This window comes from Lissotriton vulgaris, chromosome 10 (genome assembly GCF_964263255.1).
Source record: "Lissotriton vulgaris chromosome 10, aLisVul1.2, whole genome shotgun sequence".
Classification (NCBI taxonomy): domain Eukaryota; kingdom Metazoa; phylum Chordata; class Amphibia; order Caudata; family Salamandridae; genus Lissotriton; species Lissotriton vulgaris.
The window spans coordinates 186,622,210-186,894,001 of NC_141698.1; the positions used below are offsets into that span (position 1 = coordinate 186,622,210).

Here is a 271,792-nt window from a genome sequence, read left to right on the forward strand (position 1 = left end):
TTGTCCGCCTTGTCATGAATACTCAGTGTTGAGGGATGTATCCATTGTCCTACAATTCTTTGAGTCAAGGCCGAGGTATCAGTGTCTGTCGAGGAAGCAGCTGTCAGCCAAGCTTACCATGCTGCTTTGTCTTGTTTCATGTAAGACAGTGTCTGACGTCCGTGCATTGGATTTGCCAGGGCGCGCCTTTTCCCCTGAAGGGGTCACTTTTGCCATTTTTAGACGGAACAAAAGCAATACTGATTCAGTTTCTTATCCTGCATTTCCAGAACAATTCTAAGCTGTGCATGGTACAATGTTTGAAGGCGTACGAGGTGAGTAATTCAGAGTTTCGTTCCGATATGAAAGGGAAATTGCTGATCGCCTTGCAGAAACCCTTTTGCGAGTGACCCCGGCTACGCTGGCGAGACGGGTGCGTTGGATTATGGGCGAAGCAGGCATTGATGTGTCCATGTTTGGGGTTCATTCAACACATGGTGCAATAGCTTCAAACTCTTTTGCCTTGGGTTCTACACACTCTGATATTTTGAAAGTGGATGACTGGTCAGCAGAGTCTACATTTAAAACATGTTATTGTAAACCCATTGTTGATGTAGCTTCTGTGGTGGTGGCTAAGCTTTAGCTACTCAAAACAAGATCTGACACGGGCATGCTACGCTGAGGGACGCTATTTCAGACGTTTATCACTATCCCTGCTCCTATGCCCTGGATGCTGACTGCGATTCTTTCATCCTTTCCCTGAGCGTTTCCTTGCATCAGCGCCTCTGAATTAAACCGGACTCACGATTGGATTGCTTTTGGTAACCTCAAGACAGAGTTTTGCTTCCATTAATATACGTGGAGGACCTATCTTTCTCTTCTTCTTCTATATAAGTCACACTTACCCGAATTTGAGTCTTCCCCTTCTTTTGTTTAGATTCCTGCATTACTATTTAGGTTTCCTATAGAGATAAGTATTCTACTTTAATCCTAGTCTTTTGTTCTGTGAACCTGAGGTCCTTCTAGTCGGTCTCCAGATTTTGGCTCGTCCCACAGCCACGCCTTTGGATCTCTTTGCCCTGAGGAAGGTGAGACCCGCACCGGGTCGATCAACGAAACGCACATCAGCCTTGTTTCTTCTTTGTAGACCACATCTAATTCATGATTTATACTCTTGGTTCTCATCCTAATTCTAATGTATCTTGAGGACCCTGGATATATTTGGTGTCACTTAAATGTTGGAGTATTCATGTATTCATCTGTTTTTAGATTATTTTCATTGTCATCTTTATCTGTTACAATTGGTCCATCTGTTCTTATCTCCTGTATTGTTGGTATGAGTATGATTGAAGTCCTGATTTTCAGGAAGTGTTGGTACGTGAGAGTACGAATCTGTTGGTATGAAATTGTTGGTGTGAATGTGTGAGTGTGGTGTGGGATGTTATATACGTTCATTTTATTTATTTATTTTATTTATTTTCGAGATTTTTATTGCGCAAACAAATACCCGAAGGTGTCTCGGCGCATGTGGCGGATAGAGAGACCGAGCAGCAGGCTTACTGGTTGAACAACCATGTCTTTAAGAGCCTACGAAAGCTCATCAGATTGGGGGCAGTTTTTTTGGTGAGTGGCAGAAGGTTCCAAAGTTTGGGTGTGGCAACCAAGAAGCGCCTGTCTCCCCAGGTTGCCGTTCTCGTGCGAGGTACCGGAAGCAGGCAGGTGTTGGCGGATCTCAGCTGTCTCTTGAGGCTATACAACTGGAACGCTTCAATCAGAAACTTTGGACCGACGCCATGCACTGCCTTGTAGGCGATGCAGAGGGCCTTGAATTTAATACGGCCCTCTACTCTTAGCCAAAGCAGGTGACAAATAAGATGTTAATGAATTACCAATAAATGTTGATATGTTTCTAATTTTTGCGTTGTGACAAGCCTTTGTCTTTTTGGCCAGCTCCCTGGGTGTATGTATATTAGCGACTTACAGCGCATGTTAAGTATTATGGTAGACAAATTTTGTTTTGAGTAGCCTGCTTTTTTCCCCCTAATTTTTCTCTGGCCTATTCGCCTCAGGGGCCCCCTCTGATTGGGTGGCTAAGCTTTAAACAAGCATAATTGGAGCATCCAGTCCTGACATAGAATTCAAAGTTTGAAAACATTTGTGACAAGAATTTTCAATTCTATTAAGGACACAAGGCGAGGATTATCCCACCCAATGTATAATGTGTTGTACAGCTATTGTATGTAATGGATCAGTTTCCTAATATTACCTCCCTAATTTAATTGTCCTGGTTTGGTGACATGTTGGTGAAATCAGTTTTACGGCTTGCTTTTCCCTTTTTCAGGTTTGGATGGAAAATGATCGCTGGAGTGGCGGCACTTCCTGGGCTATGGGCCCCTGGTTTGGTGAAGACATGTTTCTTCATGGAGAGGTCAGATCGACTTCCGGATGTTCTTTTTTATTTATTTATTTAATGCGATTTTCTATAGCGCGAACATTACCCGAAGGTGTCAGAGCGCTTTACAAAAGAACCAGTTGCGATACATAAGGACTTAGGATTATATGAGTTACATAAAAGATACAAACAGGAAAAAAGTTGTAAGTGTACAAGTTGTAAAGTCACACAGGGAAGAGATACAAATAGAAAAAAATGCAAATGTACAAGTTGTAAAGTCACTCAAGGAAGAGATACAAATGGATAAACTCTAAGAATCAGATAGGGATGGTAGTGAGTACAAAGGTCTACTACATATACTAGTGGTTAGAGTTATCTCTATATACATATATATATACAAATAGCAGATTTTCTCAGGATTCCATTTTACCAGCGATTCGGCTTGGACAAGTATATATCACATATTTACAGAGTGAAAAGAGAAATAAAAAAAATAAAAAATTAAAATAAAAAGGGGTAGAGCGGTATGTGGGGGAGAAGAGTTGGAGGCTGAGATTGGTGAGAGGAGAGAGGGGGACCTGAGGGGGAGAAGGAGATAAGACAGTCCAGCGTAAGAGAAATGTCTATAGGTCAGCAGGATGGAATCCAAGGGACCAAAGAAAAGGACAAGAATCAACAAAATGGCGGACCCAGGTCATGGGCATCGATGGAAACCATCTCAACATGGCAAGATGCACCCAGGGCAAGAGCGACAACAGGAGAGGGTCCCAAAATGGCGGGGCGCACTTGAGTTCCAGTCCAAAAGTTACGAGGGCCAAGTCCAAAGAAAACCAGGGAGCCGACCCAATGGAGGAAGAACATGAGGGGAAAAGGAGCCAGACAGTCAAAAGGAGGAGCATCTTCAGTATTTGCACCTCCTTTCACCACTGCTGCACACACATGATCCCTGGTCTAAATGCTCCCACGCTCCTGTACTGGGCACCACAGTCCACCTGTCATTAGCTGGAGGGTTGTTAAAACAAATCCCCAGGTCTCCACCCAGCTTTCATGCTCGACAAAAAGATTATGTCGATCTTGGCTCTCCCAGGGGGGCGTTTCCCGTTGGTGGAGTTATGAAGAAGACCCACATTGGGTCTTACCTTGACTGTACTTGAGAAAGGGCTTCCTGTTGTTACAGGATCCTGATTCTGGATGTTTCTATCGTTGGATAATTTTTAATTGCATGAACTGTTTTTCTGAGATCTTTACAAAGAGGATACGTTTATGTGAGAAAGGTGTTATATAGGGCACCTACTCTATGGTTGGTCACGTGTTTATAGAGTATCATCATGGGATATTTAGTGTTTTTTTCAAAGTTTATTGTGATTGGCTGCTGAAAAATAAAGTGGTTAAGAATAGAGAAGCATAACCCTTGCCTCCCAGTCTTTTAAAGAATTGAAAATTCAAGTCACAAATGTTTGCAAATTTTGAATTCTAGAGGGCCGCTTGGAATGGTGCAGGAAATACTGCAAAAATTATTTTTCTCTAATCAACTTTTGAAGCAAGCGCTGTAGTCTATCTTCCATTTCTATGCTAACTTCAATCAATGGGAGAGGATGAGGAGTTAAGGCCAGTGTTGCCGACTTTGAGATTACGGAACCGGTTGGGTTCGACTATCTACCGTGGCTCAAAATTCTCCGATTCCAAAATTCTAAACGTCCCCTTGCGTAAAAAAGTGAATGTGACATTGTGTAATGTAAATGCTCATGTGATGGGTCTCAATACCTTCGGGTTGAGTTCGCGTTATCTAAAATTACATACAACAACAACAAAATCTTCCAATCGATCCTCGTCGGCTTCCGTGGGTCAGCTAGTCAACTCCCTTCACACAGACAGAGCGCATGCGCAGTGGGGGAAGGTTTACACGCTTACCCAACGGCTGAAGCTTCGTGATTGCTACTGCCGAGAGCTGAGCTCTCAGCGCAACTGGTGTGGCTCCCCTCACTCCTCTCCCCCACTGGCTCCGGCAGCCAGTGGATCCCTGAGCCCCTCTACAGGATAGAGAGCGAGGAGGAGGAGGTGGTGGCTGCGAAGATGGCGTCTGCCCTGGAGCAGTTCGTGAATAGCGTCCGGCAGTTATCTTCTCAAGGTAAAAGAAGAATCTCTTTCCCTACCCTTGTGCGCGACCCTTTCCTGCATTCCTTTCCTTCATTCCTTTCCTTGTGTGCGCGTGAAGGAGTGAGAGAACCTCTTCTGTTCGAGAGACCCAGGCAGCTAGAAAACATAATGCGCATGCCTTAAAACCTGTTGTCCTGCTTTGCGGCCATTCCACAGTCAGGCGAAATGTCATTGCTATATAAATGTTTTGTAGACGATCCCACCGGTTTGTTACATTTTGATGCGGTATTGACATTTCGCCTGACCACAACATGGTTGCTTCATTGGACAAGGCCCCGCCCATTCACGCTCTTTGAGGTTTCTATGTTTGAGCTGTTGACAGTAAGTTTTGGCCGGGCCCCCCTACTCTCCTGTTACCCACAGATTGATTGCTGTAGTGATTGATAGCCGTACTTTCTTTTTGATTGCCAATAGACAGACGTGTTCGTTTTATGGGTAGAATAGCCCTGGTCGGCATGGTCACCTCACAAAACATATACAAATCTTAAATAGGCAGATTTGTTTTTATTTTGCATACACGTTTGCAGTGTTGTGGTGGATGGTGAGGTTTTTTAGGTTAGGCAACGTACCCCATATCATGTGTTATATTGATGTTTATATACAGCTTCCCCACATACTGCGAGGTCAAATGTGTACTTAAGGTGAAACGGGAATCTTCGCTGTATGTCATTTACATACTGCTTGCTTCTCTGCCGTTATGCGTTCCATTTTGTGTTAAATTACTGGTTGCCCAACTTGGAGGATGTAAGGGTGTTGATTGTAGTTTAGCCTTTATGGGACATATTGGGTGAGCTTTTAAGGCGTTGTGTAAGTATGGTGCTCCTAATACATGGCGCATAATCCTGGCTAGTTACAAAGTGTGAACATTTACGCAGCTTTGTAGTTACCGTCCGTATTTGTTAATGGACTGCATGATGGGTAGTGATCGCTGTCGTTTTTTTCATCTGTGGGGTTCACCAGGGTAAGCAGTTTATGGAATCCATCCAGCGGTGACAGTGGCCCGACCTAACTAGGACAGTGCTAAACTACTAGAGCGAACTACAGACGTCCACACAATGGCAACATTGGAGGCGTTGTTAAACAATCAGGCAGCGATATAGGGAGTCCGCCCAGGAAAAACCAGAGACCAACTCCATTGGGTCAGTGTCAAGCAACAGATAGTGATACATAGTCTGCTGGGGATTTTTAGGGGAACAACCACATTTGAAGCACTGTTAAGTAACCAGGGAGAACTAGATTGGTTTTACCCAGTTGCAGCCGTGAACCAAAACCACTGTATCGACTATTCAGAACACAGGAACTACTTTATGGAGCTATAAATGAGTACATCAGTGAGATGTGATGGTTATATGATTGCTTAACTTTGGGTTAAAGCCCACATGTGAGCATTAGGGCGTGATGTAAGTTATTGACAAACATTGCAGTCTATTGTGTCCTCCATAGTATCGGATCATAAGCCTACACGAGTGGGCGTTACTAATCAACTGAGACGCTGCCTATTTTCTCACTATCCATTGATTGATTCTCTTATGAGTCCCGTCATCTTTCCCATGACTCGCAGTCCGGGTTAAGATCCGTTTATGGCACTGAGACTACCCTTCTTGAGGTTTCTGAGACCATTTGCGAATGCGTGGATGCAGGTAAAGCAGCAATGTTGGTGCTTTTTGACCTGTCCTCGGCATACAACACGGTCTCTCATGCCATCTTGCTTGAGAGACTCTACAGCAGAGGTCTTCAAACTTTTTGATGCCGAGACCCCCTTGTTAAACCTTTTTTAGGCGTAAGGACCCCCTTCCAACAAAAGTTTCTAGAAACTGGTACTCCTCATCATCAACAACTATCGACAACCATAAATGCGCCTGTTAGACCTCATCACATCACATCACATCCATCCATCGTTCATCCACCCACACTTTCACACATTCATCCTTCCATCCTTCATCCATCCACCCTTCCTTCCATCCATCTATCCTTCACCCGTTTACCCTTCCATCCATAAATCAATCCTTCATCCATCCACCCTTTCATCCTTCCATCCATACAGCCATCTTTCATCCACCCACCCTTTTATCTATCCATCCATCCTTCATCCACTCACCTTTTCACACATCCATCCTTCATCCATGCAACCTTTTATCCATCCATACATCCATCCTTCATCCATCCACCCTTTCATCCATCCACTCATCATTCATCCACCCACCTTTTCACACATCCATCCTTCATACGTGCAACCTTCTATCCATACATGCATCCTTCATCCATCCTTCCTTCATCCATCCTCCCTTTCATCCATCCATCCACTCATCATTCAGCCACCCACCTTTTCACACATCCATCCATCCACCCTTTTATTCGTCCACCCTTTCATCCTTCCTTCCATCCGTCAATCCATACATCCATCCACCCTTTCATCCATCCACCCTTTCATCCATCCATCATTTATTCACCCACCTTTTCTGTGCATCTCTTATGGGGGTGGTCAGTATATCTCTGTGTCTTCCTTCTTCTTCCTCTCTCATGGAGGGCATCTCTGTGCCTCCCTGCTGGTGGGGGGGGGGGGGTGGGGGTGGCAGACAGGCTGTAACAACATCTCACCATGAAGAACAGACTCTCAGGCACATTTCTCCAGCGCAGGGACCAGGTATTAGGGCTCGTGGGACTTGAACCAATGAGGACCTTTCACGTGCTTTACTGGCGGGACCCACAGCTCCAGGCGCCCAACGCCCATTGAACTCAAAGGACTACAGCCTCCTCCCCCAGCCCCCCCGCCCCTCCCCTCGTGTATGTGAGCCCGGCTGAAACAGCTTCACTGGACACACACAAAGCCACACCTGAGTACTTCACAGGTCTTTAATAGACCTTTTACTTGTCAATGAGGCTTTGATGTTTTTCACCCCTCGGTGTGAATTAGGCCTCCGCCGTGAGCATCCTCAATCAGCCTGACGCCACTACGACAAACTGACAGAATCTGTTCTGCGACCCCCTTCCCAGGACTCCATGACCCCCTGGGGGTCGCGCCCCACAGATTGAAGACCTCTGCTCTACAGTCTCTGGATTCAGGGCATCCCTCTGTCCTGGATTCGATCCTACCTAAGTGGCCACACTCAACAAGTCTCCATTCAGCCATTTGCTTCCGAGGAGAAACCCCTGAGTTGTGGAGTCCCTCAGGGCTCTGCTCTGAGCCCACTAACTTTTAATGTACATCTCTCTCCCCTGGCCACTTTGGAAGAATCCTGCGGAGTCAGAGTGGTCTCCTATGCTGACGAGACACAATTGGTGTTTTCATTTAAAGATAACTCTGAAGCAGGTTTTTCCAATTTCAGACGCTGTCTGTTTAACATCTCCTCCTGGATGTCATTTATATCTCTCTCCCCTGGCCACTTTGGTAGAATCCTGTGGAGTCAGAGTGATCTCTTATGCTGACGACACATAATTGGTGTTTTCATTTAAAGATCACTCTGAAGCAGCTTTTTCCAATTTCATACGCTGTCTGTGTAACATCTTCTCCAGGATGTCATTAAACATGCACAGGCTCAACTTAGACAAAACCGAGGTGTTGTTCTTTAATCAAAAAAATCCCCTTCTGCCACTACGGTGGTGGCCATCTGAGTTGAATCCCCCTCCCCCTCCGGAACCTGTGGACTCAGCTAGAAATCTTGGATTTCGGTTTGGCAATGAGTTATCCTTCAAATCTTAAATAAACCAGGTCTCCTCTGATTGTTTTGGATCTCGTCGGATCATTATTCATGCCCTGATCACCTCACATCTAGACTATGCAAATAGTCTGTACGCAGGGGCTCCAGCCTACCTAAACAGATACCTTGCAGATTGTTCAGAATGCGACTGCAAGGCTGATCTGTAACATCCCATATCACCACTTGATTTCACCCCACCTGAAGAAGCTCCACTGGCTTCCAGTGATGAAACGTAACCAGTTTAAGTCGCTGAGTTTTTGCTTTTAGAGCAATTCAGGGTCGGGCTGCAGCCTACCTTAGAGTGCGACTTAGGCATTGTCAATCCAACCACTCACTTAGATCGGACCATCTCCGCCTCTTGATGACTCCCCGTTTCTGCCTTTCCAGAATGAGTGGCAGAGCTTTTGCAGTGATTACTGCCAAAACCTGGAATAACCTGCCACTGTCCCTGCGTATGGCTAAATCTGAAACAATTTTTCGACATATCCTGAAGACCTGGCTTTTTTCAACCCTTAGCCTTTTATTGAAACCTGCAACTGCCGCCTGTCGTTGCGCTGGGACACCCCCCTGAGCGCTTTATATGTTTAAAAAAACAAAACAAAAAAAAATGGGGTGCGGAATAGGAGGGTCAAGCCAGAATATAAAATGTGATATCCTGAGTTTGTCTTCCTGTTGATTGACAGTTACTCCAAAACTGTGTGAGGTGAAGGAAGTATTACCTAAAGTATACTGGGCTTCAGCTACCATTGGGTGGCATGCTTCATCACTGCGATCGTTACTCACCTGCATATAGTGTCACATAACATAAATAGGCTCACCTTGATAATATGCAAGTGCTTTTTGTGGGGAAAGTGTGATGTGATTTCCAGTTAACACCTTAGCTGCGTGTAAACATTTCTCCCCAGTGCTGCGCTGTCCATTAGAACTAGTGCTGAATGGACGTTCAATGGTCGTGCGCAGCACTGGGGAGGTAGCGCTGCTGACGACCATTGGCCGTCAGCAGCACTTAAGGGGCTAAGTGTTGAAAGAGGCCCTTTATAAAGGTGACTTAAATTCTAAGAGCACACTACCTCTAACCTTGATAATGGAGGGAATGTGGAGGGAACAAAATTAAAGTGAAATAAAATTACCTCATTGTAGGCCAAGTAATTGATTTATTGGGGGTCACACAAAGGTAACTTAAAGCAGGGAATCTATTCACCCTATGTAGTCCCTTTAATGAAGTGTAAAATGAAAAAAAATTGTATATCGGCAGAATGTGAATTTACCTAGCTAGAGCGAAGAGAAGTTTAATTCTGTCATGTACAAGGAGATGAGGTTTGTTTGATTTTCAACTTTCTTTTTCTGCTGATGGCAATCAGCATCACAAATGTTATTAATTTAATTTATTTAAAAAAATAAAACATGTCCCGGTAGGTCCTGGTAAAGTCTTAATTACTGATTTCTTTCATTTCACATTCTGTATGATTTCTTTCATTTCACATTCTGTATTAGTTCCATCCATCCCTCTTTTTTCAATCTAGTTCTTTTTTTGCTTCACAAGTGCCATAAAGACTCTAAATTGCCCGCTTTGTTGAAGCAGATATGTTTGTACTTTATACTTAAATTCCAAACCTGCAACATCAAATATTGTAATAATTCATTTGCAGGGCTTCAAAAGCTGTATTTACTAACTATGTTATAGCATTAAAAATATCAAATTGGCAAGAAAACATTAAATTGCTATACATTTTTCGATGGTTAATGCAGCATTACTAAACATTATTTTTGCTATAGTTAGTACAGCATATACAGAGAAGCAAATTAATTTTCACCTCAGATGGGATATAACCCTTGCTTTGTTGTCATTATTAGAATTGAAACTTTCCTAAACCTAAGTAAATTTAGAGGCCCTCCCTCTGCCCCATTTACAGGCAATTCGCTTCTTAGCAAGGAGAAGCACCAGGGAAATATATCACAGTATCTTCGCAAGTGGTGGTTCAGTGTATCTCAGGAGTGCAGTAAGGGGATCTTCCAGAACGTGTGTCCCTGTCATTTGATCTAAGGCCAGCATAACTTCTCCTCAGTACTGGCAAACAGGCGTGCAGTCCCAAGCCAAGTGCCTGATATCAGCTCCCTCCTCCCCATATCTATCGGATTGATCATTCTCACTCAAGTGAAGGCGATGTAAACGTGCTGGCGTATAGTACAAACGGTGTGAATATTTGTAGTGTTTGATGCGCAGTCTGCTACTGGCGGAGATTTCCCCAGTGTCGACAGCAAAAGGACCATTGTTCGTCAGTGAGTGGATGTCCCAACTTGCCTTCCCATTTGTGCTTAGCTGGTGGGAGATCGCCCAACAAGTGAATAAATTCTATTAGGTAAAACCGAGAACTCAAGGGGAGAGCTGAGCAAGAGGTTTAGCTTGGATCTAAAAGCCAAAGCAGAAGTCGAGCCTACAAATAATGTTAAACGACCCTTGAAAAATATAATTTTTTTCCAGAAAGAGGGAGTCCAGTCCCTTCCAAGCACACTGCTGACTGTTTTAGGTTTAAAGTATTTTATTCAGCACCACATACAAGGACAAACATACATCATCATGGAGCGACTAGTTAGGGCAGGCAAAGCCTCATCCCCGGCGAAGAACTATCAGGTGCAGTTCGTGTGTGCTAGTCCATTACAGCAGTGCATAGTATGCATTGTCGCTGTATGAGATGACATGTCCATTGCACACACCCCAACTACCCAACTCCCCGGCCCGACACCCCCCCCCCCTCGTCCAGTGCACAGTCCCTATCCAAAAAGTACACCAAAGCCACCTCCTACAGGGAAAGCGAGTCTCTCATCAATTCACGGGGCTGGCGTTGCTGGGCTCATGAGCCGCAGTAGGCGGAGGTATTTGGGACAGGTAAGTTCTTTAAATTCTGAAAGCAGTAAGGAATGAAATGGTTGCCAAAACTTAATTCAACCGCCAACACGTGTCCTCCTTGCTACAGTCAAATTTGTGAACCCGCTCTGGTGTATAGTACCAATAGGTGGAGACCTTAGTCAGTGTGTCAGTGAGACCCATGTGGTATGCTGAATGCCTCGCTCTATAGGATATGTGCTCCCATTCTTTAGGGTTCAATGTCCTTCCCAGCTCCCGCTCCCAGCGTTCTCTCCCCGGATTATAGAGGTGTGTAGAAGGCGGTTGTAGCAATCTATAGAGATCCGTAATCAATTTCGAATCCGATGTACGCGACAGTAGCCATTTTTCATACGGTAGGAGAAGCCTATCGGACGTCTCTCGCACCTGTGGTTGAAGAGCCCAGTGGCGAGCTTGCATATAGCGGTGCCTCTCGGTCTCAGGGAGGGAAAACTCTTGGTGGAACTGCGGGAAGGGGACAACCCCCTCTGGGCCATACATGTGACACAGGGCTCTACACCCCGCCTGCCTCCAGTGTGTGAATGCTCCCTTTTCCATTCCTGGGGTAAAGTCCGGATTGTCCACCAACGGTGTGAGTGGCGACGGGAACGAGGTGAGGCCATACGCAATGCTAGTGGCATCCCAGACCCGCAGGGGCACTCTTGTAACAAAAAGTTTTTGGGTCGGTGAGTCCGGCGCAGAAACGGGATTTCCTGCAGGGGTCTGCCCGTCACCGCCTGGTCCTGGAAGAGCCAGTGCTTATCGGACTCCCACTTACTCCATTCCGCTAGATAACGCAACTGCGCTGCTTGGAAATATTTACGGAAATCAGGTATTCCCAAACCTCCCGCTTCAGGGGCCAACAGGGAGAGGGCCCTGTACATCCTGGGCTTTTTCCCCTGTCATATAAAGCGCAAGACATCCGTCTGGAGTTGCGGGATCCACCCGACCGGTGGTTGGAGCGGTAGGGCCCGGAACAAATAAAGCACCTGAGGCAGGACCGTCATTTTAACGGCGGCTATCCTGCCCAACCAGGAGAGGGGGCCGCGGTTCCATCGGCCCAATTCCTCCCTGATCTTTGCACCCAGGGCCGTGTAGTTGGCCGATAACATGGCCAGTTAAGTGGGGGCTATCTGGATCCCCAGATAGGGTACCGCCTCTGATGACCAAAGCATGGGAAATTGGTTCTGTAGGTGGGCCCTAGTGGCCGGCTCAAGGGAGATATCCAGAGCAACCGACTTTCCCATGTTCATTTTAAACCCTGCAACCGCGCCAAAGGAGGCCAGCTCCCCGATGCAGGCCGGCAGGGCCGTTCGGGCTCGTCAAGCGACAAGATGACATAGTCAGCGTAGAGGCTTATAGCGCGTGTGAACCCTCCCATCCGCACCCCCGGATTGTCGCGGACCCGTTGGGCGAACGGCTCCATATAAAGCGCGAAGAGTAAGGGCGAGAACGGGCGTCCCTGCCTAGTGCCTCTTTCGATGTTAAAGTCCCTAGAGTTATACCCATTCACGCGAACCACAGCGGTCGGTTGTCTGTAGCAATTAAGGATCATGGAGCGGAACTTATCCCCTATGCCCGCCTTCACCAGAACTCGTTCCAGGTAAGGCCAGTGCACCCGGTCGAACGCCTTCTCCGCGTCCACCGCCAGCATCATTCTTTCCCCCGGAATCCGGGAGGCTTTCTCTAGCAGGTGGACGATTCGTTTCGTGTTGTCAACCGTCTGCCTCCCCGGGACAAAGCCAGCCTGATCAGGATCTATGAGACCGGGTAAGTGAGGGGCTAGCCGGGCGGCCAGGATTCCTGTGTATAATTTTAAATCGACATTCAGTAGAGATATCAGTCTATAAGATCCACAGTGCTTCGGGTCCTTCCCAGGTTTGGGGATAACTGTAATGGAGGCCCGTAGAAGATCAGGCGGGATGGCTCCCGGTTCAGCAAACGAGTTGAAAAGACGAGTAAGGATAGGGGCCAGCGACGTACAAAGCGTTTTGTAAAAGAGCGAGGTGTATCCATCCGGTCCTGGCGCTTTGCTGTGTTTAAGCCTCGCGATGGCAGAAATCACCTCCTCTATCCTGATATCCCGATTTAGGTGCTCCGCCTGCAGGGGATCCAGGGAGGGCAAGGAGCCCGAATCCAAATAAGCGGCCATGGCCGTCTCATCCGGTAGCTCACTAGTGTAGAGATCCGCGTAAAACCTGCGGAATACGGCTGCAATGTCAGCGTCTTCCGTCTTCACCATCCCCGTAGGGTCAGAGATCTACTTCACCAGCTGACTCTGGCGCGCTACTCGAAGCCTGTTGGCCAGCAATTTGCCACAACGATCCCCCCCCCCTGTGTAAAAGGTATGGCGCAACCCGAGTGCAGCGTACTCCGCTCGGTTCAGGTCCAGGGCCGCCAGGAGCTTTCTCGCTTCCTTGAGCTGCCGCCAAATTCTGGGGGCCCCTGTCCTTCGATGTATCTGTTCGAGCTCGCAGACCCTATTGGTGAGTTCTTCCCTCTTGGCCTGTCGCTCTTTATTTTCGGCAGAGGAGATCGCCAAAAATTTCCCCCGGAGGACTGCTTTCAAGGCTGCCCACTGTGTGGCCCGGGCGGTGTCAGAGTTGTCATTATGAGTTAGATATTCCCGGATCGCGTCCTCAATGCGGTCCACCACCACCTTCCTGTGCAACAGGGTGTCGCGGAGGTGCCATGTTCTGGGAGGGCGAGCTGTCAGGGGCAGAAACAACGTAGCATCGACCGGGGCGTGATCCGATAGAGACAACACGCCCATATCCGATCCCGAGACCAGCGCTTGCACCGGAGACGTGACCAAAAGGTGGTCTAGCCTCGCGTACGTCTTGTGTGCGTGGGAATAATATGAATAATCCCTGTCCATGGGGTGCATGTGTCGCCAAAGATCAAGGAGGTCTACCTCCGCTAGCCGCGCCCTACAGCCGGCGGAGAACTCCCTGACCTGCGGGGAGCGCTGCGCCGACCTGTCCGTAGCGGAATCAAAAACCATGTTAAGATCTCCCCCGAGAATAATGTCTATCTTGCGAGGCAGTAATATCTTCAACCGCCGATTGTAGGAAACGTTCCTGCCGTTCATTAGGGCTGTACAAGGACCGATCGTAAAAGTAAGACCCCCAATCCTAAACCGGTATGCCAACAGCCTGCCTTTCTGTTCGGTGAACTTGTGGAGGATCTCCCCTTTAAAATGTCTGGCCACCAGTATCGCCACCCCCGCTGTCTTAGTGGGACAGGAAGAGAAGAATTGTGACAGGAACTTATGGGAGCGCAGTCTGTGTGTGTCCTGTGGCAGCAGGTGCGTCTCCTGAAGGAGACATATGTCCGCACGTGTATTCTCCAGGAGAGAGAGCACTGCCCGCCGCTTGACGGGATTATTCAAACCCCTGACGTTCAGGGTCACAACCTTAAAAGTGTCAGGAGGCATCGGGAAAGATGTGGAAGAAGACGTGAAGACCCCGCTCGGATAAGGCGGAGTGTATAAGCGCCCCTAACGGTACCAGAAGCTGCAAGGCAAAGAAGAGTGTAGGTGTTTGCGCAGCTTCCCCGTCCAGGCAGACCAAGGTGTATGAAAGTCGCCAGAGTATCTAGTAGCTGCACAGTGCACCAGACGACCCTCCCCCCCCCCCTTCCCAACTCCCGGATCCCTTCCCCCCCACCTCCCTCCATCCCTCCATCCCAACTCCCCAACTGTCCCCCAACCCCGACCCGCAACTGAAACCACCCCAACAACCCCCCCCCCCCCCCCCCCCCCCCCCTGCTCCCCCAACTGTTCCCCAGATTCCATTGTCCCAGTCCGGTCCTCAGCGGACAGGTCTGCGGAAAGTTACTCAAGTGGACATCCAGCCACTGCCCGCCACCTCCCCTACCCCGAACCCCCAAACCTGCATTGTCTGAATGGCTGTGTCGATCTCCCCCCGGAGAATATTCAGGCCGTCAGAGCGACTTCAGTAGGCGCCGTCTCTCTAGCCACTTCTTGAACTGCATTGGCCATGTCCGCTCGGATATTGGGTGAGTCTGGACGGGCAAAAGAAGTAGAAGACCTGCGTGCTGGGATCGATTGCCAACCGTCTCTGGTAGCACGCCGTCGACTGGGAGTGGGAGTCGCATCGTCTGTCGCGGTAATGCCAAGTACCCCACAGGTGTCCTGGAGGGAGCGAAGCTGATGCAGAGTCCCGTTCCATCGGAAAATCAAGCGGAAGGGATGGCCCCATGAGTACTGCGTATTGTGATCCCTCAGGATGTCCGTAGCGATTTTGAACCCCTTACGCTTCTGGAGAGTTATTATCGAGAGATCCTGATAGAGAGCAACCTGGTGCCCCCGGAAGCGCAGGGACTGCTGCTGACGTGCTTCACGAATAATTCGCTCCTTCAGGGGAAAGTCCGGTAGAAAAGCCAAGATGTCAGGGGGAGGCGCAGAGGCCCTGCGAGCCGGGCCTACCCTGTGAGCCCTGTCTATTCTGATGACAAAGTCATCCGGCTCTCCCAGTATCTCTCTGAAGAGTTCCCTGAGATACCCAGCAACGTCCTCGCCCTCGTCTCCGGATGGAATTCCCCGGACCCGTATGTTGTTGCGACGGGACTGGTTCTCGAGGTCTTCGTTATGCGATTGGAGGTAGAGTTGCTGATCCCGTAGGCGCAGCACCTCCTGCTGCAGCTGTGCAATCTCCTCGTCCTTGGAGTGACCCGCTTCTTCCATAGTGGCCACTCGCTTGCCAAGACCATCGACCTCTCTTCGCACCTCACGGACCTCCCCCGCGACTTCCTGCTTTAGCGTTTGGAAATCTTCCCTAAGCGAGCTGAAGAGGGATTCGAGGAAGGATCTAGTCACTAGGGGTTCTCCCCCCGCTGCTCCTTGGGAGCTGCTCGAGTGGCCCGGTGAATGTTGCCCCCTTTCTTGACGCACTGGGCCTCTGTTCAACATTTCAGGCAGTGTCCGGTCCCCGTTCCTGTTACCTCTGATGCCTGCCATATCGCCAGTGAGGGAGCGCGCTGTCGCCTTCCAAGCTCCGTAGGTAGCCTTACTCCTGGTACCGGGTGTCTCAAACCCGGCCCGCTGCAGGTCCCGCTGATCAAACCGGTGGCTGGGTGGAGAACCCTTGTGTCGGAGGAGCTCCGGACTAGGCCCGATATCACGTGTGGGCTGTTCCGGTGTTCCAAACCAAAGTCTGTCGTGTCACACGTACCCCCAACCAACTGTGGAGCCTGCTCTGTTCCTCTGATGGACCGTCGACGCCGGAGGGGCCACTGCAAAGGCGATCTCCGCCAGGCTTCACCTCCCACCTCGCGTAGCGATCTGCGCCACACTCTCGGGCCAAGTCTCTTACCCCCAGGTCCTGGCTAGTCGCACTTCCCCAGTCGGCGCGGCAGTCAGCTGCGAAAGTTCTGACTCCAGCCTATCGGCCAGCTGCCGCTGTCGGGAGGAGTCTGCCTCAAAGGAGCCAGCCGCTAGGCCCCAGCCCCGGTCTCATACGGTGGTCTGCGTCGATACTCCGGGTTCCGGTCTTCCTCCTCCGGGCGCTGGGCCTCTGCGCTTCACCACTGGGCGCTGTACTCTGCCGCAGGGGATTCCGCTCCGGCTCCGCGGCAACCTCCGCTTCCTGAAGAAGCGCACTTCAAGAGCGCGTACCGCTAGGCCTCATCCCCGGCCTCGCGTAGTTTCCTGCGTCAGCACTCCGGTTCCCATTCACACACCTCCGGGCATCAGGCATCCGCACTCAGCCTCTCAGAGCCGTGGCCAGCCACAGGGACTCCAACTCCGGACCCCTAACGCGTCTCCGCCACCAGTGAAACTTCGCGTCAGGAGAGTTTGCTGCTGGGCCTCATCCCCGGTCTCGCATGAAGATCCGACCCGGGGGCCTCGGTTAACAGCCTATCGCCACCAAGCACTGGATATATGCACCTCTCCGCGCGGTACTGGGGTCCGCTGAGGCGAGTCCTGCCTCAATACTTCAGCGAGCCGTTCCACCGCAGGACGTCCCCGGGCCGATTCGGGCCTCGTGGCCGCGGCCCGCAGTCTTCTCGCGGAGCCGGCTCAACCTCCGCGCACACTCCTCGGGTTCTCAGGCAGCGGTTCTGAGGGCTACCAGCACCGCTGATATCCTTGCAGGAAGATCTCGCAATCCCTTAGCAGATCCCCGGCCTTTTGGGGGGAGATCTGCAAATAAAGGCGGTAAAGGGGCTCTGGTTCACTGGAGCTCGCAGAGAGTGTGACCGCTCACTCCGCCATCTTGGCCACGCCCCCTGCTGACTGTTTTAAAAAGGTCCAGAGCCTCCCTGTGGACACAGCAGGAAGTAACCCAATATATTGTATGCTTTAAACCCATGCATTCTAACTTTCAACATTAGCAGAAGGTTGAGCAGAAGGTTGACTTCTCATGTGCTATGTTATACAGTCTGCCCTTATGTCTCTCTTGGTTTGAATTTAATACACTCTCCATGAACATTAGTGAAGTTACGTGAATCGGACACATATATACAGCACATATTAAATGCAGTTTGAGATTGACACCAATGGTTGATTTCATAATGTGAATAGATGGCACACTCAAGTAAATCTTAACAGGCAAGGAGAATAGATGAATACAGGATTTACTAGTTGTAGAAAGCTAGCTCTATATATAGTATACCAAAACGAGGAACGCTGTGTAAAGAGTCCAGGCAACCCTTATTGGATTATAGAGGCAAAAAGTAGTGTGGCTGGGCAGTTTTGACTTATCAGTGGGTAGTGCTAAGCTTTTGTTCTTACAGAGGCAAAAAATTAAACGCACATTCAACAATAAATACGAGACCAATTTAGTATTTTTATATATCTTTTGATACCAAGAACTTCGTTATCCGAGAAGAACTTTTTAAAATATTGAATTTCACAGGTAAGTAAACAGTTCACTTAAACGTGTCTTTCCACAGCATTACTTCCCTATGGGAGAAAAGGCATATGTTGTATTCTGTTATTTTCAGTATGTTTCTGGGAGTCTCCTTCGGGCCTTGGGCTAAGGTCCAGAGTACAACCATTATTTACTTGTTACCTTCCCTGGGGCATCTGGGTGCAGAGGTGCTGGTTGGGTTGGTAGTTGTGCTTACTACGCAAGTGGAAAGAAAAGGGGGAGGGACCTAGAACACTGCTGCAGAGGGGCGCTGGGGACAAGTCCGGGAGCTCCCAATGGGGGGCTTGGGTCACAAGGGTCCTGGGAACAAAGGGGCACAGCTTGTTCGCCGGTACTCTCGCTGGAGCACTCAGTGCAGAGTGGAAAGGTGGGTTGGGCTTTGTGCATCCTAGTGCCTTGCAGTTGAGGGTGCAAAATCAGGACAGCTGGCCCAGTCTGGAGGTGGGTCTCTGTGATGCTGACGGCCCTTAGCAGCTTCTCGGTGTAGTGGGAGCCCAGATTGGACTCCCAGGGGCTCTGTTTGCTGCAATGGGTCTGGTACCCCAGGTGTTGGTCCCGTGTGGCTCTAGTTGGTCCTGTGTCCTCCCACTCAGTGCAACTTAGTGGAAACAAAATTGAAAAGGCTGCCACCTACGTATTCAGTATTCAGGGGTCAAAATAGATGCAAATGGCACATTTGCATCCCGGAAATAGGTGATCAAGGGAAAAGTGAAGGCTATCAACTATGCATTTTCATAGGTTACGTACACAACATCCCCAAACAAACACGCCGTTTCACTGCTATAGCGCTGCTGCTAGCTAAACGTGAAATAGCACTGCACTGGGGCAACAAGTTTATTCCCACCACTAAAGCATGGTTGAGTAGCCTAATTTATTGTAACACTAATTGTGAGCTGTTTGCATCAACCGTACCCGGGACATCAAGACCCTAAGATATTTGGGGCCCTCTGGAAAACTATTTGATAGAGTTGGGTTCCGCAAACCCGTCGCAGCCACCTGCAGGGTGGTTCCTACTGGAGTAGGCTGAGCCCCCCTCCCCGCGCACAGAGAACTGGAGATACATTGGGTATGCTCTTCTGTAATACACGAGGCCTATCAAGAAAGAGGACAGATGACCATAATCTCAGCAAGTCATGTATAAATTGTCATTACATAAATATGTATGTTGCTTCATTGATTAATACCTTTCTATTATACTACTGATACTGTATAGATGCATTGTAAATAGGCTTTGTATTGCTACAAATAAGGATGAAAATGGCAAATAACGTTTAAAAAAAAAAAAACCTATGTATTTTCATCATTGGCAAGATCCATCAGAGGTCATAACCTGAAACCCATGGGAGCAGTAATGTAAGCTAAATTGATACTAACCCTCGTGTTCGGTTCAGAGATAATTCTAGGTGCTGAGGCTGCTCTACTTGATAAATTATTGATAAGATCCTTCAAACAAACCTTCTGGCTACCCAGATTGGCCTCGCTTGCGGCCGGAATTTTCATTATCAAAAAACAATCACTTGCCAGGCCTGCAGCATTTCTAAAGCTCTATTACCAACTGCGTGCAGCTGCTGATGACACTTTGGCTAATCAAGTTTGCTCTGAAATCAATCTACAATGGGGGAATGGCGCTTACAAGAAATATCTTGAGAACAGCATCTGGATGCTAGAACTGGGTGATCTATGGAACTCTAAAATATCTGGGCAAGTCTTAAAGAAAATGGTAAATAAGTCAATGAAACTGCAAAGTTTGACTGCAGACAAGTAATGGTTATCCAAACATCGCCATGGGCGGCTGGTGCTGAAATAATGTTCTATCTTACAAGAATCACAACTTCTTGCAGCACCTTATCATCGGAACAGTACCTTATCGGAAAGTTAGTCATTCCAGGCGCTCAATCTTCGTGAGATAAACACATTAGATTTCCTACCAAAATTGAGAACTGCCGGCTATGCCATCAGGGGATCAAGATGCTGCTGCATGTCATATGTATCTGTCCAGTAATGGTCAACCAGCGAAGGAGCCTCTTAAGAAGAGAGTTAATTGATGGGGAATTAGGTCCTGCAGGACCGCACTGGTGGATTTGCTGTACCCAAGAAATCCAATGTTTAACATTTGATTAGTGTAGTTTCTGGCCATCTTTAAAGACAGGATTGGTTCCTAGGTCGGGGGCTGGGTGAATGTGTGTTGGGGGGGCGGGGCTATGAAGAGAATTGATAAGCTCCTAGTAGGTTCTAGGGCCTGTTGGTAACGGTTGCCAGAGAAATTGACATAAGACTCTTCCAACCCAGTCAAGTTATGTAAATAATTGTGAGCGGGTAAATGGACATGCAAGGACAGGCTGCTAGGAAAAGCGAGAACAGCTGCTCCCTATCCGGTCATGCTGTGGCAATAACCGCCTAACAAGCAGTTACTTTTTGCACACTGGCACTTTACCCGCTCTGTAGACCTGCGCATGGACATGTAACTGCATATAGTCTTGAACACAGGCACTTTATCGGTCAAATTACAGCTGGCTGCATAGTAAAGCACAAATACTTTACTCGCACCTTAGACTTACACATGTGCATTTTAACCGCATATAGTCTTGCACACTGGCACTTTATTGGTAGAATTACAGCTGGCTACATAGTAAAGAACATACACACTAACTAATCAGGGAAAAAGCCAGTTTATGACCAATCAAGTTTTGAGTAGTACGAAGGTGCTAAGGTTGGCTCATTCACCCGACGCCTTTCATCATTTGTATGCTAGTATTTTTACTCTTGAATTCATGAAGGGCAGCAAATAATGAGAATGTTTCATATTAAAGGTGAAATGATTGCAGCTGCAGTAAATGTCTCGTATTGTATGGTTTTAGTTATGTTTATAGTTTTAACTGACTGGTAAACGGTCTTATTCATTCACTCAGTGGTAAACGGTCTTATTCATTGACTCAGTGGGTAGACCGATCTGACCTTCAGGAGCACAGGTACCTTTTCCTAGGGGACTGCTGCATCGGGCTGGCCAGGGGACAGCAACTTGCTGAACCAGATGTTGCTTCTTTGGTGCCTGTGGACTTCAGTTGAGTAGCTCCTCTACTCCAAGGGAGATTACTGGCACTTTGCAACGGGCTAGCAAGCTCTAGTGGTTCTTGGAAGATGTTCTGCTGCAGGACAAGTCGATGGTCACGATTGGCGAGACTATTGTAGACAGCAGGGTTTGCACCAAAAATCCACAGCAGTCTTCAGTTCTCACTTTTCTCATGGCTCTTCCTTGTCCTCTTCTTCTAGAGCTGTTGAATCTGAGCTCCTGGTGTCGGGGGTGCCACCTAAATACTCTATTTAGGGGCGGTAAAGGGAGTAACAGGTAGTAGCCGATGAGCTACTTACCCTAAGGGTACCTACACACTCTATATGACCACTTCCTGTGGGAACTGGGCACAACCCTGACTCAGAGTCTAATCCTTCCAAAACCAAGATGATGGAAACCTAAAATTCGTATTCACATCAGGTAGGCCACCTTAGGGGTAGAACTAGCCTGAGGGAGAACACTCCTCCTTACTACCTAATTTTCCTGCCTCTCTTGGTGCCAAAGGGCTTGGGGCAGAGGGTGGCATTTACCCTATCTGGGGGAGCCTTGGGTTACATATCAAAGGCAGCAGAAGCTTTTGAAGCCTCTTTTCTTGATATACCAATCACTTAGCCATCCTGCTTGTAGGAGGAGTAGCCTCCGGTCGGAGTAGGCATTGTTTCTGTCCTCAGAGAGCTCTAGCTCTCACCTGCAGGGGGCCAGAAACCAGTCTGTGGTTGCAGATTAATCTACACCAGTCATCCAGTGGACTAGTAGATGGTAGGTTTTCAGAGGGCACCTCTAAGGTTCCCTCTGGGTGCATGTATTAATACATGACATCACTGGAAGCAGTGTGGGTTTCTTAATACAAGATGTTTGATACCAAACAGCTCTAGTTTGTGAAGCCACATGTAGCCACGTAAATACCAGTACCCAACACATGCTCAAAATGGCGTCCCTGTTCAGTTGCAATATCTAAGAACAGACTTGTACATCACAGGGGAATATCTGCTCATGCAGATGTCGACGCATATAGTATAGTACACCCTGCCTTGGGGCTGTAAGGCCTGCTGTAGGGGTGGCTTACCTATACTGCATCCAGTGTCTGCAGGCATGGCACACAGGATGTGTGCCATGTTGTCTTCACTTTTGTCTGCACCATGACATGCAGCCTGCAATGACAGTTTGCATGTTGGTGCTGAATGGTCCCTTATGGTGGCACAATACACGCTGCAGCCCTTAAGAGACATTCTTTAGCCTCCTTGCCCTAGGTGCCAGAAGTACAATTAACTAGGGACTCACAGGGGTTGCAAAAAGGTTTTGCCAATTGTATAGTTTTAGAGAAAGATCTGGCAGTGGGCAGCTGGATAGAAGAACCCAGTACACTTCTGTCAAAATTGCATCAGATGCAGGCAAAAAGTAGAGGTGACTATGTGCTAAAGGGGCACTTTCCTCCACAACCCCCACCCCAAACAAAAGAGAATGAGACTAACCTTTCCCAAGAGAGTCTTCATCATCTAAGTGGAAAATACTGGAAAGGCCATTTGCATTGGCATGGTCAATCCCAGGTCTGTCCACCACTGTGAAGTCCATACGTTATAGGCAGATGGGTCACCCCAGAAGTCTGGGGTTTTCACATTTCATTTGCATTAGCCACCTGAGAGGCCTGTGGTATGTTTTGATAAGGAAGTGAGTACCAAACCGGTATGGTCTCCGCTTCTCCGAACCAAACCTCAGCAAAGGCTTCCCTCTTTATTGCACTCTTACACTGCTCTCTCGGAATAACCTGCTAATGAAAGCAAAAGGCTGGTCATGGCCATCATCATTGGCCTAGGAAAGGACCGCTCCAATCCCATGTTCAGAGGCATCCGTCTGCACTATGAACTGATTTGAATAATCTGGGTCTACAACCCTTAGAGACCCTTTTAAGCCTGATTTCCCTAGGTACCAGGGTTACTATTTACTAGGGACTTGCAGGGTGTGCCCAAGGTATTGCCAATTGTGGGACCAAATGTTCAGTTTTAGCGAAAGAGATCTGGCACTGGAGACCTGAACAGCAGGAACCCAGTGCGCATTGGTCAAAATTGAATCAGATACCAGGCAAAAAGTGGTGGTACCTTGTCCAAAAGGGGCATATTCCTACACTAGTTTAACAATATGTGTAATGGCTGATTTTATTGAGTAATTTGTACTTTTAGTAATCCTGCTTGTAATTTGTGCATGAAACGTTGCATGACTGAGACGTGCCAAAGCATTAGCCCACAAGGTAAAGGTTGTGATGCAAAAAAGTTTCTTTAATTGATCTGGGTGCCTCACTGCTAAAATGTAAGACCGCTTATCAGAATCATGTATTTTTATATTCAGTTTGTCAGGAGTGTAGAATTTCTATTGCCTTATGCCAAGGATACATTGTTGGGGATCAAGGACAACAACTTTTCATGTTCTCTGTGCCAACTAGACAAATATGATTGATTAAACCAGTGCAGCACAAATCCTTTGTTGTGATTTCGTAGTACCACATTTGCAATCTGTGAAAGAAGATTGTCTGCCATAAGGCAAGATTTGTATACATATATTAAGTTGTTCAAACTGGTATATATGTGATTCATTAATGCAAAAGCCTTCGCTGTGAGGGTGAAAGCTCTAAGGGAACGCAGTGACCTGCGAGCTCCCTTGCCCATGGACTGTAGTTCGCGTATAAAAACTTGTACAGGTTTGCAGAATTTAGCAGTTTGCGGCTAATTGTAAACTTTACTGATTGGAAGGCAAGATTGGTGATTGTATCCTTTCAAAACAAAATGTTACACAAAAAATACAACTTGAAAATAAATATTTTCTAATTGATCGTGTATCATTTAGCAGAACATGGCTGCAATTAAAGTTTAATAATGGCGAATCAGTGTAAAACCATTATGGGTTACATAAAACGAATTAGGGGCCAAATTCACAACAAGTGTCCCATAGGTACATGTCATTGTATTGGTCTAGATTTAAAACAATCCCCTGAAAAAGCTTTTACCATTGCCAGTGTCAGGAGTAAGTTTCCAATGTGCGAAGAAGCTAGAGAGCAGTTGGGGAGTACCACTAAAAATATGTTTTTGAGTGTACACTGACTCCCAGAGCATTTAAACCCTAGGAACACTGATATATTATCATCACTGGTATGAGGAAGGCTATTATCTGAGCTCTTATGCCTCCATAATTATTTATCACACTGCATGGCACCAGAAGGAACACGTGGATTTTTTTTACACGTCTAGTAGGTTTCCAAAGCATTTCGCCTCTTGGTAAAGTTGATATTTTTAAAACGTTTCAGAGCCCTGGTTTATGAAACATGTTAACACCTCACCCAATTAAACATTTTGTTGCTTATAGCTCAACAAATATTACAGCTCTTATTTGGCGCATTGTATACATATTTACGTGTTCTAACTGTACCAATTTCATGAAAGTATTTTCTCCTTTTGAGGAAATACCAATGACATTGTATATGTTTATACGGACTGCCTAAAATTGTATTCATCTTTTGTTTCCAAGGGGCGCCTGTTTGTGTTGAGACTAGATTGCGGACTAAGGTGGAAATTGTGATAGGCCAAGCCAAGGATGACCCAGCTTAGTTGAGGGAAATACGTGAGAATAGGCTACTGGTTTCCTTGTGGCAAAGCCATTAGGGCATATATCCTTCTTTGTCTAAAGCTTTTAGTGACATAATTCGAAATGCATTCTTTTTAATGTCCCCTGTTAGTGCAAACCTAAACACTGCAGCCCGTCCGATCATTTCATCCCCCTCATTAATCTAAATCAGTCAAGAGGCCAACTAAAGTAACGCCCTACGAACTATGTATTGTAACGGTGATTATGGGTTTTGCATGCAAACAAGTTACAATGCTTGTTTATCTTTGCAAATATTATTTTGCTGCAGTGCTCCATCTAAATTAGAAAGAAGGGACAGAGGTGCCGAAATCTTGGTACCTTTAACTCTGCTCATATCTTCCCCTGCACCTCCAAACAAGCTCCCAGGATAAAAAAAATACTCCTGTTGTGCTCGCCAACCCCTCTGCTGCACCAAGGGGATCTGAGAGAAGGTGAGAAACATAGCGGAAGAGGAAAGCAGTAGCTGTAAAGGTAAAAACAAAAGCTAAGCTCATTTCAGTCCAGGAGTTCTAAAGAACTTTAGGCCGAATCAGAACCATATGTCTTGCTCAAGCCTTTATTGGTTTGCCCATCTATAAATACTACTTTAACATCAGAGCTCTATATATCTACAACAATGGCAAACGTAATACCCAGATGAAGGAGATACACTGGCCGATGTTTCCCCAGCGGTTCACTTGCTACAGGAATGTGATGTATAACTCGCCTTGGGACCATTTCACTTTTCTTTGCGATATCCTCACTACAAGCTCATTAGGCTAGCCTGCTGGCATCTGATTCTATTAACTAGGCAGGTTTAACAAAAATGATCAGTTAATAAAGCTTGTGTGCATCCTATCCATGCATTGTATGGTGTGCAGTGCATGGTGTGCGCCAGCTATTAAACCTATCCATTCGTTGCTCTACAAGGGCGAGGGAGACCAGTCATCAGATTCTCATCACGTTACAATATCTGACAGAGGCTTCACACTAGACTGACCCAATCCAAACCATCAGAGTGATGATGCCAGACATGTAGATCAGTGTCGGACAAAGTAATGAACTGGGCTGTTTCCAATGACAATCCAGCTCTTTAGACTACTGCAATCAGATCCATCTTACAGATCTGAGAAGCATTATGTACTGGATCTCCGGCAACATAGGTACGGCAAATTGGGCCATCCATGATACAATACCCATTGCATATCCCTGGTAACACGCTGGCCTTGGCACAAGGATGCTAGTTCTTGGCACTGGTGGGCATCATTGGGGTAATGCTGATTGCCTACCAAGGCTGATCACTGAATAACAGTGGTTAATTTATTTTGAACAATAATTATTTATTAGTTTTCCCGGTACCCCAGCCCATACAGTTCTCAGATCTAAGACTAGGAGCAAACCTAATTCAACTGAAAAATGTTGACGTTTCCTGCAATCTATTACATTTGCACATGTGTTCTGCTCCTTTTTCCGGAACCAAGATCTAAGGGACAGGAAGACCTGCTAATTTTCTGGCTGTTGTAGGGTGAGGGTAGTGAGAACAGAATCGCACAATTATCACAATGTTACATTCCCTCAAGTGCATGTTTCGAGAAAAATGGCACAAGTTCACAAAATAATTCAACAAAAATCATATTATATCAATAACAATATACTTTGTGACCCAATTCTTTAGGATATCCTTCCAGCTGTTGGACTGGCTTTTCCATAGAAAAGGTGAAAAAATTGGTGTGTGGTCGCCTTCCTCACAAATGTGGTCCAGCAAGCAAAATTTATATTATTCCCTTGAGACCCTTGATAATGTGATTATTCTTGACGGCTTGAAGGGATCCGTGGCATGATGTATGTTGCCCACCTGTGATTAAATGCTGGCCCTCTAACAGGGGTGGTAATATTTCACATCTTGTGGACCTCCATGATCTGTACCCATAGGTCACCAATGTACAAATTCTGGCCCTTTGGGCATTCACAGTATGTGGGCCATCATAGGTAACTTGCTTGCTTTAGCACAACATGGTAATTCCTGGCATACCAGGGGCATCCATGGAAAGATGATGCTTGTCTGTGGCAACATGCAGGCACTGACAGAATAGTGGTCATTCGGGACATATTTGGCACATCCATGGAATAGTAGTGCCCAATCATGGCTTAATAGTGATCCTGACAGTATGGTGATGATTGGGATAGTGAGTGCATCCGTTGCACTGTGGTGCCCGACTTTTAAGTAAGGTAGGACATTGAGGGAATCTGCCTTGTCTGCATGGCCACTTGTGAATTTTTGCCTTTACGCGACCCTTTAATTTTGCTGGCTTTAGAACTCTGTGCCCTTTACCCCTGATAACCAGGAATAAAGTACTGATGTTTCACCTTGAAGCATGGTTGAATTGGCATACTCCTTGTTGGCATTTTTAACTTGCCTACACGTCTTTAGTATATGGTACCAATTGTACTCAGAGCCTTGAAGGTAATCACCCTTGGTGAACTGTAGCACCTGTTAAGCCATCCACGGCAGTGCAAACATGGGTTAAGGCCTGCCACTGTAGCTTGACTGTAACAATGAAAAATGGGCACTGTGACCTGTTAACTAAACTGTTTTTGACACGTAAAAAACACCATTTTAAAAATAAATAAGCCCCCCTATGTCAGCCTTGAAGCCCAGAAGGAAGGCTGTCTGGTATTTAAAGATAGGAGAACAGGATGCCAAGACATTTCCTGTGTATCCACTCTCAGGTTGCTGAAGGACTTTGCTTTTGTCCTGCCAGACGTCTGTCTCTGGGTTTATTGCAGGTACAGTGGGTGCCTCAAACTGGATTTTAGTGTTAGAAGTGGGAGCACACTAGGATTACCATAGTAAACTCCACCCGCGCATCCCCAGCTCTCAGTTTACTGTTCTTGAAGACGCACCAACTCAAAAGCCCAAAATGGGTAAGGTTGCCCTCAAAGTTTTTCCCCGTTGGTTAGGGCTTGTGCAGGAGTCCAGGTAGTGCCAGGCATAAATGTGGCACCTCTAGGCACCCATTTCAAAACACTTTCTAGATCTGCGGAAGATCAGAAGAGAACTGGCCTGCTGTTTGTGACCCGAGAGGAGCCCTGAGGACTGTACCTGCTCCCTCTTCTACCCAGGAGAAATAAGTTGACTTTCAGGGTCATAAGCATGACCTCCTGTTCAAGCTACAAGGGTACAACAAGCTACTGGACCCTGCTGTTCACCTATGCCCGACACCCTAATAGAGTGTCTCAACTGAGTTCCTGTGGGCTTTTAAAGTATACTCCTGTGGTGGATTGGGACTTAAAAGACTTAGTCAGAAGGTAAAATATTTGACTAGGATAAACCTGATTTGTGATCCAACCAGTGCTCTATTGACATCAGCCTCAAATTGCACCTAGGTCCCAGTCTACTGTTACCATTGACTATTATTGGCGTTTTGTGCTTATTGGTGCTATTCGTACTTAAAACTTGAAAAAAAAATACATATCTCTAGTTCCTCTTATTAGATTTGTCATTTAAAATTTGTACTTTTGTTTTCTATTTCGGATTGAGATCATTGTTTTACATTTTGATTTTATCAATGTTTGGTACTGCATTAATACTTTACACGTTGTCCTGAGTTAAGCCTGTGTGCTCTGTGCCATAGCTACCAGTGGGTTGAGCACAAATTAATCTAGTGCCCTTAGGTTTTCACCCTGCCATGGCTTATGATTATTTCTTGGGGTGGGTAGTCCACCACCCCCAAATATTAATCCAATTTCTTACAATTGTGATTTAAAATATGTGACCTACAATCCTGAGCTTTACACAGCATGTTGCCTTATCAGCATTTAAGTGCCTCTTTGTGAGTTTTCTGCTACCGCATCTAGATATACCACACAACCAGAAACATATACCTAAAACAAACAGACCCATTGGCCTTATGAGTGCCTTTTATCAGTTTGATATAAACGAGTAACAATGATTGTGTTGTAAATGATAAGAATTGGGCAGTTCAAATGGTACATATGCGAGCATCAATATGTGTGCCCTGGCGAAAGGCCAAGGATAGGCTCAGCCTCTAATCCGAAGACTTTTATTGCCCACTGCCTCCAGCTTCCTTGTCAGAGCTGTCCGTGTTGCCCCATTACGAACACATCCCACAAACATAACTCACCTGAACACCTAAATTCAATTCCCCTCACATGTACCATTCAAGCATTGGAAAACCAAGTAGCTCAGCCTTTTAGAGTAGAGACCTCTTGTCTTTGCCATTTCTTAGTAACATAAATTCAAGTTACAATACAAAATTGCACTAAGCAGAATTTAAATTTTTTAGCAAATTCAGTGTCGTTACTTCCTTAAAATTTGCAAAATATACATTAACATATTGCTAAAACTATTTGCAAATCCAATAGGTCACAATGGCGAGACCTGTTGGCTTTGCAAGTTCTTGTTTGTTTGCCCCTCTCACTAAATCGGTGCTCTCTTATGTTTTATCATTTCGAGTGTCAGTGTTTTTCCGTACAGTCTTTAGGAACATATTTAAGGTGCCGTAAAGAAAATTACGCTGCCCTATGAATTAACTTAAGGAGGTCCATTGTGTTCCACCCGATGGAGAGTACTTGGAGGACTACCATTGAATACCTGCTTATGGAGAGAGGGTCCGATTCATTATCTTTGTATCTGCGTAAACGAACTGTGAATCAATACTAAAAGATAATTACGTTCTAGTGTTGGACAAGCTGGACGCACAGGTAGAGTGCTAAATTTCATTTCCTCTCTCCATGGCAGGTAGAATACCCTTGACAAAAATGCCTGTACTCCCTAATCTAAGTGTGTATTCACCATTCTGTAATGCATGCTCACTATACTCCTTTGGGGTGGTAAAACTCCACGGTCAAGTTTAGAAACGTTGACCCGATAATATGAGCGGGGTGGATTTGCCGTATCTGAGCCCAAAAGATATTTCTTTGCACCTAAGGCACATTATGCTATTTACTGGATTAATTCACACTGCATAGTTCCACATCTTCTGATTTGATCGGGATCAACTAGAAAAGGGAACAGGGGACACCATACTGGCTTACAGACTGCACAGCCAGGTAAATGCATTATAATGGCTAGATGCACACTCTTCGAACTCTGGTCGCTCTCAAAGCGCGCTAGTCTCCATCTACCCTTTGGAAAGACCCATTACCATAATCCATCTACTGAATAAATCCATGCATATAATGCTTATTCTACTGATCCTAACACAGCTCGAATAACTATTCAGGGACACTAGATTCATCTCACTAGAACAGTTCTGTGCTTGTGGTGAGGTAAATGTTGTGTACCCTTTGCCTATTATAGATTGCACTAGGAAGCTTTGAAATATTGGGACAGTTGCTTCCAAGAAACTGCTGAATTTTTTCCACTGAAGCAGATGTATTTTCTACGAATATGGGCGTTTGGGTTTCCAGACTGTATCAGATAATGGGAGATGTTCTGTTATCCCCCCAACCCATGCTGCCGTCCCTACCCCAACTATCAACATTGTCAAAACGCAACGGGAGACAGACTTGTACAGGATGCTAATAAAGTGCAGTGCTACAACTGATTGCACGAGACAAGTGTCCATTAACCATTGACATAACCTTGCAGTTCATACATAGGTTATTGCATACTCCAAGATATTTCATCAAATAACCGTGGTGCTGGCCCCTCGCTGTGTTAGATGCACTGTATATAAAGTGGATTTTATGCACCTAACTTGCCATTACCCCACAACACCATGAATTCTGGTCTGAAATCACGAGTGGTCAATGAGATTGCTGCCTCCCAGTTAACTTGTACACCGCTACCACTGATGTTGGGCTGTGTTGTTGATGTTCCTCGTCATACTGGGAAACTGGTGGCATTCTTCCTCTTACTGGCTAGATGCCGAGTGGAAAGAGCATGATTGAAAGGCTCCATTCCTAGACTTTGCGACTGACTCAAGGATGTTATATTCTGTAATGAGAAGCTGGGGTTTATACATCCCTTTTAAGCACTAACAGCTAAACCCAGACATTTGAGGGCCTTTTCAAGCATTATATTACAAGTGTTGGATACAAACGTTACTAGCTCTTCTAGTAACGTTTGATTGGTTTCATATGTTCTATTGCATCATAAGAATGATGTGAGGAACCGTCCACTGCAAGGGGATTCAAGGCCAATAGGAGATGGCGCCTTTATTCTGTAGGCTCTGCTGAAGATTGATAGGCCAGACCGCTTTAACCCAGATATGTGTGTTATGAAGAAGTTCTCTGGACACACACTGCTTCAATAGTTCTGGGTTTATTGGGGAAGTATGAAGCATAAAAACATAATGTGTTTTCCTGACGGAGTGATTCCTGCAACTGTATGTTTCACTCGTCAGAACTCCGCACCTAGTTGATACACAATGGAACATGGTGCTCTGGAGCTTTCTCGCACTGATGTTCCATGAGAACAGCATGTGTATAACTAAATAGCACACAGTTGTGAATTAACTCAATAATATATCACTCCTCTCTTAACAAGGGAAATCAAGATTCAGTAGATCACATTAAATCCAAAAGATGTATAGGCCCTCCAAACAATAACACAAAATCACATAGATGTCTAGATTCCCCTCTAAGTCTGGTTTCCCTCGCATTTTCCATGCTCTCACACACCTATCACCTGGAAACCCCTTATTTTACCATCACTGTCTCACAACTCTTTTATGATTTCCGACCTGACACTACTTTCCGCTGATAAGCAAGAACCAATATTTTGACAACTCACTGACAATTAATCTGCAGCCCTTACATCTTCCTTGTCCTCCCAAGCCACAGGTAGATCAGAACTACACCAAAAATGTCTGCTCACACGTGCATCATCTTTGGAATCCAACACAACCTTCGCCTCCACTAGTACGCTCCCTTTTATATGATCGAACACCTCTCCTCAATAACACTATGTAGTAAACCGCAAGAGAGAGTAAGGGTTTAACTGTAGGTTTTATTGTAGAAGCTGACAACCCAAGCGGAGAACAGGACCATCTGTCGTCAGGTAGAGGCATAGATGACCAACTGTCCCTAGTGGAATACTCAGCGCAGCTGAACCACATGGAACACTGGAAACCTAAGACTCTGTGGCAGAGAGAACAACAAGCATAGATAAATACAACCTAAGATACTACATATGTCTTCCCTTTAGAAAGTAGTCTAAACACAAGAAGGAAAATGAGTGAAAGGAAGGAAAGGAAAAGTGAGCTGAAGGAAGGAAAGGAAAGGAAAGCTGAAACAAAAAGCGGAAACAGAGAAGGGAAATCGTAAGAAAGGAGAAGAAAAGAAGACAACAGAAAAGCAAGAAAAGCAAGCTTACTCTAAACCTATGTGAATAAAAAGAACTTAAACTCTATACCTATGAGGAACACTCCTAGTACGAGAACTGCGCCTCAGGACCGTTTGTCCCGTACAATCGTGATTAAGACTGACAGCAGAGGAATTTGTGACAGCAGAGGAACAACCAGGTTCAGCAGAGGAATTTGCGACAGCAGAGGAACAACCAGGTCCACTTGCGACAGCAGAGGAACAACCAGGTTCACCCGGCAAGGAACATTTCACCAACCGGCTCTTGTTCCACCAATTCCCATTAGCCAGTTTAACGGAGTTCCCTCTGACCTCACGCACTTGAACAGGAGAAGTGAATTTAGAAAACCCCTTTTTCACATGAGCAGGTTTCTTAATGGAGACAAAATCTCCAGGGACCAAATCAATCACCTTAACACTCTTCCTCTTATCAAAATACGCCTTTTGTTTAGATTGAACAGACTCTACATTAGATCTCACAACATCATCATTCCAACATCCACCTTTCACCCACCTGGACATCCACCCCGGACAAGACAAAGTGGAAGCTTTCCGGCCGCGTAACAACTCAAACGGAGAGACCCCAGTGGTGGAATGAGGCGTAGTCCTGTAAAACCACAACATGCTCCTCACGGAGCTACTGACAACACAACCATTCTTTAGAGCCCACTGAATGCATTCTCCTAAAACTTTGTTCATGCGTTCCACGAGACCGTTCGTTTCCGGATGATATAAGGAACTCTTCAGGTGTTTGATACTACACCTGTTCAAGTAATCCTCAACCTCCCATGAAACAAATTGAGTACCATTGTCTGTGACCAGAAACTCCGGAAACCCTTCCTTCAAAAAGACATCACAAAGGAAGTCAACAACAGTTCTGGCAGTGACCTCCCTGACAAACTTGACCTCGGGCCATTTAGAATAATAGTCCATAAAGACCAGAGCAAACCTAGAAGAAAAATCAAGCGCATTGAAAGGGCCAACAATGTCCAACCCGAGCTTCACCCAAGGTGCAGAGGGCAACTCAATGGGGGACAAAGGCTGGGTACGTAATTTCACAACCTTATCACAGCTAGAGCAGATAACACAACCCTTAACAAACTCATCAATCTCTCTATCCATGTATGGCCACCAGAAGGAAAGACGAACTCTTCTCTTAGTCAAGGTCGCACCTAAGTGCCCTTCATGCGCACACTTAATCAACCTATCCCTCAGGACCAGTGGAGGAACCAACTTGTCATCTCTTAAAACCAAACCACTCTCAATCGTAAGCTCGTCTGCAACTTGTAGAAACGTTTTGAGATCAAAAGCAAGATTCCTTTCTTTAGGCCAACCGTTCTTGATAAAGGTGACAACCTTCTGCAAAGTCACATCTAAAAGTAGGGCCTGTCTCCACTCATCCTCAGTCACCGCACACAACTGGGGAAGGTCAATAGAAGCAACCAGATATTGGTCTTTATCATCCTCATCTGTATCAAAATCCTTATCAATCGTGTCAGAGGAACGGGAAAGAAAATCAGCACACCCGTTCTTGTTCCCAGGAATATATTCCACCAAAAAATCAAACTGAAGTAACTTGGAGGACAGCCGTGCAATTCTAGGTGTGAATCCTCTAGTATTCTTCCCACTCAGGATAAACACAAGGGGTTTATGGTCAGTTCTAATGCAAAATTTCTTACCCCAAAGAAAGTTCCTGAACTTCATTACAGCCCACCAGCAAGCTAGTAATCCCTTTTCGATGACAGAATATTTGGTTTCAGCACTGGACAAAACCCTAGATGCAAAACCCAACGTATTGTCTGTCGTCAGGTAGAAGCATAGATGACCAACTGTCCCTAGTGGAATACTCAGCGCAGCTGAACCACATGGAACACTGGAAACCTAAGACTCTGTGGCAGAGAGAACTACATTCCTCTTACTCTACCGTCCTCCATCTTCCACCTTCACTGACCCCCTTCGATACTCTTATCACTATCATAGACTAATAGAATTTAGATAAACCTTTCTTAATTTTACCAGGTTGTCTGACTTTCACCATGTCATTAGGCTCTAATATTAGTTGCTTGGCACACCATTTAGAATCTTAATACACCCTACTCTTCCCCTGTTTCATTAGCACCCTCTGCTTAACCAGGTCCTTATCTACGCTTTCACATGCCATGTTGTCATTATCCATCCGAGTCTAATACTAGACCACAATTCTCTACCTCGCATCAGCTGGAAAGGGGATATTCCAGTTGTCGTATGAGGTGGTATGTGGTAGTTCCATACTCTCTCGTGAATAGTAGCTTTAGTATTCTACCTTGGTTGCACAGCTAGTTGCAGACACTTTTGAACTTTCTATTGTCTCCCTGAATCAAACTATTTGACTGGGGACTATATAATGAAACGGTGATATGTGAAATGCCTAAAGACTTAAATGTGCTGCACACCATCCTCAAATACTGTTCAGTTAGGGCACCCTCCAATAAAGTATACAGACTTCAGAAAAATCAACCACTGACTTTCAATCAGCCCAGTCAACAAATTTGTAAAATACCCACTTGAATCATAGTAAGAGCAATTAAGAACGTCACACCATCAATGAAAACCGAAATAGGATCCATAAAAGCTATTGCAACTTTCTCCCATGGCAAGACCAGAAATTCCTCCGGCGATAAAGTTGTGTTTATCACCACACAGTGTCTGTCAGTATTTTGATGTGTAGAACACAACCCTTAAATGTCCGTAAAAACATCCATGCTAGGCCACCAATGAGACAGCTTTGATTTATTTTCTTCATAGATGTCATCCATACGAAACCAGCGTGTGCTAACCACACCACCCACTCTCTTACACCTGTTGGAGGTACCACCCTGTCCCCCTTCAACACCACCTCGATCTAAATGCTTAAATCATCCTTGATTTTACAATGTTCTTCCTGTAACTTGCTCTCCTCTGGCCAACTGTTTCTTCTAATTCAAAAAACGTTATTTCGGCTATTACAGCCATAAAAGCACATTTAAATATACAAGATATTAAAATCCGACTCAGGAAAGAGGTACAAGATCATACAGAACACTGGTTAATAAACATAGCAATATAAGATCACACATTGGGAAGTAGAAATATGAAAATCCTCATTCTGGGAAATTTGAACTATTAAAACATACATTAGGAATATAATTTAAACTAAAAATATTTTAAGAAATGTTCACACCCAGTATTTTTATAGCGCCCAGGATCGAAATAGCAGCCAGTTAGCAGGTATTACTATCTCTCACATGGATTAATCAGCAAATACCTACACTTACAGGCTTAATTATTACAGAATCGGAACAAATGACAAGTAGGAGCTGGTATTACTTATTATCATATCACTTTTTTTGTAAGTGCCTTCGTTTACACCACATAGCAAAGAGAAATTTCGAAATTGCAACAACATAAACCGGGTTAGTTTCAGATTTTAGGATCCTATAAAATTCTATGTAATTCCTAATACCCAGGTTTCTGCAGAGTTGAATAACCCACTTAAACCTAGCCTGCTTATATGCCCATCAGAAGAACAATACATGAGAAACTGTTTCTTCCTCCACTAGGCATCCAGGACATAGGCGAGGGGTAGCGGCCGCCCACTTATTGGTTAACGCGTGAAGAGGGAGCGTCCAATATCTAAATTTAAAAAACAGCTTCTTAGCTAATGGCGGTTGTATTGAATCCAACACCGGCTCAAATTTATATTGGGACTTAAAATCCAAAAACCCATAGGTTAAACTAGAGGGGTTAACTGTCTGTAAAATACTTGTCGATTTGTATTCTTTCAAGGCACTAGCTAAAGATTTTTTTTGAAGTTGCTAGGCAAGATTCCTCGGGTATGGTCCATAGTTCCTCCCTTCCTATTGCACGAAAAGAATCCCTAATAAAGGACAACCAGGGTATACTACCAGACCCCATGGTTGACATTACCACATTTAATTCCTCCCTATAGTGACCTAACTCTGGGGTACTCCACAGCCGTCGCCAATATAGCAATGGGCGTGAAGAGATTAGGTCCTCAATTGTGAGGATATCCAGGTCCATTCTTAGTGGTACTAAGGGTGTATTTTTGGTCAGACTCAGATTTTGTCCTATAAAATTATTTTCTGTTACAGTAAGGGCATTAGCTAAGCTATGACCTCACAGTTCTGCCCCATGAACGGTTTCTCCCCTCGCTTGGGCTTTATAGATTTCTAACAGCGGGCTTATAACCTGTAAGGCACAACTCTTATGGACTTTTAAAATCCCCCCAATAGCCTGAGTTAACTTTAGGTTAGCTTTATTGATTTGGGGTCCCCACCCCATTTTATCATTTAAAGTAAGACCCAAATAGTCAAAAATAGGGACCCTTTCCAATGGTCTATCATCCATTCTTGGATGTGGCCAATTTATAGCGTTCGCATTTAAGACCATATATTTTGTCTTCTTGATATTTACCACCAAATTCCTTTTTTTTTTTGCAAAGCTGGCTAAACTCCTTTAACACACGCTGCATCCCCATTGGTGATTTCGAGAGGAGCAGGGTGTCATCCGCAAACATTAATGCAGGGAATTTGCGGGGTGCTAGTTTTGGAGAGTCTATATCCTTAACGGCAAGTAAATCTTCAATTAACCCGTTAAGAAAGAGGGAGAAAACGGTTGGCACGAGCACCCTGCCTCACCCCCTTTCCAAAGGTGAAAGGAGCCGTTAAGTTCCCGTTCTTGCCGAACCTTACTCTAGCAAATGTTCCCTCATGGAGGTGTTTGAGCTGGTAGCAAAGATATGGTGGGACTCCCATGTCCAGCATGATACCCCACAGCTGGTCCCGGTCCACCATATTAAACTCTGATTTAAGGTCCTCAAAGGTAAGGTACAGGCTCCCATCCTCCAGAACTACATGCTTCCAATAGATCAGTTGTAACCTAAATAGCTGATCTATGGTAGATGTTTTACATCTAAAGGCTGCTTACAAGGGAGCTAAGACATTAAGGTCTTCCATCCATTCCTGGAGTCTTCCCAGTAACACTCTAGCAAAAATGTTTTGTGTTACATCAATAAGGCTAATTGGCCTATAATTTGCGGGTTCAATGGGAGACTAGCCAAACAGTCTAACGTCGAAGTTCCACCATACTGTACTAGCCGAGAATAAACATTAATTATGGCCAGCTTTGGGAAATTTCTGTGGGTCAAAAGAATGCATAAAATATCTGGTGAATGGGTTTCTATTCTCTTCGCTGTGCATGCTAGGTGGATTTCCACTCATATACATAGACCCCTCGAGGGTCTACCCCTAGGGCCCTTCACTGCTACTTCACAGTATTCCGCGAAGCCTACTCTATATAGTGAACTTAGTGCCCAGGTTTCTTGAAATAAGCAGATCTTGTGAGAGTCTATGAAGTCACCCCGATCGGGCAAATCTAGTTTAGCCACAAGGCCTGTATTATTCCATGACAGAATCCTAGGGCCATTTAACCTCACTTCAATCCCACTCTCGACGGTTGCCTCCAATTCTCGACTGTCTATGGCTTCAGGGGTCTCATAGTTAGTGTTGGCAGTAGATAAAATTTGGGGATAAAATCCAACCTCACAGGATGCCGAATTAGTTTTAGTAGCATCTGTAAATTTACCCATCACCTCGCCCGCACTGGCTATAGAAACTTTACCAGTTTCAATAATCCCCGATCACTTGACACAAGGTGTTGGTTTGTTACCCCAACCCCCAAACCTGAGGTATTATCACACAGCTGTTAAGCCAATGTCAGTGGGCAGGAGTCAGTTGGGGTCAGCCAATCCACCAGATCTAACCCACTGAATCTGTTACTGAGTGGGATGCTAGGTGCAGAGGAAATACTATCCATTGCTTCCCTGTTACCAACAATACCAGGCTGGACACGCCTATCCCAGTTCTTTCCTTGATAACCAAATTTAGCCATATGATTTGGGGGAGAGTAAAAGTAGCTTAAAGTAAAAGGTCTGGATGCTGGATCTCATATTTTTATAAAACCCCTCACAAACATGTTTGACCACCGACTATCTCTGAAGTTGATAACTATGCAATCGCCCACTATATCTTTTGGTCTACGTCCTACCCAACTCACTCTACGAGCAAACAAAATTTGGCTTTGCACATTTGGCGTAAGGGGTCTATTATTGTTCAGCGAGTGAATCGCTTTATTTTTTAGTTCGATGTAGGATTCAACTGTACCTGTTTCCAATTCAGGGACTCCAGCCAAAACAACAACATAAGGTGAGCAGTCAGGGGGTAGATCAATTTGTGGCAGAATGTTCTTAGTCTCATTATTATTATATTTTCCTTTGAAGCCTCCATTAAATTTTTGCATCCGACCCCCTCCCGACAATTGTTGTACTGCTACATCATTCCTGTTCATTGTGGTATCCATTGAATTAAGGACAAGAGGGTGCAACAATAGAGGATTGTTGACGGGGGGGGGGCCCCGGGTTCCATTCTTCGTAGGTTCATTGAAATGGTCACACTTAACCAGCTTATTCTTGATACATTTCAAATTGGTTGTGGTCAACTTTTCGAATTTTACCAGTCTATCCTCGATTGCCAATAACCTTTCAAGTAAGGGCTGTATAGAAGATGTAATAAGGCCTCCTACTTTTAACCAGAGACCCTCTTCCAAATGGGGCAATAAGTCCTCAATGGCAACCGTGGACAAGGTTTTTGATACAGGGGCGATCACCTGAGGTGCTTTGATACTTATAGACGCAAATTTCAACAAATCACCATTCTTATTCAATTTCGGCATTTTGGGGGTTTTTACCCTCTGTAAAGCCCTTCCACGCTTTCTCTTAGGAGCTGCTCCCATTGTATGCTCTAGTGATTGGGGCAGGTCTTTAGGAGCAGACCCAGCGTGGGTAACTGTGCCACTATCGGAATTTAACGGGGAAGTATGTGTAGATAATACAGAATGACAAGACTCTCTAGCCAAGGATATATTCCCTATTTCCTGGAGCAGTTGCCTGCTACTCTACCTCATGGTCCCAGGATCAAAATCTGTACGCATGTGCTGCTCCGGTGTGCGTGCTTTAATCAGGCCCCCCAATGAAGAATGTTTAGCAAATACCGGGTCCTGTAAAAAGGCGCTCAGTGATTGCTATCTCATGTGCCAACACTGACGTAGCCCTTGTTATGACTGGTAGACTCATGAACCAACAGGAAGATGGATCTCCCGGACAACCCAATAAGAATTGTTACCACAAGGCAGGATCTAGAACGGAGGATAGAGTCTCAGGAATATTGTAGCACATCGATTTTAATGCCAAAGATAAGATGATAGCGTAGGTTCAACTCTCCTGTTTTGACCAGGAATTCCAGGTAGATGGCATTGCAGTAGTTGGTGTGAGTCATTACCAACATTAGCTCTGGTGTAATCTAATGGGTCATGAGTAGCAGAGAGAAGATGCTTTTTAATTGGTGCATGAAAATGTCTTTTGATGCGGTTTATCAGGCGCCTGAAGGATACGTCTGCATTTGTCTGACACAGGATGGAAATAGAATGACATATTCTGGTATGGCTGGCTCCAGTAGAGTATCTCCCTTCTTCCGTGATGACCAGCACCAGTTAGAGGTGCCTGCATCGTGTCCTTATAGAACGAACCAATAACATTTTGTGGCATCTAGTGGAGTAGCAGATTGCCCATCCTGACAGGAATAATTTTCGTGAGGTATTATTACAGCTTTTAAAGTGTCCCTAACATGATATGACTATCTTGGAATAATTTCATTGTGGTCCACTAAACGCATGTTTTCCCTATGCATGGCATGTCTTGACAGAACCTATCGGCGTCTAGAAGAGTTATAATCTTCTCACTATGAAAGCAACCACTACTATAAGCTCGCAATAAGAATCCTATTAAGTAGGAACAATATATGACCATTGGTCCGTCTTTTTAAATATACTGATGCATTTATCAATCTCTGAAACCATTGGCCTAAACAGAGTCTGTGAGCAACATCCACAAATTATCAGCCTCCTCTTTTGAGATACTTACCAACCGAGAACAAATTTGGAGGTGGAACTCTGAGGAGGCAGGTTCTGCCGAAATGCGCGTCGAGGCAACTTGGAAACCACCCGAAAATTATAGGATTAATTGGATTCTGTCATACTCTAAATGTATTGTCTTTGACTAATTACTATATAAACCAATGAATTATGTTATCATGTATATTGACAATTTAAACAAACATTAGACTGTGGTACGTATATGTGATGGATGTATGCAGTGAGTATGTTGCACAAATTGTCTCTGTAAATTCATACTTATCATGTTTTGAAATTTTCAACAAAATCGTATATAATAACATTGTTTTGTATTTTTCTAATCCTTAGTTTCACTACTATTATTTGACATGTTTTGATTTTTCTATTGAATTGAAGTTGCCCTAGAATATTTACAGTAGGTGCTCCATTTAAGCAGAGCCAGTTCTGTTCGTTTCAGGTGTGAATTTTTATTAGTCATTCTGCGACATCTGTAGCTCCAAATGGGATCTTATGGTTGGAGATAGGACTACTCTTTGTATACCTCATATGTGGTACTTGATATGTTCAAGTAGGAGTAACAGCAGTTTGACATGTTGAGTAGTTTGTTAGTAACTAGAGGAAGCATGCAAGTGCCATATTCTCTGTGAACACCGACCTGGAGAGATGACACCATAAGTGTTGGGTAACTGCTTCAGAGAAATCAAGCAAAGGAAGGGTGCAGGCGCGTGACATTGGTCCCTTACGGAGAGTAGTTCTCGTTCTATGTACCTTGCCAGGGGTCAAACCTTACCGATATCTGCTTGGGCGGCTATTGTCCTACCATTAATGGGTGGTTGATTTAACAGTGTTTTTATTTTAATTTTTCATATTTTGGTTAATTTAGAACGTTGTTTAATATTCAAGAAACGAAGGGGACTTGCTGTAACTTCTTTTATGTTTGTTTTATTTTCTAGGTCAAATGACCCAGCTATGTGAGTTAATCAATAAGAGTGGGGAGCTGCTAGCAAAAAATCTGACTCACCTGGATACAGTGCTTGGGGCTCTTGATGTACAAGAACACTCCCTGGGAGTCCTGGCTGTTTTGTAAGTACCACATTTTTTATTTAACGCTGTTGGGTCTGGAGGAGGGTTAGGTGTACCACAGTTGACCACCAGTTGGTGCTTTTTCTTGTTGCATTTTACTTCTGAAAATAGAGTTGGCATTTTGTTCCAGTACCTGAAGGCTGGATCCCGCCGATCCCCGTTGTCCCAGCCCAGAGGAAGTGTCACTGCTCTGGAGGGTCTTTTGTACCATCAATTTGAACCCAGGTCCCACTCTGGCACAGCCATCAAGCCACTGTTGCACCTTGTGTCTCCTTGGTTTAGGGCTTTGGGCCCATTGTGTGTGTGTGTGGGGGGTAGTTTCCATCACTTTCCTAGGTGAGTGCTCCGGTCCATGGTCTCCTCCCATTCCAGAGACTTGCACTGTGGAGTTGGGAACAGCTTTTGCTATGGCAGGCCTCGAAAAATCATAAAAATTTTACTAGACCTGCAGACATGGTAACTTGAATAATCTAACTCATCCTAACTGTGATGTACTTGACCGGTAAACTGGATCTCATTTCATCCAAGGCAAACATTTTATTTTGCTGAGGTTCATCACATATGAAAGCACCTTCCAGATGCGAGTTCAGCATTGCTGCTGTACAAAAAACCTATTTGGTTTGATTTAATAGTTTTCTCCATGCATAACGAGAACCTAGCCCACATATGGGGTACACATGACCCCTGACTTGCCTTTTGCTTCACTAATAGCATTGCCATCAGGGCAGGGGCAGGAATGTTTCTCGGTTCATCTTAAACTTACTTTTAATGAATATATTACCAAAGCATGAGGTGGTAGTACACTATCCTTTACAGAGAGCACATTTCCCATTGAAATAGCCAAAACGCTCCCATTAACATGCAGTTTTACTTATAAAACTCTATAGTATGTAAACAATCTGTGGAAATTGGTTTTCAGCAAAGACATTTATCATGTGCATATCAACAAGTAAAGTGTTCTGATGTGTTTTTATCCTATTTAAATATTTTTTCATCGCACAGAATAACAAAACAAGTGATTTCATAATGTATTTTCAAATGTTTAAACAGTTCACATTTTAGTTGATTAAATATGTTCGAATAAATGATGTCGTACAGCCTTTCGTTCACACTTTTTGTACAGCACGTTTGTCAGATGGTTCATTTTACAAAATCTTCAAACTTTGCAGTCAAAGAAAGAAAAGTAATTGTAGATGTAAGTGGACTTTTGACCTCTGTCCCTGAACACAGAATAAATGTGCCAAGATAAAAACCAGATTTAAAGGCATCTTTAATGCTTCTTCACTTTGGGAGTGAATAGAAAACCTGTATTTTTTAAGCTCGCCAGAAGAGGCGAGTGGACCCTGCGTATAGCTCACCCTGATAAAATCTGACTTGCCATAGCGAGTTGGCGAGTAGATGTCGAGCCCTGTCTCACTGTGACATCTGCTCCTCTCTGGATGACTTCTCCTTCTGTGTGGTAGAGCTCTGCTCCTGTGGGACGCAAATAGCTGTTCAAAACGTGTGCACCACACATACAGCAAGCGGTTGGAATAAATATAGATCGGATGGCTTGCATAGCTGAAACCCCGTCGCCCCCCAGTGCTTAGAAGTATTAGGAGTCCATTCCAATTCACGAAAAAGGTCAAAAAACACCAGCACTTACTGCTTTTGCTTTCCCACTTGTCGATCTACTCAATTCCTACTGAGTGATTGTCCTGCACTCGAGGTTTATCCCTCCAGGGCACTGAGAACGTTTTTGCATCAAACAGTTTAATTTAGCCTGTGCACTTGTGATGTATGTCCACGCTTGTGAACGAATTAGCCATCTTTTCCACCTGAAGAAACCTTTCTCCAACATGTTGATCAGCGGTTTGGATGTCTCCACACAGTTTCTGATGGGTGATTTGGTTTCTGCTGTAATGGTGGTGAGATCCATGGCTGTGGCAGGCATTGTCCACAGTCACGCCTGGGTGCACTTAGTTGATGTCTCCGATGTGCAGGCCGGACAAATTGGTGTGCCCTTAAAGGATGAGCGGCTGTTTGGAAAGAAGACTGTCTCTTTATTTGAATGTTTCAAGAACAGTTGCCCCACAGCTTGTTTGTTGGTCCTTGCCTTCCCAGCAAAACATTTCCACCAACGATTCTGTTGCTTCCAGGAACATTTCCGGTCAGTGTTCACATCAGCATTCAAAAAGGCCAAACCCTACATCTGTTCCACCCCTCCTTTCGTGGGAAGAGGTCGGCTTCAGTGAGACCAGCAGCATCAGTTGCTCTTGTCTCCTCATCTTTTACTGAATCTGCTGCCCCCAATCCAGCTTGCAGTAGGGGGATGGTCTTCTACTTCACCAATTGGGAAATGATTACGACCGATCTCTTGAGTGCTCCATTTTTACAGCAAGGGCTGCAACCTCTTCTGTTTCCTCTCCCCACAGTCCACCCTCATTCCGAAAGGAAGTGCTCTCCAGCACATTCCTCAATCTTGTGGGCGGATGTTTTTGTTCTGTTAAATAAAGTTCCCATGGAAGGGGTGCCCTTGGAGGAGAGATGCACATGATTTTACTCCCTATACTTCCTGGTCAGCAAGAAGGGTAGGATCTTTGACCCATTTTGGACATGAGGTTTCTAAACCTTCATTCTGCCGGACAGTTTCAACAAATTAACTTCTTAACCAAGTGTTCATGGCCCACAATGCAGCGATCTCGATGGTACCTCTGGATCCCCAGAACATTTTTTCCATCTTTCAATCCTCCCTGCTTGTATCCTCTACCTCAAATTCAAAGTGCGGATCTCCGCTCTGCCAATTTGAGGCACTGCCATTTGGTCTTAAGACTGCTCAGCCACAGCCCACCATTGTTGCCACCTCCTTGTCAGGCTGGGTTGCCAATGCCAGGGGCGAGGACTGCTCAATACCTTTGGTCCATGTTAGACAGATAACTGCATGTGCGTGTGCTAGAGTTGGGGGCAGTCTGACTTGCCCTCAAGGCATATGTTCCTTCCATTTCAGGCAACATCATTCAAAACCTTATTTGATAAAACATCTACAGTCCATTAAATCAACAGGCCATGCTGTATGGGTTCCTGAGCCCTGTGTTGGGAGGCTTTGCAAGAGTGGCCATGCGCTCTGCAGCATTTTTCCGGCTACTGCCTATCTCGAGGGCACCCTCCGTGAGAGAATAGATGCATTGAGTCACCTCTTGTGATTATGATTGGGAACTTCATCTGAAGTGATGGGCACCTTCTGCTCAAGAATTTATCAATGGCCGAACTCTTTGCAACAGATCTGACCAGGCAATGGTCTCTGTTCTGTGCTCTGTACCTCCATCCGAATGTTTTCCTGGGCAACACCTTCAGGTTCAGTTGGTTTCAGGTTCTGCTTTGCACGTTCCCTCTAATTTCTCTGTTCTAGAAGGTCCTGCAGAAGGTGTGAGAAAATGGCGCTCAACCGATTCTTCTCTGCTCCCAGATTAGGCGGTGAGGGTTTGGTATGCTGCATTCGACTTCCTCTTTCACACAGAATAGATCTTCTTTCAGAGCATGATGGTCAAGTCCTTTAATCCATTCCTCTTAGATGTCTTGTTTGCAGGCATGGAGGTTGAGCCGTGTAAGAAATGTTTTGCCACCCAAAGTAGTGGCTGACATCCTGACTGCAAACCTGCTATCAGTCTGAGTGAGCTGCAGTCTAAATAAATTTTTTTGTGTGATGCAGAGGAAATTAAACTTCTTTGTGCTTTGTTTTTCTGCTGATGTTCTGTGCTTTGCACTTTTGCTTGCTGAACAATGCTTAGCAGTTGAACTTTTAGTCGTCTTTATTTAGGCCATCCTTAGTGTTTTCTGAAACGTTTGTGTCCTTCCATGCTCTTTATTCAGCAGGTGGATTCTAATTTGGTGTATAACCTTTTCTCTAGGCTTTGCAGTTCAAATGAATATACAGTTACTCAGGTAGTCTACTTAATACAAAGACTGTTCTTAGGTGCAGTCGCTTTAGCCTGCATGGCTAGGGAATTGCAGACCCCATCGTTCTGGCAACCATTAACTGCTTTATACCAAAACAAACTGATTATTTTCTACCTGCCCACAATTTTTTGTCAAAGTGGTATCTGTCTTCCATTTAGGCCATCGTGTCACTCTTCTATCCTTCTTTCCTCCCCTTACCCTTTCAAGGAAAAATAAAGATTACAAAGACTGGGCCAGAAGCTCATGTCTTTTACTACATTACCAGACAAGATACAGCGGACTAATAGCACTTTATGGACTTCACTGGAACCAGAAAAAGGCAAAGGGGTCGTCAAAGTGTACTATTTCATGTTTGGTTCTACTTTGCATGTTTATCTGTTATGCCTTGTTCAAGAAACATTCTCTGGCTGGGATTTGTGTGTGCTCCACAAAGACTGTTGGCATCTTCACTGCTTCTCCCAGGAGTATCCCAGTGGCTGGTATTTCCAGGACAGCTACTTGGTGGTCTTTGCAAACTTTCACAAATCACTACTGCTTTACAGCTTGGGCATGCAGTGAGGGATATGTTGCCAGAGCTGTGCTGCATGACTTCCTTGATTAATAGTACTATTTACACCCACCTTTATTGTGAAGTCGCGGGGATGGAGCAATTATTTCTCGTTAGGTGGGAAATATGTGGGAAGTAGGAACCATCAGAAGAAAGTTACTACCTTCAGTGAAAATATTTCCTGTGGGTACAATATTTTCCCACAGATTCTTTACCACAACCTTTCCCCTTATGGGGGAGTGCTGTTTTAAAATAAGATCCCAGGGTATGCACTAAAATATAAATTGAGGTGGCGGTTCTTAAGCTTTGTTTTCTCTGCACGCTTTGGTTGGGCACAGAAAAAATGCAAGCGTATTGTGCCAGTGTGCCTGAAGGAGCCACGTATAGACCACTACTGCGTCCAGGACAGACGCAGTAGTGGTTCCACGTGGTGATACTGGGGAACTGTTCCTTGGCGAAAGTGTTTTCTTAGACCCAGTCTTTTGTTTGCAAGATATTCATAAGGTAAAGTATCTTCTGGAAGATATAGTATTAACCAGAAATATCCGATCCAAAGGATGTACATTTTTCTATATGGCATAATACATCACCTTATGGCACACACAGGTATTGAACTAAAGGGTGTGGGTATTATGCATAGACATTTTTCGACCTTCAACCGATAAACTCATGAAACGGCCCATCATGATTTCAGCCTCTTTATTGTGTGTAGTTTTGAAGACACATTTTAAAGAGAGTAACCCCTTCTGTTAACCTGTAGAGCGACACCATCTTCTGACACATGGGTTTTATTTGAGAAAAGGAGACGAAATAAAGGTGAAGAAGAAAAAAACTGGGAAATTGTGATATGGAAAATAACAAATAAAAGAAAGAAGTAACAAATGAGGAGGAAGTGATTAAGATTACTTTGAATACAACAAAGCAAAAAGTAGTCTTTAGAGGAAGATGAAGAAAAAATATTTGAAAGGGAGACGCAAAGGAAGAAGGCAAGTGGAGAAGATTAAAAAATACAAATTAAGAATGCAATCGAAGGAAGGGATGTAGAAAAAGGTGGAGATGAAGGCATTGAGAAGATGAGATAGGAGGATTAAGGAGAGGGATGATGTGGCATAGCGACTACATGACTAGTTTTTACACTGTATTCTAATACTAGCTTCTCATTCTGACCATTGTGTACTCTTATCACCTTGAACAAAATTCAAAATGTTTGGAGCCCACGTACATAAGTGAAAAGATACGTGCACTAAAAAGATTTGCCAGTAGAAATTGCTTCATCGTGATTCACAGAATTGCGACCAGTCAGCATTAGCAGAATGACTTGCAAGTAGTGAGACCGTACACATTATTAATTGTAGGAGTGGGGAAGTGGGAATTCTGTGGCGAAGTAGGTTTTAAGCTTGCAAAATGTGATGAAAATATATACAATAATAAAAAGTGCACACCCATAATTCATAAAAAAGTGTGGAGTGAGGACGAGGCAAGGGATCATGTTTTCACTGTGGATAAAAAAAAAAAATACAAATGTGTCTTTGCACATTTTTTGTATGCATACTCTAGTGGATCGTCTGCAATGTGTTCGAACCACTAAAGTGTGCATTGTGGACGGAAATTGTGACTGTAAATCTTACTACATAAAGTTCAATATGTGCTCTTCTTGGATTTTGTGCATCAGCAAAAAAATATGGAACCGTTTGCTGATCTTATATGTAGGTCAACAATTTGCATATTTATGTACATTTTGTGTACCTGGTTCTTTATCTTCATGCCAGATTCTGGGGTGCTTAGTAACAGGTTGAGTAAGTAGTAAGGGCAAAATTAAAAAGTTATTTACTGAGAAATTGAGTGTAAATAGGCTGAAACATAACTTTTTCTTTTGTGTACGTTTTTATTATTTTGCGTGCTTACATTTTACTCTGCTCAGTGCAGTTAAAAGGTGAGGTTGTTCTTCACCTATAAATTGCAAGGATGCTTTAGATCTGTGACGCAAATCGAGCGTAACAACAACCATTAAACAATCATAGTTAAAGCATGCTACAAATGTTTTACAATTTGTAGGGAACTGGGCTTCTGTTGCAGTTATCCCCCTTCACCTTTCCTCCCCCACACACAAACTTTCTTCCCCCTTTTTAGCTATTAGAGGCCGATTTCCGACTCTGAAAGTGCGCTGACGCCTGCAAACTAGACTTCCTTGCCGGTGCTCCGTTCCCTAAAACAAGGTATAGTCTAGTTGTGCTACAATTGGCTAAGGACTTTTGCACCCCGTAAGCCCCTAGTAAACGGTACTCTTGGTACCTAGGGCATGGGTACTAAAGAGGGTCCCGAAGGACTTCAGCATATCTTATGCCACCCTAGAGAACCCACATACAAATTCCGCACAGGCTGTCATTGCAGGCTGCGTGGCATTGTGGTAACCATGAGTGAAAATCTGACGAGACACTCATGTGTCTCATGCCAAAGTCACTCCATCTAATATATGTAAGTCACCCCTACAGCAGGCCTTTGAGCCTTAACCTCATGCGTGCTAGAGTTATTTTGCTCGCACGCTGAGATTTTTAATATCACATGTTCCATGACGAGCTGGGCTCGGCATCAGCGTGCGAGGAGGCTACGCGATGACGAGCCCAGCTCGTCATCAGCCCCGAAGGGGTTAAAGCAGGGTTCATTATATTTTATGTGGGGACATATCTTCGTGAGCAGATGTGTCCCTGTGATGTCTAGTTTTATTACTAGATATTGCAAGGCATCAGGAAAGCCATTTTAAAAGCTCTTGCTGGACACCTGTGAAAACGAGTTCCTCAGCTACATAATGGCTTCACTGAAACATATGGTGTTTGGTATCAAACACCCCATATTAATAAACCCACACTGATCCAGTGATGGATTTATTAATACATGCACCCGGAGGGTACCTTAGAGATTTACCTAAAACTTACCAGCCATCTAATGTGCTAGCTGACTGGTTCAGTCCAGCCTGCTGCCGCAGACGAGTTTCTGACCCCCTGGGGTGAGAGCTTTCACTCTCAGGCGGTCAGGAACAATGCCTGCTCCGGAGAGAGGTGTTATCACCTCTTCCTCCTCCAGAAAGGCTGGAATAATTAGCATTCCAAGGCAGGGGGCTTCAAAGAGCCACTGCCTTTTGTTATACCTGGCTGGCTTCTCTCCCTGGAGAGGATGCCAACTCCGGCGCCTAGACCAGTGTAAAAATAATCTATGCATGAGGTGTGTTGCACTGCCAGGCTGTACACACTTCTAGGGTGACTGAGTCTGACGTGAATACGTCTTTGGAAACTACCACCTTATTGTGTGTGGTGGAATTGGGAATTCTGGAACAGGGTCATGCCCACTCCCCATAGGAAATGTGCATCTAGGGAATGTAGAGACCACAGGGGTACGTAGCCCATTAGCACTTCCCCTCACTATCCTTAACACCCCTAAATTGAATGTATAGGGGCCCCCCTGATACCAGATCTTCAGATTTCGTTGGACACAAAAGGAGTGGAAGAAGACTGCTGAACCAGGGAAGCGAGGAGCATGGCTGAATTGGCGCCAACACTGCTGGACTGTCTACTGCACCCGACCTTCGTGGAGCAACTGATTCGTCCTGCCACTGTGCAGACCTCTAGAAACCCAGAGGACTGCCAGTGCTCGGCAAATTGCCAAAGGAGTTCCCTTGCAGTAGAACGTCACGGACAGAGAGACCCAAATTAAGAGAGGCCCAGCTGTCCAGTTTGCCCCTCTTCTGCAAAACAAATACCCAGATTCCAAGGGAGGTGACTGTGCCGACGGGGTCCCAAGACCCACAAGAGCTAAGCTCACCCTTGGGTTTGCCCAGACTAGACTTCCAGTCGCCACCTGCAATCTCTTTCTGCATGCCCCCTCCAACCGCAAGAAACTCCAGCACCGGATTTGACTCCAAGACACCATTGCACCCGAGCCCCACACCCGAGGAGAAGTGGACCAAGGGTGTCCCTGTGTGCCCGAGGATCTCAAGAGTCGAGCCCCCCTGTTGGTTCCCAGACTTGTCCCCTAGTACCAGCTTGCAGCCTCTTTGTAACTTTGCCGCTCTCCCATTGAAGTGCATGGGACACCCGACACCATGACACGCCTGTGCACCTGAATGCCCCAGAGTTCCCCAAGGTGACCTGTTGGTGTGGCCTAGACCTTGCCCCATATTCACCTAAAAGTCCAGAAGAACAGTCCCGTAAGTTGCAAACAAGTACAGAAAACAACACATTTTTTCCCTCCATAGGACAGCATTACTGATCCAGATAATGTAGTGTCCATTTTTGAAAACTGTGAAGAAAAACAAAAGTACTTTCCTGATTTTGATTATCTTAGTATCTAAATTAATGTGTGTGTGCGCACGTGTGCGTCTGTGTGTGTGATATATATATATATCTATTAGCACTACCCTCTGATATGCCTAACTACTTATCCACACTACCATAAAAGAGCATTTGAGGTGTCATTTGTTCCTCTGTATTTCCCTTGGGGTTTGCCTCGACTCTTTGCACGGTATACTTTCTATTGGTATACCATATAAAGAGCTAGCTTACTATACAGTGTAACCTTAAGTCTCCTCTCTAGTCAAATGGAGAAATACAAAGCATTTTTCAGAAGTCCAAACGTATTCGGACCAATCTGCTGACAAATGCTTCCATATTAAAATCGAACCTCTCGGTTTTCATTTGTTACGTCATTCCCAATATTGTCCATATAATAAAAAGTATGTCTCTTAATCTCCTCATCTATAGCACAATATTTACGTAGGAAGTCCAGATTGAAAATCTACCACCATTAAGCTGGTGGCATAGGTTAGTGAGTTGCTTGTAGGATGTGTTGGACGTAACGGGAGGGGCTTGTGTAACTATATTTTGTACTATGTGGCCATTTACTACAGATCCCAGATGCGTTTGGTAGTGTGTTTATTGGATTTTGGTGCATTCTACTTCCCTCAAGTTTAATTTCACATTCTTTCCCATATCCTCACAAGTAGCTTCTTCCTCTCCAATACCATGTCCCAGTTGGCTACCAAGTCGCATCTCCCATCTTGAGCTCAGATCACATTACTAATCTACTAACAAATGCAGCATCTGCGCCCTCTTACTACACTTGTGCAGGCCATCTTTTCCTTCAATCCCCCTTCATTGTAGGAGAAGCCAACCACCCCTACATTCCCTTACTACATGGTGTAGTAATACTGTCCATATTCTGAGGCACATAAATGCTGATACAGGTTATGTTGGCCAAACCTGGTTGCTGTCTTGCTTCTAGGCAGTACCCTGGTTTTTCAGAGTCTCATGGCTGCATTCTAAAGCCGCAAGGCAGTAGCAGCCATCAGACACCTTGTGGCAAACTGCTTCTCAGATAAGTTACAAAATCTTTGGCAGTATTTTGCTTTCAATCCCTTTTTAATATTCATATAAAATATTCTCATTGGGAGGGGATTGTGTTACCTTCTTTAAACGCTACCTCTCTTGCATTTGCTTTTTGTTTAAGATTTCCTTCTTGGTGCTGTTCTAGGTTGTAAGAGGAAAGTGTGAACTTATATTTGATTCATTCATTCACAAACCAGACTCTGGTCCTGTGCTGGGGTTGAATTTTCTCTGACACCTTATGATTTTGTTTTTTTGCCTTGACACTTCATATGCCTTTTGACACATTTAAATCAGTTTCTTTGTCACTGAATATGGCACAATGCTGTGATTGGCTAAGAGTTTGGGGAATGACCAACCTTTTTCCAGTGAGTGCAAATGCACAGGGTTGCCTTCTAATGTAATAAATGTGTGTACACAAATATTATCTTTCTAGGTTAATCACTTTAAGGTACAAATGCATGGATTCTGTTTGTCTCTTTGCACCCGTAGGTTTGTGAAGTTTTCTATGCCCAGTGTCCCTGACTTTGAGACGTTATTCTCGCAGGTCCAGATTTTTATCAGCACTTGTAACGGCGAGCACATTAGATACGCCACAGACACTTGTAAGTGATATTTCAAGACACACTACATGGTATTCATCTGTGTCCTTTATCCAGTTTCGTTTTAATGCTTTGTATGTTTACTTTTAGTTGCTGGCCTTTGTCATCAGCTAACAAATGCTCTGTTGGAACGAAAACAGGTAAGAAACTAATCATTCCTTTCAAAATTGTACAGTAGAAATTAAAGCAAGTGCTAAAAGCCTGTTTCCTTTCAAAGGGATTGAAATATTTTATATTTTACATACATCTAGACTACTTTCCCATATAGTGAAAGGACTTTGTATTTTTCTTTTTTATCTTTAAATGGACCATTATTGTTGGGCTGAGTTTTCCTAAAGTTACCAGCACTTCACAGTAGTACTGCTTGTATGATTTCAATTATTATTATTATTATTTAAATTTCGTGTCTGTAGTTTTAAAATAAAGCTTGCAAACTGGGTGATATGTATCTTAGGTTAAGCTGGATACTTAAATCTGTGGTTTACATTGGCTCTCATGAATGTGGCTTAACCTTGTCAGAGTGCGAGCTGTGTTATTATGGAGGGTACTGGCTCCATAAGTGCTGACCGTACGGGTTTACATGCACTTGTTGGCGATTGAAGATGGGTTTTCTTGAATGTCAGTGGTTGGAGTTCGTAAGATGGTTGGAAATACGTAGAAACTATCGGAGTTGAAAGAGAAGCACTCTTAGGGCATGAGTATAATATTTAGCATGCTATCTTGGGGTGTTATGGAGGGCAATTTTACAGACCACAGTAAGACTTGGGTAGAAGGCCACTGAAAAGTGGGTTAAAAATCTTTGCATCAAATGCAGAGACACAAGTCCAAAGGCAGAGGACATAAATATACCGTAGCGTCAATAGAAAAGTGATAAATTACCAATAATCAATGAATCCCTTGGAGCTGGAGGGCGCTTCTTATTTTTTTCCCCTCAACCTCTCTCCCTCCTAGAATCAAAAATATATTTTTTGAGCTTCACATGGAAGAGTTAACACTAGTCTTACCATTTGGACCAAAGACTGCCAAAACACACCTTTTCCATATGATTAGTACTTGTGTTTGGAAGAATAAACAAGGAATGGGTTTTTGAAGCCTGACTTTGCAAACGTCCTGAGATTTTCACACAACCTCAAATCCTCTTTTGTACTGCTGCAGAATAGTCATTGCTAATTGTGCACCATTCCATTGTAAACCGCTTGGGAGGTGTTCTGGATAACTGTGGCAAAAGTTAATCAAACTAATGAGAGACTAACTTCTGTTCAATAGAAATCTCTTATTAGCCCAATTTTCTGCCATCTAGTCGTTGGGTCGGGAAAGTCTCCTTGAAATTGATTTCTTTCGTTTTTGTCTACCATTTGGGTTTAACCCCTTCCTGGTCGGATGTCAGAAGTATGCCCCGGAAACCCCTCAATGCAGTCACCATCTTCAGATTTTTTTCTCTTCCCGCCGTTGGGTCTGGAAGCCTAGGGGAGAGCTTTGGATTTGAGGAGACAAGAAGGAATTGTAAGAAAAAAAAACTTTCTTTTCACTGAGTATCCCATTTGAGGGAACAGGATTGGCGACTACTGAGAGGACATAGAACACCGGAAAAACCCAGAGAAAACACTGAAGATCACAGTGACACTCGGGTGAGAGATCGATTCAAAAAGACAGTGTGGTTAGAGAATGTGAAATGGACATGGTGCATATCCCCTTTAGATTCTGCCCCAAAATGTCACCACAGGTACGCACAGTAGGACACTCAGGAGGACTGTGACCCCTGCCTCCATAAGGACCACAGTCCAGAGGCGTGCGCAGAGTTATTACCCAAGGCCATCAGGGCAAAATGGAAACTGAGGTGGGCACACTATACAATGACGTCCCCACAGACGAAACAAGAGCCCTTAAAAGACCTGGGCCTGTCCAGCGATGAGGCAGACATACTGTAGGTGGAAAAGGCCCTAGCAGAAGAACCAGAACTCTAGGAGATCATCTAGGGTCAGTCCGGCAAAAGCCACAACAAGGCATCGAGGGAGAAACACAGACAAGAGGTAACTCCTCAGAGCCGAGACACAGTCAAGCAGAAGACCTCTGATGCAAAGAAACCAGCAACAACACTGAAATCAATTCCAGAGGGCAGAGTGAAGCCAGAGGAGCCACAAATGTCTAATGTAAGGGACACTGATGGAGGCAAACCATTAACACCTGCTTTCAGCTCAAGAGAGGATCAAAGGCATGGGAGGGAGATGGCAAAAAGCCAGCTGGACGCCATCTGCGGAGATGCGAACCACAGCGGCACAGAAAAAAACATTGACGCTGAAACACAGAGGCACCCGACCTAGATGTCGAAAAATTCCTCGACATCAACACTGAAATAAGGAAACAAGAGGGAGCTTGATGAAGAAAGAAAATCGCTTGAGGTAGAGGGAAAAAGAAAGCGCCTCGAAGCCGAACTCAAAGCCCTAATTAACAAGCTTGGCATAGCCAATAGGTCTCGCCTTTGGGACCTTATAAGTGTTTGGCTAGAGATATTGACGTTGCCTATGTGTTTAGTCTGTGCTGTATAGAAGGGTGCAGCTTGCTGAAAAGTTATAATAAAGAAGTGTTAGAAGAATTTTTGTTACCATATATATGATCAAGAAAGCATTATGAACAACTGACCGTCCATATTAAAAAAGTATTCACAATAAATAATGTGGGGGTTTTTTGGGACCTTTTAATGTGTGCAACTTTTATATGCCTGTCTGTACACAGTGAGGAACATCGTTTTTTAAAATAATTTATTAAAGTTTTCAAAAATATGCCTGGGAGGGTCGGAAATGGTTGAGAAGCAGGAGAGGGTGGCCGCGGCCGGGGAGAAACATAACAAAAATATAATCAAGCATGCATGGCCACGCGAATTGTACTTGGCTAAAATATCAATATGAGCCTACGCCATGACAGGAGGCGAGACAGGGTGCTCAATGGAGTTTGCGCATGGAGCTTTACGCAGAAATGTGTGCGTATGCAACAGCTACAGTTTTAAATTGGAGCAGGGCTGACTGCAAACGTTATATTTGCTAGAAAGATAACATGTCAATGTAGCATTGTAGCATTTTGGAGTAGGGCCATAGAAGAAAGGAATAGTGAAAAATGGACAAAGTTGGATAGGAAGAAACGGGAGTGCAAAATGGAGAAAGTTGAGTAAGAGGAGACGGTTGAGAAGGCAGAGCGAGGATGAGGTAGGCAGGGGAGAGACAGTACCGAAATGTAATGAAGCGCGCACGTCCACGCTTATTGTGGTTGTGAGGGAGGACAATGTGAGCTGACTCTGAGACAGGAGCCGACACAGGACGACAAATGGGATTTGCACATGCACCTTTCCACACTAATGACTGTAAAAGTCATGCTTGCTACATAGCTAAGATGTCAATGTTGCAATGTGGCTTTTGGGAGTAAATGCATAGATTTTAGGAATAGTGCAAAATGGACAAAGTTTGTTTTGAGGCGAGAGTTAAGAAGTCAGGGCGAAGGTGACATAGGCAGGGGAGAGACAGTACCAATAATTGTAGTTGGCTGGAAGGACAAAGTTGCTTGTAGGTTACCCATCTAGTTGAAAGCATTTGAGAAGCCTTAATACCTTGCTTCAAAAAGACTACCAAGTGGAGCGCGTGAAAGGAAATCATTGCTTTTATAGCGCAAACTAGGCCCAAGAGAATTGGAGCGCTTTCCATAGATAACATTGCTTCGATGCCACCAATCTCCCAATTTGGCTGCCCCATTTTAACAAACAAATGTATCTTGTAACTTGTTTATAACAATGGTCGTTAGATAAATATTTTAAATACAAATAATCTATAGTTCGTTTGTTACCTGTGTTGTCTTTTCTCTCACTTTATTTTCCAAAACCTTTTAATATTTATTTTCCCATATTAACTTCAGTATGCTTTCCCCTTGCACTCTGTATTTTGTCTTGTGCGGCCCTTTTTCGGCCCCGTTTCCTCCTTAACACTTACCCCCCTTGTCCTGTGCAAAAAGGCAAGCAGAGGATGTGGTGTTTCGGACAGAGCAGCAGACTTCGAAAGTCGCGTGCCAGCTTCGAGCCCCGGCGTCTGCTTGTGATTCTGGGCAAGTGAGTGACCTACTCAGCGCTCCCTACTCTCCCTCCCACCGCATTACAAACGATTAATAGGACCTTCTGTAAAGATATTGGAGGTCGTGGAAAGCGCTCTCCAATTCTCTTGGGCCTAGTTCGCGCTATAAAAGCAATGAATTCCTTTCACGCGCTCACGTATTTTTCCTCAAACGCCCTTATATTTCAACAGCAGTTTGAAAAATAGCAATTTTCCCCCTTGCCTTTGATCGAGCTTCTTAAGAAATATCTCAGTCTTGCTGTCCATCTTGTTCTACAGTATAATGTTTCGTTCGGTGTCATCCACGACGGCGCAACATTGAGCGTTGATCGCTGTCTCCAAACACGAGAAATTGAACTGCTGACCCGTTATTATTCCTCTCAGCCGTCGTCGCTTTTTATGAATCAAGCGGTCGGGCAATTAACGCCGGGTCTCGAGCACATGAATCCTGCTTTTTGCACTTAGAGGCTATGAAGCCCTTTCATGATTGTTACTGTTAATCAATCAAGTTTCACGTGGCGAGAAATGTGAACGCATTTAAGCAAAGCGGGGGTTAGGCGGGCCTTGTTCTCTCGACATCAAAGTATGTTTTTCCTCTCAGAACTGAACAGCGACAGGTAGGATATCAGTCAATTTCTCATCAACCGTCCCGCCCCAACTCATTTATGCCCAGCAGCGCCTATTAGAAACAAGTTCCCGCTGGGCCGCCGCGCTGCCTGCGACGACCCGGAAGCGGTTGGGCAGCCGGCCAATCGCAGCGCGGCCCCAACCGGAAGTCCCGCCCCCATCGCGGCGCAAAGAGAAGAGACTGTTGCGGAGGAGGAGAGGTGAGTGGGGGTGGGGTGTGCGCGTGTGTCTGTTGTAGTGTGTCTGTGCGTGCGTGTGTCTGTCTGCGCGTGTGTCTGTTAAAGGGGGGTGCGTGTGTGTGTATGCAGTGTGTGTATGTGCGCATGCGTGCGGGAGCCTTTGTGTGAATGCGAATAGCAGGCAGGGCGACGCGACGTGCGCGCTCACGAGCTGCAATCTCCAGGAGGACAGGCTCGTCACAGTCTGATGTCCACAATATTCCCAGAAAAGCGGCAACATAAGTTGTCTCGCCATAGACAGCAAAAGCTTCGCTTTTGCTTTTGTCTAGGCGAGACCTAAAAAGGGAGAGTTTGACAACTCCCTTCAGTGTTACAGAATTCCACTGAAAAAAACAAGTGGAAGTAGAGGACGTAGAAGCTGGAAACCCCAGCTACCCAAGAGCTGTAGAAAGAGTTTGAAGTGGAGTTCTTTGATCTGCAGGAAGAACAAGAAGGCCTCTCACACATAGGGGAAACAGATGCCTGGCAGGACATTAATGCAGACTCCCCAAATGAAGGGGTGGAGTCTTACCCTTTGAAACCATCACCACTAGATGACATCCCTGCATACAATGCAGTAATAAAGAGTAATAAAAAGTGGCAGGGGCAACTCTGCCCTGAGTCAGTGCATGTAGCACAATCAAAATTCCAAAGTTTCCTCCAAGGATAAGTGGAGCGGCCACCCAACGTTTCAAGGTATAGAGATGGAATCCCCAAATAACAATACAAACAAAATCTTATACTGAGCAAATGTAAATTCCAAAGTAAATCCAGCAGTCCCTAGTAATGATACTTTCTTTGTTTAATTCCAAATGTCAGAATTCCAAATAGGTAATATCACAGCCAGTCTGAACAGAATGCAGCCAACAAATTTTTCGTCATGTGGATAATTTCCACCGACTTCATCTGGGCTAATAAGTCATAATCCAGTTCAGTCCTCAGTAGTAAAACATAGATTTTCGCAAGCACCTACATCCCAGTACTTAATCCATTAATTTGTCATTATCTTTCAATAGCAGTCAGCAATTTATGTATCTTCAAACAATGGGGAGAGTGCTCCTCTTGGTATCTCCACTTCTAGAGGGCTGCAGCCACTTATGTTTGTAACTAGAGGAGAAACAATCAGAAGCATGTTTCTTCCTTCAGTCACTACTGCCAGAACAAAAGAGCAACCAATTTATCCCAGTGCTTCTAGCATGCTGGACCAGGGCATGGAAATATTTCTGAAACCGTCTGTGGCTAAGGCAGTAACCCCAAGGTTCGAAAAGAAGTAACACTTCTCATCATAGGACCCACCTTACACTAGGGGTAATGTGCCAGTGGACTCCTTTATCGTGGCAACAGCACAAAAAAGAGCTAACACCCCCATTGCTACAGGAAACCATCCTGACAGGGAAAGCAAGAGATTAGACATGGTGGGCAGGAAATTGGAAAGGTCCACAGCAACGCAGTGGAGGATAGCCAACTCAAATACCCTGCTAAATATATATGCACACCACTGGTGAGATGAGATGGAGAAACTGATGGAACATCTCCCAGAGGAGTTCAAGAAGAGGGCAGGCGCAGTGTTTCAGGAGGGCAACACAGTTGCAAACACATGCCTGAAATCTGTGCTGACTGCAGTGAGCATGGTTAATAGACAGCTTTGCACAGCCACAATTTTGTGCAGGCACGCTTGGCTGAGAATCTCATTTCAAGCAGGAAGTCCAGTCAACCATTATCAATATGCCCTTCACAGGAGACAGCCTATTTGGAGAGGTGGTAGACAAAGCGCATCAGCGCATGAAAAAGGACCGTGTGACCTCCAAGGTAATAGGAGTCCTACAATAAAAAGGAATCTTCCCAGAAGGGATGACCCAGAGGACGAGAACAACCTCCTCAAAAGAAGCCATGCAACCACATGAGTCCCACACAAGATTCAGCAGCCAGCGGCGTGAGCCCTCCCCACCTCATAAAGGCAGGGTCTCTCAAGTTCCAGCCGGCCCTTTCATGGCTGTGAAAGGGGGGGGCCCAACCGGGGGAATCAACACTACCAGCAGGGAACCCTCCAACACACGTCACCAGTAGGAGCAAGAATCTGAGGATTCCTGCAAGAATGAAAGAGGATCATCTCCGACAAATGGATACTCAATATCATAAATTATGGCTGTTGCATACAGTTAGTCACCTTCAACAACACAACTTTCAATGAACTAAATGAACTAGTCGGGACACTCCACTCTAACTATTTTCCCCGATCCTCATTGTGATCATACGGTTAAAACAGTTCAAGGTAGATTCAAAGAATTCCTTAAAGGCCTTCCTAATTTCAACTTCCGATGTAAAGGAATCGTTGCCCACTTTGATGTTGGCAATGTTGTTCCGGACCTGGTCTAATTTGGTCTTCCAAGCAAGCATTTTGCCTGCGCCTTCGCTGTACTCAAAATGGGCTAATTTACTTGCGTCCCATCTCTGCTGCAATCTAAGATTCAATACTGAACCCAGATTGGCTTTCAGGGTCGCCATTTCTTTTCTATAACTATTTATAATGGACTCATCTGCCCCAGGACTGCTATCTATAAGACATTGGAGATTTATTATCCTTTCCTCTATGGACGAGATTTGTTCCTTATATTGCTTCCTGTTGTATGACACTTTCCCTGTTATGAGTCCCCTCAAAAATGCTTTGAACGAGTCCCAGATGATCCTTGTAGTTGCTGAGTCATTGTTAATCAGAAAAAAGTTGTGTGCTTCTCTACTGAGATATATTATGTCATCAGGTTAAGAAAGAAGTGAACGATCAAAGGACCAATATAGAGGACAGTCTCTCCGTTACATAAGTTAGGTCCATTAGTACTGCAGAGCGATCTGAGAGATGCAATGGTAAATATTCAATGGATCTTACATGTTCAGCCAGCCTCAGACTGATTAATATGAAGTCTATCCTGGATACTCAATATCATAAATGATGGCTGTTGCATACAGTTAGTCACCTTCAACAACACAACTTTCAATGAACTAGTCGGGACACTCCACTCTAACTATTTTCCCCGATCCTCATTGTGATCATACGGTTAAAACAGTTCAAGGTAATATTCATCTTGACTGCTCCATGGTTGTCTTGCTAGGGATGATTCACAGATCTACCTCACTTGTCAAAATACCTACACTGCAGTGCCATGCAGATGGTCCCTGTGATCCAGGTCTAAGGATAGATCCTGCCCCTCAACATACAGTTCCAATCATTAAAATCTTTCACCAGTCTTTAGATGTGTCGTAAAAGGTGTCCCCAAGCCTTACATCCGGTGTTAGAAAATATTTCAGTGACCTGTAAATAGCTCTACTTGCAGTTTTTTAGGTGCAAGAGGTCCATCAACCCTTTGTGTTAGCGAGACACTTTATTTTCATTTAGTCTATGTTCTGTAACACTTATTTTATAATTCTCTCCCATAATGGTATACTTGGCAGCCATCACAGCTTACAGACTGTTGTTAAGCCAAAAATATGCTGTTTTATATTTGCCATATTTATGTTGCAAAATCCATTTTAAGTGTTATTGATTCATGCCCACAGCAGGTAATACTTTGGAATCTTCACAAATTGTTTGTTCATCCGATTCGTTACACTGAAGACGAAGTCTCTTGGTGGTTTCTTAGAATATGCTGTACGTGTAAAAGCCTAAGCTCACATTGCAAATCACCCCTTGTTTGTGGTTATAAAAAAGCTGTTTTCTGTGAGAAACTGCACTTCCAAGTAAAGCTACTTTTAGAATCAATATGTTAGGAGTTAAAAGTTGTCGGTTTTGTTCATTTCAGATTCTCTTGTAACACCCTGTTCAGTTAACAATCAGTGAGTGTTGTGTTTGTGTTGTACCTGTCAACAAAAGACGCCATGTGCTGCTATTTTGTCTGAAAGATGTCCTTTTTCACAGCCCCTGCGTGGAATCGGCATTCTCAGGCAAGCCATCGACAAGATGCAGATGAATACAAACCAGTTAACCTCAATACATGCAGATCTCTGCCAGGTGAGAAGCCATTTTTCATTGTTCATTGATATTGGTTGAACTGGAAAGAGGACTACATGTAAAGGAATGAAATGTCTGAAAGTTTTCCATAAAAAAATTACGTTTTAATTCTAATAAGCAAATCCAATAATTTTTCATATTTACAAATCCCTTTTTTGATATTCTGTTGGTTAAATATCTCTATGTATGATTGTACATTTTTTTTATTTGATAATATTTCAAAAACAGTTCTGAAAACATCCTTAATTTAACTGTCTTAACATTACCTCAAGTAATGCTTCCCCGCTGCAGATCCCAGTTCTGGTAACTTAATTAGTCTGGTAGAATGTCCAGGAATGCTGGTCTTGAGCTTATTTGTTTCATAGAGACATTAGACAGGAGCTGAAGTGACACAAATGCAATGTACTAATTCTACTTTAAACGATATGTCGCTAGTAGGGAGTGCACCAAATACCAACGTGGATGCTGGCTAAACCACTTCCGAAATATGCTGTCCAAACGAAATGCGTGTTGAATGCACCCATTTTGGAAGTGAATCTTACTGTTTTTGCTGAGATTTGTGGTGTGATTATATATTTTTTCTTAAGTACACACCAGAAACTAAAATCTGTCTAAATGTGCTGTTAAATGGTGTACTAATATTTAAGTGACTTTACAATAGTTTCAAAACTTCTAAAAACAAGTCATTATATTGACCATCTCTAGCAAAATATTTTGTCACTGTTTTAATGTTAACAATGCATGCAGAGGCAGATGCATTGTTCCTCCATTATGACGTGTTGATTAATATTCATGAACATTATTTCTGCGTATGCACATAATCATGAAACACTTCTGAATCAATGGAGATATTTGCAGTTAACCTTAAGTATAACCATTGTGTTCAAACAAAATGAATTTTTTTGCACAATTTTTTTTTTTAAACTCTACCATCCTGTGTAAAAAAAAAACCGCACAGAATTTCATCATGCATTCTCAATCGTACTCGTTCAGTTTGCATTTTTATCTTTTATTCATTATCTTTTTTACTATTTCCTTCAATATTTTCTCCTTCATGAGAACAGTCAAATGGAATTCTGTATGGGTTTTTGCTAACAATCTTGAAAGCTGGTTGATTAACTGCAAAAATTAGTGAGAAAGAATTGACTTGAGAAGGCATAAATAACTGATGAAGAAACAAGATTGGATTGAGTAGTTGTTTACAAGAGGGAGCAACTCTTAGTCTGTATCAATGTAGCCTAGCCCAGAACACTGTATTGTGATTCTCCAGCCACTCCAGTAGGTTGTCATGAAAGTTCTCTTCTCTGGATCTAAGGAGTTGTAGCTCACTAATGGGTTCTCATTCCTCCATGACCTCATACTAGTTCAACATAATATATAGAATGCAGCACAATAATGGCTGCTAACCTTTCTTTAGAATTCTCTAGTTCTCCTCAAAGCGCAGTCTGTTTAATGACCTAAAGTCCTTCACAGAAATGAGAAGGCTGGCGGTGAAACTAAACATTCTTTTTTCTGGTTCATTCAAAGAGGCAGCAGTGTGAACTTTGGAAGACCACGATCTTAAGGTTCTTCTTGATTTTCAGTTTTTTGCTTCATTTTACCATGCATGTATAGCAAATCAACAGAGACCAAAGCAGAAAAGTAAACCGAGAGCTCTAGATACAGATCCTTTTCTAGAAAAGGGTTCTGATTCTCTTATTGTGTGTGCAGTACAGTAAAACAAATAACAGGCAGATATTACTATCGCAGATCAGAATGAGACCCTTATTGAGCTTGTGTAAATAAGATGTCTGATTTCATACAAGACTATCATGTCAGCCAATGATTCTGGGGGTTGCCTACAGCCTACCAGAACACCCTAATGATTTTACTTTAAATGGTTTGGACCAGCAATGGCAATCTATGTGGAATTTGTGTGTGGGTTCCTTAGGGTAGCTTAAGACATGCTGTAGCCCTTAGGGACCTTCTTTAGTACCCATCGCCTAGGTACAGATGGTACCATTTTCTAGGGATTTACAGGGGTACTGAAGTCATTTGTCAATTGTGTTCTAATTAGACATCACCATGTTTTAAAGGAAAGAACACTGGCACTGAGTTGTGGTTAGCAAGCCCCAGTGCACTGTCCGAGTTAAAAACCACCATCCAGTAGCTATTAAGGTGACAAAAAGTTGGGTTACTACAACAAAAACCCAGTTTCCTACACTAGATGTCGCAATACAACATAATTATCGCCCTTTCCACAAAATAAGGAATATGGGTTTATGAAACCCGGATTTGCAAAGAGTTTGGTGCTGTATGGGTGTGTTTTTGATGTTTGTGCAGACCTGTGACATTTTTAATGTTTGCTGTGTCATGGTTCTCTTCTTCTTTGTAGTCTCCGAAGAGAATAACTCTTAAATAAAATGTTACAATTTGAGTTCACACCATTTTGCCTCCCCCCTTCATTTCCTTACAGCTTTGCTTGTTGGCAAAATGTTTCAAACCTGCCCTTGCATATCTAGATGTCGACATGATGGACATTTGTAAAGAAAATGGGGCTTTCGATGCTAAGCACTTTTTATGTTATTACTACTATGGAGGAATGATTTACACAGGTCTGAAGAACTTTGAAAGAGCGCTCTACTTTTATGAACAGGTAAGAGACATACTAATGGCACTCATTAAAGTACATTTTGGCCAGCTATTTTCGTTTTTGATCACAAATAGAAACATTTTACCCGGTTATGATAGTGAAGACATGCACCTTTTGAGACAAAGTTTAGTGCGTGAGAAAAGATACTTGCTCACCTGAGGCAAAAAACAGCTTTCTTTTGTCCTTGATTTGATTATGTTTGTATATATTTGTGGGATAATTTTCTTTTTCCCTGATGGCTGCATTTAATTTCTTCTGGGAATTCATGTTGGTACTTCGCCCACATTTGCAGAATAGTTAAGGTGGAAGAGAGCACACTTCTTTATTACGTGGACACTTAAGATCCCTTAACTACGTGCTGCTGATCTGTTTAGCCACCCATTAGCAAGGAAATGTGTGAGCAATTAATGTGTTTTTTTAAGAACAAAAGCTGGCCTAGCCTTTAACAAGAGCAAATGGGGGAACTAGAGCCACTTTCTTATCTACAGCAGCTATTTAGTGGTCACAGAAGTTCTCTGAGCTTCCAGTCCATATATTCAAGTTCAGACTTGTGCTCCAATATTACTACTTTTTCCAGGGCAAGGTTTATTTAAAATCTGCTTTACACTCCTTAGCCACCAGTTTCTGCTGTTCTGGTGCCACCTTTCTCACCTCGGATTCCATGCTATGCATCCAGGTCAGCCGTATTCATATTTTGAGCTCATACGCTACATACTGTTTATGGTGGTGTAGGTGAAGGGCTCTTTCTGGCAGAGCTATGGGAGATGTCCCTTTGGTTTCTTGTACTCCTTCAGATTGTGCCTGTCTCCCCACTGTGTCCCCTGGAGTGATGTGCAGTAGATGAGCTTAATTGCATGTTATCAATGCAGTTTCAAGCAATTTGCTTTTCTGTAATGGACTATTCTTCAACCCCAAAATTGCATCTATAATTTGGTCAAAGCAGGCAAGGTTGCCAGATAATCCCTAATTTATAAGAAAAAGAGGCACAAACCATTTTCATCCGTTAAAATAAACTTGTTCCAAATTTAGAGGCAAATATCTGGTAAGAGACTTTTAGTTCCTGACCCCCTGATTGTAATGTGTTGATGGCCCAGGTCAGAATCTCAGCTCTGGACACCATCCTGTAGGAAGTCCTGGTGCCTAGTTCCCAGTCAGGCAAGCACTGTTTCCCTAAAACAGCCTGTAGGAAACCGGCTCTGAATATACTATACCATAGTAAGGTATAGTGTGCACACAGTCCAGTGGACCTTCAGAGGCTTTCCAGAAGTTAGAGTAGATAATAGCTTATTCTCTTTTGTGGTAGTGTGGTTGAGCAGTTAGGCTTATCAGAGGGCTGTGTTAAGCATTTGTTGTACACACTCGGGCAAGAAACACACACTCAAAGACTGAATCCAAGAACAATTGTTTGTACAAAAATATTACTTTGTTACTTTTATTTTAAAACAAAGAGAAACTCGGTTGCAGGCAAGTATGTGTTTTCAAGCAGCAATACTTTTCAGTTACAGTGTGAATGTGTTTGCAAAAAAAATAAAAATACGTTAGTTGACTGAAAATACTCTGGTGTCAATCCAGAATAGCCTTAACTCAGCAATGTTAAAAGATAGACACAGTGCATTATCAAGAAATGCAATCCCATGTGAGGAACACTGTTATGCACATTTACAGGTAAGTACTCTACTTACACATCCAGTCTTCAGAGGTTTGGATCAGCACTGGGCAAGGATCAGATCAAAGCAGGTCCTACACCACCAGCGGCACTGGGACAGCAGGGTACAGATCACTTTGCCCAATATTAGTAAATGGAGCCTGGGGGCAACCACAGAGGTGCTGGTTGCAGGTAGGTAACCGTGATTTCAGGGCACATGCCCCAGGGGCTTAGGCAAGTACAAGGGACAGGGGGGCCACAAGTCAGCTAAAACCATATATCATCAGCGGCACAGGGGCGGCCGAGTGCAGGGGGCAAATCATTGGTGCCCAATGCAAGTGAATGGAGATCTGTCACACAAAGATGCTGCAGGCTCGGACCAGAAGGCTGGAAGAAGGAGACGAACAACTGATCAGTTACTGCTAAATTATAGCGTTTAAAGTAACAGTTCTATTAAAAGTGGCTTCTCCCTTCTGCATGGACAGTCCATGAAAGTTCCTGAATGATGCTCAAAAGTAGCCACTGGAGGCTTCCTACTTCAGTAAAACCGCATGATGCCCTGCTCCGGATGGTGCCTTGCTTCCAGTCCAGCCAGAGGGGTTGGATGAGCCTGTCACCTTATACAGGCAGGCACAGCTTCCAAACTTCAGAGATCCTGTGGGTGTTTCTCTAATTTTCTCAACGGCAAAGAGAATCTCTTCTGTATCATCCAAGACTGCTTAGGCCAGTAGACTATGCCCCTAGTCCTCTCCTTTCAAGATATAATTTCAGTGAGTATAAGTTATCTTTGACTCTCACTTCCCTGTTCCGTTCCGGCATTGAATCTTCAAGTTTAATGCCAAAAATGTCACAGCTAGTCTGCTTTGAAACGGGAGTCTTATGGGTGCACTGTTATGACCCTGGGACCTCTGATGGGATCAACCAATACTGATCCTTTCATAGAACAAAATTATACACGGCTTGCTCAGTGAGCTCACTTTCCCACTCATGGTTCCATAGTCTTGTTTCCTTTTAAGTTCTACAGATGGCACTTTTGCTGGTCTGTCTCTTGGTCTTCCGTCTGTGTTCAGGTGATCTGCTTTGTTTCTCATGGGAGTCCTATTAGCTATGGCACAGTGACAGACAGGCCACATGCATGTCCCACTGCTTCCTTCTGGGCATGGGACTGGCCCAGTTTTGTAAGCAACATGCAGCAGAAGTTGCTTGTATACAATCCAACAATTATGTCTGAAATGCCATCATATATAGCTCCTCGCAGAGGTGGGAGCAAATGCCCGTAGTATAATTTCCCGACCTATGATTTACAATAGGCTCTGAGTTACGGTGAAAACTCTGAATGGCCATTTTGAAGCATTGAATATACCACAACTGTAACGAGTTTCCCTTGCATAGCCTATTCATATAGGTTCATATTGATTCTCATGGCTCACCAAACTGCTTTGGTGACCACTGATCTTAGACTTCCATGAAAGAGGAGGCCAGATCCATGTTCTCAGCATGTGTGGCTGTAGATGTACATGCTTTGCATACTCCTGTTCTAGTGTTGAACGCAGACGTTTGCATGTTTTTCATCAAAAAGTCTTTCGAGTCACTGCATGCACTGTGATTCCTCCCCTAGTGGACAATGCACATAAGCCCCACTCAAAGTTAGACTATATTATAGAAACCCTACCCTATCCCCCTCCCCCTTCATTCTGGTTTTAGTGTCTCTTTTTTTTTTTTTTGGGCCCTACACGGTGGAAATTCGATACCGAACATTCGGAGGGATCAGTCAGTGCTCCATTGCTTCGATCAGTCAGTGCTCCATAGCTTCTATCCTTGATCGGGTTACTTTGTCATATTCCCTCCAAAAACTACAGCTGGCGACCTAGTACCCACATGCTGGGTCTATAGCAAGCGTTGAGGACTGCATGCCCATTCCATTGAGCTTTTGTGCCGGAGAATGTGGATCGTTAAAGGGTGAAGAAGAATACTTCCTTCCAGAGCTGACCTTTGAAGTCATGCCAGGTACGTGTGGTTGGACTCTCAAAAGATCAGAAACATGTGCCTCTCATCTTGCTTCACCTTCCCCTCCAAAAAGACCATACAGTACCGAATAGTGAGGGACAGGGTCCACCGCAGCTCACTAGTAGTCGTCCACTGATACTCCTAGCATGATCTTTGGTGAACAGGACACCTTTAGCACTGAAGAATGTAAGGACGATGGCTCTTTCGGTACGGCAAGCCATGCGTAGCCCAAATCCCACATCCTCCAATGCTTCTGAACCAGAGGATGAAGCATAAGCTCTGCTGGCACCCAAGACCTGCGGTCCTTGAATGAAGACCACACCCAAGGTCTTCAGAATGCACTGCTCTGACTCTTGAAGCCTCAAAACTGATCCCACATTCAGGCAGAGCACTGCTACTGATAGTCTGGTGTCAAGCCCTGTGCATTGAAAGACTCCCACCTCCAGAGCTTCTGCCACCCTCTGGCTCCGGTCGGCATTTCGAGAAGGCTTCAGATCTGAAGGACCTGCACAAGGGCATCGACCCGTCTCAGCCCTTGAACCCTAACATGGTCCAAAGGAGCCTACCAGCTTCTTCATTACTCCAAGCTGTCACTGAACGCCCCATTGAAGCCGGCACCAAGGCCTCCATCAATTGCATCAATGCTGAAAGAACTGTTGGATCTGAGGATTCAGAAAAGGCCATCCTTCAGAGGATCCAAGAAGATCTTGATGCCAGGCAGAGATACCTCTTCATTCATCCGGTCACCTGGAAAATTTTGGCTAAACAATCTTTACATACCCAGCAGAGATTCTGCATTGCAAGAGGAGGAAACCTCATTGGAGGTCTGGCCGGGATCCAAAGCTGAAGAGACAAAAGCAGTAGTCCTCTCCTGCGTACATTTCATCATTACTGCCTCCAGGCACATCACCCGTACCACTGCCTCCACCACAGTCACCCCAGGGATCCCCACTGTTCTTTTCACATTCAGACAGTCCTTCTGTCCTGCTTATCTCTGACGTGTCCTTTTAGATATGGCCTACAGATGACCCCTCGATCACTATCCTGTCTGGGACTCCCATGATAACATCGCCTACCACGAGGGCCTGCAACAAGCCACCGCCTTCAACAAGGTAGACATTTATGTCCACTACACAGAAGAGGACTTTCTCTAAATTTGAGCAAAGTGTGCAATTCCTCTCCACGCGCAAAGACATGCTTAAATCAAAATGGTTAAAGACCTTGTAAAGGTGAGGTTAGTAACACCCAGGGTCTGTCTGCATTTCTGGTGGTTCGTCCTGCCTGGAAAAAGGCCTCTGCTCTCCAGCAGTGACAGGCTCCAGTGGGAGGAATACAGGAGTGTGTTAAACATCTTCCTGAGGAGTTCAGAAAAGGGGTGGGAAAGGTAGATGGTGTTCGGGGGCAAATTAATCTGTAACACCAACATCCAATGTGCCCTCGATGCCACGGACAGAGCCTCTTGAGGCGGCAATAGCAGCATCCTCCTTGGATGTCTTGCCTGGTTCTATAGCCTGGATTTTAAACCAGACATCTCAACATCTCCTCAACCTCCCAGTAGATGGGAAACCACTCTTTGGGCCACAGGTTGATGATGTGCTGGAAAAGATCAAGGACACCAACATTGCAAATTCCATAGGTGCCACTCAAACTCCATCTGCTAGGGACTCTTTTCAAAGGCAAAAGCCATGAGTAGCTAAAGCCTCTTCCCCTGACCTGCCACAGTCTTATCAGAGTCAACAAGTATTCACACCAGAAGGCTGTCAGGGCGTTACAGGGCCAACAACAAGCGTCGAAAGGGGTAGAGGCAGCTCCGGTCGGAATAAAGGGGGCTGTCGGCTCGAACACTGACTTTCCTCGCCCATCACTCCACTCACGGCACCTGTGGGAGAGAAGAGGGGACTACACAATTTTCTCTTCCCTGCCTAGAAGTCCACACAACCCCTCCCCACATTTTTATCACCAGTGAACACCTTTGCCTTCTAGAGGAAGAAGTGAAAGTGATCCTCTACAAGGGCGCAATGGAAAGAGCATCCCCTCAGTCCCAGGGGAAAGGAGTTTACTCTGTTAACATCCTCATTCTCAAGAAGAGGGCAGTCTGGGACCTCATGCCCCTTAACAACCATATCCTGTGAGAACATTTTCACTCAACTTCCCTGCAGGACGTCATTCCTCTACTCAAACGGTGACTACATGACTTCTCTGGATGCCTACTTTCACATACCCATCCAGCACGCCCATCGGTGCTACCCTGGCTTTGTGGTAAGTGGAAAACACTTCTGTTTCAAATTGCTTCCTTTCAAGGTTACAACTGCTATAAGGGTGTTAACAAAATGCATGGCAATGGTTGCCACTCACCAAAGAAGGGGTGGCACTGCCTAGCCTATGCTCGTACTGCAATCTCCCTGCTCCACAGTCGGGGATTTACCAGTAATGCCTCAAAGTCCTACCTCTAATCCCCTACAGGTCGATCCTGTCCTGGGGTCGGTCCTAAACACAGATTCATTCAAAGCCTACACCAGCCAACAGTTGGTGTTCGCATTTTAGCAGCCGTTTCCTCTTTTTCAGCCCAGTGGTCAACTTAGGGTCAGGACCATAATAGACCTCCTCAGGAAGATGGCATAATGCATCGCACTAGTGCCCATGCCAGGTTCCGTATGTGCCTGTTGCAGTAGTTAATGCAAAAATTGCCGTGCTGTTCCTGGAGAGTGAGAGGAGGAAAAGACCAATACAATGTATGATGCGAGTGGTGTTGTTAGGGATGAAGGAAATTGGAAGGGAAATTATCCCTATATTACCCTTCTTCTATTGAAACCTGTGTTAAGTTGTCATTACCTGTTCAGGAGAGAGGAAAGGTAAATCACAACAAGGTATATCACAACAGGGTATGTAACCATCGCATCAATGACTGTATATCGTGTGTGGGTTGCATGCCAGTGTCATATTTCACTCTTGTGTAACGACACCATAACAGTAGTGTGCATGCACTCTCATATGTGAAATATTCAGTGAGAGTGATGTGGAAGGAATAGTAAAACACATATATACAAAGAACAATAAAATACTAAATCGGTATGGTTTGCTGCAACATATCCAAACTCGCCTACAAAGTGTAATGGACAGATAACAACAGTATCCAGCGGGTAAAGCTTCAGGTTAGATCTTCCACCGCAAGGCTATGTATAGGGAGGAATATAGGTTAACTATTAATCAGCATTAGTTGGTGTGTTAGTGTTTTAGGTCACAATGTCTGTTAGATTGTTCTGATTAGCCTGGCTACTCCATGTCACGGAATTGACTATGACATACATAAGAATGAATTAATCTCAGGGAATTGGAATAAATGTACATGTATGAGTTAGTTGAAAGCTATGTGAGAACTAGGTACCAAACGGCACTTGTATTGGGGTTCCCAGGCAGACTGGAACTGGTGTATGGCCATGGTAAAGTGTGTACATCTATATTTTCTATTGACGGAATAGCCTGGACAATCCAATTCTCTGAGGTAACCGTGGCATACATGACAAAGAAATCGTAACATGGACTTGGAAATGTACGAGAGGCATCAGTAGTTAAAACCCTCGGAGAACTAAGTACCAGCCGGTACTTGCATAGGGGTTTCAGACGGACTAGAACAGGCATACTTCCGGGGTAACAAGGTTTATATAGTACATATATTTCGCCAGAGAGAAACCCTCGCGAATGCACCTGTTGCCAAGTTTACTTGCTTTCGGGTTTGCGGCACGATTGGGGAATTAGACAAACCCGTGTCCATGGGAACATTAATTTCAGGAGTATCAGAGTAGAGTGAAGGCTAAAGGGATTCAATAAAGACGTTTGGTATGTGAACCCGGAGGAGAGAGCCTGCCACGGGGTTTAATGCAAAACAACACACTTTAAATGTCAGGTAACCAGCATAAACGGAGTCGCGGGTCTGAGAGTTGAGCCATTATCTGACGGGAGCAGTAACTAGGAACTTACTTGGGAGTGCCTGAGCTGCGTAGATAGGGCCTACCCCTCGCCGCTGGATCCGGGTGGAGGCAGGAGGAGGGGTCGGGCCGGTTATAAAGGTTAAAGTCTGCACGTGGTTTGGAAGTTAGTGCAGTGGCCATCTTTTAGTGTCTAATCTAACGTGTGATATCACGCTAACCTGGGATCATTTCCTTGCCAAAGGTTATGGGAGTTATAACTAAGAGTATGATCGGTACACCTCAATAGTTAAGTTGAGACCTCGGAAGAATTATTTATAAAGGTTATATTTAAGTGTCTAACCTAAAGTGTGGCAACACGCTAACCTGGGGTTCATATTCTTGCGAAGGGTTTATAGGACTGAAAATTAAGAGTAGGATCGGTTAACTCAGTAGTTAAAGTGAGTCCTCAGAAGAATTATTTGTAAAGGTTAGCGATGGAAGCCATGTTCTGTGTAGTAACTACTACGTCATGTAATTGTTGGTGGCCATCTTGCAGAGTATAGCCCAGAGTTTTGTGTATAGGTAGATGGGCTACTATGAGACCACCAGGTGTATAAAGTATATCCATGTATATTCTGAGTGGATTAATCAATTAGGCCAGGTAACAAATAGGTGCTGGTGTATAATGGTTTAGAAAATCATAAAGGGACCCTGGCTAGAATGTTGTTATGTACAGGTTGGAATTGCTCAGAGGCTGCTCCAAGGGATGTCTTCATTCAGGCCACGACTGTCTGATGACAATCTGTGAATCCGACGTTGTTCTTTGTAGAACAGGCTCTGTTTGGATATCTTGTGGTTTGCTTCAAGTATCAGCCAATGGAGGGAATCTGGGGTATGGTTCAGTTGTAGAAAGTGCCTGCACAATTTGGTGTTATTTTTCTTGCACCTGAAATTACTTCGGTGCTCCGAAATTCTTGTTTTCATGCTTCGGGTCGTCATGCCAACGTAATAGAGATTACAAGGGCATATGATCAGGTAAATACAGTTTGAACTGTTACAATTAGTATGGCCTCTCATTTCCCACTCAAATGAGTTTGTCAGGGTAATGCTTTTATATTTTTTAGTGAAGGGGCATGCTGCGCACCCCCCACAGGGATAATGGCCTCTTACAGCTGGTAGATTCCACAGTGTGGTTTGTCGGGTTGTTTGTATTGCTTCCTTTGGTCTAGTGTGAACCAAGATGTTTTTGATATTTTTAGACCTCTTAAAAGCAAATCTCGGTTGGTCCAATGGGAGTGTCCCTGTGTTAAGTATAGACCAGTGGCGTCTCACAATTTTTCTCAATTTGTTTGATGCCGGTGTTAAGGTTGTAACACAGGTTATGGGCTGATTGGCCAAGGGGTCTCTTTCTTTTGGTTCTAAAAGGCCCTCATCTGCTAGGGACTCTTTTCAAAGGCAAAAGCCACGAGTAGCTAAAGCCTCTTCCCCTGACCTGCCACAGTCTTATCAGAGTCAACAAGTATTCACACCAGAAGGCTGTCAGGGCGTTACAGGGCCAACAACAAGCGTCGAAAGGGGTAGAGGCAGCTCCGGTCGGAATAAAGGGGGCTGTCGGCTCCAAACACTCACTTTCCTCGCCCATCACTCCACTCACGTCACCTGTGGGCGAGAAGAGGGGATTACACAATTTTCTCTTCCCTGCCTAGAAGTCCACACAACCCCTCCCCACATTTTTATCACTAGTGAACACCTTTGCCTTCTAGAGGAAGAAGTGAAAGTGATCCTCTACAAGGGCGTAATGGAAAGAGCATCCCCTCAGTCCCAGGGGAAAGGAGTTTACTCTGTTAACATCCTCATTCTCAAGAAGAGGGCAGTCCGGGACCTCATGCCCCTTAACAACCATATCCTGTGAGAACATTTTCACTCAACTTCCCTGCAGGACGTCATTCCTCTACTCAAACGGTGACTACATGACTTCTCTGGATGCCTACTTTCACATACCCATCCAGCACGCCCATCGGTGCTACCCTGGCTTTGTGGTAAGTGGACAACACTACTGTTTCAAATTGCTTCCTTTCAAGGTTACAACTGCTATAAAGGTGTTAACAAAATGCATGGCGATGGTTGCCACTCACCAAAGAAGGGGTGGCACTGCCTAGCCTACACTCGTACTGCAATCTCCCTGCTCCACAGTCGGGGATTTACCAGTAATGCCTCAAAGTCCTACCTCTAATCCCCTACAGGTCATCCTGTCCTGGGGTCGGTCCTAAACACAGATTCATTCAAAGCCTACACCAGCCAACAGTTGGTGTTCGCATTTTAGCAGCCGTTTCCTCTTTTTCAGCCCAGTGGTCAACTTACGGTCAGGACCATAATACACCTCCTCAGGAAGATGGCATAATGCATCGCACTAGTGCCCATGCCAGGTCCATATGTGCCTGTTGCAGTAGTGCCTCTTGGCGCAGTGATCACACGCAGAGGTTCACTGAGAAGATCTATTGTTGCTAAATCAAGTACCCATCATTTCCTGCAGTGTTGGAGCAGCAACTATCTGTTGCAGGGTAGACCTTCAGGGCTCAAAAAATCATAAAAATGTTACTAGGTCTGCAGGTCTAGTAACTTGATTAATCTACTCGACCGAACTGTAATGTGCTTGACCCGTGAACCGGTCTAAAATTGTGTGATCCTATGCAAATATTTTGTGTTATCGAGCCGTCCTTTTCTTTATTATCACATGAGAGCACATTCAAATATTCAAGTCTACTATTTCTTCTGTCAAAAAAACCTTTTTTTTCTAGACCAAATGTTTGCTCCATGAATAACCAGAATCAAGCCCATATATAGGGTGCACATGATCCCTGGCATGCCTCTTTGAACCAGATCTACAACGTTTTTTTTTTTTTTTAGAGTCACCAATGGGAAATAGGCCCGTGTGCAACCGCAAAAAAGGGTGGTGGTATGTGCAAACGCTATTTTACAAGTAGGTGACTTGCCGAATAGTGTTTGTGAGTCTCTATTAGGAAGGGGCATGCCAAGGTCATCCCTTCCTAATAGCGAGTCAGAAGTGTATGTACCATTGTTTTGGTCGAAAAATACTTGAAGTTTACTGCCTACTTCGAGTAAGCCCCTCGCAAACAGGAAGGAGTCCCAATGAGACCACTTTTGCTTTGTGAATGGCTGCAAACATATTTGTAAGAGCAGACAGTGGTCCTTTAAGGAAAACAGGCTGCATATGGACAAAAAAAAGGTTGTTTTATTGAAAAATCAAACACAAACATGGGGGTCTGCTGTCCTCAGCAGGCCACCATCCGGGTGTTTCCAGACATTCCCAATGGGCTAGAAATTGCAACCTGCCTCATGAATATTAAAAAGGCAGGTCCCTTGCGACCCATTTGAGAATCGCAAACCGTGTCTGTTGTACATTCCATTTTATGAATCGCAAAATGGAACAGTCGTTTATCTGGCCCTTAGTTCACTAATCGCACTGTCAACTGGGCTGGAGCATACATATATTACTAAAGCATGATGTGGTAGTGCACTGCCATTTACAGATAGCATATTTTCCATTGAAATGGCCACAAAGCTTTCCCAGTAAAATGTAGTTTCACTTGTAATAGTGCATAAACAAGGTTTGCGAATTGTGTTTCAGAACAAATATTTAAAATGTGCACATCACCAAGGAAATTATTCTAATTTGTTTTGAGCCTATAAAAATATTTTTGCTCAGCAGAATTACAAAAATGTGCCTTAATAACTAGTGAAATACATTTGAACTGTTTGAACAGTTCACTTAGCTATGTCATTGTTGTATTAGTTAGCTATTTCAGTGTTGTATTAGAAAAAAGCCTGACATCTTACAGCCTTTCATTTCACATGCTTTAAGCAATTCAATTATAACACAGTTCACTTTTCAAAATCCTCAACTTCAGTCACAGAAAAATAAATGTAGAAAGAAAAACTGACTTTTGACCTGTCTCTAAAAGCCAGCAATTGTGACAAGATAACAAGATTTAAACGCATCTTTATTGCTCTTTCACATTGTGAGCAATAAAGATGCCTTTAAATCTTATCTGAACACATTCGCTCCACTTTCAGAGACAGAGGTCAAAAGTCAGTTTGTCTTCCACAGACGTTCGAGGATTTTCAACTCGCCTGAAAGGGCGAGTAGTTCCTAAAAATCGGTCGTCCTTATTTAATCTTGCTAAACAATACGAGTGGATTTTTCGAGCCCTGGCCTTTCTCAAACCGGGTCCCGCAGGTGACCATTACTTTGAACGCCTCTCAGTCGTTGGGGAGCGCATCTAGATGATCTGATTATACTGGCCATATGCCTAGCTCTCTGAGCCTTCTTTCAAGTCATTTAGGGCTAAGTAATTCTCAACAAGACAGACAATGACTCCCATATATTGCCTCGAGAAGGAAGGCGGCATGGCATGCACTTTCTCCCGCTATCAGTACTAGTGCAAAAGATCTGGCACTGGACCATCCCCCACTGCATACACCTTTTGGGGAAGCAACTTCTGGATTTAGACAAAGACTTTGAGAACATGCTCAGCTGGATGTATAATCAAGTCCATGAGCGGGAACCCCACTCAAGTCTGTTGGGGTGCCCACAAATAGACCTGTTCACTACCTCCAGAAACAAAAAATACCCACAATTTGATCCAGGTAACCACACCGCAGTCCATGAACAATGCTGTAGCGATGAACTGGTGAGGGATATTTGCCTATGCTTTTCCTCCTCCTTCAGTGCGTCGTAAAGAAGATGCTGCAAACGTCACCTCGCACCCATCCTCGTGGCTCCCACGTGGGCCAGGCAGCTCTTGGTATTCAACACCCCTCAAGAATTTAATCAGTCCCAACGGGAAGCTCCCTTACATGCTGGACCTTCTCACACACAACCAAAGCAAAATCAGGCATCCAGACCGCTCAACCTAGCTACCTGTCCCCTGCGGTTTTAGAGGTTGGCGATCTTTATCTCCAGTTTGAGTGCACGAAACCTGCAGACTTACTGCAAGGGCCTGTTGTGCTGCAAAATGGATAGGGGTTGTCCGCTATTGCATCCCCAAGCAACTGAGCCCGCTAAAGCCTATGGTTCAGGACATCATTTTTTACCTCTTGCACCTGGCACCTGAAAAAGTTAGTCCCCACTTACACTTCCATATGGCTTCACTTAGCCGTTATTACTACCTACATGCAAAACTGGAAACATTCTTTTTTTTTTCGGATTCTTGTCATCAAAGCATTCTTGAAGAACCTTGAGAACCTTGCCTCTCAGGGTGACCCTGTCCCTGCATGGAACTTTAATGTGCTAACCAGGATCATGGATTCCCCCTTTGAACCCCTGTACTCTTGCCCTTTATAGTTCTTCTCATGGAAGGTGACTCACCGCATAGCCTTAATTTCTCTCGGATGCAACAGTGAGCTGCAGGCACTTTCATTCAGGTTCACAGAGACGTTGTTGTTCTCAGAACTAACCCCAAGATTGTCCCCCATGGTTGTATCCCCTTTCCACCATAGACTATAGATCGCCAGACTCTGTATTTGAGAGTGCCCGATTTTCGGTGTGGCATGAAAGTCCAAGCAATAAATAAAGATGCCGTTAAACTCTGTACTTATCTGGTTACTTTTGCTGCGCATTAAAGATCGAGATTGAAAGCTAGGTTAGAGGCTGCAAGCTCTGGCTGGAAGGCCAGTTGCGTAGAACCAATAGGGCAGTTCAAGTTTAGCGATGCTCGGGAACGTAGGGATACCTGGGGTCCTCTTGTCCACGGCCCGGGGCGACAGGTGCAGAGTTGACTTTAGACATCAAGTTTTCTTACCAAGAGCAGTCATAGGCGAGGGAACATGCGTGCAGAGGCTGCAGGCAGCGTCTGGGAGTCCACGAGGGGTGAAACTACAATGGACTCAAGCTCTGGAGGCCGGGGGGGGCCTTGTTGACACCGTTGGCCCACTTCAACTCGGGGCGACGGGTGCAGTGGTTGCTTCAGGTGTCAGGTTTTTTCCGTTCCGGATGACTCCGGTTTTGCTTTGGAGGTTCTGCAGGATGTAGGAGAACAGGTCCGCTGTTTACAGGATGTCTTGGGCCTTTATCGAAGGCAGGCAGTCCACCCAAGGTTCTGGAATCACCAGCTGCAGGACCAGTCAACTTTGGCGCAGTTTCCAATGAGGGATGCAGACAGGCTGGCAGGGTTGGTACCAGGTCAGCTGCTTCTTCTCTCCTCTTCTTTTGCGGGTCTTCGGTGTCCACTCTTCTTAGGTCATCAGGATCTGCTACTCTGGTGCCAGGGGCTCCCCTAAATACTGAATTTAGGGGAGTGTAGAGTAGTAGCCAATGGACTACTGATTCTTGGGGTCACTATGCCACCTGTATGAACTCTTCCTGTGGGAAGTGGGCTTAACCCTGTCCCAGAATTCCTAGGTATACCATCACACCTCACAGTAGCCCACGTTAGGGGTGGTATTAGCGTGGAGGGTGCACGCCTACCTGACTAGCTAATTTTCCCACCTGTCCCGGTGCCAAGGGGGCCTTGGACAAAGGGTTCAGCTTTCTCTCCTTTGAGGGCAAGCCAGATTCGAATTTCAAAGGTGGCAGCACTTTGAGGCTTGCCGCTGAAGGAAGGCTAATCCGCAGGGCATCCTGTGTGACGGGGTGTTACAACCTCATTCCAGACAGGCTTTTGTTCTGGGTCGCCTAAGAGTAGAGACCCTTATAGGTCAGAACAGTTTGCAAGCACACCAGAAGCTGGTAGGTTTTAAAGGGGCACCTCTTAGGTGTCCTCTGGGTTAATCCATCACTGGAATCTCTGTGAGTTTATCAATACGAGATGTTTGATACCATGCATATGCTTTAAAACGGTTTACCTGGTAACTTGTACTGGAAGTAATAGGACTGACCAGTACAGGGGTCTATCTGCTCATGTAGGTATGCCCTCACATGTAATATTCAGCACCCTGCCTTTAGGGCTGTCACGCCTGCAGTTGGAGTGACTTACAAATATTACATGCAGTGTTAGGAACATGGCACACAGCAATGTAACACGTCGTGTTTTTACCTTTGTCTACACAGAACACCAAGCCTGCAGTGGCGGGCTTGCATGTGCTTGGTCCCTTAGGATGGCACAAGTCGTGCTGCATGCAGCCCTTAGGAACCCTCTTTAGTACCTCAGACCCTAGGTACCAGGGTACCATTTAATAGAGATTTACAGAAGGTGCTAAAGGTTTTGCCAATTGGCAGGAACAATTGTAGAGTTTTGGGAAAGAGCTCTGGCACTTGGGACCTGGTTTATCAGGCACAAAGTGGGGGTGACCATGTCAGAAAGGGGCACTTTCCTACACTCATTTTTTGTAATTCTGAAGTATGATGGAAATATAGATTTTAATAGAAACAAAGCAACTTTACTTGGTGATCAAATAATAATCACTGAAACCTGATTTCCACACATTATCATTTGCGTGCAATATAGGTTTTTCAGTAAAACTTGATCTCTGTGCACATTTAGTGGCCATTTCAATAGAAAATGCACTATCAGGAAATGACAGTGCAAAGCCACACATGTTTTAGTTATTAAAAAATAGACCGCCTCATGTCCTTTAAAGTTAGGTGGGTCGCGAAAGTTAGTCATTTTAAAAATAAGGTTGTGGTTCCAAAAAGTTTGGGGGTGCACTGCCCTTGAGGTTAAACATGCCACATGCACTGTATTGAAAAAAACAAATCATTCTGCAAGTCTAACCATCTCTTTCTACCTTTTCAAAATGCCACAAGGGTTATCCCTTCTCGAAGGCTGGCATAACTAAGTGGGTAGTCAATGGCATTCAGACCTGCTAACACAAATCTAAAAAGACCCTATCACTAACCCCAAACTACCTCCATCCTGGGGCGCACTCCATCCTTAAAAAAAAGTGCAACCACAGCTTTTTTGGGTAATATCCTGCTCGCAAGCTGAAGGGTGGATTTCCGGGCCTGTCAGAAAACTATGGTTACATAACCTTCTAGTTTGATCTCTTCTCTTATAACTTGTTTGACACTGCTCAATACACATGGTGCACATGCTATGTTCAACCGCCATTCCAAACCTACTTACCCGATGTGCAAAAAACAATCTAACCGAGTTGGTACCCTTGCACATTGTCCGTTAAAGGCTGAGTCACTATGCATCCTGTGTCTCGAAAGACTTTGAAACATAAAATAGAACCTGCAAACTTCCAAGCCCAACACTATGTAATGTTATAACAATTTATATAGCGCACTAATACCCTTAGGTGTCTAGGCGCTTGTGGTCCGATGCTGTAAGAGGGAAGCACATTTTTTTTAAAAACAGGTTTCAAGGTGTTTCCTAAATTCAAACAGGGATGAACTGTTCCTGAGAGAAAGTGGAAGAGAGTTCCATATCCTGATAGTACTGTCTGAAACGCCCCCACCCCCTCAAAGTTCGTCTTTTTGACACTAGAGGTGGGTATTAGGAGATCATTGGCCGACCATAGTGATCTGCTAGGAGAGTAGCAGCTAAAAGCGTGCCAAAGAAATTGTGGGCCTTCTCCGTAAAGTGCCTTGAATTTCACGTGGTGGGCGACTGGAAGCCAATGTAACTCTTGAATCCCAGCCCTAATGGACTGGTGTTTAGGAACGTCCAGCAATAATCTGGCGGCGACATTTTGCACCTATTGTAGTCTTCTTATCTGATTGGACTGCACGTTAATATAGAAGGCATTACAATAGTACAATTTTGATAAAAACCAGGGAAGTTAAGACGTTTTTTCTGGGATTTTTAGGGATAAATGGAAGAATTTTACGCACGGTTTAGATGGTAAAAAATGCAGAAGACCCCACCTTTGAAATCTGAGATTTAAAATTAAGCTTTTCATCTATTATGACCCCCAAATTCTTAGCCTTTGCTACCGGTGTAGTAAGGGGGCCCAAGGTACTTGGTCACCAAACTGGAGACCATAGAGGAAATAGCTTTCCAAATAGCACCACATTAGTTTTACTTGAATTTAACTTCAAGCAATGCCTACTCATCCAATTGCTTAGGGAGACCATACAATCATGAAGTTTGGTGGAGTAGTTAATATCCTTGTCTATTTTTGAAATCACCAATTGGGTGTCGTCTGCATACGAGGTTGGGATTAGATCAAAACTTCTGATCAAAGGTGCTAGTTCAGACACATAAGTATTAAATAGCGTAGGGCTCAATGAAGAGCCCTGTGGTACCCCACAAGGCAGAGCAAAAGGTGCAGATTTAAAATGCCTAGTTGCACTGTCTGAGTCCTATCTACTAAAAACGAAGTTAATGGTCAAAGGGCCTTTCCTCCCAAACCTATGGTCTTTAGACGTTCAGTCAACAAGGTGTGGTCCACAGTATCAAATGCCGCGGACAGGTCAAGGAGGATGAGAGCCACCGACCCTCCGCCATCTAATGCGGTGCGTATTTCCTCTGTAGTCTTTATCAGAGCTGTCTCAGTGCTGTCATGACCTAAAACCGAACTGGCTGTGGTCTAAAATGTGGTTTTCTAGGATGTAGGTAGAAAGTTCTACATTTACAATTTTCTCTAGAATGTTTGCAGGAAGCGGGAGCCTCACAATGGGTCAATAGTTGGCCGGATCCGTTAGATCTAGATTCGTTTTTTTTATAATGGTAAGATGCAAGCCTGTTTCCACAGTGTTGGAAACATTCCTTGTAAGAGCATCTGATTGTAGATGCCAGATAGCTGAGGACTAATAATATGGCTGATATTATGTCGAATCCTCGGACGACAGGGATCATCCGGAGAGCCAGATTTAGTCCTTAACAAAAGGGTGGCATTTTGCACTGGGGAGGTAGGGGTAACATTTAAGAGAGGCATTGTGGTCTTAGCTTCCTGTTCTATAACATTAGTGCTAGGTGTATACAAGGTAAATTGATCATAAATTAGATCAACCTTTGATTTAAACGCCTGCGCCAGAGTGTTACAGAAATCTTGAGTGCAGTTGGCATCATCATCCTTTTTAATGGTTGTCAAGTTGTTTATGACCTTGAAAAGTTCCTTACTTGAATTACCCACCATTTCTATCTTCAACGTAAAATATTGGCTATTCTCAGTGATTCTTTTTTTCTTATAACCAGTTAACATTTGTTTATATTGCTCTTTCTCAACTGTATCTTCATTTTTACTCCGGGCTCTTTCTTTCCTCCTACTGGCTTTTTTATCTGATCTAAGAGCTTCAGAAAACCATGGGGCAGATGGCGTCATTCTATTTTTGTTAGCCACCATCACTGGTGCTAATTGAGCAAAATTGGATTCCAGCCAAGAAGTATAACTTCTAGCTAAAATCTCTACTTCCAACTCTGGGTCTGGGAGACTATGCACTAGCTGGCTTTCCAGTACGCCTAAATCAATATTGTGCCAAGCTCTCCTGCTAATATTGGTATTCGCTGTGTTAGTTGCCTTGGATCCAGGCAAGTCATATCGAAATAGAGGAAGCTCAGATGTGATAGAGATGGCTGGATTATTAGTACACACTCCATCCAGGGTATGTCCTGCTTGATGTGTACGGCCTTGGACTAGCTGTTGGAATCCTAAATCTGATGTAATGTTGAGAAGTTCCTGAGTCTCTTTATCAGCTAGTGTTTCCAAGTGAAAATTTAAATCGCCCAGCAAGGGGAAACATCTAGATTGGATACCCAATTCAAGCAAAGGAAATAAGTTGTTCTAAAATCCACTTCTAGCACCTGGTGTGTGATAAATGAATAATCCTTTAAATGTTTCTTGATCAGATACACCAATATTAAAAAGAAGAGCTTCGCAGTCCGCAGCAGGTAAAATTCTACAGTGAGATATAATTTCACTTCTATGAATTATTGCAAGGCCTCTGCCTTTTGTTTATAGGTCTATCATGCCTGAAGACTTTATACCCACAGGGCACAGCAATATTAAAATCTGGGTCGGATGATTCTTCGCCACAGGTTTCTGTAACAAACATAACATCCAACTTATCTGTAATAAAATTTGCTATCTCATATCTATGTCTAATCAATGACAAACAAATACTTAGCGTCCCAACAACACTAGAAGGCAGGGGTATGCAGAGCCTGGAACTCTAGAGCAATACACACTACTAAAATTTGCTTACAGGTTAGTATTTTTCTTCTCCCTGTTTTTGTATCTGAGCTTTGCTAGTCCTTTATGACTCCTTGTAGCATAAACATAGTCCTGCACATCCACATTCCTCTTATTTCTCTGGGCTTCCTAGGGTGTGGCTATCACCCCTCCTTTTCCTCTTTCCTCCCATCTAACGTAAGAATTCAGAGCCCTATGAGGTCCTGCAAATGGAATCAGCCCTCCTGCATACATTTCATTCAAAGAATTGGCAAGTTGCAACCCTTCAGTTGTGAAACTCGATACAATTAACTTACTTGGTATAAAGCAAACACGTTCATTGAGAAACTAGACTGTGCTTTCTCAGTGTGGACCGTCAAAATACCAGTAGTACCTGGCAGGGAAAAATTATGGGAGCCATGTGAAAAGCCAATTTTCTACAGTGAAACTGTTTTCCTACTTTTTTGGTGTTGTACCCAACTTGATTGGCAATAAGAGCAGATGTAGGTGTCTTTTCTGAGGCCAATACTCATCACACCCTGGCTAGTCTAAACTAGTTTGACTGGATAATCTGTTGTTAAAAGCCTATACAATCAGGCCAGCAACAGGATCGAATATTTCTCTAGAGTTTGAGGATTCTACAAACATTACAGACCCTCTGATGGCTATATAGACCTTCTGGTGACTTTATGCTGATTTCACAACCCAATAGTAAGAAGTACAGCACACAAATCACCTCTTTTGTGATTGTTTTGATACCAACGAGGCCTGCCGGTGAACGGAAGAAATGCACTGGACCAGGACTAACTTTGTGGTAGTCCTCCTTAGTTCTGATTAGACCAAAGTCTGGGGGAAAACTGCCTGGTAATGAAAGAAGGAAGAACTGGCCTGCCTGCCTGCCTGTCAGGGAACTGGACTGCATTTGGCAGAAGTATCCCTGGGAAGGGTTGGTCAAGGTCGAGCTATGATTTCAACTGACTACTTTGGCAGAGGGTGTAATGGTTCTTGTGCTCACTGCTTTCACACAAACACCCAAATGTATCTCCCTCCACAAGGTGTTGTGACGCAGGACATAAGAGTTAATCCTTGCTCCTTACAGACTCCACAGGCAGAATCAAAGCGGTCTACCTTCTTTACACACCATATTTACACATTGGCCAAAGGCTTATTGGTAGGCATACACCAAGGATCCCTTGACATCTGTGTAATCTCACATTAATGGACAGGCTCTGCACATACACATTAAGAAATCTAGTAATTGGTGATCATATACTGCATAAAATGTTAAATTGCATTGATTGTGCCCCATGTTTTCTTAAGCATTCTTGTGTTCTATTTCAGGAGGATATTTTAAAGAATGCGCTAACAATTTTTATGTTTGTTTTGTTTCATTCAGGCAATAACAACACCAGCTATGGCAGTCAGTCATATCATGCTAGAATCGTATAAAAAGTATATACTAGTCTCTTTGATATTACATGGCAAAGTTCAGCAGCTGCCGAAATACACCTCACAGATAGTAGGTCGATTTATTAAGGTGAGCAGAATGCGTATCTATATATCTTATGTGTGTTTATTTTGTTTGTGTAGTGCAAACTAAATTTCATCATTGCTTATAGGTGTCTTGAATCGGGTGGAAAAAAGGTTCTTTATAAATTGAGAAGTGCTTTACCTAGAATTCCCTTTTAATATGTTTGCCATAGTTGAAGCACAGGCAAAAAACTATTCAACTCATAGACGTGCATAACATTAAAAGCTCTGGCTTGATCGAACATGGACTAAGAGTTTGAGGGTTTTTAACCCTGCCCTAAGAAACATGAATCGAAGTCTTGCAGATGTCTGCAGGGAGATCGTTACAAACAGGTGAGGGTGCCAACGGCTGAGGAGTGCCTGTCACCTACTTCTGAATTTATTCTGATGACTTTTAGGCAGCTTGAGCCGAAGGGCTGGCAGCATCAGATGTTGCCCTTAAGGTATATAAGTGTGAATATTGTCTCTAGAACTTCTTCAAGCCCAATAGCATTTCTAGGTATGACTATAGATTGAACATGTGGGGTTTGGAAGCATGTATGCTAAATGCAGTGTGACCGATATAACCACATTTTCAACAGAAAGATTGAATATTATTCATAGAGGTTAAATTATAAACAGGCATCTCTCAATACCAATACAGTGTTCTTCCTTTTTGCCTCAAATCCGCACCTCAATTATTTTCAGAATGCATGGCAGGAATCATGGCTATCCCAAGAAGATAGGGCATCTTTGTTAATACATACCTTGACGACTGACTATTGAAGTCTTCTTTATCATCTAAACTTCCTAATCTACTCTGTTCCTTCTCTCGACTTGGACCTTTTTTATTTTTACTGAGTTTTATATAGTGGGACTTGACCTGAATCGGGTATCGGAGCGCTTTACATAGCATTATATTGCATTACATTAGGACACATTCATTTTTGTTAGGCACGGGGAGATTAAAGGATGTTCAGCGTCATTGCCGAGACTCCAACACAGTTTCCCAGATACTAGGTCGACCGCCCCAGCCGTTAGGCCAACTCCTCTCCCCCTTCATATCAGTTTCCCAAAGACCATCCTGAATCCAACACAAGTGCAAAATAAAAAGCCTAGTCTCACAGAGAATCTAATTGGGTGAAGGAAGTACTTTTCAGTATAACAAAAAAAAAATACGAAAACTGTCATGTGTTCACCATATTTTTGTTACAAAAACACTCTTCCTACTTCTCAGATGTTATGAAACCTTTTTACAGTTTTATTATCTAGTAAATATTAGAAACGTTTTTCAATATGTTTCATACACCATTCAGTCGAAATAATGTACATGGTATTCTTTATAGCCTACCCACTCACTTCACAAATTCTCACTACATCTTAATATGTCAATAACACTTATCACCATGTATTTATTTGGCTGTCTGTCGATACCAGTCAGCCAGCACACTAGACAGTGATAGGTTTTTCAGCGGGTACCTCTAAGGTGCCCTCTGAGTGCATACCATAATAAATATTGTACTGGCAACAGTACAGATGTATTAAGACAAGATGTTTGATCCCAAACACCATAAGTTTCAATAAAACCATCATGTAGCAGGGGAACTCATAATTACTAGTGCCTAGTACATGTAGTTAAGATGCCTTCCCTGTTCGCTTGCACCATCTAGTAATTGAACTATACAGCACAGGTGCATATCTGCTAATGCAGATATGCCTTCACATGTAATATAATGCACTCTGGCTTAGTTCAACAAGGCCTGCTGTATGGGTGACTTGCATATATTATGTGCATTGACTTAGGCATGACAGTCAGTGAGTTTGCCATGTGTTTTCATTCATGGTTTGCCCCATGACCAGACTGCAATGCCAGGCGTATGCAGCTTGTAGTAGGGTCCTTTAGAGTGGCATAGTACATGCTGCAGCTCTTAGGAAACATTCTGTGGTACCCATGCCCTAGTTACAGGGGTACCATTTACTAGGTACTTACAGGGGGCCACAATGTGTGTCAATTGTTTGAAAATTAGACCATTTTATCTTATTTTGAGAAAAGGGCACTGGAACTGGGGCCTGGTTAGTAGGGAACCAGTGCACATCAGAAGAAAAACATCAGTACCAGTGGCAAAAAGTGGGGGTGACGATGACAAAAGGGTCACTTTCCTACAATTTGGCATAGATCTCTTCCCAAGATGGGCATCACACAGGTTGTCTCTTATAGTTCTCGGTTAGATGTACGCTCCATAGGCATCTGTTGTCTTCTAACAAGATGCATACAGCTTCCTGTAATTAAAACATATACAAGCAGAGTAACTTAACATCTATTAAACTGTCACTAAAATCATGTATTTGTACATATAGAATATACAATCATTTCTCACTCATGATCACATTCTGAAGTCTAAATGGACTGTCCAGACCTTATTTCCACTGTCATCTTTTCTACCTTCCAACAAGATACCTTACTAAAATTCTGTTTAATCACTCAAACATATCTTGCTTGGGCAAAGTAAACCACCTTTATGCAGATTTTTCTCAAACTTCTAGCAAAGTCAGAGCAAAAATAAAACAAAGCCTCCACATCTGTTGGCAAGTTCTTTAAATGCTTCTGGATAAGTACCAGAAGGATTCTGCCATATCAGCCATAGTGCCAAAGAGAAGAAAAGTGAAAGGCCTCCAGGGAAGCCTCCGCTTCCATTTGTACTTTGCCTTACTACACTGACTTTCTTCCGAGCGAGGTCAGAGAGAATCACAATGTTGCAAGGTGAAAGTATTATGTGGTATGGCAGGAGTGTCTTGCCATATAATAGCTCAATTCACAAAGATGGACCCTGGATACTCACTTGTACACCTTGACTCAGTCCTGTTAGAGTGTAAAAGAGCAGACCGGCTACTTAACCCGGTGACCACGACTGGAATTCCGCCGCGGTGCGGGTGAGTTATGACTGGGCGTGGTCAGGGCGTGGTCAGGACGGCCCACGGCCGTCCTCCACACATGCCCACCGTGACGTCGGATGGCCAAGGGCCGTCCGCCCACAAAGGGTTAAAGGAACATGTGTTAAGTATATTACATCACCAACATGGACAATAAGTAATTGACACGACCTAAGAGAAATCAGACCATTTATAAAAAATAAAGCTGATTTTTATACATTTTTAGACGCCCAAACTAAATTTTATACCTACAGGAGTACCAGGCTTATCAGTTTAGAAGCATTAAATAAATCAGTACTTTACCAGTGTAAGACAATAACGTTGCGGTCAATGGGAAAAACACGTGAGTTTGAAAGTGCCTCTTCTGGCCTCCGCTTTTTGCAAACACAAGGAGATGATGGATGGAGCGCTGAAACTTTTCAGACACACGCCCCCAGTCACAGATCTGGGTTGAATTCGGGCTGGACTGTTCCTATGAGGCACAGGGTCAAGACTGATTTGCATATGGGCATGTCTAAACTGGGGTGGCGTGGTGAGCAAAATAACGATGGATTAAACCCTGGTCTGTGACTGGGGTGAATGTTTTGCCATTGTGCAACATTCCGTCCATCATCTTGTGTGTTGCTGTTCGCCCTATGTGGGAAGTGTATCCCCAGACGTGGGTCCCATGCTCACTACTCCACTGGAGTCAAGCTATCCTGGCTGATGACGGCTGATAGCTAGAAACCGGTCCTAGGATGCTTGATTCCGGTCCAGGGAAGACATGGCCTGGCAGTTCGGGCTGGACTGTTCCCATGAGGCACAGGGTCAAGACTGATTTGCATATGGCCATGTCTGAACTGTTGTACAATGTTTTGCAATTGTACAACATTCCGTCCATCATCTTGTGTGTTTAGCCTTGGCTTTTTGCCTGGAAAACTGTGTGGTTTCAATTGAAAGTGCACAGGGTCCCTGCCAACCGGGATCCTTGTGCCAGAGCTCCTTCCCTAAAGCTGTACCACAGTTGGCAACTTCAGACCCCCCTGTAAGTCCCTAGTAAATGGTACCTTGGTCTGGACTGGAGAGGGTCCCCTAGATTCCCCTCACCAAGGCCATGCTAACTGCCACTGTAGCCTGCATGACTTGATGCGGGCAAAAACGATCAGGTCGACATGGCACGGTGTGTCTTGTGAAAGCAGCACTGCCCAAGATATAGGTAAGTCACCCCTCTAGCAGGTCTTACACGCCCTAAGGAAAGGTGTACTATATCTCAGGTGTGGGCATATCTGCATGAGCAGATATACCCCTATAATATTTAAGTCTATTCTTGATAATGTAAGGGCCAGGGAAGCCATAGCCACTACATGGGCTGGAAACTCGACAACTCGAGTTCCCCAGCACTATGATGGCTTCCCTGAATCCAGGAGTGTTTCGTACCAAACAATTCCTCTAAATAACCCCACACTGATGCCAGTGTTGGATTTATTAAAACATGTACTCAAAGGGGACCTGAAGGGTGCCCCCTGAAAACCTACGAACCCTGGTATGGTCTTTAACTGGCTTTAGGCTGCCTGCCACCACCAGACATGTTTCTGGACCGCTGGGTCGAGAGCCCTTGCTCGCTCAGGTCAGAAATAAAGCCTGTTTTGGGTGGAGGTGTCACACTTCCTCCCCCAGGATGAGCACAGTGCCCGAGAGGGAAGCTTCAAAGGCCTTTCCGCCTTTGTAATGCAACCCCAGCATTTGCTGCTAGCAGCAGATGGCAGCCCCGGGTAAAAAACTCCCACTTTTTGGCAGGAGAACTGGCTGGGAAACTTGGTGATAATAGGTGAGCCCTCCCCAACTCCACCCCTCAGATACTGGAGGCGAAGTGAAGCACATTTTTTAGTGCCTACCATCTTGGATATAGCGAGCAAAGATAAACGTGATGGGGAGTTGCACATGGAAAGTTGGAGGGCAAGGATATGCCATTGTAATTGGAAAAGCCCAGTTACTGGTAGATGACTTCTTTAAAGATTTTATTGTACTAAATGATTTTTGGGAACTTTCTCAATTCTGATTTAAAGTTCTATCTTCTGTGTGGTGTTTGATATGTATTACCCCTACGGAAATGCTTTGGAGTGGTGAGTCATGTAGGTTAAAATACCCATTTTACTTTTGAAAGCACTACAACATGCCTCACTGTCAATATCTTTACATTTGCTTTGCAGCCCTTGAGCAATGCTTACCATGAATTAGCACAAGTTTATGCAACCAACAATCCTGCAGAGCTCAGAATTCTAGTAAATAAGCACAGTGAGACATTTACCAGGGAGAACAACATGGGATTGGTGAAACAGTGCTTGTCATCTCTTTATAAAAAGAATATTCAGAGGCTAACAAAGGTAAGGTGGTTTGTTGTTTTTCTTTGTTATTCTACTTTTGTATTATAAGCAACTATTGATGCATATTGACGTTAACTGATCTTTGAAGTTAAAGGCTTCACAGGTGCTGCCGGTTCACCAATCTGGGTTCTGATTTCATGGCCAACTGTCGATAATTTGTAAACTAGAACCGTTAATGAGTTTACCTTTTATTACTCTTTTGCATCTCCTCTTCCAACAATGGGTGTGAATGGCCTGCATCACAGTTAGGATGGAAGGTGAGCCTCTGACTTCCAACATGAATATGCCTGCCCTGTGTGCTAGCCTTGGCTCTATCCATTACCAGTTTACACAACTCCTTTCCTTTTTTTTCCCCCTCTGGTCAGCTGAAAATCAGTAAAGGATCATACCCCTTTCGTTCTACCTTTCAGTGCATTTTTATTTTTTTCCAATTTGCATCCTTTCCTTTAGTGAAAGGGCGTTTTTTTCCAAAACATTTTATTTTTGATTAACAAAATAAGTCTTGTCTGTCCGGTGGATGCCAATGATGACTAGTTTCAAGCGATGCAAAAAGTTCGATAGTATCTTCCTAGCCTCTGATAATGGGACCTTGTTGTCCATTGGGTTACATTTCCTTCTTTGCTGGAATCCCTCCTGGGTGAGGAAAACCACCCCCATTCCAGAGATCTTCTACCACCTTTTCAGTATGAAAATCCTCCAGGCGCACATACTTGAAAATACCCATTTAGTGGTTTAGCACACAGTCAGATGACTTGGTACCCGCAGATTATTTTGGTTCAGCTGGTGATGTACTCTAGCCTAAGACTTGCAGCAAACAGATGTGCAACAATCTGGTGTAGATTTTGCCGTCTAATCTACCAGAATTTCTAGGAAAGTCAAAAGCCCAGTGCCAAATCCCTTCTGGTAAATAAACTAAATACCACACCTTTAACCTGTATCACTATAAACTGTTACACGTGAAGATTGATGCAGGCCATTATAGTCATTTATATTGTTTTTATTCATGCATCATATGACAATTGCCAATTATTCTCCTCTGTGTGCAAACATGAATTTAGTAAGAATACAATTACAGGAATTTTCATTGCAATCTTTGGTGTTAATTTCAGACTTTTTTGACGCTGTCCTTGCAAGACATGGCAAGTAGAGTACAGTTGTCAGGAGCCCAGGAAGCCGAAAAGTATGTCCTTCACATGGTAAGAAAATATTTCATCATTTGTACGAAGTCAGTCAGCCATTTGTGTTTTGTGTTAGCAGAGGTATAAGTAATTTTGCTACACCTTTGTTAAATTGGCATACTTGAAAGAATAATTCTACCGGGATTTTATATATAACATGCTTAATAGTAGGAACATTCATGAGGTTTCAGGATATAAAACACAAAGCACGGGCACCTTAATTACGTTATTTGTGCTACAAGCTCCTTTCATTTTTCACAAGCATACTTTCTTCCCCACAAAGTTTGGTAATTTTTCATGTCGAACATCTTATTGGGTTGCATTTAAAAAAAAATATTTTTAAATATTTTTTCTCTCTGGTGCAGAATATTTTTGAGGCCCAGAGATTTTTCTCTTTAACATTTTAAATGGTGCGATCATTGAAATTTTCCTTTTACTTGCAGCACCTGGAGGGGTGCATTGGAGAGCTATTTTTTCAAAAGTCCTCTGTGTTAAACTGTTAGGCTGCATTACAATTGCTTAGACAGAAAACAATAGCCTGGGTTAACTGTGGAAAAATTCAAAATAATTTTGAAAATGGAGCCTTCTCCATCTACTTCTAGATTTCAGTCCTTGTGGGTTACGATTTTGTAGACCTTCCTAGTTCCACTTTGTGTAGCGAAACGTATTTGCTTGTAGACTTAGTTCTCATTCAGGCGAGTTTTCATTAGTCATAAGCTCAATAGCCTCTTTTTCAAATGTATACAAAAGCACTTTTATCAAGAAAAGGCAATTGGTCCTGTAAACCTAGAGCCTTTCATCTAAGAGTAAGTGAGTTATCACTCCAATATTGAGGAAAGGTCCGGTTCCTGAAATAAAGCATTTGCATCTGCTGTCCTTGAGTCAGTGATATATGCAACTACAAAGAAGAGGTCATACAGGATACCTGTGAACCACATTTCACTATATATTTAACATTTTGGGAACTTTTTATGGGATTTCATAAAATGTTGTAAAAAAAAGATAAACATTTAATACACTGGTTTAATACAAGCCCTTTTCTTTCAAGATATGGCAAATAAAACTGTCTCAATGGAAGTATTTATATAACTCCTTTCTGACGACCTACAATCAGAGCTTAAAGTCATATTAGTGGAAGGAAGTCAAATGTGACCTGAGAACATGAACGCATTATGTAGCAACAGGAATGCTCAGAGACTTAGGTTAGCCATGTCTGGCTTTTATGTATACAAACCAGTTGACTAGGTTCTGGAGAGAATAATTTTAGAAATATATAAATCTAAGTAAGTGGAGGTCTTTACATTAAAAGATCTCACTGTTCTATAATTAATCCTTGACCTTCAGGAGCCTATTAGCAGTGCATTACAGTTTACTAGTGGCATACACATTTCTCCAGGCCCTACCCACCTAGCGAAGGTGTAGGCAACTTTCGGAGGAATAACTTGGGCTGCTTGCAAGTTAAATCCACTGGAGGTTTGTTACTAGTGCCATCTCCGAATGAATGAGACTTCCACACATTCTTCAACAGAGCAATCAGTTCTAGGAACCAGTTTATAAGGGCCACCTCTCTAGCAAGTCTTCAAAATTTCAAGACCTTGCTAAGGTCCAGAATGACCATTTAATTTTTGTTAAAGTAGCATTGTCAGTTGTTTGGATCTAGTAAAGTGAGAACATTGTATACACAACACTACTTCTTTTGTTTAAATTAAGGCCTAGTGTTTAAAAACAGTTCGGAGCTCGAGATTGTTTAACATGTTCAGGAAAGGACATTAGAAGTGCTCACTCTGTATTTGTGAAAACACTGCAAATTTCTCATATAGTTTTCAAATCTGTGTATGTTTGAAACGCATACTACTAGATAAAGTTCAAGGTGATACGGAGAAATTATATTTTGTATGTGGGAACAAAATGACTAATTTAGAATCCAGCTGTTACGCCTAGCACCACCAGACTTTACCACAAAATGTTCTACAAATGTAAAGGACCATCAAAGAGAAATGGGGATACTAATGATGGGTACATCTTACTGCAGATTCCTTACTTAAAGAATATCCACAGATGCCAGTTGGGATCTCAAGATTTTTTTAGCAGTGTTCCAGCACATTGGTAGGTAACATTGTGCTGCTCCACGGTTAGTCTGTACCATCCCGGAAGTATAGGGCAGAGTCTCATAAGCCCTACCCCTGCAGTGCTGTTATCAGCCCCTTTCTTTTCACATCCGTTGAGGCGGACCTGGAGCTGTGCTCCAAACTTTGTCTTCCAAAGACTTCCAGAATTCTACAACAGTGTGGTAGTGAATGTTGTACCCACTGAAAACGACAGGGTCCAATCCAAACCAAGACTGCATGAATAGATCCGCACAATGTGTGTTTGTGCTGCTTGAGCTCTAGCTGCAACTCTTAAATTTGTGCTTTTATGCATATTGAGTATCAGGAGGCTCGGCTCTTTTTTGCCAAATGTAGGAAAAGGCCCCTTTTTGACAAGGTCTCCCCATTTGTTGCCTGGTATTTGATGCAACTTTGATTGAAGTGCCCAGTGTTCCTGCTAACCAGGTCCCCAGTGCCAGTGTTCTTTACTAAAAACAAGGTAACTTTGCAATTGTTCCATATTTGGCAAGACCTTTAGCACCCCTGTAAGTCCCTAGTAAATTGTAAAGAGGGTCCCTAAGGGCTGCAGCATGCATTGTGCGATCCTAAGGGACTGCCACTGCAGGATGCATGAAATGGTGAGACAAAAGTGAAAACACAAAATGGTGCACACCCACACCCTGTGCACCATGTCCCCAGACCAGACAATGCAAGAAATATATGGCAGTCACCCCTGGAAACGTACTATACCCCGGCCTAAACAAGTCCCTACTCTGATCCGTAAAAAGTTGTACCCTAGTCAATTTTTGACTAACTTTTTACGATCCTTTTTGATCTATTTTCGAAGTCTTTCGAGTCCGAAGGTGCCGGTAGTGATGCCGGGGTTCAAGCCCTGCGCCGACTGCAACCGACTGATGTCGGTTCCCGACCCCCATCGCCGGTGCCTGCACTGTCTAGGCCCGGACCACGACGACAAGTCCTGCTTGTCGTGGTGATCCGGGCCCAGACAGTGATGTCTAAACCTATACGGGAGCGGTCCCGTAAGCGACTCTAGCTTCGGCAGTCCGCCCCGCGCCGCTCGAGGTCCCGGTCCGAAAGGAGGTCGAGGGACCGGTCACGGGGCCGGAGTCACTACATTTCCGGGAGTAGTCATCGGTCTTCGGGCTCGAAGTCCTCAGGTAAGAGGCACAAGAAGTCGAAGAGGAAACATCGCTCTTCTGACTCCCCCTGACGCTCGCCTGACGTGGCCGGGGGTTTGGGCGACACCGACCACTCGGCTCTGCGGCCTGCTCCATACCCGCCGGTCCCTGGGCAGCACTCGTCGCCGGAGGAGATCGAGGCCTTCCTCTCGGCCATGAGGTCGCTCACTCCTCCCGTCTGGTTCCGCGGCGCTTTCGGGCAAAGCGGCCCGACTAGGTCCCCACGCGGGCCCGGTGCTTCGGCCCCGGCGCCGACGGGTGCTTCGGCCCCGGCGCCGTGTGAGACTTCGGTCCAGACGCCGCAGGGCCCCACTGGATCCGGATCTGGGTCGCCGCCGGTCGACCTCACGACCTCAACGGCGCCGGCCCACGCGCCGTCCCAGGACGACGCCGTCCCTGGTCCTACCCTCTATTCGGGTACGGCGTCGAAGCGGCGCCATATTCGACGCCGCTTGGAGATTTCTATTTCTATGACCCGGCCCCATCCTTTGAGCCTCCGTACCAGTCGATGGGGGACGAGGGGGATTGGGAGGGGTCTAAGGACCCTCTGGCACGTGAGTGTCAGTCTTCTGCGGACTGGACAGGAGAGCTTGGGGAGGCCAGTGGTCCAGACACTTCGCCCGACACTGGTTTTGTCTCCCCTCCTAGCGTGGCTACGGAGGAGGGGGCGGCTTATAGCGTGGTGCTGATGAGGGCGGCCAAGGCCTTGGGCCTTGAGCTTCCCGTCGCGGCCGTTAGGACTAACCTCCTCACTGAGGTCCTTAAACCGCAGTCAAGCTCGGCCAAGCCTCTGCTGCCCTTTAATGAGGCCTTATCTGACGTTCTTCTGGGCACTTGGTCCAAGCCCGCTACAGGTCAGCCTGTGGATAGGAACGTGGCCAGGCGCCACCGCCCGGCTCCGGGCGACCCTTGCTTTCTGTCTACCCACCCCAGAGAGCCTGGTTATCCAGGCCTCTAATTCCCAGACCGCATTCCCGGAGGCTCCCCCGGATCGGGAATCCAAGAGGTACGAACAATACGGGTAAAAAGTATTCATCCCTGAGTTTAGGATTGCGGTCAGTCAACACCGCGTGCCTCTTGGGCCGCTACACCCACTCTCTGTGGGATACGGTCGCGGACGTGCTGCCAGAATGCCCGGTGGAGGTCCGGGCTAAACTCGGCCAAGCCCTTGTGGAGGGTCTAGATGCGGCGCGTTATTCCATCCGGTGTGGGCTGGACACTACGGACTCACTAGGCTGAACGATGGCAACGACGGTGGCGATTCGTTGCCACGCCTGATTGAGGTCCTCCAACTTCTCGGCTGATGTCCAAAACACACTTATGGACATGCCGTTCGATGGCAGTCGCCTCTTTGGCGACAAGGCAGACCATGCGCTTGAGCGCTTTAAGGACTCCAGGGCTACGGCCAAGTCCTTGGGCCTCTTGGCCCCGCACCAAGGAAGGGGCGCCCCACACGTCCAGCCAGCCACGGGCCGCAGACTGCCGTCCAGCGCGGTGGTAGACGTGGGAACCGCCGTGGCGGCCGTCGGGGACAACGGCGAGGCCAGTCCACACCTACCCCTGCAGCATCCGCCTCAAAACCTTCCTAGTCCGAGCTTTCAGGCCCATGTGACGCCAGTGGGGGGCAGGGTTCGCCATCACCACCACCACTGGCGCACTGTCACATCGGACAGGTGGGTGCTGCAAATCGTCCGAAGGGGCTACTCCCTCCCCTTCGAGACGTCCCCTCCAGCCATGCCACCGCAGTACCACCGCGTGTCGGGGGATCACTTTAAACTTCTGCAGGAGGAAGTTACGGCCCTCTTGGCTAAGGGGGCCATCGAGCGCGTTCCTGGGCCAGAAGTATGGTGTGGTTGTTACTGCCACTACTTTCTGGTACCCAAGAATGGCAAAGGGGGCCTCCGCCCTATCTTGGACCTACGAAACGTCAACGGCTTCCTCAAGGAAGGAGAAGTTCAAGATGCTGACATTGGCTCAGGTCTTAGCTGCCCTAGACCCTCGAGACTGGATGGTGGCGTTGGACTTGCAGGAAGCTTATTTTCACATCCCCGCCCTGCCGGCCTACCGGCGTTACCTGCGGTTCACGGTAGGCCACGAGCACTTTGTTTACCGTGCTCCCCTTCAGCCTTACCAGCGCCCCACGGGTGTTCACGAAAGTGATGGCGTGGTCGCAGCTCATCTGCGCAGGTTAGGGGTTTCAGTCTTCCCCTACCTCGACGATTGGTTGTTGAAGGCGGGCTCGCCCCAGACAGTCGTCAGCCACCTCCAGACTACAGCCGACCTCCTGCACCTGCTGGGGTTCTCCATCAATGTGCCGAATTCACACGTGTGTCCCTCTCAGAAGCTCCTCTTCATCGGAGCGGTTCTAGACTCGGCGCAGTTTCAGGTTTATCCTCCCGAACAGCGGGTTTGGGATATTCAGGCTCTGATTCCGGTCTTTCGGCCTTTATCCCGAGTCTCGGTCAGGTTGACGCTGCGGCTTCTGGGGCTGATGGCCTCCTACATCCTTGTGGTGCATCACGCCCGGTGGCGGATGCGGGCTCTGCAGTGGGACCTGAAGTTTCAGTGGGCCCAGCATCAGGGCAACTTGTCCGCCATGTCTTGATCTCAGAGGGCACTGCAAAGCAGTTGCAGTGGTGGCTCACGGACTGCGATTTGGTCAGCGGCAGATCCCTCTCCCTACCCCAACCGGAGCACGTAGTTGTGATGGACGCGTCCCTCCAGGGCTGGGGGGGCCACATGGGAGAGGCGGAGATCAGAGGCCTCTGGTCTCCGGCGGAGTCCCAGCTCCACATCAACCTTCTGGAGCTGCGGGTGATCCGGCTTGCACTGAAGGCATTCCTCCCCTCTGTCCGGGGGAGTGTAGTGCAGGTGTTCACGGACAACACCACCGCCATGTGGTACTGCAACAAACAGGGCTGGGTGGGGTCGTGGACCCTATGCCAGGAGGCTCTGCGCCTCTGGCAGTGGCTGGAACATCAGGGTGTGACCCTAGTGGTTCAACACCTGGCAGGTTCCCTGAACGCCAGGGCGGACTAACTCAGCCGTCGGTGCATGATGGATCACGAATGGCGTCTGAACTCGGACGTGGCGCAAGGCCTCTTTCAGCAGTGGGGAGAGCCTTGGTTAGATCTATTCGCCACAGAAGAGAACACGCAATGTCATCAGTTCTGCGTGTTGGAATTTCCAGGGCAGCACTCGCTCGGAGACGCTTTTCGTCGCGAGTGGAGTTGCGGTCTGTTGTACGCCTTTCCGCCTATACCACTTCTGCCCATAGTGCTGAAGAAGATCAGGCGCGACCGTCCCAGGTTATCCTTGTGGCTCCGGACTGGACAGGTAAGTGCACGACTGGGTGTACTTACCTGTGAAACTAGCACTGCCTAAGGTATTAGTAAGTCACCCCTCTAGCAGGCCTTCCTGTCCTAAGGCAGGGTGCACTACTACTCAGGTGTGGGCACATCTGCATGAGCAGATATGCCCCTACATTATTTGTATCTATTCTTAGATATTGTAAGTGTCAGGAAGTGGAGGAATATCTGGACTCCTTGTATGTTATAACCACATAGTGGTATATCAAAAAAGGAGCCACCTTCCTACATACCTGAAGTACTATTTACTAGGGACTTCCAGGGGTGTTAAGTCCTTAGCCAATTGTAGCACTATTAAACTTCATCTTGTTTTAGGGAAGGAATACTGGCAATGAGGTCTGGTTAGCAGGCCTCAGTGCACTGTCCGAGTCAAAAATCTGTATCTTCTTGTAGCTAAAGGGAGGGGGGGGGGATAGGGTAGCTGCAACAAAAGCCCAGTTCCCTACACGTCTTGCCGATACATTACATCAACCAGTGGTTCTTACAAATTGTTCAAAGGGGCTACATCGAACGGCAGAGCAACTTGCAAGGGAGCACTCTACAGTCCTGATTGAGAAAGTCATTCTTCTGTTGTCCAAAGGTCCTATAGAGCGGATGTCACACCGTGAGGGTGGGGGCAGGTGTGGTAACCGTGCTGTGCACACTATTTTTTCATTTAAAAGGACTGATGACTTACACCCATCTTGGATCCCTGCATGCAAAACTGCATTTTGAGGAAGGACAAGTTCACAATGCTCACCTTGGGTTAGGTCCTTTCAGCTTTGAACACAGGAGCCTAATTGTTGTCACTGGGTTTGCAGTACCCCTATGTTGGACAGGCCCCAGGAAGGGCTCGCTCCCTCCCCGCATAACGGAGCCCGGACACTGGCTCTCCATGTGCTACCCACAGAAGCAACCCGCAACCTGTCCCCTACGGGACGCCTGCCCTCGAACATCTTTGTGTCACCGGCCCGGGCCCCGTCAGCACCATTGCCCGGGCCCAGCCGCCATCTTGGACACTGCACCACGAGGCCGCGTGGCCTCAGCTCGACCCCAACCCTGGGCCTGGCCAGGCCCCGACATCCCGGCACCACCATCCACCCAGGAGGTGAACGGACCACTTGGCAGGTCAATGGGAGAGAGGAGTGTCGATGGCTCTCCCCTGCCCGATCGCCCCAGCCTCCCCGGGCGCTGGCTCCACCCCCCTGCTGGGTGTCTGGACTCCCTCATCCCGGACCTCCCGACCTCCAAGCGCGAGGGTCCGGACATCAAAGGGCGCCAGACCTATAACTAGGGCAGCTCCAGAGTAGGAAGGCAGTTGTATCCTGGAGTCGAGAGACACCGTGAAGAACTCATCCTTGACGGACTGCTGGCGCTGCCGCAGCCCTGCCTTGTGAACTATCGTCCTGCCTGCTGGCGCTGCCGCGGCTTTCTGCAACCTTCATCCTCGTAGGGACCTGCTGCCACGGCCCTTTGCAACCTTCATCCTCGTAGGGACCTGCTGCAGCGGCCCTTTGCAACCTCCATCCTCGTCGGGACCTGCTGGCGCTGCCGCGGTCCCCTTGCGACCACCATCTTCGTTGGGACCTGCTGGCGCTGCCGCGGCCCGTTGCTATCTACGACCTCCTCGGGACCTGCTGGCGCTGCCGCGGCCCGACCTTCCAGAACACCGAGCTCGAGGATTGTGAGCTATCATCATTCCATCTCCATACCAGATTGGTAACAAGACTGTCCCGCTACCCCCTTTCCCTGCCAGAGACTAGAATTGAGAGGATCCTCGTATCCCGATCTCACTGTATCGTCTTACCTTACTTCAAGAGCTATATATATAAAAGTGTTAAACCTTACCTTTGTGTGGTGTCCATCTGTGGGGGGGAAGTTACTTGTCTGTACGATCGCTAGGAGACGGCTCTCCCCGGAGGCCTCTCCCCCTGTCCTCGGCCGACCCTCCAGGTCCCGTCTAACATTGGTCGCCAGCGGCGCGATCCGAACCAACGCGTAAACGTACAGAGAGTAACTCACCCCACGACTAAACCACAATGTCAACCAAAGAGAGCGGATCCACAGAGAAATTCCAGATGGAAAAACTAGAAGAGTACAGCCATCGAGAGCTAAAACAATTTTGCATAGAACTAGGCATTGCTACCACCGGTCTGAGCACGAAAGAGGACTTCAAACACGCCCTAGAATCTTGGGCAGAAACAGGTACCGCCAGACCCCGGGACCAAAACGCCGAAGCACCAGAGACAAACACCACTTCGACCGAAGAAAGAAGAGCGGGTCTCTTCCGGGAAGAGATCCAAGAACGAGAGAAAAGCAGACTCCACGAATTAGAATTGGCACGGCTCAAGTTGGAAGGAGAACTGAAACTGGCAGAACAAAAGATAAACTTAGAACACTTACGGCTCCGAGAAGAGCGAGAAGAAAAACAAAGACAAAGAGAGCTCGAAGAGAAAAGACTGGCATACGAACACGAGCGCAAGCTCGCAGAGATAGAAATGCGGAAACAGAACAAAGAACTAGGGGTGCCCGAACAACCGCGCCCCCAGGCGCTACCGAACCAAAGGTCCACATCCCTAAAGATGTCGTCCGAGAATATTATCGGAACAACGACATACAACAGTGGTTCAAGGCCTACGAGATCGCCATGACCTCCCACCGGATCGATCGAAGTGACTGGGGAGCCGGTCTATGGGGGAGGTTCGTCAATGAAGGCCGCGATGCCCTGCTACAGCTCCCGGACCATCAGATGACGTCCTATGACCACATGAAGGCCGCTCTCCTCACTCGATATGGGCTCACGCCCGAGATGTACCGCCAGAGGTTCCGCGACTGCACACGGATCCCGGGTACGACTTGGGTAGAATATGTGAACTATTTCAGCCGAGCCTTCGAGGGATGGATAAAGGGGAGCCACGTAACCACTTACGAGCAACTCTTCAACCTCATTGTGTGGGAGCACCTCTCCAACAACTGCTTTGTCGAGCTCAGGCAGCACCTCCTCGACAGTAAATTGACTGAACCTCGGCAGCTCGCCGCTGAGGCTGACCGATGGGAAAGCACCCGAGTGGCCCGGAGTGGGCCAACCGAGCAGAACAGAACCAACCAAGGTCACCATCGTCCCCGAGGAGGAGGAGGAGGCCAGGGCCGGGGCAGAGAGGCCGTCCCGGCCGCTCCCGCCAACACCACCCCGCCCCCGGCCGGTCGGGGAAACCCCCCGATGCGCTCAGGGTTCCGAGCCAACGTTACTTGCCACCGGTGCCAGCGAATCGGCCACTATGCCAGCGACCCGAACTGCCCAAAGAACCAGACTCCCGGGCCTCGCCAGGTCGCTGCCGCCGCCCTAGGAGAAGAGCAAATCTCCGAAGAACATGAAGAGTACGAGCAGGAGCAACCCGAGTGGGAACCTGCCACCATGGTCCTAGCTTGCCTAGGGGGAAGAGACATGATCCCGCGGGTCCCTCTACCCGCCAACACCAGAAAATGCAGCCAGTGGGTGAACATAAATGGGCGCAAGGCCGAAGCCCTTCGTGACACGGGGGCCAGTGTGACGGCTGTCCGCTGTCACCTGGTAACCCCAGAACAAATCCTACCAAACGTTCTTTGCCCCGTCCGATCGGCTGACAATTCTGAGAGCCTGTGTCGGATGGCCTGCGTCCCCTTCGAATGGGGAGGAGTGTCCGGCATGCTAAAAGTGGCTGTCCGCGATGATGCCCCCGTCGACTGCCTCCTGGGGAACGATCTCGAGAGTTCCCCGTGGGCGGCCGTTGAAAGAAGAGAGCACCTGGGGATGTTGGGCCTCCCGGACTGGGCGTGTGTAACAAACCGGTCCATGGCCGCCCGCACCATCCCCAGACCCGAAGAACCCGAATGGCCAGCACCTCCTCCCCCGATCGCCCCAGAGGAAGACACCGTCCAGACTGACCCCCCAGAGCAAATCCAAGAAGGGCCCGCTCAGCCCCGAGACCTTCCCGACCTGGCTCAGTGGCGTCAAGAGGGGGGGTCCACCCAGGAACAATTCCGGCAGGAGCAAAAGACCTGTCCCTCCCTTGACGGACTCCGACAGCAAGCACTCGCCCAGAGCGCGGGAGACACCGCAGGGGCCCACTGGATCTATTGGGACAATGACCTATTGTACAGCGAGCAAAGAATAGCGGAATTGGGGGCCAGTCGGGTGCTGGTGGTGCCCCCCCGCTTCAGAGACTTCCTTTTGAACTTGGCACATGATGTCCCCCTGGCTGGGCACCTGGGGCAAGACAAAACCTACAACCGCCTGGTAACCCACTTTTACTGGCCACAGATGCGAAATGACGTCTCCAACCACTGCCGGGCCTGCCCCACCTGCCAGGCCAGCGGAAAGAGCGGCCGAAAACTCAAGGCACCCCTGCAACCATTCCCCGTCGTCACCACCCCGTTCGAAAGAGTGGGAATAGACATTGTGGGGCCCCTGGACCCCCGAACAGCACAAGGGCACCGATTCATCCTGGTCCTGGTGGACCACGCCACCCGCTATCCCGAGGCCGTTCCCCCTCGAACTGTGACAGCACCAGTGGTAGGCCGAGCCTTGATGGGGATCTTCTCTCGAGTGGGCTTCCCCCGGGAGGTCGTCAGCGACAGAGGCACGAACTTTATTTCCAAATATATGAAATCCCTCTGGCAGCAGTGCGGAGTCGCCTACCGATTCACAACCCCCTATCACCCGCAAGGAAACGGACTGGTCGAGCGGTTCAACCGCACTCTCAAGGGGATGATCATGGGGCTAGAGGAACCACTACGCCGCCAGTGGGACGTGCTACTTCCGTGCCTCCTCTTTGCCTACCGAGAAGTCCCCCAGAAGTCCCTCGGCTTCAGCCCCTTCGAGCTCCTGTTCGGACACCCTGTCCGAGGGCCCATCAGCCTAGTGAAAGAAGAATGGGAAATGGCCCCCCTGAAAACCCCTCCAGACGTCTATAAGTACCTCCTGACCCTCCGCAATCAGACCAGGCGATTCAGGGAGATCGCTAAAGCCAACCTTGAGGCCAGTCAGGAGGACATGAAGAAATGGTACGATCAACATGCCTCCTCCATCGAGTTCGAACCTGGTCAGCAGGTGTGGGTGATGTCCCCCACCGAGCCTTGTGCCTTGCAAGATAAATGGACAGGACCCTTCAAGGTGATCGAACGCAAGGGTCCAGTCACCTATCTCATCGACATGGAATCCCCCCGGAACCCCCTCCGGGTCCTCCACGCCAACAGACTCAAACCACACTTCATGCGCTCGGAGCTCAGCCTACTGATGGCTACAGACAGTGGGGCGGAAGAAGACTCCGAGCCCCTCCCTGACCTGCTGAGGACCCGTAAAAAGATGGTTCAGTGGACGGGGTCCGACTCTCCGATGCCCTGACCCCGGAGCAGCACCAAGAATCTCGGGCCCTCCTGCTGCAGTTTGCAAGCCTGTTTTCCCTCACCCCCGGGGTCACCCCCTGGTGCCTTCACGACGTGGACACCGGGGACAGTCCCCCTATCCGACACCGAGCATACCGAGTACCAGATCGGGTGCGCGCCTGCATCCAAGAAGAAGTCGCCAAAATGCTCACACTCGGGGTCATTGAGCCCTCAGACAGCCCCTGGGCCAGCCCAGTCGTACTGGGTCCCCTGTCCTCGGCCGACCCTCCAGGTCCCGTCTAACACCCTATTTCCGTATACCCATCCAGCAGTTCAGCCGGCATTATCTGCTGTTCAAGGTGGCCCAGGAACACTATCATTTTATCGTGCTCCCCTTCAGCCTTACTTTACAAAGATGATGGCTGTAGTTGCTGCCCTTCTTCAAATGGGGATACATGTATTTTTGCAGCGCGAATCTTTCTGGATTCACTATGCTGTGCATTATTCTGCGGTCTAGTGGTTGGGTCCGGAATCGTAGTCTTTGCTTTGTTTTTTTTTTTTTTTGTTTTTTCGTAGCCCAGGTGGGCGTCGACGTCCCACCTTTTGGTGTCCTTCCTGTGACGTCGGCATGCTTCTTGCGGAAGCTCCCACCCTTGGGCGCCATCCTTAGATTCTTTTTTCCGCTGTTGGGTCTGGATCGTTCCCGAGAGGTCTCCAGAGATTGGGAGAAAAGAAGAAGCAAGACTCGATTTTTTGGAGAAAAAACATTGGAGAAGACTAAGGAAGACTACACCATCAAAAGGACGACGAAGAAGGGAGAAATCTCGAGATTCTTCGACGTCTAGAGGAGAATGCGCAATCAGGGGGCCCCCTGAACGCAAGACATGGACAACACACCATTCAAATTCTGCCGTAACTGCCATCATAAGCATGCGCATAAGGACCAACACCCAGTCTGTAACCTCTGCCTGCCGATCGACCACGAAAGCAGAGACTGCAACGCCTGCTCCGCATTCACCCCGAAGACCCTTCGAGTGAGAGAGAGGCAAAGGATTGCAAACTACGCCATGCAAGGCATGGTCCAACCTCCGTCCCTTCGAGACCTGGGACTCTCGACCGACGAGGAGGATTACGTCGCCGAAGACGACATCGGACATCGGCTACACGGTCGCAGAGACCGAAAATAAGAAGACTACTGAAAAGGTAGGAGAATCGACGCCCCAAAAAGGCCCGAAAGACTCTCGACAGTCTACCCAAGACTCTCGAAAAAACGAGGGCAAGACCCCGAAAGCGCCGACGCCGAAAACTTCAGCGTCCGCAGCGACATCCAGGCCCAGCGGATCCTCTCAGAAGGACTCCCTCGCGCCGAAGGACGGCGACCAACCAAAGTCGTCAAAGCCTCCAAGAAAAGGAGCGCTCGACTACAAAAACATCTACGAAGTCGACGACGAAAGACGCAAAAACAGCGTCGCCGCCGAAACCCATCTCGACGCCATCTAGCGCGCCAAAGAGACCGGCACAACCACTCGACGCCGAACAGGCGGCGGAGATGGAAAGAAAGAAGAGGAGACTCGAGGCAGAGATGGAGAACATCCTGCAGCGAAAGAAAGATTTCGAAGAAAAAATGAAATCTTACACAATTCCTTTGAGGCCAAAGTCACCAGAGGTACAGGTGGTCGAAGACGAAGAGGAAGACTTCGAAGTAGAACAAGCGTCGGAGAGCTTGGAAGATCTGGCATATCAGGAAGATGATGAGGCCTATTACGAGGAGGAGAGAGATGACGAACAGAGAGTGGACCAAGAATCAACATACTCGGAGGAGGTAGAGTGGCAGGACGTCGACAGTCCTGAAGAGGGAGTGGACACATATCCAGCCAGGCCCTCGCCACTGGACGACATTGGGCTCTATAATGAATGCATCAAGAACGCTGCTACAGCGTTCAGGGTCAAGCTCGAAGAGGAGGTGCCGAAAGGGGACTTCCTAGTAGAGACACTACTTCCAATGCACCCTAGGAGCCAGTACCTGCCAATGCTCGAAAGCATCAAGGGGCAAGTAAGAGAGGCATTCAAGGAACCTGCTACGTGTAAACCCGTCACGCCAAGGACGGAGAAAAAATACAAGCACTCCTCAAAGGACCCAGCCTACATACAGGGGAAGGTCGCTGCTGACTCTATCATCACGGCAACAGCAAGAAGAAGGGCCAATGTGCCAACGACTTCGGGTCCACCCCCGGATAAAGAGAGCAGAAGGATGGACCTAACAGGAAGGAAAATCGAAAGGAATGCCGCTATGCACAGGCGCATGGCTAATTCAAATGCACTACTCAACAGACACCATTACCAGATCATGGAGGAACTGGGGCAATTGGTGAAACACCTCCCTCAGGAGCACTAACAAAGGGCTTCGCACCTAGTAGAGGAAGGAAGAACTTGGCAAACTTTTGCCTAAAAACAGCACTGGACGGGGCAGACACGGCCAGCAGGCTTATGATGCTGGTCATCACGGAAAGAATATCAGGCTTTAAACCTGAGGTGCAGCACAACATCCTGAACACTCCGTTCAACGGTGAGACACTGTTCGGTCCAATAGTAGACGACAAGCTCTCACAGCTCAAAAAGGATAATGACACCGCAAGATCCATGGGGGCCTTGCAATTCAGGGGAGCAAAGAGAGGGACCCCCTCAAGGAGACCACACGGGAGAGGTGGGAACCAGCCGGGAACGTTGAATCAGTCCTTCCAACTTTCCCACCAAGGCGACACCCATACACAACATGGCCATCAAAAACAGCAATGGCAATATCAACATAGGGGCCAGTCCTTTCGCGGGAGAGCGAGTGGACGTGGAAACACCTGGAGGGATGGTCAGCAAACCACCTCCAAATGACTCGACCACATTGACAGTGCACACCCTACAAAAAACTCCAAGGGTGGAGCACAAAAACAGAAAACAGGAGTCTCACGCACCGAAACACCGCGACCACGTAACACCAGTGGGAGGAAGATTAAGACTCTTCCTCCAGGAGTGGAGAAAAATTACAACGGACAAATGGATCATCAACACAATACAGTACGAGTACTGCATAGAGTTAGAAAAAACACCACCAAGCAGAAGACCAAAGAAAAGAGCACTAGCAAAGAAGGAACTAGAGCTTCTTCAGAGGGAAGCAGAGGAACTGCTACTAAAGGAGGCTATCGAGCCTGTACCTCCCATGGAAAGGAACAAGGGGGTGTACTCTACGTACTTCCTAGTACCAAAAGTAGACGAAACAATGAGACCCATCCTGGACCTAAGGTTCCTCAACAAATTCATAAAGACACAAAAATTCAAAATGACATCCCTGCAAGAAGTACTCCCTCAGATCCAAACAGGGGACTTCATGGTCACCATAGACCTAAAGGATGCCTACCTACACATTCCAATGAACAGACGGCACAAGCATCTGCTACGATTTGCAATCCACTCAGACCACTATCAATTCACGGCATTGGCCTTCGGACTAAAATCAGCTCCAAGGGTGTTCACAAAGTGTCTGGCAGCAGTTGCAGCGCACTTAAGGAGGGAGGGGATACACGTATACCCTTACCTAGACGATTGGCTCATAAAGGCAAAGTCGTACAACACGTGCAAACAGCACGCTCGGAGAGTGACAGACACACTAATAGCCCTAGGTTTCTCCATTCACTGGAAGAAATCCTCCAAAAAACCTCAATAGGTCAAGATATTTCTGGGAGCACAAATCGACACCGTTCAGGGGAAGGTGTTCCCCAGCGAGAAGAGAATGACGGCACTGTTGAAGGAGATGCGCCTCTACCAGAAGGGGCAAGCTCTGACCGTGAGGACGGTGAGCAAGATGATGGGCATGATGGCCTCATGCATCCACATAATACCAAATGTCCGACTACACATGAGACCACTCCAGGAGTGGCTACAGGACCAATGGTCACAAGCGACGGGGTGTTGGGAGGACCTAGTGGTTGTAACGCACGCAATGCAAGAGGAGATATCATGGTGGAACAAAGGAAACATAACACAAGGGAAACTTCTAACACCACCAACGCCAACAGTGACCATCACCACGGACGCATCCCAAAAGGGATAAGGAGCACACATGGAAACACTACGCGTGAGGGGCTTGTGGACACAAGCAGATGCAATAAGACACATCAATTACCTAGACCTAAAGACCGTTCTCCTAGCTATGAAAGCCTTCCAGACGAAGTTGTACAATCAAACAGTGCTGATCCAGACGGACAACACAACTACGATGTTCTACATAAACAAACAGGGAGGAACACAATCAGCACCACTGTCAGAGCTAGCGCAAGAAATATGGAAATGGGCAATACCATTGAAAATAGATCTACTGGCGATACATCTGCCAGGAAAGGACAACGTGGAAGCGGACTGGCTCAGCAGACAGACATCGGCCTCGCACGAGTGGGAGCTGAATGCTCAAGAAACAAAGACACTGTTCGACAGGTGGGGAACACCGTCAATAGACCTGTTTGCAACACGCCAGAATGCAAAATGCCAACACTTCGCATCGAGGCAACCAGGAGAGGGGTCCCTGGGGAATGCCCTATGGATAAGCTGGTCAAAGACATTTGCCTACGCTTTTCCGCCGATCCCCCTGATTCACAGGGTACTCAGCAAGTGCAGGACAAGCAGCATGACCCTCATACTGGTTGCACCCCAGTGGGCCAGACAAACATGGTACTCACACAAATTTGGGAGGAGGAAAGACCTACTCTCCATGCAAAACGGAGAGGTGTTGCATCCAGAGCCGGAAAGTCTCAGCCTAGCAGCCTGGCTCCTGAGGACATAGAGTTTGCACACCTAAAGCTACCTGAGAGCACCCTGAGGGGACTTCGAGAGGCAAGAAGACCAAGCACACGTAAGTGCTACGTGGCCAAATGGAAGAGGTTCACATTATGGTGCAAAAAGGAGGGTCTGCACAACAAGATGACAAGAGACTCTACAGTCCTTAAGTACCTCACACACCTGCTCGAGACAAACCTGAGCTCATCATCGCTAAGGGTACACCTAGCAGCCATTGTCACCTACACTAGAGGGGAAACGGGCAAAAGCTTTATCTGAAAGAGACACGTTGGTGATAGATTCCTTACCTTAGAATATCTCCAGGCGTCAGACTGGATCCGGAAATTTTTTGCGTAGCAGTACCCTCGCGCGTCGGTAGGCGTCATCTGCGGCTCCGCGTCCGTCGTGGGCGCCGTGATGACGTCGTCGGAGTACTTAGACGCCGCCTCCGCGTGCTGACGTCAGTTCTTTTTTCCGTGCCAGCAGCGCAGATCCGGAAAAAGTGGTACCTTAGTCACTTTTTGACTAACTCTTTTTGATCTTTTGATCGCCCTTTTCGAGTCTTCGACTCCGATCGGTGCCGATAGGGAAATGCCTGGTTTCAAACCCTGTGAAGATTGCGATCGACTGATGTCGGTCACGGATCCTCACCGTCGGTGTCTCCACTGTCTTGACGACGACAAGACCTGCCTCGACTGCCGGGCCCTTACTTCGAAAGCTAGACGGGAGCGGTCCCGTAAGCGACTCGAACTCCGGCAGTCGGCCCTGTGCCGAGAGAGGTCCCGGTCCGGACGGAGGTCGAGGGACCGGTCGCGGGAGCGGAGCCATCATAGCTCCGGGAGTCGACATCACTCCTCTGGGTCGAAGTCGTCAGGTAAGCACAAGAAGTCGAAGAGACGTCATCGCTCTTCCGACTCCCCCGACGCTTGCGCGACATGGCCGGGGGTTCAGGTGGCACCGCCCACGCGGCTCCGTCGGAGTCGCAGGCGTCGCGTCCGTCTTCATACCCTCCGGTCCCTGGGCCTAACGCGACGCCGGGGGAGATCGAGCGGTTCCTCATGGCCATGAGGTCCCTCTCTCCCCCGACGGGTTCCGCAGTGCCTTCGGGCCCAGCGGCCCCGTCGGGGGTCCTAGCGGGTGCTTCGGCCCGACGACGCCGGCGCCGCAGGGCCCCACTGGATCCAGTTCCGGATCCGGGTCGTTGCCGGTGGATTTAACGACCTCCCCGGCGCCAACCCCACAGGTGTCACCTCCGGCGCCGTCCTCTGGCGGCGCCGTCCCCGACGCCTCCCTCAACACGGTTCCGGCGCCGATTCAGACGCCGTTTGGTGAGTTCACTTTCCATGAACCGCCCCCATCCTCTACTGATCCTGAGTACCAGGTGATGGGTGATGAGGAGGATTGGGAGGGGTCTGAGGACCCTCTGACACGCGAGTGCCAGTCTTCTGAGGACTGGGCAGGTGACCTTCGGGAAGCCAGTGGTTTAGACACTTCGCCTGACACTGGCTTTGTCTCCCCTCCTAGCGTGGCTACGGAGGAGGGGGCAGCATATAGTGTGGTGTTGATGAGGGCAGCCAAGGCCTTGGACCTTGAGCTCCCCGTCGCGGCCGTGAGGACTAACCTCCTCACTGAGGTCCTTAAGCCGCAGTCAAGCTCAGCCGAGCCTCTGCTGCCGTTTAACGAGGCCTTAACTGACGTTCTTTTGGGCACTTGGGCCAAGCCCGCTACGGGTTCGCCCGTAGATAGGAACGTGGCCAGACGCCATCGCCCGGCCCCGGATGACCCATGTTTCCTGTCCACCCACCCCACCCCGAGAGCCTGGTCATCCAGGCCTCCAATTCCCAAACCGCATTCCTGTCGGCTCCGCCGGACAGGGAATCCAAGAGGTATGAGCAGTATGGCAAAAAGATCTTCTCATCCCTTAGTCTGGGACTGCGGTCTTCCAACACCGCATGCCTCTTGGGCCGCTACACCCACTCTCTGTGGGATACGGTCGCGGAAGTGCTGCCAGAGTGTCCGTTGGAGGTACGGGCCAAACTCGGCCAAGCCCTTGTGGAAGGTCGAGATGCAGCCAGATATTCCATCCGGTGTGGACTGGATACCACCGACTCACTGGGTAGAGCGATGGCAACGACGGTGGCGGTAAGACGCCACGCCTGGTTGAGGTCCGCCAACTTCTCGGCCGATGTCCAGAACACACTTATGGACATGCCGTTCGATGGCCGTCGCCTCTTTGGCGACAAGGCAGACCATGCGCTTGAGCGTTTCAAGGACTCCAGGGCTACAGCCAAGTCCTTGGGCCTCTCGGCCCCACGCCAGCAATCGGCTGCCTTTCACTCTTTTCGTGGCCACGGAAGGGGTGCACCCACACGTGCTGCCAGCCACGCTCCGCAGGGTAATACCCAACGTGGTGGCGGCCGTGGAAACCGCTGTGGCAGCGGTCGGGGTCAACGGCGAGGTCAGTCCACACCTTCCCCCTGCAGCATCCGCCTCAAAACTCTCCTAGTCCGTGCTTTCAGGCCCATGTGACGCCAGTGGGTGGCAGGGTTCGCCATCACCACTCCCACTGGCGCACTGTCACGTCGGACAGGTGGGTGCTGCAGATCGTCCGAAGGGGCTACTCCCTCCCCTTCGAGGCGACTCCTCCAGCCATGCCACCGCAGAACCACCGTGTATCGGGGGATCATTTGCGACTTCTGCAGGAGGAAGTTACGGCCCTCTTGGCCAAGGGGGCCATCTAGCGCGTTCCTGGGCCAGAAGTAGGGTGTGGTTGCTACTCCCACTACTTTCTGGTACCCAAGAAGGGCAAAGGGGGTCTACACCCTATCTTGAACCTAAGGAACGTCAACGGCTTCCTCCGGAAGGAGAAGTTCAAAATGCTCAGGTCCTAGCTGCCCTGGACCCAGGAGACTGGATGGTAGCGTTGGACTTGCAGGACGCTTATTTCCACATCCCCGTCCTGCCTGCCCACCGGCGCTACCTGAGGTTCACCGTGGGCCAAGAGCACTTTCAGTATACCGTGCTCCCCTTCGGCCTTACCAGCGCCCCACGGGTGTTCACAAAGGTGATGGCGGTGGTTGCAGCTCATCTGCGCAGGCTAGGGGTTTCAGTCTTCCCCTACCTCGATGACTGGTTGTTGAAGGCGGGCTCGCCCCAGACAGTCGTCGGCCACCTCCGGACTACGGCGGATCTCCTGCACCAGCTGGGGTTCTCAATCAATGTGCCGAATTCACACGTGTGTCCCTCCCAGAAGCTGCTCTTCATTGGAGCGGTTCTAGACTCGGCGCAGTTTCGGGTTTATCCGCCCGAACAGCGGGTCCGGGATATTCAGGCTCTCATCCCACTCTTTCGGCCTTTGTCCTGGATCTCGGTCAGGTTGACGCTGCGGCTTCTGGGGCTGATGGCCTCCTGCATCCTTCTGGTGCATCACGCCAGGTGGTGGATGCGGGCTCTGCAGTGGGACCTGAAGTTTCAGTGGGCCCAGCATCAGGGCAACCTGTCCGACCACGTCCTGATCTCGGAGGGCACTGCGAGACAGCTGCAGTGGTGGCTCACGGACCGCGATTGGGTCAGCGGCAGATCCCTATCCCTTCCCCAACCGGAGCACGTAGTCTTGACGGACGCGTCCCTCCAGGGCTGGGGAGGCCACATGGGGGAGGCGGAGATCAGAGGCCTCTGGTCTCCGGCGGAGTCCCGGCTCCATATCAACCTTTTGGAGCTGCGGGCGATGCTTCTAGCACTGAAGGCATTCCTCCCATCTGTCCGAGGGAGTGTAGTGCAAAGGTTTACGGACAACACCACCGCCATGTGGTACTGCAACAAACAGGGCGGGGTGGGGTCGTGGACCCTCTGCCAGGAGGCTCTGCGCCTCTGGCAGTGGCTGGAACATCAGGGCGTGACCCTGGTGGTTCAACACCTGGCAGGTTCTCTGAACGCCAGGGCGGACGAACTCAGCCGCCGGTGCATGATGGATCACGAATGGCGTCTGAACTCTGACGTGGCGCAAGGTCTCTTTCTGCAGTGGGGAGAGCCTTGTTTAGATCTATTCGCCACCGAAGAGAACGCGCAATGTCATCAGTTCTGCGCGTTGGAATTTCCAAGGCGGCACTCGCTCGGAGACGCTTTTCGTCGCGAGTGGAGTTGCGGTCTGTTGTACGCCTTTCCGCCTATACCACTTCTGCCCAGAGTGCTGAAGAAGATCAAGCGCGACCGGGCCCAAGTCATCCTTGTGGCTCCGGACTGGGCACGAAGGTACTGGTATCCAGAGCTACTCAGTATGTCAGTCGATTCCCCGGTTCGTCTGCCTCTTCAGGAGGACCTTCTGTCGCAGCAGCAGGGGACTGTCCTCCACCCAAACCTGTCCAGTCTCCACCTCCATGCTTGGAGATTGAGCGGCGACAGTTGAGGCCATTTGACTTGCCTCCTGAAGTCTGTAACATCATTCTGGTAGCCAGGCGTCCCTCCACAAAGTCGGTATACGCCTGCAGGTGGAACAGATTTGTGGCATGGTGCACAGCAAAGGCTGTGGATCCTCTCTGCCCCTCTTTCTGAGGTTCTTCTCTTCCTTCTTTCTCTTGCCCAGCAGGGCTCTGCTCTGGGCACTATCAAGGGCTATCTTTCTGCCCTTTCAGCCTTTTTGAGGCTGCCTGATCAACCATCTTTGTTCAAGTCCCCTATTGTAAATCGATTCCTGAAAGGCATCACACACACATTTCCACCTGTTCCGAATGTGATGCCTCAGTGGGACTTGAACCTTGTACTTACATTTCCCTTTGAGCCACTTCACAACTGTCCTCTCCGCCTTCTTACACTGAAGACTGCTTTCCTGGTTGCCATCACCTCTGCCAGGAGAGTGGGTGAGCTCCAGGACCTCTCTTGTACTCCTCCTTTCCTTTTAGTCCATCCGGACAAGGTTGTATTGCGTACTAAGCCATCTTTCCTGCCCAAGGTTGTCACAGCCTTCCACAACGGGCAGTCCATCACTTTGCCAACCTTCTTCCCGCCACCGCATCCCTCTAAAGAGGAAGAGCGGCTCCACCGTCTGGACCCAAAACGTGCGCTCTCATTCTACTTGGATCGCACATGCCAGTTCCGGGTGGATGACCAACTCTTTGTTGGTTACGTGGGCGCGAAGAAGGGAAAGGCGGTACACAAGAGGACCATCTCCCGATGGATCATCTTGTGTATCCAGGCATGCTACTCCTTGGCTAGAAAGGAGCCCCCTGTTGGATTGCGGGCTCACTCCACCCGAGCCACGGCGACAACTACTGCCCTGGGCCGGGGAGTGCCCTTGCAGGACATTTGCCAGGCAGCTACGTGGGCCTCGCTGCACACGTTTGCAAGACGCTATTGCCTGGACAGTCAGGTCCGGAGGGATGGCTTCTTTGGCCGTTCCGTCCTCCAGGACTTTCTGGTGTGATTATTGGTTCGCAGACCCACCACCGGGGTTGGTATTGCTGGGGTATCTATTCTAAGGTAAGGAATCTATCACTAACGTGTCTCTTTCAGATGCACAAGTTACTACTTGTGTAACGATATATCTGTAAGAGACATTAGTTAGTGATAGATTCCTTACCGACCCACCCATCCTCCCCGTTCTGCGAACCGATATCTAGGGTTAAGGTCTTCCCCTTTCAGGGCCCTAGTTTCAATGGCACCAGTGTTGGTTTTTAACACGGCTCAGCGCTTCTGGCGCGGAAAAGTTGTGGCTAAGAACTGACGTCAGCACGCGGAGGCGGCGTCTAAGTACTCCGACGACGTCATCACGACGACGGACGCGGAGCCACAGACGACGCCTACCGACGCGCAAGGGTACTGCTACGCAAAAGATTTCCGGATCCAGTCTGACGCCTGGGGATATTCTAAGGTAAGGAATCTATCACTAACTAATGTCTCTTACAGATATATCGTTACACAAGTAGTAACTTGTGCTTTACTTCTATGATTGTAAAAAGATTCTTGGAAGGTGCAAAAGGGATCGCACCACCTAAAAGGTTACCAGCACCTCAATGTAGTGCTGACAGATATCATGAAGGCACCTTTCGAACCATTGCATAAAGCCTCACTACAGAAGCTAACGTTAAAAAACAGCATTCCTAGTGGCAATCACCTTGCTACGCAGAGTAAGCGAGCTGCAGGCGTTAACACTACAGGAACCCTACATACAAATTCACAACGATAGGGTGCTGATGAGAACGGACCCACACTTTATGCCAAAGGTGGTGTCCAAGTTCCACATCAACCAAACGATTCAAATACCAAGTTTCTTTCAGAAACCAATAACAAAAGCAGAAAGGGCACTGCACACTCTGGATGCGAGACGTGCAGTCATGCATTACATAGAGAGAACTAAAGATCACAGGAAAACAAAACAGTTTTTGTCTCCTTTGCTGAAAGTTTCATGGGGAAAGCTGTTACTAAAGGGAAAATTGCACGATGAATCGTGCAAACTATACAATTCTGCCACAAGCAAGCTGGACAAGAACTAGTAGAGGGCCCAATGGCCCAATCAACAAGAAAGAAGGGAGCTACAATAGCCTTCTTGGCAAATACTCCCATTCAGGACATATGCCTGGCGGCAACATGGGCTTCTGTGCACATGTTTACGAAACACTACTGTGTGGACATACAAATGAACAAAGAAGCACAAGTGAGACAGAAAGTGCTCCAGCACATATTCAAGAACACAAGCTCATCTTCCACCCAGCCGCCACAATAACAACAAACCGCTACGAAGTGTATGCACAGCATAGTGAATCCAGAAAGATTCACGCTGCAAAACGAATAGTTTCTTACCTGTCGGTGTAGTTTTGCAGCTTGAAGATCTTTCTGGATTCACTAGCGAACCCACCCACCTCCGCCAGAAAGATGAGGCTGGAGAAAGTAGGTGGTAAACAAAAAAAAAACAAAAAAAAGATGATTGATATATATATATATATATATATATATATATATATATATATATATATATATATATAATTAAAGGACTTCATAGAACTTCAAGGAAAACAACAGCGCTAAAAAAAAACATTGCCATAGAATTCGGAAACAAAACGGAAAAGAAAAAAAGAATCCGAAGATGGCGCCCAAGGGTGGGAGCTTCTGCAGGAAGCATGCCGACGTCACAGGAAGGACACCAAAAGGTGGGACGTCGACGCCCACCTGGGCTACGAAAAAAAACAAAAAACAAAGAAAAGACTACGATTCCGGACCCAACCACTAGACCGCGGAATAATGCACAGCATAGTGAATCCAGAAAGATCTTCAAGCTGCAAAACTACACGGACAGGTAAGAAACTATTCGTTCCAAACCTCAACGTCTTGCTGCATAAACACCCACAGACAACAGTAAAGGTCTGGACATCCTGGAGGTTTTCCATCAAGGAGCTGAAGTTCTTACTGTGTCCCACACAGAGTATTCCCTTCATTCAGGTTGTTCCACACACTGTGGCGTTCAAGGCCTTCTTACTGCTGCAGCGAGTTCAGGATTTCCTGGTTATAAATCCCATGGTTTGGGATTAATCCTGGGTCTTGGTGAGGACGGTTCTGAGTCTTCTTGGACTCCAAGCCGTATGTATCCTCCTTAGTCTGAATACCAGAAGAATTGCCCAGGTCCAGCACTCTGGTTTCAATGTGCCCAGAAGCAGCACACCCCATCCAGATCTTTAGTCCCCAGGAGAATGTGAAATTCCATTGCTTCACATCCAGTTGTCCAGAACTCCTGTCACTATGGAATCCCAGATCAGTAGCCTGCTCAAGAAAATTTGCATATATCGTTCCCCAATTCCACTGACCGGCTGTTTGACTAGGTTAGAAATCCCATACTAATAGTGGTCCTGGACTCACAAAGTACAATAATTCTGATAGCCTTCACAATGAACCAGACCGGCCTAGATCTCAGAGCTGGTGGAAACGGCACAGGGCAGAGTGAGTAGACTACCGGCTCATCAGGACTTGTACTTCTTGAGAACCCAATGGGGTCAGGTTACCACCCAGAAAATGCAATGTTCAGCCTAGCGGCATGGCTCCTGAAGACTTAGAGATTGGTTATCTAGGACTACCACAATTGTCAATGGAAGTTCTAAGAGAAGCTAGAAGTTCTATCATGAGAAAGTATTCCACAGCAACATAGGATAGGTTTATTTTTTGATGCATTAGAGCTGGACGCAGAGACAGCTGGGCACAGGACATTACCATAGTCAGGTACCTTACATGCAGATAAGGGCCTTTCTACGCCTCACTAAAAGTACACTTGTCAGCCATAGTGGCATTGTAGGAAGGAGTTTCTTCCTCAATTCCAGGAATCAAGCGGTTCCTGGAAGGGGCAAAGAAAATTGAGAAAAGCCCCACCAAGGTCAACACCCACACCACTATGGAACTTGAGTCTTCTACTCACACAGTTGATGAAACAACCCTTTGAATCCATACACAAGTTGGACTCAAATATGTAACACTAAAGATGTCCTTTTCTCATCTCCGTCACATCCTTACAGAAAGTGCGCCAACTACGACCTTTTGCTACATAAGAACTTTACTTACAGATTACATGGACTGAGTGGTGATGAGAACAGACCCACAATTTCAACAGAAAGTAATCCTGCGCTTCCATGTAAACCTAGCTATACAGGTACCAGCTCTTTTCCATAAACCAAAGTTGCAAGCAGAAGGGGCCTTTCACACAATGGATGACAGAAGGGCAGTGATGTCCTACTTACAGGAAACAAATCAGTGCAGAGGGTAATCTGATCTTAGTTTTCTTTGCAATGGTAAGCAAAGGATCACCTGTGACTAAAGGAATATTGCAAGATGAATGTTACAAACTATCCAGATGTCCAAATATGCTACAAGGCAGCAGTGTTGGCATTAGGGGGAAGAGCCTTGAGTGCACACAACGGGGAAGAAAGGAATACAACTAGCTTTTACCTCTAATATTTCAGATAATGAAATTTGAAGGGCAGCCACATGGTCCTCCTTGCATATAGTCACTAAGCACTTCTTTGTAGATATGCAAGCTAACAAAGAAGGACAACACATACTTAAACATCTATTTGCAAACGCACCCTAATTTCAACTTAACCTGCCAAAGGAACAAAGCTACAAAATCTATGCACAGCATGTGAATCAAGATACAATTTACACTGGAAAACGATATGATTACTTACTTGGAGGAGTATTTTTGCAGCTAGAAGCATTCTCAGGATTTACATGCTACACTCCCACCTCCGCGAGAAACTAGGTGACTTGGAACTGGAAAGGAGGGAGTGCAGACTGATCATAGGTAAGCCAAACAACACTTGAGTAGCCAAAGGGGAAAATATTTTGAAGAGGATGATCTCATGCAAAGTCTTCTAAAGTGTACATCTGAAGTCATTGGAGGATCTCCATCTACATCTCCTCCTCCTCCTCCTCCTCCATCTCCATCATCATCATTGGTGAACGGGGATTTGCAATTGTTGAGACAGAAGCAGGCAGGGTTTGGTACCAAGTCCACAGCTAGTCCACAGTTCTTGCGTGCCTTGGGTCTTCTTTGTCCTTTTTCAGTCAAATATAGCTGAGTTCCTGGTCTCAGGCGGCCTCCTAAATACTGAATTTAGGGGTGTGAAGGTGAGTGAAGGGTAGTAGCCAATGGGCCACTCACCCTTGGGGTCACTACATCCTTCCATATGACCACTTCGTGTGGGGAGTGGGCATAACCCTGTCCCAGAGTTACTAATTCCACCAAACACAAAATGGTGGAACCCTTCTTTCGTGTAGCACATCAAGCAGGCCACCTTAAGGGTGTTATTAGCCTGTAGTGCAACATGTCCACTGCATAGCTAATTCATTGCCTGTACTGGGGCCAAATGGGCCCAGGGCAGGGGGTAAATTCTCCCAGGTCTGGGGAAGCCAAGGTTGCATATCCAAGGCAGCAGGGGCTTTGAAGACCCTGGCCTAGGTATGCAGATTCACCAGTCATCCTGCTGGAGGAGGTGGGATCACCTTCAGCCAGAGCAGGCATTATTTCTGGACTCCGAGCGTGGGATTCCACCTCCAGGGGGTCAAGAACTCCTCTCTGGTGGCAGGCTTGTCGATACCCGTCAGCCAGCACACTTTAGGACTAGTAGGTTTTCAGGGGGCACCTCTGGGTGCATTTCATAATAAATCTTGTACTGGCAATAGTACAGATTTATCATGACAAGGTGTTTGATACCAAATGCCATAGGTTTCAGTAAAGCCATCATGTAGCTGGGGAACTCGTAATGACCAGTACATGTACTTAAGATGGCTTCCCTGTTCACTTGTACAATCTAGCAGTTGAACTAGACGGGACAGGGGCATATCTGCCTCATATGTAATATAATGCACTCTGCCTTACGGCTACAAGACCTGCTGTAGTGGTGACTTGCATATATTACATGCAGTGACTTTGGCATGGCACACAGTGATTGTGCAATGTCATGTTTTCACTCATGGTTTGCACCATGACGCAGTCTGCAATGGCAGGCTGCATGCAATATCTGTGGGGGTTCCGTAGGGTAGCATAATACATGCAGCAGCCCTTGGGGGCACTCTTTGGTACCCATTCCCTAGGTACCACTTACTAGGTACTTACAAGGGTGCCAAAGCGTGTGCCAGTTGTGTGACATTAGACCATTTCACCTTGTTTTGGGGAATGAGCACTGGCACTGGGGCCTGGTTAGCAGGGACCAAGCGCACGTCCGCAGAAAAACATCAGTACTTGGCAAAAAGTGGAGGTGGCCATGACAAAAAGGGACACTTTCCTACACCCCTCATTATGCACCCTCTCCTTCAACTCATGCCTATAATTGTAAAGTAGACTGATGAGTTAATCCCGGAGTACTGAGCATTGAGGCATAAATTGTTTTTCTTAACCTTTGGCAGATGCATTCACGTTCAGTTCAAACTTGTTACTGCCCTTACGTCCTACTATCTCTGAGAAAGCCTACTCTATTTATGATGTTAAATAGTTCTTTAAAATAGTTGTGGATGAAATTGGCATCTCAGAGCATGGTTGAAAGAGACTGAGGAATTCAGTTTACTGACAGTGAGCTTCATAAGCTTTTCCATCCCTTGTATTCCCTCGCTCACCATTCTCCAGTTCCCAGACTGCTACAGGAGATGAAGGCAACATGTCTGAATAATTCAGGAAGTTGTGGAGTTTTAACTTGTTCTACTACTATTTACACATGAGCAGTGGCATTTTATGCAAATACCTTCCATAGAACTACGTGCAAGACCTGTGCCACTTTTATGCATAGTTTTGCCAACCTGGAGACAGAGGAATCTTGTGTGCTCTACTGTGTTTTAGTTCAGAGTTTTGTAAAGCACAGCGATGCGCCTTAGAGCAACTTGATAGTGCTATAAATGTCAAAGTTTGAGGTAAATGTTAAGCGATAGAATGGTAGTAAGAAGCCAATCAAATGTAAGGCATGACTCTTACCTTGTTTTCCCAGATTGTTTGCAGAAAGTCTAGTCTTTAGTCCAAAGTTAGTCTGAACATCTCAATTTTTAAGTTTATAAAGTGCAGGAGGTTGCATTCTGCCATACAAGGCTGGTTGGCTGTTCCTCTTTTCTCTTTTGCTGCAACTGTCTTTTGGAAGCTTTGCTATTCCTGAGTATTTCAACTACATGCTAGTTAGGCGTTGCACACATTACCAGCGGTTAACCCCTTATCCTTTTTGCATGGCCCTGATCGATGTACTGTCAACCTTCATGAAGATATTTTTCATACAATTAAGACCGGGAATATCCCTGATAGACCTACTGGGTTTGGAGGAAACATAATGCTTTTTTTGCATTTCTACTATTGTAGGTATATATAATTATTTTATATATAAAGCGCAACCATTCCAAACCATTGATCAGGGCTCCAGGCGCACCTCATGTATCACATAGTAAAAACTGACATCCCAAGCCATGAAAATAAAAAGGTACACTTTATTAAGAATAATATATCCTTTCCTGTTTAAACCCATAGCATGCATAGACCATACAGCTAAATAGTAATTTACAGCAACCCATGAGACAATTTAATCAGATGAGTTTTTATTCGTTTAAAATGCTTATGAAAATGAAACACATTTGTGATGGTAATTTGTTCCATAAAGTAGTAGAATCAGTTGTGATGTTGGAATTTAACCTCCTAGTAAATAAGGTGATCCAGTTGAAATGTACAATTCGCATTTATCAGGTAAACACAGATTGATTAATTTTAAACCAGACGTGACATTTGTACACACTTTGCATCTTGAAAAAGTTAGTAATCCAAATCATGCCTAGTTTTTCAATGATTTTCATTAGGCAGCAAATGTATGACTTCATTAGTGCTGAAACTGAATACATTCTAGTGACTTAAAAATCAAATGAAGGTACATTTATGTTCGAGGCATGTGGGCTGCTGAATTCATATCTGTGCATAGATCGCCGCCTAGTGTTGGGTCCGGATGATTGCACACTGTTGTCCTGGAAGAGTCTTCGAAGTATCACTAGATAGGTGGCTCCTCCCCTGGACTACAGTGCGCATGGGCTCCTCTCCATCTTCAGATTGTTTTTTTCCGCCATTGGGTTTGGATGTACTTTCTTGACTCAAGTTCGGAATCGATTTAAAACACTTTTCGCAAGGCCAAAAGGCCTTCGGGGCGTCGGTATTGTCTCTCGTTCGGTGCCTGTATTTGCTCCAGTTCTTCGAACAGGACGTCGAGGGCCGTTTGCCTTTCGACACCAAAGGCCCCAAGAACGATCGACGATGGAATGGAGCCCATTCAAGAGATGCCCCGTCTGCAACTCCAAATACCCTCACATTGATGTGCACCCAGTGTGCAATAAATGTTTATCACCGGACCACAACGAGGCCAGCTGTATGGCCTGTTCCAAGTTCCGATCAAAGAAGACGCTTCGACTTCGACGCGCCGCACGACAGTCGGCGCACAAGACGGCGCCCGACCCGGAGAACATCTTCGAGGCCGATGACGATGAAGGCGTCGATGAAGAGGATCCTGACCAGCAGTCGGACCCTGCGTCGGAGCAAGACTCTACCTTCGATGTGGACAAACAAGAAGACTACGTCCATGGAGAAGACTTCGTCGAGGTAGGAGACGACGCACAGGCCCTCGGAGCCGATGATGACGACTCAAGCGATGAGCAAGGCCCAACCGCAGTCGTGGTGCCCAATACTGATACTGTACTCTCTACGGCTCAGGTCGAGGCATCGCCGGAAGGCCTTAGCCAAGATCTTAATCCACATTCTACAGCCCCGCGTCAAGGCCTGGCTAAGAATGCTTCTAAGGAGCCATCGGTCGATTCACTAAAATCGAAACCGAAACCGACAGATGCAAAACCGAAACTGTTCTCGGATAGACGGCCTCGGATTCGTTGGCTCCGATCAAGGCTAAAAGTGTCATCGACCCTTCGGGGTCACAAGGGGGCGTCGGCCCGAAGAGCGGGGCGCCGAAGCCTGTCTCAACGGTCAAGCACGTCGCTTTGACGACGTCGACGTCCAAACATGGCGACCCTGCCAAGGGACTCAAGGCTAAAAAGACTGTCGATCCGATGCTTACAGCCCCCAAGCCACTGTTAAGCAAGGCCTTCGAGTCGAAGAACAAACCCGACCCGAAAGAGCATATCGCGTCGAAGCAAAAGGCCGTGCCTGCTGCGCACCAAGAGCTCGAGTCAACGCAAGGCCGCAAGCAAGCTAATGATCCAGTGAAGTCAGTCGGATCAAAGACAACGCCACCCTCAAAAAAGGTCGGTTCGTCTCCAGTGCTTCCTCCACCAATTAAATACGGACTGCCCCCAACCGCTCGACCCAAAGCGTTCGAGCCACAAAGGAGTACTGAGACGTCCAAGAAAGTGTCGATACTTTCCAGGTCTCAGTCCATTCAGGAGGAGGTAGTGTTCCAGGCACCCTCATATGGCAATCAGTCGAAGCTGTTCATCGACTCGGATTCTGGCAGACTCACCATCCACAAACGGAAAATCGCTCCAGAGCATCCTTTGGAGTCATACAAAATCCCTCTCAAAAGGAAAAGGGATTCTGCCACCTCACCTCTTCTCTTTGAACCTGTGGAGTCATATGCACAACACTATGCCTATTCTCCAACACGCACCGATGAGGATGTGGGGGAGGGAGACAATGAGGATGAATTTACTTATCCTGCTGACGCAGATCAGGAGGAACCTCAACCCTGGACTGACCCTGTTGATCCTGATGAGCCACACACCACGCCTGATACTCAGTCCTATACTGTCAAGACCTCTCCTATACTGTCAAGACCTCGCCTACTGAAGACACGGCGGCGTTTAATGCATTGATAGAAAGGGCAGCCAATAACCATGACGTGGAAATGCACGCTGACCCAGTGGAGGAAGACTTTCTGTTTGATACCTTCTCAACCTCAGAAAGATCAGTAAAGACATTGCCTATGCTAAAGGGTGTGCTTAAACATGCTACTGACATTTTCAAGGAGACGACAAGGGCAAAGGTTGTAAACCCAAGGATTGAAAGGAAATACCGGCCTGCGCCTGTGGACCCTACGTACATTAAAGGCCAGCTCCCATTGGACTCCCTAGTAGTGGCTAATGCTCGCAAGAGAGCAAACTCTCAAACAAGTGGTGATGCTCCTCCTCCGGACAAAGAATCCAAAATCTTGGAAGCTTCTGGCAAACGTGTGGCGGCTCAAGCGGCTAATATTTGGAGGATCTCAAATACACAGGCCCTATTAGCCAGATATGATAGGGCTCAGTACGACACGTTAGAGCAGCTCCTACAACACCTGCCTGATGTTTATAAGGAGGGAGCAGAAATGCTGATACAGGAGGGAAAGTTGATCTCAAATGCATCCATCAAGTGTGCACTCGATGCAGCAGACACTGCAGCTAGGGCTATCAACACTAGTGTAATGCTGAGATGGCATGCCTGGCTCCGCATCTCTGGTTTTAAACCGGAGATCCAAACAACTTTGCTCAATCAGCCAGTTAACCCTGACTTTCTTTTTGGTCCTGATGTAGACACGACCCTTGAGAAGATTAAAAAAGACACTGAGACCGCAAAATCCATGGGGGCCCTGCAGTCACAACAGTTCAGGGGCGGTTCCTTTCGTCGCTCCGGTAACAGGGGAGCCTCTAGAGGTCAAGCATCGCAGCAAGCCCAATACAACAAGGGAAGCACGCAGACCACCTATAACAAAAATAACAAGGGTGGATATCGTGGGAACAGCACCAAAAGCAGAGGACGTGGAAATAATAATACCAGATCCTCCGCCACCAATAAACAGTGACGCCTTGTCACTGCCCCCAGACCATATAACACCGGTCGGTGGAAGACTCCAGCAGTTCATGCCAGTCTGGGAAGGCATTACCACAGACAGGTGGGTGAGACAACTTATCCAATACGGCTATTGTCTGGAACTAACCTCCACTCCTCCCAACATACCCCCAAGGCACCGTCCTATGTCCGCAGAGCACATGCACTTATTGCAGCAAGAAGTAATCTGCATGCTGCAAAAAGGGACCATAGAACTCGTGCCTTTAGAACAGCAGGGTACAGGGGTGTACTCACTGTACTTCTTAATCCCAAAGAAGGACGGGTCTCTCCGGCCCATGCTAGACCTCGGACCCCTGAACCAGTACATCTTGTCAGAACATTTTCACATGCTAACTTTACAGCAAGTTCTGCCATTGCTCAGTCAGGGGGACTTCCTAGCAACCCTAGACCTAAAGGATGCATATTTCCACATTCCCATTCACCCAGGTCACAAGAAATATCTCCGGTTCACCGTCAACAACAAACATTACCAGTTCAAGGTCCTGCCTTTCGGGGTCACTACTGCCCCCAGGGTGTTCACCAAGTGCTTAGCAACAGTGGCTGCGCACCTTCGAAGACAACACATCCATGTCTATCCTTACCTGGACAACTGGCTTATCCAAGCAAAGTCAGCCCAGCAATGTGCCAGCCACATGTCCCCCATAATTCACCTCCTACACAGTCTAGGATTTTCACTGAATTACCCAAAATCACACCTTCAGCCCGCACATGTACGACAGTACCTAGGTGCGACAATAAACACTCTGACAGCAACAGCGCAGCCAAACTCTGCCAGAGTCAACAGCATGCAATTGCTAATTCAGAAATTCAAGCCCTAACACTCACTCCCAGCGCAGGTATTCATGCAGCTGATCGGTATGATGGCCTCCTGCATCTTCATAGGCCCGCACGCGAGGCTACACATGCGTCCGCTTCAAGAGTGCTTGGCACGATAGTGGAACCAGGCTCATGGACATCTGAAAGACCTAGTGTTGGTGACCGGTCGTGCATACAACTCTCTGCATTGGTGGAACACACAAAACCTTTGCAGGGGACGACCGTTCCAGGAGCCTGTCCCACAAATAGTGCTCACAACGGACGCATCTCTCCAGGGCTGGGGAGCGCATGTCCCCCATTATACCGTGCAGGGACTATGGACGACGCAGCAGCAAAAGATGCATATCAACCTATTGGAGCTGATGGCAATCTTCATGGCACTGAAGGCGTTCAAATTGCACTTGTGCAACAAAGTCGTGCTGATCCGGACGGACAACATGACTGCCATGTATTACATCCAGAAGCAGGGAGGCACACACTCCACAATTGTCTCATCTAGCCCAGAGCATGTGGAAGTGGGCTATTCAAAGAAACATGTTCCTCATGGCGGAACATCTCCCAGGCAAGGACAACCAGATGGCGGACCTGCTCAGCAGGCACAGCCATCAAATGCACGAGTGGGAGATACACCCCTCGGTGCTCCAACCATATTTCCAGCAGTGGGGTCATCCAGAGATAGACCTATTCGCCACAAAAGAAAACGCAAAATGCCGAAACTTCGCCGCCAGGTTCCCACACCCACAGTCTCAGGGCAATGCGATATGGATGAACTGGTCAGACAGATTTGCGTACGCTTTTCCTCCGGCACCGCTCATACCGCTAGTCGCACGCAAACTGCGGCAGCACTCCATGACGCTCATCCTGGTTGCTCCAACGTGGGCAAGGCAGGCCTGGTACACCACGTTCCTGGAACTTTCAGTGGTGCCTCACCAACGGCTGCGCCTCACGCCCAGCCTCCTCACTCAGAGCCATGGAGATATTCAGCACCCAAATCCACAACAGTTGAGCCTTGCAATATGGCTCCTGAGGTCATAGAGTTTGGCTACCTCAACTTGCCCCCTGACTGTATGAACATCATCAAGGAGGCAAGACGACCTACAACTAGGGCATGCTATGCGGCCAAATGGAAGCGATTTGTCATTTACTGTTCCAATAATGACATTAATCCGCTAGATGCGTCCACGCAAAACATCATATGTTATTTGTTGCATCTATACAGATGCAATCTGGCATATAGTTCCATCAGGATACATTTGGCCGCCATGGCAGCATATCTTCAAAACGGGCAGCATCTTTCCCTTTTCAGGGTGCCTGCCATTAAAGCTTTTATGGAAGGACTCAAGAGTGATCCCTCCCAGACACCCTCCTTCACCTGTCTGGAACCTAAACATAGTTCTCACCAGACTAATGGGACCACCCTTTGAACCTCTTCACTCTTGTGAGATACAGTTTCTTACATGGAAAGTGGCTTTTCTGGTAGCCATCACATCGCTTAGAAGAGTTAGTGAGCTTCAAGCCCTAACTATTCAAGAGCCTTTCATACAGATTCATGCTAATAGGGTAGTGCTACGTACCAACCCTAAATTCATGCCGAAGGTGGTGTCGCAGTTCCACATTAATCAAACCATAGAACTGCTAGTTTTCTTCCCAAATCCAGATTCTGTGGCAGACCGAGCACTGCACACCTTAGATGTAAAAGAGCTCTCCTGTATTACATCGACAGGACAAAGGATTTTAGAAAGACTAAACAACTGTTTGTTGCCTTCTCTTCACAACACAAAGGCAACCCCATTTCCAAATCAGGTATAGCCAGATGGATTGTTAAGTGCATACAGATCTGTTATCAAAAAGCTAAACGCACATTAACAGTTCCCCCAAGAGCGCATTCCACACGCAAGTTAGGGGCATCCATGGCTTTCCTAGGTATCATTCCCCTAGAGGATATATGTAGAGCAGCCACATGGACCACCATACATATTTATTTATTTATTTATTTATATTGTTTTGTATAGCGCGAACAAGACCCGTGGGTATCAGAGCGCTTAACAGAATAGAATTGCATATAGACATTATAGTAGCAGTACTAATCACAGAAGAATAATGAGGTAGAAGGCAGTATACTGCATGGATGAAATTAGATATATATATTCATAGAGACTGTGCAATTAGCGTTATATGGCGAGCACGGCTTGACTTGTATCGTGCTAACAAACCATGCTCATTGAGGTAGGGTTATAAGGCGTTCCAGTGCATATCAAAGGATAATATGTATAAATAAATCAAGTGAGGTAGAGGTTATATAGAATGACTAAGAGCTATAGTTATAAATTCACACATATATGTATAAATAAATCAAGTGAGGTAGAAGTTATATAGTCGGACCGTGAGATATATTTAAAAGTTCACACGTGTATGAGGTAGCAGTAATGTGTCCGGTCTCGGCTTGGGCCCGGCATCAGCTCCTTCTCAGATACAGATCTTCCAATTTTCCATGGAGAGGACAGCCCTCAGTTAGTGAAAGTGATCATCCCAGTGATCCGAAGGTTTCTCTAAGTAGGGTATTTACTCATCAAGTGGCTCTTCAGTTCTCGTTTGAATGTTACTGTATTTTGAATCTTCCTGATGTTAGGAGGTAGTGAGTTCCAGATTCTCGCCTCGTAAGGTAGCCAGTTTAGTGCTTTCAGGTGAGGAGATATGTGGTCGAATTTCTTCGTTCCCGTAATGAGTCTCGCCGCTGCGTTGAGGCAGGCTTTTAGTGGTGCTGTGGAGGTTTTCGGTAGGCCCGCTAATGTGGTGCAGCCGTATTCGATCCTCGAGATGACTAGTGATTGGATAGCCAGTTTTAGATCTGTTTCAGAGATAAAGGGTTTCAGTTTTCTTAAGTAATTCAGGTGGAAGCGGGCGCTCTTGGCCATTGAGCTAATATGGTTTTTCATGTCGAGGTTTTCATCTAGTGTAATTCCTAGCGATTTGGCTGAGTTAACTAGAGTCGGGGTGCAGTTTAGCGCTGTCACCAGATTAATCCATTCTTTAACTTCAGATTGGCTCCTTGTCGGTGAAATTAGCAGGAATTCTGTTTTCTGGGCGTTTAGCTTCAGATGGTTCATTGTTAACCATTGCAAAGCTCTCCTTAGTGTCTTGTTCATTAAGTCAATGTCCTCAAGGGAGGCGATCTTTATGTATAGTTGCGTGTCGTCTGCATACATATGATAGGATACCTGAGATTCTTGAAGGATCTCCGTGAGAGGTTCTACATATAAGTTGAATAGATCTGGAGATAGCGTTGAGCCTTGTGGGACCCCGATTGCGTTGGGGCTCGGGGAAGAGATTGCTTGGTTAACCAGGAAACGCTGAGTCCTGTTTTGTAGGAAAGAATTAAACCATTTCAGCACGTTTCCAGACAAACCCATCCTGTCTTGTAGTCTGGTCATAAGCACTTCGTGCTTTACCGTGTCAAATGCTGATGATAGGTCTAGTAGGATCAGTAGGCAAGTTTGATTTCGGTCTAGGGCTTGTAGGGCGTCATCAACAATATGCAGGATCGCAGTTTCAGTACTGTGCCCTGTTCTGAATCCTGATTGGCAATCGTCCAGTAGCGAGAATTTAGTGATGTGTTGACTTAGTTGGCCCTGCACGCATTTCTCAATGAGTTTAGCCAGTAGAGGGATGTTGGTCACTGGTCGATAGTTGTTTGGGTCTGATGCATCAGCTGTCTGTTTTTTGAGGATGGGCATCACCTGCCCTGTTTTTAGGCAGTCAGGGAGGGTTCCTTGTGCAAGTGAGGCGTTTATTATCTCGGTCCAGATTGGCACTAGAGTGTGGCTGATTTCTCTTACACACTTTCCTGGTAGCGGGTCTTGATAGTGGTTGTTCGGTCTAATCTCCGCCAGCGTTCTGGCGATTTTTTTCTTGGTCGTATAATTCAAATGTGTCCCATTTTGCCTTGTTTTTAGTTTGGAGCCTCTCTGGTGAGATATTGGTTTCATTTTTAGGTGGAGGCAGTGCCCTAAGGTTAGTTGCTGCAGTTGTGAGTTCAACTTCAAGCAATTTAGATTTTTCCGTGAAAAATGCGGAGAATTCTTCGCAGCTTATGGGGGTTTTTGTATTCTCTAGAACCGTTTTGGCTATTTTATTTGACTGCTGTTTTAACATCTCAAAGAGTTTTCGTGGTCTGTTTATGGCACTGTCCAATTCAGCTCTGAAAAATTCTTTTTTGGTGTTGATTATTTTTTTGTTGTATTCTTTTCTTGTTTTCCTGAGTGTTTTCAGCTCCGGTGAGGAGGGATGTTGTCTCCACCTCCTTTCGGCCATTCTCAGTTTGCGCCTGTCCTCATTCAATGATTCATTAAACCAAGGATTTTTTGGTTTCTCTGATACTTTTTTCAGTTTTAGGGGCATGGTATCATCGACGATATTGCCGATCGAGGTTATGTAGTGATCAGTCAGCTCATTAACATTTCGCTTATTGTTGGGTGGTTTCAGGTCCTTCTCACACCTTTCAACCAGTAGTTCAGTATTAGCCTCTTTTGTGTCTCGGATCAGTTTCTTGAGCTTGACTGGTTGCACGGTCCTGCCCTTTGTCATTGTCGGTATCGTGAATGTTATGGTGTGATGGTCAGACCAGTCACATGGGTCTATGGCAAGGATAGATGCCTCATTCTCTCTTGAGATAATCCAGTCTAAGGTCGCTCCTTGTGAGTGAGTGGGTTGGTTGCAAGTTTGTACCAGTTTTAGCTCACTGAGGAAGTCTTTACCAAACACTACTGCGTAGATGTACACTCCAAACAGCAAGCTGCTGTAGGACAGGCTGTTCTCAAAACCCTTTTTCAGACTGCTGCAGCTGGCACGGGCGACCACCGCTAAGGAGGTAACTGCTATTTATTCAATGCACAGACATGAATTCAGCAGCCCACATGCCTCGAACAGTAATATGCTACTTACCAGTATGCATCTGTTCTTGGCATGTAGGGCTGCTGAAATTCATATCGCCCACCTGATAAAAGTACTCAATTTCTTCAAGGTTTAAGAGTAGGTTTATTTGTAACAACCATCAACTGCAACAGCTCCGCAACTGGCACAAGTAGCATTGGAATGTCATGCTCAGAGAATGATGCACAGTACTAAACATTCTTTAAAGGAGAAGATACATTACAACACATCTCCCTTACACAATGATAAAAACAAAAAAGAATTAAGCACAAAACTAATTAAACAACAAAAAACTAATAGAGGAGTTGGCTAATACATAACGTAATCCTTGAATCTACCAGGCAGATGTCGTGATCTACAGGAATCGTTACTCAAATTTAAATTGGAGGAGTTGTCTAAGGAATGATCTCTACGTTCTTTCAGATCAGTACACTTGGCCAACTGGGACATGTTCCAAGTGCAACCATTGTCTAGAGTAACAACATTTTTCTTTATTTCAACAATGACAAATGGGCCAGTGAAATTAGAAGTGCCTTTGTAACCATGTTTAAGTTTTTTAACTAACACACGATCACCAACGTTCCATTTCCTCATTCTGACACACATTTTTTTGTCATATCGTTGTTTATATTTCTGTTGATACTTGGTTAACACTTCCTTCCTCCTCAAATCATCATCATCCAAATCACCCCCTGCACCATCCTCAGTGTATTTCAGTGGAAGCCATGCTGGATTGAGCTTAGAGCTGGCCACTCTTCCTCTTAAGGCTTCAAAAGGAGACTTTTGCATAATAGCATTAGGCACGGTGCGGTGTGCCCACCAAGTTTCCCTCAGTATACCACTAAACGGAACTCTAGATTGCAATGCTCGTTGCGCACAACTCTTTACCACTCTATTCATCCTCTCCGTGAGACCATTAGCCTGAGGAGAATACAGGGCTGTTTTCTGATGAATAATTCCCAGATCTTTTAGAAAAACATCCATCTCATTAGAGGTAAATTGCACTCCGTTATCCGTAACTAAGTACTTAGTAACACCTTCTGAGACAAATACATCTTTGAGAAACTCAATCACAGACCTTGAGTTGACCACTCCCAGACACTTTGAGACGACCCACTTTGAAGTATAGTCAACTAACAACAAAACAAACCTTTCATACGAGGGCATCAACTCAAAAGGACCTGCAATGTCAAGTCCCACTTTCGTCCAAACTGTGGATGGAATCTCAACTGGAGAAAGAGGAGCATGAGACGTGGATCGAGACTTGTCATTAACAACACACAAATGACAATCCTTTACCACTGACTCAACCATTCTATCCATACCAGGCCACCAGGATCTTTCTCTAACACGCGCTTTGGTGAGGCTCCTTCCCAAATGACCCTCATGAGCCAAATTAACAATTTTTCCTCTCACATCCCCAGGTGGAACTATCCTGTCACCTCTCATCAAATTTCCTTCCCAAAATTTCAGTTCATCCCACACAGTCCAGTACAATTTTAAGTTACCATCCAGTAGATCATAGTTAGGCCAACCAGTCGTAATGACTTTTTTAAGAGCATGAAAAATACTGTCACTCTCAACACTTTTCAACCATTCATCCCTTGATATTGACGACTCAATTACCCAATTTACATTTTCACTAATTTCCATAATGTGTTCACCATTGATTGGTAAGCGTGACAAGCAGTCAGCAGACTTATTATTCAGTCCTGAAATATATTGCACCACAAAGTTATATTCTTGTAACCCCTCACTCACCTTTTCAACCTGGGGGTCATGTGATCATTTTGGTGACATGAAAATATCTGCACAAGGGGACGATGCTCAGATTTTACAACAAATGGAATTCCCCACAAATAAAACTTGAAGTGACAAATACCCCAAAACACACCCAACGCTTCTCTTTCAATACAGGAATAATTCTTTTCTGCCTCCCTAAGGACCCTTGAAGCAAAAGCCACAACTACTTCCTCACCATTCACTACTTGAGAGAGGACAGCTCCAAGACCTTTGAGACTGGCATCAGTAGTTAAGATGGTCCTTAATTTGGAATCAAAGTGACCTAGTGTTGGTATTTTGCCAATTTCTAACTTAATAGCATTAAACGCCACTTCACAATCTTCAGACCATATAAAACTTACACCTTTTTTCAAAAGAGCTCTAATGGGTTCAACAACACTCGCAAAACCTTTGACAAATTTGGAATAAAACTCCGCCATTCCCAAAAATGACTTTACCTGTTCTTTATCTTCTGGAGCAGGAGCTTTAACAATACTCTCCGCAAGCACCAACTCTGGTTGAATGCCACTCCCAGATATTACGTGTCCAAGATAGGAAACAGACTCTAGTCCAATGCGACATTTTTCTTTTTTAACTGTGAGACCACTCTCCTCCAACTTGTCCAACACAGATTTCAACACTTTCTCATGCTCACACTCGTCTTTCCCATACATCAAAATATCGTCCTGAAAGAACATTACATTACTCCAACTCCCAAGAACCATTTTCATCACCCTCTGAAAAATAGGCCGCGGCCGAAGCCAACCCAAAAGGCATCCTTAAAAATTGGTAAGCTCCCAGAGGAGTAACAAAAGATGTCAAATGACTAGAATCTTTATGCAGTACAATTTGATGATATGCAGACGAAAGGTCAAGCACACTAAAGATCTTTGCTTCCTTCAATACACTAATAGACTCAGAAATATTGGGTAGCGGCTGTCGATCCACCCATATCCACTCATTTAATCCGCGTAAGTCCACACACATTCTCACTGACTTTCCTCCATCCTTGGGTGCTAAAACTATTGGACTCAACCACTCTGAGGATTCAATTTCCTCAATTACCCCAAGCTTCAGCAATCGATCAATCTCCAATTTCAAAGGTTCAACCATCATAAGAGGTACTTTTCTGACCTTATGAACACAAGGTTTGGCAGATTTCTTGAATTATTTTGTGTTCAAACCCCTTTAAACATCCAAGAGTGTCCGAAAATACTTTGGGATAATCATTGAAGTATTTATTCAAATCACATACACTGCTAACTGATGGAACATATGCATTACCGAGCAATTCTTCCAGTAACATTACCTGGTTCTGAGGATTCTTGGCCCCGGGATTAAGACTTATTCCCAAATCATGTTGGTGTCTCCACCCAAGAAGATTGTCACCTCTTACAGCAACATAAACCTTTCCAGTAGTCGCCTTACCTTTAAAAGTGATCTTAGCCACTATATACCCTAGAATATCAATCTTTGCTCCAGCATAACTCAAAGGAGCAATGTCAGGAGACAAAAGTGGCACATTTTCAAATCCCACAACCTCATCCCAAATTTTATTCCCAATTAGGGTAAAAGGAGAACCGGAATCTGCCATTAGTTTGAACATATAATCATCAACTCCAACATCACAAAATGGCATAAAAATTTGTTCAGAATCAATAGTATTATCTTCAAGTTTCACGCTAGATACAACAACTGTACGTATAATATCTGTAGAATCATTAGTTATTTCCTTCTTTTTACTAGATTTGCACGTGTGAGCATAGTGTCCCTTGATGCCACAATTATTACAAGTGCTACCTTTTGCATAACAATTGGGAAAGTTTGAAGTGTGAGAAAAACTTCCACATCGAAAACAACGTATCCCTTGATACGTGACAGGCCGTTGTTGACTAAAGTCTTGTTCCTTTCCCAAGAAAGATTCTTTGTTGAAAAAAGGACGCGATTGACTGTTCATAACACTCTTCTGAGTATGGGGATTCTGAGGGTTTTTTTGTGCCGCTTTACTTTTCAAACTAGTTGTCACTCTGGCAACTTCTTCAGAACACTCACCAATTATAACGCCCTCTTCTAACATGTGTGCATTGTCTTGACTTTTCTTTTTAATGATAGCGTCGCTAGCTCCATCTTCCTTATTTTTCCTTATTTCTTTAACCCAAGAGGAAGTATTCTCCATACCCTCTACAATCGCCAAAGCTTCTTTCAAGGTTGGATTTTTTGATAACCGCTTTTCCTGAACTCTTGAACTATTCGTGCACCTTACAAGTTGGTCTCTCACAAGTGATTCAGAAAGCTCTCCAAAATCACATGTACGTGCTAGAGTTTTAAGAGCAGCAACATACGTTCCAACGCGTTCAGAGGGACCTTGTACACGCGTGAAAAATCTATGTCGTTCCAGAACAACATTGATTCTAGGACCAAAATAACGTTCCAACATAGTCATGGACATTTCATATATGTCTGCGGGTTCACCATCTGCTCCACCGACAGGTATAAGATCCATACTGTCATAAGTATTCCTACCTTCTACTCCTAAATTGTGTAATAAAATTGCTTGTTTCTAAATGCAGAACATTTTTCACCCCCAATGGCCACCAAATATGAATCAAATACATTTCTCAATCTTTTCCATGGAAGAATTGGTTCACCTTCGTCAGATAAAAAGGGTGGGGGTTGTGACATGCTTGCAGCTGAAGTCATTATGAAGGTAGATCCTTAATGTATATATATATTTTCCAGGAAGTATAAGTTTCTTAAAAAAAAAACGATAGTGAAATCTCACCTGTTGAATGATGAAAAAATTCACACAATCGTGACCAAATTACCGTTAATCCAACAATGATGCGAAGTTGCCAAGAGAAGTAACGATAAGTTCACAGTTTTTCATCATAAAACTGCCGAGAGAGTTGAAATCGGCAATCTAACCAATCCAAGATGGCCGCCCTGTCTCTGACGTTATGCGCAATGCGTGTGAACGTCGGGTCAAGGTTGAGGGTTGACGTCACAGAAACATGCAACGCGATCAGGTCTGAAGTGACAAACACACGCGCTGGATTCCTTTGCGCTCATGCAGAAACATTGAATAAAAACAAGACGTGACGTTGGCCAAACGGTGTTTGCAATCGTAAGTAAGAATTTAAGAAAATGTTAAAAATAAGTAAAGTTGGTCCCTTACATCGGACAGTCACCGTTTTTCCCAGTCTTTAAATAGCATCGACGTGAGGTACAATTAAACGCAGTCTTGTTCAGTTACCTTCAGTTTTACAGATTAATATCCTTCAATTCCAAAATTTCCTTCCACGGCAAGGCAATAAGTGGAGAATGCCTTGATGAATCAATACAAAGTGGAAAAAACAAAAGTACCTTCATAAATGTTTTCAAATCGGTGAAAACAGGCAAAACCAAAATCCAAGTCCCAGTCCAATTTTATGTTATGCAGGGGAGTTGATGGTTGTAACAGCTTGTCCCCAATCAAGCATAGGTCCTCGTCGCCAGTGATAAAAGTACTCAATTTCTTCAAGGTTTAAGAGTAGGTTTATTTGGAACAACCATCAACAGCAACAGCTCAGCAACTGGCACAAGTAGCATTGGAATGTCATGCTCAGAGAATGATGCACAGTACTGAACATTCTTTATTTAAAGGAGAAGATACATTACAACACCACCCTCCTCCCCGGTGCCTGTCGCAGCTGTAGCACTCAGAATCATTCTCAGGCATGGTCATCACTTACTGTATTACACTCCATCTCTGCCACAATTGCAAAAAACAATCTGAAGATGGAGAGGATGCCCATGCGCACTGTAGTCCAGGGGAGGAGCCACCTATCTCGTGATACTTCGAAGACTCTTCCAGGACAACAGTGTGCAATCATCCGGACCCAACACTAGGCGGCGATCTATGCACAGATATGAATGTCAGCAGCCCTACATGCCAAGAACAGATGCATACTGGTAAGTAGCATATTCCTTAGCATGATTGCTTTTTCTGAAGACTGAGGAGTGAATTCGAACAATATTACGTGATAAAATATACGCCTTGCTACCCGCTAATCCTTATAGTTTCATATTTCTTGACCCTTGCAGATCGATGATGGTGAAATCTTTGCAAGTATTAACCAGAAGGATGGGATGGTCTGCTTTCATGACAATCCAGAGAAATATAACAATCCTGCAATGCTCCATAATATTGATCAGGAGGCAAGTAAACTATGTCTGTGTAGCTACCATTCACTATATAGTATGGATGTTTATAGCTGCCCAGTGTTTTTTGTGTGTCTGCATGTCTTAAGTATTTCTTTAGCATGCTTCCTGAAGATTACTTCAGAATGTCCAGAAGTGCTGGCAGGAAAGTGAGGGCTTGATTGGGAGAAATCCGAGGGTGTGAGAGCAAACTAAGGATGAATGAGCAAAAGATGGTCTTTAATTTGGAGTGAAAGGTTTTGTCACAGAACCCTTTTCTGAATACAGTTTGGTCTTTGACCTCCTACAGTCATGCTGTTTACACGTTATTGTGTAGTGCCTACAAGGGCAAGACAGGGCCAGAAAAACCTTCTCTAAAATGAATTATGTTACTTCAAAGGTTTTAGAACGTTCTGTGCCCAAGTGTGCCCCTGTGGCTGCAATGGATTTCCTTTTAAATGATTTATCTGAGGTTCTGATCTTCATTAATTAGTCTGCTACCCCCATGCTATGCAAAGCAACTTCAGTGTAACAGAGGAGGACTGAATTATTGCAAAAAGTGAAAGGGCCCCTGCAAGTTATGGGCCTATTGTGTGTTCAACTGAACTCGTAGTAAACAATATATATATATATATATATATATATATATATATATATATATATATATATATATATATATATATATATATATATATATATATATATATATATATATATATATATATATATATATCTTTTCCAAACCCCTTTCACTCCGCCAACTAATGTATCAAGGGCATAGAAAACTGCAATTTTGTTATCCTGGTCATGATATGACTGAAAAAGGAAGCCTCATAGTTTGTGTTGATAGTTATCTATAAATCAGTGTTCTGAACACCTTGCTTGAACGTCATCCCTATTAATTTGCAAAACTTTTTTAGATTCCAATAGGTCTTTTCACATCATTGTTAATTATGTAACTTGATTACTTATTTTCCTACTGTAGGGATGCATTTTTATAATTTGGCCAATTAACCCAATGCGTTTGATGTAACTATGCTAATGGTATCCTGGATGATATTGGGCTTGTAGAGGGGCGTGTACTCTCGTAGGCATTGGTACAGCAGTTGCCTGGTTTCGGAAATCTCCAGCGGCACCTCCTACAGCTTATTGGCAAAATGGAAGAGTCCATCTACAAGGTTGCCCACATTAGTACAGTAAGATTTAGGGAAGGTGATGGGGAGTCTAATGTCATACTTAATGTGTATTGCTCTTTTGAAATGCTCTATCATTTCCGATGACTCGGATATTGCGATCCCACTGGGTACATTAGAATGCGCTGTGTGGGCTGGTGCATGCAACAAGAACATACAGTCTAGGAGGCCAGAGGCTTCACCACAAATATGGACGGGTTTGGGGAAAATGGCTGGGCTAATTTACCTAGGAATATTACCAGCTTAGAGTTTGGATGGTGATTTCAATAATTGTAATGTACTGCTTGAATGTCGTTGAATTGTACAAACGATAATTCTCCTTTTTTGTGTTCTGAGATACCTGTGTGTCATTTGTTCTACCTTACCACTTGCTGTGTTTTAAAAAGTGCAGGGTTACATTTGCTTCTCAACAAAGGCGGTCTTGCTAGCCTCAACATATTTCTTCTGTTTCCCTTTTTAAAAGGACTAATATTTGATGGTTCGTCCATGCTTATTACATTGCAGACAGTTTTTCATTTGCAATTGGCTTTTTTAAAAGAAAGAACAAAATGCAGTTAACTTAGCCTGCACATAAGCATATATAAATAGAACAGATGTGTATCTCTTGTCAAGTAGTCTGGGGTCTGGCACATGGCAGGGCAGATTCAATGTTGATCACTTCAGGGAAGATTGCTGCGTTGGAGAACTCGGATTAAAGTATCTTTTTGTAGGTTCCCCCATCCACACCAGTCAAGTGCGCTGAATGTGATCTCCAGTTAACTCCAGTGTGGATATCTTTAACATTCAAGGCAATTCTTCCCCAAATTAAAGGAACACCCCCTGAGGTAGCGGGAGATATTCTATTAAGTTGGCCATCTAGGTAAAACGCACCCACATGCTAGCTTTAATAAGAGAACTGTGCATCAAATCTTGATAAGCTAGCAGTGCAGTCACTATCCACTATTTTGTATGGGAAATATTTGAGCTAACAAATCCTGCTGCTAGTCAATAAAGTAAAGAAAGAATAGCATTATCCTTGCCTCTGGTCCTGACATAGAATCCTTGTTTTTATGTGTGGTAAAAAGTCTCTAGACTCTATGCTATTGAGTTTGTACAATTCCACTCAATTGCATTATTTGTGCATGAACTACATTTTTGTGCCTTACGGTTTGCCATAGTGTTGATATTTTACTATGTGATCCTAATACTTGTGTTATTATGTGCTGTTTTACATTTTGTTATGGTATTAATGTGCAACAACTGGTATGGTCATGCTTGATTAAAGTGCAGCATATGGGAATGGGATTATGACATTGACTTGTTTTTCACTAATGGCATGTATGCTCCTTGATTCTTCTCAGATGCTGAGATGTATAGAACTAGATGAGCGGCTGAAAGCAATGGATCAGGAGATCACTGTGAACCCTCAATTTGTGCAGAAGGTAATTATGTGTATTTCAAGCCATGGGATGGGAGAGCTAGATTAAGCCACTTTGGGTGGTGCAGGACCCTTTTAATTGTCTCCCTTAGAACCAGCTTATTACAGTTTCTAAGGTGCGTATTCTGTTGTTATTTAGGGCTGAAACAGATGTTTCAGTAAACTGTGAAGGGTGCAAGTCTAATTCTTCATCAAGGGATCCTCATGGTTTCATATGTTGACCTGAAGAATGACTTGTGTGGGGGAGAGGATGTGGTCTAATGGCTAGAGCAGTTGACCGCTAACCTGGGGAACTGGGTTCAAGTTTCGACAGGGATGCTCAACATCCTGTGATTCTGGGCAAATCCCTTTATCTCCCCGTGCCTAACAAAAAAATAAATGTGTCCATCTATTACGAAACTGGTGCTCATGTAAAGTGCTCTGATGCCTTCAGGTCGAGTTTGCGCTATATAAAACTCCCCCCAAAAAGTTACAAGAACAAATTTTTATTTGCTCCTCAAAGTTAGTTTTACATTACTTTTTTCCCAACAACTGTTTTGAATTACATTTTAGCCAGTAATAGAGGCTTCCCAAGAAATTAGGTGCTGCCTCTTTAAATGTTCCTACCATGAAGCATACACTCTGTCACAAAACCGGTTTTGTTTTCCTCAACTGGAAAGTATTCCATAATACTCTTGTATGTTTTTATGTGCGCTTAGTATTTGTAGAAATACTTCTATTCCACCATTCTTCTTTTTCTACAATTATGTTTTCATTTATTTCCTAGAGTTTCTGCCCACTTTAAGACCTGTACCAAATCCATTATTAAGATGAGCAATGAAAATTGCTCTTCAAGGCTTCTTTGCTTACATTATGTCAGTATTGAATATTGCAAGCATACTCAGGCAATGAAACTCAAACTCCTAGAGAGACTGAGCTAAAAAGACTCCAGTCTGGACTGAATGTCTTAGCCTGACACGCGTCTTCTGCTAGTTCGTCAGATCTACATTCTCTTCCAGGGGATCCTCATCAATAGTCATAAGCACTGAATATTCCCGCCCATGTGCGGGACCCCGGAAACAATATAAAAATATATATGTAAAAACACATATATCTCGCTTCCCATATATGTACATACATATATTATTTTTCTCACACCAATGCAGCTCCAAAACTGAGGCTAAAACAATGTAAACACATGTACATGTACTGCAATTAGTAAGGAAACAAAAAACACATTAGGTCAAATTTCCCTTGAACTTTGTGTTTTAATGAGTAAATCCACTCATAAATCCTGAAAATTGCTTATAAATAGACATTATTAGCCCTCAGGCTGCATTGTAAAACAATAGCATAAAAAATGAAACCATTTTCAACAAAAAACTGGACCGTGCCTTTAAGGCAGCCCTGACCCCAGGCTTCCCATCATGCCTCAGGGGTGACAGTTAGGTCAGTTGTTCTTTCCGGCTCCTTCAGTCAGGACCCTGGTGAAACAGCTCCCTTTCTTTTTGACTTTTTGTCAAAAAATATTCTTGTTAATCTACAATTTTTGCTTTCACTCGACGTCTTTTAGACCTAGGGTGCTACTACTACCTTTTTTAGGCTTAAAAAAGGTGTTTTTTCTGTCAAAATGCCTTCCCTCTTTGACAAACGCCCTTCATGTGGAAGGAAGATGGCCAAGACTGAGACACATTCAGTGTGTATCCTGTGCCTACCAGACTCTCATTCTTCGAAAACCTGTGAACACTGCCAGGTTTTAACATCCAGAACTCTCAAAGACCGAGAGAGAATTCGAGTTTATGGGCTTTCTGAGAGAGGAAGATCTCCCAAGAAGCAGAAAAGTCTGAGGGCGCCTTCGGCGTCGAAGAAGCAGTCGACAGCGACGAAGAAGACGTCTTCAGCGTCGATATCCAAGGTACCTCCGCTACAGACAGCGTCTAGGGGTAGGGCGCCGTCGAAGCAGAAGAGCTCGACGGCGAGTCAACTGACGTCGAAGCAGCATCGTCATGCTTTGACGTCGAGGCATTCTCCATCGACGCCTGGCCACCGGCGTTCGGTGTCGAGACAACCTCCGTCGACGACTAGTCATGGTCGTTCGGCGTCGAGGGAGCCTCTGCCGACACATCGTCCATCGACGTCCAAGCAGCCCACGTCAACGCCCCGTCAATGGCGTTCGACGTCGAGGCAGCCTCCGTCGCATCCAGACAAGCGGCACTCGACGTCGAGGCACCCTCCGTCGCCGCCAGAGCACCGGCGGTCTGCGCTGAAGCAGCCTCTGTCGTCATCTAACAGGCATCCTTCAACGGCGAGACGCTCTATGTCGAAGGACAGTCATCGACACTCGAGGTCGGCGTCGAGGAGATCACGGTCGACGTCGAGCGAGCGTCTATCTGCTCGGCGCTCGGCCTCGAAACAGCCACCGTCGATGGATCAGCGGAGATCCAGGGAGCGGGGCGACTCGCAGCCAGTGCACATCTCTCCTACAAGATCACAGGAGAGGTCGCATGAGAGGCAGGTGGTGCATGAGATGGAGAGTCAACCATTGGACCAGTCTCAAGTCCTAAGGTCTCAACTGGGTTCCCCAGGATCAGCATCGGCTGCAGAGGTGGAGCAATCGCCATTACAGGATCCTCCCGCCAAGAGAAGGAGGGTCTCGGAAGAGAGAGGTCGGTCGAGGTCTTCTTCTAGACGGTCTCTAGTGAGCCTATCCTCATCCTCCTCGGCATCTCGAAGTGGCAGATCCTCGGATGGGGAAAACAGCTATTCGGATAGGGAGAGGTCAAAGTCCCCTGCAAGGTCGCAGCAGGATCAAGCGGATCAGCCTCCTCCACGTTCACGTTCGCCAGTGAAGGATCGCACCCTGTTAGTCTTTCCCCAAGGTGGTATAGACCTCTTCACCACTGGGCCAAGGACAAGGAGACGGCGGATCGGTTGAGGGCGTATCGAGATCAAACCTCCCGCCGCAAAGAACGGTCTCGTTCTAGAGGGCATTCAAGTAAGAGAAGATCTAGTCACAGGGAGCGATCTTGTTCTAGAACGCGCTCAAGTAGAAGAAGATCTAGGTCCAGGCGGACTCATAGCTCTTCAAGTTCATCGAGGACCCGATCTCACAGGAATTACTCTCCAACCCTAACGAACAGTCCACGCTCGAATATCTCCAACTGAGGATATTTTCTCGTTCCAAGACATCTTGGGCAGGGGAGCTCTGAAGCTAGGAGTGCCTATGATTGCTCAGCAGATCAAGACGACGGTCATCTTCGAAACCCTGCAGCACAGAACGGCACCCAAACCCTTATTGCCTTTGGTCCCGGGTATAATGGATCCGGTGAATGAGGTCTTCCTGACTCCGGCGACGGTGAAGTCAGTCCCAGCGAGGATTCTCAAGAAATATCGCCCTCCTGAAGAGGATCCTCTGTTCCTCAAGTCCGATCCACCGCCAGATTCAGTTATCATTGCGGCGGCTAAAAAATCCAATGCGGTGGCCTCCTCGTCCACGGTACCGCCGGATAAGGACAGCAAGTTACAAGACTCATGGGGGAGAAGAGTATGTAACACCTCAGCTTCTTTCCTCAAGGTCTCCAATGCGGAAGCTCTGTTGGGCAGATATGATAGATCTCTGTGAGACTCGCTTCAGAGGTTTTCTGCAAAACTTCCTCAGGAAGATAGAAAGGACTTCGAGGAGATTCTGATGGAGGGCAGTCAAGTCTCCAATCAGATTATAGGGGCGGCGGCAGATGGAGCAACACTGGCTGCGCATGGTTATGCGCATGGAATCACAGCGAGGAGATCCTCGTGGTTGCGCCTAACAGCATTGAAACCCGAAGCTCAAGCCAGAATACTAAATCTTCCTTTTTCAGGCACATCTCTCTTTGGGGCGAGTGCTGATGAGGAGATGCAACGGATGAAAACTGAGTTAGACACCCTTAAGGCCGTGGGGCTTGAAAAGAAAAAGGAATTCCGGAAGAAGTTCCGTTCTGACAACAAGGGCTCTTCAAAGCAGAGGGTTCAAACACCTCACTGGCAGAAGGGCCAGAACCAGCAAGGCCAACAAAAGTCGCAATATAAAGGCAAGCGCAATTCCAAAGGAAACTGAAATCAGCGCCAAGGAAACAACTTCAATAAGCCTCAGCAGAAGTAATGAGTCTTCACTTCCCCCAGCGCCGTTGTCAACTCCAGTGGGGGGAAGCATTGCACATCACAGGACAGAGTGGCTGGCCATTACAAAAGACCAATGGGTTTTGTCTACGCTGCAGAATGGGTACTGTCTTCGTTTCCATCGTCTACCTCCATCCGTTCCTCCGATGTCAACGTCAAACCACCAGCTACAAATGTTGAAGAAAGAAGTAGCGACACTCCTCGAAAAATCAGCCATCGAGAGGGTGCCGGTGGCTCAAAGAGGGAAAGGAGTATATTCGAGGTATTTTCTGGTCAGAAAAAAGGGCCAAAAGGCGGAATACAGGCCCATTCTGGACTTGAGAACACTCAATCTACATGTCAGAAAAGAAAAGTTTCGCATGTTGGCGCTTCACCAAATATATCCACATCTCAGGAAGGGGGATTGGCTGTGTTCGATGGACCTTCAAGATGCGTACTTTCATGTCCCGATACGGCCCGATCACAGGAGATTCCTTCGATTCCGGGTGGGGACCTCCCACTACCAGTTCAAAGTCCTACCGTTTGGGTTGAAGTCGGCCCCCAGGGTGTTCATGAAGTGTGTCGCAGTGGTGGCGGCAGCTCTACGCCGCAGGGGGGTCTTCGTATACCCATACTTAGACGATTGGCTGTTGAAAGGTCCAACTCCAGACAATGTAAGGAATCAATTCCAGACATGCATAGAACTGTCAGCGTCTAGGCCTGCATGTCAACTACAGCAAGTCTGTCTCCCAACCCACTCAGAAAATTCACTTCCTAGGAGCTCTGCGAGACTCCGAGGTAGGAAAAGTGTTTCCTTCGGAGGAGAGACAGTTTTCGATAACGCTCCAGTGCCAGCACGTTCTTCGCAACAGGACTCAGAAAGTGCAAAAGATAGCATCCCTCTTAAGGTCGATGGCTTCATGCATCTTCTTAGTACCGAATGCCAGACTTCGGATGCGTCCTCTTCAGCAGGATCTGGAGGACAAATGGGACCAGCAATCAGATCGCTGGGACGATCAGATCACTTTGTCGGAGGTAGCTCGATCTTCCATCCCGTGGTGGACAAAGAAGCAGAACATGCAGGTGGGAGTTCTCTTCCATCAACCTCCTCCTGCACAAACGATCATCACAGACGCGTCTTTGCAAGGCTGGGGGGCGCACATGGGGCCTCTCCAAGTGCAGGGTCTGTGGTCGTCCAAAGAAAGCACCACATCAACTTGCTAGAATTGAGAGCAGTCCACCTGGCTCTCAAAGCGTTCCTTCCCTCGCTTCAGGAGGATGTGGTTCTAGTACAAACGGACAACACCACCACGATGTACTATTTGAACAAGCAGGGAGGAACACGCTCAAGGACTCTATCACTGGAAGCTCAGTGCATCTGGCATTGGCTTCTGGCTCGCAAGTTGTCTGTTCAAGCAGTCCACCTCCCAGGAGAGCAGAACGTGAGGGCGGACACACTAAGTCGGCACTTCGAAGACAGAGAGGACTGGGTTCTCAACGATAAAGTGCTAGAAGACATTTTCCAGTCTTGGGGTCGTCCTTCCATAGATCTCTTTGCGGACGACGTAAACCGCAAATGCCCAATCTTCGCCTCAAGGTTCTACTGACCAGGAACTAGAGGGAATGCTCTTTTGATCGACTGGTCAGGGGAATTTGTGTACGCCTTTCCACCCCTTCCGCTGATCTCTAAGGTGGTGAGCAAGCTGAGCCACTCGTGCACAACAATGATCCTGATTGCCCCCGACTGGCCGAAGCAATGGTGGTACACGGACCTACTTCACCTGTCAGTGTCTCCTCACAAGAGGCTTCCATGCAGGCCGGACCTGTTATCGAAGATGAACGGGAGGATTCACCATCCCAACCTTCCGTCACTGAACTTGGCAGCATGGCTCCTGAGGTCATTCAGTACGGCCATCTAGGACTGCCACAAGACTGCATGTCCATTCTGAAAGAAGCACGACGTCCTTCCACAAGACATTCTTACGCATGCAAGTGGAAGAGGTTCTATATGTGGTACATGCAGAATGGTCACAATCGGTGAAGAGTCAGGAAGAAGCAGTTCTTCCATACTTGTTGTACCTGGCTAAAGGAGGGTTGAAGTTTAACTCCATTAAGGTGCATTTAGCCGCTATAACTGCTTATAGGCGATCACCTTCACAAACCTCTTTTTTCCAGTTGCCAGCAGTAAAAGATTTCCTGCAGGGTCTGAAAAAGGTGTACCCTTTAGTACGTCCTCCTTCTCCTCCCTGAGAGCTGAACCTAGTACTATCAAAGTTGATGGGCCCTCCTTTTGAGCCCATTTATAAAGCTACTTTACAGCATATTACCTGGACAGCTGCTTTTTTGGTAGCGATTACGTCAGCCCGTAGGGTGAGCGAGATTCAGGCCCCCTGTACCAAGGAACTATATACAGTGTTTCATTTGAATAGAGTAGTGCTGAGAACGCACCGTTCTTTCCTGCCGAAAGTGGTGTCAGATTTTCATGTCAATCAGTCGATCTCTCTGCCCACTTTCTTTTCCAATCCCTCTACGCCAGCTGAGAGGGCTTTACACTCTTTGGACCTGAAAAGGGTTTTAAAGTTCTATCTGGACAGGTCCAAGTCTATTCGGCATTCTGATCAGTTATTTATTAACTATGGATCGATCGGAACTGATCATGTAGCATCGAAACGTTCCATTTCCAGGTGGATCGTCTCGTGTATCAAGCTTGCTTACCAATTGGCACAAAAAACCTCTGGGGTTTACCCCTAGAGCGCATTCCACTAGAGGTAGAGCTGCCACGGCAGCTTACCTACAGAATGTACCCATGTCTGAGATTTGTAAAGCGGCAACCTGGAGGTCTGTCCATACATTTACCAGACATTACTGTCTAGATTCGGACACGAGAGCAGATACCCAGGTGGGCCAGGCCTCCCTGAGGAATCTGTTTAGCAGCTGAGTTATTGGCTGTTATGATATATTTGGGTCATGTACTTCTCATTTACCTGCAGGTGGTTGATGGGCTTGCTATTCTATTCAGTGCTTATGACTATTGATGAGGATCCCCTGGTAGAGAAGGATTAGTTACTTACCTGTAATCCTAGTTCTCTTCCAGGGGTATCCTCATCAAAGTCATAAGCAACCCACCCGGCTCCCCAGGTAAATGAGATTCGGTACTATTGCAATCTTATGGTTGAGCCCTGTTTTCAGGGTTATGCAAAGAACAACTGACCTAACTGTCACCCCTGAGGCATGATGGGAAGCCTGGGATCAGGGCTGCCTTAAAGGCACGGTGCCAGTTTTTTGTTGAAAATGGTTTCATTTTCTATGCTATTGTTTTACAATGCAGCCTGAGGGCTAACCATTTCTATTTATAAGCAATTTTCAGGATTTATGAGTGGTTTTACTCATTAAAACACAAAGTTCAAGGGAAATTTGACCTTATGTGTTTTTTTTTTCCTTACTAATTGCAGTACATGTACATGTGTTTACATTGTTTTAGCCTCAGTTTTGGAGCTGCATTGGTGTGAGAAAAATAATATATGTATGTACATATATGGGGAGCGAGATATATGTGTTTTTACATATATATTTTTATATTGTTTCCGGGGTCCCGCACATGGGCGGGAATATTCAGTGCTTATGACTTTGATGAGGATACCCCTGGAAGAGAACTAGGATTACAGGTAAATAACTTATCCTTTCTGCCAGACCGTAATAGTGGAAATAAGAAGCTTAAGCCTTCTTTCCAGAGAACCCCAAGTGTTGTCATATTGAGCATGTAATAAATGATTTGTTAGACCATAATTCAGCTTCTTCAGTAGCTGAACACCTTCGTAGGTGCTTCTCTGGGAAATTGATTAATAGTATTTAAATTAAGAAGTTGCCAAACCCATGTTTGACCTTTTGGCTTTTTGGGAGACTTGTTGTTTGACATATAAAAAAAAAGGCAGCTAAGCTTCATTTCCTCTCACACATCTTTTATTTAGTTTCCCATTGGTTTTCAAGCACTTTTCTTATAAAAAACCTTGTTGGTACAACCAGTGATGGTTTTCAAGATCTTTAGTTGTTAAATCAACCTTTTTAGAGGCTGGCATGGTGGCTGGGTGAGTTTTCATGCAACAGGCTAGAATCTATTATCACAATCTAATATCCCTGATCTTGAGATCCTGACCTCTGAAGTCCTACATTATTAGACACATAGACCTTCCTCCACATTTTATGTAGAAAACAAAAGTGAAGAGACTATCCAAGATAAAATTTAATGTGCAAGTGGAAGAGATTCTGCAACAGGAAATTGTTCTGCCAGGCCATGCGCTTTTGTAAGGTGAAGCCGAGCACATCAGCAATTTAAAGAGTAGCTGTACCACACAAAACAAGACTGAGTGAGGAATAGCTGAATACTAGTGTGGACAAGAGCAGTTGATTGTGGGTTCTGCGGATCCACCAGAAACTTGCAAACAGCCTAATTTGCCTGCTTTGACTTGAATGAGTCATGGGCACTAAAGGAGAGAATCCCAGCACTGGTGAAGTGTGCCCAATCAGAGCCACCCATGGGCCCTACCACTGAAGCTGTGGTGTTTGTCAATGTATGCCCAAACGGTCTGCAGTAGTAACAAATGCTGACCTGCATCACTTGTTTTTGTGCCTGAAATGACTCCACATAGCTGTGGCACTTTCCCACTTGTGTCTGAGCGGTATGCTCCTTAGAAAAAACCTCAGATGCTGTTGCACTCACCCAATTGTGGCGAAAGGGCCTAGACTGTGGCTAGCTCTTGGTACTTTTGAACTGTGTGCGTACACACTACTGTGCAGGAAGTGAAAGCTACTACTCTGAGAAACTTGCAAGTGTGCTGAAGCAACGCAGTGGCAGCCAGTGTTACTATTCCTAAAAGCCCAGATCTGATCCAGCCGCGGCTTTACAAAAGCACCTCAAAGCAACCCCTTCCCCAACCCTGAACTGGAACCTGAGCATCAGCACCATATTTCAGGGAGGCCCAAACGACTTGCCCCCATATTCCATCCGGAAGAAGGAAGCCTGATTGTGAACGTAGAGCCCAAGTGCAATCCACGCCTGCCTGCTAGAAGCAGAACTGCCGGCTGGATTGAATTCAGCCAGCAAACCTACTCCCAACCGGAGGAGGAGTAAGGACTTAAGAGCGGAATGTCGATGTCAACGCAAGAATCAGGGAGGGAGAATAAGACCTATTACTTCCAAATACTGACAAACAAGAGGGAAAAGGGCTGCATTTGCACTACTGCCCACCAGAGCAACTCCAGAGTAAAGTGGGGAAGGTGTAAGAAGACTGTGATAAAGGGGACAGGCTTAACCGAGATTAACAGCCTTACGCACATAACACAGACATTTGAGACCTTTTTTTGTGTTTGTTTGCGGTATTGCGTTTTTGTGGTGTAATAAACTAATTTTCCTTTTATTGAGAAAAACACTGGCTTAGTCAATAATATTAATGTGTTGTGGAGTGTCTCCCGTTTCCCAGACCCTACAAACTGGCAGGTGGTTATGTCTTTCCAGGAAAAACAGTGTGCTGAAAGAATGCGACAAGACTACAAAGCTAGTTATGGCCATTAAAAAATGTATGTTTAAAGTGATGTAGACTAGGTATGAAGGTTTTGACCTAGTTGTACTCCTTGTTGCTATTTTTTATTCATCCTACCGTCCTAGATCCACCCCACTTTTTCAGCAGCAATCAGACTCCCTTTCAGTACTGAACAAGAGAGCGGCAGAGCCAAGATGCCGCCGAGCATTTGAGCGCTATACAAAACCAAAAATCAAATATCACTTAATGCTACAGTGACAAATAGAAGTAGAAATTGTCTTGTTGGCTGGAGGGGGGGGATGACGGGAGATATTTGAGGTAAAAATGCAAATGACAAGCCTGAATATATGTTTTAGTTTGATTGTTGCAAAATTGATGTGGCTTTTTCACTGTATATTCTTTTCAACAGAGTATGGGCTCCCAAGATGACGACTCTGGAAACAAACCGTCCAGCTATTCTTAACCACAACACTGCACTGTCTCCTGGACATTTGTGGCTCATCAGGACTGGAACCCCTGCCCGAAGTCCTCCGAAGAGAAAGGAGACTCTTGCTTGGACATTTAATTAAAATCAACAAATATTTATGAAGTCTTCGCCATAGCTGTGTACCTTCCAAAATATTCAGCTACGACCAGAAAATAAAATGCAAAAATAAAATCTGTGGTGGATTTAACTGCAGTTATTGTCATTAAATACCTTGACTTTCATTATAAGCGGCTTATTGGTATTCAAATAATGACCATTAATTACTTTTGTCTGTCAGCCTGGAAAAGGTATTTTCTCATACTGCTCAAATTCTTTTTTTAAAACTACTTGATAATATGAACACCATGAACATTTGAGTTGGGTTCTAAGCATTCTTGATGTCCTAGGTTTGTTTACCTCTGGATGAATAGCTAGTTCATAAGTAATATTTGAATTGGTGGTCCAGATTAAGAATTATGTATGAATTATGGGCTAAATTAAACCTCCGGCCAAATACTTCAGCACAAAAAGCAATAAAATTAAAGTTAAAACAAAAAAATGTCCTGATAATGGTGCAGTTGGGATATCTTTTGAAAACTCATTTATATGATATACAAATCCCATTTTGTTAATTTCGATTACCTTAAGGTATAATATGTGTTTTAATGCCTGGGCAGAATACCGACTTGTGTTTTCTGTATGTGTATGAGCTGATAGTCAACATTGTCTCTTTTGAGCTCAAGTTGCACCCACAATTTTAATCCAAATAGCCAGAAGTTGTTTTTACCACTACCCCTTTTGGCTGTTGAGATCAATTTCTTCAAATTGTGGTATATTCATGGCTGCATTTTTCTGTATCCCGCACACAGTGGTTTAGACTATTTGTAAGTATTCCTCCCATCACCTTAGTGTGTTTTTTGTAATGCCCCAAGTGGCTATGGGAATACCCAGGCATTTGTCCCATGTTCGCTGTGCCACTGGTACCAAGCTATGTCTTTGTAACTAAGTCAGAATCTGTGTAGGTGTGCTCAACAGGGAGTGTGGAACAGACTGCTCCCATGAGGAGCAGGGCCCAGTACTGAATTTCGTAAGTGGGGCCAGTGTCTGCAGTGGCACAGCTGGTTAAAAACAATGGGTTGGAATACTTACCAGAGCGACCAACAGTGTTTTACAATATTCGCAAGCATTCCCCCATCCCCTTTTTTGTGTTCAGTACATTTTTATGTATACCATGAATTTTGTAAACTTGCAATGTAATGCTTCAAAGTAAAAAAGTTGTACCAGGTCACTGATCATGAGCCTCTCCGAGTCGGTTGTAACAAATACTTTTTTACTCAGAAGCCCTGTTCATATTAGTTCTGTATAGTTTTTAATGTTTCCTGAAATTCTCACACAATTAGGTTTTTGGTCATCCAACAAATAATACTAAACTGAAGGTAAAGAAATATATGCTCGAGGCATGTGTGGCTGCAGATGCACATGCTATGCATACTTCTGCCATCTAGTGTTGGGCCAGGATGCGTGCAGGTTTTTTTTCCATCGAAGAAGTCTTTCAAGTCACGAGGTACTGTGACTCCTCCTCTTGCTTGTAATTCTCATAGTCATCAACACCATTGTTAGATTGTTTTCTTTCCGCCATCTGGCTGTGTGCTCCAGTTCGACACAGTCTCTGTGTTTTCTTAGGTCTACACAGGCTCCTTCCCTCCATTTGTATTGTTTCTCGATTGCATTTCTCTTCATTGTGGGTCAACAACTCCAGTTTCCTCAGGGTGACTCTTGGTCGATCTCGGCCCCACATGGGCCATCACCCTTCGGGGTCTCCTTTCGTCTCTTGACTGCATTCCCCCCTGCAACCATGCCTCCACAGTGATGGAACAGACACCATTCTGCTACTGTCCTCGCTGCCATACAAATTTCCCTTAAACCGATCTCCATCAGGTCTGTAATTTGGTCTGTCTCCCGAACTCAACAAGGCTGCTTGCGGCGCCTGCTGCTCCTTCTATTCTAAGAAAACCCTCTGCAGCTGTCTGGCTTGACATCTCAAGATGCCACGTAGTAGCGCAGACGACACCCCCGACCCCTTCGTCCCAGAGGACATCAAGGGAACACCCCCCCCCCCCCCCCCCCAACTGTCAGGTGGAGATGAGGAAGCTTTCTCTCCTGACAACAGCTCCGGCTTAGAGCTGTAGATCGAGGATCTTCCACCAGCACAGCCAGCTTGAGTACCATTCTCCAGTATTGATCTTTCATGGATTCACCTGCTTGAATCATTCCCGGTCTTCAAAGTGGGAGTCCCACAGTACCATAATAAAGCAGTTTGTCACTATATTTGGCGACCATGGTAATGAAAAATCACGTAGATAGCCCATCTGTTCTTTTTTAGTAAAAGGACCAAACTTCAAACCTTAACCATTCGGGCGCTAGCACCCTCTAGTTCTATCAGAAGAGAGGCAGATTCCTTCAGATTTTCACTGCACATCATGTGTGAAAGGAGTCTCCCTGAACTCTGCTCAGTTTTCTACTTTCAAATCTATTTCTACTTTTCCTGCAATGTCTGATACAATGAAGAAAGCAGTATTCCGACCCTGTAAGACCTGCAAAAAGAACAGGGTATATGTAGATGACCCACATAAGGACTGTCTATACTGCCTCTACCCCCAACATAAGGCAAAGTAGTGTAAAATGTGTTGCACTTTTTCCCACCAAAACCTTGGACAGACAGGGGAGGTTTCTTCAGTGGCTTCAGAAGTAAAAAACTCAGAGATCATCTTCTGAAGAGGACAGTGATACCTCAGCAAGGTCTCACAAAAGATACAGTTCCCAGGACCAAGGAATCTCTGAAAAAAGCAGAAAGCCCATAAGACATCCCACCACAGAGAATCTCTGAAGAAGGAGAAATGAGGCAGCATTATTTGATTAAAAAATACAAGGCTCCAGAAGATTCTCCCTCCTGCCTCTCAGTACATCCCAAACCAGAGTCGGTCATAACACAGGTGGCGCAACTCTGCTCTAAGAATCCTTCAACTCATATCTATGCCACCAGATAAAGAGGGCAGGTGGCTAGACAACATAGGTAAGAGGTTCTCTGCCATGTCTGCTATCACGGTGCGTGTGGCCAATTCACTAGCAATCCTGGGCAGCTATGATAGGCAGATGTGGTCCAACATTGGGGACCTCATTCACCTAGTGCCTGAAGAAAGAAATTCTGAGGTAAGCGAATTGCTACAAGAGGGTGAGCGCATTTTAGCCAGGAGCATAGACTTCACAATGGACATAGCATCCACTGGTTTTCTCCAACTAACCGGTGCAGCAGTTTTAAGGCAACAGGGCTGGCTAAAAGCAACAACTTTCAGACTAGTATTTCCATTTAAAAACTCTTAATATAGCCTACGATGAGGAGTCACTGTTTGGGAAGCGCATAGATGATGCTGTATTGGCCATCAAAACAGACAACGACCCGACCAGGTCACTTGGTACACTTCAATTCAGGAAGATGCCTTTTCGAGGAGCATTTGGAAGAGGTTTTTCAACCTACTGAGAAGAATACAAATGCTCCCAACAGTATCGGCCCTTTCACTCTCAAATCAGAGCTCCTTATCAACATCGACCATACCGCCCATGGCCACACATACAAAACAAGGACCTCGAAGGAAGAACGCCCTCAGAGTCGAGACACAGCTCGTAAACAGTGACCTAAATCAGGGATCGGCTACTTCCACTTCCTCCCATCCTCTGGGTGCGAACATTACCAAGGCCTCTGGGCCCAGATCACCTCAAACAGATGGGTATTGGATCTCGTCACCTATGGCCATACCCTGGAGTTTATCCAAAGACACCCAACAATCCGCCAAGGGGAGCGTACCCCCTCATTTTCAGTTACTCAAGAAAGAAGCCCTCATTATGCTTGCCAAGGGAGCAATCGAAATAGTTCCTTTTCTACCAGAAGGGTATGGGTTTTTACTCCTGTTTTTCTTAATCAAGATGAAATCAGGGGACTGGAGACCCATTATAGACCTCAGGAAGTTGAATAAATTATTGCGGAAACGATCTATCTGTATGGTTTCTCTCCGACATCCTGCATCCCCTAAACCAAGGAGATTCTATGACAACTCTGGACCTACAGGATGCATACTCCCATATTCCCACTCATCCCAAACACCACAAATATCTTTGCTTTACCATAGCTAGTACCATTACCAATTCAGAGTCCTCCCATTCGGCCTCAAGTCAGCTCCCCGCATTTTTACCAAATGCCTTGTTCCAGCATCATTCATACTTAGAAAGCAAGGTCACCCGGTATTTCCCCATCGGGACGACTGGCTGCTAAAAGCTCCAACACCATCACAAACGTCCAAAGCCATGAAAACTTGCCTCACTCTTTCGCAAGCTGGGTCTCTGTCAACCATCAAAAACTACTCAAACAGGATGCTGTTTCTAGGCTTCAACGTCGATACAATCTGAAACGAAGATTTTCTCTCGCAGTTAGGTCAACAAAGACTAGCACATCTGGCAATCAAACTTTCCAGAAGAAAGTCCTTTTCAGTACGCTTGTACAGGTCGATGATGGGAATGTCTTCCACTAAATCTGGTCCCTCTTGCATGCCTGAAAATGAGACCATTACAAGAGTAACTTCAAAGCAATGAGTCCAGCCAGAGGGGTCCTTCGACGTCCTCCTCAACATCACCCTAAGGATGGTGGAGACACTAGAGTGGTGGTGTCCGATCTCCAATCTCTCCAAGGGCCTGATTTCTTTTTGTTGTTGCCACAAATACCGGACTTCATCATAACTACAGATCCTTCCATGGACGGCTGGGGCGGTCATCTCCAAGTCCTACAAATCCAAGGAAAGTGGTTGGTGCTTAAGAAAACAATTCATATCCACCTCCTTGAACTGAAAGCTATCTTTCTCACCTTGCAAGCGTTCCTACCAAGGATAGCAGGGTCATCCATGCTGGTACGTACAGACACTGACCAGCATGCATTATGTCTATTAGCAAGGGGGCACAAGATCGCTAGCACTCTCCCAGGAAGCCCAAAATCTCTGGAGCTGGCTCACAACTTACAACATTTCTCTGAGAGCCGAGCACGTATCCAGCACAAGTAACACCTAGGCGGACACACTCCAGCCAAGGGCTGATGTCTTGAGTGGGAATGGAATCAGTCAGAACCGAACAAAATAGTCTCATTATGTGGACAGCGAGCACTGGATCTTTTCGCTACCAACAAGAACACCAAATGCCAATTCGACGTCAGTTGGTACTTGCTCCCCAGGTCGTGGGGGAATGACCTTTTGATCAGATGGTCCAGGATCTATGCATAATCTTTTCCCTTCCTTCCCACTAATACTGAAGGTTCTCAACAAAAGAAAAGTGGAATGCTGTAGCCTCATCTTGACTGCTCCCAAGTGACCCAGACAACACTGGTTCAGGGAGCTTCCCCTGCTGTTGGAGTCCAATCCCGTTCACTTACGGACAATGCCAGCTCTTTTGACAATGAACCAGGGCCAAGTTCTGCATCTGGACCCAACCACTTCACTTAAGTGCATGGCTCCTGAATTCAATTAATTCCATCATTTAAATATCCCTCAGGGCTGCAGGGATATTCTAGAAAAACCAAGAGTGGAAGCCACCATCAAAACCTTCAAATTAAAATGGAAACAGTTCTGTCTATGGTGTCAACAAGTCAATCTGCATCCTTTAGAGATATCAGCTAAGCAGATTCTGCCTCATCTCCTTTCGCTTGCTCGATCAGGTTTGGTTCATGCCTCCATCAAGGTGCATCTCGGTCCGATATCAAGATATAGAAGCTCTTCCCACTCTCTCTCTGCTCCACAAGAACCATCAAACAATTCATGAAGGGGTTGTTCCGAGCTTTCCCTCCAGTACGAGCTCCACCCCCAGAATGGCATCTCAATATAGTCTTCTCTCAGCTTATGGGACCTCCATTAGAATCCATCCTCCGAGTGGAACTCAAGTTTCTCATATGGAAGGTAACTTTGCTGTTGGTGCTCACTTCAGCTAGAAGAGTAAGCTGAATACAGGCTTTCACAATACAGAATCCCTTCTTACGTTACTGAACACTAGGGCTATGATCCCGATGTTTCAGCCTCTGTCCTAGGTGTCCATGAGGATGCCTCTGAGGCTTATTGGCCTCCTGTATCCTGCTCGCCAACCATTCCAAATGGCACATTCAAGCTGGACAATGAGAGCTGAAGTCTCAGTGGGCCCAGCACCAGGGGAACCTGTGCGACTACTTCCAAGTTTCAAAAGAGATTGCAGAAGATCAGCAGTGGTGGCTGTTTGGCTGCAAATGGAGCAAATCGCTCTCTCGCTCTCTCTCGCGAGCTGCCTGGAGGACAAGTGCAGGGTACGCACGGCTCAGAATGATGTACATGCAGCCTAGAAACTGTCATACTATTGTGATTCCAAGTGCTGAGTGCACACAGTCCAGAACACTGGACTCTCAGCTTAAGAGCGGTCTGCAGCTCATCGTGAATCGCCATGCAAAAGGCTGGAGAAAAGGAAATGCTATCTGTGAGTTTAGAAAAGTTAAAGTGGAAAGCTTATTCATTTACCAAGTCGGAAGCATCTGCAATAGAGGCCGATAAGTTTTGGGAGCCACGACTTGAAGAATGCAACTAAGTATGGAGCAGTTCAGGGAACACTGAAGGAGGACTTTTGTTAATCGACACTGAAGATGAACAATTTGATTCAAGTTGCAGCATGAAAATACAAAGTAGACTTGAGAAGAATTGAAGTTTTGTTTTTTGTGCTGAATCTTTTAGATTAAATCTTTGAAATGGAATCGGTTATAGACCACCTGTTTCTAAAACATCCTGAGTATCCGTTCTTTTTGTGGGAAGATTGGTAGGATGATTTTGAGGCATATTTAGAAGCCTTAGGAGGTGACAGTATTGTTTTCAAATAGAAATTAGCATTACTTAAACATAATTTAAACGATTCAGAAAAGGGGGTGGTGATGGACAGAGCATCTGAATTAAGCAGACTACTCGTACCCAGTCAACAGATCAGGGCTTGATCCATCACCGTTTTTTAGCTCACTGCACCATCCCAGCTCAGAACCTGGCTACATGCAAATTAGTCTGTCCCTGGCCCAGTGCATCATGGGAACAGGGCAGGCCAAACTACCAAGCCAATTCTTTTACTGGAAAGGAAACAAGCTTCCGGGGACCGGTTTCTGGCATTACAGCCGTCTTCGGCCCGGCTTGCTTGAATCCTGATGGTGCAGTGAGCAAGGGACTCATGTCTGAGCATACCCTTCCACGCTTATGGTGGACAAAACGATTCAGAAAAGGGGGTGGTGATGGACAGAGCATCTGAATTAAGCAGACTACTCATACCCAGTCAACAGATCAGGGCTTGATCCATCACCGTTTTTTAGCTCACTGCACCATCCCAGCTCAGAACCTTCTGCATAAAGAGATCCAGGATTTCATCAGAACTATAAAACTGAGGGTTTTCTTTAAAGACAAAGAACCATCCCAAGAAACTTCAGATACGGGTCTAAAAGTTTTACACCCATGGACAATCAACTCCCTGTAGAGGTACTGGCATTCGAAAAAGCCATCATGCTTGAACTCAGTAAATTGAACACCAAGCATGATGTTTTCCAGAACATGAGCAATCTTGAGAAGGAGGCAATAAGAGAACTCACTCAAAACAAAGAACTTACCATAAAACCTGCGGATAAAGGAGGGGCAGTGGTAATTCAAACCACCACTGCATATGATGAGGAGTGTAGGAGATTACTCTCTGACAGAAGGAACTATCAGGTTCTGGTACAAGACCCCACTGAGTCTCTACGTGTGCAAATAGAGGCAATGATTGAGGAGGCCTTGGCGCACAACTGGCTCACCAAAAAAGAATCGGAATTCCTTGTCCAAAAGAATCCCCGCATACCTTACTTCTACACGATACCCAAGGTTCACAAAAACCTGGCAAGCCCACCAGGCCGCCCAATTGTGTCTGGCATTTTATCCATTTTGGAACCCCTGTCAAAATTTGCTGATGCCTTTTTAAGACCCTTGGTACAAGCGACAGACACGTACCTCGGGGACACCAAAGCGGTACTACAATTACTACAGAACTATCCTTTTGATCCAGATTCACAAATGCTATTGAGCCTTGATGTAGAGAGCCTCTACACGAGCCTCCCACATGACGAGACACTACTGATCATTGAAGAGGTACTCCACTCTGACCAATGGAAATACAAAACCCCCCGTGGAGTGGTCATGGAGTGTATCTCGATAGCACTCACAAAAAACCTTTTTGAATACGAGGGCACTCTGTATTGGCAGAGTCATGGAACTAGTATGGGGAGTACATTTGCGCCGAGTCTGGCGGGACTATACGTTCACCATCTAGAAGCCTCCAGAATTCTCCACCCAGACAACCCCTTCAGGGTAAGAATCCGTACGTGGCGACGCTATATTGATGACATTCTGGTGATCTGGGAAGGGGATGGCCAATCAATCACTGATTTCATGCACTGGCTTAACAACCAAAACCCCTTTCTGAAGTTCACCCACCAAATGTCTAACAGCTCAATGATCTTCCTTGATCTAAATATCTATCACGAGGCAGGTCTGTTAAAAACTGAGACCCATTTCAAACCGACGGCGAGGAACTGTCTCCTCAGGTTCGACAGTTTCCATCCACGTCACCTGAGGGAGAACTTACCGTACGGACAGTTCTTACGCCTACGTCGGAACTGTAGCGACATAGCCAAATACAAAACCCAGGCCAGAGATCTGGGTAAAAAACTAAAACAAAGAAAATACCCAAACCAGGTTATTCAAAAAGCGATGAAGAGAGCGAGAAATAATAACCGTGAAGCCCTCCTGGAAGACAAACCTGCCAGAGAAAACACACCAAGTAGAACAGTCTGTGTCACTACGTACAGTCCAGTTTCAAACCAAGTTTCCAAACTAGTTAACAAACACTGGCGCATTCTGACCAGTGGTTCACTTGATCTGGAGAAACCTTTGTTTGCCCACAGGCGAGGCAAGAACTTAAAAGACATGCTTGTACATACAAGACCGCCAACCACAAAAAAACAACAAACCAGGTTACAGGGGGTACATGGCCACCATCCCTGTGGAAACTGCAACAGCTGCCATCTAACTAAAAAGAGCCGGATCCTCACTTTCATGAACGGCACTAGATGGGGACAACGCACGTTCACTAATTGCAACAGTAGGAACGTTGTGTACCTAATCACATGCCCTTGCAACAAAGAATACGTGGGCATGACCACAAGGGCGGTCAAAACCAGGATTAACGAACACAAAAGCGACGTAAGATGTAAAAAATCAACCACGAAAATGGCAGCCCATTTCCTTGAACATCAACACTGTGTGAATGAAATACAGTGGACAGTGATTGAACAACTGCCAACGGATGTGGGCCTTTTCGAAAAGGAACAAAGGTGGGTGTTCCGTCTAGGGACAGACACCACAGGATTGAATGACTCCATCCCTTGGAGCCAATTGCGATGACCCACCATGACCCAATGGGCACCCACCAACTATACACTCTACCTTCCTGTCCGGTTGACCTGTTGATTGACCAGTACAGTACCTGTGTCAATGTCCTGAAAAGAACCAAAACCTTATATACTGTGATCCATTGATAATTTAACTATTGCCTCTATTCAGGCCAATACAGTACCTGTGTCAATGTCCTGAAAAGAACCCAAACCTTATTTACTGTGATCCATTGATAATTTAAATATCGCCCCTAGTTAGGCTGATTCATATGATAAAATAAGCTGTTCATTGTGTGTGGACCACATCCAGGTCATACCAATGTCCTTTGGCGTTTATTCTAACTTTGCGCGCATACCAATGTCCTTTGGCGTTTATTCTAACTTTGCGTGTATATCCTGACCCTTCAAGAGTTTCACTGAACGCAACAGACATGCGCGAACAACCAGCATCTCAGCAACCGCGGATGTGCAGTACTTATTTGTGCCAAATCCCCTAACCGGCAACTGATCAGCATTCCACATGTGCGCAGCTAGAACTGCCTACCTCTAGCGCATGCGCCGTTCTACCGCAACACACGCCCGTGACCAGTGCGCAACACCGGACCTGGTGGAAGGATTATTCCCTTCTTTGGGCATGTTTCCGCTCCTAATTAACACCTAATTAGAGCGGGTTTGGCGGTATAAATTAAAGGAAACAACTCGACACATCGTCGGAGCCGCGTTGAGGGGATGGCAGTCTATTAGGTCGTGCAGTAACCGTGAGTTGTGCTGTCCAAAACAAGGATCACTTAGGTTTTTTAGCATTACCACTTATTCTTGACCCTAAAACCTACCTTTAACATCCTTTAGGTTGCTATATTGAGCAGTGAGGAAGGAACCCCCAATACAACGCTCAGGCTCATGAGGTCAGACAACCTAGATCCAAAAGTAAGCCATACTTATAAAATCTTATCCCTTCCTCCACAGCCAATGTTTGGAAAGATATTTGGGCGTATCTTCAATCAATGTGTGTCTATGTCTAGTGTGTGTCTTTTTTCAATGTTTTTATTCCATAGGGTCCCTGAACCTTATTTTTGGCTCAACTTTTACCCTCCCATACATGGAATCATTTTTTCCTGTTCCTGGACGTCCGACTGTGATGTTTACTATGCTATTGCTTTCTTCCACAGGTTCTTCTAACGCCAACTGGGCGCAACAGAGCTTATCCACACTTCAACATTTATAGGTACATTTCACCTAGTGTTTTTTGTAAAATACACTTTTACATTTCATATCCATGTGAGTAAGGTGGGGATTATCGTCCATTTCCTGGTCCTGAAGAAGGAGTCGCTGTACTCCGAAACATGTCGACGCACTTTTCAGAGGTTGTTATACCCTAATATGTATAACTGACAACCTCGCCTTGCACCCCTTTTAATAATACCAGCCGAGGACTTAATAAAACCCTTTTTTTCCTACGAGCCAGGTATTTTTTAACTTTCACTCCTTTCACCTCACCACTCACTTTCCCTCTCACACACAACAACACATAGTTCACTATCAGTGCTCCTACGTAGTCGTGAGCCGTAGCACGCCGCATCCCGTAGAGGGGTGCGAAGGCCCCGATGATGAAGCATGACACCAAGGGGCCTGTTGGTGTGTGAGGGGTATTCAAACAACACTGTGTGCTCCCCATCACTTTAGGGATCACCACCACTTTCTGAGTGGATTCTATTCTAATTTGCATGTAGCCAGGTTCTGAGCTGGGATGGTGCAGTGAGCTAAAAAACGGTGATGGATCAAGCCCTGATCTGTTGACTGGGTACGAGTGTTCTGCTTAATTCAGATACTCTGTCCATCACCACCCCCTTTTCTGAATCATTAAACATAATTTAAAAGCATGGCTTTTTGCTTATTAGGAAACCAATAAAGTGTTTTGAGATAGCATCTTGATACCAACGGGTATTTGTTTGCGCTCTATAAATCATTATAACATAATTTAGGTACTGAGGGTCGGAACATTTTGAAAGGTTTGCCTTTACCCGAAGGGCAGGATGATGATGATGAGGAGGAAGAAGGAGGATGTCATTGAGTATGACAACGCCATCAGGGCCTTACATGTACATTATAGCAAAAAGTTAAATGTTGAGTAAGAGTAACAGTGCTTTTGAAGGTGCCAATTACCAGGAGAAAGTATTGAACAATATGTAGGTTTTTGAGTACTTTATAAACAAATAGAATCCACCCAAACAGGATAGATGAAAGCAAGGACACAAGGTCCAGGATTGGGTGTGTTTCCTACAATGGTTGGAAGCACACAGTGTTCTTTAAATACCCCTCACACACCAAAAGGGCCCTTGGTTGCATGCTTCATCATAGGGGTCTTCATAGGGGTCTTTGCGTCCATAGAGGGACGCGAAGACCCCTATGATGAAGTATGACACCAAGGGTGTTTTTGCCCTTTGTCTGCCGTTTGGCCTGGTCCTCTGTCTGGTGTCCAGAAAATGTATTTTCCTGTGTTGACGACTTGGTTCGTCCTACTTTTTTCTTCTCTTGTTTTCCAGCTGGCTGCTTGCCGGCACCCAGCTAGGCCCGCCTGAACGTTGTGGTCTGGATCTTTAGTTTGGTGGCGATTGTCGGCGTCCAGCTGTGCTTGCCGTTTCTTCTGGTCCATGGCCAGGGGCCTTGGAGTGAGGCCTGGCGCCCCTGCTTTTGATTTTTCGGGAGTCTTATGGGGCTGTTTTTTCCTCTTCCACCTGCCTTCTTACTGAGGCGCTGTTCTGTCTGGCTTGTCGACATCCAGCTGTGACGAGTTTGGCCGCCCTCTTCACTGGGTTTGTTCCCGGTGGAGGGCTCTTGCCCTCGTTTCTGCTCTTCTCCTAATTTCTGCTCTTCTCCTTGGAGTCTCTGGGTTACTCTTCTTCCTTGGAACTCCCCTGTGTTGCCTGTACTGGGGGCTTCCGGCAGAGGTCCCTGGTACATTGGCTGCTGAGCTCCTTTCCTATTGACTGTACCTGGGGCTTCCGATGGAAGCCCCAGGTTTCGTCTGGTTAGGGAGAGATTAGTGGTTGGTATCGAAAGAAGCTGGATTTTTTGTAGTCTTCTCTAACAAGGCATGTTCAGAGGTGGAGGGACTGATTGCAGAGGGAAGTGAAATCAGTAAAGAGACCAGGATTTTCATGAGTGTGGAAGGGTGGTGTGTATACTGATGAGTGATCCAAACGTTATTGATCTAGAAGTGTGATTGTTTTTTAAATTAGGGTTTGGCATCTGACAATAATGCAAAGAGTGGCAGATGGTCAGATAGAATGTAGTCTATTGTTAAGGTCCCCAAAGAAAGAGCCCCAATATCACCAACAGCATTATAGATAGTTCCCATATATAGCGGTATCACAGACCTGGATACAGGTTTCTGTGATGGTTGAAAATCGGAGAAGCAAAAGCAAAAGTCACAATTGTCTCTTAAATCATAGTTTTATTCCACAAATAGGGAAGTTGATATTTAGCTCTGGAAAGAAAATTACGTTTCTTCTGAGTCGTTTATTATGTAAGACTTTTTTAATCCATAGCATACGTTCGGCCAATATTATGGCCTTCATCTGGGTCCAGTACATTCTCGTCCTGATGTTGATTATTTTGACCTAGATGGCAATCTAGATGGGTTTACGAGCTGTAACGCTATTACAGTGCTTGTGCTTCTTTTGGTAATTATAATCAGCATTTTAGTAATAAGCATGCCAATTACTTTATGAGATATAATGTGTGTGACAGGTAGCGCTGATGGCTTGCCTGCTGCATAGCCTGTTGGGTGAGTATTAAGTGGAATTGGAGACCTATGATATCCATCTATTGGCCTATGAGGTCTGACTCGATCGGAGCTCTATTTTACGTATTCTTTTCTCGCTTGGCTTGTGATCTGTAAGGTTGGGCATGTGCTACCGTAAGCACAATAACACCCAACTAAATGGCATAGCTATATTGTATTTAGAAGTGGGTGATAAGTTATGTCTATTGTGTATGCTTTGTGTGACAGAAAACATATAACACATTAGCATGTTCCTAATCAAGATCTTGAGTGACCAAATCTTGGAAATAAAGATAAAATATTTTACTTCTGTGTCCACTAACCAAACCCACACAAATATGGAGCATTTTTATTAACGGAAGTTTGTCCCCCATCAGTGCCAAACGCATGAATTGCCAACATGTCCCTGCGCAGGGAAGTAGCACTCACCTCCAGGAAACAGTCCTCCAGAATTTAGAGTAGTTGATACCCAGAAAACTTTGCCCAGTCAGTTCAGTTCAAGAAGTCTTTATTCGATTAATTCATCATAAAAGACATAAATACAAAATACACAATAACAATATAAAATCAGTATTAAATCATTGACATCGAATAACTTCATGCAGAAATAAATAAAATTTAAAAAAGTTACAGATACTGGTTACCACAGTAAAACAAGATAAAACAGTCTCTGCTAATTTAGTTTAATAAACCTGCTTCTGATAACCCAGGCCCAGCCAAGGAACTTGGCAACCCCCACAACAATGAGCGGATCCAGATTAGTTTTTAACAATCTCAGGGCCTCAGCAGACGAGCGAGTGCCTAGATGACTACAAACTGGTTTGAGCCACTTAGATCTGGGGGCAGAGTATAGGGGGCACACAAACAAAAAGTGAGATATACTTTCCCCAAAACCTTGACAGTTTGCACAAAGCCCCAGACTAGCTTTTCCCCACTTATTGGTGAAGTCCCCAATAGGGAGTGTGCCACATCTGAATTGAAAAAAAAGTTTTCGGTCCAGAGGTTTGGTAATAATTTCCCAGAATTTTTCTAACCTGGGTAGATCTTTGTGTACCAAAAATAAACCTGAAAGACTACTTGGGCTTGTTTTTGAAAAAGTATTGAGCATCACCCAGGCCCAATAACATTTTTTGAGCTCATTTTTAGATGGAAATGTGGCTGTCTCAGGCGACAACCACAACTCAGTGAGGCCCATAGATAAAAGAGTAGCCTTGAGATCTCTGAACCATCCGATTTTTAAGGCTCCCGGAGAGTTTTTTAACTCCAGACAGGCTTCAGCATAGTGGTGTAGGTCTGGGGTTGTCCACAGGCGTCGCCAGAATGAGATCGGTCGATATCTAGCACAATCGACCACCGAGTGACACCCCAGATCGTATAGAAGGGGGATTAAAGGTGTCGATTGTGGCAGACCAATTGCCATCCTTAGGAACTTATTTTGGGCGTGTTTCAAGGAATCCAAGTTGCTTCCGCCCCATAGCTCTGCACCATATAGCACCGCTGATAAAACCTTCCCACCATAGATCTTCATCAGCGGTGACATGGGTTTGGTAAATGAGCTTTTATGTTCCTTGATCAAAGCTCCACCCAACTGTTGGTGTTTCAGGGTCAGGAGCTCGATCTGGTGGGACCAGTTTAGTGTGTCGCTAAATGAAACACCCAGATGGGTAAAATGCTTGGTCTGCTCTAAGGGGGAATTCCCCATAGTGACCCTAGCCTTGACCTGTTTGTGTCCCCTCATAACCATAAATTTGGTCTTGGCAACGTTCACCTCCAGCTCATGCTCAGTACAGAAACTCTCAAACCTCGACAGTGCTAGCTGTAATCCCTGTCTGGTTCTCGAGATCAGGAGAGTATCGTCAGCGAACATGAGCAGAGGGATTTTCATGCCAGCCAAACTAGGAGCATCTGTGGGACAGCCCTCAAAGTACTTGGTGACTCTATTTATGTATAGGGAGAACAGGGTTGGTGCCAAAACACATCCCTGTCTAACACCTTTCAACACAGGAAACTTATTAGTCACCTCACCAGGTTTGCCCCATCTTACAAAGGCGTAGGTGTCAGCATGAAGGTTTACAATGATACGAACCAGAGAGGGAGGCATACCCATTTCCAGAAGGCAGTTCCAGAGCCCAACCCTCGGAACAAGATCAAACGCAGACCGAAGGTCTACGAAAGCCGCAAAGAGGTTACCTTTGCCCAGAGTGACCGTCTTCCAGTGTAGTAACATAAACCGAAAAGCCTGATCCAGGGTACTTACGTGGGGTCTAAACCCTGCTTGGAGAGTGGTAAGAATGTTATATTCCTCAATCCAGGCCTGGACCCTGGATAGGACAAGTCGTGACACTATCTTTTGGACAGCATCAATAAGGCTGATCGGCCGGTAGTTAGAAGGAACCGACCGATCACCCTTCTTGAAGATGGGCAAAATCTCGGCACCCGCCCAAGAAACAGGCACCTTTGCTCCCCTGGCCAGCATGTTTGCCAGGTGCAATAGATAGGGTACCCATAGGTCTTGATCCTGTTGAAAAATATCCGCAGGAATACAATCCGGGCCGGGCGCTTTGCCCCTGGGGATGGTGTTCAGGACGTTTTCAACCTCTTTGGCTGAAAACACAAGGGTGTCAAAGGACAGCGGCCAACCAATGGGTGTTTCCCCTTCCCTGAGGCACCTGAACTGTTCCTCGAAGTGGGACACCCATTTATGTTGGTCGACAGAAGCAGGGCTAGGACGATCTTCCAGGGACTTACCCCATTTAAGGAGGTGCCAAAAGTGCGTGAGGTTCCTAGAGCCACAGGCCTCAACAAGGAGAGCCCAGCGTTCTTCATCCCAGGCGGCTTTAGCCCGCCTCTTAGCTAAATTATAGGCCTTCCTGGAAGATTTAATTAGGGCTGGGTTCCTAGATTTTAGAGCTTTGAACAGGTTTGAATGAGATGTGCCACACTCATCATCAAACCAGTTCGCGGGCTTCCTCGGCTTTCCTGTGCCCTTTTTTGCAACTATTTTAATGAATAAGGACTTAAGGGATGTGAACAAACTGGCATGGATGTCGGAAATATTGAGAGATGTTTGGTTCGAGTCATCACATTGCTCAAATAATCTTAGGGAGTTAGAAACCAGGGATCTAATTTTAGTGCGTGCATTCACGTCCACGGCAACCTTTGGCCACCGAACCCTCCTCATATCATTTGTTAATACCATGGCCTCTTGTACAACATTGGAGGGGTGCACCGAGGGCCAGGCAAAACTGAAATCCTTCAGTTCTGCTAGGAGAGGTTCGTGGTCGCTTTCGGGCCGAGGGCTAATTAACATATCCGAGACTAGGGGCCACATAGTTACATCGACTAAAATGTAGTCAATGCGACTACTAAATCTTCCATTAAAGAATGTTGGGTTGCCCAATCTGTCCGATCTAGTACGACCGTTTAGGGCACGCAGTCCCCAGTTCAGACATAGGCCTTTGATGAAAGAGGCACTTTGGGACCATTTAGTAATCGGAGATAGCTCTAGTTGTGGAATTCCCCATGTCGAGTCCTCGGCCTCCGTTAACATCCCATCCTCCCCGCTTAGTGGTTCGAAACAAGTATTGAAATCTCCCGTAACCACCACATGACCCCCTTGCTGTGAGGAGCCAAGGAATTCATCTAAGAGTGTTAGGGTAGTTGATACACGACCACCCGGTGTTCCCCTGGCATACACATTAAACAACAGAATAACCAACCCACTATTGAGCTTCAGGCTAACAATGAGGATATCAGGGCAGTCAATATAAATTTCTTTAACAGAGACTCCTACTGATTGGCGCACCCAGACAGTAAGACCCCCCATGGCCCTGCCTCTTTGACCTCTAACTGCGGGTTTGTTAAAACTCAGATAACCTGGGAGATAAACCGGTAGAGTTGACCATGTCTCCTGAAAGGACCAGACGTCACCTTGTCTGATGAAGTCAGCCCATTCAGGTATACATATGCATGAATCTATGCCCGCCACATTCCAGCAACCCAGCGTGGTACCCTTAAGAGGGACTTGTGCACCCGGAACAATAACATCTACGAAAGAAGATTCACCGGATTGTTGGAAACTTACTATAGATGGGGAAACCTCGGCAGGAACCCCTTCAATTGGCGTCCTACAAACCCCAACCTGTAAAGCCTGTACTGAAAATGAGCCTGTAGCAGAAGCAACAGAAGAGTACAGAATGTCATGGGACGGAAAAGAAGTGACCCACCCAGTTGGGTGAACAGGGTTACCTTCCTCATAACGCACGACTGGAACTTTAACACTTACAGCCTTGCGTGGGAGGATACACGGAACCACTCCCACATGAGAAGTAGACTGGGCGTCGTTGCTTTTCTCACTAGTTTGTCAATCATTTGACGACAGCCCTGAGAGAGGATCGTATAAGTTTCTCAGTGGGATATTCCACAAATCTTTAGGATGGGGAGGCCTGTTGAGATTAGAAAGGGCTGGAAATAAGCTGGGGAGCTGCAGTGCCTGTGTAAAAACTGGTGTAGGGGGGATCAAGGGATACGGAGGATTATTAAAGAAAGGCATTCCCAAGGATGTAGGAGGACCAGAAGGGTGGATATATGGCTTAGCCCAGCCCGGCGTTTGAGAAGGACAGTTATAGGTGGATTGGATGTACGAGCGATATAAGGCTTCGGGGTTGAAGTGGGGAACATGGAAGCTTGATGTGAAGTTGGACCATTTGGGGGGGTTTTTGGATTTAATAGAACCACCAGGCTGACTTTTGAGTGGGTTAGTCAAGGTTTCGGGGTAAAAATAACCTAGATTCCTTGTGGAAATCCCACCCTCATTGTTCCCCACATACCAGTCAGTGAGGTGGGATACAACCCTATGGTCTCTAAAATTGATAATGACAACATCCCCCTCAATGTCCTTTGGGCGTACCCCAACCCACTGACATCTTCTAACCGTGACGATGTCCCCATTAAGGTTCGGAGGAAGGGGTCTGTTTGTTTTTAACCAGAAGATGACTTTATTTTTTAAACTGTCGTCATTTTCCCTGTCCCCTTCCTGTAATGGTGGCACACCTGTCATAACAATAACAAAGTTTAAAGAATCGGGCGGCAGGTCTACATTTCTTTTCGAAGGTAAAAGTTTCTTCTGTTTACAGGTTGCATCAGCAGATTTGCCCATCCCATTCTTTTTTGCTGGTACTGCCCTCTTGGCCAATGGTTTAGTAGTAGCCACACTAGGGGTAGCTGCCGCAGGGGGTTGTAATGATAAGGATTTCGCAACCACTAACGGTGCTTTACTTGGTATGGAAACAGATTTGGTGGAGTTGGAAGTGAGTGTTTTGGTGGTAGTGGAGGAAGAATGACTAGTGGCTTTAATTACTGCACCTGATGCAGGGTTACTGGGGGGGCCTTTGATCTTGTCTAAGCCTGAGGTATGAGACGATTCCAAGGACGCCACAAGGCGATCCAATTTTTCGCCCATAACCCTTACACGTTCCAGCAGAGGAAGCATATAAGATTTAATAAGTTTCCCCATGATTTCAAGAGTCGCTTCATTAACCCCTAGGGACACTGACTCAGAAGTTACTACGTCGGGGGCTGCATGCTCACCAGCGACAGTGGGGCGGGACTCAGCTGTAGGGGGTGGGCCCAACGCACTATTTATGATGGGTTTCGGTGGAGGTGGGATGTGGGGACTACCTCCTTTCCTTTTTACCCCCCCTTTACGCCTCTTCTTCCTCGGAGGGGAGTGAACCACCCCAAGAGCTATGTTGGACAAGCGTCCTGGCGGAAGGTCATTCGCCTCCGGCATAGACTCTCCTGGGACTATACAACCCAGAGACAAGATGGACCGCATAGGGGATGGATCTACTTCCCTACTATGTGACTCGGGGATATTTATTTCAATTATACTAGAGTGGTTAATAGGGGGACAGATCAGCTGACCTCCACCAGTAGCACTACTACAAGGCGGGGAGATAGCAGGGAACCTAAATATGCTAGGGGTGAGATTGAGATCAGTCGTGTCAGCGTCAATGACGCTCAAACCTTGGGCTGGGAGATCCTTAGTAAGATTAAGGACTGGCAGTGGAATACTCTTTAACTGCTCAATTGAGCGTCTACGCTCAGCTCTCCTTTCGGCCAGAAGCAGGTCCATATCGACCTCCTTGGCAGATTTCTTGAAGAATTTGTCAAGGGGACCCAAGACAGAGACACTAACACCTGGAGGAGCAGAATGGCTCATGTTAAAAATGGAAAAACAGAATATGGGGATTGGAATAATGACTCAAATACAATGCTAACAAACCCAAAAGTCAAAGAGCAAAGTCAATGCTTACAGCGGGAAAGATGGAAATATCCAGGCCCAGCCCGGCCTCCTGCGGCCCCGGACGGCCACAGACGGTCCCGCCCTTGTCCCGGGCTTCTCCCGGCGTGCTCCCGCGCGCTCCCGCGCAGTGGCAGATGCAGACTCCTTTGTGGATGTTGCAGAAGTGGGAGGATTGTTGGGGGCGGGGCGATGAGGGAGAGCGGCCCAGGTGGAGCGGGCGGGGGATGACCAGAGACTCCTGGGAGATGGAGTCCTATCCCTTGTGCTCGCAGCCCTCAGCCCCAGGTACGCCCCAGTCAGCTGCTCCCAGGTGTTGGAAAGTGCCTCGCAGCAAAGCGGGACCCGCGCAGCGGGTACCGCGAGGCGTGGAATGGAAAACCGGCAAATGTCCTCGGAGATGCAGGGTCAGCAGAAACAAACAGCAATAAGGTCCCACGTAGCAATAAGCACTCCTCGCTTAAATCCGTGCTCAGATCTGTTGGGGGCAGGGCGATGAGGGAGAGCGGCCCAGGTGGAGCGGGCGGGGGATGACCAGAGACTCCTGGGAGATGGAGTCCTATCCCTTGTGCTCGCAGCCCTCAGCCCCAGGTACGCCCCAGTCAGCTGCTCCCAGGTGTTGGAAAGTGCCTCGCAGCAAAGCGGGACCCGCGCAGCGGGTACCGCGAGGCGTGGAATGGAAAACCGGCAAATGTCCTCGGAGATGCAGGGTCAGCAGAAACAAACAGCAATAAGGTCCCACGTAGCAATAAGCACTCCTCGCTTAAATCCGTGCTCAGATCTGTTGGGGGCAGGGCGATGAGGGAGAGCGGCCCAGGTGGAGCGGGCGGGGGATGACCAGAGACTCCTGGGAGATGGAGTCCTATCCCTTGTGCTCGCAGCCCTCAGCCCCAGGTACGCCCCAGTCAGCTGCTCCCAGGTGTTGGAAAGTGCCTCGCAGCAAAGCGGGACCCGCGCAGCGGGTACCGCGAGGCGTGGAATGGAAAACCGGCAAATGTCCTCGGAGATGCAGGGTCAGCAGAAACAAACAGCAATAAGGTCCCACGTAGCAATAAGCACTCCTCGCTTAAATCCGTGCTCAGATCTGTTGGGGGCAGGGCGATGAGGGAGAGCGGCCCAGGTGGAGCGGGCGGGGGATGACCAGAGACTCCTGGGAGATGGAGTCCTATCCCTTGTGCTCGCAGCCCTCAGCCCCAGGTACGCCCCAGTCAGCTGCTCCCAGGTGTTGGAAAGTGCCTCGCAGCAAAGCGGGACCCGCGCAGCGGGTACCGCGAGGCGTGGAATGGAAAACCGGCAAATGTCCTCGGAGATGCAGGGTCAGCAGAAACAAACAGCAATAAGGTCCCACGTAGCAATAAGCACTCCTCGCTTAAATCCGTGCTCAGATCTGTTGGGGGCAGGGCGATGAGGGAGAGCGGCCCAGGTGGAGCGGGCGGGGGATGACCAGAGACTCCTGGGAGATGGAGTCCTATCCCTTGTGCTCGCAGCCCTCAGCCCCAGGTACGCCCCAGTCAGCTGCTCCCAGGTGTTGGAAAGTGCCTCGCAGCAAAGCGGGACCCGCGCAGCGGGTACCGCGAGGCGTGGAATGGAAAACCGGCAAATGTCCTCGGAGATGCAGGGTCAGCAGAAACAAACAGCAATAAGGTCCCACGTAGCAATAAGCACTCCTCGCTTAAATCCGTGCTCAGATCTGTTGGGGGCAGGGCGATGAGGGAGAGCGGCCCAGGTGGAGCGGGCGGGGGATGACCAGAGACACCTGGGAGATGGAGTCCTATCCCTTGTGCTCGCAGCCCTCAGCCCCAGGTACGCCCCAGTCAGCTGCTCCCAGGTGTTGGAAAGTGCCTCGCAGCAAAGCGGGACCCGCGCAGCGGGTACCGCGAGGCGTGGAATGGAAAACCGGCAAATGTCCTCGGAGATGCAGGGTCAGCAGAAACAAACAGCAATAAGGTCCCACGTAGCAATAAGCACTCCTCGCTTAAATCCGTGCTCAGATCTGTTGGGGGCAGGGCGATGAGGGAGAGCGGCCCAGGTGGAGCGGGCGGGGGATGACCAGAGACTCCTGGGAGATGGAGTCCTATCCCTTGTGCTCGCAGCCCTCAGCCCCAGGTACGCCCCAGTCAGCTGCTCCCAGGTGTTGGAAAGTGCCTCGCAGCAAAGCGGGACCCGCGCAGCGGGTACCGCGAGGCGTGGAATGGAAAACCGGCAAATGTCCTCGGAGATGCAGGGTCAGCAGAAACAAACAGCAATAAGGTCCCACGTAGCAATAAGCACTCCTCGCTTAAATCCGTGCTCAGATCTGTTGGGGGCAGGGCGATGAGGGAGAGCGGCCCAGGTGGAGCGGGCGGGGGATGACCAGAGACTCCTGGGAGATGGAGTCCTATCCCTTGTGCTCGCAGCCCTCAGCCCCAGGTACGCCCCAGTCAGCTGCTCCCAGGTGTTGGAAAGTGCCTCGCAGCAAAGCGGGACCCGCGCAGCGGGTACCGCGAGGCGTGGAATGGAAAACCGGCAAATGTCCTCGGAGATGCAGGGTCAGCAGAAACAAACAGCAATAAGGTCCCACGTAGCAATAAGCACTCCTCGCTTAAATCCGTGCTCAGATCTGTTGGGGTCAGGGCGATGAGGGAGAGCGGCCCAGGTGGAGCGGGCGGGGGATGACCAGAGACTCCTGGGAGATGGAGTCCTATCCCTTGTGCTCGCAGCCCTCAGCCCCAGGTACGCCCCAGTCAGCTGCTCCCAGGTGTTGGAAAGTGCCTCGCAGCAAAGCGGGACCCGCGCAGCGGGTACCGCGAGGCGTGGAATGGAAAACCGGCAAATGTCCTCGGAGATGCAGGGTCAGCAGAAACAAACAGCAATAAGGTCCCACGTAGCAATAAGCACTCCTCGCTTAAATCCGTGCTCAGATCTGTTGGGGGCAGGGCGATGAGGGAGAGCGGCCCAGGTGGAGCGGGCGGGGGATGACCAGAGACTCCTGGGAGATGGAGTCCTATCCCTTGTGCTCGCAGCCCTCAGCCCCAGGTACGCCCCAGTCAGCTGCTCCCAGGTGTTGGAAAGTGCCTCGCAGCAAAGCGGGACCCGCGCAGCGGGTACCGCGAGGCGTGGAATGGAAAACCGGCAAATGTCCTCGGAGATGCAGGGTCAGCAGAAACAAACAGCAATAAGGTCCCACGTAGCAATAAGCACTCCTCGCTTAAATCCGTGCTCAGATCTGTTGGGGGCAGGGCGATGAGGGAGAGCGGCCCAGGTGGAGCGGGCGGGGGATGACCAGAGACTCCTGGGAGATGGAGTCCTATCCCTTGTGCTCGCAGCCCTCAGCCCCAGGTACGCCCCAGTCAGCTGCTCCCAGGTGTTGGAAAGTGCCTCGCAGCAAAGCGGGACCCGCGCAGCGGGTACCGCGAGGCGTGGAATGGAAAACCGGCAAATGTCCTCGGAGATGCAGGGTCAGCAGAAACAAACAGCAATAAGGTCCCACGTAGCAATAAGCACTCCTCGCTTAAATCCGTGCTCAGATCTGTTGGGGGCAGGGCGATGAGGGAGAGCGGCCCAGGTGGAGCGGGCGGGGGATGACCAGAGACTCCTGGGAGATGGAGTCCTATCCCTTGTGCTCGCAGCCCTCAGCCCCAGGTACGCCCCAGTCAGCTGCTCCCAGGTGTTGGAAAGTGCCTCGCAGCAAAGCGGGACCCGCGCAGCGGGTACCGCGAGGCGTGGAATGGAAAACCGGCAAATGTCCTCGGAGATGCAGGGTCAGCAGAAACAAACAGCAATAAGGTCCCACGTAGCAATAAGCACTCCTCGCTTAAATCCGTGCTCAGATCTGTTGGGGGCAGGGCGATGAGGGAGAGCGGCCCAGGTGGAGCGGGCGGGGGATGACCAGAGACTCCTGGGAGATGGAGTCCTATCCCTTGTGCTCGCAGCCCTCAGCCCCAGGTACGCCCCAGTCAGCTGCTCCCAGGTGTTGGAAAGTGCCTCGCAGCGAAGCGGGACCCGCGCAGCGGGTACCGCGAGGCGTGGAATGGAAAACCGGCAAATGTCCTCGGAGATGCAGGGTCAGCAGAAACAAACAGCAATAAGGTCCCACGTAGCAATAAGCACTCCTCGCTTAAATCCGTGCTCAGATCTGTTGGGGGCAGGGCGATGAGGGAGAGCGGCCCAGGTGGAGCGGGCGGGGGATGACCAGAGACTCCTGGGAGATGGAGTCCTATCCCTTGTGCTCGCAGCCCTCAGCCCCAGGTACGCCCCAGTCAGCTGCTCCCAGGTGTTGGAAAGTGCCTCGCAGCGAAGCGGGACCCGCGCAGCGGGTACCGCGAGGCGTGGAATGGAAAACCGGCAAATGTCCTCGGAGATGCAGGGTCAGCAGAAACAAACAGCAATAAGGTCCCACGTAGCAATAAGCACTCCTCGCTTAAATCCGTGCTCAGATCTGTTGGGGGCAGGGCGATGAGGGAGAGCGGCCCAGGTGGAGCGGGCGGGGGATGACCAGAGACTCCTGGGAGATGGAGTCCTATCCCTTGTGCTCGCAGCCCTCAGCCCCAGGTACGCCCCAGTCAGCTGCTCCCAGGTGTTGGAAAGTGCCTCGCAGCAAAGCGGGACCCGCGCAGCGGGTACCGCGAGGCGTGGAATGGAAAACCGGCAAATGTCCTCGGAGATGCAGGGTCAGCAGAAACAAACAGCAATAAGGTCCCACGTAGCAATAAGCACTCCTCGCTTAAATCCGTGCTCAGATCTGTTGGGGGCAGGGCGATGAGGGAGAGCGGCCCAGGTGGAGCGGGCGGGGGATGACCAGAGACTCCTGGGAGATGGAGTCCTATCCCTTGTGCTCGCAGCCCTCAGCCCCAGGTACGCCCCAGTCAGCTGCTCCCAGGTGTTGGAAAGTGCCTCGCAGCGAAGCGGGACCCGCGCAGCGGGTACCGCGAGGCGTGGAATGGAAAACCGGCAAATGTCCTCGGAGATGCAGGGTCAGCAGAAACAAACAGCAATAAGGTCCCACGTAGCAATAAGCACTCCTCGCTTAAATCCGTGCTCAGATCTGTTGGGGGCAGGGCGATGAGGGAGAGCGGCCCAGGTGGAGCGGGCGGGGGATGACCAGAGACTCCTGGGAGATGGAGTCCTATCCCTTGTGCTCGCAGCCCTCAGCCCCAGGTACGCCCCAGTCAGCTGCTCCCAGGTGTTGGAAAGTGCCTCGCAGCGAAGCGGGACCCGCGCAGCGGGTACCGCGAGGCGTGGAATGGAAAACCGGCAAATGTCCTCGGAGATGCAGGGTCAGCAGAAACAAACAGCAATAAGGTCCCACGTAGCAATAAGCACTCCTCGCTTAAATCCGTGCTCAGATCTGTTGGGGGCAGGGCGATGAGGGAGAGCGGCCCAGGTGGAGCGGGCGGGGGATGACCAGAGACTCCTGGGAGATGGAGTCCTATCCCTTGTGCTCGCAGCCCTCAGCCCCAGGTACGCCCCAGTCAGCTGCTCCCAGGTGTTGGAAAGTGCCTCGCAGCGAAGCGGGACCCGCGCAGCGGGTACCGCGAGGCGTGGAATGGAAAACCGGCAAATGTCCTCGGAGATGCAGGGTCAGCAGAAACAAACAGCAATAAGGTCCCACGTAGCAATAAGCACTCCTCGCTTAAATCCGTGCTCAGATCTGTTGGGGGCAGGGCGATGAGGGAGAGCGGCCCAGGTGGAGCGGGCGGGGGATGACCAGAGACTCCTGGGAGATGGAGTCCTATCCCTTGTGCTCGCAGCCCTCAGCCCCAGGTACGCCCCAGTCAGCTGCTCCCAGGTGTTGGAAAGTGCCTCGCAGCGAAGCGGGACCCGCGCAGCGGGTACCGCGAGGCGTGGAATGGAAAACCGGCAAATGTCCTCGGAGATGCAGGGTCAGCAGAAACAAACAGCAATAAGGTCCCACGTAGCAATAAGCACTCCTCGCTTAAATCCGTGCTCAGATCTGTTGGGGGCAGGGCGATGAGGGAGAGCGGCCCAGGTGGAGCGGGCGGGGGATGACCAGAGACTCCTGGGAGATGGAGTCCTATCCCTTGTGCTCGCAGCCCTCAGCCCCAGGTACGCCCCAGTCAGCTGCTCCCAGGTGTTGGAAAGTGCCTCGCAGCGAAGCGGGACCCGCGCAGCGGGTACCGCGAGGCGTGGAATGGAAAACCGGCAAATGTCCTCGGAGATGCAGGGTCAGCAGAAACAAACAGCAATAAGGTCCCACGTAGCAATAAGCACTCCTCGCTTAAATCCGTGCTCAGATCTGTTGGGGGCAGGGCGATGAGGGAGAGCGGCCCAGGTGGAGCGGGCGGGGGATGACCAGAGACTCCTGGGAGATGGAGTCCTATCCCTTGTGCTCGCAGCCCTCAGCCCCAGGTACGCCCCAGTCAGCTGCTCCCAGGTGTTGGAAAGTGCCTCGCAGCAAAGCGGGACCCGCGCAGCGGGTACCGCGAGGCGTGGAATGGAAAACCGGCAAATGTCCTCGGAGATGCAGGGTCAGCAGAAACAAACAGCAATAAGGTCCCACGTAGCAATAAGCACTCCTCGCTTAAATCCGTGCTCAGATCTGTTGGGGGCAGGGCGATGAGGGAGAGCGGCCCAGGTGGAGCGGGCGGGGGATGACCAGAGACTCCTGGGAGATGGAGTCCTATCCCTTGTGCTCGCAGCCCTCAGCCCCAGGTACGCCCCAGTCAGCTGCTCCCAGGTGTTGGAAAGTGCCTCGCAGCGAAGCGGGACCCGCGCAGCGGGTACCGCGAGGCGTGGAATGGAAAACCGGCAAATGTCCTCGGAGATGCAGGGTCAGCAGAAACAAACAGCAATAAGGTCCCACGTAGCAATAAGCACTCCTCGCTTAAATCCGTGCTCAGATCTGTTGGGGGCAGGGCGATGAGGGAGAGCGGCCCAGGTGGAGCGGGCGGGGGATGACCAGAGACTCCTGGGAGATGGAGTCCTATCCCTTGTGCTCGCAGCCCTCAGCCCCAGGTACGCCCCAGTCAGCTGCTCCCAGGTGTTGGAAAGTGCCTCGCAGCGAAGCGGGACCCGCGCAGCGGGTACCGCGAGGCGTGGAATGGAAAACCGGCAAATGTCCTCGGAGATGCAGGGTCAGCAGAAACAAACAGCAATAAGGTCCCACGTAGCAATAAGCACTCCTCGCTTAAATCCGTGCTCAGATCTGTTGGGGGCAGGGCGATGAGGGAGAGCGGCCCAGGTGGAGCGGGCGGGGGATGACCAGAGACTCCTGGGAGATGGAGTCCTATCCCTTGTGCTCGCAGCCCTCAGCCCCAGGTACGCCCCAGTCAGCTGCTCCCAGGTGTTGGAAAGTGCCTCGCAGCGAAGCGGGACCCGCGCAGCGGGTACCGCGAGGCGTGGAATGGAAAACCGGCAAATGTCCTCGGAGATGCAGGGTCAGCAGAAACAAACAGCAATAAGGTCCCACGTAGCAATAAGCACTCCTCGCTTAAATCCGTGCTCAGATCTGTTGGGGGCAGGGCGATGAGGGAGAGCGGCCCAGGTGGAGCGGGCGGGGGATGACCAGAGACTCCTGGGAGATGGAGTCCTATCCCTTGTGCTCGCAGCCCTCAGCCCCAGGTACGCCCCAGTCAGCTGCTCCCAGGTGTTGGAAAGTGCCTCGCAGCGAAGCGGGACCCGCGCAGCGGGTACCGCGAGGCGTGGAATGGAAAACCGGCAAATGTCCTCGGAGATGCAGGGTCAGCAGAAACAAACAGCAATAAGGTCCCACGTAGCAATAAGCACTCCTCGCTTAAATCCGTGCTCAGATCTGTTGGGGGCAGGGCGATGAGGGAGAGCGGCCCAGGTGGAGCGGGCGGGGGATGACCAGAGACTCCTGGGAGATGGAGTCCTATCCCTTGTGCTCGCAGCCCTCAGCCCCAGGTACGCCCCAGTCAGCTGCTCCCAGGTGTTGGAAAGTGCCTCGCAGCGAAGCGGGACCCGCGCAGCGGGTACCGCGAGGCGTGGAATGGAAAACCGGCAAATGTCCTCGGAGATGCAGGGTCAGCAGAAACAAACAGCAATAAGGTCCCACGTAGCAATAAGCACTCCTCGCTTAAATCCGTGCTCAGATCTGTTGGGGGCAGGGCGATGAGGGAGAGCGGCCCAGGTGGAGCGGGCGGGGGATGACCAGAGACTCCTGGGAGATGGAGTCCTATCCCTTGTGCTCGCAGCCCTCAGCCCCAGGTACGCCCCAGTCAGCTGCTCCCAGGTGTTGGAAAGTGCCTCGCAGCGAAGCGGGACCCGCGCAGCGGGTACCGCGAGGCGTGGAATGGAAAACCGGCAAATGTCCTCGGAGATGCAGGGTCAGCAGAAACAAACAGCAATAAGGTCCCATGTAGCAATAAGCACTCCTCGCTTAAATCCGTGCTCAGATCTGTTGGGGGCAGGGCGATGAGGGAGAGCGGCCCAGGTGGAGCGGGCGGGGGATGACCAGAGACTCCTGGGAGATGGAGTCCTATCCCTTGTGCTCGCAGCCCTCAGCCCCAGGTACGCCCCAGTCAGCTGCTCCCAGGTGTTGGAAAGTGCCTCGCAGCGAAGCGGGACCCGCGCAGCGGGTACCGCGAGGCGTGGAATGGAAAACCGGCAAATGTCCTCGGAGATGCAGGGTCAGCACAAACAAACAGCAATAAGGTCCCACGTAGCAATAAGCACTCCTCGCTTAAATCCGTGCTCAGATCTGTTGGGGGCAGGGCGATGAGGGAGAGCGGCCCAGGTGGAGCGGGCGGGGGATGACCAGAGACTCCTGGGAGATGGAGTCCTATCCCTTGTGCTCGCAGCCCTCAGCCCCAGGTACGCCCCAGTCAGCTGCTCCCAGGTGTTGGAAAGTGCCTCGCAGCGAAGCGGGACCCGCGCAGCGGGTACCGCGAGGCGTGGAATGGAAAACCGGCAAATGTCCTCGGAGATGCAGGGTCAGCAGAAACAAACGGCAATAAGGTCCCACGTAGCAATAAGCACTCCTCGCTTAAATCCGTGCTCAGATCTGTTGGGGGCAGGGCGATGAGGGAGAGCGGCCCAGGTGGAGCGGGCGGGGGATGACCAGAGACTCCTGGGAGATGGAGTCCTATCCCTTGTGCTCGCAGCCCTCAGCCCCAGGTACGCCCCAGTCAGCTGCTCCCAGGTGTTGGAAAGTGCCTCGCAGCGAAGCGGGACCCGCGCAGCGGGTACCGCGAGGCGTGGAATGGAAAACCGGCAAATGTCCTCGGAGATGCAGGGTCAGCAGAAACAAACAGCAATAAGGTCCCACGTAGCAATAAGCACTCCTCGCTTAAATCCGTGCTCAGATCTGTTGGGGGCAGGGCGATGAGGGAGAGCGGCCCAGGTGGAGCGGGCGGGGGATGACCAGAGACTCCTGGGAGATGGAGTCCTATCCCTTGTGCTCGCAGCCCTCAGCCCCAGGTACGCCCCAGTCAGCTGCTCCCAGGTGTTGGAAAGTGCCTCGCAGCGAAGCGGGACCCGCGCAGCGGGTACCGCGAGGCGTGGAATGGAAAACCGGCAAATGTCCTCGGAGATGCAGGGTCAGCAGAAACAAACAGCAATAAGGTCCCACGTAGCAATAAGCACTCCTCGCTTAAATCCGTGCTCAGATCTGTTGGGGGCAGGGCGATGAGGGAGAGCGGCCCAGGTGGAGCGGGCGGGGGATGACCAGAGACTCCTGGGAGATGGAGTCCTATCCCTTGTGCTCGCAGCCCTCAGCCCCAGGTATGCCCCAGTCAGCTGCTCCCAGGTGTTGGAAAGTGCCTCGCAGCGAAGCGGGACCCGCGCAGCGGGTACCGCGAGGCGTGGAATGGAAAACCGGCAAATGTCCTCGGAGATGCAAGGTCAGCAGAAACAAACAGCAATAAGGTCCCACGTAGCAATAAGCACTCCTCGCTTAAATCCGTGCTCAGATCTGTTGGGGGCAGGGCGATGAGGGAGAGCGGCCCAGGTGGAGCGGGCGGGGGATGACCAGAGACTCCTGGGAGATGGAGTCCTATCCCTTGTGCTCGCAGCCCTCAGCCCCAGGTACGCCCCAGTCAGCTGCTCCCAGGTGTTGGAAAGTGCCTCGCAGCGAAGCGGGACCCGCGCAGCGGGTACCGCGAGGCGTGGAATGGAAAACCGGCAAATGTCCTCGGAGATGCAGGGTCAGCAGAAACAAACAGCAATAAGGTCCCACGTAGCAATAAGCACTCCTCGCTTAAATCCGTGCTCAGATCTGTTGGGGGCAGGGCGATGAGGGAGAGCGGCCCAGGTGGAGCGGGCGGGGGATGACCAGAGACTCCTGGGAGATGGAGTCCTATCCCTTGTGCTCGCAGCCCTCAGCCCCAGGTACGCCCCAGTCAGCTGCTCCCAGGTGTTGGAAAGTGCCTCGCAGCAAAGCGGGACCCGCGCAGCGGGTACCGCGAGGCGTGGAATGGAAAACCGGCAAATGTCCTCGGAGATGCAGGGTCAGCAGAAACAAACAGCAATAAGGTCCCACGTAGCAATAAGCACTCCTCGCTTAAATCCGTGCTCAGATCTGTTGGGGGCAGGGCGATGAGGGAGAGCGGCCCAGGTGGAGCGGGCGGGGGATGACCAGAGACTCCTGGGAGATGGAGTCCTATCCCTTGTGCTCGCAGCCCTCAGCCCCAGGTACGCCCCAGTCAGCTGCTCCCAGGTGTTGGAAAGTGCCTCGCAGCGAAGCGGGACCCGCGCAGCGGGTACCGCGAGGCGTGGAATGGAAAACCGGCAAATGTCCTCGGAGATGCAGGGTCAGCAGAAACAAACAGCAATAAGGTCCCACGTAGCAATAAGCACTCCTCGCTTAAATCCGTGCTCAGATCTGTTGGGGGCAGGGCGATGAGGGAGAGCGGCCCAGGTGGAGCGGGCGGGGGATGACCAGAGACTCCTGGGAGATGGAGTCCTATCCCTTGTGCTCGCAGCCCTCAGCCCCAGGTACGCCCCAGTCAGCTGCTCCCAGGTGTTGGAAAGTGCCCCGCAGCGAAGCGGGACCCGCGCAGCGGGTACCGCGAGGCGTGGAATGGAAAACCGGCAAATGTCCTCGGAGATGCAGGGTCAGCAGAAACAAACAGCAATAAGGTCCCACGTAGCAATAAGCACTCCTCGCTTAAATCCGTGCTCAGATCTGTTGGGGGCAGGGCGATGAGGGAGAGCGGCCCAGGTGGAGCGGGCGGGGGATGACCAGAGACTCCTGGGAGATGGAGTCCTATCCCTTGTGCTCGCAGCCCTCAGCCCCAGGTACGCCCCAGTCAGCTGCTCCCAGGTGTTGGAAAGTGCCTCGCAGCGAAGCGGGACCCGCGCAGCGGGTACCGCGAGGCGTGGAATGGAAAACCGGCAAATGTCCTCGGAGATGCAGGGTCAGCAGAAACAAACAGCAATAAGGTCCCACGTAGCAATAAGCACTCCTCGCTTAAATCCGTGCTCAGATCTGTTGGGGGCAGGGCGATGAGGGAGAGCGGCCCAGGTGGAGCGGGCGGGGGATGACCAGAGACTCCTGGGAGATGGAGTCCTATCCCTTGTGCTCGCAGCCCTCAGCCCCAGGTACGCCCCAGTCAGCTGCTCCCAGGTGTTGGAAAGTGCCTCGCAGCGAAGCGGGACCCGCGCAGCGGGTACCGCGAGGCGTGGAATGGAAAACCGGCAAATGTCCTCGGAGATGCAGGGTCAGCAGAAACAAACAGCAATAAGGTCCCACGTAGCAATAAGCACTCCTCGCTTAAATCCGTGCTCAGATCTGTTGGGGGCAGGGCGATGAGGGAGAGCGGCCCAGGTGGAGCGGGCGGGGGATGACCAGAGACTCCTGGGAGATGGAGTCCTATCCCTTGTGCTCGCAGCCCTCAGCCCCAGGTACGCCCCAGTCAGCTGCTCCCAGGTGTTGGAAAGTGCCTCGCAGCGAAGCGGGACCCGCGCAGCGGGTACCGCGAGGCGTGGAATGGAAAACCGGCAAATGTCCTCGGAGATGCAGGGTCAGCAGAAACAAACAGCAATAAGGTCCCACGTAGCAATAAGCACTCCTCGCTTAAATCCGTGCTCAGATCTGTTGGGGGCAGGGCGATGAGGGAGAGCGGCCCAGGTGGAGCGGGCGGGGGATGACCAGAGACTCCTGGGAGATGGAGTCCTATCCCTTGTGCTCGCAGCCCTCAGCCCCAGGTACGCCCCAGTCAGCTGCTCCCAGGTGTTGGAAAGTGCCTCGCAGCGAAGCGGGACCCGCGCAGCGGGTACCGCGAGGCGTGGAATGGAAAACCGGCAAATGTCCTCGGAGATGCAGGGTCAGCAGAAACAAACAGCAATAAGGTCCCACGTAGCAATAAGCACTCCTCGCTTAAATCCGTGCTCAGATCTGTTGGGGGCAGGGCGATGAGGGAGAGCGGCCCAGGTGGAGCGGGCGGGGGATGACCAGAGACTCCTGGGAGATGGAGTCCTATCCCTTGTGCTCGCAGCCCTCAGCCCCAGGTACGCCACAGTCAGCTGCTCCCAGGTGTTGGAAAGTGCCTCACAGCGAAGCGGGACCCGCGCAGCGGGTACCGCGAGGCGTGGAATGGAAAACCGGCAAATGTCCTCGGAGATGCAGGGTCAGCAGAAACAAACAGCAATAAGGTCCCACGTAGCAATAAGCACTCCTCGCTTAAATCCGTGCTCAGATCTGTTGGGGGCAGGGCGATGAGGGAGAGCGGCCCAGGTGGAGCGGGCGGGGGATGACCAGAGACTCCTGGGAGATGGAGTCCTATCCCTTGTGCTCGCAGCCCTCAGCCCCAGGTACGCCCCAGTCAGCTGCTCCCAGGTGTTGGAAAGTGCCTCGCAGCGAAGCGGGACCCGCGCAGCGGGTACCGCGAGGCGTGGAATGGAAAACCGGCAAATGTCCTCGGAGATGCAGGGTCAGCAGAAACAAACAGCAATAAGGTCCCACGTAGCAATAAGCACTCCTCGCTTAAATCCGTGCTCAGATCTGTTGGGGGCAGGGCGATGAGGGAGAGCGGCCCAGGTGGAGCGGGCGGGGGATGACCAGAGACTCCTGGGAGATGGAGTCCTATCCCTTGTGCTCGCAGCCCTCAGCCCCAGGTACGCCCCAGTCAGCTGCTCCCAGGTGTTGGAAAGTGCCTCGCAGCGAAGCGGGACCCGCGCAGCGGGTACCGCGAGGCGTGGAATGGAAAACCGGCAAATGTCCTCGGAGATGCAGGGTCAGCAGAAACAAACAGCAATAAGGTCCCACGTAGCAATAAGCACTCCTCGCTTAAATCCGTGCTCAGATCTGTTGGGGGCAGGGCGATGAGGGAGAGCGGCCCAGGTGGAGCGGGCGGGGGATGACCAGAGACTCCTGGGAGATGGAGTCCTATCCCTTGTGCTCGCAGCCCTCAGCCCCAGGTACGCCCCAGTCAGCTGCTCCCAGGTGTTGGAAAGTGCCTCACAGCGAAGCGGGACCCGCGCAGCGGGTACCGCGAGGCGTGGAATGGAAAACCGGCAAATGTCCTCGGAGATGCAGGGTCAGCAGAAACAAACAGCAATAAGGTCCCACGTAGCAATAAGCACTCCTCGCTTAAATCCGTGCTCAGATCTGTTGGGGGCAGGGCGATGAGGGAGAGCGGCCCAGGTGGAGCGGGCGGGGGATGACCAGAGACTCCTGGGAGATGGAGTCCTATCCCTTGTGCTCGCAGCCCTCAGCCCCAGGTACGCCCCAGTCAGCTGCTCCCAGGTGTTGGAAAGTGCCTCGCAGCGAAGCGGGACCCGCGCAGCGGGTACCGCGAGGCGTGGAATGGAAAACCGGCAAATGTCCTCGGAGATGCAGGGTCAGCAGAAACAAACAGCAATAAGGTCCCACGTAGCAATAAGCACTCCTCGCTTAAATCCGTGCTCAGATCTGTTGGGGGCAGGGCGATGAGGGAGAGCGGCCCAGGTGGAGCGGGCGGGGGATGACCAGAGACTCCTGGGAGATGGAGTCCTATCCCTTGTGCTCGCAGCCCTCAGCCCCAGGTACGCCCCAGTCAGCTGCTCCCAGGTGTTGGAAAGTGCCTCGCAGCAAAGCGGGACCCGCGCAGCGGGTACCGCGAGGCGTGGAATGGAAAACCGGCAAATGTCCTCGGAGATGCAGGGTCAGCAGAAACAAACAGCAATAAGGTCCCACGTAGCAATAAGCACTCCTCGCTTAAATCCGTGCTCAGATCTGTTGGGGGCAGGGCGATGAGGGAGAGCGGCCCAGGTGGAGCGGGCGGGGGATGACCAGAGACTCCTGGGAGATGGAGTCCTATCCCTTGTGCTCGCAGCCCTCAGCCCCAGGTACGCCCCAGTCAGCTGCTCCCAGGTGTTGGAAAGTGCCTCGCAGCGAAGCGGGACCCGCGCAGCGGGTACCGCGAGGCGTGGAATGGAAAACCGGCAAATGTCCTCGGAGATGCAGGGTCAGCAGAAACAAACAGCAATAAGGTCCCACGTAGCAATAAGCACTCCTCGCTTAAATCCGTGCTCAGATCTGTTGGGGGCAGGGCGATGAGGGAGAGCGGCCCAGGTGGAGCGGGCGGGGGATGACCAGAGACTCCTGGGAGATGGAGTCCTATCCCTTGTGCTCGCAGCCCTCAGCCCCAGGTACGCCCCAGTCAGCTGCTCCCAGGTGTTGGAAAGTGCCTCGCAGCGAAGCGGGACCCGCGCAGCGGGTACCGCGAGGCGTGGAATGGAAAACCGGCAAATGTCCTCGGAGATGCAGGGTCAGCAGAAACAAACAGCAATAAGGTCCCACGTAGCAATAAGCACTCCTCGCTTAAATCCGTGCTCAGATCTGTTGGGGGCAGGGCGATGAGGGAGAGCGGCCCAGGTGGAGCGGGCGGGGGATGACCAGAGACTCCTGGGAGATGGAGTCCTATCCCTTGTGCTCGCAGCCCTCAGCCCCAGGTACGCCCCAGTCAGCTGCTCCCAGGTGTTGGAAAGTGCCTCGCAGCAAAGCGGGACCCGCGCAGCGGGTACCGCGAGGCGTGGAATGGAAAACCGGCAAATGTCCTCGGAGATGCAGGGTCAGCAGAAACAAACAGCAATAAGGTCCCACGTAGCAATAAGCACTCCTCGCTTAAATCCGTGCTCAGATCTGTTGGGGGCAGGGCGATGAGGGAGAGCGGCCCAGGTGGAGCGGGCTGGGGATGACCAGAGACTCCTGGGAGATGGAGTCCTATCCCTTGTGCTCGCAGCCCTCAGCCCCAGGTACGCCCCAGTCAGCTGCTCCCAGGTGTTGGAAAGTGCCTCGCAGCGAAGCGGGACCCGCGCAGCGGGTACCGCGAGGCGTGGAATGGAAAACCGGCAAATGTCCTCGGAGATGCAGGGTCAGCAGAAACAAACAGCAATAAGGTCCCACGTAGCAATAAGCACTCCTCGCTTAAATCCGTGCTCAGATCTGTTGAGGGCAGGGCGATGAGGGAGAGCGGCCCAGGTGGAGCGGGCGGGGGATGACCAGAGACTCCTGGGAGATGGAGTCCTATCCCTTGTGCTCGCAGCCCTCAGCCCCAGGTACGCCCCAGTCAGCTGCTCCCAGGTGTTGGAAAGTGCCTCGCAGCGAAGCGGGACCCGCGCAGCGGGTACCGCGAGGCGTGGAATGGAAAACCGGCAAATGTCCTCGGAGATGCAGGGTCAGCAGAAACAAACAGCAATAAGGTCCCACGTAGCAATAAGCACTCCTCGCTTAAATCCGTGCTCAGATCTGTTGGGGGCAGGGCGATGAGGGAGAGCGGCCCAGGTGGAGCGGGCGGGGGATGACCAGAGACTCCTGGGAGATGGAGTCCTATCCCTTGTGCTCGCAGCCCTCAGCCCCAGGTACGCCCCAGTCAGCTGCTCCCAGGTGTTGGAAAGTGCCTCGCAGCGAAGCGGGACCCGCGCAGCGGGTACCGCGAGGCGTGGAATGGAAAACCGGCAAATGTCCTCGGAGATGCAGGGTCAGCAGAAACAAACAGCAATAAGGTCCCACGTAGCAATAAGCACTCCTCGCTTAAATCCGTGCTCAGATCTGTTGGGGGCAGGGCGATGAGGGAGAGCGGCCCAGGTGGAGCGGGCGGGGGATGACCAGAGACTCCTGGGAGATGGAGTCCTATCCCTTGTGCTCGCAGCCCTCAGCCCCAGGTACGCCCCAGTCAGCTGCTCCCAGGTGTTGGAAAGTGCCTCGCAGCGAAGCGGGACCCGCGCAGCGGGTACCGCGAGGCGTGGAATGGAAAACCGGCAAATGTCCTCGGAGATGCAGGGTCAGCAGAAACAAACAGCAATAAGGTCCCACGTAGCAATAAGCACTCCTCGCTTAAATCCGTGCTCAGATCTGTTGGGGGCAGGGCGATGAGGGAGAGCGGCCCAGGTGGAGCGGGCGGGGGATGACCAGAGACTCCTGGGAGATGGAGTCCTATCCCTTGTGCTCGCAGCCCTCAGCCCCAGGTACGCCCCAGTCAGCTGCTCCCAGGTGTTGGAAAGTGCCTCGCAGCGAAGCGGGACCCGCGCAGCGGGTACCGCGAGGCGTGGAATGGAAAACCGGCAAATGTCCTCGGAGATGCAGGGTCAGCAGAAACAAACAGCAATAAGGTCCCACGTAGCAATAAGCACTCCTCGCTTAAATCCGTGCTCAGATCTGTTGGGGGCGGGGCGATGAGGGAGAGCGGCCCAGGTGGAGCGGGCGGGGGATGACCAGAGACTCCTGGGAGATGGAGTCCTATCCCTTGTGCTCGCAGCCCTCAGCCCCAGGTACGCCCCAGTCAGCTGCTCCCAGGTGTTGGAAAGTGCCTCGCAGCGAAGCGGGACCCGCGCAGCGGGTACCGCGAGGCGTGGAATGGAAAACGGCAAATGTCCTCGGAGATGCAGGGTCAGCAGAAACAAACAGCAATAAGGTCCCACGTAGCAATAAGCACTCCTCGCTTAAATCCGTGCTCAGATCTGTTGGGGGCAGGGCGATGAGGGAGAGCGGCCCAGGTGGAGCGGGCGGGGGATGACCAGAGACTCCTGGGAGATGGAGTCCTATCCCTTGTGCTCGCAGCCCTCAGCCCCAGGTACGCCCCAGTCAGCTGCTCCCAGGTGTTGGAAAGTGCCTCGCAGCGAAGCGGGACCCGCGCAGCGGGTACCGCGAGGCGTGGAATGGAAAACCGGCAAATGTCCTCGGAGATGCAGGGTCAGCAGAAACAAACAGCAATAAGGTCCCAGTCTTTTGGAGCAGTTGCTCTCCAGGAAGCAGTGGCACAGCATTTTGAGCGATTGATATCCAAGGAGCAGCGTCCAAGGATTTGGAGTAGCAGTTGTTGCTTTACTAAAAGAGTTTGTAATCCTTATACGTGTGGAATGCAAGATCACAGAACACAAAATTAGACTGTCCAATGGCCTAATGTATATCTTTATAAAACAATAGTAAGAAACCAGTTTTCAGTAGATTGTAAACATTAAATATGAGTTGCTGCTAGAAAAATCAACGTAAGATTATAAATATTGAAATACAGCCAGAAAGACATACTGTGTTGTAGAAGTAAAACTTCATCATGAAATGAAAAACACTGAATTGACTTACGGTAGGTACTGTCCAAATAGATAACATAATTCAGCATTAACTCACCTTCCTCCCCATCACAGTTTGTAAACTGACCAACTACCCCCCATAGGTGGTAAGGCCAGAACAAGGACCCCTTTGGAGGTGCTTTCAGATCTAAACAGGAATAATGTTATTCATTAAGATATCGTTTCAAGATTCTTGCTCCCGCAACTACAATTTAGTCCACTTTTTCAAGCTACCATTAACTCAAATGCCCAATTATTCCCGCTTTAGTGGTATTATGTAGAGGTTCCAGCTTGTTGTACTCCACCACTGGCATGACTCAGCTAAAGAACCTTATGCTGCGGTCACTTGAGATTCCTACATTAGTTTCTGCTATTTCCAACCATATGATGGAAAAAGAAAAAAAATACTTCACTTTGTTCCAGCAATCTTCAAATAGGAATTAACAACCGAAAAAGTAGCACAACTGAATCACACATATTTAGTTTCTAAAGCAGTTGAGTTCCTCCAGGACTGCAGACAGTTGTCTAGCTACCAACATTCGTAAGATTATACCTAGGGTTGATAGAATTGTTATCAGGAGACAATGTTTATATCAGATGCATCCAGATTGGGGTTTTTTTTGTAGCGGGTTGACCACATCTTGGCTCTGTGAGGCCTCAACTACACCAGAAAGATGTTACGCAGTTCAACAGTTTTACCTGTCAGTGCAGGAGCTGGAACTTGAAGCACAGCAAGGGCACAGGGGCCACCATGGAAACTAGCTTAAGAGAAAAAAAATTGAACCATCACTTCCTCTGATTGGACCCTTCTACATGAAGGTCCTCCACAGCGCATGGTAAAGATATTCTACTATGTATTTTACTATGCATGATTCTTCTACCTTGTATATGTAAACATTGGATGGCAGGTAAGTTATTCTTCACACACTGTGGCAGATATTTTCACAGTAATCATTATTATTTTATATCCTGCTTCTGATAGCATTTATACGTACATCACAAGTTTAGGTATCTATTCTTTTCTCTGGGTGCACCATATATATGCAGACTTTGGGGCTAATTTACAAGTCCCTTGCGCCGCCGATGCGCCACTTTTTTATATGGGGAAAAAGTGACGCATCGGCGGCTCTGTTTCTACATTTTATTTCTTAGCTAACATCTTTACAAATGTGCAGCATAGCAAAATCAAGGATATTTAAACTGGAGCATGGTGCTATTAAATAGGACCAGGCTGCACAGTTGTTGTATTTAATGTTTTTTAGAACCTAGACATGAGACATCTTGCCCATGACAGGAAAACCATTATTTTGTGTGTTAACATCCTATCTTACGAATACTTTAAAGGTATTACATTCTTAGAAATGGAGAATGGATACAACTAAAGAAATCTACTTAAACTTCACCACTGGCCACTAATTATTTTTAAATATTTTGGCGTGAGGAAAGTGAGTTATCCCAAATATATTAAAAAGATATTTTAAGCCATATTCATCTGGCCCCGTTGTCTGCACAATTTGCTAGTGATTGTGTCAGAAACTGAACCATGAACTTCAATGTCACAATGAGTATTGAAGTCAAACATTTATCAGTGAAGGGAGCCCCCAAGAGTAGCTGTGAGTCTGACTTTGATGATGAGCCAGACTTCCGCCACTCAAATCTTACTCCACCCCGCAACAATTTCGCTCTAGTGCACCTCTGAAGTCAGTCATGCCACAAACGTTTGTCATGCCAACATGTCAGGAAGCAGCCAATGTAGCAGCAGGGTACAAATCGAAACAGTGTTAATAGTGAAGATCTACCAGCTGGCAGGACTCAGCCTGCCTTCATCTTTTAATGCAATAAAGGCAGATTTTTGGTTGAACAATCTACAATATAAAGTGTCAGCAGGGTGGGAACAAGTGCCCAGCAATCAGCAAGACTAGGCCAAAACATGGTGACCAGCCTTAAAGTAGTAAGGGCTAGTTTGATTGTTTTCTGAAAAGTGGGCCTTAGGGGCCACAGGCCAGAGTTATGGAACAAACATGTCAGGCAAAGGCTCAGCTCTTTCACGTCAGACCTGAGCTGAAGTGTCCCACAGACTCAGTCTACACACTTTGCTGGCTGGAGCTGGCATTTAGAGAGGTTGTCTAGGACAGAAAACAACATCTATCGGCTTCCATTGTTGCAGATAAAAGACATTTCACAAGAGGTGAGAAAAGTTAATGGGAGGGAAGATGAGAGTAGGGGGAAGAGTAAAAACTTACCAGACAGAGGCGACGGGAAGGAGAGTTTACTTGTGGAGACATATGAAAAACTCAATGGTCAGAGAAGAGTGTTGCTAAGACTGAACAAAATGAAAAGTACCATGTGCCATATTCCTGTCCTTGCCGAAACTATGGCAGCAGGATAGGTCACCTTTCACCTTATTATTTCTTTTTTTTAACATGGAATGTTCTCATCCAGGGGATACTCATCAATAGTCAAAATCTATGAATAATCCCCGCCCATGTGCGGGATCCCTGAGCATATAGAATGAATATATATATATATATATATATATATATATATATATATATATATCTCTCTCTCCAACCAAACGAGTCGCTGTAGACCCCTGCCGCTTGTCAAAGGCGGGCCTTGGATGGGATAGCGAATCCCAATATATCCAACCAAAACCTTCTCCAGTCAAGAAAAAGAGATCCGGGCCACTTGGAAGTGCAAAGCGTGTTTATTTAATGGCTTTCTCGACCCGTTTCGCAGTAAGATCTGCTTTTTCACGAGACAGAAACCAAACAGGAAGAGCTCAATATATTCAGTCACATGGTATTAAAATCATACTCATGGAAAACAGACTTTAGGTATATCTGCGGGCTGAGTCCGACGGTTACAAAACTCACCAGGCAACAGAATGGAATACACGTAAAAGTTGCAGCAATGGTTAAACTTGGATTGCAAAATTGTATTTCAACCAATTTAAAGGTGAACAATGCATGGAATTTGTGCAAAAAATAAAGGTTGTACATGCATGGTTACGGTCTTTTGTCAAAATGTGATAATAGCTCACACCAATTAAGCAATAAAGCCCCAGTGGGCACTGTGAAAGTTCTTTGTCAGGAAAGGACAGTCACTCCTATTATCATAGCGTACCAAGACTGTCAGAACACATGGTTACTAATAAGAATAAGCAATGCAAGGCATTAGTGCAAACAACATAAGGACAATGGTTCTATATGCACGGTTACGGTCCTTATTCGGAGTGTGATATGATTGATCACACCACTTTGGCAGTAAGGCCCCAGTGAGTACCGTGACAGTTCTGACGGTGAAACAGAGGAATCCGGTACAAGGCTTTTACATTTGTGGCAGGTGCAAAGCCTGTCGCAACAGTAAAAACATCAAGGAAGTACAACTGTCTAAAGATTCTAGCAAATTCAAAATTACAAAACATGTAACATGTCTTACGGATCATGTTATATATGCATTAAAATGCCCCTGCCAGTTACACTATATCGGCAGCTCCAAACACCAGGCCAAGAAAAGAGTGCTCGAACATATGCGAGCCATAACCAATGGTGACAAGCAATATCCCATCGCGAGGCATTTTGCAACGCATCACAAAGGCAATGCGAATTTGTTGTCTTTTTGTGTACTGGAGACATTCCCCATAAGGGAAAGAGGGGTAGACCGCATTAAGGAAATGAGGAGACTCGAATCGAGGTTGATTATCAAATACAAGACAACTCAACCGAATGGTCATAACTTACATGAGGAACTTAGTGTGCATCTGGGTTAGTATGCTAGTTTGTCTGTGTATATATCTGCTGTTTCTTAAACTAATACTGTTTTTTAATCACTTGTCACTTTTATTACAGTCACTGATTGCATATCTCTTATTTTCTGGTTTACAGAGTTGGCTGATGATCATATTTGGGAATCTGTCCGATTTATAGAAGCCCCAGACCACCCAAGAAGTGTATGAATGGACTGCGTTAAAATTAAGGGATAATTGGTGCTTTTGCCCACTGGGGCTTGACTGAAATAATATGGTGAATGAACCATGTGTTCGGACAGTTTCAGCACGCTTTTTGATAGTTTGAATGATTGAATTCTGCGACAGAACTGTCACGGTACCCACTGGGGCCTTACTGCCAAAGTGGTGTGATCAATCATATCACACTCCGAATAAGGACCGTAACCGTGCATGTAGAACCATTGTCCTTATGTTGTTTGCACTAATGCCTTGCATTGCTTATTCTTATTAGTAACCATGTGTTCTGACAGTCTTGGTACGCTATGATAATAGGAGTGACTGTCCTTTCCTGACAAAGAACTTTCACAGTGCCCACTGGGGCTTTATTGCTTAATTGGTGTAGGCTATTATCACATTTTGACAAAAGACAGTAACCATGCATGTACAACCTTTATTTTTTGCACAAATTCCATGCATTGTTCACCTTTAATTTGGTTGAAATACAATTTTGCAATCCAAGTTTAACCATTGCTGCAACTTTTACGTGTATTCCATTCTGTTGCCTGGTGAGTTTTGTAACCGTCGGACTCAGCCCGCAGATATACCTAAAGTCTGTTTTCCATGAGTATGATTTTAATACCATGTGACTGTATATATTGAGCACTTCCTGTTTGGTTTCTGTCTCGTGAAAAAGCAGATCTTACTGCGAAACACGTCGAGAAAGCCATTAAATAAACACGCTTTGCACTTCCAAGTGGCCCGGATCTCTTTTTCTTGACTGGAGAAGGTTTTGGTTGGATATATATATATATATATATATATATATATATATATATATATATATATATATATATATATATATATATATATATATATATATATATACACACATATACATTTGTGAAAACATACATGCAGCCTAGAATGTTTCCAACATGGCAATTATGCCGAAATTATATAGGTTTGCAGTGCAAGAACAATACCCTCCTAACCTATAAGGAAAAGAGGAAGCACTGAGAAATTGTCATACAACAATACTTTATTGCCTTAAGGAAAGCTTGTAATTGCAGGCAGTTGCCTGTCGGCTGCATAGAAGAGCAATGAAACAAAGAAAAAACTGACATCTTGCCTTTAAGGCTTTCAAGAGTTAGGGTACCGTGAATTTAAGTCCTGCAGGAGACCCTCCGTTCCCATGATGCACCACAGGTGACAGTTAGGTCAGTTCTTTTTTCCGGCTCCTTCTGTGAGGATCCTGGAGTTTGAGCTCTTCAGTCTTTTGACTGAAAGTGATATATTTGATATTTTCTCAGAAAAATTCGACAGTTTCTGATACCTAGAGGCATTTTCTACTGTTTTTTAACACATTTTTTCCAGTCAGAATGCCTTCTTTTTTCAGAAATGTCCCTCCTGTGGCAAGAAAATGGCACTGTCAGACCCACACTCAGTGTGTATTGTGTGCCTTCCAACTTCACACAATCCTGACCAGTGTTATCATTGCCAGAAGTTTTCCAAAAGGACTCTGAGTGACAGAGAACGCATCAAGCTTCATACACAGCTGGAGAAGGACAGAAGCCATCATGGAGGTGACCATGGAGACTTCAGAGCGCCTTCTTCAAGTAAGCAACAACGAAAACGGCGTCGTTCCACCTCCCCTGAGTCCAGGAAGAAGAAGGTGACTGAATGTTCGCCGTCGACTTCGAGATCGCAGTCGAAGAGGTCAAGGCACTCTTCAGCGTCGAGGGACAAGTCATCGTCTGGACGTCGAGACTCTCTGCCGCATGCCAGTAAGTCAGCGTCGAGGCACAGCACTTCGGGCTCGAAGGCTGTGGGTCTAGAGATACCTGATAAAGCTCCGTCGACGTTGAGGCTTCCGTCAACGTCGAGGCATTATCTGCCACCCCCGAGGAGGTCGACGTCAAGAGACTCACCGGCGAAGACCATGCCGCGAGTGCACATGTCAACGCCAAGAGCGTCGTCAAGGTCACATCATTCGACGTGCAGGAGATCGACATCAGCACAACGTCATGGGAGGTCGAGGTCTCCCCATCGCCGTCGACAGTCAACGTCAAGGTTCCCACATTGCCGTAGGCGATAGACGTCGAGACCAACGTCGAGGACAGGACGGCGTTCAAGCACAGATCGACGGTGAAGGTGACGCTGACCTCATCGCCGTCAAGGCGTTTGACATCGAGGGACAAAATTGCAGAGGCCACTGTGGAGGCCTGGCGCAAATCAACGTCGAGATCCCGATCGACGTCAAGAGCCCTGTTATCATCTTCAGGGCTGAATATTGTGCAGATTTCTCCAGAGAGAGCTCCTAGAGCTTGCGAAAAGAGGACCTACGGTCTGTCGCCTTGATGGCTGCAGGGCGTCGGAACAAGTGACCGCAGAAGTCCAGGCTTGGACTACTCTCGGACATAATCACCATCCAGAACCTCAAGAGACCCTGATAAAGGTGCTCCTGCAAAGCCTTCCAAGTCGCCTCCCAGAGACCAAGGTCACCTTCAACACGCCGATCACGGTCAAGGGTTCGTCACAGCTCGCAAGACGAACCTCCACACAAGAGGAGGCGCAGAAGATCACCCACCTGGTCTTCTTCCACGAGGTCTTCTGTTCGGGACTATTCGCCCACTTTGTCATCGACTCCACCTTCAAGGGTGTCTCCCATCGATGACATTGGGACTTTCTCTCTGACGTACTTGGTAGAGGAGCAAATAAGCTGAATATCAGTTTGCACACTCCTGTGATCCCTACATCAAATATTTTGAGACATTGCACCATCGTACAGCTCCCAGACCGCTGCTGCCTCTGGTGCCAGGTTTTTTAGAACCAGCTATGGCCACGTTCCCCACCCTACCACAGTGGAGTCAGTTCCGTCAAGGATCACAAAGAGGTACAAGGCTTCAGCCGAAGATCCCTTGTTTCTTAGGTCTGATCCCCCAGTGGACTCCGTCATTGTGGCAGCTGCCATGAAAGCACACTCCGCATCCTTGTCAGCTTCAGTTCCTCCAGAAAAGGACAGTAAGCAAATGGACTCTTATGGCAGGAAGATGTGCAATACTTCTGCATCATGTATGAAGATTGCAAGTGCCTAAGCCCTTCTCGGGCGATATGACAGATCTCTTTGGGACTCCCTGGCTAGGTTTACCGACAAGCTCCCAAAAGAAGATTGACAGGACTTTCATGAGATCCTGCAGGAGGGTGGTTTAGTAGCCAACCAGGTCATCAGCGCGGCAGCAGACGCCTCAGATCTCGCCACGCATGGCTACTCACATGGCATCTGTTTGCGGCGCTCAGCGTGGTTGCGCCTCATAGGTCTTAAGCCGGACGCTCAGAAGAAGATCCTTTGTTGTAAACGAATCTAGGACCCTAGTATAATTTTCCTGATTCATGCCCTTATACAGATATACTTTATCATATCCTTATATAGGCATAGAAATCAATACCATATTTGGTCTAAACCATACAGCCCAAATACGGTATGGATACTTCCACTAAGCTCCGAGAATTGACAACGATTTCTTGAAAAAACCCGCCTTCAACAGCTCGGGACTTCCCCCTGCTTGAATATTAAGTTCTCCTAGAACTCTCTGCATTTTCCAAGAAATTAGCCTTTGAGTGACGTTATTAAGTCCAAACATGCGTCAAACTCAGCACCTTCAAAATAATAATAATATGTACTTTGCATTCTAATGTATTTCCAGGATTCTCACTTATAAGCAAATGTGAGTATTTTTTCTATGTAACTAGCACAACCGTTTCTATTCAAACTGCCTCAAAGCTCACAAGTGTACTTAAAGAATAGCTTCTCTCTCTCATAGCAGCTTCAAAACAGTACTTGTGTATTCAAACTGCTATTATTGAATATTGCATATTTCTAGAAGCTGTGTCTTCTAATATAACTTGTACAACTTTCAGAAACAGTCTCCAAGGCTCATATATCAATTTTTCCTGCTTTTAGAGCAAGCGTTCCAGGACTACCCCGGTGCAAATTAAGCTGTCCCATTTCCCTTAGTTCTCTCTCACGATCTCCCCAGCGCGGCTTCTGAGCTGCTGCGACAAGCCCCCTTACCCCTCCTGCCCACAATTAATTTCCCTCCAACATTTTTGGTGACCTCGACGTGATGGCAAGAAACTTACTGAACAGGATGCATCTGGATTAAAGGGAGGAAGTACGAAGCTGTTAAGCGATTCTGCGCCACTCTCCGGCTGGGCCATTGGGAGGAACACAGCGCATGGGTAAGCATCATATCATTTGACTGCCCGTCGCTGCTATTGTTCTCTCTCTTGGGTGCGGAGGAAAGGTGTGTATTATTGTGACGCAGCGGTACTCCTGCCTGTTTTTCCATGCTCCCTGTCCGTTCGCCTCACCATTTGATCTTGCGCAGAGGAGGGATTGTGTGCTAAGTGGAGACTGAGCCTGACAGTTAGGTCATTACTGTGATTTATGTGTTTTTTCTTTCTAAATATCCGCATGTTATTGCTGCGCCTCGTGTAGCTACAAAGTACAATGAAGGATTGTTTCTGTCATCTTGTAACGCTTATTTTTACATTTAGCTTTTTTATTGAGCATTTATTTAGCGGTTAAAGGGATCCCCTGTTATATAATTCAGGGAAGGGAAGATCGCAGTTGGTGTCTTTCAGCGTTTATTTAGCTTTTAAAAAGGGAGCCCCTGTTGCATATAAGATACAGGGAAGGAGAGAATGCATGTGGCAGTTCTTTCAACATTTATTTTTATTACAGTGCCTCTCTAAAGAGAGGACCTTTGACGCACCTACGGATTGTCAAGGAAGGAAAGGTGATTTTTTTTTAATGCTGCTACTCTCCTGAGTGCACACTTGGCATTCAGGATTGTCCCCCTCCCTCCACGAGCACTGCAGGCTTCACGAGGGAGGACACAGAGAAGTACTCTGCACTTTCTGGATGACTGGGTGTCATTTGGTATAGCATGAAACGTTTTTTTTTTTTTTTTAACTGCATTCCACACAAATGAACAGGATACATGACTATAGGACATACAAACGACACACGCCATACACGTGCAGATTTTTATGACATTACCGGGACTAGAGGTACCTGCTATTGTGACATCATTGTGGCCTCGCAACCCTTTGCAGAGCAAGGTCCTTGAGGCTTGTTTTGGTAACCATCCTACTGCCCTGCAATTCCCTGACAATTCCCCAGAAGGTATTTACAACGGCCCAGAAAAGGAAGAAATTAGAGAGGCATTTTATTCCGTCCTTACAGAAGCATTGGGTGATGAGCTTGTGGTAAACTGCCCCACCCCCGAAAACAACTGACAGGAGGTCAGCCAGATTTCCAGTATATATATGCACATAGAACCAAAGGACGTACAGATGAGCCATAATGGGCAGCATCCGGGTGAGGTGGTCCTGCACATATTGGACAACAAGATAGTGGCAGTACAGAACACTGGCGCACGAACTATAACTAAATTTGACAGACACCAGATTCCCTTGCTAGCTAAAGTGTGGACACTGTTGGGACTCCCACTCACACAAGGCACTGAGATAAAAATATCTGCACTACATCTGACGCGACTGTGCCTCCCAGTGCAGTCCTACACACCCCTCATTGACAATAGTCAGCTCATACGAGAGGGATTACAGGGTTCCCCCTCCTTGGGAGACACGCAAGATATACCCTTGCAAGTACCACGGGTGTCCCCACCAACACCACATAGTACTGAAGAATCCTCCATAGAATTAATTCGATCAGTGGAAAGACTAGTGAGTTGCGAAACTATCGACCTCACCAACCCGCCCTCAGTGACCTCATCTTCCCCGAGTACAAACTGCCAGGGAAGGCAGGGAGACTCATAAGTTACTCGCACCCACCAGACTGCGAATTCTACCCCCTGCTTCTACAGGCACTATCCGTTCCCGACTTGCCCCTGACCTGTGAGCAACAGCCTTCACCCACTATTTCAGAACAACTGCAGAGACACCGTTTTACATCTCATTGCCCTCTACTGTGGGCATATTTACAGAACCGCATGGTAAGCAGTGAGCACAATTGTCAGACTTCACTGCCACCAATTGCCCACCCCCCAAGACAACTCTAGGATATGTTTACAACAAGGGGTGGTGAGGGACAGAGTCTCTGAATTAAGCAGAATACTCTCACCCAGTCAAGAGATCAGGGCTAGATCCAACACCGTTTTTTAGCTCACTGCACCATCCCAGTTTCAGAACCTGGCTGTATGCAAATTAGTCTGTACCTGTCCCAGTGCATGATGGGAACAGGGCAAACCAAACTACAAAAGCCAATTCTTACACTGGGAAGGAAACAAGCTACCGGGGACCGGTTTCTGGCATTTCAGCCGTCTTCGGCCCGGCTTGCTTGAATCCTGATGGTGCAATGAGCAAGGGACTCACATCTGAGTATACCCTTCCACGCTTAGGGTGGACAAAAATATTTACAACAAGGGGTGGTGAGGGACAGAGTCTCTGAATTAAGCAGAATACTCTCACCCAGTCAAGAGATCAGGGCTAGATCCAACACCGTTTTTTAGCTCACTGCACCATCCCAGTTTCAGAACCTGGCTGTATGCAAATTAGTCTGTACCTGTCCCAGTGCATGATGGGAACAGGGCAAACCAAACTACAAAAGCCAATTCTTACACTGGGAAGGAAACAAGCTACCGGGGACCGGTTTCTGGCATTTCAGCCGTCTTCGGCCCGGCTTGCTTGAATCCTGATGGTGCAATGAGCAAGGGACTCACATCTGAGTATACCCTTCCACGCTTAGGGTGGACAAAAATATTTACAACAAGGGGTGGTGAGGGACAGAGTCTCTGAATTAAGCAGAATACTCTCACCCAGTCAAGAGATCAGGGCTAGATCCAACACCGTTTTTTAGTTCACTGCACCATCCCAGTTTCAGAACCTGGCTGTATGCAAATTAGTCTGTACCTGTCCCTCTAGGATATGAACAGACAGCCCACGCAAGACCATAGATTAGAAGTCACAATACATATAGAGGACGGACGCGTAACTGTCATTACTGAAGATCCATCAGTATCCTCAGTCCAGGTTCCGCCACTGGTGGGTACAGTCATCTTGGCACTAATATCAACCCTGGGATTAGACACAATAGACTTGCAGCGGGTGACACTGAACTTAGCCCCCAGTGGAGTAACGCCTTTTTCCCCTCACACACACAAGGCTGAGTAACAATGACAACGCCCCTGGAGCAAAAAAACTTTACAGCGCAGGAAAAGCGCATCAGGAAACATTGTAACGAGTTACATGAACTCACACAAAATGCGCCACATTCATGGCCCAGAGAAGGGACTTTTGATAGAATAGTGCTAGAACATGCTAGAACATTCCTGGAGGGTAAATTCTCTGGTAATAAACTCAAAAAGCGTAAGGACACCCTCGCCATGTGGAGTGTCTTTAAGGAAAATGACTCAACTGCCCAAACACCCACAGCACCCCCACCAGCCTACTCTGAATCTCGCATGCATGTATCCCGAACTGGTTATTAAAACTGACCTAGAACCAACATCAAATGACAGGGCAGCCGTAGGCCATGAAGATATCTCTGTCCCAGACCGTGATGTCCGCTTCCCAGACATCGCAAACAGTCCACAAGGCAATAGACAAGATAGTGCACAAACCCACCAACTCCTGAGATCCCAAAGCCCAGTGATACAGGGTGCCACATCTTGCATACCAGGTCAGATTGACGCACTGTTCACAATAAAGATGACTCCTGCACCCAGCGCCCCAGGCCTCCAGCAACAAGAAGATCAAGAGAGTGACGGGGTCTCAGGCGGTTCACAGCATAGCTCTCACATGCTTCTCCCCAGACCTCATGGCCCAGCCCCAATGTCCATTACTAGGGAACACAAGACCTCCGGTGCTAGGATTAGACAGTATGGCCCGCTTCTGTCCCCCATCCGGCAGCAATGCGATACACAAACACTCTATGAGGAGTGGCGACCCCTTAACACTGGTCCCAACAGAGAGGAAGAACACCAGATGCAGCTTAATGAAGAGAACAGGGATGGCGAACAACGTTCCTCTGAAGTAATCACTGAAAGAGAGATCAGTAGGTGTTGGACAGAACAGGACTTACAACAGGACTTATACCATAGAGCAGGCAGAACAGTTGAGGACATGCCACTTGCACACTGCTCAATAAACGCCACTGACAATACAGCAACTTATCAGCGGCGGCCATTACAGAAAGGTAGAGGGGATGAGAGAATGACTGAACTGATGGGTGGGTTAGGCCAGTTTAGAGAAAAGCAACAACCACCCACACTCAACGAATTGGCAGGTGGTACAAATGAGGTAAGGTCACACAGTGGTGGGATCCTAGCAACGAGGCCACAGCAGAGGCCATGGATACAATTAGATAATGAGGCCCAGAGTGAGGCCCCACCACAGAGCGACACAGCAGCTAACTTAACTCAGGCCCCTCCAACATTCCCTAACTACAACCCCCAGAGGTCACTGCCACAGACACCTGTACGCCAGGCATCACCACCAGTAGCCACACCACGCAGAATAGCAGCGCCAGAGATAGAAATAGACAACTTGGAACTGGCCAATGTGCTTGAACAAGCAGAAAGGAGGTACAGGCAGAGAAGGACAGAGGTAGAAAATCTCACAGTGTTAGGTAACCATGGGAGACCCGACGACATTCCAGTGGAATATGACGTAACAGGTAAAGCACGCCTGCGCTCCACCAGATCAGGAGCACTGTACCGCATGGCCATTAGCAGGCCAGGACAGTTGTCATCCAAAGAACTGACACCATATGAGATAGTGGTACTAGGAGAAGGGAGTAACTACTATGCCGACAAATTTTCAGATGACTTGGCAGAATGGACAGAAGCTAATGCACCCCAAATGAATGTGTGGCCTCGAGAGGGGTCTTTTGAACCCGAGGAAATGGCCACTGCTGAAGACTGTATCTTGCAGGGGCAGGAGATGAAGATTGGGACTATAACTATATGCGTAGAGGCCTAAGAATCTGGCAGCAATACGCACGCAGGTATGACAACACAGGGCCCACTGGGGTGCAACGCCAGCTGCCCCTGCTGTATAAAAATATCAAGGACCGCCCCATCTACACCCCTTGGTCCCTTATGGACAAGGAAAATTTTAAAAAACAACCTCCGCCCCTCACAGAGGGTGCTGGGAAGTGGATACAAGCCTTTGAGAAGCACACTGCAGGTGTGCCATTGGCTGCTGGGGATGTAAAAAGCCTGCTCACTTCCCTGATTGGAGAAGAGGCAGATGAAATGTTCACACGTATTGGCTACAGACTTTCCACCACTAACTCAGAATTGGATGGTAATCCTTTTAATATAATAAGGTCTGCACTATGGAGTGAGCTGCGCAGGAAATTCCCCGATGTCTCAGACATAGGGTCCCTAATGTCTCAGACAATGCAAAGTAATGAAGACCCGGCACAATACATTGCAAGAATGAAGGAAAAGTGGCATCAGGAGTTAGGAGAGAAATGGGATGTGACAGGAGGTAACTGTAGGTTCTTCTACCATACAGTTAAGAAGGGATTACCCAGTGCAGTACAGGACAAGTTAGATGGGATAGTAGCAATGGAATGCAAACCATGGCCAGAAATACAACATCACATCATTCACTATTGCAAGAAGGAACAGGAACAGGAGAAAAAGAGGCAAATAGCAATTGAAAATGCAGCTGCTAAATTGGTGCAACAAAAACTGAAGAAAAGGGAGGCTGTGGACACAGTTATGGTAGCTACGCCAGTAAATCAAATGACCACTGTCGCCCAATTTCCACAGAATCCCCAAAGTGCATTAGAGGGAAACACGCAGGCAGCAGCGCAACAGACACAGGCGCAACCCTCTAATAACAATCAGCGACAACAGCAGTATTATGATAACAGACAAGCAAGGTCATCAAATACTGGAATGCGAGGGAAGGGTAGAGGAATGGGCTACCAAAGACCTGCACAGCAGCCAGGTCCTCCACGGTGCTACTACTGTCTGCGACCAGGACACATGATAAGGGAGTGCCACACTAAAATGCGAGATGATGAAAGGTCAGCAAGCAGAGGGCAACCACAGCAAGTTCAGGTACCAGTACAGTACGTTCAGCAGCAGCCACAGCCACTGCAGCCCAAAATAGTGTACACCTACCCATCTGCAGTACAACAACAGCCAATGTTGCAGCAAGTACAATTACAGACACCAGTTCAACAGACACAGCCACAACTGGTTCAACAACAAACGCCTGTGTACCAAATGGTGCCACAGACACAAGTTCTTGTACCTCAGGGAGCCACAGTACTGCAGCCTGCAAATTCAGTTTTGCAGGGCACCATCCAGCAGTACCAGACTGGAGGGTATTCAAGTTAGGACAGCCCACAGACAAACCTAGTGTGTCCCTTGTTGTCGTGTCTCACAAATATTAGAGAGGATCCAGTTGTGTATGTCACGATTAACAACAAAACTTATAGTTTTCTGATTGATACAGGTGCCACATTCTCCTGTATAACGGAAGGAGCACTGCCCATCTCCAATCAGAGTGCAGACACACAGGGTTTCTCTGGGGCAATAACAAGGGTCACTTTCACAAAACCAATACCATTGGAAATAGGAGGTAATCGCGTTAAGCAGAGTCTGCTTTACTCATCACAGTCCCCAGTCAATCTTTTGGGGCGTGATCTCATGGCCAAGTTAAATATGACAATACACTTCAGTGAAGATGGCACAATGACTTGCTTCGTTCCTGGTACATCGCTGACCAGAATGATGGCTGTCACAGTGGATTCTTCCCTGAGGGATCAGATAAGAGCACGCCCAATGGATGAGCAAGCATTTTGAACAGCGGTACAAATTGTCATTGCCAACTCACCAGAAATGGCAGGGCGCACTGTGCAGCTACCCAAAGAATTTCTTTTCTGCCCTCAATCTCAGACTATGCCAGTACAAGACAAAAACATGATTCTAGGAATACAGTGTTTTAAAATAACACCCACTTATGGAGCTTTTCTAGCCCTAGATGACTTCGCCCATTCGTGGGCCTGCATCATTTTTATTGAACCTGGACATCTAGTAAGGAACATAACAGATCATGAACTATTCAGTGATCCTGAGGAATATCAAATGACAGAAATCATGTATCAAACTCCAGTCCCCGTGTCAGTGACAGTTGAAATTAGAACACCAACACCACCCATAGTAATTGATACTGCACATGACTCAGACATAGCTCAGGTACCCAGCATCCTTTGGACCACAGGTCCCAATGATGTGGGGCTCATTCGATCGGCAACACCATTCAAGGTGACACTGAAACCTGGCGCCATTCTCCCAAGAGTGCGCCAGTACCCTTTGTCTAAAGAAGCCGAAGAAGGAATAGCCCCTACAATACAAGCATTACTAGATCAAGGTGTGATATACCCTTGTATCTCACCTTGCAACACCTGTCTTTTTCCTGTGAGAAAACAGCAAACAAATCAATGGAGCCTAGTTCATGATCTTCGCTCAATTAACAGCATAGTGATACCAGAATTCCCCATCGTCCCTGACCCTTCAGTGATCCTTACTAACATCCCGCCAAATGCAAAGTACTTTTCCGTCATTGACCTGAAAAATGCCTTTTTCAGCGTCCCACTGCATCCTGAAAGCCAGTATTTATTCGCATTTTCCTTCAGAAATAGGCAGTTTTCGTATCAAAGGCTACCTCAAGGCTATTGTGAGTCCCCCAGTGTATTCAACAGAATTGTCAAAGATGATTTATCGAATTTCCAATGTGACAGCACTTTGCTGCAATATGTCGATGACATACTCCTCTGCAGCGTAACAGAGCAAGAATGCAGGAAAGATACAATTACTCTGCTTACAACATTAGCACATAGAGGATACAAAGTGGACAAGCAGAAGCTGCAATACTGTCAGGAAGAAGTACAATACTTAGGTCAAATGATTTCAGCATCAGGAAGAAGAGTTACGCCAGGAAGAGTAGAAGCAATAAGAAAGACTCCAGAACCACAGACAGTCAAAGACATGCAAAAGTTCCTAGGACTAGTGAACTACGTCAGACAATGGGTCTTTGATTATTCTACCATAACTGCACCACTCCTGAAAGCTGTCAAAACGGCTAAAGACAGGCATAACAAGATTGACTGGACACCTGAAATGACATCAGCCTTTGTGAAGTTAAAAGATGAGATTACAAATGCACCAGTGTTAGGCTCTCCTGAATACACAAAAGAATTCTATCTGTTCACGCACTGTAATGGACAGGTCATGACAGCAATCCTCACCCAGAAATACCCCATGGGCCCCAAACCAATTGCATACTTCAGTGGCATGCTAGATTTAGTGATGAAAGGCCACTATCCTTGTGAACAGGCTCTTTCAACAGCAGCATTTGCTGTTGAGAAAAGTACCCCCATAGTCATGGGCTCCCCTCTGACGTTAAACACTGAGCATGCTGTCTTTGCAATAATACAGAAAGCTAAAACTACTCTTACCACTCAAAGAGTGTCAGGATATGCAGTCATACTGTCATTACCATCATTGAAGGTTGTAAAATGTCACACTGTAAATTCAGCCACGTTCTTTGCCCATCCGATTGCAACAGCTGATGATGACACCCATGATTGTGCCACATACTGACCAGATGAGTCAGGTACAGCAAAAGAAGACCCATTACCGGACAGTATAATTTACTTTGTTGATGGTTCTTCCAGTATTGATCAAGAGACAGGGATAAGACACACAGGAGCAGCTGTAGTCAGAGCACAACAGAATAACTACTCAGACACTCTGGACATTGTACAACAGATATCATTGCCACCCCATTACTCAGGCCAGGCAGCAAAGTTGGTTGCATTAATAGCAGCCCTGAAGCATGGAGCTGATGAAAGAATTACTGTGTACTCTTATTCAGCATATGTCACCACAACAACTCATTCGAGCATATTGAGATGGAAAAGGCGCGGTTTTCTTAAAACAGATGGCATGCCTGTGATGCACAAACAGTTACTTGAGGAATTAATTGATTCTCTGACACTGCCAGCAGAAGTAGCAGTAGTGAAATGTGCAGCACACACGAATGGCCAGGATTTTGTTTCTAGAGGAAATGCAATGGCAGATTGGGCTGCTAAAGAAGCAGCGAAGGGGCCAAGTTGTACACTATCACCATCCCCGACACAGACTGACTGCACCCCCATTTTGCTTGCCAAAGATACACCCTCAACAGTACAGGAAGGCATACAAAATGCAGTTGAGGACCCAAGTAAGTCACCACTCCCAGGTACACCTGATCCAATACTTCCATACACCATTGATGACACACAGCAATATGACATCATTGCACAGTTGCACCTCAGAGAGATACAAGAAAGTGCCCCACCTGAAGAAAAAGAGTTATGGAAGAAGAGGGGAGTACAACAGGATGCTTCAGATTTTATTTACAGAAAGACGATGACAGGAAAGCCTGTCATGCCACAAGCTCTTCTGCAAATAGCACTTACCCAGCTGCACCTTCCTACACATGTCCCTCGTGATATCATGTCCACTACTTTGCAGACAGAGTGGTTTATCCCAAATGCATATGAGCATATACAACTCTTTGTTCATCAGTGCCTCATTTGTCAACAGTATTCCCCTAACCCAGCTATGAAATCAGTTGCATCAACAATACCAAGGCCCAAGGGTCCTTTTAGAGAGCTCCACATTGACTATGTTGACATGCTTGACAGATGCCAAAATTACAGATACCTCATTGTCGTAGTGTGTCCTTTTTCACGATGGATTGAAGCTGGTCCATTGTGACGCAAAGGCCGCAGCTACCTTCCTGCTTCGTGAGGTCATATGTCGCTGGGGAATACCAGATTCAATTCACAGTGACAATGGCAGCCATTTTTCAAACACAATTTTTGACACAATTGCAACAATGCTGGGATTAAAGCATAAGTTGACTTCAGCCTATCACCCCCAAAACAATGGTATTTGTAAGCGCCTCAACGGACTGCTCAAAGCCAAGATCAGTAAAATAAGTGCCACAATTGGAAAGAAATGGCTCTATGGCCTTCCCATCGCTCTGTTTTCACTCAGGAACAGTCCCAGTTCTGACCACCAACTCACACCTCATCAGCTTGTCACTGGCAGATCAATGAATATGGTTGTTCCTTCCACCAGACCTAAAGTAGACCATGAAGCATCTTCAGAGATTGTAAAAGCTGAATTATTTGATTGCTTGTGTGCCCTAACCCGTGCTGCCAGGTTTCTTTCCATTCAGATATCGAAGACGAAGAGCAAGGACGGCACCATTTCCGATGAACTTTTGCCTATCCACCCTGGGACACAGATCTTCGTAAAGAAGCAAGTACGAAAGTGGAGAGACCCTAAGTACGAAGGACCCTACCTGGTCATTGACTTTTCACCCACTGCTGTCCGAATAGCTGAACGCAAAGCATGGGTTCATCTCAACCACGTGAGGATCCATCCAGCACCATCAGAGACTTGAACTTTAACCGAAAGGAGGGCATCTTACTCCCTATGACGATCCAAGACCGTGAATATGGAGATCGAATGAGGGTCTATGGAATAAGAGACAATAACAGACCAACGCCTCCTACCAAGATTTCAGTCAAAAAGATATGTACAGCTACTCTTATATTGTTTGTTATGTTTGTTGTTTCAATGGCTGTGTTCCACTGGTTTGCAGTACAATCAGAGAGAGCTATTTCTAGCAATGTTAGGCCTACCACCTTGGTAGGATATCACATACCCAAAATGCTTCCTGGTAACATACTAGATGAGGAATGCACCAGCAATGGCAGCACCACCCCTGCACTCACCTTGACACCTTCCACACCCCCTGCAGACACCACCGAGTGGGACAGAGTACTTGATATCACTGTGAATGCCCCGGGAGTAGATGTCCCTAGACGTTTCCGTCAGCATAAAAGGAGTATCAGGTATAAAATGGGTCGCAATAAAACACCAAGGATATATACCCCACGTACCCAACGTAAGGAGAAACAAACTGTACGAGTTTCAGACTGGGTTGGTGATCTCCAGGACACAGTTGTGTACACATTTGAACAGCACTCTATACCTGATTTTTATTCCCAGCGTCCTAGTGTGTCAGTAGACAATGATGGTACCCACAACGCATTGTTAGATAACATGTGGTACAGAGACATGAGGGAGGTGGGAAGAAAAGCCACAAATGACTCCTGCTTTGTGTGCTCACACATTCCACACGCTGTAGGCGCAGATAAACTGCTCTTTCCCAAAGAGATACCACCACCCACTGCCAAATGTCTCCTGCACCTGTTTCTTTGCCACATACATGGTCAGATACAACTCCAGTCAGCCGCATAACTGGGGCATTTGTAAACGTCACAGAGTGGGATGATAAGTATGTCACGTTTACAGTTGTCTCTGATCCAGTAGAATTTAATAAGAGAATGGAGGCTTACCGTGATATGGGAGTGCCTGCTGACATGATGCAGGTTTGGGAGTATCAGTTTAAAACACTAGGATACTTCACTTTCCCAACACCCCCATCGAAATGCCACTCACCCGAATATCAACAAGCTAACCATACACATGACACATGCCCTTGTCAGTGGAGACCAATTTTGCGCGTAAAGGCCAATATTTATTTCAACAACAAGTGGAATGGCCCTCATGACTTAGCATGCAAGGCAGCCTCCTTAGGAAACCCAATTGGAGGTCAAAGAAACAAACATGACACCAATAAGGAGGTGGGGAGGGAGTGTCCAGAGATATGGGCACAAGAAACTAGAAGATACACTCTCAATGAGGGTACAAAGTACAAACCAAAAAGAGCATACAAGCTAAAGTCTCCTCTCCTTTGCTTCCTAGGTAACGGAACAGTACCTGTGGGTCGAAACACAAATTGCAGTCACACAATTTTTAATTTGGACCTACAGTACGGCACCTCCAGTCTCATGGACATTTACAGGGCCTGCGGCGAGCACATCTATCTGCAGCTGCCCCCCCAATGGCAAGGACTTTGTTCCATCGTGATGATGCATGAACTGCATCTTGTCATCCCAGCAGTGAACATTTCCCACATCCATGCAAACCCAATGGCAGATGACGTTACCCTGCTTCACCATGGGAAGAGAGAAGTCATGAAATACTTCTCAGATGGCCCATTTCATAAAATACTTCAGGATTTCAGACTCTTCAACGATGCCGAACTTTTCTTTGGGGGAGTTATCCCCATGTTCCAGACCAAAGCCAATGCCCGCTGGCTGCAAGTGACCAGATAAGAACTGATGCAGCTTGTTAACAACACCCGGGATGGGTTCAACGCCGTGAAAGAAGAACTTCGACCTCTGCGACTTATGGTACTAGAGCACAGATACGTTCTAGACCAGCTAACAGCAATGAATGGTGGTGTGTGCGCCAAGGTGGGAATGAGGTCTTAATGTACTTTCATATTAGCGAATGATGCCGACAATGGAACACTTACGAAGGCCATCGAGGATTTGGACAATCTGGGGAAAGAAATGCATGAGGAAGGAGGTGCTCAAGCGGATGTCTTAACTAACTGGTTCAATTTGGACTGGATGCCTTCATGGCTGTCCGCAGTACTCAAATTTTTAATGCCAATTTTTTGTGTGCTGTTATTGTTGTGTTTTGGAACACAGATCCTGATACACTGTGTAAAGAGATTCAGCTCTAAAGTGATAGGGATGAACTATGTAGGTTCAGGTTCATACACTGGAATTCGCAGGGAAAAGGGAGATGATGGAGAGGCAACAGTGATGAGTATAGTGGAGGTGACAATTCCTGACTCCCGCCCATTACCAGATGTTCCTATGGATAGTCAGTATCAAGCTCAGGTGCATAAGGTTCCACCACTTTCATCCCAGGGTGATTTGACACATCCCTATGAGACAATGTGTGATAAATTAGGGAAACCCAGTGCGGATTTAGAAAAAATTCAGGACACAAATTTAGAGGAACCGCCTCTCCATAACTCGCCCTGGCCACTTCCCCCATCTCCAGCTAAGTATGCAGTTTGTATGATGTTTAATGATGTTAGAGTGGTTCAAATATGAACCAGCGGGGGGCATGATGGAGGGGGAAAATTTTACTATATAGATATTCAGGGACACTCTTATCACTTGCTCAGCATGACCCCTGCGTAAGCCCTGCTGCTTGGAAGTTATACGCCTCAGTTACATTGGCCTGAGCACTGCCATTTTCTTTCAGCTTAAACAGAAGCAGAAAGGAGGTCTGACCCAAGCTTCTCCCTGCTCCACTTCTCTGTGAAGCCTTGCACTCCTCCTAGGCCCTCACCCCACTGTATGCTAAGTTCACGAACAGTAAGGTTCAAGTTCCTACTTAATCTTGCAACACACCCCGAGCCCCCCACCTAGCAGCTGTGAACGGGGAAAAGGGAAGTTCCCAGCACAGCTACTTTTAAGTTGTCCGATAAATGAGGATAAATGTGGCAAATTAGTATCACAGACTGGCACATTAACGCATGAATAGAATCCTTCGAAGCAATAATAACACATTTCTGTCGTCTATGATACATTAATGACAAACTTCCAGTCAAAATGGCAGGAACTCAGTCTAGACTAGCGTACGTGCCACAATTACGAGAAAGAGGCTACATCTACACTTATGATGGGAAGGTACCAGGCAGGGGCGTGAGTGGCGATAGAAGGATATGTGATACGAGGTGGCGTGAAATGACGTGATTATAGTCTCACAGTTTGGACATTATAAAAAGGAGGCCCGCAAGAATATCGGCGGGCAACTCCTTGTCTCTTTGTAGGTATTGAGGCAGAGAGTTGTCTCCAAGGGCCCTTGATCAAATGTTCATATTTTGTGTATATATATATTTTATCTGTATTGTGTTTAAACTGCTTTTCAACAAGACATTTTATATCTGCATATGTTCTTTGTAACTTGTTTTCTACATTTAAGCATTCATATTGTGATTCTAGGACATCTCACTAAGTATAGAGTTGTGAGTGTACCTGATAATAATAATATGTACTTTGCATTCTAATGTATTTCCAGGATTCTCACTTATTGGCAAATGTGAGTATTTTTTCTATGTAACTAGCACAACTGTTTCTATTCAAACTGCCTCAAAGCTCCAAGTGTACTTAAAGAATAGCTTCTCTCTCTCATAGCAGCTTCAAAACGGTACTTGTGCATTCAAACTGCTATTATTGAATATTGCATATTTCTAGAAGCTGTGTCTTCTAATAAATCTTGTACAACTTTCAGAAACAGTCTCCAAGGCTCATATATCCATTTTTTCCTGTTTTTAGAGCAAGCGTTCCAGGACTACCCCGGTGCAAATTAAGCTGTCCCATTTCCCTTAGTTCTCTCTCACGATCTCCCCAGCGCGGCTTCTGAGCTGCTGCACCAAGCCCCCTTACCCCTCCTGCCCACAATTAATTTCCCTCCAACAAAATATGACTTGATTTGCCCAGACAAACACAGAGTGGTTTGGAGCAGATCAACTATCTACTTGCCCGACGCCCTGCAGCAGCAAGTGCCGAAGGAAGCCGACCCTCCAGCTGACGCACTGAGAGACCCTGTCTTTTCTCCTGCCGAGAAATCCAGCTCCAGTGTTTCCGGGCTACCCTTGCGGGTATCTGGGAAATCGAGTTTTGAGAGAGATATACAAGACCTCCTTCATTCTAAAACCAAGGTACGGAGCTGATTAGACCGCTTAGAGAATTCTTGGAATAGATTCCTGGCAGAGAACTACTAAACTTAAGCTACTCCTCACTTACTTCTTCCCTCGTACTAGATTCAGGTTAGGTACACCGGGGTAGGCGTATTTTAGAAGCACCAGTTGAGTACTTTTAGACATCTTTTATTACTGTATGTATTTCATACATTGTATGCACTTTTATGGCTTAGAAACCATATCATACTTTTACAGTACTACTTTATAATACTGTTCATATTATATGCCTTGTACTTTATAACCAGTATTACGATTGTAGCAGTTCATTTTCAATGCTTGAGAAAGAAGGCTGTTCAATAAATACTTTTTATTGAAAATGCCCGTATCTCTATTTGTCTGCATCTCTGGTGAAACGAAGCATGCACGATTGACTGAGTGAAATAGCTGTCTATTGTTTCCGCAACTCTAGAGATTTGATTTCTTATTCTTGGGAAAAAAAGTTGTCATGTTTATGCGGTTGTCAGAAACTAATCCCTTCTTGTTTATTCGAGAAAGTTTCTAGTGACCTCTGAGCTAGCTGCCACTCACTATTAAGTTTAATATATTCGGTAGAGACCTAGTCGACCTCAGTCCTACGTCTAAACTACAGTATATATTATTCCAATGCGCAGAGCCTATTGGGAATATAGGAACTACACTACATGGCGCCCAACGTTTGGTAAGGTGATAATTTAACGCTAGATACTAGAGTAACTCAGTCGTGCTTTTCACACAGACCCCTTTTTCCCATAAAATACTCCAATAGACGTCTGGAGTGGGTAAAAGGTTAATATCCGCCAAAACTGAGTAGGACGAAAATCCTATGTATTCGTTTTTGGTTTATTCAACATTGAAGGATACAGTGTTCCAAAATATTGTGAACCCAATCTTTGTTTCCTTGAAACTTTGCTCTGCAAAAACTTTCAGACACCAAATTGTCGGGGAGTGACGACGAAAGGGAGAGAGCTAGAGCAGCAGCTCAAGCAGTCTTAGATGACACAAATCTCCAACAATATGACGCGGATGCAATAACCATCCCGGTAAATGTAAGGAAAACCATAACTATAAAACTTATAGAAAATGCAGTATCATCAAGAGGTGGTAAAGTAATCTTTGTTATAGAGGCACATGAATATCGGCAGACAGAGGTATCCTGTTAATGGATTCTGTTTCCTGCAGCAAATGCAGTAACACACGAGTTCCACTACTACAAAGTAGAGGAACCTCCATCGGAATACGTTCCTTTCGAGGACGTTGAAATTCCATTAACTTATCATGAGCATCAGCTCTGGTTTAAAGGCGCCCTAAAACATAAAAATCACATTACCAGGCTCGGTCCACTAGGTAGACCAGGAGCAACATGGCCGGTACTAGCCAGCTACACACTGCATCCTGACATTAACGAAATGACAGGTCCAGAACTGTTAGCTCAGCTGAAACAGTTAATAAAAATACATAGACAATTGGTTCAATATGTCATGAGGACTTTAACAGTCCAACCAGCAATAAAAATTCCACAACACACCCCATACCAGGGGAACACAAACAAAATTACACCACAGACCATACAGTCAGTCATTGGTAAATTACCCGCCAAAAGTGAACAAATTCCGTTCTGGTTAGCTCCGAAAATTACTCAAATAGAGGCAGTATTCCCTGATAGTACACCTCATGAGAAACACAGAATTCCGACAATCTGTTTACCAATGGGGATAGACCCACATGTGGAGGACTGTGACACTTGGGGTACAGTGAAAATAGGACTTTGTTGCTGGCCACTATAGCTGACCATGTAACTTATCCCACTTATATACATTCAGCGCCCCACTTGGTCTGCTTCAAGACACACTTGGGGGTGGGGGGCTATGTAACATATGTTTAACAGTTTTGTTTGCATGCTGAAATGATTACCTTTGACGTGTGCCACTGCTGGAACGTTTTAGACTTCAGCATTTACGCCAAATATTTGCATTAATATATGTGAATCGTGCAAATGTACACTGAATTCCAGCTTTTATATACCACTGATGTATTTCTACACCACTGCAATATTTCTAAACCAGTTTACGTCGGCCATATTTAGTATTAAATAAGCCAATTGAGCCTAGTCAGTTTTACATCATTAGGAGTCCACGCACAGGCACTGGGAGACTAAATGGCAGACTTGCATTCCTCGAAATGTAAAAAATTCTGGAAAGCAAAATCAATATGTACGAGGGGACCAATCATAAACCTAAACTTCCCTGCACTTGGACTTTTGGGCAGAGCATAGATTGTTCCTTACAATTAAATCTTTAGAATAACTAAGCTCATTTATGTATCCCAGTATACATACAGAGCACACCACTTGCTGAAGTTGCACTAGTAACTTGAATAAGTGTGATTGCTCAACTCTGTGGTGCTCATTTTATTGACCTTGGATGAATCAAAGATTTAAATTTGAACCAATGTGATGCCGGCATCTTTGGGTTTCTTTGCTATTTGTCTGCTCTCCAGCTATCTTACTGAGATCATGTTTGTCGTGTTCATCTCTTCAAATGTGCAGATCAAAAATGTTCATTGGTGTAGAAGGAAAGGCTAGCTCTGAGGCAAATGTTTGCTATGTGATAACTTCTCATGCTCAGAATTGTTCATATATGGTAACTTGTGCAATTAGCCAAGACAGACTGTACAATGACCCAACAGCTCTGTTGTGTTGAAAAGAAAGGGATTATTTACCCCGCTCCTATGATTTTGATTTGGTGCGGATTAGTGTCCGAATCATAGGTAGTAAGTGTAGATCCAGGTTTTATGTATGAACAAAGTACTGGTATGCTTTAGCATAGGTAAAGGGCAGAGCTTATCTGTACACTTTATAGTCATGCTGCTTTTTCAGTGGGGATGTTTGGCATTCCACTGCTGAGTTTAGGTATTTATAGAGAATGGCATATTTCACCATTGATTGTAGCATAGCCCACCTCTTGCCTGCCTCCTTTAAAGCCTATCCCCGACTAGATTTTGAGAGCTCTAAACTTCTGACAAATGAAAACAATGCGAGCGTCAAAGGGAGTAGTATGAATTTCCTTCGGGGAGGGGGGGGTGTTGTGGGGGGTGTTTGATGTATTTATGTAATGCATATTTATGGAGCGCAAGCATTAATTGAAGGGGGCAGAACGCTGTACAATACAACAAGTGACGCTACAAAGGAGAAAGGGTAGAAAAATAGAACGTTACCGGCACTGCACCAGTAGGCTGAGGCGGCAGCACTGCGAGCGGAGGGGATACAAATGCACACATTACAGCCGGGGATCCTTAAACAGATATAGAATATACCTCTTGGAGACAGGAGGAGGGATAATTAAGGAAAGAATACACGCTGACATGAGCGAGGTTACAGTTCCTCTGGGGACATCTCCTACCGCTGGCTAAACATAGTCTATTACATTTCCGGATGGAGAATTCCTGATGCATGCACCCTCGGTGATTTGATGTCTCACTTTTTGTTTTGAATTATGTTCCTAACTGTTACAATGCTGTTCAACTGTTGCTATAAAAAGTATTGTATAGCGCTCTGATATCCTTCGGGATCAAGTTCGCGCTATATAAAACTTTATAAATAAAAAAATAAGTAAATAAATCTACACAAAAACACATGGTGTACCGTCCATGGCGGTAACACCAGACGTTCTGAGGCAGATTCAAAATGAATACGGTCCAGAACCGGTCTTAAATCTAGGTATGAAATTCGTGAAAGATTTCAAACAGGTCTCAGCTATATTATTAGCTAACATTAGAGGTGAAGCAGCATCCGTGGCAATCCGCCAAAAGTTAAAAGAAACAGATATAACAGACCGACCATATGAGCTTGCTTGAATTATTGAAAAATCTTATGAAGAATTAGTAAGAGATAGTTTGGGTGAGAAACCAGTAAAACCTGAACTAACAGAATATCCTGAAAAGGTGTTTATTAAAAATAATCTCACCACTCCTAAAAATAAGTGGGAAAAAACTAAACAGACACTTCCTAAAGAGAAACGTTCTCAATCCAGAGGTAGGTCTCCCCAATGGGAGCCCTCTGAAAAAAGGTATAAACTTATGAATAGGGATCATTTGAAAAAACCTGGCAGATATCAAGATAATGATACACATCCCTCTCGATCTTTTCAGACTTCCTCGCAGAAATGGGAAAGAAGAGGACGGTCAGAACAGAAAGAGGAATGAGTGAAGTCCAAAAACAAAGAACCCGTTCATCAAAGCAAAAAAGCTCAATTCACCAAAAAGAAGGTAGCAAGCAAAAAAATCAGACATGCAGAGGATCTTGAGGACACAACTCAAGAACGGGGAGTGGGTTCAGACAATGCTAGACAGCGCAGCAGAGGTAACCATAGTTTGAAGGATCCTGAAGGATCAACTGGAGACAGTGGACTTGAATGAATCCATTCAAGTTTAAACTGCAGACACCAGGGTTAGTGTACCCCACAAGTTATATGAAATAACACTCCGGATGGAGGAGGACATAACTAGAAAAATAAGAGCACTCTTTTTGGGAGAAGCTCTCTAAGGGCTATGACATTCTTCTAGCTGAACGAGACTGGCCGCCTGAATTTGTCAGGGAGTGCCCACATGGCGAAGAGATAATTATGCCAGCATTCTCAAATCACATTCCAATTCATAAAAAATACACATATGCCAGAAAATGGGCTGTGGCCCAGGCTCCGGTATTATACAAAAATCATGTAGGATGGGATGAGGATTCTCCTCACCATAAAATCCAGTTAAAAAATCAACCTACTACACAGAGGCAGTATACAGTTAAGCAAGAAGCTAAAAAAACAAGTTTAAACCAACTTGAATACCAAGGGGTGATTGGAACATGCACCTCATCAATGAACAATCTTTTGTTTCCTGTCTCCAAACCAGACAATACATATCGTCTAGTATTGGATTACAGACATTTAAACTCCTGTTGCTAAACATTTGCAGTACAAAATGCACACAGTGCAGCACTGATGAATAACATCATGCGCAAAAGATATAAAACCACATTAGATATTTCATATGGGTTTTTCTGTCAAAACATTGCACCTGAAAGCAGGCACTTGACCGCTTTCTCAATTATGGGGACACAGCGACAATTTTGCCGTCTCCCCCAGGGATTCAAGAATAGCCCAGGGTTATTTTCAGCCAGAGTGACAGAGTTACTACAAATGTATGATGATGAGGCATTATCTTATGTCGATGACATCTATCTTACAGATGACGACTTGGAGGTACACTTGAAAAGAGTGAACGCCATCATATTTGGGTTCGCATCTGAAGGGTATAAATTCAACTTTAAGAAATCACGAATTGCCCACCTCAATGTCCTATTTTGGGCTACGAGTTGTCAAGTGAAGGCAAAAGCCTGGCAGCTAACTTTCTAGAGAAATGTGCGCTGCTACAATCTCCAAAGACGCTGAAAAACTTACAGTCAATTCTAGGTTTCCTGAATTTTGGAAGAACTTACGTTCTGAATTACGCAGAAAGGGTTAAACCTTCAGTTCAGTCCAGACAGACATGCTAGTAAAAACACAGCTAGACACACGCGTAAACGTGCGCAACCTAGTGATCCGAATCATCCCAGGGAGATGCGGATTCACGTACCTGACCTTTAATGAAGGAGAAACGGTACCAATAGCATACAAATCACACTTGTACACACAAGCTGAAATGAAGTTCACTTCTACTGAGAAAATTCTGACAGCGGTTCAAACTGCAGTAGCAAAAGAGAGAGCTCTCGCACAGGGAAAACGCATAATGATCATTACACCTGTAATTGCCTTAGAGGCAGTGACAAAAGCGAGCATTCCAAATGCAAAAGCTATACATCCCAGATGGATACAATGGGTTAACTCTCTTGCTGAAACAGACGTTGAATACGTTTTTGACCCCAGCTTGAAAACACAAGAATTTCTCCAATACGAACATGAATGTCCTCTGCCGAACGAGATTCTGCCTCTAGAACATTACAGCTGTATAATATACACAGACGGATCAGCACAACCGCAACTGGGGGTGAACAAGCCTATAGTGCTGTGTGCGGGATTGTTAAAGGTCGCTGGCGTGAAGGCAAATTTAGACCTATGGTCACTAAAACTCAATCACTCGGAGACTGTACAGCTCAGCGAGCTGAACTACAGGATTTCAAGATGGCGCTTGAAAATACCGATCGCGAATTCCCCACACTAATAGTGTGCGATTTGTATTTCTGCGTAGAATTTTACAACAAAAATTTGCAGAACTGAGTTAAAAACCGGTTCTGTAATTCAAAAGGTGGCACAATAAAGCATAAAATGCTTTGGGAACAAGTAGTTCTTTTACAGAAAGAACTACAAAAGACTCACGTGATACATATACTGAGTCATCAGCGTGATGGCGTTCACGTTGCAGGGAATTAATTGGCTAATGAACCGCTGAAGGCAGCTTTGCAAACGGCTTCCGTAGATACAATCGCTCGCTCAAAACGAGTAATAGATGGTGAAACGCTATTAGCAGTAAAAGCCTCAATGGAAGGCAATCCTGCAGCGTTACCTCTAAACTATCCACTCACATATACATACATAATTGATGCAAACTCCGTTCCTTTTGCTCGAATCCCTGGAGTGGGGGACAGAGTAATTCCAAACAGGAAGCGAGGAGCTTACTTGGTTCAAGAAGCACATATGGGAGAGGCTCTGACACATCAAGGGATCTTGAAATCTCTAATAGAATTACATGAAATGTACGGGTTGCCAGGAATAAGCGTGCAAGTGTACGAATATGCAGTTTATTGCCAAAACTGCAGCAGAGATTGCAGTAATGAACCGCCCCAGATACCTGACTACAGGATAGCCAGCCGGATACAGACACCTCTGTTAGACACCATTAGACTATTTACCTGCAGACGTTCCTACAGACAAATGCGGCCCCATAACTACTAGGGCACGATTCATTTGGATGTGGCCCCAGCGCTCGGCTGATGCCACAACTGTTATAAAGGATTTGCGAGTCTTTATCGGCACATACGCAATCGGCACGCTACATTCTGACCAGGGTCCTGCGTTTAGCTCTCGAGCTTACAAAGAGGCCATGGCTAGCTTGGGCGTTGCATTGCGGTATTCTAGTCCCTTCCATCCTGAGGGTAATGCGGTTATGGAAAGAAAAAACCGTGACATAAAGCAATCCATAACAGCAAAGGTATTAGGTTCGGGTGATGGGTGGGTCAACCATCTAATAAGTGTCCAACGTCGTCTTAACAATCTGCCAAGAAATTCTCTGGGGGGGAATCACTCCTTATGAATTACTGTTTGGTACTAGAATGTTAATCGAAGACCTTGATTGTCAAACTTCAGTGGTGGAACAAAAACTCTTTGATGTCAAAGACCGTTTGGCTGTTTTACAGGACTTAAATGAAACAAGAAGACGTCTGAGTAACAACAAAAAAAGCCAACAGCCACTGAAGAAACAAGCATTAGAAATGCAATAGGTCTCGCAGCATTAGAGTTAGTGCTTTTAGAATTGTTTATATATTTTTTGTTGTAAATCTTTAGCATTTTATTTTTTTGTAGGCAATGCAAAAGATTTACAAATCAAAAAAGCAAAAAGCAAATGTAAAAGCTTTAACTAAAAATCCTGCGAGACCTATTGCACTGTGTGAGGGTGAGGTGTTGAGGGTGAGTGAGGGTGGGGGTGAGTGAGAAGTTGAGTGTGAGTGAGGTGTTGAGGGTGAGTGAGGTGTTGAGGGTGAGTTTGAGTGAGAGTGAGTGAGGGTGAGGGTGAGAGAGTGTTATTGTGAGTTAGGGTGAGGTGTTGAGGGTGGATGAGGGTGAGGGTGAGGTGTTGAGGATGAGTGAGGATGAGTGAGTGTGAGTGAGGGGTTGAGGGTGAGTGAGGGTGAGTGAGGGTGAGTGAGGGTGACTGAGTGTGAGTGATGGTGAGTCAGGTGTTGAGGGTGAGTGAGGTGCTGAGGGTGAGTGAGGAGTTGAGGGTGATTGATGTTTAGGGTAACTGAGGGTGAGGGTGGATGAGGTGTTGAGGGTGAGGCGTTGAGGGTGAGGTGTTGAGGGTGAGGTGTTGAGGGTGAGGTGTTGAGGGTGAGGTGTTGAGGGTGAGGTGTTGAGGGTGAGGTGTTGAGGGTGATTGAGTGTGAGTGAGTGAGGGTGAGGTGTTGAGGGTGAGTGAGTGAGGGTGAGGTGTTGAGAGTGAGTGAAGTTGAGGTGTTGAGGGTGAGGATTTGAGGGTGAGGGTGTGAGGTGTTGAGGGTGAGTGTTTAAGGGTGATGGCGAGTGATGTTGAGGGGGTGATGTGTTGAGGGTGTTAGGGTGAGGTGTTGAGGGTGCGTTATTGAGCGTGAGGCTGAGGTGTAGAGTGTGAGTGAGAGTAAGAGTGAGGGCGATTGAGTGTTTTAGTGTTAGTGTGGGCGAGGTATTGAGGGTGAGTGAGGGGAAGGGTGATTGTGGTATTGAGAGTTAGTGAGGGTGAGGTGTTGAGTGTTAGTGATGGTGAGGTGTTGAGACCTATTGTGCACTGCACAGTGTGGGTGAGTGGCGGCTTGCGTGGGTGAGTGGCGGCTTGCGTGGGTGAGTGGCGGCTTGCGTGGGTGAGTGGCGGCTTGCGTGGGTGAGTGGCGGCTTGCGTGGGTGAGTGGCGGCTTGCGTGGATGAGTGGCGTTGCGTGGATGAGTGGCGTTGCGTGGATGAGTGGCGTTGCATGGATGAGTGGCGTTGCGTGGATGAGTGGCGTTGCGTGGATGAGTGGCGTTGCGTGGATGAGTGGCGTTGCGTGGATGAGTGGCGTTGCGTGGATGAGTGGGGTTGCGTGGATGAGTGGGGTTGCGTGGATGAGTGGGGTTGCGTGGATGAGTGGGGTTGCGTGGATGAGTGGGGTTGCGTGGGTGAGTGGGGTTGCGTGGGTGAGTGGGGTTGCGTGGGTGAGTGGGGTTGCGTGGGTGAGTGGGGTTGCGTGGGTGAGTGGCGTTGCGTGGGTGAGTGGCGTTGCGTGGGTGAGTGGCGTTGCGTGGGTGAGTGGCGTTGCGTGGGTGAGTGGCGTTGCGTGGGTGAGTGAGTGGCGTTGCGTGGATTTGGCTTTGAATTTTTCCCCATGCTCTGAATACACCTTAAATGCTGGCTTAAAATAAAATCAGCAGCCTTCTAAATACTGAGATGTGTCCTGTTTGTAAGCACACAGTTTTTTTGCAGGTCTACCGAGCAAATTTAACCTTCTGGAGTTAAACTGATAGCCCAGGATAACAGTGTTGTCCCCGAAGTATTAGGTCGGGCTAGAGCTTTAAGGAGAGAGGGAGGGAGAGAGAGAATGAGAGTGAATATATGAGAGAGAGAGAGAGCGAGAATGAATGAATTTGTGTTTTTAATGTTGAGGTGCGGTTAGGTCACTCTGCTGTACTCTTTCTGCATTTGGAGTGTGGGAATGACATTTCTGTATTTCCGTTAATAGAAACACGCTCAAGTCGTAGACCTCTTGAATTTCAGTGGCTGTTTGTTATTTTGTACTAGAACACACTTTGTTGCAGTCTGCTGGCTTATTACACACTTTGGCCGTTCAAAGGATTGGAAAGCACTATACTGCAGTAATGTAATACAATTGACGTAATTCATTTAACATCGCTGGCTTGTGAGCACTTTCCACCTTCACCCTCTTGCCGGTGGCCTGCTCGGGTGGCGTGCAGTACAGGAAGAAACAGTTGGCGAAGCAGCTGCCAGCTCACGACTAGGACCCCTCGAAATGCCACGAGTTGTCCCCCGGCGAGGTGAAGCAAATGGAGCAGTTTGTGAGCAAGTACAAGCACGACGTGCTGGGAGTGGGGGATGTCAAGCTCCCAACCGAGGTGGAGGCCCAAGCAGCGGGGAGGGGGAGGAGAATTGCGACACGGCGGGCAGGGGAGGGGGCCGAGAGGGGAGAGCTGGTGATGAAATCAGTGCACAAGGTAGACTAACACAGGGGTGGGGGGCAACACAGGGGCGGCAAGAGAAGCACGCACCACGACACAGAGAACAGGAATAAAGGACAAAGAGAACAATGACGAGAAAGAGGCTAAGAAGGCGGCAAACAGAGAAAGACAATGGAAAGGAAAAGGTAGGAGACACAGAAAAGAGGGGAAGACACATGAAGCACGAGTAAGAGATAGAGACAAGGTGGGACATGACTGCGCTGCCCTGGTGCGTAGTCCAGCTGTGTGCAGACAGACACTAAGTCACTGCCACGGCAAGATCCTGCGACACCGTGGGTGGATCTAGATGGGCATCGTCCCTCCCACTGGCGAAGGCCTGGGATGTGTGTGTGGCATGATGGCGGGGCGGGAGGGGGGGGGGGGATATCAAAGAGCCATCCTTAGGCGGCACTGCGAGGGCCCCCACCGAACAGGGGCTTCACCGCCAGACAAGCACGTAGAGGCCGGCATCCAGGGCTCTCCCTGCTACTGCCAAACAACCAGCCTGCAAGGCCCAGCAAGACTGAAATAGAACCGGGGGAGGAGCCCGCTATAAATAGACGGAGCATGCTCGGGGAATAAGGATTGTTCATGCAAACAGGCAGCGAGAGAGAGGGAGAGTCTGTGTGTGTGTGCGTGTGTGTGTGTGTGAGAGAGAGAGTGTGAGACACAGGCGAGAACGGTAGAGACGAGCGGGGTAGGTAAGAGGCGAGACAGAGAGAAGAGAAAGGCATCGGAGAGAGGCCCTTCCAGAAGGAGAGAAGAGGAGGAAGAGATTCCGACCGGGTAGAGATGGGAAAAGGGTAAAATAAACAAACAAGAACGTTGCTCACAAGCAGAAGATATGGAAATGTGTGCCAGGGGACTGCTTAAATAAGATGCTTTGTATGTGTAAATGTATGTGCTGTTTCGAAATGGAATCAAACGTGGACAGAAGGAAATGAGTGTGTACACAGCTCCAACAAGCCGGAGGGAAGAGAGGGGAGGGGGGAGGAGAAATGCGACACGGCGGGAAGGGGAGGGGGCGGAGCGGGTCAAATCAACAAACAAGCCGGAGGGAAGAGAGGGGAGGGGGGAGGAGAAATGCGACACGGCGGGAAGGGGAGGGGGCGGAACAGGGGAGGGGGCGGAACGGGGGAGGGGGCGGAGAGGGGACATGCACGCGCCCGTGACTTTTAAGGTCAATGCGCATGCGCATAAGCTTAATGCGCATGCGCATTGACCTTAAAAGTCACGGGCACTGCAAGGAATCGCCACGATTCCTTGCAGTGCAGATAAAGTGTGGATAACTCGCAATACTCTCGCCTTGCTCGATGCGCATGCGCATCGACAGGCGAGACCTAAAAACACCTGTCCCAGCAAGACCTGTCTTGATTCCAAAGATTGGGGATCTAGTCAGTGAAAAGATAGAGTTGAAGAAGGAATTTGGGCCTTCTTACAGAAAAGCAGTACCTGTCTTGGCAATCCAAGGAACAAGATCAGTAGTACTACCGCCCCTTGCTGGTAAAAGGGAGAACAGAATTGTGTCCATCGACCTGATCAAACCACAATCATGTGGCCAATAATAAGTAGTAGGCCCAGTGGACTCCCAAGATGTAGCAGAAGACCAAATCTTGCTACTATCCAAGAGGTTCAAACTGAAAGACTTATCACGTTTGATAAACCTGCAGTAAGAAAAGAAGGACTATGCAACAAAGCCATGGAACTCGTGCCTCTTGAGACCCAAATAACAGTTCGTCAAGAAACACCTGTCTACAATGATGTAACCTCTGAATACACCAATATGACAAAGGAAGAAGCAACTCCAAAGATTAATAACAATCCTGATGCAATTCCAACAATTGACAGAACTGCCTCTGGCTATTTCATCAACTTTGATACATTTTCTGAGGATCCCAGTGAACCCGAAGAAACACCAGCAAATAAAACTCTCAAAGAAAAAACAACAGAGCTCTTTCATCAACTTGAAAAAATATATCTGGTTTCACCATGGATTGAATTTTGGATTGGTTTAGGTGCATTTTTCCTCCTGCTCTGGCTAATATTGGTTTTAAGCTTGGGACAAATGATAGATGGAAAATACAGTACAAGGGACACAGCAAGTCAGAAAGTCAACTTGGTCCTAAAACCTCACAAATCATCTCATGTTGAAAAAGAGACCTGTCATCAGTAAACATCACAGCCGTCCCTATACCAGGTGGTATAGCATGGGATAGAACTGATTATGATATCTATGGCCCGGTAGAGATGCTGAGGATTCCATATCAGTTCAAGGTTTCTTTAAGTGACTTTGTATCACCCAGCACATTTTCGGATGATTGGGACTTTTCAGACTATTAATAATATGTAGTTAGATTTAGAAATGTCTGCAAAATTTACTGAACATGACTATTTAGAAGGGTCATCAGATTATGAACAAATGTATTGTTTTAATCACTATGGTCACCATTACTTAAATAAATCAGCAAGCCCTACAAATGTTTTTATATATAATCAATGGGAACATTGTCCAACGCCACCAAAAGGTAGCTCTAAAACATTTTTTGAAAAGTTTCCTTACTTCTCAGGGTTTCATTTTACAGATCCAGAAACGTTTTATTTCAAAAATATAAATAAGACTGGAATGAAAACAATGTTGACCAATACTAAACAAATTTATTCTGTAAACTTTTATGCTAAGTTGTCTACATTAGGCTTTGACTTTTGGAAAGACAACATTGAGACAAAAACTGTCTGGGGCACGAAAGACTGGCAGGTACAAGGTTTAGAAGCCTTGTTCAGAGCCTGCATTATACCAGAACAAATAAAGTTTATAAATGACACTGTTCAACAGACTTCTTGTCTTGGCCTGGCTAAGATAAAAGATTTAAACAAACCGTCTATACCTAAACCCACATCTGAGAGTAATGACACCACAGAAAAGGAGGTAGACGTACTATATATTTTAACACAAAACAGAACTAATCCTGAATGGAAAAAATGGTTAATCTGGCCCACAGACACCAATAACTGTCATGATAGATTCCTGAACAAAACACAGGGGTTAAAACTGAACAGGCCAGATCCAGGATACTCCCAGAGACAACATCCAGAGATAGTAACGACTTATAGTGTAGGAAATCTATGCCTTGAGTGCTAAAGACATCCACACTTCCGGAAATCAAACAACACTTATCTTTACTTAAAGAAAGCAATGATTTGCGAAATTTCTTAATGGGGCCTCGCAAACCACGGCAAAAACGTTTCATATACGCCTGTATATACGCTGCGCACAACGAAGCTTGGAAAATAACGCAAATGGAAACTGCAGAAAGAATATGAGAAATTTATCGTATTAACTTAGAGAAAGCTCTCTCTGTAGTGGACAATAGGTTAACGACTCTGTCCTCCAGGATATATTCATTGGACAGCATTGTATCCTCTGCAATTGACATAATGGAACAGGACTTGCTAATGTTACAACATGGCCAGTCTCAATTACGTTCTATAATGCAGTTAGGCTGGACATTGCAAAGTCTTCGTTCAGGCTACATGCCATGGCGTCTAATCAACACAACGTCATTGTTTGCTGTATTTAACCTTACAGATAAACAAATCTCTTTGGCACAAAGAGGAGCAGACTATACGGTGCTGAGCATTTAAAAACTAGAAAGATTACCATTGATAGTTTCTGAGAAGCCTGTCATTGAATGGATAATTCATGGCACCATCATGATACCAGTGACGATTTTCCAATTTCAGTATTGTCTACAGCATATACCAGAAGGCCTGTATGAAAGGTTGGGTAAAGAATACATTAAATCAACATGGACTTTACCATATACACACAAATGTTGGAACAAGGGAAAAGAGGTATTCCTTAGTGGAAAAAATTGTAAAAACTCACTAAGTGGTAGACTTCTGTGTAACGGTATTAACAGTATTAATTTACACGGAGCCTGTGACGGTTCTGCAAATAAAATCTCTTGCCACCTGCAAGGTACAACCAATTTTCAGGCAGCTATCCAATGGCTGTTACATTATGTTGAATGATCACAGCTGCTGTGGCATGGTGCCAGGAAAACTTTATCTGGTTAGTGTGTCGTCCATGGTCACTTGTTGTATGCAAGTATTGTATCCAACGTGCAAGACAGACAGTGAGACTGCAATATGGCCTTCACTGAATATCTCTTCTATACAAATTGATACTTTAAGCAGACTAAAAGCCATTCTTTTGCAAAAATCTGTGCCACTGACCTCGTCTAAAGAAACGTATGATCTGCAAGTTGCGAGGACATCTGCAGAGATACATGCATTATTATCAACAAACGCCCCAGTACATTTTGCAGAAATATTAAGTCAAATCTTAAATATGTCTGATACCAGTGGCATTGCACATGTATTTAAGACGATTTTTTCGGGACTGTTAACACCATTTGAATCAGTCCTCTGCATTTTTCCACATTTCGTGCACTCTGTGTTCAGCGGCCTGCCTCTCATCTTGGGACTCATAGCAGGAATACTATTTTTATTTCTTCTGCTCCGATATGGCAAGTCCAGTCACCGGCGATACCCAGAATATCATGGAACAAGCCCTCCATGTCAAGAGGTATCGTGAGCAAATAACGCAGATTCTCGGCTTGGCTCGTTTAAGAGATCTGAATACGACATGGCTTCTTACGTTCAGACCAATCTGGCAAGATTGCATCTTACCTGTTCTACGATGCCTGCTTTGCGGAGAGGAATGCGTGTTTAGACATTTGTCTTACACTTCCATCAGTCCTGCCATCGGATGTCGACACCTTGCTAGGTCCGGTAACAACTCATGCTTCCTGTTGCCCCCAGCGGCTACCAATTCTGATGACGGCATTCATTGAGATCTCACCAGTAAGTCTAACTGAGGGTGAGATACGAGGATCAACAGGCACACAGGTACTATCTGATTTGAACACTGCTAATGTGGCACCTGGCGCTGACGGCAATGCTTCTCATCTGTGCACATTTGATCGGCTTGATCAAATAGTTCCACTTTCACCTACTGTGGTAGACTATTTCTTTGCCAGCCTAGACGATCTGATGTTTTCTCCTGACACCGAGAATAACTTTTGATTCATGCACACAGCGTTCCCTGAACTCTGAAATTCGGCCTTCAATTTTTGAAAACAAAGACTTCTAACTTTGAAAACTCTATTTTTTCACAACCAATTGAATCTTTCTCTCCTATACATTGATCTTTTTGGTACAGACTAATCTGCTTAAAGTACAACTATTCTTAGAGAACAAGAAATTCTTTTCCTTTTTGAACACTGCCTAGAGAAAATATTTGGCTTGTCCTCATATAACAATTGACATGATATGTTATGAAATGGTCTCAACCGTTTTCTTTCTGTATTTAAGAGCCATTTTCATAAATATAATTTCATGATTCATTCAGTTTGCATATTTAGATACCATACTATATGCTTGGAATGTCATCACTTCCTTAAAATACGTACTGTAGAAATGCTCAATATTTTCCCATGTACACCCATTTCAAATGCATTTTTTTTTGTATTTTGGGGTGGGATTGTAAACACTAGCTTTAGATATGTTCAGTGCTTATTAGGTTAGCTTAATTGAACTTAAAATCGTGGAGTGGGTGTTGTAAACTAATCTAGGACCCTAGTATAATTTTCCCGATTCATGCCCTTATATAGGTATACTTTATCATATCCTTATATAGGCATAGAAATCAATACCATATTTGGTCTAAACCATACAGCCCAAATACGGCATGGATACTTCCACTAAGCTCCAAGAATTAACAACGATTTCTTGGAAAAACCCGCCTTCAACAGCTCGGGACTTCCCCCTGCTTGAACATTAAGTTCTCCTAGAACTCTCTGCATTTTCCAAGAAATTAGCCTTTGAGTGACGTTATAAAGTCCAAACATGCGTCAAACTCTGCACCTAAAAAGTATAAATATGCCTTGATTTGCCCAGACAAACACACAGTGGTTTTGCGCAGATCGACTATCTACTTGCCCGACGCCCTGCAGCAGCAAGTGCGAAGGAAGCCGACCCTCCAGCTGACGCACTGAGAGATGCTGTCTTTTCTCCTGCCGAGAAATCCACCTCCAGTGTTTCCGGGCTACCCTTGCGGGTATCTGGGAAATCGAATTCTGAGAGAGAGATACAAGACCTCCTTTATTCTAAAACCAAGGTAAGGAGCTGATTACACCTCTTAGAGAATTCTTGGAATAAATTCCTGGCAGAGAACTACTAAACTTAAGCTACTCCTCACTTACTTCTTTCCTCGTACTAGACTCAGGTTAGGTACACAAGGGTAGGCGTATTTTAGAAGCACCAGTTGAGTACTTTTAGACATCTTTTATTACTGGATGTATTTTATACATTTTATGCACTTTTATGGCTTAGAAACCATATCATGCTTTTACCGTACTACTTTATAATACTGTTCTTATTATATGCCTTGTACTTTATAACCAGTATTACGATTGTAGCAGTTCATTTCCAATGCTTGAGAAAGAAGACTGTTCAATAAATACTTTTATTGAAAACGCCAGTCTCTCTATTTCTCTGCATCTCAGGTGAAACGAAGCATGCACGATTGACTGAGTGAAATAGCTGTCTATTGTTTCCGCGACTCTAGAGATTTGATTTCTTATTCTTGGGAAACAAAGTTGTCATGTCTATGCGGTTGTCAGAAACTAATCCCTTCTTGTTTATTCGAGAAAGTTTCTAGTGACCTCTGAGATAGCTGGCACTCACTATTAAGTTTAATATATTCGGTAGAGACCTAGTCGACCTCAGTCCTACGTCTAAACGACAGTATATATTATTCCAATGCGCAGAGCCAATTGGGAATATAGGAACAACACTACACCTTAACCTTCTTTTTAACGCTTCCTCCTTATGTGGTTCTCATGCTGATGAGGAGATAAAAAAGATGAAGACCGAGCTGGATACGGTCAATGAAGTTGGGCTGGAAAAGCGGAAGGAATTTCGCAAACGCTCCCATCAGAACGACAAACGCCCCTTCCAACAGAGGGTTCAAACCCCTCAATGGTCCTCCCAGAACCAGCAGAGGTCCCAATTCCAGCAGAAGTTTCCTGGAAGAGGGAACAACAAACAACAGCAGTCCTACTCCTAGCAGCCTCCAAAACAGTGAGGCAGAGCTTCCTCCTCACCCGTTCGCCACTCAGGTAAGAGGGAGTATAGTTTTTCACCTGGAAGAGTGGGAACCATAACAAGAGACAGATGGGTGCTGAATATTGTGCAGCATGGTTACTTGCTGACGTTCAAGTCTCCCCCCGCAAGTTGCCCCACAATTGAAGTGCTTTTCTTAACAACACAATCTTCTGTTACGAAGAAAAGTGTCTACCCTCCTCTCCAAGAAGGCCATAGAAGAAGTCCCGCCTCACCAGCAAAACCAGGGGATATACTCTTGGTACTTCCTGGTCCAAAAACGAGGAGTAACCAAAGAGTACAGACCTATCCTCGTCCTGCGTCTGCTGAACAGGTTTACAAGGAAAGAGAAATTTCGAATGATAGCCCTGCACCAGATTTTCCCAAATCTTCACCAGGGAGACTGGATGTGTGCCATCGACCTGCAGGATGCCTACTTTCACATTCCTGTATCAGTGAAACATCACAAATTCTTCAGGTTCCAAGTGTCCCGACAGCACTATCAATATGGAGTACTTCCGTTCGGGCTCAAATCCACCCTCCGGACGTTCTCCAAGTGCATGGCAGTGGTGGCTGCCTTCCTCCGCAAGCGGAAGATCTTGGTCTATCCCTACCTAAAGAGTTCCACACCTTCGCTACTTCAGAGCCATCTCCCTTACTGTCTCAACCTGCTGCACTCCCTGGGGTTGCAAGTCAACTACAAGAAATCAGTCCTCAACCCCATGCAGAAGATACATTATCTGGGCGCGTCCCTGGACACCGCAAGGGCAAGTGTGTGTCCTTCGGAGGAGAGGTTGTCATCAATGCTGATCAAGTGCCACGCTCTTCTCAGCTCTACACAGCCCACAGCAAGGCAGGCGTCATCACTGCTGGGATTGATGGCCTCATGCATATTCATTGTGCCTAATGCCAGACTTCACATGCGGCCTCTACAACAGTCCCTCGAAGATCAATGGACACAGAGGTCAGGCCGTTGGGAAGATCATGTCTCTCTTCCTCAGGCTGCCAGGGACTCCATCAAATGGTGGATGAAACGCTCACACCTCCTGCAAGGGGTCCCTTTTCATCAGGTCCCTCCGACCCAGACCGTGGTTACAGATGCCTCTCTGCAGGGTTGGGGAGCTCACATGGGCCAGCTTCAGGTACAAGGTCTCTTGTCCGAAACAGAGAGAAGTTATCACATCGACTTCTTGGAGCTAAGGGCAGTCCATCTGGCTCTCAAGTCTCTGTACCCGTCCCTACAGTCCAGCTCCATTCAGACAACACAACAACAATGTACTATCTGAACAAGCAGGGAGGCACCAGATCACGGGTCCTGTCTCTGGAGGCCCAGACCATATGGAAGTGGCTTCTGGCGAGGAATCTCACGATCGTAGCCGTTCACCTTTCCAGGAGCCTTGAACGTGCAGGCAGATGTTCTCAGCAGAGACTTTGTAGAAGCGCACAACTGGGTGCTAAACCACGAAGTCGCTCAGGATGTTTTTCGGCAATGGGGAGTGCCGGACATCGACCTGTTCGCAGACACAGGAAATACAAAATGCCCCGTCTTCGCGTCCAGATTCCCTCAGCAAGGATCACAGGGGAATGCTCTTTTCATCAGCTCGTCGCAGACATCGCTGTACGCTTTTCCGCCACTTACTCTGATCCCGGCGGTCATACAGAAGTTTTACAGGACCAACACCAGAATGATCCTGATAGCACCAGAGTGGCTGCACCAGTGGTGGTATCCGGACCTCCTGCAGCTGTCTGAAGCTCCACACCAGAGGATGCCCTGCCTCCCAGACTTGCTGACCAAGAACAAGGGGAGAGTATTTTATCCCAACCTCTCATCCCTGAGATTGACTGCATGGCTCCTGAAGTCATCCAGTACGGACACCCAGACCTCTCTGCCAACTGTATGAACATTCTCAAGGAAGCCAAGAGACCCTTCACCAGAAAGTCGTATGCTTTCAAGTGGACGAGATTCTACCTGTGGTGTAAGGACAACGCTTTTGTTACGTCCACGGGTCAGGAGCAAGTGATCCTTCCCTAGCTGTTATACATGGCAAAGCCAGCCTGCAATATCCCTCCATCGGGGTCCATCTGGCTGCTATTACAGCTTACAGAAAGTCTCCTACTCAGAGTTCATTCTTTCAGATGCCAGTGGTCTAGGACTTTCTAGAGGGACACACAAAGGTTTATCCACCAGTGAGATCCCCTTCTCCACCTTGGGAACTTAACATTGTTCTTACTAAACTGATGGGTGCTCTTTTCGAGCCTATTCATAAGGCGTCTTTGCAGCATTTGACCTGGAAGGCTGCTTTTTTTAGTAGCCATCACTTCCGCCCGCAGGGTGAGTGAGATTCAGGCGCTGTGCTGCAAGGAACCTTACACAGTGTTTCATGCCAATAGGGTGGTGTTACGTACACATCCAAACTTCCTCCCTAAGGTGATCTCGGATTTTCACATCAATCAAGTGATTACTCTGCTCACCTTCTTTCCTAAACCATCAACTCCCCCTGAGAGATCATTACACTCTTTAGATCTCTGGAGAGTATAGAAGTTTTACCTTGCCAAAACTCGCACACTTAGGAAATCTGACCGGCTCTTTATCAACTACGGTTCCACGAACACTGGTCTAGCTGCATCTAAGAGATCTACTTCTTGATGGATCATCTCTTGTATAGCTTTATCCTATCAGTTAGCAAATAAGGCCTTACAAGGCAGACCTAAAGCACACTCTACCAGAGGGAAAGTTTCTACCACAGCTCTCCTTCGCAACGTTCCTATGTCTGAAATCTGCAAGGCAACCACATGGCGATTAGTGCATACCTTCACACGCCATTACTGTCTAAATTCTGATGCTCAAGCCGATGCCCGGGTTGGGCAGGCTTCTTTAAGGAATTTGTTTGCATGATTGCAATTTGAATATGATTTTTTTTCATGTTCTGTATACTCTATTGCTCGTCCGCGAGACTTTGGGTATGAGCTTGCTACTCTATTCATAGATTATGACTATTGATGAGTATCCCCTGGATGAGAACGATTAGTTACTTACCAGTAATCCTAGTTCTCATCCAGGGGAATACTCATCAGTCATAAACGACCCTCCCTCCTCCCCGGACGAGCATGATTGGAGTTGTTTTTATGTTAATTGCATGTCTATTCAGGTGTCTGTACGTAATACACCATCAAAAAGAACTGACCTGGTCTTGGAAAAAATATAAATCCAATGATTAAGCCTTAGCCTGCTTCGGCTGGTGAAAGTCTTCTTGGTTACTGGGAAGATTTGGGGTAAGGGCTGACGCGCTGTGGAAGAAGACTCCCCGTGCTTTTCCTTCGATGGCCTTTGCCCGGAGGGGAGTTTCTATTCTAATAAGCGTTGTTTTGTCCCTTCCTCTATAGCCAGTAAATGAAGTGGAAAAGCCCAGGGTGGTTTCGTTGAGTTTTGGGCTTTGAAAAAAAAAAGAACTCACCTAACTGTCACCTGTGGTGCATCATGGGAGCAGAGGGTCTCCTGCAGGCCTTAAAGGCAAGGTGTCAGTTTTTTCTTTGTTTCATTGCTCTGCTACGCAGCCTACAGGCAACTGCTCAGTGCTTCCTCTTTTCCTTATGGGTTAGGAGGGTATTCTTCTTGCAATACAAAAATATGTAATTTCGGCATTATTGCCATGTTGGAAACATTCTAGGCTGCATGTATATGTTTTAACATATGTATGTGTATATATATATATATATATACACATACACATATATATATATATATATAGATATAATTTCCAACTTGGCCCACTTTCAGGCTCCCGGGCGCTCTGAGGCAGTGCGTCTGAAGTACGGCAGAGCCACGCCGTGATTCAATTCAATCAAATTTCCCAAAGGGCATTCCTCGCGCACTCTTTTTCAATAAGCGAAGTCCACACAATCCGTGCAGTTCAGGTTATTTTATTTCATAACAGCCCAGCCAGCAGCACAACTCGACTTGTTTCGGTCCCTACGGAGACCTTGCTCTGTAGAGACCGAAACACGTTGAGAGTGTGAGAGGAATGCCTTTTGGGAAATTTGATTGAATATATATATATATATATATATATATATATCCACACATAAAAGGTGTTTTACCGACTCTGTTGCAGCTTCATGAATAAAGAACAGCATTTGTACCTACCTACCAGTGTGGATCTCCTGAAAGGGAAAACCTTTTTTGTGTGGATGTCAATACAGCTGGTCCCGGTCGTGGGAGAAGCCCTACCGCATTGCATGCGGATGGTGCTGCCGTCACCTGACTGGCAACACTTTGGGAGAGAGGTCGTTTTTCCTGAGGAAATACCATGCATCATAGTGCGAGCTGAACCTTCACCAAACCCACTGTGGTTTTAATGTCGTCACTTGTTACCGCGTGTCAGCAACTCACTTGAGGAAGACTAAAGACTACAAGGACCATCAGGCTCAGTGCGAGCCGACGCCCACTGGGGCGGGTGGAACCAATTTAAAAGAACGCTGATGCTACACGCAGGTAACAGACTTTGTGCCTCTTGAAGAAATGCTTTTGCCAGCATGAAACGCGCCAGGCAGTTATGAACTTTGGCGATTGTTTACCAACTCTGTTGCAGCTTCATGAATAAAAAACAGCATTTGTACCTACCTACCAGTGTGGCTCTCCTGAAAGGGAAAACCTTTTTTGTGTGGATGTCAATACGGCTGGTCCCGGTCGTGGGAGAAGCCCTACCGTATTGCATGCGGATGGTGCTGCCGTCACCTGACTGGCGACACTTTGGCAGTGAGGTTGTTTTTCCTGAAGAAATACCATGCATCATAGTGCGAGCTGAAACTTCACTAAACCCACTGTGGTTTTAATGTCGTCACTTGTTACCGCGTGTCAGCAACTCACTTGAGGAAGACTAAAGACTACAAGGACCATCAGGCTCAGTGCAAGCCGACGCCCACTGGGGCGGCTGGAACCAATTTAAAAGAACGCTGATGCTACACGCAGGTAACAGACTTTGTGCCTCTGAAGAAATGCTTTTGCCAGCATGAAACGCATCAGGCAGTTGTGAACTTTGGCGATTGTTTACCGACTCTGTTGCAGCTTCATGAATAAAAAACAACATTTGTACCTACCTACCAGTGTGGCTCTCCTGAAAGGGAAAACCTTTTTTGTGTGGATGTCAATACTGCTGGTCCCGGTCGTGGGAGAAGCCCTACCGCATTGCATGCGGATGGTGCTGCCGTCACCTGACTGGCGACATTTTGGCAGAGAGGTCGTTTTTCCTGAAGAAATACCATGCATCATAGTGCGAGCTGAACCTTCACTAAACCCACTGCGTTTTTAATGTCGTCACTTGTTACCGCGTGTCAGCAACTCACTTGAGGAAGACTAAAGACTACAAGGACCATCAGGCTCAGTGCGAGCCGACGCCCACTGGGGCGGGTGGAACCAATTTAAAAGAACGCTGATGCTACACGCAGGTAACAGACTTTGTGCCTCTGAAGAAATGCTTTTGCCAGCATGCAACGTGTCAGGCAGTTATGAACTTTGGCGATTGTTTACCAACTCTGTTGCAGCTTCATAAATAAAAAACAGCATTTGTACCTACCTACCTACCAGTGTGGCTCTCCTGAAAGGGAAAACCTTGTGTGGATATATCTATATCTATATCTATATATATATATATATATATCTATATCTATATATCTATATATCTATATATCTATATATATCTATCTATCTATCTATCTATATATATATATATATGTTCGAAAGGGCTGACAGCTTGCATCCACGCCGCAACCACACAAAGAGACTCGCACTCCAGGGTCTGTGTTTCAAGATGTTTTAATGGCGACGCGTTTCGACCAAACGGTCTTCTTCCAAAGCCAACCAAAATAAAGTGAATTCACCATTTTATGCACAAAGTGTTTCAAATACTTTCCAAGAAATAAAGGTAGGACTGCTCCATTATCAAGAACTACATTATGTAAGAACTACCATGGAGGTAGAAGACAGATTCTGCCACAAACGATTTTCAATGCTTGAGTTAAAATACACTTTGACATTTATGCTGGAAATATATAACAATTCAAATAATGAAATTTAAATTGAAATAAATTAAATTCAGTCACTGTATTGTTAATTGTAATTATGCACAATACAGTGTAAAGTAAAATTCCCATTTGCATATTTAGCAAACACAGTCTCATCATTGTTACAGCAAAATAAACATGTCAAACAAAGTTGCTTACAAGTTTATGTATGCACCGTTCGTACCTGATATAATGATATTACGCTTACTTGGCATTGTAAACCACATCCTCACGGCCAAGTGGCCTTATTTCCAACTACATAAAAGATTTAGGCGTCACGGCCGAGTGGCCAAATCAAAATGCCAATATTACTTCAAATTGCTTGTCTAGGTTGTTCATAACAGATCAGGCAGCCGGACCTACTCTCCAACTAAGGTAAGAAAGGGAAATGTCTCATTAAATATGACGGGAGTTCCCGACGTTATATAAGAAACATTACGACTAAACTTAACAATAATAAACAAAATTAAAGGGTGAGGGACTGAAATGCTTCTTTCAGCCCCGTGATTATAGTGAAAGTGAACCCTGTGTTGTCTAAGACCTACCTAGCCAGGTATGACATGAACAAGCACAATGGTGTGAGTGTGAGAATTATTTAAAATCAATGGTATTTTCACCAGTACCCTCATTCGGACAGGGGACAAATCAGTATATATAATAGGTTTGTAGCATAATACAAAACCAGACATTTTAGACAGATTGGGACTAATAAAGAGACTCAGCGCCCATTTAATATGAGGGTACAGATATTGTTTACCCACTTGTGTCAGAGAGAGCCCTCTCTGAGCAGGTTAGTGAGGGAGGGGAAAACAAACACATGCACCAGCAAAGGGAAAACAGGGTATCAGGGGGGGCAAGATCCAGTTAGAACTAGTGCAGAGTAAGGGTAGATCTTCTGGCTCAACATATGGTCTTAGCCAATGTGCACATAAAGTTCTTCATCTTCGTTCAGACCAAAGGGGTTCATAGAATCCAGGCGAATGATATAGCGGGATTCCAGGATACGCAGTTGTTTGAGACGGTTTCCCCCTCTGGGGTTTGCTGGGATCCTGTCAATGCCAAAAAAGGAAAACTGGTTAACATCACTGTTATGAACACGAAGCCAGTGTCTAGCAGTTGCATAGGACAGATCAACATTTCTGATAGCACGCATGTGCTCAAGGATCCTCTTCTTTATAGGGAAGATGGTACTGCCTACATACAGCATGGAGCATGGACACACAATTACATACACACAGTGATCGGTGTTACAGTTCATGAATTTGCTTATATTCTCAGTTCTGCCCGTGGGTAGTATATAGGATTTCACATTTCGACTGGTTACACAGGCTTTGCAATTTCCACATTTATAAAAGCCTTTTTGCTCTTTAAGCCAGTGTTTACTCTTCACTGGGCTCTCAAAGTTACTCCTGACCAGCATGTTCTGCAGAGAACGTGCCTTCCTGTAGCTAATCTGCGGTGAACTGTTAATCAATTTCCCAATTGTTGGGCCACTCTTCACTATGTGCCAATGTTTTTTCAGGATACCTCTTATGTTAGCTGCCTCAACATTAAATGATGTTATCATCCTGACATTGCTAGAACCAGAATTCTCAAGAGGTTTACTAACCTTCTTGGTTAGAAGCGATGCCCTGTTTCTCGTTTTCACTTTCTCTTTAGCTTTCATAAGTGTCTGTTCTGAATAGCCCCTGGCTCTGAACCTCTGGATCATGTTCACCTGTGCTTTTTCAAAGTTTTCATTGTTGCTGCAATTTCTCCTTGCCCTTAGGATCTCGCCATATGGGATGCTATCCTTTAAACTGTTTGGGTGATGGCTTTTAGCATGCAAGATGCTATTACCTGAAGTGGGTTTCCTGTATAGGTCTGTTATCATTTCCCCTTCTACCACCCTGACTGTGACATCTAAGAAGTCCATCTCCACAGGATCTATCTTGCTAGTAAATCTGAGATTCACATCATTCCTATTGTTATCCAGGAGAAATCTGTTAAGGTCTGTTCTTGACCCATCCCAGATCATAAAGATATCATCTATATATCTGGTGTAGAACACAATGTGACGGGTTGCATCAACATTGTGTTCAGACCACAGGATCTGTTCCTCCCACCATCCCATTAGCATACAGGCAAAACTAGGAGCAAAACAACTCCCCATCGCAGTCCCAACTTGTTGTTTGTACCAGGTGTTATCAAACAAAAAGAAATTGTTAGTCAGGCAAAATTCCAACATTTCTAAAAGCATTTGTGTTTGGTTCAGATAGAAAATCGACCGGTCACTCATATAGTGTCTACAAGCATTGAGACCATCACTGTGTTTAATACATAATAATAATGCCTCTGAAGAAATGCTTTTGCCAGCATGCAACGTGTCAGGCAGTTATGAACTTTGGCGATTGTTTACCAACTCTGTTGCAGCTTCATAAATAAAAAACAGCATTTGTACCTACCTACCTACCAGTGTGGCTCTCCTGAAAGGGAAAACCTTGTGTGGATATATCTATATCTATATATATATATATATATATCTATATCTATATATCTATATATATCTATCTATCTATATATCTATCTATATATATATATATATATATATATATATATAAAACGCTCAAAATCCTTCCAAACTCGTAGAAGAACCAAACAGCACTCGAAAGGTAGGATGTTTCAACACGCTAGATTTTATTCAGCGAGGGGGTGCACACAGACGCGTTTCGGCGTTCTGCCTTCGTCAGTGTGTGTTACACTGTATTTACTCTCGACATTGTTTTAAACATTATTCTGCCACTCCCACATTCTAAGAAGCATAGACATAGAAAAGGGACTCGCACCATACACAGAATAAGGGCGGCCATCTTATAGTGATTGTTTTGATATCTGAACAAATCAACATCATACGTAAAGTAAACGTTGGAGCCCACTGATGGGCAGTTACCATATTCTGAGTACGGTATATGTCACATAATAATCCAAAATGGACAAAATAATTCAGCCGTGGATCGGCTAATGTCCCCTTACAGAGTGAATAGTCAAATGCAGTTAATCAAAAAATGAGACTTCAGGTTCAATAACATTTCAGTTGAAGTTACTCATGAATAAAATGTGGGATTCATAAGGTTGATGCTTCACGTGTAGCAACAGAAAACACATTAGATTAATTACAAATCTAAAAATCACAGTTCATCTTTCAGAACAATTTCTAAAAAATACGAGAGAAGAGTGTAAATAAGAATGAAAGAGTGAAAAAGTGAAAAAGTACATTCCCAGTAATTCCATATAAAGATCCGATCAAACATTCATCAATTCTAAGTCTTAAATTATGCTTCAGAATCATGTCAAAATCAGGATCCAAAACAAATCAGATTCCATAAGTCATGTTGCATTCGTGCTCAAGTGGCTGGATATTATCACATACTAAGATTTCCAAGAATTATAAGTTGTCCAAGATAAATTATTGTCACTATCAGACATTATCTCAATGTCCAACTGTATGTGTATCATAGTCCCAGTGAGATTCTCCTCAGTTAGAGAGTTATATATATTTCAACACCCTCTCACAAGGAGAAAATGAGTCGCACACTCAATGCGGTCAGTTTTCAGCTGATTTTATTTTCAAATTGCTCCGTTTTGTTTCCTGATGCATTTCGACCGTACCACGGTCTTTTTCAAAGGAGGAGCAGGCACACAACGTCCGGCAGCATTTCGACTCGCAGGGCCATATCGGTGCTTCATTTTAATAGTCCAGCCCATCATGGGCGTTTCATTCAACAGTGAGCATCCTGGTTCCTGTAGTCAATTTGAAACCGGCAATGTTTTCCCTTCAGTATATCAAACTCCTCCAGGATGAAGAAGCAGAGGCCACACAGGGATTTCCACTGAAGCTTTTTTTATTGGTGATCACACGACATAATGCATTTTGGCCTGGCTGGCCTTCATCAGATGCCCCAATACTCGGAAATGCTCCCACATCCGTGTTTAAAATTGTCCTGCATCATTTCCATTGGTAGGAAAGACACTCCGCCCCCGGTCATGTGTTCGTCCACCTATTGCCGATCATAGGAACTGCAAGTCCCAGAATTCCATTGTCCAGGTAGGTGTTACGGGGGGAATGGTATGTTTCAAGTGCTCAATGCATTTTCGGAGGGCAGGGCAGTACACGCTGTAGTTAAAAAAAACAATGTTCGATTCCTTTCACATTCCGGCGCTTCCTCGGGTCCCCCAACGTTCAAACCTCCAAGAATGCAGTTCACGTAGCTGGGCAGGGACAGGCATGACAGTGCATCCTTTCCTTCGTGAAGTCACGAACTACATGGAAGTTACTTTTTCTGTGTCTGCCTCCGGAGGTGGACCTGGGTCAATCCAATACCTTAGAAGATAAACAAGTTGCCGAAGCAGACACCAGTGAAGCCCAGGCCGACTTGCTGAACGGGACCTCTGTATCGTGTCTCTGGCTGACACGAAAATTATATCCAGCAAACTCCTCCAGGATGAAGAAGCAGAGGCCACACAGGGATTTCTACTGAAGCTTTTTTTATTGGTGATCACACGGCATAATGCATTTCGGCCTGGCTGGCCTTCATCAGATGCCCCAATACTCGGAAATGCTCCCACATCCGTGTTTAAAATTGTCCTGCATCATTTCCATTGGTAGGAAAGACACTCCGCCCCCGGTCATGTGTTCGTCCACCTCTTGCCGATCATAGGAACTGCAAGTCCCAGAATTCCATTGTCCAGGTAGGTGTTACGTGGGGGAATGGTATGTTTCAAGTGCTCAATGCATTTTCGGAGGGCAGGGCAGTACATGCTGTAGTTAAAAAAAACAATGTTCGATTCCTTTCACATTCCGGCGCTTCCTCGGGTCCCCCAACGTTCAAACCTCCAAGAATGCAGTTCACGTAGCTGGGCAGGGACAGGCATGACAGTGCATCCTTTCCTTCGTGAAGTCACGAACTACGTGGCAGTTACCCTTTCTGTGTCTGCCTCCGGACGTGGACCTGGGTCAATCCAATACCTGAGAAGATAAACAAGTTGCCGAAGCAGACACCAGTGAAGCCCAGGCCGACTTGCTGAACGGGACCTCTGTATCGTGTCTCTGGCTGACACGAAAATTATATCCAGCAAACTCCTCCAGGATGAAGAAGCAGAGGCCACACAGGGATTTCCACGGAAGCTTTTTTTATTGGTGATCACACGGCATAATGCATTTCGGCCTGGCTGGCCTTCAGATGCCCCAATACTCGGAAATGCTCCCACTTCCGTGTTTAAAATTGTCCTGCATCATTTCCATTGGTAGGAAAGACACTCCGTCCCCGGTCATGTGTTCGTCCACCTCTTGCCGATCATAGGAACTGCAAGTCCCAGAATTCCATTGTCCAGGTAGGTGTTACGTGGGGGAATGGTATGTTTCAAGTGCTCAATGCATTTTCGGAGGGCAGGGCAGTACACGCTGTAGTTAAAAAAAACAATGTTCGAATCCTTTCACATTCCGGCGCTTCCTCTGGTCCCCCAACGTTCAAACCTCCAAGAATGCAGTTCACGTAGCTGGGAAGGGACAGGCATGACAGTGCATCCTTTCCTTCGTGAAGTCACGAACTGCGTGGCAGTTACCCTTTCTGTGTCTGCCTCCGAAGGTGGACCTGGGTCAATCCAATACCTTGGAAGATAATCAAGTTGCCGAAGCAGACACCAGTGAAGCCCAGGCCGACTTGCTGAACGGGACCTCTGTATCGTGTCTCTGGCTGACACGAAAATTATATCCAGCAAACTCCTCCAGGATGAAGAAGCAGAGGCCACACAGGGATTTCCACAGAAGCTTTTTTTATTGGTGATCACACGGCATAATGCATTTCGGCCTGGCTGGCCTTCATCAGATGCCCCAATACTCGGAAATGCTCCCACATCCGTGTTTAAAATTGTCCTGCATCATTTCCATTGGTAGGAAAGACACTCCGCCCCCGGTCATGTGTTCGTCCACCTCTTGCCGATCATAGGAACTGCAAGTCCCAGAATTCCATTGTCCAGGTAGGTGTTACGTGGGGGAATGGTATGTTTCAAGTACTCAATGCATTTTCGGAGGGCAGGGCAGTACAGGCTGTACTTAAAAAAAACAATGTTCGATTCCTATCACATTCCGGCGCTTCCTCGGGTCCCCCAACATTTGTACCTACGTACCAGTGTGGCTCTCCTGAAAGGGAAAACCTTGTGTAGATATATATATATATATATATATGTATGTGTATATATGTATATATATATATATATGTATATATGTATATATATATATATATGTATATATACATATATATATATATATATATATATATATATATATATATATATATTCTATATGCTCCGGGATCCCGCACATGGGCGGGGATTATTCATAGATTATGACTTTGATGTGTATACCCCTGAATGAGAACTAGGATTACAGGTAAGTAACTAATGCTTATTCACTGCTAATAATAACATTGAAAGTTATCTGGGAGGAAATTTTAGGCAGGGGTATGTGCTTGTTTGTGTTTCTTGCCTTGAACTGCAACACTCAGGGCAGCGGTGTGCATGGCGGACACTGGGAGTTAAATTTCACTATTCTACCTTCAGTTCTAGAATTTCTGGGTAAAGCGCAACTTTAACCCATGTATTCCAGGAGGCTTATTTACTATTTGAACTCTAGTTCAGGAATATATTGGTGAAAGTTGGAAATACCCAGAGTACATTTAGGAAGTATTGAAAAGTGGTATTTTTGCACTATGGGATGTGCTGCAGTGAGGGTGCAGCTCAAGGCAAGGAACTCGGAATACTGGAGGATGCCTCCTTATGTAAACCAGAAGATTAAGCGTTTCTGTGATCTGAGAAAAGTATTGGCTTTGAGGGAGGGTTGAGGATGGAATGGTAGCATGAGGCAGGCTGATCTGCTCCAACACTGCCATGGGAGAAACCTACCAACCAACTCGTGCTCACTGTCACATGTGCCATAAGGCTATGGTCTGAGCCACAAGATGACAAGGACTTGACTAACTGGTGCTTGTCTGCTTTTTCAGAGCTGAAGAGGTGCTTAGGTTGTTAACACCAGCTCAACATTTTTTGCTTCCATCAGCCTTGCAGGAGTTAATGGATTATGGGCCTTTCAAAATTGTTTAGCTACTGCGAAAGTTGCCAGCTGTCATTGCTCTGCAGCTTCCTTCCTTGTTCATTGGGGGTATTTGTAAGCAGTAAGCAGCATACTTGCCATAAAAAGGTTCATGGCTACTGCTCATACCACCTACTCCCTTCTTGCCATTTTAACAATCTTTTTCTATAATTATTTCATTCAGCATAATTCACTCCATTCTTGTCCTTTTATCATCCTTTTTAGGTCGAGCTTAGCGTTGCAGCGCATGCGTTGCACGCTCTTGTGGTAGGGTTGTTGTGGAAGTGGCGTGGAAGCCCCACCCATATTTTGCATTGGCTGGTGCCATTGTCTTTGGTAAACGCTGGCTCCCGATTGATAATGAGGCTTCTTAGTCCCTCCTTGTTACCGCCCTGTCTCCTTGTGTCAACGCCCATCAGGACTGGATCATTTACCGGCGGCTTACACGGTCTCCTTCATTAGTCAGAAAACACAGTTTTGGCAATGTGCGCCTGGTGTGCATCATTTATCCCTTGTAATCTCCTCAAGAAATGTCCTGTTCTTTTTTACACAATCCGCGAACGCTCTTTGGCCCGTGTTTTTACAAGATAAGAGTGTTCCTTCTGGAAATGGTGTTATAAAAGAATACATAATCCTTGTATCCCACCTTCTTAAAGTTTGATGGAGTTTTGGCAATGCATATCACAAACAGATTGGATCCGTATTCTGTTATTTTGTATTTACACAGACCGCTCCTCTGGCTTGCAGACAGAGTGCTTTAGTCCTCTTGTGGTGAGTTTAACGATGAAGTGGGCCAGTTTTGCAGGAAGGTTCAATGAAAAGGGCTGCTCATTTCATTCTTACTCTGGTCTTGAATGGCATCACTCTAGTTGTTGCGTGTAAGAGCTCTTTGTCGCTGGCAATTGTCACCACAAAGACTAGTTCCCCCTGATAAATATTATACAAAAGTCAATGAAGCAGGCGTAGAAACTCCCTTACTCCATGGACGTCTGTGGAAGACCCCACCAGACAAACATTTGACGCAAAATAGTAATAAATGGGTGAAATGCATCTTGCTTCAATAAAAAAATTAACTGCTGCTTCCCCAACGAATGCTGAAGCAGGAGTCGTGAAATACTGCAGGTTGCTTAGGAGCGTTTACTGTGGCAAAGTGTAGGCTCGCCAATGCAAGCTGCGACCGTGGACGGCTGCCATATTCAAGTGTATTCATACTAATAGCAATCTATGAATCATGCACATTCTCTAGTACAACGTAAGAACAAATGTCAAGAAGATTATGTAATAAAGGCATTGGACCACAGGATTCTTAGAAACTATAAAGTTATTGTACCACAGGAATTTTAGAAACGATACAAGTACAAGCTTATACAATGAATACATGATATACTGATACATGTGTCTGTAGTCACGAATTGAGAGATGCACTCATTACAGGATATAGTGGCTTGTTTCCATAAATAGTATCACAGTACAGATCTCTAAACAATAATCAGGGGGGAATCATTAAGAGGGTAAGCCATAACGTTGCAGAAATGTATGAACAATGCGCTCTCTGTACAGTATTCTGTGCATGGGGCTTTAGGTTGCCCAAGATGTCTGCTGGGATTTGAAGTCTCCTATATCAGCTTGTGGAAAGTGTACAATTTAGAGGTAAAGGTAGCCATACAATGTAATATTCTCTAGACACAGTGGCACTATCAACATGTAATCATCCATCAGGGATCAATCACGCCTCCTTGATGGTGTGGACAGACATGGTGATATATATCATCGTGAACAAGGGAGCTTGACTCCCGAAACGCGTAGATGTATCTCGTCATTACATAAAAAGGACTTTTCGTAATCTACCCTGGAGTGCCGGATGATTTATTATTGTGGAAATAAGTCTTATATCGTGTATATATATATATATATATATATATATATATATATATATATATATCCGACAAAAAAACTGCTCTTGCAGTGAGGAGCCACACACGACGTTTCTTTTCACCTCTTTATTAGGTAGGCAGCAGGAAGAAAGGTTCGCTTTCCCAAGTTCAAAATTACATTATTACAGAGCCATAGCGCCAAACGCGTTTCTGGAAGTTCATTTCCCTTGTTCACTGGCAGGCTTTGTGACGGAGGAACAGCTGCTCGGAATCACCGCTTTGATTTATAGTCCCTCCCCACACCGGGGATCGGCAGCAGTTGCACGCTGGTAAGTGTAGTTTTTAACCTTTAGTAGGCGCTGTCATTCCTCCTCGTAATTTTCACATTTAAAACATTATTTTCCAATTCCGTCGGGGTACTTGTTCAGAGCAGAAACATTCTCCCTGCTCAGCTTTTGCCTGTCCCAAACTGGTTGCGTCGTACCTTGAAGTGCCTATAGTTTGAGCACAGGTCCTGCACTCGCAGTGGGGCGCCCCTGTGACCAGAGCGGGCCACTGGTAAATCCGACAAAAAAACTGCTCTTGCAGTGAGGAGCCACACACGACGTTTCTTTTCACCTCTTTATTAGGTAGGCAGCAGGAAGAAAGGTTCGCTTTCCCAAGTTCAAAATTACATTATTGCAGAGCCATAGCGCCAAACGCGTTTCTGGAAGTTCATTTCCCTTGTTCACTGGCAGGCTTTGTGACGGAGGAACAGCTGCTCGGAATCACCGCTTTGATTTATAGTCCCTCCCCACACCGGGGATCGGCAGCAGTTGCACGCTGGTAAGTGTAGTTTTTAACCTTTAGTAGGCGCTGTCATTCCTCCTCGTAATTTTCACATTTAAAACATTATTTTCCAATTCCGTCGGGGTACTTGTTCAGAGCAGAAACATTCTCCCTGCTCAGCTTTTGCCTGTCCCAAACTGGTTGCGTCGTACCTTGAAGTGCCTATAGTTTGAGCACAGGTCCTGCACTCGCAGTGGGGCGCCCCTGTGACCAGAGCGGGCCACTGGTAAATCCGACAAAAAAACTGCTCTTGCAGTGAGGAGCCACACACGACGTTTCTTTTCACCTCTTTATTAGGTAGGCAGCAGGAAGAAAGGTTCGCTTTCCCAAGTTCAAAATTACATTATTGCAGAGCCATAGCGCCAAACGCGTTTCTGGAAGTTCATTTCCCTTGTTCACTGGCAGGCTTTGTGACGGAGGAACAGCTGCTCGGAATCACCGCTTTGATTTATAGTCCCTCCCCACACCGGGGATCGGCAGCAGTTGCACGCTGGTAAGTGTAGTTTTTAACCTTTAGTAGGCGCTGTCATTCCTCCTCGTAATTTTCACATTTAAAACATTATTTTCCAATTCCGTCGGGGTACTTGTTCAGAGCAGAAACATTCTCCCTGCTCAGCTTTTGCCTGTCCCAAACTGGTTGCGTCGTACCTTGAAGTGCCTATAGTTTGAGCACAGGTCCTGCACTCGCAGTGGGGCGCCCCTGTGACCAGACCGGGCCACTGGTAAATCCGACAAAAAAACTGCTCTTGCAGTGAGGAGCCACACACGACGTTTCTTTTCACCTCTTTATTAGGTAGGCAGCAGGAAGAAAGGTTCGCTTTCCCAAGTTCAAAATTACATTATTGCAGAGCCATAGCGCCAAACGCGTTTCTGGAAGTTCATTTCCCTTGTTCACTGGCAGGCTTTGTGACGGAGGACCTGTGCTCAAACTATAGGCACTTCAAGGTACGACGCAACCAGTTTGGGACAGGCAAAAGCTGAGCAGGGAGAATGTTTCTGCTCTGAACAAGTACCCCGACGGAATTGGAAAATAATGTTTTAAATGTGAAAATTACGAGGAGGAATGACAGCGCCTACTAAAGGTTAAAAACTACACTTACCAGCGTGCAACTGCTGCCGATCCCCGGTGTGGGGAGGGACTATAAATCAAAGCGGTGATTCCGAGCAGCTGTTCCTCCGTCACAAAGCCTGCCAGTGAACAAGGGAAATGAACTTCCAGAAACGCGTTTGGCGCTATGGCTCTGCAATAATGTAATTTTGAACTTGGGAAAGCGAACCTTTCTTCCTGCTGCCTACCCAATAAAGAGGTAAAAAGAAACGTCGTGTGTGGCTCCTCACTGCAAGAGCAGTTTTTTTGTCGGATTTACCAGTGGCCCGCTCTGGTCACAGGGGCGCCCCACTGCGAGTGCAGGACCTGTGCTCAAACTATAGGCACTTCAAGGTACGACGCAACCAGTTTGGGACAGGCAAAAGCTGAGCAGGGAGAATGTTTCTGCTCTGAACAAGTACCCCGACGGAATTGGAAAATAATGTTTTAAATGTGAAAATTACGAGGAGGAATGACAGCGCCTACTAAAGGTTAAAAACTACACTTACCAGCGTGCAACTGCTGCCGATCCCCGGTGTGGGGAGGGACTATAAATCAAAGCGGTGATTCCGAGCAGCTGTTCCTCCGTCACAAAGCCTGCCAGTGAACAAGGGAAATGAACTTCCAGAAACGCGTTTGGCGCTATGGCTCTGCAATAATGTAATTTTGAACTTGGGAAAGCGAACCTTTCTTCCTGCTGCCTACCCAATAAAGAGGTAAAAAGAAACGTCGTGTGTGGCTCCTCACTGCAAGAGCAGTTTTTTTGTCGGATTTACCAGTGGCCCGCTCTGGTCACAGGGGCGCCCCACTGCGAGTGCAGGACCTGTGCTCAAACTATAGGCACTTCAAGGTACGACGCAACCAGTTTGGGACAGGCAAAAGCTGAGCAGGGAGAATGTTTCTGCTCTGAACAAGTACCCCGACGGAATTGGAAAATAATGTTTTAAATGTGAAAATTACGAGGAGGAATGACAGCGCCTACTAAAGGTTAAAAACTACACTTACCAGCGTGCAACTGCTGCCGATCCCCGGTGTGGGGAGGGACTATAAATCAAAGCGGTGATTCCGAGCAGCTGTTCCTCCGTCACAAAGCCTGCCAGTGAACAAGGGAAATGAACTTCCAGAAACGCGTTTGGCGCTATGGCTCTGCAATAATGTAATTTTGAACTTGGGAAAGCGAACCTTTCTTCCTGCTGCCTACCCAATAAAGAGGTAAAAAGAAACGTCGTGTGTGGCTCCTCACTGCAAGAGCAGTTTTTTTGTCGGATTTGCCAGTGGCCCGCTCTGGTCACAGGGGCGCCCCACTGCGAGTGCAGGACCTGTGCTCAAACTATAGGCACTTCAAGGTACGACGCAACCAGTTTGGGACAGGCAAAAGCTGAGCAGGGAGAATGTTTCTGCTCTGAACAAGTACCCCGACGGAATTGGAAAATAATGTTTTAAATGTGCAAATTACGAGGAGGAATGACAGCGCCTACTAAAGGTTAAAAACTACACTTACCAGCGTGCAACTGCTGCCGATCCCCGGTGTGGGGAGGGACTATAAATCAAAGCGGTGATTCCGAGCAGCTGTTCCTCCGTCACAAAGCCTGCCAGTGAACAAGGGAAATGAACTTCCAGAAACGCGTTTGGCGCTATGGCTCTGCAATAATGTAATTTTGAACTTGGGAAAGCGAACCTTTCTTCCTGCTGCCTACCCAATAAAGAGGTAAAAAGAAACGTCGTGTGTGGCTCCTCACTGCAAGAGCAGTTTTTTTGTCGGATATATATATATATATAGCGATTTTTCGTTCACATCAGTCGTTCTATATACATATATATATATATATAGATATATATATATATATCACAAGAACTCCTCCAAAAAGAAGCAGAGGTCACGACAGGGGAATACAGGGAGGCTTCTTTATTCAGCAGTGATGCAGGATATGGCGAATGCATTTCCGCATGTGATATGCCTTCTTCAGTGCCAGGGATATTCAGGAGTAACGGGCAACAAAGCGAGTTCAAATGTCCAGCCCTAGAACCCGATTGGTTCTGGTATATATATATATATATATCTTTGATTGATAATTGGCTGTCATAATATCTAAGTTCAAAGGGACTTGTGCATGTTCTTACATACAGTCACACCTGGGACTGAAGTGTTTCTTTCCAATTTCAGCCTGGCCTACCTGTATTGTGTCAACTATAATAGTCAATTATTTTTTGCACAAAATTTGAGTATGTTGAGAGATCAAATTAAAAGGCATTCTAGCTTGCTTAACTCCCCCCCCCAAATGCAGCCTCTTCTAGTCTGTCTCATCTATACTTTATAACTTTTCTCATTGTGTCCCCATCACCCGGATGACAAATAATAATAAGCATTTGCAATGCAATAGGTCTCGTTTTGTGAGAGTTTGAGCTATTGTCATTGTAAATGACCATGCCTTTTATGTATGTGTTAGTCTTCAAAACCGATAAATAAAATGCATTGTCATTAGCCATGCCAATAACTTAAACTCTCGCAAATGCAAGACCTACTGCATTGCAAATGCTTGTTTTAGATCTCGACTAGGCAGCGCATTCGATGTCTCTTGAGACAAGCTGTATCTACTGTATGGGCTTTCAGCACGCACCTCTGTTTTGATTCGTTACTTCATGTGCCTTTTGAAATTCTTTTGTTTCCGTTGGTGAATAGTGCATATTGGTCCCTCCTTTTGCTGTTTTGCCCATGCCCTGGAGACTGGACCTGTTACATGGATCACTTCACTATTGCCCATATAATTTAGTTTCATCGCACTACTTTTTCTTTTGCCAGGGCTTGTTTCCGAACATGCTCAGTTGAGGGCTGCAATCATGTCCTTATCTTGTTTTCCACTGTCTTTGGATTCACAAGCACTTTTCAGCCAAAGGATATGTTGTTTTTCATCCTAACACATTTTTGGTTTCATTAGGTCAAATGTCCTTACCTTGTATAATGTACTTACTTAATAGAAGCGTTGTTTAAGAAGACGGAATAGGGAGGAGCCTAGCGACGAACGAAGATGGCCGCATAAGCTCTCGGCTCCGATGACCTCCGCCTGTTGCTTGAAGATCTTGAAATGTATCCTGCTTTCGCGCCTCACCCCGTGCGGGGTAATCTTTGCTGACACTGGCGGTGTGGTCCCGGGAACTTTCCCACTCTGATTGGCGGAGTTGTGTCGTGTGAAAGATCTTGGCCTAGGGTCGCCTGTAAGCCGGGACCTCGATTAATGACCCAGCCGGGTTACAGTGCAACAGCGGCGGCTGGGTGGTCCGGACGATTAACCTGGAGTGTTTCCCAACCCTATATTGGTGAGGTGCCTGCGGTCCTGTACACACTGCGGAGGTGTACGTATCCTGAAGGTGGTTGAGGGGTCGGGGGTCCCCTTCCCGGCGGTTGGCCACCACGCCGGATTGGTGCCGCCGCCCGAGAGGCCCCGTCACTGCTCAGAAGTGCGCCTCCCATCCCTGCCTGCCCGACCCGCACTTCGGTCCCCGGGAGAATCGGGTGCTCTGAATTCAAATGTCTGGAGCTGACTGTGTGGAGGCGGTGCGGGGCAATAAAGAGCCGTCTTTGAGGACCGTGATGGCCACCCTTAGGGAGCTACGATCCTTCATGGCCTCTACCCTCCAGAAGACGATCGCGGATGTCATCGAAACGGCCCGATCGTGCAAGGACCCTGACCTGCCTGGTGCCCCTAAGCTGGCTGTTTTGACTACGCTATTCCCGGTACCTACGAATCGAGACTCCCTTCATGTCGCAGCCTCGCAATTGACCCCTGGAACACAATGTGCTAGTCGACCCGTTGTCCCGGAGAGACGCCCGCCATTATCGGCGCATCCGTCCACGGACATGTTTCTGGTTTTCTCTTCTCCTGAGCCTACGGCTAATACGACCCGGCGGATGCTGCGAACATTACTCGATTGTTTTGACTTTGCCCACAGTTTGAGATCGACATGGTCGTATTTTGGCTGGAAGATGGCAAGTGTCATGGCGGCGGTGTATCGTGACGGACTGAGGTGCTTGATCGGACTCCTTATGCAGGTTCACAGACTGGCTGGGAATTTGATTTTTCCGGGATACGTGCTGGTGCAGTTGGCTGAACTCACTGTGAACATTCGAAGGGGTCAAGGGTGAGACTGCTGTAGATCTCGACTGTAGGGGTGTGTGAAGTTCGGGGGATCCGCCATTTTGTTGCTTACGGGTGGTGGGGCGGTGTCGGACGCCTTCCCTGGGTTTTATTTTTAATAACTTGCTTGTATAATTGCTAAGCTTAGGACTGGGGCTGTGCGTCGCAGGGGGGGGGGGGGGGGGGGGGGGTAAGGGGACCGAGGGCAAATGTGATTTTTCTCCTCCTCCGTCTTTTTTCCTTTTCTTATTTTTTTTTCTCCTTTTTCTATCTTTATATATTTCCCTTTTCTTGCTATATTTCGGGTTTTTGGAAGCTGGGCGATAGGCACGCTGCTAGGGGGTAGGCCGTAGCCATCTGCAGGGGTGCAGGGGGGGGATGGGGTATTATTGTTTGTTTCTTGTTTCTATGGCCTTCTTTTTCTTCATCAGTTTAACTGGATAGTCTGCTCCTTTTCCTTCTTTCTGGGTTCTGGGATCGGTACAGTAAATTACATGATTTTGAATTCTCGACGTTGGACCGTGGGTTTCGCTTATAAGTGTTCCTCGTTATGCCTCTCCATGTACGGGCAATAGCCTGGTGTGCTTAGTGTTTGCTTGCATGCGTATACTGATTGCCCGCCTCAAAGATGCCGATAGATATGTTGAATTTGCTTGCTCACACGCCCGATTGTTTTCTATGATCTAGATTCTGTGACTGATCCCTCCTTTCTTTCTCGTTTTCTGCTCCTTTTATTATTATATTGTAATTCATTCCTTCTAACGGTAAATATCCTGTTATAAAATTTAAAATTAACCTCATTCATCCTGTGCAAAGATTCGTGTGTACTGAAACAGTTCTGGTCTCTAATCCTGCTGCCGTGCCTCCGGGATGTTCGGCTGAATAGCTGTGTGCACCCTGTTTATAAATAAGGATTTTCAAAAATTAAAAAAAAAAAAAAGAAGACGGAATAAACAGTAGAATCAGCCTACCTAAATTGCACTTTTGACAGCATGATTATTTGGATACGATTAAAGAAACGAGCATGCTGTTATTGCTCCGTTTTATGAAAATGGAAGCAGCTTTTAGTTCCACACTTTTAACGTTTGATGCTTTCTTTTTGGTTTCAATCTTTGGTGAAATAAAACCAATATCAAGGGAGGCCTCCTTGTGCTCTCCAAACGTTGCATGTAATGTTACTTAACAATATATCCTGCAAGTAGGCAGTGCAACACCACCTCAGCACCCCTTTAGCATCAGCGCAGCACCAGTGAGCGCTGCTCAGTAGCACCTGAGAACCACCTCACTACCAGCACAGAACTACCTCAGCATCAGCGCAGCACCAGCACAGCATCACACACCGCCACAACACCATTGCTCAGCACCAGCACATCTCCTCAGCATCACTCAACACCACCACTGCACCACCTTCGCTTCAGTGCACGACCATCAGCGCAGCAACAACTCATCACCACCGCAGCCCCACCACAGCATCAGCACCACCTGGACACCAGTACAGCATCACCTCAGCACCACCAAAGCATCACTCAGCACCACCTCAGTATCACTCATCACCTGAACACCACCTCAGTATCACTCAGCACCACCTCTGCACAAATGCAACGCCACCTTGGCACCAGTACGGCACCAGTACAGCACCAGCTCAGCATCAGCACAGCACCGCCTCCTCATCAGTGTACTACCACCACTACAGTATCACCTCAGCACAAGCGCAGCCCTACTTCAGCATCAGCACACCACCTCAGCATCAGCTCTACCTCAGCATCGGACCCCGTCCACATCAGTCACCAATACCAGCGCAGCCCCACCTCAGCATAAACTCAGCACCAAAGCAGCAGCACTTCATCCTCAGTGCAGCACCCCCTCAGCACCAACTATGCATCACTCAGCACCACCTGAGTACCCAGCGCAAAACCACTACCTAAGCATGAATCAGGACCACCTCAACATCAGCACAGCACCACCTCCTCATCAATACACCATCACCAGTCAAACACTACCTCTGCACCAGGCGAGCACCGCCTTAACATCAGCACACCATCTCAGCATCAGCACAGCACCACCTCTGCATCTATGTACCACCACCAGCACAGCCCCACCTCAGCAGCAACTCGGCACCAGTTCAGCATCAGCGCAAGACCTCACCATTGCACCAACTCACTATCACTCAGCACCACCTGAGCACCAGCGCAGCACCACCACCACCACTCCAGCATCACTCAGCACCATCACAGCATCAGTGCATCACCTCAGCACTGCATCAACTCACTATCACTCAGCACCACCTTACCAACAGTGCAGCACAAGCACCTCAACATGACTCAGCACCAGCGCATCTCCTCCTCAGCAGCAATTCAGCACCACTTCAGCATCAGCGTATCATCTCAGCACAGCAAAAACTCATCATCACTCAGCACCACCTCTGCATCACTTAGCATCACCTGAACCCCTCTACAGCACCACCTCAGCATCAACACAGCACCACCTCCTCATCGGTGCACCACCACCAGTGCAGCACCAACTCAGCACCAGTGCAACACCACCTCAGCACCAGCGCATCATCTCATCACAGTAACAACTCGACATCACATAGCACCACCTGAGTACCAGCGCAGTACCACCACCACAGCATCACTCAGCACCATCACAGCATCAGTGCATCACCTCAGCAAGGCATCAATTCACTATCACTCAGAACCACCTTAGCAACAGCGCAGCACCACCACCTCAGCACCAGCGCATCTCCTCCGCAGCAGCAATTCAGCACCAAAGTAGCACCACTTTAGCATCAGAGCATCATCTCAGCACAGCAACAACTCAGAATCACTAAGCACCAGCACAGCACCACCACCTCAGCATCACTCAGCACCTCCTCCGTATCACTTAGCATCACCTGACCCCCACTACAGCACCACATCCTCGTCCGTGCACCACCACCAGTGCAGCACCAACTCAGCACTAGTGCAAACCCACCTCAGCACCAGCGCATCATCTCAGCACAGCAACAAGTCAACATCACTCCCTACCACCTCAGCACCAGCACAGCACCACCACCTCAGTATCACTCAGCATCAAGTGAACACCACATCCTCCGCATCAACACAGCACCACCTCCTCATCAGTGCACCACCACCAGCAAAGAACCAACTCAGCATCAACACAGCACCACTTCCTCATCAGTGTACCAACACCAGAGCAGCACTACCTCAGCACCAGCGTTGTGACGCCTCAACAGCAGCACTGGACTACCTCCCAATCAGTGCACCACCACCACAACATTACTCAGAACCACAACAGCATGACTTAGCACCACTTCAGCATCACTCAGCACCAGCCCAGCATCACTCAGCGCCACCACAGCATCACTCAGCACCAGCGCTGCATCTCCATCTCCTAGGCATTACTCAAAACCACCAGAGCACTACCTCTGCATCACTGCACCACCACCACATCACCAACTCAGCATCTGCACCCGCCTCAGCACCACCTAAGCAACCACTCAGCACAGCTTCACCACCTGAGCACTAGCACAGCACAAATTCAGCATCACTCAGCACCACCTGAATTCCAGCACAGCACCACCTGATCATTACCAAAGCGTCACTCAGCACCATCTCAGCATCACTCATCACCACCTCAGTATGCCTCAGCATCACTTCCGCACAAGCACACCACTTCAGTATTACTCACAACCAGTGCAGTACCACCTCAGCATCAGCGCAGCACCACCTCAGCATCAGCGCACCACCTCAGTATCAGTACAGCACCACCACAGCACCACCTCAGAATCAGCAGAGCACCACCTCAGAATCAGCACAGCCCCACCACAGCACCGGCGCAAGCCCATCTCAGCAGCAATTCAGCACCAACACAGCACCACTTCAGTATCAGGGCAGCATCACTTCAGCACAGCACCACCTCAGCACCACTTAGCACCAGCTCAGCACCACCTGAGCAGCAGCGCAGCACCATAACCTGAGCATGACCCATCATCAACTCAGTATCACTCAGCATCACCACAGCACTGTATCAGCATCAGTGCACCACCACCAGTGCAGCACCAGCGAACTACCACCTCAACATCAGCACCGTCTCCACATCAGTGCACCACCAGTGCGGCCCCACCTCAGCAGTAATTCAGCACCAACGCAGCACCACTTCAGCATCAGCGCAATACCACCTCAGAACAGCACCAACTCAGTACCACCTGAGCACCAGTGGAACACCACCACCTCAGCATGACTCAGCATCGCTCAACACCGCCTCAGCATCATTCAGCACCACCTCAGTATCACATGTGCATCACCTCCGCACCAGCACACCACCACCTCAGCATCACTCAGCACCACCTCAGTCTCCACTAGTGTCCGTCCGCTGCTCGTGTTGTAAATTCAGGTACTATTTCCCAACCTACACACTCCCATTGTTCATGTCCTCCGCACCCCCTTCTAACAAAAAAAAAGGTATAAAAAACAAGTATTAGAACAGGCAGAAAGAAGTTGTCAGCATTGCAAGGACAAAAAACCTAGAAAACATTTTTTATGTTACTTTGTTTTTAGGTTTCGCCTAGCGTTACAGCGCACATGCGCTGCTTGCTCTGCGAGAGATATTGTGGATGAGGAGATTTCAGAAGGGGGCTTGAAGCCCCGCCCATCCTTTCATGCAAAACGCTGCCTTCCCATTGAAAAGGGCGCTTTTTGTTCCCGCCCTTTCTCCTTTTCGTCTGGCCCATCCGGACTGGATCGTCTGCTTTACGGCTGTTGTGAAGCAATTTCTTATCTTTATGGGGCCATCTGTTTCTAATCAGCCTGGCCTTAGCGTGGTCGCTATCACTTTTGCGGCCTCATTCCAGCGCTTCAACTTCTTGACGTCTCTGTCTATATGCCAAAGCGAGGGACACATTTCGGGAATAGGGTTCCAGTTACAAATTAACCTCTATTCCTACTGCATAGTTTTGGGATTAGCGACACAGTGTAAGTGAGAGAGTTAAGAGTGTGAGAGAACAAGAGGAGAGTTGTGAAAATTACCCATTTGTTGAGTACGAGTATTCTGCTTTGGTATGAAGGAAACGGATTTGCTGAATAACTAAAATCTAAAATTGAAAAATAGCCAAAGACGACTTTACTGCCCTTTACAAAAATCTTGAGTTTTTCCTGGAGAACCTCACTTGTTGTAGGTCCTACTTTGGTCCTATTTCTCTAAAACTGCCTTCTCTCTCTTTCTCTCGGATTCTCTGCCCGCACCCCTTCGCATGCCCCTTTCTATGCCAGTCTTTCCACACCCTCTCGCGCACACGTCATGCATCTGCTTCCCTCTCTTGTCCTCTCCCCCGCTTCGTACTGTATATATAAGCTATCTGGTTTTAGGTTTAAACCTATAATAACTGATAAAACACCACCAAAAGGAAAATAGCCCTCACCAGTGTAAACTGCCAGACACCACTCACCTGCACATCCAGTTTCATTTGCAAGAAGACAAGATGACTATTCATACCCTCTCTTAGACCTCTACTCTCTCTGCCCAGCTTAGAGCACTATGCAAAAAAAAGCAGAAGCCCAAGGGAAGGCGGAAGTGAATAAAATAACAAAAGAGAGAACACTGCTCCTCTTAAGTCTTCCTAGCTCTTGACCTATCAACTTGTAAGCATGGATCGTCTTCAGTGGGGAACAGATGTCCTAAACAAAGAGTGGTAAACATACAATTACTGATCTGCCTGGATGTTCTATGTACAGTGAGCAAAATGAACCAGCAACAACACAAGAAACAATGTTATCCAAATGAATACCTCTCTACGCTGGCGTTTCCTTAATCACCAGTCAGATTATTATGGAAAGAATTAGCTGTTTCTTCCTTGAAACCTAACATAAACTAAATCAAAAGGAGAAAAGAACGGAACATGAAGCATACAATGATGAAACAAAGAGATTACGTATTATAAAGTGACTCCGGATCTTTGTCTATACCTAGAGGGTTCAAGGCTGTGCTGCTTGTACAACTCTTCAGCAGCTTAGAAGTTTGTGGTAAGCTCACTTAACTACGAAGCAATGTTCAAACCAAACAAATTGTGAGTATGTTTATCAAGGTCAAATGTCTTTTCCCAACTGTGGCTGAGACCTTGTGCCTTTCTTTTATGCCTTTGTTAAGATCTTTGATTGCTTTTGCAGGAAACACTTTAAAAACGCATTACATTTCCTCCGGTGTAATGCCTTTGGATGCTTTTGCAGGAAAAGACTTTTAAAGCTTTACAGTACTCCAAAATAAAATAAAAATGTACTTACTTAGGCAGTGCACTGGCCTAAAAGAAATGTTGCCGGTTCATCTTTATCTTTGTTTTACAGGTTCCGGGTTGCAGGAGGTCGGGATCGGAAAGGGACAAGATGACGAAGGGAAGCTGGAGGAGGACGCTGGAAGATGCAGGGAGGACCGGTGAGGAAGAACTACTCGCTGCCGGAAGCTGTCTCAGCCGAGGAAAGCCGCCGAAAGCGAATCCCAGAACACGGGCTGCGGGAGATGCCCTCCGTCTCGGAGCACCGCCGAGAATGCTGCTGGATTGCAGGCGAGCGTGAATAAAACGAACACAAGCGTCTCTTCTTGATCAGTAGCGTCTTTTATAGGCGCAGGAGGGTGGAGTCGTTTTTCATACACGTGTAAACGGAAGAAGCGTTTACACGTGAGGTGCCAGCGTATGCTGAGTCAGCTCGCTCTTGATGCCTATACCACACCCTAAAGTCTTGCAGCACAGTCAAAGCAATGGGTGCATAGCTGAAGCACAGTGTGCATGGAATCAGGAAAGCAACAAGGGCACCAATCAATAAAATAACTTACTACTAAACAATACAAACACCAGACGCTCACTCATAGTAAGGACACAATAAGGGTCACAGATAGGCTACTTTAATGGAAAGTAAAGGGACATGCTCTCTGTTTAGAGCATACCCTAACAGTTTCTCCCCTCAAAGGCCCCCCCACAGGTCGTGGTTTAGCTGGGTTTTTGAGATAGAACTGTCTAAGGAGTCTTGGGGCATGCACGTGAGTGGCCGGTTCCCATGAATTTTCAGTATCATCGTACCCTTTCCATGCTATTAAATCAAATCAAAAGAAACTTTATTCGATTGAGTTTACAATCATAAAAGTACATATATAAAATATTTACAACATTTTTCTTGTATAGAAATGTCCATGTGAACGAAAATTGGCTGTTAGATATAATAAAACATCAGTTTAATCATTAAAAGACTCATCTTACAATGGTACCCAGAATGGCAACAGAATAAAGGGTATTCACACTAGTCAAAAGAAATATTTACTATGCAGAAGCCGCAAGTTGAGTGCGAATTTTCATGCAGGCCTTTAAAAAACAGGCAACTGATTTGGCAACAAAAGGAGAGTCTAAACACTGTAGTGCCAGAAGAGCGGGTCTGCATCTTCTCAGTCCTGATAGTCTAAGCAAAGGGACCAACCAACGTTTGCGCGGGATTTCATAAAAGGTACAGAATAAAATTACATGCAGTGTAGACTGAGCAGAACGATCGTCACAAGGACATTTGATCAATTCACGCGACCAGTCAGAGGGCACAGGAAATGAGACAAGACGATAAAATGAGTCAAACCTAAATCGAGTTAAAACATATCTATCATAATTTGTCAAATAAAAAGACAGATAAGGTTGGAGGCCATATGAAGGTTGGATCATCATTAAATGTGTGGTCGACTGTTTGCCAATTTCAGAGCACAGGCGCAAATCGTTTAAATGCGACACACATAGGTTCTTTAAAGTCTTTCGTGATATGGTCGTGAGTGATGTAGGATTTGTGAAAAACACTGGGCAGTTCAAGTCATTCAAAAAGTTAAAAACATACAGTAGCCAAGGAATCTTTTTCCAGTGGGTCAATGTCAGGCAGTCTGTTATTAGCGACCGAGTTAGGAGACATTGCTCCTTGGTCCATATACGGTGCCAAAGGAGGATCGGTTGGTATCTAATGATATCGGATAGGTAGTCCCAACCGAGCTCTGTGTGGCTGCCGTAATTCGGGGCGCTTCGGGGGAGAGCTAGTACGTATTTCAGAAAGTCATTTTCAATTACTTGGAGCTCGTTGGTAGGAGCATAGCCCCAGACACCTGCTCCGTAGGTCGCCACACTCATGCATTTGGCTTGATAGATTTGTAGTATCACAGCCGGAGCGGGCTTGCCCAACTTCCTTGAGAATGAGGTCAGCGCTGATGTTGTGCGCTGGAGCTGCAGTTTCCTACTAGAGATAGCGGGTTTCCATGACATTTGATGATCGATGAGGATTCCTAAATATGGATAATTCCTGGCGCTATCTAACCTGGTGTTCTCGATATAAATAGGTTTGCATTTCTGGGCTTTCTTACCAATATGCATGACAAAAGTCTTGGATTTATTGACTTTTAAGCCAAGAGAAAGCATATACTGGCAGTACTTGTCCAGTAGCAGCTGGAGCTGATTAGGTGTCCTTGCTAAAATTACCGAATCATCAGCATATAACAATGCTGGTATCGGGCGGGCGCTTATGCAGGGGAGGTCCTTGTTCCCTTTCAACATCGCTTGTTCCAAGCCATTAGTATAAATGTTGAATAAAAATGGAGCAAGGACGCACCCCTGTCTAACGCCTTTTGTAATTCTAAATGAGTCCGTTAGCTCTCCGTTAATGCCATACCGCACGCAGGCTTTGGCGTCCGAGTAGAGCTCTCGGAGAAACTTCAGGATTGGGGGATCTACTCCCAAATTACTAAGGATCTCCCATAGCTTGGAGTGGATTACGCAGTCAAATGCGGAACTTAAGTCCACATAGACCAGGTAAAGATTACCACCCTTAGCCCAGGCGTATTTCCCCATAAGTAAAGTAAGATTAAGGGCCTGTTCCACCGTACCCAGTCCCTCTTGGAACCCGAACTGGAGGTCAGTAAGGATCTTATTCTCCTTTGCCCAGTCCTGAAGGCGTTCCAGGATGAGTCTCCCAGCGACCTTGCCCAGCGAGTCCAAGAGGGAGATTGGTCGGTAGCAAGCTGGGTTATCGCGATCTCCCTTTTTAAAAATAGGGAGAAGCACAGAGGTAGACCAGGAGTCAATTAGGCCGATCTGAGAGGTTGCAGAGATGACTTGCGTAACTATTGGGGACCATAGTTCGAGGTTGTTCACAAAGATGTCAAGTGGAACGCCATCAGGGCCGGGAGCTTTCCCGGTCTTTGAGGACGTCAGTGCTGTGTTCACGTCTCCAAGGTCGAAGTGAATGTCGATTGGATAGATGCTATCATTGATGGAAGGGGCCTCCCCTGGTCTAATGCCATCGGTAGTTGGTGTGGGATCCCCAAATATCTGAGAGTAGTGGGTTACCCATTTTTCAGCGGGTACCGCCACATCTAAATGAGAAGAAGCGGTAGCATCCGCTAAGAAAGGGGACTTGACTGTTTGCCAAAATAGCGTACTGTCCTTGGATTTTGTGCTCTCGTGTAGTTGGGCCCAGAGGTTGTTTTTTATTTCCCTTTTACATGCTTTTAGGGCCAATTTATATTGCCTTCTTAGTAGTGAGATTAGGGCTGTGTCCCTGTCTTGGCTATGAAGGGCTCGTTTTAATGCACTATGAGCCCTACGACAGTGGGAATCAAACCACCCCCGACTATCTTTATCCTTCTTCTTGTGGTGGCGGGTGAGCTCCTGCCGTATGATTACTAGGATCTTAGCGAAACTGGACAAGATCAACTGAGGGGATGAGGTCGCCTCTAGGCAGGTGTATATTTGGGGAAGGGATTGTTGGATGATCCTTCCAGTGACCTCTTTGGGGTTGATCTTTGACCACTTTACCGTGTAGCCGTTGGTTTTACCCATCTCCAGGGATTGCTGAGTTAGGAGACTAGACTTGGTGCGAGGTAAGGAAGCGGTAGTAAGTGTAATAGTGATACTGTTGGGGAAGTGGTCACTAGAGGGATCTGTGCCAGTTGTGAAGTTTTTCAGTCTAGTACCTAGAATTTGCGAGCACAAAATAAAGTCGATCGTGGTCAACAATCCTCTTCCATGGAAAGTTGGCTTGAAGTCGACAGCAGGGCAGACAAGTTCATTCGCAAATTCAAGTTCCAGAGAAAATAAACAGGTATTAAAAGCTGACCCTAAACTAGAATGTATGAAGTGGGTAATGGGGGAATCATGCTCATCTTGGAGGCCACATATACCTTTGTTGTAGTTACTGCATAGATAAACATTAAAGTCCCCACCCCACACAAAATAACATTGTGACTGTGCATTTTTCTCTTTCTGATCATGTAGAAATAAGGTAATTTCCGTCAGAGACTTTACACAGTCAGCAGGTGGTGTGTTGTTATACATGTTAATGAAATAATAAATAGAACTTTTATCAGATACTAACTTAAGGATTTGAAAAATTGGGGACACTGGGAATACTTCAGTCATAACGAGTGAAATTTGGTTGGAAACATAGATAGCGAGGCCACCCTTGTGTCTTCCTTGCACAGATGGAATGGCGGACATATGGAAGGTTTTAAATCCCTGAATATGAATCGGCTCAGTAGCCCAGGTTTCCTGGAGGCAGACTATGTTATGCCTATTAACCAGGTCGATCCAGGACTGAAGATGTATTTTAGATCTAAGGCCCGCTACGTTCCAGTACAAGACTGAAAGATCCCAGGTTGTAGGTGAAGAGGGGTGTGTGGTCTGCGGGTTAACAGGGGGTGATGAGTCACAAATCTGAGGGGACGGGATGAGGGAAGAGGCGGAGGTACTTAGAACACGGAGAGGTGAAGATAAGATAATTTGTTGTCTTGTATGTGGTTCCTCAGAAGCGGTAAAAAGGACGGGGCTGGGGTCACAGACCTGTAAAGATGGCAAGTGTAAAGATAAATTTGGCAAGGAAGTAACAGGCTCGATACAGGTACTGGGCGGAGAGGACTGATTGGGCCTTGCCAACCAGGTTTTTCTGAAAGAGTGGGTAGTATGGGTCTGGGTACTAATTATATCATGGGTATTAACGGAGGGGACTGATGGTCAGTCAGCCATATCCAAACATTCGTATCTGTTGGATAATGGAGGACCTCTCCAGTTGGAAAAATGTCCAGAGGCAGAGCTGGAGAAACCGTAACCTGCCCAGTGACCATGGTCTCTATTCCCGTCCCAATTGCCAACTCTCGTCCAACTCCAGAGAGGACCAGTGTTGTGTCGAGGAGCAGGGGGGTAGAAATATGACAGGTTATGGGTGGCTATCCCTTCTATAGAAGTGCGGTCTCCCCAGGAGCAGATGTGCTCAACCGTATTCGGGTCGTCAAAGTTCACTATGATGCAGTCACCCTGGATGTTTTTGGGCACAGTGCCGAGCCATGGCACTCTGCGGACGGTGGTAACTCTGTTGTCCAAAAAAGTTGGTAAAGGTCTGTTATTGGACAACCAGTATATAACTTTATTTTTTAGTGACCAAATTGGCTCGTCTTGATTGGGGGGGAGTTCCGGAACACCTGTCATGATTACCACATAGGGGGATGCCTCGGTGGAAGATGTATGGGATGGCCCCTCCTCTTTCGGTTTCTCGGGACGGTGTTAAATCCAACCGTTTGTTGCTTAGGGAGAGAGGGAGCCGGGGTAGGAAGGGCAGAAGGAGGAGGGGATTTTTGGTGTTTGGGCAGCTGATCGTTAGGTTTAGTCAGAGGTTGGGTTGATAGAGTCTTGGGTGGTTTCGGTGGGGCTTGGGGCTTAGGTATAGCTGGTGGTGGCTGTTTTTGAATAGGTTTCTGCAAGGCCTTTTGGTTAACGTTAGTGTTAGGGAGAGTCGTTTTTGCCAAGCCGGGCTTGATAGTTTTGGTGTTAACTGGGAGGGATTTCCCTTGAACTAGATTGGGGTTTTTTGTGGTATCTTTACTTGCATTGGGGACTGAAAACAGGTGGGTTATTTGAACTAATTGGTATTGGACCTGATGCAATGCCTTTTCAATGGGATTTAAATATGACTTGAATAGTTCTCCTATTTTACTAAGCAACAAACCATCATTACCGCAGGTATTGGTAGTTAGATTACCATTTTCAGCTAAGCTACTATCGCAGTCATAGCTACTAGAGCTGCTAGGATTCAAATTATCTACGGTAAGAGTTGTTACAGCTGCTGGCGAGGGTGGTTGGTGGGGAGTTAAAGCAAGATTAATGGGTTGGGAGGGGAGATGCGAGGTAGAAGAGGTTATAGGGGTAGTCATGGAAGGGGTATGAACAATATGCTGTAATTTAGCAGTTTTCTTTCTCTTGGTCTTTCTTTTAGGGATTGCACCTTCACGTATGCCCCTATCCATAACAGGGGAGGGAGCAGGGTCACTGTGACTGGCAAAAATGACTGGGGATTTTTCAAGTGACAGGTGGGATTCAGACAAATTTAAAGTTGCCGAGAGGTCCACCGTACTAGGGACAGTATGTACCTCTGCATGCACTGTCACTGGCATGGGTGATTCTACTGGACGATGAGGAGTTATAGCGTTGGCCAGTAAGCCCATAGAAGAACGTCTCGCTATAGCCAAGTCCTGGGAGACTCGTCGGTTCAATAGAATGATACCCTGCTCAATGGCGTCATTGGCTTTGGTTTTGAATTGGTCTATCGGACCGATAACCTCAGCAGCGGCCTGGGCCTGTTTTTTAACTGTGTTTCTGGTATTTCTCGGGGACATGATTGAACAGTAACTAATGGGTCGCTACAGATGGTGGAGATGAAAAGAGCAAATGTAGAGAGTACAATAATAAAGATAAATACTATTACAACAGGGAAATAGGAAACCAACAAGAAATAAAGTGGCCCAGTCCAGTCTTGACCTGGCTTGAACGGGCTTAAACGGGCCCGCCCTTGGCCCGGGCTTCGTCCCGCGTTGCGGGAGGGACTGAGCTAGTTTTTATGTTCGTGCAGGGGGGGCGTGGCCGCCGGGGCAAGAGGCACCAGCTGTGAGGGCTAGAGGCTGCTGGTCCTCGCAGTCCCCCGGTGTAGGCAGCAGTAGTTTTACTGGTCAAGCGCACGCTGGGAGCGTGCAGGCTTTCCGCCGAATGCGGAACTGCTCCTACCAGCGGCGCGACCTGCCAAATGTACCCCTGTGGTCAGATGAATCCTCCGTGAGCGGCGGGAAACTCTCCTCGGCAAATATCTCAGGCAGCAAGGAGCAAGTGAGCGGCACCCGCGAAGCGGGTTTCGCGAAATGTAAATAGCAGCTGATGGGGGGGCATGGCCACCGGGGGAAGAGGCACCAGCTGTGAGGGCTAGAGGCTGCTGGTCCTCGCAGTCCCCCGGTGTAGGCAGCAGTAGTTTTACTGGTCAAGCGCACGCTGGGAGCGTGCAGGCTTTCCGCCGAATGCGGAACTGCTCCCACCAGCGGCGCGACCTGCCAAATGTACCCCTGTGGTCAGATGAATCCTCCGTGAGCGGCGGGAAACTCTCCTCGGCAAATATCTCAGGCAGCAAGGAGCAAGTGAGCGGCTATTAAATAGTACAAGCGCCCTCTTAACCTTTTAGCATCCAAGATACGCCGGACTTCATATTCCAGGTGTCCTTGAATAGTAATAGGTGGAGGGGGTGGTTCTGGTCTGGTTTGGGGATTAAAGGGTTTGAGTAAGGAGACACGAAATGTGGAGTGCACTGGAAGATCATCAGGCAACTCTAATTTTACTGTTACTGGATTTATCAGAGCAGTTATAGTGAATGGCCCAATATATCTAGGTTGTAATTTACGTGACCCTTCTATGTTCACATTTCTTGTAGCAAGCCACACTCTGTCCCCTACCTGATATGCTGGAGCCTCTGTTCTATGCTTATCTGCTTGTCTTTTCATTCTAGTTTTGTATGAAGTAAGGTGTTTTTTGGCTTTTTCTTGTATATCTGATAAGGACTGCAAACGTTCAGTGACCTTTGTAAGAAGTGAGGAATCTAGGTCAACTGGCACTGCTCTTGGGTGATACCCTTGCATGAAGTAAAATGGTGTACAATGAATAGCCGAATGTGCGGTATTGTTGTACACAAATTCCACTACAGGTAATGCTTCTACCCAATTACTAGAAAAGTCTGTTATAATACAGCGTAGAATTTGAAGTAACGTTTGGTTCAGACTGTCCGTCCGTTTCTGGATGGAAAGCGGACGATAATGCAACCTCAACTTTTAATTTTTTGCACAAGGTTTCCAAAATTTTGAATTAAATTGACTGCCCCTGTCTGAAACTATTTTACTTGGTAAACCATGTAGGCGTATTACTTCCTTAATGAAAATATCTGCAATTTCTGCTGCGGATGGCAACTTGGGTAATGGCACGAAATGTGCCAATTTGGACAGATAATCTATAACCACTAAAATAGTGTTGCATTTATTCGTTTCAGGTAATCCTACCTTGAAATCTACGCTGATGGTATGCCAAGGGGCTGTAGGAGTAGGTCATGGGTTGCAGAAGTCCGGCAGGGGCCTTATGCAAGGTTTTCTGTCGAGCACAGACTGGACATGCTAGCACATAATTTTTTACGTCTTTCTCCATTGAAGACCACCAAAAGTCTTTACGGAGATTTGCTAATGTTTTCCCCCATCCTGGATGGCCTGCCAAAGGAGCAGAATGATGCCAAGTCAATGTCTGGTTTTGGAGTTCTGTGTTTGGAATATACAATAAAGAATCATGATATAACAAACCTTGATGAATGGTGTTGCGTCTATCTTTTAACCACTCATGTATTTGTACTTTGACATGTTCTATATACACTCTCTGTAAAAAATCATTTGGAAGAGTTGGTGCTAGAATTTTGTGTGGAGGTATGATGGGAGACGTTACCTCTTTTCCTGGATCGATAGTGTGTCCATACCTGGATAAGACATCCGATTATATCTGTTGTGTGCCAGGTCTATATGTGATCACAAAATCAAATGTGCTAAACAAATTGAGCCAACGCATTTGACGTGGAGTCAAAGCTTTTATGGAACTGAAAAATTGTAAATTTTTGTGATCACTAAAGATGGCTATTGGAAATTTAGCACCAAGCAAATGATGTCTCCACGCTGTAAAGGCTGCTTTAATTGCCAACAGTTCTTTCTCTGCTACAGTATAATTCTGTTCTGCAGGTAACAGCTTTTTTTAATAAAAGGCTATTGGGTGTAGTTGACCATCTTTAGGATCCCGTTGAGAAAGAACCCCACCTAAAGCCACCTGAGATACGTCCGCTTCTAGGTAGAATGCAAGTTCAGGATCAGGATGTTTTAACACTGGAGCAGTCGAAATTTTTGTTTCATGAGTTGAAATGCCTATGCTGCTTGAGTAGTCCAGACAAAAGGTTTCCCTTTCTGCAGTAGAGTAGTGATGGGTGCCATGGTGTCTGCAAAATGTGTGATGAACCTCCTATAAAAATTCGCAAACCCCAGAAATTTCTGTACCTCTTTTACAGAAGTGGGTTCAGGCCAATCCTTGATTGCACTCACCTTTTTGTCATCCATTATGATACCTTGTGGCGATAGGCGATAGCCTAAAAAGCACACTGTGCTGCATTAAAAATACATTTTTCTAATTTGGCAAAGAGGTGATGCTCTTGTAACTTTGCTAAGACTGCTCGTACATGTTGCTCATGTTGATCTTGATCTTTAGAGTAAATAAGGATATCGTCAATGTAGACATTGAAACGCCGCTAGTGCATTACACAAACCGAACGGCATTACGGTGTATTCGAAGAGACCAAACTTAGTTTTAAAAGCCGTCTTCCACTCGTCGTTCTCTTTGACCCTTACCAAATGGTAAGCACCTCTTAAATCTAACTTAGTGTACACAGTGGAGTGTCGTAATTGGTCTAAGAGGACAGGTATTAACGGGAGTGGGTATTTGTTCTTGATGGTGGCTTTATTACGCCCTCTATAGTCGATGCAGGCGCGCAAAGAGCCATCAGGTTTTGGAATAAAAAACAGAGAAGAGACTGGGGACGTAGAATGGCGAAATAAGCCAGATTGCAACACATCATCAAGATATGTTCTTAAATATCTTGTCTCTTCCTCAGTAAGAGCATACACTCTGCTATTAGGCAACGGTGCTCCTGGTAATAGGTCTATCCGACAATTGTACGCCCTATGTGGAGGTAACACACTAGCTTTAAAAGGATCAAAGACGTCTTTATACAGCGTATTCTTGAGGAAGCACTACGTCTGACGTCATACTAACACTAGCACAGTGTACCACTGTCGAGAGTTCTTCAACTGTCTCTTGATAACATCCCGTCTTACAATGAGCGGAATCTAGAGTCACTGTTCTGGTAACCCAGTTTATTTTTGGGTTGTGCGTGACTAACCAGGGTACTCCTAAAATCAGACCAAAAGTAGGGGTGTCAATTAAATCGAAGATGATTGTCTCCGTATGTCCATTCTGATATACCATAATGATGGGTCCAGTCTGCTGATTTATTAACCCTGAGGTTAATTCCGAGCCATCTACTGCACAGACTGACTCCGGACAGCTTTTTCTCTGTATGGGCAATCCTAAGGGTGTGGCTAGTTTGTTATCTACAAAATTCCCTGTTGCACCAGAATTAAGCAATACAGGCAATAAATGTCGTAACTGAGCTGATATAATTAAAATGACTTGGATTAAAAAATGTCGTGGAATATGGGGTACAGTATAGGGTGCATAGTGTGAGGTCTGCTTCCAACCTTTCCTCGAACAAGGGACCTCCTCTTTTTCGAGGTCATTTGTTTTTTGTGCCAAAGGAAGTGTCCTGTAAGGCGTTGACCTTCTGGGGTGTTTTCGGTTTTACTGGACAATCTTTAGCGAAATGCCCCATCTTACCACAATAGAGGCACAACTGGAGCTTTCTCCTTCTATCTTTCTCTTCCTTGGATAAGGGTCCCTTGATGGTAACTAACTGCATGGGTTCTGGCTCTGGTAGCTTATGCTCGGTATTCTTTTTGTCATGCTTTACAACTGTAAATTTCAAGTCTGATTTTGCCTTATCACCCTTTCTTTCTCCTAACCTATGGTCTAATTTGACTACCAGATCCACAAACTCCGAAAACTCTGTAGGAAGATCTACAAGGTGCGCAAGCGCATCCTTGAGGTCATCTCTCAGCCCCCTGTGGAACAAGGATGTACGCTTTTCTTCTGGCCATTGTGTTTCAGTTAGCAAACTATTGAAAGCAGTAAGTTAGGTTAATAAATCTTTGGAGCCTTGTTTTAAGTTTAAGAGCTCATTGTCACTGGCCTGCATGTAAGTATGTTTAGCAAAGAGTCAGGTCATCGTTCTTTTAAAGAACTACCAATCATGAAGTATGGCATTGTCTCTATCTACATATGGAATAGACCAATTAGCAGCTGTGCCCCCTAAATAGGAAAGCACAAAAGCCACTTTAGTAGCATCATTTTGGGAATTGTTGTGGTTTGCAAACAAAATGCAATTGACATTGGTTCAAGAACATGTGAAATTTATTGCTATCCCCGTAAAACACTCAGGTGCTGCCAATGGTACTGCGTGGGGTACAGTAACTGCGATCTCTACTGGAGAGGACTCTGGACTAGTGTTTTTGGACCTAGCTCCCAATTTTTTTTAAAATTTTTTATTTTTGTTGCAAAACAGAAATATTATCATTGACATCATCAGTCACATATCCATATACATTCGTAGGGTTTCTTCACATTACAGAATACATGGGAAACGGCAGAGGGTGTAACAGCACCTCGAAGTCACGTTGTGGACCCGGCGATCCGGGTGACTTGATGAAAAGGAATATACATGTATCGTACAAATTACAGTTTGCATTTTGTGTTTTTTCTAGTGTTTTGCAATTAAGAAACTTAAACCAGTAAAAGTGCACACATAGCTCGGCATGTAAGTGAGGTAGTGTCTTCAGTATCTCGCATCACAGTCTATCTATATAGGGACCAATCAGACGTTCCTATGCCCCCTGCCCCATTCCACCCCCCCCCCCATACCAACCTCCAAATGCAAGTCCAGCCCGCTCCCGTGTATATCGCCCAACAATCATTCTCATACTCAATCAATGGTCTTCTTCGCTCTCAGATCCCTCAAGATCGACCTCATCCAGTGGTTCACATATGTCCCCCCTATAGGAGTTCCAGGGCTGCCAGACCCCGTTCCATTTACGCGGGTTATCCCTCAGTTTATAAACCGCCCTTTCAGTCAGCATGAGCATGTCCATGTTGCGGATCCACTGAGCCAGTGTGGGGAGATCAGCCGACCCCCACTTCTGTGCTATATCCCGTTTCGCCGTCACCAACCCCACTGTAGTCCATGTTCTTGCATAAAAGGTGAGGTCGGTCGGCCCCCAGACATTCAGGAGGCACAGCCGCGAGTCCAGAGTAAGTGAGGTGTGTAGTGTTTGGGCTATGGTGCGCAAAACTCTTCGCCAATAATTAACAATCAGTGGACATTCCCAGATCGTGTGTATGAACGAGCCTTCTACCCCGCAACCTCTGAGACAATAAGGATGATCAGCCCTGTGCAGTTTGTGTAATGTCGTGCGAGTGTAGTAAATCCTATGCAGAATCTTTAACTGTACCAGGCGGAATTTGGAAGATATGCCTGCTTCACGTGGGGACGCCATGGCTGCGTTCCACTCGGTTTCATCTAGATCACCCACCTCCAACATCCATTTGTCTTTCAGTTTCCCCAGTGGATCAAGCATATTATTAATCAATTTACGGTACGTCATCGATGTCGCCCCTTCTTGTAAGTAGTCAGTGAGTAGGCGGTCCTCTAGAGGGGAGGATTCTGGTGGGGATGTGTCTGGCGGAATCGCCGCTTGTAGTGCATGTCTGACCTGTATGTACCTGTAGAGCTCCGTGTCCCTCAACTCATATTGCTCCTGTAAAGTCGCAAAAGAAATTACTCCTTCCCTCGTCCACATGTCCCCTACTGTTGAGATTCCGATGTTGTCCCACTGCGTGAAGCCCTTGGAGCGCCGCAGGTGGCCCAATGCTTTTGCGTCCCATAGAGGTGTAAGTTTTGTGATGGTCCCATCCCATTTCAACTTTGCCTGTGCCTTGTACCATAGACGAACAGTGTGTTTCGTAGGCCTAGTAAGTTTTGCCGCCACACCACGGTGGTATAGTGGGGCCAACAAACTGTTCGTACCCAGTTGTGCCCTGTCTGCTTTAAACGCTGGGTCCTCTTGCGGGGCGTGTATCCATTGATTAAGGATTTTAAGCTGGGCCGCCCAGTAGTACAGTTGTACGTTGGGCAGCGCAATGCCACCGTCGTACCACCCCCTATTCAATTTTGTGTGTGAGATCCGGGCTGGTTGGTTGCCCCAGAGCAGGCCTGAAATCTGTGCCGTTATTTTCTGGAGGAAGCTATCCGGCACCAAATGTGGAGTGTTTTCAAGGACGTATAGGAAGCGCGGCAGAGCCATCATTTTAAAGAGCGCTGCCCTTCCTAGTAGCGTTAAGAGGAGTTCTTTCCAATGTTGTACATCACTACGGAGACGGAGTAGGGGGGGCTGTAAGTTCAGTCGTGCGAACTCTGCCTCGTCTCGGGTGATATGAATCCCCAGATACTTGAAAGAAGTGTGCGCTAGCTCTAACGGACAGGAGTCCGGGAGTGGCGGAAGTGGTCCCCGTAGCTCAAAAATTATTGACTTCGCCCAGTTAATGGTGTAGCCCGAGACTCGCCCATGTGCAGTACAGAGAGCCAGGAGGTTAGGGAGGCTCTCTTCCAGATCTGTAAGGTAGATCAGCATATCGTCCGCGTAAAGGGACACTCTATCCCCCCATTGTGGGGTCCATTGAATCCCTTTCAGGAGTTGCGTGGTGCGAATCGTAACTGCCAACGGCTCCAAAACCAAGGCGAAAAGGAGGGGTGAAAGCGGGCACCCCTGTCGCGTGCCACGGCCTAGAGATATGGTTCTGGAAATGTGGCCGTTAGCCACCACTTTGGCTATGGGGTCTCTGTACAGCATGCGTATCCAGGAGATAAACACCGGGCCAAAACCCATACGTGCGAGCACTACAAAAAGATAGTTCCACTCCATCATGTCGAACGCCATCTTGGCGTCTAGCGAAAGGATCGCGGCCGGTTCCCGTAGTAGCGGGATTCGCGCCACTACCCCATGCACCCTGCGGAGATTTAAGGCGGTACTGCGATGTGGCATGAAGCCGGATTGGTCTGGGTGAATCAATTGAGGTAAACACGGCAAGAGCCTGTTCGCCAACACCTTAGCGATAATTTTGGCCTCTGGGTTCAGCAGGGAAATAGGTCTATACGACGAGCATTCGCTGGGGGGTTTACCTGGTTTCGGTATTGCTACGATAGTTGCCATCCGTTGGTCCGGCGGCAGCGTACCCTTTACTCTAGATTCTTCATACATATGAAGTAGGGGTGTGCTCAGGGACTCTGTCATAATTTTAAACCATTCAATGGGAATCCCATTGGGGCCCATAGCCTTACCCGGATGCAGGGCGCCGATGGCCAGCTGAATCTCTTCCACCGTCAGGGGCGCGTCTATGTCTTTTGACGCCTCCGCCGTCAATTCCGGCAGGGGAACGTGCTCAAGGGCAACCCGGACCTCACCCTCTCCCACCACTGTCTCTGGGGTATATACTTCAGTAAAATAATCCGCGAGGACTTCCACTATCTCGCCGGGGCGGGTGTGGACGACGCCGCATGGGTCAGTAAGTTGTAGGATGTTCCTCCCTCCCCCCTGCCTTTTGTCCAACCATGCCAAAAGTTTACTGGCTTTGTCCCCGATGTCGTAGACCCTGTGTTGCGTCGCCGCAATGTCGGACACCGTGATCCTCCTTAGGTGGTCGGTGAGGCGACGCTGATGGACCTTGAGATCATGGAGCGTGTCTTCCGAAGGACTCGCCATATGGGCGGTATTGGCCCTCTCGAGGCCCAATTCTAAGTCCAAGGCCTCTCTTCTGTGTGCCTTTTTATGATTCGCAACAACAGCAATGGCCTGGCCCCTAAACACGGTCTTGTACGCTTCCCATAGCGTAGAGGGGGGAGTCTACCGAGGACCGATTTTCCTCGAAGTAAAGCCGTGTAGCCTTCTTCAGATCCTTGTTGATCTGGGGAACTTTAAGATAACCAGGGAAGATCGGGAATAGCCTTTGTCGTTTAGTGTCTGTGGTAGTGATCGTCAGGGTGAGCGGAGAGTGATCCGAGATGCCCCGCGGCTGTATGTTTGTCTCGGCCACAGTAAGACGCCCGTTGCTCAATGTGAAGAAATAGTCTATCCTAGAGAGGCTGTTGTGTGTGGCCGAATAATATGAGTATTGCTGCTGGTTAGGGTGTAGCGTGCGCCATATGTCCACCAATCCCTGTGAATCTAGAAAGGTCTGGAGCCTGCTGGGCCCTTCTATGTGTGTGCGTGGGGGGAACCGGTCTAGGGTGTTTGTGAGTGCCATGTTGAAATCCCCACCTATGAGTAGGTCCCCATCAGGGAGATTCAGCAAAAATTTACCAAGGTCCGGCAAAGCCTCAGAATGTAGTGCAGGTGGTATGTACACAGAGACTACGTTTAACAGTTTTCCCTCCCACTGTCCATGAACTGCTGCAAAGCGGCCATGAGCATCGGTTGCTGTAGACTTTACAATAAATTGGGACGATTTCTTCTGCAGGATACCTGTACCACGGGACCCCGAGGTGAACTCTGCGTGTACTATCATGTGGTAGCCTCTCCTATCTAGAGCCTTATTTATTTATTTATTTATTTATTTATGCATTTTTATATAGCGCGGACTTTACCCGAAGGCGTCAGAGCGCTTCACATTAGGAACAGAAATGAAACATAATGAGAAACATTACAAAAGAGCAGATTACAAAAGCAAACGTTACTTACATAAGGTAATAGTGACAATTGTGAGCAAACAAAATAAATGAGGTAGTAAAAATTGTGAGCCACCAAAATTACATGAGGTAGTAAAGGTAAAAGTGACAATTGTGAGCAAACAAAATACTTGAGGTAGTAGTAAAAATTGTGAGCAACCAAAAATACATGAGGTAGTAAAGGTAATAGTGATAATTGTGAGCAAACAAAATACTTGAGGTAGTAAAAATTGTGAGCAACCAAAAATACATGAGGTAGTCAAAAGTGCACAAGAGGAAAGTGACAAGTGTGTAGTTATAAGAGAAAACAGAGTATAATTTGAGGTATAATACTGCAATAAATGCTAGGCACACGAACAAGCGTTACGTAGGCAAGGTGGCACTTGTGCAAGTATTCAAAGGTAAAAACATGTGAGAGGTAGCAGCCGTGTGTTACAAGGGCAAAGTGGTGTGTGCATGTTACAAAAGGGCACCGAACACAAGAACATGGAGAATACTGCGAAAAGGCAGACACTCCAACCACAGGACAAACACTGGGAAGACACTTCCATGGTCATGGAAAGTAGAAAATATCAGTAGTGGGAAGTCTTCCTCCAAATAGCAAGAGGACGTGAATTACTTTTGGAGGTGTCTCTGGAGGAGGAGAGCTTTGAGGTCCCTTTTGAAGGCCTGGGAGGAGGCGGTGGTCCGGAGCTGAGGCGGAAACGAGTTCCAGATTCTCACTGCATTGCCTGAAAAGGATTGGGCCATTGTTCTTTCCTTCTTGAAAGTGGGAGGTTCAAGCAGTAGATTCTCCGCATTGCGAGAAGGTCTAGAGCCTCCAGAGAGTTTCAGTTTATTTGCCAGGTAGCGGGGAGAGGAGGAGTGCAAGGCTTTGTGGGTGATACAAGCGGTCTTGTAGATAGCTCTAGCTTCGAAGGGAAGCCAGCGGAGGGTGGATAACATCGGTGTGATGTGATCGCTTCTTTTGGCCCCATAAATGAAACGAGCTGCTGAATGGAAGACAGACTTAAGTGGGGACAGGTGAGATTTGGGGAGGCCAGTAAGAAGAGAATTGCAGTAGTCTAGTCTGGAGAGGACCAGCGATTGCACCAGGGTTATAAGGTCATGCTCCGGGAAGAAGCGACGTATTCCCCAAAGAAGGCGCAGTTGGTAGCGAGCAGATTTTGCAATAGAATTGATGTGGGGAGTTAGATTGAGATTTTTGTCTAGAATGACACCAAGGGATTTTGCGCTGTCGACAATGATGGGTTTATTGTTAAGTAGATTCAACTGATCCATCCATGATTGAACCGGGGGAGGAGAGAGTGAGGAGGAGAAGAGGAGGAATTCAGTTTTGGAGGGATTCAGAATCAGTTGATGAGATGACATCCAATTTTGAATGGAGTCGAGAGTGGAGCTTAGGATGGAGAGGTCATGAGTGGAGGCAACCTTGAGGTAGAGTTGAGTGTCATCTGCATAGAGATGATAGTGAATCCCGGATTTGCTTAGGAGGTTTCCCAGTGGTTCTAAGTAGAGATTGAACAATGTGGGTGCAAGTATAGAGCCTTGGGGAACACCTTGACCCACCGCCACAGGAGAAGAAAGACTGTTCGCTATTTTGATCATTTGAGATCTGTCAGAGAGGAAGGATGCAAACCATTTAAGCACAGTGCCCTCCAAGCCCATTCTCTGTTGAAGAATATTGAGGAGGGTGTTGTGATTAACAGTGTCGAAGGCTGCGGAAAGGTCAAGGAGAATTAGCAGACAGGACCCCCCTGAGTCGAGTATCCTCAGCGCATCATCAACCACTTGCAGTAGGGCTGTTTCAGTGCTGCAGTTTTGGATGAAGCCGGACTGACAATTGTCAAGAAGATCATTGTCCTTGATATGACGAGAGAGTTGTTTGGCTACACATCTTTCCGTGATCTTCGCAAGAAAGGGAAGGTTGGTGATGGGGCGGAAGTTGTTGAGGTCACTCGCATCAGCAGTGGGCTTTTTCAGCAGAGGGGTGACCTGCCCAGTTTTGAAGGAGACAGGAAGGGATCCTTGCCAGAGGGAGATATTGATCAGAGTGGACCAATAGGAGAGGGAATGGGTATAGAAGTCAAAGGCAATGGCACTGGGAATAGGGTCAAGAGAATGGTTGGAGGGCTTTGTTTCGCGTATGCACTTGAGAAGGGCATCTTCAGATATGGGGTCAAAGCTCTGCCAAATGGTTAAGGATTTGCGCTCCTCTGGAGGTGTAGGATGATGCGCTCCTCTGGAGGTGTAGGATGTAGCCTTCGTGGCCGCCCCCGTCAAGTGTGTCTCCTGTAGGAGAATGAGAGCAGGCCCCTGTCTTCTAATCCCCTGCAGCACCAGCCCCCTCTTAATCTTATCCCCTAGACCTCTGACGTTCCATGACATGACAAGCAGAGGGTTTGGTGTGGTGCGACTATCTGTTCTAGCCATAAGAAAAACAGTGAGCCGTCATGAAGCCCCATCGCCGAAGGCGAGGCGGCATGCGGAGGCAAGTGTAGGGCAAGCGTGTCTTTATCCAACATTCCATTCTCCCATTGCCCCGAATAGACCAGATGCTCTCAGTTACATGAAACATGCCAATAAACATACGTGTGCTTAGAACATGAACCTGCAGGACCAAAAAGCCCCGTAGTACAAACTTACCCAACTCCCGTTCCCCCCCCTCCCTGCCCTCCTGCTGCACGGACTCAAAACTGCCCGCCCCCCCAACTGAGCAGAGTGCATACCCCATCCCCAAAACAGTGTACTTGCGCGTTGGGGTGAGGGACTCTCCGCTGCCGGCAGCCTCTCATTCACACCCTCGGAGGCCCTTCACCCAGTGTCCAATGGCGGGAAGCGCTTACGCAGCATTAAAGTCTCATTATCAAAAGAATGCCAGATGGTCATTGTTCCTCGAACTCTTCCCTACCGCCTTCTGCTCCCAAAGAATCACTGTTGTCCGGTCCCCCTACCGAAGCCTGGGAGTCCTGGCGGTGACCTCCAGTTCGATCCTTCTTGGGACGATTTGTCCGTCTCTGGTTCTGACCTGGTCTCCAGCCCTCCAACCACTCCTGTACGTTTTCAGGGTTGTCGAAGAACCACGTTTTGTTCTCCGCTACCACCCGTAATCTCGCAGGAAAGAGCATGGAATATGGCAGCTCTCTGGACCTCAGTTCTTTTTTCACCTCATAGAACGTTCGTCGCCGACGGGCGACCTCCGCTGTGTAGTCGGGGAAAATGGCGACGGTAGCGTTTTGGATCTTAAGAGGAGGGGAGGTTCTGGCCGCCTGCAAGACAGCGTCCCGGTCACGGAAATTAAACAAACGGGCCACTATGGGTCGTGGGGCTGCCCCCGGTTTTGGTTGACCTCCTGGGACCCGATGGGCCCTTTCCACTGAAAAAAAGTTGGACAGCCCTTTTGGCTTCAGTTCATCCGTGATCAGGCTCTCCACGAAAAGATCCATGGCCTTTACACCTTCTGATTCCGGCACCCCTATAATGCGCCTAGAACGTCCCTCCTGCTCATCCAGTTTCTCCCGGAGCATTCTATTGTCCTGCGCCATCTTCCCCATTTCCCGTTGAAGTTCTGAGACGTCCTCCACAAGAGATTTTGTGACCACCTCCATGTTCTTAACTTTCTCCGACATCTTGTGGAGGTCCGCTCTGAGTAGGGTGACATCCGTGGAGATTGCACCAACGGTCGTTTGTAACTGGGCCAGAGCGCGCATGACATCGTCTAATGTCGCCTTCTGTCCTCCTGGGGTGTCAGCCGTCTTCCCTCCTTGGTTTTTCCCCGCTGGGGAGACGGTGGGCTTGTCGGAGGTATATCGTTCGATGCGGGTCTGTGTGACGCCGCCCTTGGGGCCTTTTCCCGCCATACCGCTGATTGTCGCGCTCCTCGTGCCCCTACGCTCCAGGATGCGTGAAGCGGTGCGGACACCCTGCCCAGTCCAACTCGACAAAGATCAGGTCTCAGTGGCGTACTCCGGAAGGCGAGAAGCGTCGATTATCGCCTGGTGCGTTGCGACTTCTTCGATCCAGAAAATGGCGGACACCCTCTTCGTCACCGTCTCCTTGACTCTCGGTGCCGCTCGTATCGACCGCAGAGATGGTCGGAGCGCCAGCGACTGTGCCGTTAATCACCACTCCCCTGGTCCGTGTGGGTCTGTGCATCCGACCTTCCAGTGTGCACTCGGTCTGCCGGCTCCGTCTCCCCACGGACACTTCCGGTCCAGGTCCCCCGGTCTGCATGCACTTCCTGCTGGGTCGACAACCAGGGGAGGTCCCGGCTCAGGAGGTCGGGGTAGGCCGATCCGATGCTTCGATGTATCGCGGTCAGCAGACGTCGGATCTTGTTGCCGCTGCTTACTCCACCCGGTCCTGGGTTCTGGTACTCTCCTGTAGGGCTTGAAAAAGTGACGGATTTTATGTCGGATCGAAGAAGAGGCCGCTTCAGCCGCGGAGCTCGTCCCTTATGCTGCCGCCATGATCGGCTGCTAGCCAAGCCCCCCCTAGCTCCCAATTTACTGAATTCTTGAAACGTAGATGGAAAGGCCTTACCCCAAGGGTTGTCTCGTGGTTTATAACGTTCTAAGTCTTGTTTTAAAGAAACATTCTCCTGCTTCAACTCCTTAATTTCCATTTGTAATTGTTGTAAAAGAGCCGTAACCGTCTTATTACCTGTAATGTCTTCATTTAGTGCTTATGCCATATCTTCTACGAAGATACTCTCAGGGTCTCCCCTAACGTCCATCGTCTGGCAAAACAGGGATGTTGTGGCTTGTGTTTCTGTCAGACCCCACTCACCTGCACATCCAGTTGTTTTGCCAGAAGACGAGATGACTATTCATACCCTCTCTCAGACCTCTAATCTCTCTGCACAGCTTAGAGCACTATGCAAAAAAAAAAAGCAGAAGCCCAAGGGAAGGGGGAAGTGGATAAAATAACAAAAGAGAGAACACTGCTCCTCTTAAGTCTCCCTAGCTCTTGACCTATCAACTTGTAAGCATGGATCGTCTTCAGTGGGGAACAGATGTCCTAAACAAAGAGTGATAAACATACAATTACTGATCTGCCTGGATGTTCTACGTACAGTGAGCAAAATGAACCAGCAACAACACAAGAAACAATGTTATCCAAATGAATACCTCTCTACGCTGGCGTTTCCTAAATCACCAGTCAGATTATTATGGAAAGAATTAGCTGTTTCTTCCTTGAAACCTAACATAAACTAAATCAAAAGGAGAAAAGAACAGAACATGAAGCATACAATCATGAAACAAAGAGATTACGTATTATAAAGTGACTCCGGGTCTTTGTCTATACCTAGAGGGTTCAAGGCTGTGCTGCTTGTACAACTCTTCAGCAGCTTAGAAGTTCGTGGTAAGCTCACTTAACGACGAAGCAATGTTCAAACCAAACAAATTGTGAGCACGTTTATCAAGGTCAATGTCTTTTCCCAACTGTGGCTGAGACCTTGTGCCTTTCTTTTATGCCTTCGTTAAGATCTTTGATTGCTTTTGCAGGAAACACTTTAAAAACGCATTACATTTCCTACGATGTAATGCCTTTGGATGCTTTTGCAGGAAAACACTTTTAAAGCTTCACAGTACTCCAAAATAAAATAAAAATAAAAATGCACTTACTTAGGCAGTGCACTGGTCTAAAAGAAATGTTACCGGTTTATCTTTATCTTTGTTTTACAGGTTCCGGGTTGCAGGAGGTCTGGGATCGGAAGGGACAAGATGACGAAGGGAAGCTGGAGGAGGAC

The 271,792-nt window shown here is 46.7% G+C and overlaps 1 protein-coding gene across 1 annotated transcript; it reads left to right on the forward strand.

Annotated features, from left to right (window-relative positions):
• Window positions 1-3,950: 3,950 nt before the first annotated feature.
• Window positions 3,951-146,532, forward strand: COPS3 (COP9 signalosome subunit 3). The gene is made up of 12 exons (XM_086940858.1): window positions 3,951-4,499; window positions 40,975-41,104; window positions 51,455-51,567; window positions 51,655-51,704; window positions 60,411-60,503; window positions 62,959-63,138; window positions 83,168-83,308; window positions 88,401-88,574; window positions 89,684-89,770; window positions 133,503-133,616; window positions 136,132-136,212; window positions 146,268-146,532. The coding sequence occupies exons 1-12, from the start codon at window positions 4,445-4,447 to the stop codon at window positions 146,319-146,321; spliced, it is 1,272 nt and encodes a 423-aa protein (XP_086796984.1). The 5' UTR covers window positions 3,951-4,444; the 3' UTR covers window positions 146,322-146,532.
• Window positions 146,533-271,792: the final 125,260 nt, after the last annotated feature.

Bases quoted from the DNA above. Each gene is read 5' to 3' on its own strand.
- COPS3 (XM_086940858.1), top strand. From the start codon at position 4,445: ATGGCGTCTGCCCTGGAGCAGTTCGTGAATAGCGTCCGGCAGTTATCT. The intron at 88,575-89,683 runs GTAAGGTGGTTT...TGTTAATTTCAG, and splicing joins ATATTCAGAGGCTAACAAAG to ACTTTTTTGACGCTGTCCTT. The intron at 133,617-136,131 runs GCAAGTAAACTA...GATTCTTCTCAG, and splicing joins TCCATAATATTGATCAGGAG to ATGCTGAGATGTATAGAACT.